The sequence below is a fragment of the Meleagris gallopavo genome, chromosome 1 (assembly GCF_905368555.1).
Source record: "Meleagris gallopavo chromosome 1, MGAL_WU_HG_1.1, whole genome shotgun sequence".
Taxonomy (NCBI): domain Eukaryota; kingdom Metazoa; phylum Chordata; class Aves; order Galliformes; family Phasianidae; genus Meleagris; species Meleagris gallopavo.
Genome location: NC_139404.1, coordinates 88,985,450 through 89,273,807, shown reverse-complemented (window position 1 = coordinate 89,273,807; position 288,358 = coordinate 88,985,450). Strand labels below are relative to the sequence as shown.

The following is a 288,358-nucleotide window of genomic DNA, read 5'->3' as shown; positions in this document are numbered from 1 at the left end:
TGCTCATGATATCCATCTTCTGTTTGAAGAACAGAAAAGTTTGAAAAGCATTTATCTCATTTACATTAAGCAGCAACCTTTGAAACAGAAAACACATATGTTCAAAGAGCAGTATATAATTTTTCTAGCTCCTTATCAGATATGTCACAATTGGGATTTAGAGTTCAGGTATTTCCTTTTGAATAAACAAGTAATGGAGGAAATTGGATTTAACTATTCTGAATATTCTTGCTTCTGCCAATGAACTTTGGGATTTAAAGAGAAAAGCCTTAGTGACAATCTATGTTACTTTTGGATGACAGTAAAAGCCATTTTCTGAGACCAAACATAGGGAAAAGTTGATTTTAGTGTGAAGTAGACGTCAGCGCCTAGAGGCCAGCAGGATTCATGATGCTTGTGGCAGCTGTGGCAGAATCCATAAAAATGTAGACTTTAGTGATAATTTCCAAGCCAGAAGTTGAGTTTAACTTATATTCTGTATGTCACAGTCAATAACAAGTTTCTGTAACAAGACAACAATTTTGCTTCATTTCAAATGGGGGAGAGAAAGGAAACCATCAAGGTAATTGCATGAAGTACATAGTGCTGGTAGCTGAACATAGCTTATAAAGCAAGAAGAATATGTTAAACGTGTAGCAAGCAATGAACAATTTGTCTTCAGGAGCAATTCCAGAAAAGTATAACTGCATACAAGTATTTATTTCACTAAGGAGGTTTAAGGTTTCCTGTAAGGAAGTTATGCTTTGCGATCTTTTGCATTTAATGAGCCCATGTGCCCCTATCTTCTTTCCAAAGCTTCTTGAATTTCTTTCACGTTACAATTTAGTCAGCTAAGCACTTTGTTTCCCTTCTTTTCTTTTATCTTTTTTTCCCTTTCTCCACCTATTTCCCTCTCACTCTGTTAAATTGTCTGGTTAAAATGAATCTTTATAAAACCCATTGAGATGCTGTTATGCTCATATCAGATTTATTTTTCATGAAATAGGCTTTTCTCTTCCCTAGTGCTACTCAATCTATATAAACTGGCTATTTTAGTCAATGAAAGTCTTTATCGCTCCAGCAAATCAGACTAAAGAAGAATGAGACTTATTAGTGAGGTGAGGCATTGAACATTATGAGATGCTTCCCTTAGGGTCCTAAATATGAAGCAGTTCAGGAGAGATATCATACTTGATTGATATAGTCATATTTGAAATGAAATCCAAAAATGAACAAAATGATCAGGCATTGGATTAAAGGTTTTTCTTACGTGGACCGAACATTACTTCTGTCAAAAAACTGAATTTTCCATTCAGTAGAAGGCTTTTTAAATCTGTGACCAGCGGAGCTGACTTCATGATTAATAAATGTCATACCTGTGTGCATATGCAACCGCCTATAATAGTGACAATTCTAAAGATATATTTAGAAGTCTTGTTTTGTGTCAGTGATAACTACATAAAGTTCTATTGTTTTTTTGTTTTTTTTTGTTTGTTTTTGTTTTTGTTTTTTTTTTTCAATGGTAATAACAATGAACACATATTCCTTCACAGCACGTCTGGAATATTTGATATGGTATTTTAGCTGAAGAACTCCAATACGCAGACTGACTTGGGAAAACCATATGTTTATTAATGGTCCGGCATATCATAAAACCCAATATCAACTTTGTTTCAGGTGTTTAAAAACAGAATAGCTGAACAATTGTACGGACATAATCTCCTAGGATTGCATAACCAGGCATTTAATCTTGTTTCTTTTACCAGTGTACACACAGGACAATTTATTGACAAATCCAGAATAAATAGGTGCTCCTTTTTCTTTCTAATGTTCTATTTCTGTTTACTTTCCAATGCTTTGTGCATTCTTTGCATTTGGGTTTCTGTGGATTTCTGTGGATTCCTAAAGGATACCAGAAAACACAACCAGAAGATAATCAGCCCTGATACCCTGAAGTCTGCTTTACTCCACAGCCCAGCTAGCTAAATTATTAATTTTATTATTAAATATTAAATATTATTATAACATAGACTACATGGCATTTATCTGCTAAGGGATCAAGAGCCATCATGAAATTTGTAAATACATAGGTTTTGTGAACTTCAATTCTGCTAATGTTGGACACAGGAAAAAAAAACAACAACAACAACAATACATTTGTATTATACTTTTTGGAAAGGGAAAAATTCTACTTCTGTTATCAACTAGACTGGTAATGTTTAAGGATTTTTTCTCTGTTGATTCCTGGGTCATCAAATTTCAGTAAAAACTGAGACTGTGTGAAATACAGTGTGTTTAAAAGTACTTGGAAATTAAAATTGTTTTAGACTAATGCCATGAACAAAATTTTCTCCATATAGCTGTCTTAAAGATATCCAGGAGATCATTCAAGGCAAATAATATGTATTGATGTTTTGAAACCACTTCATGCAAGAGCAAATACACAAAACAATTTACAGCAGTGTATCTATTCTTCATGGTCCTTTCGTGCCATGGATATGGAGATATTTCTTACCACAGATAAGAAATATCTCTCAGAGATATCTTTGGCTCTTGGACCAAAATGCACCTTTTAGCACTTATAAAAAGCTGAAAATAATACTGAAAGCTGAAACTACTACTGAAGCCCTGGAAAGGGGGTGTTATGGTTAGAGGCATGACTCATAGCACATCAGCAGGTGCTGTGTTGCTTCTGCCCCCTAGGAAGATAATCATTAATAGCACCAAAGGTTTGGTTTGCAAATGGCACGCTATGGGAACTTGAGACTTGTAAAGTGTGTGTTTGTAAAATCAGGGTCTTAGTGCTGTAATGATGCCCATGAGAGATGAAATTGTTTGCCAACATGGCTGCTGATTTTCTACCAAGGATTCTGAAGTAACAGATTCGTTACTCGCAGCAGACTTGACAAATCTGTTCCTGCTAGCTTCTTGATCAAGATCTTGTATATAACAAATATGAAAGCCAGGGCTGGAAAGAGGCCAAAAGAGGACCTGTGTGATTCATACTTCTGCACACTATTAGGAACTGCTATAATTTCTGCCTCTTCTCTCACTCCTCTTAAATTGATTTTTGCTTAAGGAGATCCTTAATGTTAAAACAGTTTATTAAATCAAGGCTCAGAATATCCACATTGCTTAGACTTAGAAATTGCACAACATTATTTCTAATACATTTTTTAAATAATTTTTCATAGAGGACAAGTATTGCACAGTTATAAGGTATAATTTTAGAAAATCTTTTTTCACAATCCAGATAAAACTGTGCTATATATTCAGTTCTTTGAATAAAAAATTATTAAACAAATGTATAATGCCTACTTTTTTGTTCCCATATATTTAACTGTGCATTGGATATACAAAAATTATTTAAATGTTTTATTACAGTGTATTTAACCAATTTATTTCAACTCATGGTATTAACAGTTTTCCAAACAGATACTGATTTGGAAATAGTAATGACATTCATGTATATTAAATCTACAGCCAGCATCCTTCCAGAGCAGCCTGCAATAAACTAAAGGAGTTTCTGATTATCTGAAAATATAAACTTTGTTTAAATTTTCTCTTCTAGTTATTGATAGTTCACGTTCTCTTAGATTTCCTGTATTCATCCATTCATCTTTTGATTCTTCACATACACTAGAGTGGGTTTAGGGGAGATGTGTTTGTCTTTGAGCAACTATTCCATGACAAGTAAAAGTGCTTAAAATTGTCCTGTCCTAGGAAGAGAGAGGTCACTGTCTGATGGTACTGAAGCTAACTGGGCTGCTGTAGAGTTGATTGCCCAAGAATCTTCTTTCTGACATAGATGCAGCTCTTGCTGGTTTGGCTGCTGCCTCATAATGAATGAACAGTGTGGAAACGGGCTTTGCCTTTATAGCTTTTATTGCTTTATAGCTTTTATCTAGTAAAAATCTTAGGCTTAGTAAACCCAAGTCTAGGAGTCTATGGTGCATAATCTTGCTTTTATGGAACCATCTTACAATTTCAAATTATTCTAAAAGTATTTTGAGACAGACATCCCACTGGAATGTCTGCATAGAGTCAATTTAAATGTCTACCTTTAACAGTGGTTATTACATACTTCTGTGGATGTACAGGATGAGAAATGATGCATGCTTTCTTGAAAACCTACAAATACTAAAGCTTCAGTTATTGATAATTCACATACTTCCGAGGACCCTGGGGTATCCTTTCATATTCAACAGCATTGATATGATTCTTTTTTTTTTTTCTGCCGGCTTGCTCAGTCTCTAGTTACCTTTCAGTCTCTAAAAACTAAGAATGAAAAACATCTGACAAGGTTTACAATAGCTTTATTGTACGAAGAAGTTTAAAAATATGAAGAGGAGATTGTCTCCTTCTCCTTCAAAAGAAGCTGTCATCTCCAAGTTTCTTGGTTCTTTCTTTGTAAAAGACAGTGAATAATTATTCCCTACTCATCAGAATTTTAAGTAATAATTTAAAAGTGCAAATCATCTGTGTGATAGTTTTGACTGAGCTTGATCATGAATGCTTTCTATGCATGTATTCATTCTTTGGTTTGAGTGACTTTATATAAATCTATGGATGTCAATTGAAGATACTCAAAATAATTTTCATGTATATTAAATTTTTTCATATACAAAATAGATTAACTGATCATTTTATTTGATGAGCACGATTCATCCAAATTAGCATATTCCATTTTGTCCTTCTCTTTGATATATGTTAAATTAATGATGTCAAGATCAAGACTCCAATTTCACTATTCATTTTTTTTTCTAGGTTTCTCACACTAGAATATCAAGGAACTCTCTTAAAAGTGCAGAGCAAATAGGATGTGTTTATCCCTGGGGAGGGGGAAAGCTGGGGGAAAGAAGAAAATTGAGTAAATTATTAATGAATACATCAGTTTGAAGACCAAAATATTAAAATTGTCCCATCAGAAAATATTCTGAAATGTCACTGAGAAATGATTGATTTCCAAATGGTGGGGAGGGAGGATTTAAATTTTATGAATCTCACAGTTCCATCAGTATTTGTGTTCAAGTGATAGATTCATAGAATCATAGATTCTATAGATTCGTATGCTTTGCATTGCTTTTTCTTACATTTTTTTCTCTGGACAGCATCTTGTATCTTCTTTAATCTTGCCAGGGTCAAAAATACTCAACAGAAATCCATAGAATTCAACCTATGTAGTATGAAGATCAGACTGATGACATGTCAAACACACAAATGCTAATTTTGAAATTAGCTAGGATTATGCATGGTGAAGTTACATTTAAAATAATTCTTCAATTACTTTATTAAACCTGAACTCTGTCATAGCTCTAGCTGTCGTGTAGAAAACTGGTATTCTTAAAAACTGTGGAAGTTATGTACCTTCTTTTAAAAATACTCCCTTAAAAAAGAAACAAAATCAGTGTTTTATAGCAATAATACAGTCATGCAAATAAGTAAGGCATAAGTTGGCATTCTTCGATGTCTCTACAATTAGTCTCAAACTAAATTGCATTCTATTTTTCCTGCTTAAAATCTTGCTGAAATATAGATCAGTGTAATAGCATGCTCCAAAAATCTTTAAACCAGGATCTGCTGACCTTATCAGAACTTACAGTATCCATGCCCTCATTATTGGACTTCATGTATTGTTTTGGTCCATAGCTGCATTTTAAATCCCATATCCACTGGAGGAGTTTATTATCAATTAATGAAGTTAATTAGAATCACAGAGTAACTGCTGAACTTTTAGAAAAGCATTTCTATGTTGTGATTTGAGCTTGTAATAGTACTACTATGCCCAAATAGCAGAATGTTCAGTGAATGGCCACAAAATTCTTTATCTTTTTTTTTTTTTTTTTTTTTTTTCTATAAATACAATGGATTTTATGTTACTACTTATACATTATTTTTCAGTAATGATGATTTTTTGCAAAAGATGGATGGTTCTAGTTAGCAATCCTAAGTGAAAAAAGTGAGCTACAACATCCATCACATATGATGAATCCAGATGGTTAGAGCATATGGCAACAGTGAAGTTGTTGCTGCAGTGCCTTTGAGTACCCACGTCACGTGCCTGGTGGAAGATATTGCCATCTTTGCTGAACTGACCTTTATGGAAACAAGCAGAATTTCCCTCTGGGTATCATCTGCTAATTTGGCTGACTACATGCCACCAATAAACTGTCTTCAAAGCCAATACACACCAAGAGAGGGCTTCCCCAAGAGGCTTTATTAGATAAATTATTTGAAATGTTTCTGGCCAGGAGAAGTCTCATGAAGACAGATGGCAAAATGGAGGGCTCTTTTTCAAAAGAAGGGGAATTTCTTCTTGCCTTGCTGGAATGACACTCTGTTTCTGGGAAAGATATAACAACAGTCTGCACAGAAAAACAGGTTCCTAAATGTTGGTAAACTACTCCAAATCCTTGCAACAGCACAGTGTTTTTTCATAAGCATTAAGTTTTTTAAAATACTAATATTATATTGCATTTCTAGCAGGTGATATTAACCACACTGGGCTGCACTAATGTGGGAGTTGGGAATATTGCCTCTCTTTTATGTGTAAGAGAGCACAGATTAAGCTTTTTACATAAAGCAGTGCTTAAGCATATGAGTCACTTAAATGTGTGAGGTGCCAGAAGGAAAACTAATGAATGCCAAGTACATTAAGTCCATGCTACTGAAAAAGAGTAGTCAAAAGAAATACAAATGGTAGAGCAAAGCATGGTGTTCCTCTCCAAAACCAGTTCAGAGGCAGAATTGCCTCTAAGTCAGACCTGTGCCCAAGAAGCACCATGCCATCTAACCCCAGGTCAACCCCAACTATAGGTATATTTCTGTTGCAGTTACTACACTGCTGCACTGTGATATTCCTGTCACTGATACACTTGCAGTATGGAGAGACTTTTTCAGTAGAGTTACTGACTCTCTGTCAAGCAAATGAGTGTGATTTGCTGTGTCATCCATAAATGAAGAAATGATGAGCAGTGACTGAAGCCATCCTGAGATCTGCATAACAAGTAAGTAGGCAAACAAAAGATGAGTTGCTACATGACTTTAAGGCTCAATCACGACTCACAGGATGAAAAGAGGACAGGAGGGAGCTACTAGTAGTTGCTCTTTTTCAACTCTCAGCACGTTTCTGAGAATATAAAAGGCTTTACACTAGATACAGCAGAATTTAGTCTTGCAGTCAATGCGAAAAGAAGATTTAAGCTATGCTTGTTTCTTGAAAAGAGTGTGAGTATGGCTGACTTTATAATTCAGTGTATAGTTCTGGTAACTTTTCACTTGTTCCTTTGGGCCTGCTGAGGAAAGCCTCAAATTAGGTCTCATTCCAGAAAATAAATTTTCCACAAGTACGCTTTTTAAAAATAAATTATTATTTTTTTTTTAATGAAAGAATTAAATCAATTATCTCTGTATGTTGTGTCTTATTGAGAGAATACTCTGTTTTACTGTTGATGGATGATCAAATGTCTTCTGTCTTTACAATTTCTACAGTGTGTTCACAACTACTCCAAGCCATAAAGACTGCTACAGATTATTCTAATTGTATCATAAAACTCATTATGTAATGCTAAATTTATACATTATTATTATTATTGAAGTAGTATTATAAAAAAATTGCTTAGAAAAAATTATTTGGAAGTTAAAATAAATGTATATTGGAAGAGTCATACTGAGATTTTTTTTTTGTCAGAATCATATAATTATTTACAGCATTTCTATTTTTGGTGAAAATTGATATCATTTGCTGTAGTTCAGTAAGCAATCAAAATTTTGAAATCAAAATTTGTTTAATTCCATTTTTAAAAATCCAAGTACTTTTTTTGGGGGGAGAAAGATTTTTATCTGCAGTTGAAAATATTTTTCAAACCTGGGCTCTCCTCTCCTCGCCTTGCCTTGCCTCGCCTTGCCTCGCCTCACTTCCCTTCTTTTTTCCTTTTTATTCTTTTTTTTCTTTTCCAACAGTATTTTAGAACCTCAAGTCTGCTTTTTGAGAGCTTGAGATTAAAAAAAAAAACAAAAACCAACACAATTATAGTTGCATTCTTTTTGTGGTTAGGACATAATGTAACTGTTCTGAGCTTTGTAGCCTCTTCTAATTTCATTAAAGTTATTAGATTTTTATTTGTCACCTTGGTATCACAAAGTATACTAGCTATTGTGTTTGTACTGTAACGGAGAGAAATTTGTATCTGTGAGAGGCAAATCCAAATTAAAAGATTGTCAGCTCTATAATCATGTGCTAATATTTTTTCAGATTTCTGAACCTTTATTCATGCTAAAGAAGGTATTACTCAGGCAATAATACCAAATCTGCATTTACACTGACACTATTTCAAATCAGTCTTAAGCATAGGGACCTTAATGGGCTATACAGATTTTCCTGGATTTATTTATTTTTTTTTTAACAGTGTTTCATGCTCGTGATCCCATTAAAAGTGACACTACCCTCAAACCTGATGGTGCTGTGTGGTCTGTGTGTTACAGATAAAGTCTGTGGCTCCAGAGAGTAACATTGAGCATGTGCTCGTGAGCCCTGGAGAAGACATAAACTCATGCTTTATACATGCCTGGAAGCACTGCTCTGAGTTAAGACCACAACAAATCTCAAACATTAAAAGAAACATTTTTCTCTGCAGCTATTTTTCCAGTCATGACATCAACCTATTTAACTAGCACTGTGTAAAAACTGACTTCTTAATATTAGTGTCAAAATAGTTGAAACAGGGACACAGTATTTTATTATTTGTTTTGGTTTGGATTCCTTTATTCCACACTCAAAAGCTTGGAAAATAAATTATGTTTAGGAACAAACTAGATGGCCCTTGTGGGTCCCTTCCAGCATGGGATATTTTGTGATTCTATGGCTTAATACAAAACTCAATGGCTGAAACATGTATGTCCATCCATCTTGGCATTTTGAATATAATTACTGAATAAGTATTCTGTTTCCTATTATTACAGTTCATTAGTTTGAAAAATAGAAGAGAGCAATTCATTAAAAAAAATATTAAAATGTTCCTAATAAAATTAGACAATTGTCATATTTTAACCTTTTTACATTCTGGAGAAAAATCAGGCTGATAGAAATCTCTTGATCAATGGGATTTATAAATGTGGTAACACCAGGCTTTATAAATACAAGTTACCTTCTCTCTGCCCCTGGTCCTGCTGGCTGCAACTACTTCAGTTTTTTTGCCAACAAGTTACCATTGCATTTAATTTTACTAGAGCAGTGTTTGCTTTACTTACTCTCTAATTCTTATCACAAAGGCTAGTTTTAGTTGCTTTTAATTCTCCCTCACCATAGCACCTGGGAGGGAAATCTGCTGTGCAGAGCCTCTGCTCCAGGCAGATGTTTGAGGGATTTCCAAATAAAGTGCACTGAATGAGATTACATAATATGAGCTCCTATCTATCTACCTATCTATCTATATACCTATCTATTTAGATAGATATAAAATGAGGGGAAAAATATCCTCTAACTAAGATCTACAACACATACATTAGCATCTTCTAAAATTATTTTTAAAAAAGCACTTCACTGAACAGATTTGGTGACTTGGTTTTTATTTAAAGCCATTCAATCACCAGTATTGACTTGCTATGCCATGCAAATTTGACTGTGATGGATTTCCCTGAGAAAAACACTCAGCGGCAGTTTGCAGACTTGGAACCTTCATTACCTGGAATTTCAGCTGAATTAAGCATATTTCATCCCCACATTTGTGGGCTTCTGAGCTCTACCCAGCCACCACCACCTCAGAAGAGCCAGAAGTCCAGGTGTCTGAAAGAGAATGAGACTACATCATTCAGTATTTGCACCATAATGCAAATGGTCAGGGTCTCATGGACAATCTTCACTTCAACATATGCCAGTTACCCAAGGTTTGTATTTTTAACAACAACAAAAAAAGAATCTGAGTTTTGAGTCTGGAATTTGTTGTTGTTGTTGTTTGATTTGGTTATTGTTTGGTTTTGGTTGTTTATTTTTTTCCATAACACAATGTTCATTTTGTTTACCTCATTAGGGGCTTGAACTTGGAAAGATACCAGTTCCCAAACTTAACAGCAGTGAGTAACAGGTGAGCTTTTCAGCAGCTCCAAAATATTTTTGCTTGACATGGAATAGGTCGTGATACAGGTTTTGTGTAATTCAAAGGTTAGGATGAAAAGTCTGATGCATCCATCGTAGCTGATAAAACCAATAAAAACAAATCATTTACCTTCCTGGATAAATAGACTACAAACTTCTCTAAAGCATTTATTGCTTCAGCCTTCAGGTACTCAGCAGTTGCTAAGCAGCAAATAATTCATGTTTCTTTCTCTCCTATGCATTTTTTCTTCAAACTATTAAAGTAAATTTAAAAAAAAAAAAAAAGGATTGTATTAGTGTTTTTATTAAATACATTAAATACAGACAAAAGGCACAATTCAGAGGCATTTATAGACACTACTTCCTGTTATGATCAAATGGCAGTAAATTATTAAAAAAAAAAATTTCAAATGTTCATAAAAATGTTCATGGCAAAGAAGGATCTGGCCCAAGGTTTATTGCAAAGTGTGTGTTCCCCATACGCTCCACACTAGTTTCCAATTTCCTCATTTTTTAAAAAAAGTGTTTTGAAAGGAACACTTTTGAAAGTGAGAGGCTCTGTATTTGTCATTATCATTAAGTAACAAGCATCAATTAGGAACCATTTCAAGGTGTGCAAAATTAATATCTGTGCTGTGATATCAGCACCCCTCCGCCAGTCTTGATTTTTAATGGAGATATCTTAAAACATTAAATGTTACGTCACATTCCAATATGCCGCCAAGCAGACAATACAGGGGTATTAGGTGTCAGTGCTGAAATGCTTAACTGTGCTACTTCTACGCTCCATGCCTCCCACTATGACTAACATCTGAAACTGTACAATCAAATCTATCTGTTTTAGTAAAGAGCTATTAGAAAGCACTGAGTAAATGCCTATTATAGAAGCATCATGTACGCAGATGTGTCTTAACAGTCTTTCGAGTAATTAACCATGGAGCAATGCCACTGATGAACAGACTGAAGAGTCATAATGATTTTAGATAGGCTAAATCCTTCCAGTACTGGTGTAAATCACAGTAAAAATCTGATTTTGTGAAGAAATTTGTCAGCATCAAACCAATAAAGACTCAGCCAGCTGGGACTGGCTTTCAGCATATCCTATCTGCTCAAAATGCTGACATTATAATAGTGAATCAGAGACATCTCGATTAATCTGTGTTGTCCAGACATGGAACTGAAATATCTAAAGGCTAAGTTCTCTTGGTCAAGGTTACCCCAAAGACCAGTAGCATAGCTGAAAATTCAACTGAGACACCAGTGTTTGGCGCAGATATCTCAGTTCCAATCCAACTCTGGAAGAGACAGTTCATCCAAAGGGAGATGACACCAAAGCAGATTCTAGTGCTGCTATAGGACCAACAGAGAAAGGACTAGCACTGAAAGGACTTTTTGTCTAGCCAGAGGTATATTGCAAATGTTTCTAAATGAGAGGGAAATGGTGGTTAGAGCAATTGCAAAACGAGTTACCTTTACAGAGTGGAAGTAATTCTGCTGATGTACAGCAGCTCTCAGGAACTCCAATTTCATAACCATAATCATATGGTGCTAAAAATGTAAGGCAATGAAGGATTATAATGCTAGATAAGGGACCTCTGGGATTATAAAGCTGTGTAAGGGACCTGCAGTAAACCTAGGTCTAATTTATTATGTGCTCCACAGGATGAGAAATACTTTGGAGACATATTTGGTCTTTCATGTCTTCAGCAAGAAATGTCACCTGATGCTAATTCAAATGGACAGTTGCACCTTATAAAAAAAATCATCCCCGGCAATCTAGTACAAATTAAAAATCCAGTACTTCACATCACAAAAGACACAGCTCCTGCTAAATATTTCAGAGAATGGAAGGAGCTGCCACACAGGGAATATTTATTACAATAGTCATTTCCAAGCTAAAGTGAATATGGATGTTATACTGTGGGGGTGGGGAGAGGCAAAGCAAAACAAAGCAAAAGGAGAAAATGGCAAGTCTTAGCAGTCAGATAAGTGTGCTCCTTTGAAGAGAACAGAGATTTCTTATGACACAGTTCCCAGGAGCATTGAGATGGCTTAAAAGCATTCTCCTGTTTGGTGGAAGTGTTTGTGCCTGTTTGATTGAGTGGAAGGAGTGCAGGGGAAAAATGAGAACACAAATGTATGTTTTGGCTGCCATACAGTCAATACAGTAATAGGTCAGCAGAAACATCAAAACACAATCAAGAGCTGTCTTCAGGGCTGTGAGTGAGCAAAATTTGTTGGGCAATCAGCCAAGAGGAAGGAGAAGAGGTCTTCTGTTGTTCTTATAGCTCATCAAGAGGTACTGAAGAAGCAAATTGAAATCTCTTTATACTAAGACTGGAATCTCCTTTGCAATCTGCATGTGCAGTTTCATTACATGTAGTGCAACACAGCTACTTTCTTTCCCCTGAGGTGAGCAAATGTTGGGGATGAGAAAGTTAAGAGTGTTTATTTGAGTAGCGCACATTCAGTTTGTAATAGTGCAAAAATTTTAGCATAGTCAGGTTGGGAGCATTAAAGGCAAAAGTAAATTATGCAGGTCATTGCAAATCAGTGTTTATAACTGGTTATATATTAGCAACATTATAACTTTTGTAAATGTGCTGTGCTCTTAAAAAAAAAAAAAGAAATTTCTATAACTCCATATCTTTTCATCTTCGAAGAATGGAAACATGAGCCCATTTTTCATAAATTATTTCTAGTAGTCCTTCAATGTTGAATTTAAGACGGTATTTCTAACTCTGATGTCTGGCTTTATATTCATTATTAGTACCTGGAAAACTTTAAAATTTCAACATTTTGATAACATTCACCACAAAATACTAACTAGCTAACTTTCTAACTAAAGAAGTTATAAGGCACAAGTCAGTATTTTGCTCTTCCTTGGCACTTCTGATTGGCCTCGGCACATGGCTATGTTGGACAGAGAGGTGAAAAACATACAAATTAAAAGAGAAGTGCTAGCATTTCTGTGGCAGACTGATTCACGTGAAAATGGTAGACTACTTGAAGCCTTGTGAAGTTTTGCTTTCATACAGAATGCAAAGGCCATTAAGACATTATCAAATCATCATGTGGTCTACAGCTTTGTTGTAAATTTCTGTATACATTTTCACGTGTAACAGAAACAGAGGACTTGAAAGCACGTGAAAATCTAAACCCTTGGTATGGTACGAAATTATTTTTCTGATTCTGTTCACTAGCTCAGTCGGCATTGTTTCCAATGTGGGGAGTTTTGCTTTTTTACCCAGCTGGCGATGTGAACATCCTTCCTTTTGTGATAATGATCGCTTTCAAGTTTCCAAAATAACTTCATTCACAGGCAGTCCATACACAAGCAATGTTGTGGCAATGAATGATTTTCAGCTTTATTTATCTCTGACCTGGTCCATTTATTTGCAGCCAGATTTTCTATAGGAGTTTCTCTGCTGATGTGGAAAGCTTTCCTTTTGCTCTTCTGTTGCATGGGTGACTTGCATTCATTTAGTAGGAAAAAGTACGATGGCCTGGAAAGCAATTTAGGATTTTCTGAGGATGCTTGACAAAACAAACAAACAAACAAACAAAACAAAACAAAACAAAAAAACTAAACAAGACTTCCAGATATTTGCTATAGTACATAATAACAGAATGATCAAAGCCAGAAGGAACCTCTGGAGATTGTGTGGTCCAAACCCCCACTGAAGCAGAGCTACCTAGGGCCATTTGCCCAGAGCCAAGAACAACTTTCCAATAAAGATGTGGACTCTGCAATCTCCCTGGGCAGTCTGTGTCACTGTTAGACTATCTTTACAGTAAAGTGTTGTGGTTTTTTAAGGTGTTTTGTTTTGTTTTTTAATGTTTAAATGAAATTTGCTGCATTTCTGCTTGTATCCATTTGTTATTGTCTGTTCACTGGGCATTGCTGAGGAGGGCCAAGCTCTGTCTTCATTCTGGCCATTCAGGTGTTTCTGCATGTGGATAAGATCTCTTTGCACCTTCTCCTTTCCAGGCTAGACAATCTCAGTTCTCTCAAACTCTCCTTGTACGACTGATGCTCCACTCCCTTTATCATCTTGATGGGCTTAGGCATGCTCCAGGATGCCACATACTCTCCAATACTCCAGCAGTGAAGCCAGTAGGCAATGCTGAGAAGATGAGAAGGATGGCCTCCCCCAGCCTGCTGCCATTACTCTTGACAGTGCAGCCCAGGAGCCTGCTGGTCCTCTTTGCCATGAGGGTGCATGGCTGGCTCAAGGTCAATTTCATGTCTGCCAGAACATCCAGGTCACCAGATCATCTTCCACTATTTCATCTGATGCTGTGGGTTTATTTCCAAGACTCAGGATGTATCAGGTGCAAGTGTTGAGGTGATGTCAGCAAGGGCTGTGGGGCTGCTGTGTGAGGTGAGACCAAGGCTTCCTGATGAAGGACGTGGTTGCAGTCAACTCCAATATCCCCATGCAGGGCATGGCTCTGTCCAGCAGCCACCATGGGGTGCTTCAGGGAAAAAAATTTAAGAAAGCTGTTGTTGCTCAGGATTCACCTTTTATAACCATGTGGACCCTTAGAAGGTCCCCAGAGTCCAGCAGTGCTGAAGGATCCTATAGCTCAAACCCACAGAGGTTCCTGTGTGCATGTGAAAAGCGCTATAGGTAGAATTCTAGCTGCAAAACACTGGCCAAAGCCCGTGGGTGAAAAGTGTAGAAAAGCAGTTTGAAAATATATCCCCAAAAATACATAACGTCTTTACAATGAAGTATACCGCACAAGCAAAGTAATATCGTATATTAATTACTAAGCATTTTAAATGTTTGTAGGCTTCACAATAATGACCATTCAGAATGGGATGTTTTTATCTCAGTACAGAAAAAAAACTGGTGACAAGTACTTGTCAGGTATGATGGGGCAGAATAAACCTGCCTGCTAAGTTCATAAGGAACTGTAATGAAAAGGCTTTCACCTTCATGTCTGATAAGTTTGAAACATTGAGTATGTGTCAGAAAAACTGACACTGAGGCAACACAGTGTTTTTGGCCAAGCACTTGAATTGGTCTTTTTCATTCTTATCAGCCTTCTCATCAGGGGATGTTAAGAAAGAATATAAAATACCTCACTTTGTAATGTAATATCACAAAAAAGAATTTGCTTTTTTTAAAATGTGTTTGTTTATTTGTTTATTTGTTTGTTTTATATAGAGGAGCACAAGTAATACAGTAACTTTTGTTTTGTTGAACTTTTTGTTTTGTTAACCTTTGACATGTACAAAGGCAGAGCGGATGGAAGACTATATAGTGGAAATGGACCTGGGGGCGTTGGTTGATGCTCAGCTAAACATGAGCCAGCAGTGTGCGCATGCAGCCAAGAAGATCAGTGGTATCCTGGCTTTTATCAGAAATAGTGTACCCAGCAGGAGCAGGGCGGTGATGGTTCCCCCATACTAAGCAGTAGTGAGGCTGCATCTCAAGTACTGTGTTCAGCTTTGGTCTTTTAACCACAAGAGGTCAAGGTATTGGAACGTGTCCTGAAAAGAGCAACAAACCTGTCAGGGGCCTGGAGCGCAAGTCTTATGTGGAGAAGCTGAGGGAGCTGGGATTGTTCAGTCTGGAGAAGAAGATGCTCAGGGGAAACCTTAGTGCTCTCTCTACAACTAACTGAAAGGAGGTAAGATTCGGATTCTACTTCCATGTAACTCATGATAGGGTAAGAGGTAATGGCCTCAAGATGTGCCAAGGGAGATTCAGGTTGGATATTAGGAAAAGTCTTTTATCAGAATGAGTGATGAGGTATTGGAAAGGGCTGCCCAGGAAGGTGGTGGAATCATTGTACCTAAATGTTCAAGAAATATTTAGATGTTGTACTAAGGGACATGATTTTGTGGAGAAATACTGGGATAGGTGTATGGTTGGACTAGATGATCTTGGAGGTATTTTCTAATTTTGGTGATTCTATGACTCTATGATTTAGTACCATCTTAATTTGTGACCGTACCTTTATAGGCAGATTTAACTACAAAGTTTGGCGTCATGGAATGTCCTTGCAACTTAATTTGTATATCATAATTCATTTCATCTTCCTAAGCACTACCAACAAAAGGCTGAAAAGTCAATGAGCATGCATTGTGTTAATCTGTCAGCACATCTGATCAACATCAGGTGATTTTTTTATGACTGTTTTAACCACCTGTAAGTTCAAAGGGTTATTTTCTGCAGCCTAAATGAGTCACAAGCCTTCAGGATATTAGTAGTCTTTGTCCAAGTTTGCCATAAACTTCTTCTTTTTGTTCATCAGAATATTGTCATAGTATCTGAGAGGGTTTGATTAAGTGCTACTGTGAGAAGCAATCACACAATATGTATAACTATGCTGTCAGGGTAAGCCATCTAGATTCACCAGCTCGTGGACGAAGCAGTGTATAATAGTCTAAGGAGTCCCACAGTAGCCCCATTTTTTTTCTAATATTTTCCTTACCATTTTGAAGAATGCAGGAATAACCAAAGAACAATCAAGGCATACCTATTTTGTCATTCATCTCTTAACCTGTAGCTGCCCAAAGAACAAAATTTAAAGATGAATAATTTTTCAGTATTTCCATATAAACAGCTGTAGTGCTCATATTTAAAGTTTATCCTCAAATATATTTTAACGTATTTTCTTTTTACTGTTCTTTTTATTGCCTTCCTGTGTAATGGATCTTTAATGAATTGTGATGAGTACCTTACTTTTTGCTCGTTATTAGTCAGATATGTGTCCTTCGTTTCCTCTAGTAACCTATAGGTGGTTATGCACTCACCTGTGAGCTCTGTTTGAGCTAAGATACCAGGCTTGCGAGACTCATTTTATTGAAAACCAAATGACTATCCCCAGACTGCTTTTGTGTGACTGGAAAATCTGTTTCTATAAAGCGAGTCATGCAGTGCATTGAAGCCAAGGAAATGCTCCTCATTGACATCCCTGAGCTTTGTCTTGGGCCCTTTGCCAATGTTTTACTTAAATGGGCTTTTAACAGTTTCAAATATTCAACTCATAGCAATTCTCAAGTTCAAAAAGAGTATGCATTGTAGAGCTGAATTGTAATGTATTCTCTTCAAATCCATGCTGCTAGTAAAAATATTCATTTGATTACAGTGGCCAGCTGCCTCTGCACTCTATTTTGAAAGTACAAGCTGGTGCTGTGCTGTTCTAAAATCTGAAACTGGAAACCAGGCACCAAATTCTCAAAGATCTGAGACCTTTAGAATGAGGAAGGGGAGAAAGGGGGAAAAAAAGAAAAAAGGAAAAAGGAAAACCTACAACAAGCTTTAGGAAAGAGAGAAACAAGTAGATTCAGAGCCCAGTGCTTGAGAGAGAAGGAAAAAGGGCAGAAGACAGAAAAGAGTCAGGCTGGGACTCCTCCATAGGCCTCCTTCCCTCTCAGTTCATAAACATCCACCTATCTCAGGGCTGCCTCCAAAGGTTCCCCACACACCTCTCAGGTATCTCTCTTCATTCCCCCACTCTTTTAATTTTGCCCAGCAAACACAGTAGCTCTGTAGTAAGGAACTTCCTCTCCTAGCACCAAATATCTAAAGCACAGGTAAATCTGATTAGCTCAGCTCGGTTGAATGGTTTAAGGTTCCAGAAAACAATGATTTTTATTGTTATTATTACTGTGTTTTCCTTTCAGTGTTGGCAAACTGTCTCTGTCGCTTATGAAAATTACATTCGATTATAAAGTCTGATGAAAATGGAGAATTACATTAAATATAGAGGAATTCAGAAAGGTTTAAAGTCATAATATATTCATTAAAATAACATTAAAATAGAGGATGTTGAGATATTTAGGGCATTTTATATTCATTATTATTTTAGATGTAGCTTGCCTGCACATAAAATACTGAAGTAGTCTGTGGGGAATGAATTTAAGGCTTACAGGCACTAGAGGAAAACAGACACTTAGCACATGAGCTAGGCTGCTCTGTTTTTCTTTGGAGATATTACCACATCAGAGAGGCAAGCTAGCAGACATGCATACTGCACAGCTGCTGAAAGTTGGAGTTGGCCTCTGTTGTTCCAGGCACAGTGGGAGTTCACAATGAGTTTTCCTCACCAAAGCTGGCCAGTGCAGGTCAATACACTTCTTCCACCATTCCATATTACAATGGCAGGTTGTTCTCCTTGAAACTAACAATTTTTAACATTGCTTGGTGTTACGCATTGTGACTAGTTTACAGCTAAATCCTACAGTCTCTCTTCAGCTCCAGCTTATTCCCTCCTGAAGTAAACCTGCAAGAGTGAGTGAGGTTCATGCTGGCATCCAGATGACGAGCTGTTCATGCTGGCTTCCAGATGACGGGCTGTAACCCCAGCAGTGTGGAATTCATGAGCTGGACATGAATTGTGCTGCACGGATCTACTCTGCCAGGAGGCTTGAAAGCTTAGAAGGAAAATGAGAGGGAGGGATGATGAAGAAAGTATAATTATCTAGGGATAATTACTTGACATGTTGGTCAATTTCATCTACAATAATAATTATCACTTAACATTATTGGACAAGAATTATAGACCTTATTTTCAAACTTCTCTTTTCATATGGGCAATTCATTTTAATTGTTATTTCCAATACATTATTAATTCCACCTCACATCCTCTCTAGTTCTGTTATTTTTTCTTCTCCTTTGGATTCCCAGTAACAATTAATTAATTATTAATAGCTGTATTTTAATTTATTTGTACATGGGGAAAAAAACAAAAAGCAAAAGCCGTGCTATGGTTCTTGACTTTCTGAGAGAATGTTTGTGTACAACAGTGGAAGAATCCAAGCGGTAATGCATCTATCTCAATGAATATCTGGCCCCGGCTGAAAGCACACCAATTGTTCTGTCACTCATCCTGTGCAGGTAAAAGATTACTTGTGGAGCTGCGTGGAAATGTCAAAGCACATAAAAGACTTCCCTGCATATTTCATACATCCAGAAGGGGAGTTCTTGAACCAACATCTGGGAGATAAAAGGATCAGTACCTTAGGCACAACAAAAGAATTTAGGCTTTGGAGCTTTGGCCTCACTTCCCCAGGGGCTTTCTGTTGCCGCTGTTTGGGGTTGAAAGCACTAGGGTCTTAGTTCACAGAGATCCTCTGCCACTTTCTGAGAATCATAAATGTCTATGGCATATTGAGCTGAGCATTCAAAACCCTTTTTTATTTCAGGACACTGGCATTCCAGCAATGTTGCTGGAGCACTAGCTGCAGATGAACCCCTATTTACTGATGATATCTCCTGACTCACAGTGTGAATGTCACTTCTATGTCAAAGGGTTTAAGGAGAGGAGGAGCTGTTAGAGTGGCCTCTGCTCATTCATTTGCCTGTTAGGCAAGGATTTCTCCCCAGTACAATAAGAGAAGAAACCTTTCGCACCGCCTTTCCTTCTTGATGCTGTTTTGGAGTTTAGTCCGGGGATGTTCAGAATATCCTTCAGTGCTGATGTATTTGCACAGCCAGGAATGTTGTCACCTTATCAATAGAATGAGGGGGGACATTAAACATGACAACATGTCATTCTGAATCAACTTTAAAATCTCTTGTTTCAGATCTAGTTGTAAAGTGATAATTCACTTTAGGTAGAAGTTGGTGCAGATTTATTCTTGTCTTCTTTTTCATAGAAATGATCAATAATAAGATTTTTTAAGCTGCCTGAAGGATTGAGAATCTTTATGCTTTGAGTGAGTTATATGCCTCTGACCAGGGCTGTGAGGCTTATCAATGTATGCAGTGTTCTAAATCAGGTTTACGTTAGGCTTTGCTCTACTTCGGGAATTAAAAACAAACAAAATCCTCTACATATTATTTTATTTCAGTATTTCCCTGTAGTTTAAAACTGCTTAATACAAGTGGAAGCTTTCTTCTCATAACTTGAAATTATTATGTCGTATAGTCAGGGAAAATATTTTTAAAAATGAACATGATTTTGACCATCTGCCTCTCAGAATTGTCTTTAAAAATCTGGCAGGCAACGTTTAGAAGATTTTTTCCAACTGCATTCATAACCAGACAGACAAGCTTTTTAGAGCTGGACATAGGTTCCTACTGCTGTGTGTTTATAAATTACAAACCTACTTCAGAAAGATTTAAAAGACTTGACTGAGTTTTATTTAAATGAATTTTGCCATTGTAAAATTTATGTATTTTTATTGTACCTCTGATTGTTCTGAAGGTGCTATGAGACAAGAAGAGGTCAGAATTTATAAACATTTTAAAAAAAGAAGCTTGATAAACTATAAGATTTTATTGACTAATAGAAGAGGATCAATCATTTTCCTTCACTATAATTGAGTCAAATCCGCTGTCAGGTGCTAAATCACAGATTCATACGTACATGTATATGAATTTGTATCCAGCTGATTAATCCTGGTATCTGTAACTATTCAAATGCACAGAAATGCTCAAGTAAATTCATGCTGGGAAACTGAAGGTCTAAGCTGACATTTTCAGGAAATTATTGCTATTTGACTTATAACGTAGCATACAAGCATACAGGGACTTTTAGAAAATGGGAAAATGGCACAATATTGTCTCTAAGAGGACAGCAATCTACACAGCTGCAATTAAACAAGGTTTTTCCTTTTTTTTTTTTTTTGGAACAAACATGGAAAGCAAACTCTTATCAGGGCCTGTCAATCAACAAGCTGGCAGGCTATTGACTACTGTCCATTGTGCTGCCAAATCATGTCTTGTTACCTTTTGTTCTCTTGTTTGTAGCTGCCTTTTGTCCCTCTACAGATCTGTGCTCTGTATTTTCTGTAGGACAGACATCATCTCTCTGTTATATGCTTGTGCATGATCCAGACCCATTGACAGTCCAGTAGCATACATTACGTAACTTTCAATATCAGGACAGAGAGATAGGAACTTGAACTAATACTACCTATTCTATTCATAATCTCATAATTATAAGTAGATTTAATATTTAGACTACAGATTCTCTGGGTGAATATACAGTTGAACATAACATTTGAGAATCATATGGTAGACTCAGTAGAATCGAGTTATGCTTAAAAAACAAGTGACAGGATAATTCTTATATCCAATATATGACATGCATTATATTGTTATGGTAGATCTCGTAATGCAGAGTGAACATCCTCTACCTAGAATGACATAGAATGAAGTTGATAAGGGATTTTAGATTACAGGAACAAATATCTATACAACATATTGATGTTGGTGGGGTTTTTTTTTTTTCCATTAAAAAAAAATAAAAGTAAACAGAGAGATCATCAAACAGCCACAAAAAAAAAAAAAAAAGAAAAAGCACAAAGAAGCACCAATAGAATTACTGACTGTAAATGATATTTTGATATTTTATTTTTGTTTTATAACAATATAAGGCAAATGTATATAGTTAAATTGAAAGCAATTAATTTACAGTTAGCAAAAAGAGCTACTTTTCCTGTAACATACAATTATCTTTTAGAACTCTGTCAGAAGTTACGACTGAAGGTGAACGCATAAGTGAATGTGCAGTAGGTTAACACTTTACAACTAAATTGTCGGCATTTTTTGCACTGTATGAAAGAGGACAGAAGAATGAAAAGAAACACCTGGCATAGACAGTATTTCTTGTATCTACCCTTGAAGATACGTTACAGACCATTGTTTAAAGCATAGCTTTCAATTAAGCTGGTCACCACACCACTTGTTACAGAGCTTATTTCCTGGAGTTTAAGGTCCAAATGCCAATCTTACATGTAGTGTCGTGAGTAGATGATGTTATATTTGAGAAGCTGCTTCACCCATGTAAGCATATAACTGAGATAATTTTGACCCAACTGATAAATTAATTTTCAAAGAGGTATGTGGGGGGAAACTTTTAAGAAGCTTTTGGAGGAATAATACTCATTAAGCAGGCACCTATTCTGTGAGGGCTGTGAATCAGTACCTTCAGTTAAATGCCACTAAGGATTTATTTACCTTTCCACGTAGTCCTTGAGAGTATTCTCAGTGGTGCTTGAGAAATTCTGAAGGAACATATAGGTTTCCAAAACTAAGGAGGAAGAAAACCTAAAATGGCTGAAATGTTACTGTAGAGAGGAAAACAAATCCAATTGTTGAAAAAAGTGGAGAGAGAAAATTATTTCCTATTTCTTCCTTAAAACATATACTTGTTGGCACATTGACTTAGACATTGTGTTTTCAACTTCTTGTAGCAACCATTTCATAACTTGCTGTTGCAGAACTATCCATGGAGCAGGAAGGTATCTGAAGGTTCAGCAGCAGCAAAGCACAGTCCTGCTCACACACACAACAGTGTGCTGCAGCTTTTCCTGCTTCAAAGTAACATTTCAGCTCTTTCGAAGTCATTTTCTGTAGGGTAAAGGAAATACCACACTGAGATTGTCAGTGACATTCTTCGCTACCCAAATGGCTTCTTCTGAACAGCTGTGAAGACACCATTTTAGCTTCACAGTTGCTCTGAAGGGATAACAAATAATGACCATAAGTTGAAACAAAAAAAAAAAAAAAAAAAAGAGAAACAAAAAATTAAAAAAAGAAAAAAGAAAAAAGAAACTACATTTGTATTGCTTTGGATTCCTAGACTGAATCTTTCTTTATGTTGCATTTACAGTATAACCAGCAGCAGTGTCCATTTGTTTTCAACTGATACTCAGACTCGGTTCCCTACTGTGTGAGATAAAACACAGGGAGGGAGCAATTACTCCTCTCTCTTACCTTAGGGCAGAATGGCTGATTTTGTCAGAGGCTGGATCTCAGGGACAATGAAGCATGTAGCACATTTTGCTCTGCCTGTGCATGTGTGGATAAATACAGCAGAAATAGAAGACGTGATCCAAATCCCATGAAACAAACCCCTACAAGTCTTCCTGGCAAAATCTTCTAATATCATATCTAACATCATTACCCACACAGGAAAGTTCTGGTGATGGACTGATTGCAGCAGTGTTTCTTCCATTGTCTGATCTTGAAACTCAGAGCAGAAAGTCCTTGAGGGAGGGATGCAAGAATTGTTTTAACTTTCCAGCTGATCGAAAAGGGGGTGAAAAAGAGTGTGGGTGCTCATTGCACTTATATGAACTCTTTGGTAACCACTGGAAGCAGCAGAAGCCCTTACTATCTCCCTAAAATCAACAGCTGGGAAAAGCCGGAAAAGTCGCACTGAATGTTGCTGTAAAAGCAAAAATACAAAAGAAGTGGTTTACGAATTACCTCTTGCATACAAGGTGTACTATATGCAGTTAAAGTTCAACAAAAGTTGCATAAAGTTCAAAATTGTTGCATATCAGTAAATTAAAAAAATTTACTACCAGTAACTCTATGACAATTTATCATTGTTTTTCTTCAACACTTTTTCTGGAGTTGAACAAAATTCAGTGACTGCTTCCTTCCTAACCATGTTCACTAAAAAATGTCCCTCAGTGCCTCATCTGCAGGTTTCTTGTACACGCCAGGGACAGTGACTCCCCAACTCCCCTGGGCAGCCTGTTCCAATACCTCATCACTCTTCCTGAGATTTTTTGTTTTCCTAATATCCAACCTGAACTTCCCCTGGCACAATTTGAGAAGATTACCTTTCATCCTATTATTCATTACTTGGGAACAGTATCCTAAGGTCATAATAAGACAGTGCCTGTTGTTTGTGGAATAATGCTTGCAAAAGTTTTGCATAACTTGTTACAATTAAAACTAATTTCACAGAATCATAGAATCCTTTGAGTCAGAAAGGACCACTAAATGTCATCTAGTCCAGCTCCCCTGCAATGAACAAGGACATCTACAGCTCAATCAGGTTGCTCAGAGCCCCTTCCAGCATCACTACCTGCTACATCAAGATGGAAAAACTTGTCATATTAGACATCAATATAGGCATACAGGTCATAAAAGATAAACAATCCTTGAGTTTGGTCAGTTTCTTCCACTATTATTTAGCTTCGTATTTGATGGAGAGCAGTAGTAGTACAGTATTTGCTGACACATAGAAAATAAAGTAAATATTTTGCAGAATGTGTCAGCTGCTTCAGGTTTGTGTGTAACATGGAACTTTTATCAAGAGTTTTATTATTAAGGATTAACTATAACATTACCTTATAATAGAATCATAAATCTTTAATTATAGTTCCGTAAGGTACCAACAAAAATTGCATTTGAATGAAACATTTTTATTAACTCACATGGATAAGAAATTTCTTACAGAGGTAAAGAAATCATAATATCTCAGGGAGAAGTTAAAGCATGCAAAACTTTGGCTTCAGAGGTTGCCATTGTCTGCCCATTTATTAACATGGAATTGCCTAGTTTGCAATCCAGAGGGATCTGGACAGGTTTGAAAAGTAGAACCATATGAACAAAATGAAGTTCAACAAAGAAAAGTGTAAGGTGCTACATCAGGGCAATATGTGTACAGGCTGGGAGAAGAACTCGTTGAGTACAGCCTTGCCAAGAAGGACTTAGGGGTCTCACAGATGAAAAACTTAACATGAGACAGCAGTGTGCACTTGCAGCCTGTTGAAGTTGAACTGCATCCTAGGCTGCATCAGAAGAGGGGTGGCCAGCAGGAAGCGAGAGGTGATTGTCCCTCTCTACTCCAACCTAGTGAACTCTCATCTGAAGCATTCTGTCCAGGTCTGGAGTCCCCAGCACAGGAAAGATGTGTAGATTTTGAAGAGGGCCCAGAGGAGAGTCACAGAGAAGATCACAGGGCTGAAGGACCTCTTCTTTGATGACAGGAAGGAAGGAACTGGGCTTGTTCATCCTAGAAAAGAAAAGACTGCGGGGAGACCTCTTTGTCACCTTCCAATATTTAAAGAGAGGTTATAAACATGAGGTAAATCAACTTTTTACTTGTGTAGATACTGACAGAACAAGGGGAAATGGTTTTAAACTAAACGAGGGAAGGGAAGATTTAGATTAGATGTCTGGGAGAAGTTTTTTACTGAGTGAGTAGTGAGGTGCAGGAACAGGCTGTGGATGCCCTGTCCCTGAAGATGTACAAGGCCAGGTTAGATGGGGCCCTGAGCAACTGATCTACTGCCTGATTTAGTGCTTGGGAACCCTGCATGTGGCAAGGGGTTAGACTTAGACGATCTTTGAGGTTCCTTCCAACAGAAACCATTCTGTGATTCCATAATTCATGTTACTCAGTGAGCATTATATTTACATTTGTTCTTTAAATCCACAATGGTGTCACCCTGGTTACATAAGCAATTTCATTTCAGGGAAGTGAGTTGACATAACTACCTTCTTCCACTGTCAAATATTACTGGAGAAAAAGCAGAATGGTGGGGGGATGTCTTTCTTCAAGAAACTTCAAGAGTACTCACTGAAACTTGAGTAAAACTACATCTGGAATTTCTTGTCATTTGAATCACAAAAGCCCGTTACTGTCACTGCACTTACAGTTTCAGCTTCAACAGAGTTAGTTTCCTTTCATCAACTTCTCAACCACTTTTCCCCTCTAGTGTAAGGCTGCCCATGTTAGCAGGGCTGTGCATAGAAAGCTGCTTTGTGCCTCAGTGGTGGGACTTATGATGCAGTAGTGATGAGAAGTGTTACAAGAAACAAACTTGTTTATTACTCTGAGAAGGATACTTTAGGCATCATCCATAGTGTACTCCCCAGCACTAAAGCTAGAAGCTTTTCTCCTCATTGTGCTCAGATCAGAGGGCAGTCAAGAAGACATGAGGCAGGAAACAAGCCTGCTCACAAGAATGAATATGCATTTAGATCCTATCTAACTAATTTAGTCTTCAACATTTAGTTCTGTGGTTTTCAAACAGCAGCTGACTTTTGTATGAGAATGGCTTTCGGACTGTACCCATGAGTATATCATAGAATCATAGAATCACAAGGTTGGAAAGGATCTTCAAGGTCTTCTAAGATATCCTACCTTCTCTATGCTTCCATTCAAAGCAAAGAGAGGCAAAGAGAAAGAGCTGTGCCAGGAAAATGTTCTTTGCATCTGTGTCCTGAGTGGATGTACAGAGGTAACAGACTAGTTGCAAGACAAAGGAAAAATAGGGACAGTATTTTCACAGTGTCTCGCTCCAATTTATAGGAGGGAGAGAAGGTTCTGTTTAATATATGTATACCTGGTGTGAGATTAAGAAACAACGGTTCAAATGTTGGCCCGATCAGTTTATTATAAATCTTAATTAGGGAGATGGGGAAAGGGAGGACGGACATTATTATGAATTAGGGTAATGGGGAAGGGAAGGAGGGCGATAGAAAAGATAGGAAAGAAGAAGCAAGGAGTCTTTGTAGGCAGCAAGAGGGAGATAGTCACCACCATGGATCCAGCGTGGTTCGTAGTTCAGTCATTGATCTTCTGTAGTGGTGGGTCGTCGCGCACTGTTGTTCTGTTGACAACGACAACGGTGACGACAACGCCGGCAATGGTGACCATGGCAATGATGGCCCCTTTTCAATGCTTTCAAAGTGGTCGAGTCAGCTATCTTTGGAGTGGCAGCTTCTGGCTCTGGGATCTCCGCAGGGAATTCTCCTATCTTCCTGGTCTTGCCAGCAGATAAGAGGGAGCACAGATGCCCACCTGTATCCAGTTTTTCACAGGACACGATGGTATCATTCCCCAGTTTTCCCATACCAAGCTGGAGCTATTTAGTCACAGGCCAGATCTTCCGCCACTAAACACTCCTGAGCACTCTCTTCTGGAGGCACGCACAGTAAATATTTTCCAGCCCACTACTGTAAAACCCAGTGCTTCCTCAGAGCTGTATGGTGCAGGAAACTCACACTTGTAGATTCATTGGACAAGAAAAGAGAGTTTTTGGCAGTCCTTTCTTTGTCTTGGTCTTTGTAGGCATAGAAGATCACTGGCAAGCTATGTTAGCATTAATCCCAAGGATGTTCCACAGGCTGTTGATTAAAAGATAAAAGTTCGGTGGCTTTGCAAGTGAACTGAATGTGTAGTCTTTGTATGTAAGTCAGTCTGAAATGTTCATATTACAAAGTTTAAGAAGGAAGGAAACTACCTCTCAAAATTTAAGAGAGGAAGAAAACCTCTCTAGTTGCCTCTCCTGACTCTCCCTACTGCCTTTTTTTTTTTTTTTTTCCAAACCATCTCTGCTTTCCTTTCAGATCTAGGGATGGCAACGTAGTACTTAATGGATAAGATTGTACCACATTAGCATTTACTAACTAACGTTAAAAGGTATAGAAAGGGAAGAGACAGTATCATAGGTGTCAGCCTGGTTACATCCATATCCAAGATCTCTGACAAGTTTGCACCAAAATTCATGACGCTACATCTACACTGAGTTTCCAGGTTCAAAGGCAGTGTGGGTGATTACTCCTTACCTGTAATCCTCCCATCACTTGTAGATACAGCTCAGCACATATCTGACTATTGTACTTGCTTCTGCTTTCAGAAATAACTTTTTCCTTTGGTCTGGAAGCAGTTGAAGCATTGGCATTGATTGTGCAGTAATCTTGCAAAGAATGACTCAGAAATAATTCTTCAGCAATTTTGCTTCCCAGAGCTACTGATTGTTACAGTTTGTGATGAATATTTCCAAAATGTGTACAGTGGCTGCATGATCTAGAAGCACAGACAAAAAGGAACACACTTGTAGAGAACAATGATACAAAGGAGGTCATATATCAGGCTTTTTCTGTTTTTATTAATTCAGACTGCCTCCGTTCTGGTTGCATGTGCATGTGCTGAGAACCTAAACTTAGTGAGAAATGGTAGGTTCCATTGGGAATGGTACATTTCCATGAGTAGTAGATTTATATTTTAGTCTTACCTTAAAAAAATTTTGGTTTCACTCTGGATTTTCAGTGCTTAGCTCTCTTTAACTGCAGAATTCTTTTAATTTATCAGTGTAGTCTAATTTTTAATACTAGCATATGCTGCGCATATATGCAATAACCTAAGTTATAATCTATCTGAGTTTCTGCAATCTGTTTTCACAGCCCATCCCCTCAAGCAATACCAACTTCTGATCTTGTTTTTTCATATATAATATAGAAAAGTGTAAGTAGTATCAAGCGATAAGGAAAAAAATCTCAGAAATTTTTCATTTTTCTTTTCCTAATATACTGCTATTTTATTAGACTATGTTCATGAGTGAATGTCACAAATAATGTGTCTAAGTTTTTTTAAAGTATTCATGTAACAAACTTGAGGTTAACGCTTTTTCATACCAATTCTTTTTACCAGAATAAATAATTACGTATATATTTTCTTTGCACATACTGTCTTCCTGACAGATTTTTCTAAAGAACAAATATTTTTGAAAAAGGAATGATAATTTTTCTCCCTAGACTCCTTTCTTAATGTACTGTATAATGTTAAAGGAACTGAGAGGGCATTTCTCACTCCATTTCCTCTGGCAATAATTTACTTCTGGATTGTAGATGCATGTGAACTATAACATAGGGAGAAGAAAATGGCATTTCTCATGATATTGATATTATTTGGTACGCATTTACTTTAAACCTAGTAGAACACATGCCATTTATATTTTAATTAAGGAATATGAAAGGGTTATATTTCTGGCTTTATTTACTTGTTATTTTGTTCACAGGGTCTTGTACCGAAGTGAGAAAAACGTGGTCTGTGTACAGTATATATTTGCAAAGTCAGCAACAAAGTAAAACAGTGATAGTTCTTCGCTGGCAGCAAGCATCTGGCACACTGACCTCACAGACTAACAGAAAATCTGCACATAAAACATTCATTCAGCTCATTCTGGGGAAAAAGTCAGAAAAGTTTGTGCTTACCACACAAAACTACTCTGCATGCAGATGCTGGAGATGACATTTCCCTGGCAGCACCTGGAGCCCATTCCCTGCTGGGAGGGCAGGATACCTGTCCCCAGGGCTGGCCTGGGTGCTGTGTGCCCCTTGCTGACGGATAGAGGTGAGCTTTTCCCCCATCAGGAACAGAGACTTTACAGTTCTGCCATCACAAAGCATTTTTCATTTCATTTTTTTCCCTCCGTTGTCAACCTATTCTGCTGCTTCCCTCCCTGTCAGTGTTTTTGCAAGTATCTGAGGTAGAAAGCTGAAGCAGAGTGATGCCTGTGTGCTCCCAGGAAAACTCACCTGTACCTGAATGCTGAAATGAAATTCAGGCACACAAAAGTCAAAATATAAGCTCTAGGCAATGGCTTGTACTGAAAAGTGCTTGTGGCAAAGATATTACTGTGTTTTATGAAGGACAGAAACTGTTTTAAAGCAGACACTACCCATAGCCTGGTATTCCACAACAGCTCCTTCATTCTTTGGGATTCTTGACATTCATTCTCATTCAGCCCTCCCTACCAGGGTTACAACTTCATTTTTCAGCAGTTTCCACTCATGATATCACTAATAAAATTTCTGTGTCCTTCATAGAAAAGATGAGCTGAAGTTTTGTGTGAATGTTTTGGGCTTTATGGCTTTTTTTTTTTTTCAGGTTCTCCTTCCTCCAGGTTACTGTGCTATTTCATCAGGAGGATGAGCTCTTATTTTAGGTCCAGCCTTGGAGAGGTGCCTTTCTTTTTCAAAGCAACTCCTTTCCAAGATACTCAGCTGTAGGAATCGTAGCAGCTATTACCTAGCCCTTACTTTTAGGTGAGAGTTCATGTCCTAATGGGAAAGTAACTCCTGCTCTTCCCACAAATGGGTGTTCAGGGCACTGCTGGAAGCGAGCATGGCATCTCAGCAGTTCAGTCCTAATGAGAAAGAGCCATCAAATTTCCTTTTCATTTGAACTTCCATTTTTCATCTGCTTATTTGGAGGAAAAAAATCTAGTTGTTCTACCTCCCTTCAAAGCTGAGAAATTCCCTACACGGCATTCCTTATGGAGTATTAAATCTTAACAGTAGCAGCTTAGTAGAGAGTAGAAAAGTGGAAGTTATGTGATTTAAAGATTTTTTATGCTTCTAATTCAGTAGTAACAAATATCCAAAACTAGAGATTGGCACAACAATGTAATGAAAAAAAGGAAAAAAAAAAAAAAAAGAAAAAAAAAAGGAAAATCTTGTAAAGAGGCACTATTTCATTATTTTGGCATCAAACAGAGTTGTGCTGGCAGTGCTGATCAGAGACTGATCTTAAGGAGTCAAAGTCAAATGAAGATAGCATGAAATGATACCCACTATCACATCTACTTGAGTCACAGTCTCACTATAGTTTTCAAGCTAAGTCAGGCATTACCTTGTTAGCAGCTCAGTAGGAAAGATGGTGAGAGAAATCCCTCGGGTGTGAAGGAAGAGATGTTTATCGGTAAATGACCAGTGCATCCATTCCCCACTCTACGCAACCACAGTCAGTACTGGATCTTCCTCCAGTTCTCTGCTTGTGGCATCTGGGCTGCCAGAGGATGAGGTGCCAGTGGGATCCTGGCCCCTGACACTTATTAAACATCCCTCAGCAGGTCTCACCTTAAAGGCCTGTTAAGTAGTGATGCCCTGCTCTCATTTCAGATTGTGAAATTAAATTTTCTCTGCCTACATTCACTTTGTAGTTCAATTATTTTACATCTTTCTCGCCCTTCTTCTTCTCTTAATGCACATAAATTCTTGAAATGGTGTTCAGTATTTCCTTGCTCTCATACATATGTCTGCTCCAGATACAGCTGCATTTGAACTGTGATAACTTTGTCCTAAATAACATTTGTTATAGCCTCCCAGAAAACTGGGAACTGATGCCTAGATCAGTTTTCTTGGTGGTATAACAGTTCATCATACATCTTTACATTTGTCCTTTGCCATACTTTAAAATAAATATCCCTGCATTTTTAATGCATATGGAAATACAAAAAATTGTGGACATTGCCCTCAGCAGAGAAGATCTGGAGAACTAGAGGAGATTTAGGTTAAATACTAGGAGGAAGTTTTTCACATGGAGGGTGGTGATGCACTGGAACAGGTTGCCCAAGGAGGTTGTGGATGCTCCATCCTTGGAGGCATTCAAGGCCAGGCTGGATGTGGCTCTGGGCAGCCTGGTCTGGTGGTTGGTGACCCTGAGCATAGCAGGGTGTTGAAACTAGATAATCATTGTGGTCCTTTTCAACCGAGGCCATTCTATGATTCTCTGATGATTCAGAGAAGGCAGGAAACCACTAGGATAAGAGGATTTGCAATCCTTGAAGATTTGTTTGTTCTGAGACACAGTACTACTTTTCCCTGCCATAGCTCTTAGCCATTTCCTTCTACTACTCCAAAAATAAGTTGTTCTATTAACTTTTTCATCAGCACTAACCAGAAACATGGACATACATTTCCAACAGCCAAATAAAATGTTGTCCATCAAATGAGAATATAGAACAGAAAGATTAGATGCAAGGTATACTGAGCAGGCTGTTGCACTGATAATTTTTCCATTTATTGGAAATGTTAGAAGGAAGAAATAATAAAAATGTTGTACCTAAGTCTGTTGCTGAGATCTGTACCTAGGGAATATTGACTCAGCACTGCTAACCCAGACAAAGGGAGGGGAGGGGAGGGGAGTTTCTTGCATTTACAGTTGCTGTGATAAGTGATAAGGTGAAATCAATGATGATGTACTCCAAACACAAACACTGACTCAATCCTGAAGGCTGCTGTTTTCTACTGGAAAAGTCCACAGCAGGAGAATTTGGGTAATTAGTTGTTTGTCCACTTAGTTTTTAACTCATACATGATGGGAATATGTTACTTTTTACTGCTTTTTACCAAAGCATTGAGAGAGAACTTTTGGACATCAGTGCTTAAGTTGGCTTGTAAGGATAGCTCAGGTGATGCAATGATTACCACTGCTGGGAATCTAAATGGGCCTAAATGGGGTACAGATGCTGAATTTTAACATAGCCATACAGTGGGACAGTGGGACCTTTTTTGCACAACATCTCAAATGACAAAGCATCAGAGCTGATGGAGTGGAAAGTCTGCAGCTGCCTGGCAACAGTAAGGGGGTCTGGAGACTTTCCTTTGTTCTCTTGGTAAGTGTAGAGAGGGGAGACGCCAGGGAGGGAAAAGGGAAAGGTGTTATGAGGGGGAGAGAAGGAGAACTGATATCAAAAAAGGAGCAAATACCGTGTTTGCTATGATATCTGAAAGACCTTTAGCTGCCTTACAGAGTAATATATACAGTTAACCACTTTCATAATTAAATACAAGTTGAACAATAGCATGTATTATCATATCTGAAATAGTGTTCAAATCCAAGCTCTTTTTCAATACAGATTCAGCACAAAATTGGATGCAGTGAGAGTGCTTTTGTATCTACATATTTGGGTTTGATGAAATGATTGAAAAGTAATGTTACATTTAATGTAGTTAGTGCTTATTTCTTTGCCCCATTCTCCCCTCACCTGGCAGAATTGAGAAGGAAAAGATTTTGAATGAAAATATCTCCTAACATCTCTATATATCTAGCCCAGCTTTTAGCAACATCTTTCTGTCTGCTATATCTGAATAAAGACCATGAGTTAGAATGGGGAAAACGGCAGCACTACTGGTCTTTCTTCTGTTCAGAGTCAAATAAAGATCTATTTCAGTTCCTCCCTCTCAGGGGGAATTGCTCATAAGTAGGAGAGAGTCTGTTTTTCCTGACCACCGCAGTCACTCACCTTTGGGGATGCTCTGTGTAAAGCATTAAATTATTTTAATGCGCTTTATATCCACACTGGTGATGTTAATGACTGCAACCAGTGACAGATTATGACACTGCATTCATACTCCACCTCTTGCTGCCTCATGTTTTTCAGTCTCATTCCATTACTGCCAACATTTACATGCTGAAGACAGCTCTTCAAGGCACTCTGGAGACCTGGCTGTGCAAGTGTTAGCAAGAAGCAGCATGAGAATTTGTGGTTTAGGGCATAAATACATAGTGTTTAAGCGGTACTGCCACCTTATTCCTGCAGACACTAATAAAGAAGTGTGGACATAAAAAATGCTGATTATTTCTGTGCTCTTCTATGAAAGAGAACACTGCATAATATTGCCCCAACCATCTGTGCAAAATGGCTAGTCACTGGAAGTTCTCCTATAGTCACATTTCACACACACTTTTTCTGCTATACAAAACCTAATTTTCCTTAATGTCACTCTGCTAGTACGTTATCACCTACTTCTCTGCTCTTTTGCACTGCTCAAATGATGAGAGAAAGGAACAGTAGCAGGGAATTAGGTATCTCAGAGAGTTCTGTGAGTTGATGGCTGGTGTCTTAATCATCATGATGGTCTGCACTTCTGCTTTCCAGTAAAAATGAAGTCCAAGTAAACAGAACAGTCCAAGTAAACAGGGGTGTTGTTGCTTTTTCTTTTATTTGAGTATACATTTTGTAACATTGTAGGCTTTGTTCTAAATATTTACTAAGATCGCTGCTACAGAGAGGCTCTGCTGAGTTCTCTTTCATTTGATTCTGGATGAAATGTGACAGGGAGTTAAAGAAACTGCGCCCAGGACTTTTCAAAGTGGTGTGCCTACAACTGTAATGCTGTCAGTGCTACATCTGCTGAGATATTTGTTTGGATCAGCAAATCCAAATACCTCATAGTTCAGCTGCATTGCTCCTACTTTTGCTGTGGTCCCATCTGCATGGTCAGCAGAGTACTGAAGGATCCATACCCTTGGGGCAGTTCAAATCCTGTCATCCCTTTATCAACACACATGGAACATCTCCTATCATTTCCTGAGTCAGTGCTCTGATAACTGCAATTTAATGTTTGCATGTCTGTAGCATTCTTATAGGTTTTTTAAAAAAACATTTTACAGGACTGAATTTGAAATATCTCTATTACTATGAGCATAAGGCTGTGCTCAATCCTTTCATTCTGTAGCATGTATTAATAGCAGGAGTTGCTGTGACTCAGGTGCGAGACTTGCACTTGGCTTTGTTGAACCTCATGAGGTGGTCCTGGGTGCACTGCTCTAGCCTGTCTATCTGGATGGCATCCCATCCCTCAGGCATGTCAACCACACCACAACTTGCTGTCACCTGCAAACTTGCCAAGAGTGAACTCGATCCCACAGTCAATGTCATTGATGAGAATACTGGTTCCTGTACTGTCCCCTATGGGGCACCACACATCATTGATCTCTATCTGGAGATCAAGTCATTGATGATTATTGATTACTGAGTCCATCCATTGTATCTGTATTTTTACAATTTGGAGAGAAGTATGCTGTCGGACCACGTCCAAAGCCTCACTGAAGTCCAGATAGATGTCAGTGGCTCTTCCCTTGTCCACTGATGCAGTTATGCCACCACGGAAAGCCACCAGGATGGTCAATAGGGACTTGCCCTTGCTGAAGACATGATCGTTGTCTGGTATCACCTCCACCTCTTGCATGTGCATTTGTATAGCTTCTAGAAGGATCTACTCCATGATCTTCCTCATCAGAGAGGTGAGACTAACAGGTCATTAATTCTCTGAGTCGTCCTTTCTATCCTTCTTAAAAACATCCCCACCTTCCCAAGGAAACCACCACATGACCTGATAAGCTAAATAGGTCAAACTTTAATTTTGTTTCAGATGCTCTTCCTGCACTCTCTGAAGTGTTCCTTGTTCAACCATCACAGTGCTGTCCTTGCATCCCCATCACATCCACAGGGAATGGGGATTAAGCCTCACTCTTGATCTGCTTTGCAAAAGGCAGTGCACAAAACTGCTTTTTCTATCAAAAATCATGTGCACTCATTTAAATCAAGGGCAGAAAACAATCTTGACCTTCTGGTGGGTTACAAAATTCATGTTTTGGTTTCACTGGATAGCCAGCAGTGGAAAATCAGACTTAAAGAGTACAGTTTTGCAGCTCTGATATGGGCAAGGGTAGGACACTTGTGCATAGAGGTCTGCCACAGATTTGTACAGAGCACTTCAATGCCAGCTAAAGGTGGTTCTCAAAGCATTCATAGCAGAGGCAGTCTTAAGCTGCAAACCTTCAAATCAAGTTCTGGAATACCCAGGGCACAGTTTAGGATGGTTTATGTAGGGATTTGCAGCTATTCTTCAAAGCTCTGGAATTTAAGGAGATCCTAAAATCCAGATCTAAGGTTTGGACTCAGGTTTAACTCAAGTTTGCACAAAGCTGTGAATAATAGTATCTTCTCCCAGCTTCCTCCCAAATTTCTCCACATTTTCTTTTGCTTTGACTAGCAAGTTGCTTCCATGAAAACAAGCTGTTCACTGAAAAATACTTACAGTGGAAATAGAGCACCCTTTTATTGCTCTAAGAATTTATGGCATTCTAGTATAACTATGCAATTAATATCGCTAATGATATTTAACCAGAGAACAAGTAAAAAAACTTTTTCTCTTAGCTCTTACTCTGACTTTCATTAGTTTCATATGACGATCCTACTGTAGGGAAAATAAAGCATTACTATACTTGCAGTGGTGATGGGCCCTTTGTCATCACCCATGGGATGACAATGTCTGGCTACTAATTACTCCCTCTTTCATCCCAGGCTTCCTCCCAGGCTCCACACAAGCAGACATCACTGTTGTTTGGTTTTGTTTTGCTGGTGTTTTTTGTTTGTTTGTTTGTTTGTTTGTTTGTTTTTAATCATCTGAATAACCCCATCCTGAAGTAGATATAACACAGAGAAGATGCAATGTGCCCACTACCTGACCCTTTTGGATATAATGCTTGGTAATTCCTTCTTTCTGTCTGGGAGATGTTTGAGATGGAAAATGTCTGTTAATGTACCAATAATATGATAATTCTACAAATGTGATTGTCTTCAAAATGGCTTACAATGCACTAAATTAATTTCTGGTCAAATGCCTGACTGACAGCAAAATAAACACCCTTTAAAACGGCAAAGGTGAATGATGAGAAAATAATTAAAATCATAAAATAAAATTGATCCTGTGAAAAGCAACAAGGTCAAATAACACAAATTGATTCCCAGTAAAAGACCCAACAACATGCAGATAAATGCTGATTTGGATCTTAGGAAGCCCTGAATGTGTTGCTGCCTGCTGGCTCTCTGCTGCTCACCTCCCTGGGCTGTTTGCACATGGCAGATATGGAAGGGGAGATTTGATGGTAATGCTGATGAACTCATAGGCTTCGCAAATGTTGGCCTGTGGGAAAATGTGGGGTAGTGACACACTGGGATAGGTGAAATATAGAAACATATCCCTGTGGTTATCTCCAGTAGGGAGGTAGGCTTAGCTGCAGATACAATTTGATCAGCAAAAATAAGCAGCTTAATTATCTTCTAGTTCATTTGACAATAAATGAATGGCAAATATTTTAAAACGCGGAAATTAAATAAAAGTGTCTTGATTTGGGAGCATTTTCCTTTAGGAGAACATTGGCATGGAATTTGATAAAAAGAGTATTTCATACGTTATTTCCCTTGCTTCTTCTAATTAATTTTGCAAATTCTCTGAGATGTGCTTTCACCTTTGAGAAAATTCATTTCCTCTGATTTGTATCAACTGCTCATTTACTACTTCCTGAGATTTTTCACTCCTGACTCATGAATCCATTAAAAAGCTGTCCTTTGAACAGTGCCCCTCACTACTGTGTCAATTATTTTCCCATGTTAGCTCTGGCACATAGGACTTCTGATTCTCCTGAGCAATTAAACTTACATTTATCAATAGCAAACACCATGTGCCATAACTAAACACCGCTGAGTTGGGAGCCATAAGGCAATGACTTTTACAATACAGTTAAGGAAAATGTGGTTGTAAAATGGTTAGCCCATCTGACTTCTTTGAACCTTTGGCAGACAACATGCTTTGACAATGGAAAGCTCAATCTCCTGATCTTCCAATGTTCCGAGCCCCACAGAGAAGGAGTAATGCATGCATACATACAGAGGTGTATACATATGTTTAGCCTATAATACCAGCACCACTCTGTAAGACTGGGTTTCTTTAATTATGTGGATCAGCAGATGAAAATAGGAGTCCTTTAATTCAAATTCAAACAAGGGGCTGAAGAATTTCTATAACAAAAGCAGGCAGAGAGACCTGGGTGTGTTCAACATGCAGAAGAGAAGGCTCAGGGGAGACTTAAAAGAGTACTTAAAAAGAGCTTATAAACAGGATCAACTTTTTACACAGCTAGGTAATGACAGGAGAAGGGAGAAAGGTTCTAAACTACAAGAGGGGATCTTTAGATTAGCTATCACAGGAAAAATATTCACTGACAAGGTGGTGAGGTGCTTAAACACACTGCCAAGAGAGGTTGTGGATGGTAGTTAGGTTGAAACTAGGTGCTCTTTGAAGTCTCTTCCAATCCAAATCCTTATGCAGAATGACGTTAGTGCTCCATTTCACTTGAGCAAGTTTACTGGTTTTAGGCAGAGTCCTCACTGCTATGCTTATTCTGGGCTTTTATTTGTATAAGAAAATGACCAAGGGTGGAAATGTTGCTAAATAATTTCTACCAGATATGTTTCCTTGTTCCTTTATCAGTGCCTGCACCCACGAGCACAAATATATTTATTTGCCTGTATCAAAAAATGGTAACACATCACTTTATGTGCCTAATATGGAGGATCTGGTCTCACGAGGTTTCCCATGTTACTGTGAATGTATAGACATTGCTTATCTCTTCTTTGAAACATTTTTCTTTCCTCCCTCTTCCTCCCAGCCCAGTGTGACTTCTACGAAATCAGACAGCTTAGTGTTGGTCACCAGAATTTGTTCCTGGGCTTAGCAGAGTATGTGATGCAATGAAAAAAGGAATCTGTCCCATAAAACAGTGAACTCAGTAAGAAGCCATATAGAGAAATTGCACCTGAATTGCTGTTTTTGTGTGCCACATCACCATCTAAAGTAGACTACATCATTTTGTATCTTTTATTTGACAGAAAAATCTTGTGTTGAATAGTATAAAGTTATGTCATCACCAAATAAAAAGCCTTGGTACAACACAAGATACAATAGAGATTGTTCTCTAATATCTATCCCACTGAAGAATTATTATTTCTCTGATTCAATGCCAGCACTCATGATGTCAGTTAACAGAGACATGTACTGAGTATCTAAGACCAACCCAGAATTCTGAAATTGTCCATGACCTCAAAATTTAATCTGAGTTGGTGCTAAAGAACATCTGAAGGCTAAAGTAACCTGTATATGGTGCATACAAGGAATATATGCTTTGTCAGTTGTTCTACATAAGCTCTATGGAATTGCAGTATTCTTGCATTTTACATTAATTCCAGTTAATAGGGAATTAGTGCCACCTAATGTAAAATTGTTATCCAAGTGTCTCCACGTATAAGGAAAGTCTTTCTCATTCTTCTTCATTTGCAATAAGCATTTGTGAAATAAAAAATATTTTTGAATTATGGAGCTGTTAAATATTATATAATCCTATAATATTAAATATTATTTGTATTGCATAAACTTTACCTTTGATTAGCAACACATAATCTATTCTATTCTAACTAAGAAATTGGCCTTTTTGTGGTGCTCTAAAGGATTAATTGTGGTAATGAAATACTTCCCTGTCACACTCCTATGTAAACTATAATTATTTTGGCCCCAGTTCTGCAAATGTTCATGCAAGCTCTTAACTGTACTCAGGTGAGGAGAATTAATGCATCTATAAATGTTAATGTGAACAAGAAGCAACATTCTACGTGTAGCTTTTACTTTTACTAAAGGTAAAGTCCAAATTCCAAAGATCACTCCATCCCTCTGGATAGTCTATAGGAGAAAAAATAATCCTTTAATAAGGATTTGTGAGAGCAAAGACAAATATGAAGAAGTGCTCTGGTTCCCCAGGAATTACCTATCATATATCTTCTATCAGAATCCAATTTGCTAAAAATAAAGAATACTTTAGAAAAGAAAGAGCAAAGAAGGAGGAATCTTAATTAAAAAAAAAAAAAGTTGCAATTTCACCCAGCATCCCTTTCACCCTACCACACACCAGCCCTCTGGTGAGCTGCCTGCAAGCCTTCCTCACATGCTTGCCTCTTAGGTTTGCAGTGCGCAGTGATGCCTGAGTGCTGAACCTCTCACCTGACAGGGACACTAAGGGAAGTGCTTCCAGGGCTGCAGAGATGGAAAAAACACTCTTCAGTATCCAGATTAAATGTCTGTGCTGGAAAGACAAAATGCATGCAACTCTACCGCAAAAATATAATTGAGATGAGGATGAGTTTCTTTGCTGAAACGTAATCACATGAGTCATCCTGGTCCAAAGAAAATCTGACATTAATGTAGTGACCCAGACTACATATTCCAGTATTTAGAGTAATCCAACTAAAATGGAACTTACTAAATTGGATGAGTCCAAGTCAGGATGAAAAGTCTAGCTAAAACTTTTGCTGAGAAAGCTTTGTTTTATCTTTTCATTTCATTTTAATGCCAGCATATGCTGAGGCACTATTATTACGTTTGATATTTTAGAAAGGATGCAGCTGAGCCAAGATTACTTGACACTACCACTGTAAATCAGAATAAGCTTTTAAATGTTTGAACTGGAATACATCTGTCTATTGAGAAAGAGAGGTGGTTACTGGCAAATTCTTCCATTTACTTTAAAAAAAAACACCATGCAAATCAGTGCCTGACACCTTGGAAAGAGTCAGAAAGAGCTATTAGTAAATGACATTACTGGAGCTTTTTAAAATGTTTGACTTGTAATGCTGTAACCACTTCCAGATGGGCGGAAATGCAACTACGTTGAGTTAGTTGTGTAATTGATAGGGTAACATAGGGGAGATGAGGAAAATGCGACCATTCTGTTTTTCTGCTATATTCAGTAATTTTGGTGCAGGTCTGATACGAAAACTGGCTTTGAATGAATAGAAGCTAAGAGAGAGTTAGGGACAAAGGATGATTATTTATAGCATAATATGTTGAGAGCCAGTATTTGGTTGCACAAAACATTTGTAATAAGGTAGTTCATATTTCTTAGAAGGAAATTTGAAATTTATACAAGTATTAAATCAATTAAATACTTAAAAAAACAGCCAACCAAACAAACATCTACCCACAATTTGGTTCAGTGAACATGACTTTGCAAATCCTTGGAAAGAAAACCGTTACTCTTAAAACTCTAAAACTCTGAATGTTTTGAGAGTTTTTAAAATGAATTTCAGCACAGTCCAAATGCCAAAACTGAAATACAATGCTTAGCTTTGCTAAATGAGATGTTTTGACTCTAATGAAATGACTAGTACTAATAGATCAACTACATACGTTTCCCTTCTCAATGAAATATTTTAAAAATTGCACTATCTTCAAGTGATAGTACATAATAGAAAATACAAAATCTAATTGTAGGAGTAAATATTTGCGTCATGCACTCCTTCCCTCTTATATTGCAACTTATATTTAACCTATATTTTTGTCATCATAATGGGAATGACAAAAAAATATTTGTAGAGGCCTTTATAACAGGTTATGTATTTAAAGCACAGATTGTCAGAATTATTACTCATTTTGATGAACAGAATATAAGTTCTGGACGAAATGCCCAAAGTTGTACGATCTGGCCTCTGAGATATGATTATGAGTTTAGTAGTGAATGGTTTACCTGTTTCAGATAGCCTTTTATGGACATAAATGGAAAGCTGAGGTGCCTCTGACTGCTGAGCTGTGCTCAAATATATAGTTGAAACTATCTTCCAGATGTTAAATGATGACTTACTTTTCAATAATTTTTGTCACTTAATCTTTGTGAAACACCTGTGCACCAGTGGGGAGGACTGCACAAGAAGTTCCTAGGCCCAGCATGGCCTTACCAGACAGCCTGGCTCCTTGCCCTTATTTCCTTGCCTCATCCAGTTTTAACTACAGATGATGCTATTTCTCCTGTCAGCATGCAAAGAAGATATCCTGCTGGGCTGAGGAAAGGATAGGGCATAAAGTCTCTCCACATAGAAAGCCTGAGGAACACAGCCCTTGCACTAGTCTCTGTGCAAACAATTTGCCAGTATAGACACCCTATTCCAAATAATGGACAGTAATGAACCCTTTGCAAACACTTTGCACTTGTGAATTTAGACTCCATGTTTCTTAACCCTATACACAAACTACTATCCTCACCATGCTCTCCTCAAGATTGCCAAGGTTCCATGGGCATTTGAAAGCATTTCCATAGAATCACTAAATATCCCTAGCTAGAAGGGTCTCAGAAGAATGGTCTAACTTCAGGCTCCACACAGGACCATCCAAAATGCAAACTATACTTCTGAGAGAATTGTCCAAAGGCTCCTTGAACTCTGGCAGCTCAGGGGCCATGCCCACTGCCCTGGAGAGCCTATTCCATGGCCCTACCAGCCTCTGGTGAAGAATATTTTCATATCACCAGAGAGCAGAACTCAGCACAGCCCCTCCGCTCTCCTCATGAGGGACTGCAGGCCACCATGGGACCTCCCCTGAGTTTCTCTGCTCTGGGCTGAACAAATCAAGAGATCTCAGCTGCTCCTCACATGATTTTCACTCCAGACCCTTCCCCCTCTTTGCAGCTCTTCTTTGGACTCCTTCTAATAGTTTTGTCCTTTTTATATCATGGCACTCAAAACTGCTCACTGCAGGTGAGGCTGTACTTGTGCAAAACCCTCACTCATCTGACAGTGGCAGACCTGATGCACGTCAGCACATTTTATGTAAAAACAGATGACTTCACTGAAATTGAAGGCAAAAGAACCCCACATCATACTGCCATTTGTCTTGTTAAATGAGTGTCATCTGTCCCTCCTCCATGTCAAATATGCTGTGTAGCAGCAGCTGGTGAGGTGCTCAATCTTACCGAAAATTTTTGAGGACAGTGTTACAAGAGCTACCCAAATAAATGCAGTTTTAGGAGAAAGGTATCACTGGATATACAGACTGTTCAAACTGGGTAGAAAATCACTCAGCTGTATTTTTGCCAGGGAAGAAAATTGGATTTGGATATAATATTAATTTTGCATGTATCTTTAACCCTTCTAGTATGGGTTATGGTAGTTTTTGTGTTGTGGAAGAGAGTTACAGCAGTAAGATAATAATACATACAAAATGAGTGTAAATTGATACTGAAACTCAATTAGTGTCAAAGGGCGTTCAAAGGGTGAATGTTGGGATCCCACACAGCACCTCTGCTTGGTCTGATAGTACAGATTACCATAGCTGAATGGACAGAAAAGTGAGCAGAAATCACTTCACTTAAAAACGTCAAAAAGAGGGTGTTTGGCCAAAACTGATGGAATAGCTGAGGAAGACAAACATTAGTTGGATTAAACATTAGCTTGGGAATTATAAGAAGACTTTAGAAAAAAGAAAGATCTTGCTTGGTAGGAGTAATAAAGCAGCATGAAATGTGTGTGAGTCTGGGTGCCCAAGGAGCAGCTTCTTGGGGATAGGCAAAGAAGGGTGTGGAATGCTTGTCAGCATCTGTTAATATTTTGTAAATTTTTACTGTTGTGATGGATCTCCCCTGTTGGTATCAATCCTGAGTATGTAGGTCACAGATTGCCAGTTATTTATGTGATGTCAATAAACCAATAATTCATTAGATCTCAATTTGATTGAAACCACATAATATTAGGAGATTTTCTCATATCAACCATATATTGCAGTGAGGTGCTCTGGGCTTTGTTAACTGCTGCTTCTGTCCACAGAAAGAGTTTCTTTTCTTTCCCATATCCTCCCTAACTTTTCACGCTTTGAATTTCTGCATTAGCAATGCATATGTCAGAAAATTAGCTTACAGATTTTATGTGAGCTGGGAGGTTATATATTTTTTCCTCCATCATTTTGTGAGCGAGTTGATAAGATGATATGATAAGAAATAGCCAAATAGCCTTCATACTAAGACCATTTATCAGATTTACCAGATCCTTTAAAAAGGAAACAAGACTTGGCAACATGCTGAGTACTGGAATGTGAAAATAAATAAACAAACCAAAAAATCCACTGATGAATACCCAGGAGTGAAGATTTCTCCATGACACTGTATCCTTGGTATGGTTAAATTTATTTAGCACACTGAGACACCTGTGACTTCCAAGGTGAAATAACAGGACAAAACCCCTTTCTAGAGGAATTTATTTTTAAGTCTCAGGGTCTCTACTACATTTTAGAGATCAGCGAGAGAGTGCAAAACGTCATTGCAGTTTTGCTTGCCTGTGATCTCTTGTTGCTGCAAGAACAATAAATGACTTTTTCCCAGAAAGCTGGTTTGTTTGTTTTCTAAACCATATATTTGAACCATCTTCCATTAAAAAGAAAAGCACATTTTACTGTATCAGATATACCGGAAGATTCATACTAAGCCATGAAATAGTTCTTTTCCATGCTGTCATGATCAAATTGTGTACAGTGAGTGATACTGGTGAACATCAATCACCACATCAACAGTGCAAGGCTTACTGCATCACTCACATTCCAATTACACTTTCAGTGCAGTCCATTGGCATTAGGAAGGCCCATTTGCCTGCAGATGCATTGCACACAGTATGATCCACTTGTCCTAGATGGTGAGCTTTATCTGAAGTTTCTAAGCTTGCCCTTTTCTCTCAGCAAAAAGCTTCACAAAAAAATTTCTTCTTGAGATTTTTGTGGGATTTTATGTATCTGAAGAAAAATCTGTCAGAAAAGCCCTTATAATCTAATCTCTGTGTTTCTGGCATTTTCAAAATCCTTATTTCTGGACCATTAGCACATATTATTTCTGTGTATGCAGGTTCTTTAATTAAGGGGTGTTGCCTTTCAGGAAAAAGCCCTCTATTTCTATACTGAGCAATTATAAAAGTAGATGGTATCATTAGACGTGAGAAATGCCAGAACTTCAAAGTTCAAGAAGAAAAATAATAAAAATACAATTTGAATTGTTTACTGTAGTTAGAATATTTTCACTCCATACGACAGCACTGTGAATGAGTGATGCTGATCCCCTCTATGTATGTTCTGCTGATGGGTTCTGCTGAAAACTGACCAACTGAGGTACAGACAGACATGGTGATTTGGTGACCATTCAATTGCAAGTGAGAGGATCCCACTTATTCTAGGATTACAGGGATATGTTTCCCTTCTCAAATGTCCTCTCATATTAATCTTGAGACATCATCCTGTTCTCCAGTCCTGAACGATACTTTTCTATGTATTTTACTGTCGTATTTATATAGCATAATGTAGCAAGAGCTGATGAGGTCTGCATTGTCAATTGTACATTTGTTTATTTTTAAATGAGTACACCAAATCAACAAAAAGAAAAATAAAATCACATCTGAGCCAGAATTGTCATTGTTTTGGACTTGCTGTCTGCTAAAACAATGCTGCAGCTTTTGCATATAGATGCCCATTCATTTAGAAATTATTTAAAAGCAAACATATAGGTCATGAGCTATGAATACAAACAATATTGTGTATACATTTCCTTTCCTTGATATCATTTCTTCATTTCATTGCAAAGCTGGATAGCTTTCTTTTCTTCTAGTGTTGATTTTTATTTCAGAAGAATCTGACAGAAAGTATATTATATGTTTTCCGGCTGCAGTAAAATCAAGTCAGATACTTGATTGCAGTATGAACTTACTACTGTATATTAAGAATTAAGTAGAAAGCTGATTGTAGCAGATTTATTTGTCAGAGATATATCTTTAAAGACATACCTCACAGTGTGATTCATTTTCAATGAAATTAGTTATTTTTTCTCCACACTGTAATTTTTTCAGGGAGATATCTAACGTAGTTTGAATGCAAATTCAACCCTAGGGAAATAAAACACATAGGAGAACCAATGTAGTCATATTCCATTTCCATTAATTCTTTCATTTGTTAACCTCAAATTTGTTTCAGTCTGTATCAGATACCAATGCTGTCATTCTTACACTTCATTATGCCTTTCAATATGTTTCTTGCCTGGAATTGAATTATGTTTCTTGTTGGAAAAAAATATTTGTAGCAGTTCTATTTATTTGGATGTTGTGACCACGGCACACCAGAGCCAGCTCACGTTCATGTGTTGAACAAAACAGGTGTTGACAACATCATCACTGACTTCATAGAATCAGAGAATCATTGGATGACATGGTTTGAAAGGGACCTCAAAGATCATCTCATTCTAACCCCTGCCACAGGCAGGGTTGCCAACAGCTAGATCAAGTACTAGATCAGATTGCCCAGAGCCCCATCCAACCTGGCCTTAAACACCTCCAGGGATGGGGCATCCACAACCTCTATGGGTAACTTGTAACAGCACCTTACCACCTGCTCAGTAAAAACTGTCCCCCTGACATTTAATCTAAATCTTCCCTCCTTTAGCTTAAAATAATTTCCCCTTGTCCTGTCGCTACCTACCCAAGAAAAAGTTGTTTTCCCTCCTCTTTATAATCTCTTTTTAAATATTGGAAGGGCACAAAGAGGTTTCCTTGCAGCCTTCTCTTCTCCAGTCTGAGCAAGTCCAGTTCTTTCAGCTCGTCTTTGTAGAAGAGGTACTCCGGCCCTTTGATCATCATCCCTCCTCTGGACCTTTTCCCAAAGCTTCACATATTTCCTGTGTTGGGGCCCAGACCCAAACAGAGTACTTCGGATGGGGCTTCACAAGGTTTGAGTAGAGAGGGACAATCACCTCTCTCCATGCTGGCCACCCCTCTTCAGATGCAGCCTAGGATACTGTTGGACTTCTTGGCTGCAAGCGCACAATGCTGTCTCATATTCAGTTTCTCATCTATGAGGACCCCTATGTCCTTCTCGGCAGGGCTACTCTCAAAGAGTTCTCTCACATGCACACATCTGAGATTGCTCCTACCCAAATGCAAAACCTTGGACTTCGCTTTGTTGGACTTCATTACGTTCACATGGGTTCCCTTTTCTAGTTTATCAAGGCCCCTATAGATGGCATCCGTTCCTTCTGCTGTATCAACTGCACCACTCAGCTTGGTTTCATCAGCAAATTTGCTGAGACAACATTTGATCCCATCATCTATGTAATTAATAAGGATGACCCTGGGGGACACCACTCATCACCAGACTCCACCAAACACAGAAATGTTGACCACAACCCTCTGACTGCAATTTTCCAATCAATTCCTTATCCACAAAATATTTCACCCTTTAAATCCATATCTCTCCAGTTCAGAGAGAATAATGAGGCCTGGGACCATGTCAAAGGTCACACATGCACAAATCCGTGCAGAGGGCATCAGTTGCCTACCCTTTGTCCAAAGATGTCACTCCATTGTAAAAGCTTGCTGGATAAGTCTTGTACAGTCTTCCCTTGGTGAAGCTGTTTTGGCTGTCTCAGATCACCTGCTCATACCTCATGTACATTAGCACATCTTCCAGGAGTATCTGTTCCATGAACTTTGCAGGGACAGAGGTGAGGCTCACCAGCTTGTAGTTCTCTAGTTCCCTGAGTCTTCCTTCCTCCCTTTCCTATAAATGTGAGTGATATTTGCCTTTTTCCAGTCGCCTGGAACTTCACTTGACAGCCATGACTTTTCAAATATGGTGGACAGCAGCTTGGCAACCATTTTAATCAGCTTCCTTAGGACCCTGGGATGCATGTTGTCCAGCTATATAGACTTATGCATATTCAGTCTCGTGAGGCAATCTCAGACTTGCTCTGCCCTTACAGTGGAGGAGAGTTTGCTCCCCAAGTCCCCCGCAAGAAGTTTGGGATGGGAGGTTCACAAATGTGAGAAATATGAGAATCCTGTCTACCAGTGAATGCTGAGGTAAAAAATTCATTGAGTATTTCAGCCTTCTCTATATCTGTTCTCCTTTCTCATTCATCAGAGGAGGTACACTATCTTTGGCCTGTCTCTTTTAACTTACATAATTATATAACCCCATCTTGTTGCTTTTAACATCCCTCATCAAGATCAGTTCCATCTGTGCCTTGTCTTTCCCAATCCCATCTCTGCATGTCCGAACAGCATCCCGATATTCTTCTCAAGTGACATGTCCTTGTTTCCACTGCCTGTATATGCCCTTCTTTTCCCTTAGTTTTACCAGCAGGTCCTTGACAAGCTATGCTGCTTTCCTGCTTTCTCTGGCTGATCTCTTACTCTGGGGGATGGAAAACTCTTGTGCCGTCATAAAGGTATCCTTGAAAAGTAGTCAGCTTTGTTCCACTCCTTGTCCTTAAGGACAGCTTCCCAGGAGTTCCGGTTCAACAATTCCTTAAAGAGCCTGAAGTTCACTCTCTCAAAGTTCAAGGTCCTGACTCCACTCTTTGCCAGGCCCACATTCCTCAAGATCATGAACTCAACCAGGGCACGGTCACTGCAGCCCAGGCTCCCTCTGACCTTAATGTCTTTAATGACCTCCTCCACATTGGTGAGAATCAGGTCCAGCAACACTTCACCACTGGTTGATCTGTCCCATACTTGAACCAGAAAATTATTGCCAATGGACTCCAGGAATCTCCTGAATTAATTGCAGTTTGACATGTTGTTTTCCCAGCAGATATCTGGGTGGCTGAAATCCTCCAACAGAATGAGAGCCTGTGAGCATGATACTCCCTGCAGCTGAAGTAAGAAGACTTCATCAACAGTCTCCCCTTGATCAAGTGGCCTGTAGTAGAATCTTGACAACCAGTTGTCCTTCATTGGCCTCAGATTAATCTTAATCCACTAGCTCAACCTGTTCCCTACTGCTTCTCAGAGGGAGCTTCTCACAGTCTATGCACTTTTTAACATAGAGGGCAACTTCCCTACACCTACCTTGCCTATCCCTTCTTAAAAGCTCATAGCTCTCAGTGGTGGCATTCCAGCTACACAAACCATCCCACCATGTTTCTGTGATAGCAATAAGATCATAGTTTTCCAAGTTCACCCTGGTTTCCAACACCTCCTGCTTATTTCCCATGCTATGTGCATTGGTATGGAAGCACTTCAGCTAGGCTTTTGGCCATGTTACCTTCCTAGAGGAGCCTTCCCACAAACCTCTGGGACAAATCTCAGGTTTTTCCCTGCTACTTGCCAAAGTGACAGTGTTCCCTGGCTCTCTGTCACTCAGCAGTACACCTCTTCCCTCTGCAGCTCTAGTTTAGAGCCCTAGTGATCAGCACAGTCTGCAGCCTAGTATATTCTTGCCCATTCTGGTCAGTAGTATCTCATCCCATGTCAGCATCCCCAGTTTGTTGAAAGTACATCCTACACCATAGAACCCATAGTCTTTAGTGGGACACGTTCACACAGCCAGTCATTCAAACTGATTTAAAGGTTAAACATAAATTGCTTCCAGGCAGTGTCCTAAACTTATTGGAGCTGCTTTTCATAATAAACTTCAAAACAGAAAAGATCTAAGGAAGGAACCTGAAGAAAGCTACTGCCTCTTTATGTGTTAGTGTAGTTGTTTGCTTAAATCCCAAACCAATAAAACACTTAAAGAAGACAGTTTTTATCAATCCTACCATGTAAGTACAAACCAAAGCACTCAAGTGAATCCAGGCCACAGAGCATTGCTCCCAGAGCTTCTCCTTTACCCCTGTTGACATGTTAACTCTTAGGAGTAAGAAAAGGAACTGGAGAAATTACACCGTACTGCAAGAAGTACATCTGATTGAAGCACCTCAGTGCAAAACAAGGCTGAGTGACCCTGGCAGTCATTATTCCTGCCCTCCATCACTCTCAACAAGCAGATTTGGGCTGTATACTTCTTTAGATTCTTCTTCCTTACTGATTTCAGGCACTCTTGGCTGGAAAGCTTCACCTTTCTAAAAAGGAATATAAAAAGATAAAAATAAAAAATAATAAAAAAAAGCACTCTGAGAGGATAAGTTAAGATATAAGATAAGATAATCATTAAGATATAATGATTTTAAGACCATATAGCTCAGGAAGAGACTTACCAGAGAGACTTACTCTTTCAGGACGTTTGTTCTTTTATTGCTGCAGGTATCACAGACCAGACTAACTGAACTGAACAACAGCAAGAGCACCAAAAAATTACAATAGAGAATGTTAAGATCTTCACAGTTCATGGAAAATCTAACTCCTAAGCTGTAGAATGCAGTGAGTGCAAAATGCTGCCAAAGTGAGTTAAAAGTCTCATCCTACTCCTATTACAACCAATGGGTTTCTACATTAATAATGATTTAGAAAAGATCTGTGATTAAAACTTGGAGCCCTTCAGCTGAAATTTGGTTTGGCATCTTGATAAGTGCAAATCAGATATTTTTCAACCAGTCTCCTCTCCTCTCCTCTCCTCTCCTCTCCTCTCCTCTCCTCTCCTCTCCTCTCCTCTCCTCTCCTCTCCTCTCCTCTCCCTCCTCCTCTCCTCTCCTCTCCTCTCCTCTCCTCTCCTCTCCTCTCCTCTCCTCTCCTCTCTCCTTTCTCCTTCCCCACTCCCCTTTCTGCTCCCCCTCCTCCTCTCCCCTCCTCTATCCCTCCTCCACCCTCCCCCTCCCCTTTCCTCTTCCCCTTCTTTTCCCTTCACCCTTCCTCTCCTTCCCCCCTTTCCTTCTTTCCCCCCCTCCCCCTTCCCCTCCCTCTCCCTCTCCACCCCCCTTGCCTTACATCTCCCTCTCCTTCTTCACTGTAGCTTAACTAACTACAAAAAACACAGTGTTTTCAGATCAGTGCTGGTCTTTGCAGTGCTTACACCCACATAGTTCGTATATATGAAGTACTGTCCACTTGTTGGTGCCTCCAGTACAACCCCCAGAAAAGTACTATATGTAACAGAAAAATGAAAAAAATAACAAATGAAATGTCAAAAAGCCTTAATAGAGAGCAATTGCCTCCTCTTTTCTCTCTTCAAACACTTTTAGACGTCATATTACAAAAGCAAGCAAGAGGGAGTGAAGAAGAAGAACTGCTTGTAAAAGATACTCCCTTCGCAAATTTTGTTCTGAGAAGCCCTGAGCAACGCTGATGCTTTCCCTGGATAATGCTGGGCTTTAAAAGAGCCACGGCTGAGTACCCACACTACTGTGACCTACAGCCATTAACACAAGAGATAGCTGGAAGAATTAGTCTCATGTTACTAGTAAATTGTTCTTGCATTACTCTACTAGAAGCACAGCTCTGATTTTATAATGTACAATTACATTGTTAAGTGAAGTTATTATTTCCAGGAAAAAAAGTAGCATCAAGGGAGTGCCTATATTATGGGAGCATGAACTTTCCTTTGATTGTAAACATGCTACCCCTGCAATTCATCCTCTGACAATGAAAATTATTGGGCAGACAATAGATTTGAATGTAAAGAAGTAATGCCTTGCAGATATGGTAATTGATACTCTCAGGATCTCAGGATAAAAAGTAGTTATGTTTGTTTGTTTGTTTGTTTGTTTGTTTGTTTGTTTGTTTCAGATTTGCTAGTTTTTCAGTGATGGTCAATTCAAATTCTATTCTTTCTGCTACAAATTCATCCTGGGTCGGTCGGTGTAGCTTCCTTGCAATCTTGGCCTGGGAAATATAGTTTGATCAATAGTCTTTCAAACATGTGTTTAAACTTAGCAGGCACATTGCAGCCCACAATTTATGAGTTAATTCACTATTCCTATATCTTCTCTAAACACTACAATCTGCAGAAAACACAAACAAACTTAAGAGGTGCTAAAAAGAAGATGCATTATTCGACATGCTCTACAATTATTATTGCTATTATATTTTTATATTTGTGCACCTACTAACAAACAACAGGCAATCCTGTTATATTTCATTATATTATCCTATTTTGTGTAGTAAAGAACAGGCAGCTGAATGAGGCACTGCCACTGAAGGCCTATATTATGCAGATTATTTCCATGCCAAAAGCTTGTTTTTCTTGACCACTGTTTAATGTTGCAATGTAGTAAAAGAAAGAACTACTTACTGTGGCAGTTGAGCAGTATTAATCCCCTTATATTCCAGATGCAATTGCTGCAAGCAGGAGTCATTCCCATTTGTTTCAAAATGTTGAGGGCAAACAGATTGATGAGGAATTGCACTCCTATTGGAAGAGAAGGCTATGGGAAAGCAGTAATCCTGAGAATGTTTAATGCTTGCTGACTGTTTTTCCACTGACCTAAGAGGATTGATTCTTTTCCTGATCCTTGTTCTTTGGCACTGAATAAAGGAGAATAAGAAAATATGATAGGGTCTTTTTTTGTTTTGTTTTGTTTTTGCACTTGAGGCCTCAAAACCTCACTGTGGCATTTGTCTGTGCTATTTAGACATTGTCCTGTTTTCAGGACTACAGCACAGCTGCACCACTCCACAGATATGACTGGGAAGATGCCCCTCTGGGTTTGGAAACACATAGCATTATAGAGAAACTGGACAATATCTCCTTTAATGGTGCAACAACAAATCAATTTTTCCTCTGTTGGCTAGCTTGTTGGGCACTATACCACATTTCTTTTAAATCTATTGCAGTCTTCTTGTAAATTTAGCAGCTTAGGTCAGGACCTTTCTCTCTCCAATTAGAGACTCAGAGCTGACTGCCTCTTTTTAGTCCCTCTTCTCTCCTCTCGTGTCAGATATAGATTTTTTCCTCTATACTTCAAAGCACTCCTAGTCAGTCAAGAGAAGGGATTGTCCTACACTGCTCTATGTTGGTACAGCTTCACCTCCAGCACTGTGTGCAGCTTTAGGTGCCACGATATAAGAAGGACAAAACTACTGGACAGCATCCAAAGGAGAGCTAGAAATTATTACATTTTGCACATTTTTTTAGCATGTTGTCCAGCAACTCTTTAGGCTATTGTGTTTGCATTTCTAGTAAAATGGTAATTTCCTTCACAGATTGTGGTAACTTTTCCATTTTAATTTTTTAAAAGAAGAGCAAGCCGCTTTAAGCCTACTCAAAGGTAAGCAAGTAGAACACTGTTTTATATATGTGTATAATGCACCTGCAAGTACAAGTCCTGCAATGAAAAAGTTGCATGTATAATGAGTGTCATACAGCTCTCAATTTAAGAGATAAAACTTTTTGCACCATGTGATTGTTTTGTATAAAAGGAAAAAAAAAAAAAAAGAAAGAAAGAAATCCTGTAACAGAGATTTTTTTCTTTTCAACAATCTAAATGGCAAATTCCTGGGTCAAATGACTGCCAATTTAATAGGAAAATTAAACCAGTGGCCCGATAGCTCTGTAAATTATTTGCGATTCAGGGAAGCATGAAATTTAGTCATGCACCGTGCTTGGTCACCAACATATTGCTGTGCTGACATTTAACATAACTGCATTTCTTTCCTTTCTCCATTCATATTAGAAGTTTGGAAATACAGAAGTACTGTGAGGCAGATCTTGTAACGGAGCAGTGTCACCACTCCTACTGATGGTGCCTGCAAAAAGACAGTCTACATCTTGTTTATAAGCTCCTTTTAAATAATGAAAGGCTGAAATGAGGTCTCCCTTGACCTGCTCCAACAGCTCCACATCTGTCTCGCGCTGTGCCCCCAGACTTGGACACAGTCCAGATGGGGTCTCATGAGGGCAGAGCAGAGGGGCAATCTCCCTTGTGTGGCTGGCACATGGGTGACATGAGTAGAAACTCTTTTAAGGGCAAGAATGCATGGTGCTGGCACTGGAAGCCAAGTCAACAGAGAAGCATCCCTACAGAGCTTCATGAAGGAGGCAGGATTGTTTCTTACATCATATGTAATAAATTGCCCTTGCCCTTTCTCTTTACACACTTTTCCTTGCCTAATACTTGAGTCAGTATGCAATAAGCACTTTGACACCAGCCCATATCCTATTACAATGAGAAAAAAACTTACATATTTTAATTAAATAACACTAATAAAAATGATAATACTTATCATCTAAAAAAAGAATCCAGAACCATGGAATATTTCTGGCTTGTCATAATTAGCTGCACAGAATGCTAAGAATACTAATTTAAAATAGTAGACAAAAAGATTAACTTGCTATAACTGTGAATTTAAAAGATATTTAAAGTGTAAACTGACCTAAATTCTTGACATATTATTAGAAAGATTTATTTTATACATAATAATAAAAGTTATAAGGAGCAAAATTTTCTACTCATAAAGCTGTCTCTTTTGTGAGTCTGTTTCCATCTTTTATATACCAGGAAATAAGAGAAACTCTATTAAAAAAATCCCAAACCAATACAAAAAAATAAAATACCTTCTCCTGTCTCTCTTTCTTCCCATATCAGCTTTTCATTGCCCACAGGATACAATGATCTTATTTGAGATGGATTTTGGAGAACTAAGATATAAAGCTATTATTGACTGTTAAAAAAAAAAAAAAAAAAAAAAAAAAGCCAAAGTATTTGCCAGAGTGGGTGGAAATTATCAGTTTTAAAAACTTAAAAACTGATCACAGGCTAAACGCATCCTTGGGGAACATCCTGTAGTGTCACATTTTGGATTTTAGACATTTTTCATGCATCAAGTTCCTAATGCTTGAACAAGTTTTAACTTAGTAGGACTTTTTCAGGTATCTTCATGTCTCTTGCTAAGCCTTCACCACTTTTAATTTCTCATAAATCACATTCTTATTGTTGATTTAGAAATATATGCAGTTGATTTATTTGGATTTCACACTAAATTAAATGCTTTTAGAGATAAATAGTCTTATGTTTTCTATAAAGTGCCAGAAGAGCTTCTTCCAAGAGACTTTAATTGCAAATAGAATATTCGTTAGCATGATTTGATAGGTGACTGCTAAAGCAGAAATGGCATCAGGTTTGCAGTCAGTTCAGAGCCTTGCAGCTCAAACATCAATTCATGTTTCATGTGTGTAGAATCTGTTACAATGAGTGTCTCTACTATGCTGCAAATGATCTTAAGCAGGACTGAAAGTGACATTTTGTATGTTTGATGTTCACTTTCCAACGAATCCAAGTATCAGACTGAAAGAACAGTAATTCAAATCACAGCTCAAGTAATTAAAACTTACCACAGCTTGCCTGTAATTGTGCAGCACAAAGCCTGACAATACTGGATATTCATATAATTAATGTGGTGTTTTGGTTTATGATATCACAGACATGGCTATTGGAAAAGAACAGGAGAGTGCTATACGTCATTGTCAAGGTTTGAATAGAAAAATGAACATTGAAAATTCCAAGTAACCAGAGCTGTATGACAATTCCAGCAAAAACACTCAAAATAAAAATCCCCAAATTAATGCCATCAGCCGTAATTAAACTAGGTACAGTAACTTAAGCAAGTTGGCTCAGCAGATAGCTGTGAAGATCTATGTGAGCTTGGACTTGTTAGCTACTCAGACATTCTGCATTTTTACCTTATTTGCTAATGATGTAGCATGCAGTGTGGGAGACTGCATTCGAAAGATACTTCAACAGTGGCTAAGGTGGATGTCTTATAGCATTATCCACTGAAGCCCAATGTGGTTTATCCTAGTAGTGTCTGGGCACCACACAGTTGTTTACTTCCTCCCTTCCCAGTGGAATGGGGGAAAAGAATTGGAAAAAAAAAGAAAGTAGAATTCACAGTTTGAGATAAAACTATTTACTAAGATAAAGAAAATTATTACAAACATATATACTTATAAATGTATACAACAAGTGATGCATGAGCAATTGCTCAACATCTCCCAACTGATGCCCAGATAGCCCCCTGAGTAGTGCAAAAGCAAAAGATGAACTCCCACCCCCTTCAAAACTCCTCCTGCATGGTGTCATACAATATGGAATATCTCTTGGGCCAGTTTAAGTCAGTCATCCTAATTTTGTTCCCAGCCAGCTCCTTGGTCCTTCTCTGAGAATGATTTTGGCTCTGTACAACACTGCTGAGCAGCAGCTATAAACATCGGTGTGTTGTCAACCTTGTTTTTCTCCTAGAACCAAAATGTGGCATCACACCTGACACTCTGAAAAAAGAAATTTTGTCCCAGCTGAAACTAAGACAATACACACCCTTTATTCCATACTGTTTTCATCATGCTCAGGCACTACAATTTCTACACATCCTAACTACCCTCATTACTATCATCTATCTTGCTTTTCGACATATACATATACACATACATATTATTAGTCTGTGGGCCCTTCATGTTAATTACCCCTGGTATTCATTCTTTTCATAACATCGGGCCTTATCTGTATCTGTCCTTCTATGCAGGAGGAAAGATTCACAGAATTGGATTACTGCATGCAGAAACTATTTCTGGTTCCACTTGAGTTTATTTTTCCTGTACTACTGTTAACCAAACATATAATAACCATAATAAAGATGACATACAGTATTATGTAATAATTTAACATCATAGAATTATTGGCTGTTCTTACCCAGCATCAGATCACCTTGAGGTACAAACCAGACATCCCCATCATTCTGTGTTACCCACCACATGCACCCAAGCCCTTGAGCAAAAGAAAGCCCACAAGCAGGTTTGCCTTTGCCCGAGGCAGGAATAACTCAGACTGTTGTGCCCAGAATGTTCCTTATATGCACCACAGGGACTTTATCCCCTCCTATGGTATGCAGGAATTTTGATTGGCCAGGAGCAGCTTAACTGGCAGATCACCAAGTAATGACGAACCAGGTGACTTTTGCTAACTCTATATATCAATGTTTGAATGCTCCAGCACCCATTGCTCTTAATGTATCTTTAACAGTCCATTGTACCATTTAATTTTTCCAGAGGCTTATGCATGATAGGTGATGTAATATATTCACTCAATACTATGCTCCTTGGCCCAGGTGTCTATGAGATTTTTTTGTAAAATGAGTCCAGCTGTCTGACTCAATTCTTTCTGGAGTGCCATGTCACCACAAGACTTCCTTTTCAAGACCCAGGGTAGTATTTTGTGCTGTGGCATGGGATATGTTTCCAGCCATCTGGTGCTTGCTTCATCCACTATAAACAAATGGTGATTGACATGGCAAGTTTATGGGAGAGTGATGTAACCCACCTGCTAGGTCTCCCTGTACTTATATTGTAGCCATCTTTCTCCATACCAAAAAGGCATCATCTGCTTGGCTTGCTTAATTACAGTATGTTTCACATTCATGGCTAAGCTGTACAATAGCATCCATAGTCAAGTCCACCACTTGATCCTGAGTCCCTACATATGTTGCATCTCTTCCAGAAGTGTCATGGGCCAGAAGTGTCATGGGCCCACTGAGATCAAAATAGTTCACACTTATGTTGCCAGTCCAAGACTACCTGAACCACTTCAATCCTAGCAGCCTTTCACCTGCTGATTGTTTTGAGGTTCTTCAGTTACACAACTCTTGGGTATGTGAGCAACTACATGACATACCTTCACAATCAGGTTCTCTATCTGGCCAGGAATACCCTTCCACAATGCAGCAATCCAGGATATTTCCTCTGTACTGCCAGCTGTTCTGCTTCCATTGCTGTAACCATCCCCACAGGCCATTTGCCACCACTCAAGAGTCAGTGTAGAGGTGCATGGACTACACTTCTGCAAACTGTCCCAATTCAACCTTTCCTTCAGTAGCTTCTGCAGATCATCATATAGGACTCCATACAGTAGCCTTCCACTTCCATTACTTTCCCACAATGTGACAGGACCCATCAGTGAACAAGGCATATTTCTTCTCATTTTCTGGCAGTTTATTACATAGTGGAGCCTCTTCAGTATGTGCCACCTCCTCTTCTGGCAATATTTTGAAATGTTTGCCTTTGGGTCAGTTCCTAATCATGTCTCAGATTCTTGGATGGCTGGGATTCCCTATTCCCTAAGCTTTTTGAGTGATCAATGCAACTCACTCACTCCATGTAGCATCAATTACAAGACGTGTGGAGGGACCCTCATTTTGAGCATTCAGTCCAGTACAGGCATTCAGAGTGTCAAGAGGAGCATACAAAATACAAATACAATTCTAAGCAAATGCTGAAATCATGTACACATCATTAAGCATATATAAGGGCCTAGCCTTGTCAAATTACCTTTTGGAGTTACAGTATGTGCAATGAGGCAAAATGATATGTTGTGATAATGACATTGAAAGCAATTTGAGTTTACATAAATATTAATGGAGTTGATGAAGAAGCCTGTAAAGTGAACTCCATAAACAGGAAGCTGATCATGTCATCCTTGAAACCTTGCCCACAGTTAGCTACCAGTGAGAAAAGCAATGATGTTTTGAATCTTGTTCATTATCAAAGGGGTGTGAAAATGCTAAAATGGCTTTAATAGGAATGAGTACTGGACCTCTGAAGCATCACATGGGACACTTTCTGAAAAGGAGAAAACAGTAAGTGTTAGAAGAAAACCCTAATCAAATCCCTGATGAAAACAGGAAAATAAAAACAAACCTTTCAGTTCAGAGGAAGTATTGGATAGCACTAATTATGTTTTTCTGGGAAGTTCCCAAACAAAATCCAAAGATTACAGCAAAACATTAACGTTTGGTTGACCTAGCAATGCCAGATCTAATTCCCTCTTCATTTCCCCTAATAAAAAAGAAGAACAGAAACAAAACCAAAGAGCTAAAAATAACTTCTTGCCACTCTATTTTCAGTGTTTAAGCCATCGATTCTTACATTCTCTAACAATTCCCTTTTGCTCTTGCAGGGATTCAATACTTACATGAGAGCCTACTGGAAATCAGCAAGGCAAAGCAATTTGTCATATTCCTCTGCCATGAAAGGATGTTGCACACTGTCCCATGAGCTTCCTGTATCTTTTGTGTAGTCTGTTATATATGGCCCACAAGGAAAATCTAGAGCCCCTTCTCTGGCGTCATTTGGCATCAATAATACAATGTAGAAAAGCAGAAGCAGAGTTCTAGTCATGCTCCAGGCTGGTGAGAAGTCAGTGTTCACAGTGGGTCAAATTGTCAGCTGGGTATTTCAGTACCAATCAGGCAACCTCTTCACAGCAAAGTTTTAAAAAGAAGGGAAGACTCCAAGTGACAGCAGGAAGATGATGTGGAAAATGCCTGTGCAACAAGTCACAAAACAAAAACTGGCATATACAGCGTACAGTACATAAAATTCAGTAGCATCTCCAGCTCAGCTTCATATATACATATATAAAATATGAGAGATACTATATATATAATATATTATATAATATATATATATGAGAGAAGAAGCATAAAAAGCATTTTTGACCTTGACTTACAGAGAGAAACAGTTTTGCACACTTAAAAGTCAAGAGAGTTTTCGAATTAAGAGTGACAAACATGCCCAGCGAGCTGAGCCATGGCTCTTGCTGCCAGCAGTATGGCAGGGAGTAGTTTTAATCATTTCCCAGTGACTTGCAGGAGCAGCAACATTTCTACCCTCTAGGTGGGACAAGCTTTGCTCTAGCACGCTGATGCAGCTTTGGTTAGTCTCAAAACACTATATATGAGACTTTGATTCAAATCCCCATCTGCACAGATCTGGCACAGCTACATCCAGCTCCTAATTTTACCCTGCCCTTATTTTTGGGGCTGTTTTGTATTATGTATTTTCCCTAGTGTGGTCTACGCTCACCAGGACTGCTGCTTGTTACAGCCCCAGAATGTAGCTGGGAGGAAGGCTGGATGCATAATTCCTTGCTCTTCTTACTCTTTCCCATAGTAAAACATCCCATCTGAAACAAGAAAGAAACTGGAAATCTCAGAGCCACTATCGGATTTGAATTATGTTATCTATTCAGTATGAAAGTCCTGTTTCAGCATGGGATCATAATCAGAAAGTAGCTAATGATCATCATATAAATATTATTAATCTGACCATGGCTTCAAGTACTATTTTTAGTGCAGAACACCACACTAATAGGGGCGACTTTGACATTAACAATATGAAAAGGGCATCTTCCTAGAAATATAAACAAATCAGAAAATACCACTGCATATCTTTCATAATCACAAACATTAATAACAGTTATTATACAACCAGTCTTTAGAATTAGACTCAATAGCATAAATAAGGTGAAAATAATTATTATACACAAAAAACATCTGCAAAGGCAAAGGCCATTAGCCTAGTCTGGACTCCCATTCACATTGCTTTGGATCTAATATTCTGGAATGAAAGCTTTTGAAACAAAATAACAAGCAAAGAACCCTAAGTCAATGCTTTTCAACTCACTGAGAAGTGCTTAAAATGCATGCTTTAGTTTTGGTCTAAAAGATTAAGGGAGTTCCTTCTGATGGAGAAAAAGAAAAGCCTCAATTCTTCAGTTTACACAATTGCCAAGGTTCAGGCATGAGAGTAAGTTTCATTATTTTGATCTTCTCTTCCGTAAGGGCAGAAATGTCATTCATCTTGCATCTGAATAGCTAGAATTTTGTTTGATTTCCCAGTCATCCCTAAATTCAGTCCAAATTGCCCTCAGGTACAGATAATACAGATACCTGACTGGACAGATAATTTAGAAGGCTACTGCTGATGGACTTCCAACACTCTTGTATTTGAAGCATCTGACTTGAACATGCCCCAAGACAGAAATGGTACAGGGCATAACCCTGAGGAGTTTCAAAACCATTTCTTTTCATGAACACAAGGTTATTGCATCCAGCATTCCAGTGGCTGCACTCAGAGGCAACCTATATTTGTACTCCAGATGTAAAATCAAAATATGTAACAACATGCAGTTCAGCTGTTTGAAAACAGTCACTGTTGTCCTATAAACTCATTACCTAATACATACTTTCACATAATAGGTAGCACATATTGATGTCATCAGCTTTTCCCTTTTAAAAGGAAAGAAGTTTTCTTACATTCAAAGACTATATTTTTAAAGAGGTTAATAGCCTTGCTGATGTCTTAAATATTTTGTAAGAGGGGCATAAAGTGACACTTCCATGGTTTCTTTCTACACTTGTTGGCAGACCTACTTCCCTTACTATCTTTGCAAGAGACCTGCTCCTGCCATCAAGTATGAACTGACTGCTGAAGGATTTAGCATTTCTCCAAGTAATGCTTAAATACAGTCATTGGCATCTATTATAATTTTTATCCTAGGAGCTTTTCTTGTTCTGAGTTTGGTTTATCATTTCTGAGCACCTCCACTCCTGATATATATAATAAACAAAACAGTAAAATGATCTTTATCCAACAAATTACTTTTGGCATTACGGTCCCAGATACACGTGTATGCATTTGTAGGCAGAATTACACCTGTTCTCTGACTTACATGTCTAAGTAAGTATTCCTAAATGTAAGTAAAATACTACTAAAAACCACAGCAGATCTGTATTTTATTGTTGTAGGATGCATTGTATAAGTACATAAACTGTGTGATTAGGTGAAGGTAAAAAAAAAAGAACAGTTCCACAAGAGTGACGAGATAAAATGAAGAGATACATTAAAAACACTGTACAAACCTATTTGTATACATAGCATGTATGGAAGGATGTGTATACTCCCGTGTGCATATCTGCAAATTCCTACATTTTTACTCATACTGTCCCTTGGCATAATTATCATTCTCATTCAGAAACATTATTGCAGTAGTGTCTTAACATTAATGAAAAGTGTCAAATATCTTCTAAATGCATTAAAATAAGTCACTCTTCTCATCCATTGTAACATCAGTAAACACAATCCCTACAATAATATCTTATTAGATAGCAGTATATCCTACTACAGGAGATACTAAGAGCTCTGCATCCTTTATTACACCTTAATTACAAAATATGTTCTGTTTGCTTAATGCCTTAACATGGTTGCTTGATTCCTGCTAGTTTCCTTTCTACCTGCTGCTCAGCCTGTGGCTATGCTGCAGACAATGGCCTCAGCACAGAAGCATTGCCACAGGGCACATTGGTTCCTTCACAGAGCTTGGATGGCTTGAACACAGCAACAGTCAGCTGTGAGAGAAAGCTCCATTATGCATTCCTTTCCTTCCATTCAATCTGCTCAGCACCTTCTCTGGTTTTTGAAGAACAGTTTTTAGAAAGAATTTAATGATAGGGTTAGCTGTGTCAGACAGATGGCTTCAAATTACAGTTATTAGAATTCCAGCCTAACAATCTGCACTTTAATAATTAATCATTGAAGAGCTCTTATTTTAAGCTTCTCTTGGAAGCAGCTTTCTCTGCTGCGTATAACTGGGGAAAGGATTGAGAAATTCAATGAATCCTAGCCCACGTTTTCTCCTCTTAGCAAAGCACAGGGACATCTTTCTAACAGCTGCAGAAATGTTCTTTGCACTGCAAGAACAAAGATGCCTGAAATAGTCAATTTGAAATAGTGAATTACTGTAATTCAGTCAGTTCCCTAAGAACTGCAGACATTACCCACTATGCACACACAAGGCATTTGTGCAAGGCATTTTTTAAAAACTGTTTATTTAAGAAGCAAAAGTTTTGTCTTCAGGGGTGCAACATTTCCTGTCATAGTGTAAAGTCAACACTTGTCATATACACTCACTGCTGATCTGACTTCACTTCAGGTATCTTCTTGGCTGAGTTTGAAAACCTGCATGTTTTCTAGCAAGACAAACATGAATGGAAATGCCTGAGCAGTGGCAGGCCACCAGTGACTTAGGAGCCAGCCAGCCTGCATCTTCGCTTCTCCACAGCCTTGTTTCAAGGAGTTAGAAGCCAGTCTGGGGTTTTGCTCAGTGGATGCAGTCGTGGGACTGCTTTAGTGGCAGGTGCTGTCTCCTACAGTTCCAACATTTGTTCTGCTCCCTGATGGCCGTCTTCACAGTTTTCCAGCTGTTCCTATGGATATATACCCTCATAGACATGCACAATCACACATTATTCAGATCTAACTTTAGGGTCTTGATTTATTTATTCTTTTGAGATGCAAATTCCAAATTTGAATTCTGATCTTGATTTAACCTATTTTGTATCCACTCTGAACTTTGAAACTTGATTTGAAAACACTTCACATGGTTTGAATAGCTATTATAGCATTTTCATGTGAAAACCATACACTTCTTCGGCCCTCTACTTTATTGAAAGTGTAATTTCCATGGACACTTACCCTTAGGACCATTTAGCTACTTGACTTTCAGCTTGGCCTCTAAGTGTGCACAAGCTGTGAAGATGAACAGAGAGTAGGTTAATTAACACCAAGTCCTTAATATCTGCATGGACTTTAGAGAATGCCTGAAGATGTACCCTGGTAAGAGTACCACTTACTGAATTCTTTTTAGCGATTTGTCCTTCTCTTCCTTCTTCTCATGGGGAAATGCTCAAAATACTGAGAAAGCTGAAAATTGCTGGGGATGCCTGGGAGTTCTCAATGCCTGAATGTTGAAGGAATAGCACAGAGACTCCCTTCCAATGGCAGGAAGCTGAACAGAGCAGAAGGCAGAAATGCAAAATGGTTTGGTCAGTCATGGTTCTAATAGCAAAACAGACACCAAAGTTTTCAAGGATGTACTTTCCGTGGCACCCTATCTGGTCTTTTAAATTGTTTTCTTTAAGATGCATATTCCTGGCATTCTAAAATGCATAATTAGTCTCTAAAAAGGGAAACAGAACCCCATTTGTTTATCAAAGGGGCTGGAACAAACTCCCAAAAAGCCATTCTTGAATAAATAAGTACAGATGCTAAGTGCAATTAGGAAGGGAAAAAGACTGAATCTTTATCTTCTTACCTGAGAGACTGATCGTTGTCAAAGCTTTTATGCTTTCTTGCAGAGCTCTACAGACATGCTTTTGCAACAGAAGAACAAGACTATAGCTCCCTCACAGCTACTTTAATCCGTAATACCAGTAATATATGTCACAATGTTTCCATGCCCAGAAAAAACTACAATCATCTCTGCTGTCTCCTTTCTCTTGAGCTAGCAAAATAGCTTCACTGACCTCATATCAGACAAATGAGGTTAGTGCCACAGAAGGTGAAAAAGAGCAGACATCTCACAGAATAGGTGAGACATTTCTTGAACCGGGGAGCTCAGAACTGAACACAGCACTCCAGATGTGGCCTCACCAGGGCAGAATAGAGGGGGAGGAGAACCTCCCTCAGTCTGCTAGCCACATTCTTTTCAATGCATCCCAGGATACCATTGTCCTTTTCAGCCACAAAAGAACATATCCTTGGGATGCTTTCTGTAAAAGAGAAATATTTGCTTATCAATTCAATGCCATTTATAGATTTTTCTTTATTATTATTATTATTTTTTTTTTTTTTTAAGGATTCACCTGAACAAGGATAGTGTTAGAATATTTGTCCTTAAAGCATATACCGACTTGTAAGCTTTGTGCTAATCTCCATTTGCTAAGAATAGCCAGTGGTAAAAAGACAGTCATCTGACATGTCTCAGACATCTACCTCAAGATGAGATGAATCAAACTCCCCAAATCCTATTTCTTCCAACTGACTTTATAAGCCAGACAGCAGAATGCAGAGAAACTTGTGTGCAAGAGCAAAATCCAGTGCAGTCTGTTCCTTGTGTATTACTACTAGAACACTGGATTGCTGTCAGTGTTGGAAACATGGTGCTGGACAGCTTGTGCACATCAGCACCCCTTAGGAGTCACATAGGGAGCAGCCAAAGCCATACTGCCTGATTTTTCATGTCGTGCAAGTACTAGCTGATTTCAGAAAGGTTACTTGCATAATAACATCTTTAAATGAAGTTACATGCTTTAAAGTCACTTTGTCTCAAATGCTGCTGTGAAGCTGAAAGGAGGGCAAATATGCTTCTATTATATGCTGCTTTTCCTTCTTGAAGTTCTAAGGCACCATAATAATAAAAAAAAAAAAATAGCCTTTTCTTCCTCACAAGCTAGAGCTAGTCTGTGTGTTGGTGCACAGTAGTCTACCTTAGAGCACAAGATAAAAGCTGAACAGGAGTTCAGCAATGAGGTTCTCTTCTTTCATACAGTCCCAAGCTTACCCATAAATTAATGTCCTAAAATGGCTGAGTTTCCCCATGTGAGGATTGCCCTTACGGTTGATTTAGGGCTGAGTCCTTTGTTCAGTTAGCACACCTAAAAAAGAAACCACGATCAGACCAGAGCATTGACTAGCCAAAGAGCCAGGGCCGCAATCTCATCAGCTTACAAATCTGAGGCTGTGCTGGTGCCTGCAGGACTTCACTGTGAACCTATCTCATCAAATTGCACCCACAAAGCTCTCAAGGCTGCAGTAGAACTTGTTTGTCTCTCACGAAAGATTTGCTATTTTTAGTTGCATAAATTAGAGTTAATGAAATATTGTGAAGAAAATATAATTGTCAATAATATTAATTATTACAAACCAGGTGTTTTTTTTTTTTTTCCTGAACTAGTAGTGTTAAAGTCAAGAAGTAGCAAGTGCTTGTAATGTGAAGTATTCTATTTGCTAAAAAGAACAGCAATGCAGTTGTTCTTTCAAGTGTGATTTTCCACTCCCTTTCCTTTTCCCTGAACACTATCCCATAGTCCCCCAAAAGCTTAACTTCCTAACCCGGTCTTGATTTATTCAAGAAATTGACATGTGCCCAATCAAGTAACCCTGAAGTGATTAATTGGAATGTGTTTTGTTCATTGATTTGTTATTATATAATATACTAACATTTTAAGCTAATAAAGAAAAGTGGTCCGTAACTCTTTCCATCAGGGGGAAAAACTAAAAAGAAGATTCTGCTTTGTGTGGGTTTGTTTTCTAACAAATTTGTGTGGAAGGCAACATATTTTGCAGTATTGACAAACTTAAGTTTTTACATATCAAGTTCTTATTCTTAAAATTTCTTGACATTATAAAACAGGAATTATATGGGGATATTTTTTAATATCTTAGCCTTCGAGCTATCCTTGAGTTTCAATTGGAATTTTGACAATGAAGTTTGAAAGAAAACGTACGTTTCAAATAAAAACTGAAACTCTGATGTTAACATATTGGAATCTTCCCAATGCTGAAAATAGCATGAGTATGGAAGACATCTTCCCTTGTGAAAAGGATTATTACTTCCAGAGAGCCTATGTCTGCTTGATGTCATAGTTTGATAAGAAGGCACAACTGTGTTATTCAGACAGCATGAAAGGACACTGTGGCACAAATGACTGAACATTAAACAGGAACAGCTAGTGGGAAAAGTAGGTCTTTGCCCAGACAGAAGAGAGAAGCTGAAGAGATAACACAAATGCGTTATACCTAAAGAAAAGAAAAGCAGTCAAAACAAGTCTTGGTGTCTGCTAAAGAGATAGTAATGACATTGCATTGCATTAATCCTTGCAACTGGCATAAGATTCTGTCTCAGGAAAAAACAAAACAAACAAACAAAAAGCAAGAAAAATCAAACAAACAAAACACACACACACACACACCAAAAAAACACTTTTCCTCTGAGCTTTAGACTGTAAATCAAAGAAATTTACTTTCAGTGAAGACTAAATATTTTTCCACAGCAACATAATCAGACAAATAAATGTCCATCACTGCTACCAACATTCCTGTGGTATGAAATTCTAGAATAGGAATGGGAAAAAAATCTCATGGCTGATGATACACACAGATTGGATCAGAAGAACATCCCCATGTGGAAACACAACTCCTATGGTGGAAACTGGCATCTGGTCAGTCTGCTTCAGACTTGCACACCGAAATACACAAGTGAAATGGAGCTCACAGGATTTTCTATCACATATCAATCCCTTTACTTTAGTCAGAAGTAAAAGACTTGTCAGAGGAAGACACAAAAACAATAGCTGCTAGAAATTTGTGGAATAGCACTGACAAGAAGTCTGCTGCTAACAACAATAGGAATAGGAATACAAGTTAAACATTCTGCTTACTGTATTCTTTTCATTACACCTATATTTGTGTGTGTTTTTCTACTTTGAAAAAGACTTACAACAAATATAAACTATACAATACTTGAATTTTAAGTGCAAATATGATAGGAAAAAGTTTTACATTCAGCCAAAATTGTAGTCCAATAACTTCTTTTTAAACCTACAGCTGCAGATGATTGCCTGCCCATGAATTTACTCACCATATAATTCTACCGGGGGATTTAAATGGAGATGTTACCACTTCTCCTAACAAAAACTTTTAGAAGCAAACTGAAAGCAAACCACAGAACACATTTTGAGATACATGCCATCTCCCCAACAAAAATCCTCAATATGATGGCTGCACGTTTACACAGAGAACTAAAGACAGTTTTAGCAACATATCACTGAAGTGATTAGGGATTGTAATGGTATAACATGTTGAAAAGAACCATGATATTAGCAGGATAACAAAATCTTTAGCAAATTAGGATAAGCCCAAACACAGCAGTATAGACACAAAAATGAAGGAAAAGAGCTACTTACCTTTAGAAGGCCTCAGGTAAACAAGGATTTCCAGCAAGAAACCCTTACTTCCACTGCCAACCCTTAAATGAGGTCTGGAAAGCGGTGGATCCACCCCTTCCAGTCACTTCTGTGTACCGCATGCACCTGAGCTCCCCTGGGTTGGCCCTGCCTTTCTAGCAGGTGCTCAATTATGGGTTCAAGCCATGACTTAGCATTTCCACTAAAGTGGTCACTGAATCATAGAATCATAGAATGGCCTGGGTTGAAAAGGACAAGAGTGATCATCTAGTTTCAACCCCCCCCTTGCTGTATGCAGGGTCACCAGCTACTAGACCAGGCTGCCCAGAGCCACATCCAGCCTGGCCTTGAATGCCTCCAGGGATTGGGTATTCATCCTTGGGCAACCTGTTCCAGTACTTCATCACCCTCTGTGTGAGAAACTTTCTCCTAGTATCTAACCTAAAACTTCCCTGTCTCAGTTTAAAACCATTCCTCTTTGTCCTATCACTATCCATCCTTGTAAACAGCTGCTCCCCCTCCTTTTTATATGCTCCCTTCAAGTACTGGAAGGCCACTTCCAATAATGATTAATGAATATTTTCAGCAATCTTTTCTGGCCATACAGAAACTAATATTTTGCTTGCCTTTCTCATTATTATGTTTTTCAGCAGATGTTTTCATTGTACCATCCATTGTGCACCCCTATTCTGCCCTTGTGAGGCTTCATCTGGAGTACTGTGTCTAAGTCTGGGGCCCCCAACACAGGAAACATGTGGAGATCTTGGTGATGGTCCATAGGAGGGCCACAAAAATGATCCAAGGGCTGGAATACCTCTCCTATGAAGATAAAATGAAGGAAGTGGGCTTGTCCAGCCTGAAAAAGAGAAGACTGCAGGGAGATCTCATTGCAGCCTTCCAATATTTAAAAGGAGTTTATAAACATGAGGGAAAACAACTTTTTACATGGATAGATAGTGGTAGGAGAAGTGGGAATGTTTTTAAACTAAAGGAAAGGATATTTATTAGATGTTGGGGTAAGCATTTTACTGATAGAGTGGTGAGGTGCTGGATCAGGGGAAAGATAGTATAAACTGATACTGCTAGCTGATAACATCGAAAGAAAGGAATGAATAGGTTTGATTTCATTCAACACATAACATGCTTCCTTATGAAAAATGCAGCAATTTATAAAACATCTCATAATATGCAGCATAGCATGAGAAGAGTAGTTTTAATTGGTAGGTACTGTTAATTATTCCCATCCCATTAATAACAATGGATTTTTTTTTTTTTGGTAGAAAATTAGAAATCAAATTGAAAAGTAATTACTTCATTAAATTTAGTGATTATATGTTATAGCCATCTCAATCTTCGTTAAAATGAATGACAAGCAACTTTTCTTATTCATTGTGCCGTGTGAATTTTAAAAGTTCAACTTTCCCACTTAATCTTAAAGCAAGATTGAAGAGTTACAGTAGATATATTCCTGAGTCAAGTGGGTAGAGGGCTTTGGAAATTAGAAAAGGATGTCTGTACTGTAACCACAGAAACCAGAAATAAGTTATGTAAATGCTGACTGCAGTGAAACCATTAAAGGAGATCCTTTACTTTAAGGATATCCTCTCAGTTAGAAGACATAGTTCTTTCCTAGTGCTTCCATTTTCCCCCTGGACTCATGGAAGGGGAGGGGATTGGAAAGAAAGATTAAAAAAAAAATAATAACAGTTCCTTACAAATGATCTTCCTTTTTGAATTTTGAGGAGACCAGATGGAGCACTGTAAGACAGACCATATTCTGTAGCTTCAGAAGAATTTTCTGAGCTATTGTCAGTGTAATGGTAGGTAATGGGAAGATCCAAGGATGCCATGAGACCAGAATGAGATGCTGGATCCTATGCTTAAGAAGAACTGTGGGAGAGACTACATGTCATAGAATCATAGAAGATTGGAGATTATATGGGAAAGCAGATTCCACATCACTTTTTGGAGTGCTAGAAAACTCATAGGGTAGATCTGATAGGTCTTCAGTGCCATGCTCAAGGAGGAATGGTCTAACATTTTCCTTAGCCAATTAAAAAAAAAAATAAAAAAAATTATAGACTCAGAACACTGGACTGAAAATAGGCCACAGTCCTCCCACATATCCTATTATGTTCAGAAAGCTGTTTTCAGTCTGTCTTGCATGCAAGGAGTGAAACACACTATTTTCATGTTTACTTTGTCTTTCATTCTGTATTTCTGCAGGCTCTTAATACATACCGACTGAGAGAGAGAGACTTGTGGGGCTTTGGGGCAGGTAAGGCTGCACTGGGCAAGGGATCTGAAGTGAAAAAGGCCAACAAAAAGCTCTTTTTAGGGTATTTTTTTTTTAAGCCAGCAAAAGTGCTGTGTCTGTGCCAGGAGGTTGGCAGCTTGTAGGTGGCCTGCTGAGTTAGCATGGATGGAGCTGGCACTGCCCACCCTTGACCATGATAGTGTCTACCCTCAGCAAGTTTGCTGATGATACGAAGCTGGAAGGAATGACTGACATACCAGAAGGCTGTGTTCCCATTCAATGAGACCTGAACAGGCTGGAGAGTTGGGCAGAGAGAAACCAAATGAGATTTAATAAGAGCAAGTGTAGAGTCTTGCACCTAGGGAGGAATAACTGCATGCACCAGTACAGGTTTGGAGGTGATCTGCTGGAGAGGAGCTCTGCAGAGAGGGACCTGGGTGTCCTGGTGGACAGCGGGTTGGCCATGAGCCAGCAGTGTGCCCTGGCAGCCAAGAAGGCCAATGGTGTTCTGGAGTGCATTAAAAAGAGCATGGCCAGCAGGTCGAGGGAGGTGATCCTCCCCCTCTACTCTGTTCTGGTGGGGCCTCACCTGGGGTATTGTGTCCAGTTGTGGGCTCCGCAGTACAAGAAAGACAGGGATCCCCTGGGAAGAGTCCAGTGAAGGACCACAAAGATGATAAATGGCCTGGAGCACCTTTCTTACTTGGAAAGGCTGAGCAACCTGAGTCTGTTCAGCCTTGAGAAAAAAAGACTCAGAGTGGATCTGATCAATGTCTACACATACCTAAGGTGCGGGGAGGCAAAGGGATGAGGCCAGTCTCTTCAGCGATGCTCGGAGATAGGACAAGGGGAAATGGCCACAAACTGAAGCACAGAAAGTTCTGCACAAATGTGCACTTCTTCACAGTAAGGGTGATGGAGCACTGGAACAGGCTGCTGGAGAAGTTGTGGAGTCTCTTTCTCTGGAGACATTCTAGACCCACCTGGACACCTACCTGGTGTAGGGTTTGGCAAGGGGGTTGGATTAGATGATCTCTAGAGGTCCCTTCCAGTCCCTGCAATTCTGTGATTTGGTAACACTTTTTCCTCATACTTTTATCTTAGCTGATTGCTTCTTGGGTGATGAAAGAGTGAGAGAGAAAGGAAGGTTGTCAGAAATCACTTGCAGGCAGCTGGGCAGTGATAGAGAAGGCCCCCCCCAGCCCTCTTGAGATACACTCACCACCCTCTCATGGAAGGCACATTACACATGGGAGGAAGAAGTGGCTGGAGCCCCTGAGGGTGCCCATGCCCAGGAGGAAGAAATTCTCTTTAGCAAGCAAAGTAGCACAGGAGAGCTATCCCAAAGAAAGGGGCCTTCAGCACCCCCATCCTTCCTTCTCCTTCAAAACTGGGGCAACTGTCAGGCTGTAGGCCACATCTCCCAACACTGCCATGTTTTGGTTACCAGGGCACATTCTTAGAATGATATCACCATGGCCTCCTGATGTCATAAGTCACTTCATTGCTTTTGGTTCTGAGCCCTGTAAATATGGGAATCCTGTGTCCAGAACTTCAGTTACTGAGCAAGAGATGCCAGTAGCAACTTTGAGTTCAATAGCCAAGTGGTTTTTGTTTTTTTTTTGCCAAGGGGGCAGGATGTATTGACTCCTACTAAGAAGAGGTGGCTGATAGAGATGCTCCACACTGTCAAGACAATGGAGGTCTCACTCATCATCTGAGAGTGATGAGAAACCTGTGGAGGTGGATCCAAAGTCAGAGGAAGAGGCAATGAAAGTGGATCCAACTCCATCAGGGCAGAAACATCATCAGCTCATCACTCTCAGTGTGGGAGGAGATACAGACCCAGAATCTAGCCCTACCATTGCAGGAGAATGAGGTACTGTTCACCTCCCTCCACGTGACTGTCAATGATGGTGCTGACTCTCCCTATCCAGGAGAGCCCCAATTCCAGAATCACCCTGGAGGCTCAAATGGGAGATTCATTTCCTGGAAATACTTTTGACAGCCAAGGCTCCTGTGAACCCATCCTTCTTTTCACTACCTCCCTCCCTCACCAAGACCTGTCATCTCTTCACCAAGAGGAAGAAAGGGAGGGCTGGAACTGGCATCTTCTGAGCTGCTGCACTGGGGCAACACAAGAAGTCCAGCAGAGTCCAGGCCCACACTGCAGCATGGACAACTCACAGCTAGACAAAAGGAAAAGTCTATCAGCATGAAGATGCTCAGGCATGGTAGTAGTGCCCAGAGAGGATAGGGGGTTCAAATCTCCCTACAGTTTTCAAACTTTACTGAGTTTGGCTGAATGCAACACCTCTCCTATGAAGCAAGGCCGTGAGAGAAAGTCTGTGAGAATTTGGGTGTTGGAGCTTGATTATCCTTGAGGTCCCATCCAACCCAAGCCATCCTATGATTTTATGAGAATTAAGCCTGGAAAAGGCTGTGGGAATTCTTTATTGCAGCCTTTTGACACATAAAGGAGGTTTATAATAAAGATGGAAATCAAAGACTTTTCCTCAGGGTCCGTAGTGATCGGATAAGGGGCAATGATTTAAATCGAAAGAGAGCATATTTATAGTAGATGTAAGGAAGAAATCCATTGTGAGGGTGGTGAGACAGCAGCACAGGCTGCCCAAACAAGCTATGAATGCCCCATCACTAGAAGAAATCAAGGTTAGGTTGAGTGGGGCTTTGGAGCAACCTCATCAAATGAAATGTTTCCCCACCAGTGCCAGAGGGGGATTGGACCATTTTAGAACCATACAACACAAACTTTTTTGTGTGCAATGAATCTAACCCAAAGAATTTACAAGCAATCCTCTAAAGATGTGGTCTGCTCTCTCAAAAACAGCAGGAGCTAAAGGTAGAAAAGACTCTATGAAACAGCTGAGAGGGAACACTGCTCCCATTGGACCCACGGGAACAGTTGGATTTTAGGAAAAGATTCCTGCCAGAATTCAATAAACATTTGGACAACAGTCTCCAGAACATGATTTGAATTTTGACTGATCCTGTCTGGAGCCAATATTTAGACTCAGTGATCCTTATTGGTCACTTACAAATTAGGATATTCTATGTTATGTTGTCTACCTGGATTTCAGTGAAGTGTTTGACACCATTTATCACAGTCTTCTGTGGCAGAAACTGTCCAGACAGAGAACATAGCAGTGAGGTGATGAGTGCTGCATTTCAGCAGTGATGACAGTGACATGAGAGACAAGCCACATTCTGGACAGCCATGCAGATTTTTGCAAGTGCAACATGCACGCTCTTGTTTGTCACTGGTGGAAATCTACCGCTAATGGCAAAGAATATGCTGAAAAACAGTGTTTTATAGCTGAGAATTTGCTCTATTACATCAGATTATTCTGCCCTTTGTAAGGGTTTTAGTTTCTGTGGAAATAAATAGGAAGCATTACTTTCAAAGCAACCCATGGCAATTACTCTTTACTAAACACAGCTCAGACAAGCCACAAGGTTGGACAGCCATGATTTAGATTAATAACAAGCACTGAAAAAATAGCTAAAATTTCAGGTAGAGTTAAAAGTGAAAAATTTCATTCCATCGCTAGAACAAGTATATGAAATCCGTAATACATGCAGTCAAAGAAAGTTTCAAATTCAGAGACACAAAAACCAAACACTGGCTTCAGAAATGTACCCTTCCCACTTGCAAGTGAAAATCAAATCACTTAGGTACCAAAGTTTGAAAATTTGTACATGTAATCCATATGAATAATGAAAGGCTCAGATGAAACTGCAAAGATCTAGCCTTATAGATCCAGGGATGTCAGAAAGCCTGGCGTGAACCTGTCTCAACATTGATTTTAGAACAGTACAGTGTGAGGTTTCTATGAACATTCATGAGCTCACATGCAGCATCTCTCCTAACACGTCCAGAATTATGATGGTCAAAAATTATGAATTTACATCAGATTTAAGTCACCTCTCAGTTGAGCTCAATTATTACAAAATAGAGGTTGTAAAGTGGCAAAAAAAAAAATAAAATCTAAGAAGTTAGAAATGCTGAATGGATCATCATCATAAAGCATTTTTTAAATTGCTACACAATTGAACTTAATTTCACATTGTTACTACAATGAATACCTTACAAAAGCTGAAGATGATGCACTTGGAGTCTTTATATTATGTGCCAGACTTTCAACTTAATTTGGATAAGCACATTTTTCACTAATACTTACGTTTGCTCCTTTGAATGGAAAATCTGGCTCGGTTGTCTACATGAGTACATTATTCTATTTCTAAGCCCTACCTTACTCAATAATTTCTATCATTATAAAGCATTTAAATCTCAATTTAAAAAAAAATACATAGGAGATATTTAAAACACCAGCATGTTCCCCCTTCAAATATAGAAAGAAAAGCAGGGAAAAAAAATGGGGTATGATAGTACAGGAGAGCATCAGAGCAAAAAATCTTTCAGAGATGACGCATATGAATCTGGCTAGCTGCCTAGCTTCTTGACGGTCTTTGTTAGGTGCTTGCTGAGACTTACTTGAATTTCAAATTGTTTTCTAAGCCGGTGAATAGCAGGAGCCTCCTAACCAGCTTGTAATAAGTACAGAAGCTGAACTCTGTGGAGCCATTTCTCCCTGCTTTTGGTTCTCTTTGGAACTTGTAGAGACAAAGCAGTGGACCTGGAAATTGGAAATTTTAATTGAAAGTTCACATACAAAATGCAGTTTGGTAATCCTCTGTACATTGAATCCTAAAAAAAGAAAGCAGGATGTTATTAGTCTCATATGCCATGGGACCTTAAACAGACTATGTGTCAGAAGTATCAAACCTTCCCTGTTATTTTTAGTTACCTATAGAAATTCTTTTTACATGCACTTCATTAGCACAATAAGTGGAAATGCTAAATGCAGAAAGCCAAGTGAACATAGTGCAGACTCTTTTCTGTCCAATGTTTTTCTGAATGACAGAGCATGAGAAATTAAAAGGTCATCACTCAAGGATATATTTTTTTTCCCTTCTCAAGACATAGCTTAGTGTCACGTTTTTAGTATATGTTTAGGGACTTCATGAAATTAAGTCTTTGACTGTATAGCAGCTCTGAAACTGAGCAATGAAACAGCCAATGATAGAAAATGCCTACTGCCAAATTGCCATGTGCTACCCAAAGCGAGAAGGAAATGATCTGAGGACTATCATTGGCAAAGGGGAAGAAAAACTACGCTTAAACTGTAAAACCTTCTTCAGAGCTTAAATCATGTCCTCAGTGTGAAGGAGACCTGCCTCTTCTTCTCCATCACAGTTTCTAAGAGAAGAATATCTGGCATTTATGTTAGAAGCAAAATGCAGCTGACTGGATCCCCAGTCTGGGGATTAGAGAACCACCACAGTTTAGCCTTTGCAGAGCCAAATTTTACATCTCCTCTTATCCAAATAAAAGAAGGAGATTGACTAATATAAATTATGTAAGTAAAACTTGTGTACTTTTATCTCCTAAAAATAGAAAGCAGATGTAATATTATGTCATTAAATACAAACAAACAAAGAACAAAACACCTACAACTCATTTAACTTCTTAAATAATAATTAAAAAAAAAAAACAAAAACTGTATTTAATTAAGCTCGAGATAGATGTAATCATAACAACAATGCTTAATGAAAGGAACCCCTGTTTACAAATAGCAGCAGACTGATTCTCATCTGGTGCAATTCAGAGTTACTTCATTGATTTCAGAGAGTGCTGATTTACTGCAGTTGAGGATCTCATCCAACATTAACAAATTCCACTTTAAATGAATTGTCATAAAGATTGCAGTATTTCAAACAATGTGTTTTTATTTGAGGGGGGGGAGGAAGGGGTGAATTGACTGCATAGCCTATCGAGTGGGGGATTTATGTATTCTCATTACTGAGGAGTTATCTGGAATACTTTATTGATGAGTTTGTGCTGGATGATGCATAATTACCAGAGGTTAAAAAAGACTGAAAACCAACCATTAAAAAGTCAATGAAAATTGGGATGAAAAAGAGTTTTTGTATTTTGCTCAACTTTAAATGTGATATTAAAGCTGCTCCCTTCAGGCAGGTGGGGAGATAAGCTATTTTCAATATCTCTTATCACAATTTGAAAGCCACAGGAAAAATTGATATTATATTGGAGGCACCAAGAGGACAGAGTGAAGAGAGGTCTTTGTTCTGTCAGGTGCAGAAATGCCATTTTCATAAGAAGGAACCCCTTCCCATAGGTTATGTGGCAAAATTTATTATGTTACTGCAGAAGAGCTTTCATTTAGAAATGCTGGCGCTGTGTACCCTGTTTGTGTTCCCATCTCAAAAGACAGCTGTAGTGCCAAGGTGAGATAAATAGGAACCTTCCTGGCTGGGGAAAAGGCTGGCTAAAATGCATTTTCATAGTGATTTTCAGTTTTACAGTCTGGTCTGTCTTTTGTTGCCTTCTTTGAAGAGAGAATTGAAACAGGTCCCCAAATCTCAGAAAGTTTGTTCAACATCAAATAGAAAGATCTATTTCCTTGGACCATTGAGCATGTGATGAAAATCATGCATTGAAAAAAGTGAAGTTTTATTTTGCTTCACTTTGTAGAATCTTTGTCAATCCCTCAAAGGAAAGGCGTATTTTATTGTCAAGACTAACGGAGGTGGAAATACAGCCACTTCCCTTGCTACCTATGTGTCACCTACACAGTCCGCTCAGCCTTCTTTTGCTCATTGGCCAGATACTTGCATGTAGAGAACATGTTTGGAAGGAGGATGAACAAGGGAAAAGCCTTGGTAATGGTTTCTAGAAGGTTGTTCCCTCTTTACAGACCATTGGGAAAAAAATAAGAACAGATCAGTAATTGTTGTCCAAAATGATTGTATCTTTCCTTAAACTTTTGGATACACCAGTTTTGTAGGTAGGTCATCGAGATAGACCATCACTATCACCTGACTTTTTGTCTCCTAGTTTCACAATCCTTTGAAATTTTCTTCTTTAGTCACCCACCTTTTCATATTAAAAATTATTAAGGAAAGCACAGCTTACATTCCCATTTCTGCTAAAGGACAGTTAATTTAAACTACTTCCTGTAGAAGTCATGACTAAGAAGATGCATTTTGCATCTCAATGGTGTTTTTGTTGTTGTTGTTTCCTTCTGGGTATGAGACAATGCAGATCTGGTAAGCTGATCAAATCATGTGTAATGAAAACGATCCCAGTGCTTTAGGTTCATTAGTCTCACAGTGTGAACTTTAATAAAAATGCATTTGACTAGATTATATGCAATTAGAACAATTGGAGTTACAAATTGTGTACATGTACATGTTTAAAAAGGGAGTGATCATTTAAAAAATATTTGAGTAAATGACAGAGAATAATGCATGACTGAAGTACATATCAATAACTGTAATTCTTAGTTTACACAAAAGGAACTCTTAATCACTGTCCTAATAGTCACTTCATTCGCAAATGTTATCAAGCTATTGTTAATTCATCATTAAGAGCAAGAATTCAGGCAAGGTTTACCTTCTATGTGTAGACATGGAAATAGCCCATTCATCTCAGAGGGAATATTCAATGACAATAAATGCATGCACATGGTACATGAGTTGATGAAATGGTGTCAGAAGCCCGCTATAAATGAAGAAAACTGGGTTCTTTACACGTTATGGATAATAACGATGTAGTGGTCTCAGTGGCACTAGGCATGTTGGCTGGGGCCATGCAGTTGTGCCATGCTGCACATATAACTGAGAGGTGAAAAGTATAAACACACCAGATCACAGGAAACCTAATGAAACTACCCTGCCAGGCTCGCATAACAGAAATATTATTTAACTCCCAGGTCTTTCCAGTTGTACCTACCCCTTGCCCAAGTCATCACTTTCACCTTTTTATTTTTCCCCCTACCTGTCTTCCTTACTGTAACAAAAGGAACACATCAGCTTTGAAACTCGCCACAAAAGAGCCAGGTGCAAAGTCCCACATAAATAGGACTTGTTATTGTTAGATTTTATTTATGCTAGAGTGAAACACTGTGTAGTGCCTGTAATGCAACATAGTGTGACACTATGGAATCCAATCTGTTATGAATCCTTATTACCAAAAAACTACCACTGGTCTGCTGGATTGTGTAGCTGAAATGCTACACAATCTGTTCTCAGCTTCACTGCCATCTTGTTTTCTCTGTTCTCCCTTCTCCCACTTAGTTATGACAGCCTGAAACTATAAAAGGTAATTCACTATTAAGCTAAGATTAAATATATTGTTCTTCAAAATTATAGTTTTGGTAATCTCCTTTCTGCCTTTTTTTCTAGCAACATTAGAAGTACAACAGGAAAGCTTCACAGTAGCGTGCAGCCACACTTGCCATATTATCTACACGTGATAGATGGCAAGGTGGCCTTTTGCTGTTTTGCCATCTCTGTCTTTCTTTCCGCTGCCTTAAAGCCATTAGCTTAAAAAGATACTAAGCTACTGCTGGCAACTGATTTCAATACAGAAGAAAATGCCTGATTGCTGCATTCTGTGAAAACTTGATAGAGATGTTGATTAGAAGCTGACTGCAAGTAAAAGTAGGACAGCTCTCTTTTGACTGTTCCTAAAAGGAAGGGAGAAGTAAACAACAACCATAAATAGTGGAAAGTGAGTCAGCTCAGAGGAACTGATTACTTCAAAGAAAATATATCAGAGAGAGCTTTCATTTGAAAATATGTAATTTTTTCTACTTCAAAATGACACTAAAAACAGTTGACTAACCTTCACTTGAACAGGAAGGTATGTTGTGTACCATATCTCTATCAACCAGAAGATGCATGCATATTTAATAAAAGCATTGTACAGAGAAAAGCTGTTCTCAGTTCACACTGAGAAGGTCATGTCTCAAGATTTGAAATTTTGGGAATTACAGATAACAGGTTAAAAATAGCGTCTAATTACAAGCACATATACCATAACGGCATTTCAGCTTAAAGACAGTAGGAATGTCTAAGAGACAAAATATTAATTTGCTGTTTAAGAAGCTCTCTTTCAGTGATCAAGCCTATTCTAGGCAGAATACACTCTAGCCAGCAAAATTAAAGTAATGCATTCTTTAAGATACACAGCATGTTTGATATATAGAAGGCAAAGCACTATTAGATTTAGACTTTGTGAATGACCTGAAGTGCAACTTAAAAGTAATTTAGATGATAAACGGTACAGTTACTCAACACTCAATATCACCAGTAATCACTTTAAAAATCACTCTGCTACTCTGCACAGTTTTCCAAGTAACAGTATTTGCTTCTTCCCATAACTCAAATTCCTCTGGGAGGTGGTGTCTTTATAGAAAGCAGTGATTAGCAACACTGCTAAAGCAGGCTTGAAGTTCTGGAAGAGGAAGTAGATACAAAAACTGAGCATGTGTGAAATGGGAATTGTGCACATGGTCAAACAGAGGCTAAAATAAGTATGCGTTAAATGTGGACTAATGTATAAAATATCTTGTATTCTTAGGCTTGTTAACGCAGAAGCTAAAAGGCCAGGATATTAACATGTAAACATCTGTCACTCTTTGCAGAAAATACTTAGCATCCTGTGAGTTTCTAAAGGTTAGCCTCTTAACTTTCTGTTTATAGAGATGAGTGGAAATTCTCACTTACAGAAATATGACTACTCCAATGAAAATAGCATTATCTCCAATTCACTTTACAGCTCAAGACTGTAGGTAAATCATAACGATTTGCCTCATCTTGCTGTTCTACAGTGAGTCCCTCAACTGTGACAGGTCATAAAGCCTGGTGCTGCCCTGAATCTTGTACAGGCTGCCCCGCTGTTCTGCAGGTATACTGGTCAGCTGGAAGGTCTCAGTTAGCAAGTTTGAGACCTTGCTTCTGGCCTGTCGTTCCCCTGTGCTTAGAGAAACTCATTTTGGAGCCTTCAGCCAGCAGAGGAGTGGGTTCAGGGCACTGCTTACATCCTGGGAGACTGGAACTAGGAGCAGAACTGACCCTTACCTCAGGATTATAGCTGCCCAGGTTTTTGCTTTTCTTTATAAATCATCTCTCTGTTCTTTTTTTCTTCATCATCTTTTTGCCTACAGCCTCTCTCCTCTCAAAACTTGTTTTTCATTATCTCCCAAAAGCTGCCTGCAATCCAAGAAGCAGTTAAGACCCAGGAAGACATAATTCAGAGGGCAAAGAACTTGCCTAGCTGTAAGCAAGGCAGGCAAATCCATGCAAGGCTATAACTGGCACAGCTATAGGATGTCCAGGTATTACTTCACATTGTGCCCAAAAGTCTTACCAATTCTGTCAGTGATCTATTCATCACATAGAGGAAAATCATTTTTAGAAGCTTTGTTTACATCACATTTGTGCAAGGCATTACTGTGGGACTATGATCTCTACTATCATATAGGTGATGGAGACCTGAATTGCCAACAGGGTATCGGGATATGTTTAGCTTGGTACACAAAAGCATGCACATAAACGTGTGGAACGTGTGAGCTGAGAAACACTACATCCAATATGAAAATCTGGAGTTTTTGGTTCCTAATAACTATCTGAAAGGATGCACTTTATTTCTTCTTTTTAACTTACAGGTCATTCTTATATCAATTAGGCTTTGCTTTGGGGTTTTTGGTTTTGTTTCCCCCTCTCCTAATTCATCTCCTTATTGTTTTGCTAGCTCAGTGATTTTACAATTTATTTTCCAGTGAGAAAGCAAAGATTCACAAGCTCAGGCCATAAATGAATTAGATAGAAATAATATGACAGATATTGATGCCCTTTTCACTGAAAGAAACCTTCGAGAGTAGAGACACCTGGAAAGGAAGACAGTAAGCACAAGGCCTCATGGAAAGGCACAAGGGAAAGTGTTTTTTATAGGATAAGCCAGTGAGACTCTCCAGCAAAACTAAAGGAGAGAAACAGTTCCAGTCAAACACAAATGAAGTAATAACTTCCAGTGTCCTCTGGCAACAAGTCCATTCAGAGATCAGTTTAAAAAGTATTACCCGTTCAATGCACAGAAAATGATAATGGTAATATGCTCTGCTGTGCTCACTGCTTGTTACTGTGATGGAGATTTCACTGCAAGGCAGCTTTAAAAAACTTACCAAGCTAACAAAATCCTTTCCCCTCAGTTTGCTCACCTTCATTTATTTATTTATTTTTTTCCCAAATCTTTGTTCGTCTTAATTTGATCTGTCTTGTTTCTGACACTTACCACGCTGGAGCTATTCTATACAGTTAACGTGAAGTCACACAGTTCTGAAGAGAGCTTTTGGTCAAGCCCTAGGCACCTGGGAATCTGTTGTTCCTTTTCTGTCTTAGGAGAAGAGTTAAAATGTGTTCAGGTTTTATTTTGATAAGGAATTATTGAATAGAAGATGCTCTTACTACCCATCTCTGAAGAAGAAGGGGATACTCTATACGTGTACCCATGCAACACAAGAAGATACTAATTTGTCATGGGCTAAAACACAGAGATTAGTATTGAGATCTGTTGGATTTGTTGAAGCAATAATCTCAGAAGTATCTTGGCCTTGTATGTGCTCCATCTGTGGTAGTTCCCCACTGCATCAAACTAGATGCAGTAACGTTCCTGTGTCTACTATATTCAGCGTATAATGAACAGAGAGAAAACAAAAGTGACTGTTTGCTTTTGGTAAAACCATTCTTGTGATCATTCTTCTAACGGAAATACATTTCCTTTTCTATTAAGTGCTGCAATTTAGTCTTTCTAATTTAATTATTACCACCTATTCATGATTTCTTAGTCACAGAAAACAGTATTGCTTCATTATAGTACCCTGAACATTTTTTAGGAATAGTGAATCACATTAATTCCAAGAGTGTCTCCATTAATTCATGGACTTGTATCAAGGATGAATTTGGCCAAAAGTATTTTGGGAAAGCTGCAAGTGTATATTGTATTGCATCCATCTCAACAAAGAAAGAAGAAAAGTAATAGGAAATCTACTGATTTGCTATACTTTTTCAGGCTTAAGTGGTACAACAGAGTGCTATTTCCTACATTTATTTTGTTAGGGTGTCTTGTCTGGCTTCTCCTAGGGACTGAATGAAAGCTGAATGTAGATCTGTTGTTTTGAATGATTGACAGAGTGTGAGGTTAGACAAGTCTATTTAGAGACTGTCATAACCCCAACATAAGGGATCTTCAAAAATATACAGACTTTGTAATGGCGCATAAGTCTGTTTCCCCTGAGTACTATCCTATTCCAGTCATTGCTGACAGAAGAAAGAACTATCAAAATAACAAGGTTCAAAATAAACCTCTGGAAATTCTTACAAAGCATGAAAGTACTATGCTTCAAAATCTTGGACTGAGGAAAGTACAATATGTGTGCAATGAAACGTTTAGAGGAAAAGTATAAAAGAATCCAAACCCTAGCATTAAAGAGAAGAAAGCTGTAAGAAACACTTTGAATGAACATACGGAAGAATGTGACACAGAGGTAGGGCAAATGCCTAAGAAAATTATTTTCAGGCTATGTACAATTTTTCATAATACTTATGCAATGGAACCCCAGTTTAGAGTGCAATCTTTTTCAAAATGTGAGATAAAAAATGGCAAGTACCATTGCCTAGTACATTTTGAATCTTTAAAATGCTTTTACTACATATCAGCACATTAACTATAATCTAATAACCACAGTGAACTATATCTCATTTATAATAGCATATATAAAACCAGTGTTTACTAGGAAAGACGGAACAGAAGGGCAGTAGCAGTGCCTGAGTACAACTATGAAGCAGAACAGTGCTCACAGGAATAAAGGTGGAAGACAGGAAACAGTCAAATCACATAAGAGCAAGGAAAATGCGAGGCTTGCTTAAGATTTGCTACCTCAGTATCTCTGCTAGCACAGATTTTGGCAATCTCAAACAAAAAAGTGGTAGGAATGAAAGTGGTAAAAGGAGAATGAAAGGAGTAAAAGGGTCTTACCCATGTGGATGAATTGTACTCCAGGTCAAATTTGTGCATGGAAATAAAGAGAATAGAAGAAACACTTAGAATTGATTCAGATCAGTCAGAGGCAATTAAAAAGGTAATGAAAGTTTTCCAGAGTTATTATTTAATTAGTTTTAAGGGAATATGAATCTCGTGCTTTGTAATTTTCACTGGCAAGTGTACCACCTGCTACAGATAGAAACAAAGATCTCAGGGTAGTTCTTCCTGATCAATTTCACTGTCAACTAAGAGCATTTTGTACTGATGAATGTAAGTTTACCCAGATTACCAAGTCACTATTTCAGACAATTTCTAGTATGTCAGTTAAATTTAGTTCATACCCAAGACCCTCAGCTTTGTTCCCTAAATATCTAGTCACCCTCTAATCTACTAATCTACAGTGTCTACTGTTAGCGTACGCAGTATATATATACATATACAGTATATATACATAGAGGAACGTCAGAAGTTTTTTTTGGTTTTGCTTTGTCTTCTAGTTTGATGTTGTGCTGATTTACTATATTATTTTAATAGAAAAAAATGTAATTCCACTTATGCTGCAAATAATATTCCATTACCGAAGAGATATGTATTATGTGTATCTTTACTGCGCCTAACGTATGAGGGATGCTCCGAAAGTAAGGTAAGTAAATATTTTATTATGTTGGCCCACGAGGTCAGAACAGATGTTGGTGTGATGGTGCTACAGGTTGAAACTTCCCAATAGTATTCTGTTACATTTTATTGCTATATGGCAGATGGAGACCAAACAGGGAATGCTAGCATAGTGAAGCGGTGTGTGGTTCATTTTAGCAGTGATGTGAAACACAAGCCATGCTCTGGACAGTCATGCACAGCTGCCATACCACAAAATGCCTCTTGATCATCTCATCTGAGTGGATCATGGCCAGGGAATTGTGTATGAAGCTGAATATTGGCCTCAGTGCATTGGAAATGATGGTGGCAATGTAGGAATATCACAAATTTTGTGCCAAGTGGGTCTCACAAACGTTCACACAGGTACAGAAAGAACATATGCAAGTTTTTCAGGATCTACTGAACCAATACGAGGCTGAAGGTGACAATTTCCTGGATCATATTATTATCATTAGTGGTGTCACCAGTATGAGCTGGAGTGAAAACAGGAGTCCTTGGGAGTAGCAATGTGCATTCCCCATTTAAAAAAAGAAAAAAAAAGGACAAGCTACAGCCCTCAGTGGGTAAAGTGATGTGCACTGTCTTCTAGGATAGGAAAGGGATGATTCTTCTGGATTTTCCGGAACCCAGACAAACTGTCAGTTCTTACCACTACACTGAGACACTGACTAAGCTGAAGGCTCAAACTTCCAGAGCCAGGCCAGAGAAGAAGACAACTTTTCTCTTGCAACACAATAATACCAAACCACATACCAGTTGGAAGACGGGGGAGCACAGTGACAATCTAGGTTAGAGTATCCTACCACATTCATTCTACAGTCTGCATTTGGCACCTTCTGACTTCCATCTTTTCAGGTCAATGAAAGATGGACTGCGTGGACAACATTTTCTTAGCAACAATGTCATCATAGCAGCTGTGGAATAGTGGGTCACCTCCAGTGGTTCAGATTTTTACAAATGTGGCATGCAGGCTCTTACCATCACCTGTGAAAATTCATAGCTAAAGGTGGTGACTGTGTTAAAAAATAGTGGGTTTTAGCTGAGAATCTGCTCTATCAAATAGTGTTATTGTGCTCTTTATATCTGTTGTAATTTCCATAGAAATAAAAGGCATTACTTTCAGAGCAACCTATGTACATGTAGGAAAAAACACAGAGAGGTACTTAGTATTAAGTAATGTCAACATTTATTTCTTATAATTCTTCATGACTGTAAATAAAAAAAAACAAAACAAAGATAGATATACTTTTGTATAGAAACTAATTAATATTATCAGTAAAAACTGATAATTTCCAAATTCTGCTTTTGCACTAGGATTATTAATGAACCCACTTTTTCACAGAGTAGTATATCTTTCAAGAAGCTTAAAAATTTTAACTTTTTTCCACCTATGTTATTTTCTGTCAAATAAAACTGAAGGAGATAAAGTAATTCATGTAGTAAAAAGTGTATAAAAGCAAATAGCAGTAGGATATTATACTTCTGAACTTAAAAAAAATATATATTTACAGAACAGCTAGTATAGTGTTGCAGGTTTGTATAAAGCTGTCTTAAGAAATAAGATTTTACGTTATTAAGTTTCAGGCAGTGCTTGTTTTCTATTATAAATCAGATTACTTTAGCAATCAACACATGCAATCACAGAATCTGCTCAAAATAGAGATGATACTCATCTGAATATATGAATAAAAGCACTCATCATCAAATTCAGCTCTTCTTCTTCATGTCTCCACTACAGAAGTAATTTGATCTGAATAACTGAAATACTCCTTTGTCTGTTTTATTGTGAAGTCATTTATGACTTTTTAAAATGGGAACTAAGACTTACGCATTAGACAGAATGCACTCAACAGCAAGTAATTAATTAGGTACAGGTTAGCAAAGAATTTTCTGCCTCCATTTTCAACTGTGCTCTCATGTCGTATCCTACTATATTACTCCTGCATGAAAATCTGAACTCAGTTACACCTTTAATTGCAGTGCAGCTTCAGTAGATACATTTGCATATACACATAGAGGCTCTCCTATAACCAACCTTAAAACACCGTAACGTTGTGGTGTATAATGAGTTTGCCTAGTGTCATAGAATAATCTTCTGAAGAGCAAGCAGCAGGACTGGTTGAGGTGCTTGGAATATAGGCAGATGTTAGTTTCACAAAATTGTATTGATAACGGAAATAACAGAGCATAATCTATTTATACATGTAGACTTTTATGTAATCATTATTTTAATTGTATCAAAATATCAAGTGGCTTTTCTATAAATCTGTGAGAGAGGAAATCTGATTTAGCAATCAGGACATGTCACATCAGTCAAGACATCAAAACCTATACGAGAAAATGTATCTTAAACATTCTCCTGGATCAATTTTTAAGTTAATTTCATTCAGCAGTTTCTCTTTCTAAATGACTTCCAAATGACTGCATTGTTTAACTTCAATTTCAGTAACTACTGCCTCACTAAATAACACTTCTTCAGTGACACGCATGAACTAAACTCTGTATTACCCTCGTCTGGAATGGCTTCCCATGGATTCACTCATTTCACTGACTTAAGAGGTTTCCAAAGAAAGCGCCTGCTTGACTGCTGTTTGGAAACCTGATGTTTAGTACATGAGAAAAGTGAGCTGTAAATAGAATAGGAGAATCTGTCCTAACTCCATGCCCTCTCTGTTGGAATAGAGTGGTTATGTAGGCAGGGATGCTAATGCATACATTCAACTTTCCCAACAGTTCACATCTGTCAGCTTGGACATGACTTCACTTTTGGGTGGTACTCTTCAAAGTCTTAGTAAGGTTCAGAGAAGTTGGCATGTTATTACGCTATCTTTCTGTTATATAGTTACTAAAAGCACTGAAACAAATCCCATGCAAAACAAACCAAGCTACATTAGAACAGTATGCAGTGAAAAGTCCAGCTTTAGGCATCTTGACTCTAAAATGTCTTGGTCTTGGTCTTGCTCATACTTTATATGCCTGTAGGTAACTTATATCAGTTGATCACATTATGGGCTGCTTGTCAGGCTATGAATATGCCTGTATTCGTAGAACTCCAGTGAGTATCAGTCATTATTGACACCATCTGTTTACTCCAGGGCTAACATTTTCAATCTGTTCCGGTTAAAGGTAAATGCAGAAGAGGCATTCAAGCAACTCTGATGGAAGAAAGAAATTTTTCTTCCACAGAAAGGATTTTCTGTTTTTCAGCTTTTTTTATACATTATGCAAACATCATATAAAGGGTTCAGCACACTTAAAATAGCTTCTCAAAGAAGAAATGAAACAGAAGGGTCTATTAATTTTTGGCAGAGAGATTGAATGTTTGACTTCCTATAATCAAAGGTGTTATTCTTTTTGGAATAAAAATATACACTGAAAAGTCCCACTAAACAGACAGTTGTATTTTCTTCATGAGAAATAAGAAATGAAATTTCATGGGAAATGAAATTTTAATAAAAAGTGTGATGTGTATTTCAATAGAGTGTTAATTATTAGCTGACAGATTTTATGAGGAAGAACATACGTGAGTAGCTTATTTAAAGAAGGAAAGTAAAGAGTACAAGGAATTAGTCTATTATAATACATGATTATACTCAATGTAATGTTGCATGTTACTGACTGTTCTACGATAGTTGAGCAATAATTACCCAAACTGCTTCAAATCATTTACCAACTGCCTATAATTTGTAGCTTGAGATGTATGAGACTTACAAAGTTAGAAAGGAAAAAAAAAAAAAAAGAACAACCAACACAGACTGAAACTGGAAGCAACATAGACTTTTCAGTGATTCCTTTGTTACCTTCTTAATGGTGAAGAAATGCACATGAGCATGTAGTACTGTGTTTGCCAAAATGAGATAGTGTTCTTCATTTCCTCTGCATTCCTGAATTTTATTTTGTTTTTCACATAATTCCAAATGACAGAAATTTCATTTGTAAGCTGATAAATAGTCAGTGAATGCACATGCTTTATTTCCTGCTTTCTTTATAATGGTGTCACTGAAATGTCTCAGAAAAAAAGGACTGGAACTTGCAGAGTGCTGGATGATAAACGTACGCTGTTCAGATGGGCCAGAAGGATGATCTGTCTTTTAAATTGCAGCATAGAATAAAGGCGTGCAAGATTGAATAAGCATTGAAAGCATTTGGGGAATGGTAGCACACAGCCCTATACAAGATAATTTTCTTGACAACAAAGTACATATGATTTTGGATACCAGAGTTCAGCTCCCAACTTGATCAATCGCTTAATCAATCTACTGTGCACACCACAATGACTTGATTATACTCTGACCAGCAGGTTTCAGAGAGTCACTAAGTGTTCAATGCTCACTAAGCATTCCAGAAAACAGTTTTCAGAGAATTATTTGTTAAGCTTACCATTAACATTTATGTTTCAGCCATTTTTTTTTAACTTCCTTAAATCAATTGTTGTTTTTTGTTTGTTTGTTTGTTTGTTTTATTTTTTTGCCTGTATTTTCTTAACTGGCTATGCTATTAATTAGATGCCTCATCAGAAAGCCATCCATTGTCCCACTTTTTTTCCACTGACTCCCTCTTCATTTAGCAAGTATTTCTTGAAAAGCATATTGTACTCTCTGGTATAGCAGGTGTAGCTTTTGTCAGTTTTGTATGTTTAGCATTCCTAAGTGGATTTCTCTCTACTTTCAGACTTCTGACTAGTCAAAAGTCATTAAATATATATATATATATTTTAATTGCTCTTTTATTGCTACTTCCTGTATAATTAGCATAGCATGCTATTTTTTTTCTCACATCACCTTATATTATAGTTCCAAATTTTACTTGACTACTAGTTATTTTTATTAACAGTATTTACTATGTTGTTCCTGTTCTCTGGCTTTGTAGTCCTCTTGCTCTAAAGAAAGATTCCATTCTGCCTACTCAAATGAAAAGCCAAAGCTTCTGTTCTTCAATAGAGATAATAGCCCAATGTATAGCAAAATTAACGTTTTATTTAGTTTTTAGCTGCTGAAGAAAATGTGAAGAATTATTAGGAGAATTGGACTGAATTGTATTAATTAATTAACTTTCTTTTTAGAACATACTGAAGGCATCAGACCCCAAATATCTCTGCAAATATTATCTGCGAAGCATCAAGACAGTAGTGTTTGTAAATGTAAGGTTATTACTTTTATTCTTTGTTCCTGATGGGTCAGCTAATTAATGGCAAGCGATTCATAATAAAGTTCTGAAACAAAATAGATTGACCTACTTAGCTTGGATCAGAAAAAGGCCATAAGGGATAGGACACCAAAATTGGTGTTCAATTCGTCTTCCTTTGTTTCTCTTTCTTAAAAATTTATAAGAATAAATAGATAAACTGCACTTTTGGAAAACAGTGCATGTCATTAAAATTAATATCAATTTAATGTTATTAAATATTGAAATATATGAGATTTAACAAAAGTAAAATACAAATGAAAAGTCTGTAGTACTTTAAAATATTTCCTTACACGTCCAAAAGTAAAGTAATTTTAGGGACTATCAGAGCTCAAAATCATAATGTTAACGGAAAACAAAAACATAAAAGGCATTCCAAATTCATGTAGTAAACTGTACGGGCATGTGCAATTATGCTATGTGTGGCCAGAAGTATGTGAAACAGAAGATAATGTGAATGGAAAAAATCTGGGAATATTATATGTGGAAATAAACCTTTTTTTTTTTTTTTCAGCTACAAGTTTAAAGTTACTGATCTTCCTATCTACAAATTATCTTGAAAAAATAGAATCACCGAATTAGAAAATCATCAAGGTCACCAAAAGACTTCCAAGATCATCCAGTTCAATCATCCACCTAGCACCAATATTTACCCACTAAACCATGTCCCTCAGTATCCTAATAGTAATTACAATTTAATAGTGATCATAATTTACAGAAGTATAAGGAAATTTAAAGTCACCAAAAACAACACTATGAATGAAGAGGTGAAATGCCTCCTCCCCAATTTTGTCCCCTCTACAGGCTATTTTTTGTTGTCTACAGGTTTTTTTTGTTGAGGCATTTATGTTTTCTTGAGCTAGCCAATAGTTTTATTTGGTGCAAAGTGAAATGATACTTTTTACTTTGTAGAAGAAATATCTATCTATCTTCATCTGTTCTTCTTATGCCACTTTGATCATTTCACCTCTTCTATCTTTATTTCTTCTACCTTTTGGCTCCAGAATTGTGTTTGCTATCCTCAAAAGCTTTTCAGCCATTACAAGTCAAACTGGTAGAGAAAAGAAGAATATAGGAAATCTGAGTGATGACAGCTGTGTGCAGGGAGTACTTTAATCTTGTAGTGTAGAATATATCAGATTATTGCCACTTACAGTCTCAAGGAGCACCTCTTGTTGGAGCATTACTGTGAATGTATGCTCCTGAAATAACCTGAGAATTTCCCTTTCTTCTGCTTATCAGACAGATGAAAAAATTAGCCAATATTAGCAAAACTTTTTCATTCAACTACTTAGAATCATAGAACATTCCAAGTTGGAAGAGATTTATAGGGACCATCAACTCTTGACTGTACATAGGAAAACTCAAAAATCTGACTAGATGTCTGAGAACAGCAACCAAACATTCCTTGAACTCTGGCAGCTTGAGCCCACTGACCAGGGGAGGCTGTTCCAGGGCCTCACCTCTGGTGAAGAATCTTAGCTCCCAACTCAATCTCCTCTGATGCAGCTCCATGTATTAAACTAACTGGCACATCTTCAAAAATAGATGTTAGAGAGTGCTCACAGGACCCATTATATCTGCTGTGATGGCAATCAGGAGCAGGGAAACTCTGCTAAGCTCCTCATCAAAATAGAGCTTACAGTGTTTCATTAGCAAACACATCTGTGGCTGGGAGAGGACACGTGTCCATGGCTGCTGCTAAATGGAATTGAGCAAGAAGCTTGCACTGATTGTTTAAACTGTACAGCAGCACGATCTAGGGCACCTCTGTTTTGCAGGACAGCCTGTTAGAAGCAGATGTGAAAGTATAAAGCTTTGGTTCATTTTATATTTCTCTACTGTCTCTCATTAAAGGAGTCTAGCCTCTGCTTGACATACTGCTAAATTTAAATATGTGTATCAGATCTGAATAACCTATGTATAATAGGATATGCCACTTACCTAATTAAGGATAGGAACAGATTGCCTTAAAAAAAAACATCTTCCAGAGGCTAAGAGTTGTCAAACACAGCACCTGCAGTAAATGGAAAGAGATGTCATTTTTTCTGTTGATGTAGGTCTCAGTTTATCTCTTCTTCTTACAGTTTTATTACTGTTCTTTCTTCCTGATAAGGCATTTTATGTCACTGAGACAAAATTTGGTATCTTTCTCCAAACAACTGTTCAAATTGGATGTCATTCTAACCTTCCAAATATTGTAAAAGATATTAGATGGTCTGTGATATCCAGATCTCTTTGGCATGAAGCCCAAAGATTTACAAGTAGGTCATCTCTGTGCAAACTCACCCATCTTGGAAAACTATTTATTTGTGTAACAGTACATTTTGTAGAATAGATGCATACCTTATTTAATTGAACAAAGCTGTAAGTACATTCAGCCAGGCATCCCTACAGATGCTTGTACTGTGTACAGTATTTTACTCTGAGGACATGCAAATTCTTTTCACAGCTGCTCAAACATTGCCTTGAAGCATCAAAATGATCTGAGCAATTAAGTTATAAGGAAAAATAGCATACATTCATTAAAGATCTGTATCCTCTGATATTTTGAATTCTCATGGCAGGTCAAATGTAATAAAAATGCAAGGATGAAAATTCAAATATCTAAATGAAAAATTCTTAAAAATTTTTAAAACACTACTTAAAAAGTGTTTTAAAATGATGATCCTGATTCACAAATGAGCAAGTGAAAAGCAAAAGAAGCAAATCTGATAACCTTAAGAAAGCTCAGTTTCTTATTTTTCATAGTACTTTCTGCATTTTTAAATCACTTTTTGAAACACAATGATCAATAAACAAATTCTATAACACTATCTGCAATTCAGACAAGCTACAATCAGACAACGCTAGGAAGTCTAAGTGATGTGACTGCACCTTACAGAAACCTTTATAACACAGTGGTCTGAAGTTTTTTGAGTTCAAGCATCCTAGATATTTTTAAGAGTCCCAGAAACACACCACTCCACAGTACTCTTTAAACAAACTTCATTAGTAGACTGAGCACAGACTGATCAAGAGTTCCTTAAAAAATGTGCAGCAGACAGGATTAGAAACCAGCACTCAACCTAAATTCATGAAACACTCTGCTTTCTTTATCTTTTCTTTTCCATGGATATAGCACAAAGCATTTGTTCTGTCACTACTTGTAAAGAACAGAACTATGGCATATGCAATGAAACAGATAGTTTAGAATATGGAAGACATCTCAAAATCGGTACCATTCCATCCTTATCTCAACTCAGAAGCAAGGCACCGAGCAAAGATGGGGACCACAACCACTAGTCGCCATCTCTCTCAATGCAAAACCCTTTTGATTAAGCAATCTTGAGTCAATAACTTTGTGCTCCCATTGTTTGAGATTATTTTGTTCTTCACACACACACACACACACATGGGGGGAGGGGGAGGGGGGGGGTAAAAAAATGCAGGGAAAGAAGCTTTTACTGATGGCAGTCATCCAGTTGCAATATGAAACAGACAGCTTCTGCCTTTGTGTCTGCCTTCATTGTCCAGGTGGAAAGCAGTGCTGTCTTCAGCACTTGGCCTGAGCTGAAGCTCACTGAAAAGAAGAGCTGGCACTGAGTAGGAACTCAGCATTTAACAAAGACCTCACTACAATAACACATGATCATTAAGTTCCCTTCAATTTTCCACTGGAATTCAAAGTCGGGACGAAACAGAGTCATTGCACCTTAGATAACTGTACTAGAATTGCCACACAAATAAACTTGTGCAACAACTAAACTTAATTTGTAAGTATTAGAAACCTTATATAGTAGTTCAATCTGCATTAAAATCACAGTTATTTGTACACTTGCCTTATTTTCCTCCTCACAAACTGGTGGTCAGCAATTGGTGTCTTATTTACAATATTCACTATCCTAGCTGTAATCTTCCTCCAAGGAGTGATACCAGAACTTGATGATGCTGGACAGCATAACAGCAAAGTTTATGATCTTCAGTATGGTCTTGCTGTGCAAAAGATACTTTACCACTTTTAAAATTTTAGCAGCTTCCCTCCACCCATATTTATTTAAATTCATAATTTTACATAGCTGTTGAATTTCTCCTCTGCCTCATACTGCATGCAGTGTAGGCTACAATGTGGTACAGACACGCGTCTATTGATTTAACTTTGCACAATAACTATCACATCATAACAATTCAGCTGAAACTAATGGAACTAATTAAGCAACAGGGACCTCCAAGCCAGAGAATCAGAGATTTGCGGTTGTAAAGGATCTATCGGTCCATCTGTTTTATCTTCCTGTCAGAGCCAGACTTTGCCATGCAATATATCTTTTGTTCACTGTGCTCCAAATTGCGTTAAAAGATGGGGCTTTCACATCTTCCCCCAGGAGACTGCTCCACGCCATAATAAATCTCATTGTCACGGATCTTTTCCTGCATTCAGCAATATCATACCTCTTTAAAAGTGTGCCATTTTTCTATTTACAGCTTCTCGCTCATTCTGGAGGAAGCCCTCCTCTCCACCTCTGAGCTTTAAATATCAGCAGGCAGCCTTGTCCTGTCATGCTTTTGTCACCGAGTCGGCAGCACCTTTTTTCCTTAGGCCTCCATAATATGCACTTTCAGTCTGAAATGAGACAGATTTGTATGTAAGAGGTAACAGCCCAGCTACTACAGACACGCTGTGAAGGGCACTGAACAGAGTCCATAGAGTTTCTGTGGGGAGGATGCATGTGTGCCCCTGCCTCTTACCACCAGTCCCTTAATTAGCACTACATGGAGCACTGCATTTTGTGCATAATACGTACTGACCGCAATCTCACTGTTAGAAAAGCTAAAACTTAAAGAACCATGAGCCTTTGCCTCTTCTAACAGAAAAGGTAGGAAGAGCTAGGCACTAGGCATAAAGAAGCCCTTGGAAGGGAGAAGGGGCAGCTCACTGTTTCTGATGAGATGGGCATGAGAAACAAGTGGGATGCCTCCAGTCATAAAATTGCTGCCTGGCAGCTTCTGAATTTGCTTTGGTTTTATGGCAGAGGGGCTCGGTGCTGACTTCCAGTTTAGGGATAAAAGTTGTGTGCATCTCTGATTATTATACTGCAGAATGAGCACAGTTGTGATGATGATGTGAAATAAGGCAAGTGACAACAGGTAGCTGGAAAAGAAATTACTGCCTTCTAGAATTTAATAACAGCAATATAAAGGACACCGCAGATTTAAGTCACTCTCTTAACTATAATATATTGACTTTATAAACTGCAGTATATTTCTAAGAAGATCAGATTTTTGAGGAAGAATGGCATAAGATACGTTAACGGTATCCTCATTTATTTTTGATCTCAGTATTTTTGTAATATGTAATTCAGACATTAATTTCTGACAAAGATATTTCGAATGACTGTGTCAGAAAGCATTGCCTGCTTCCCTGTGAGATATGGCCAAAATATTTTATAGAGTTTCCAACACCCGCTTACAAAAACCAAATCAATCTGGTTATCAGAGTTGAAAGAGGCCATTCCCTGAGGGGGATTTATTATCCTGTTGGTGTCTTCTATTATAATTCATTAATTTCAACACAACAAAGTTGAAGTATCTGTTCTGATGATTGATAAGAGATCCCAAAACACATTGTGACTCTCAATAATTTATTGTTTTCCCCTGCCTTTTACTGTATTTACCGTCCTTTAGCTCTACAAAATGTGGATTCTTTTCTGGTATGCTGCCCAGCCTGCTTTAGCTTTGGAAATTAATTGTTCCATTTGGATTGCTTTAAATCATTATTTGGGTGGTTTTAAAATTCACTTTAAAAAAAATAATAATAATGAAATAATGATAATAAAAAAAATTAAAAGAAATTGTTCCATATTTTATATATTTGAAATCAGTACTAACAAAATAACGAGAACAAGCAAGATAAAACGTACAAGATTTATTATAGGAGAAGGAGCACCATTTTTTGATAGATAATGGGAAGTAATTTTTCGTGTTTCATCCAAAATGTTTTGGTTTTTTTCTTTGCTGTTTTTTAAGGGGTTTTACTGTTGCAGGTAGGGAAAACTAATAGATCAAGGAGAAACAGGAATTTGTGCCCAATCTCCTGCTGCTATTTAACCTTGTCATAAATCCTTTAACAACCACCAACTGCTCTGTTGTTACCCTGTCCTTCTGAGCTTAGCAAACTCCTGCTTTAAAACCCCCTGATAAAAGCAGCATCTTCTTTGTGAAGTCCTTCCTAAGGCTGAACAGCAACTAGCCCAGGGACTGTGCCCCAACACCCTGCTCCTCAAGGCATGGCTGTTCCTGTTTTGGTTTCACTTCACAAACATACGCATCATGACCGGTAAAGACAAGCAACTCAGTGTAAGAATCTTTGATCCAATGCTTAAGACATAAAATGAAAAAGAAATCCAATGCAAATCTTTTACTGTTTCAAGATATTTTATGGAATATGTAGGAGTCACTATAGGAATGACATGGCCATCTCCCAGGTAGTTTATTCTAAGCCTCCTGAAAATTACTGTTTCCCACATGCTTATAAGGATCTTTACTGACATTATTTAATTAAAAAAATACTTCCAGATCAATGAACTGAGAATATTTTGGAAGTAAACTTGTGTGAAAGCAAATAAAAGGGCCCATATATTTAGCTAGGAATAATAATAATAATAATAATAATAATAATAATAATAATAATAATAATAAATACCATTACATTGCAAAAAAAAAAAAAAAAAAAAAGCTGCAATATGCATAGGGCATAGGATGAGAGAAAATTAGCCATGATCTTGGAATATTTAAGGTTGAGGATATTTAATTATTCCATTTATTTTCAATTTACTTCTGGTCTTGTGTCCAGCAGGTCTCAGAGATGAATTCATGCAAGTGAATTTTCTTAGCGCGTCTGTGATTATTTTTGACTTCACCTCAGTTGCAAAAGTAGCTGCAACTTTAAGCTGCAGAAGAGCTCAAAAGAATCTTGCACTTCTGAACAGCAAGAGTTGTCTGGTCCATGGCAAAGAAAGTTAAATTTTTCCTTCTGTGGTGGTTTCTTTCCTCTTTTTCCTTTTCCTTTCTCTCCTTTTCTTTCTTAATCTTTACTTCACCAACTGTCTTTTTCACTTTAATCATTTTTCTTCATTTTCATTTTCAACTGTGATAGGACAAGGGGGAATGGTTTTAAACTAAGACACAGGAGATTTACTTTAGATATTAGGAGGAAGTTTCTCACACAGGGTGGTCATGCACTGGAACAGGTTGCCCAAGGAGGTTGTGGATGCCCCACCCCTGAAGACATTCAAGGCCAGGTTGGATGTGGCTCTGGGCAGCCTGATCTAGTGACTGGCAATCGTGCCCATGGCAGGGGGGTTGAAACAAGATGATCATTGTGGTCCTTTTCAATCCAGGCCATTCTATGATTCTGTGATATGATTCTATGATTCTTCTTTGGGGATGTCTTCCAGGATTTTTTCTTCTTTTTTTCTCACTGTAATGACTCAAGTAAGAAAAGAACGTAGCCTGCAAATTAGATAGCACACTTTTATCAAGAAGTTTTTCTAGAAAGAAAGGAAGATTCAAAGTGAAATTGCTTAGTTTAGTACAGATTAGGGCCTTCTGGTACTTCACATGTATATAGATGAATTATTAACCTTGGGGGAGACCTAGCAGTGTGTTCATACTAACTACTTCTCAGAGTGTCTGAGTTTTTTCCTAGTATACATTGCCCACTGGGGAGCCATTACAGTGATAATAATGAAGAGCTCACTAATTTCTATGACTTCTTGCTTTACTCTCACAACCTCTCCAGAATACATACCGCACAAACTATCCTTAGTAACCACAGCAATGATTCACTACGGAGGCTATGACTCTCCTGCACTGCAAAATGTGACTACTTCGTTATACAGTGTTAATCCTTTATTATTATTGCTCTGCTAATGTTCATTTAAATTTAAAATAAAAGCTTCAGCACCTTTCAGATGGCATTTGTGTGCTTTAAACTTCACATAGAGTGAATTTAAACACAATTCTAGGCTTTTATGGGTCTTGCATGTTTGTTTTAAGAAATCAATTTTTTTGTGTGGGGAAGAGGGTTTTCCATATTCTTCAAAAGTGAGTGCCTGTGGGCTGGAAATAATGATGCTGCTAGGGGACAGTGCATAGGTAAATGCACTGTTATGCAGTCTGCAGTGTGGGACCTATTTCCAAAAATAACTTTGTAGAAGAAACATTTAGTTCTAATGCAGAAATACTTATTTAATATTTCAAGTGTTTTATTCATTTAAATAAAGCAATTTCTTTCACTTAAAATAAACTATGAGCTTTATTTCAAAAATTATATAACTTTTGTTACCTTATTTATTACTCATCCTATCCTATCCTATCCTATCCTATCCTATCCTATCCTATCCTATCCTATCCTATCCTATCCTATCCTATCCTATCCTCTGAAATAAAGTAATTCAGGAGCTACCTACTGACCTTTATAGATTTTATTAAGCAATAAAGTCCTAGAAACAGAGGGGTTGAAACAGTTAGAAGAGTTGAACCAACTTTTTTACAGCCAAAGCCTCTTTGCATACAATCTTGTTTTACCAGTTACATTTTTGTTTGTGTGTCAGTTTGTTCAAGTGTTCATTGTTAACATAAAATTGAGAAATGTCTGAGGAACTGAGAAAGTGAGAAGATTCTTTTACTCTGACATAGTACGACTGTAGATGAGTGGGAACTAGCAGTCCCATCATTTGGGATAATTTGAAGCCCAGAAAGATAACTCACTAGCTGAAAGTAAAACTTCCCTTTAAGTAAGCAAGTTTCTCTCTTCCCCTTTCTCCCCAGATATGATGACCACAGGAAGTTCAGACTCTTGTTAAATTGTAAGCTTGAATAGCAAACTTAAAATTCTATTTTAGGCTTTCCTGGTTAAAATCAAGATTTTGGACAAAGATTGATGAAAACCACAAGTAGAAAGGAATCATCTACTAAAAAAAGGCAAGTTAACATTTGATAATATATGTATAATTCTTCCAAATAAATATACACATAAACTTTTCTACATGTAACTATAGACAGTCACTTTTTTAGCAAAATATTTCTTTTTCTATGTATTTGCTGTTCTTCTTCACTCTTTCATTTTGTTTTAAGTCAGTTTAAGGTTAAGATTTGCATCAAGAACATTTCTATTTCTGACAGCAATGTAAGTGAAACCAAATTGCGGCTTGCTAGTCATTCAGGAAAAAAAAATATATAGATCTATATAATAGGCTTGTGTGCATGAGACAGTATTTTCAAGGAAGAAAAGTGAAGGCAGCACAGATCCTCCAAGGTGACTCTATCTCCACATGGATGGCAAACTGTTATTTCCCCCATGGCGGGGCAGGCGGGCCTGCAGCGGGAGGCAGGCCTGTTGCTGAGGGGGCTTTCAGGCAGGGTTTTGGCAGCCGTTCAGCTGCTGGGAGATAGGTTATCAAAGCACAATGCAGTCACAGAGAGCAGTACTATAAGCTCTGATACCCTGTCCACTGTGTCCTTTTAAGAAGATATGTTATTTCAAGGGAAAAAAGGGAATGTGATGGTATCTCACCTGGCAGATAATGGTATACAGATGAAGACACTTTTATAAGGTATATTCAGGAGGATAAAGAAGAGATTTTACTGGAGACTAAACACAGAGCTGTCAATCCCCGTTAGACAGCATATCAGGATGTTTTTATATCTACACTGGGGAAAGCTTCAGCCAGTGATTGAATCTAAAAATTCTTGAACAATTTAAGCTATCAAGGCTGGTTTGATCACCTCCCACCCTCATCCCCATGCTGTCTGTGGGCAGACAACCATGTTATGCACCTTGGCAATACTGCATCAATTAGAGGGTCTCCACTTCCCCTGCGCCCAGCATGTGTCACTACAGATGCTCAGCTCTTGCTGTGCAGAGAGCATTGGCTCTCTTGTTCCACAATGGGAGATTTACTTGCCCCCCCAGCTAACAAGTGTCAGTGGGAGTCTGATTTTGGAGACAGAGCTGCCCTATCACGACCTACAGAGAAACAACCATAGCAGTAAATCAAGAAGGAAAAGTCCCAGTCAGTAGATTTCTTTTAGAATACTGAGGGAAATTGCACTTTTTTTATTTCCTCTCTGGCACTGTGTCTAAAATAAACTTTCATTAAAGACTCTGTCTGCAGTCCAGCTACCGCGGCTTTTAAAAGTGCCTCAAGAACAGTGTAGCAGCACTATGCAGGGAAGTGGTATCACATCTCATCACATAACAGCGGTAGAATAAAACAAAATTTAAAATGGTTAGCACTTCCAAAGCCCTCAGGTTATTAAAAAATACTTCCGATGTTGGATGCAATGCTGACATTTTTCAGTCAAAACCAGGGTAGTTGACATTAACATGATCCAACACCGGGCAGTGTGGTGCATCATCAGAGCTGCAGTTTCAGTGCCCCGTGTACAAGTGCTGCCAAGAGAGCTGACAGCTCCATCCAGACTTCACTTCCCACAAGCTGCAGGAGTGTGTCAGGGCATTGTGCCAGCCTCGGCAGATTCATGAGGACACAACTTGCAAGTCACTACCCAGCATGAACAAGATTTGGGAAAATAATTATTCATTCCTTAAAACTCATCCTTCCAGTACCTGAAGGGAACTTATAAGCAGAAAAGGGAGTGACTTTTTATACATTCTAATAGTGACAGGACAAGAGGGAATGGCTTTAAACTAAAAGAAAGGAGATTTAGGTTAGAAGTTAGGAGTACATTCTTTCCTCAGAAGGTGGTGTGGCCCTGGCACAAGCTGCTCACAGAAGATGTGGATGCTCTGTCCCTGGAGACAGATTTGAGGCTGGGTTGGATGGGTCCTGGGCAGCCTGAGCTGGTGGGGGGCAGTCCTGCCCACTGCAGGGAATTGGATCTAGCTGATGTTTAAGGTCCCTTTCAACCTACACCATTCTATAATAATGATTCTATGAACTCCATTGAGGGCTAAATTCCAGTCCCACAGTAGTAAAGGTGTTATTAATCATTTAGGATATACTAACAACTCCAATGTAATATAAGGATACTCAAATAGTAAGAAAATTTAGAGCAGAATCCCTGCATAGCAGTAAGGAATTTATATCTATAACACCAAAGCTATCTGAGGTCTTTACTCTATCCAGGTATCAGAAAACAAAGGAACCTCAAAACCTTCAGAAACTTCAGAGAATAATTTCTGTCTTAATCACTATCTGAGCTGTAGTTCTGGGTCAGGGAAAGCTTAACTCTTTCCAGTCTTCCTTTACTCAAGCTTTGAATCCTAGATTTAATCTCTGAAAGTCTGGGACAACACTTACAGGAACAGTGTTTAATGAGGACAATTCATCATTGGCTTGCCAACCTCAGCTGTAATGCTATTGAAATCTACCTAGTAATAATGGATTTTTGAGATAATCAATAGCTTGCATACATGTGTTTCAGGTTTCAAGAGTAGGACATCTGAGAAAGGAGAGTCAAAAAAAATGATCTGGCACGAATCAGCAGACAAAGAGAATTTTAAAATATTATGAAGTAATAATAATACAATTACAGCACAAATTTAACAGCAGACAAGTTATCATTTATCAAAGTGAAGTAAATATTCCTCAGAAATAATCATTGTGGAATAAACTGTCTTTTAGAAGATTACAGGACTGATACTGTAGCATGCAATTGCAATTCAATACTGCATCCTGGAGAATAAAGACTTCCATTTACAGGAGAAATAGCTAGCTTCTCCGACACATAACTGTTTTAAAAGCCTGCAAAGTGCACCAGCCTTCAGGCACTTTCTGTCAGGTTTCCTCCTGTAGCGCAAGGAAATCGCCATCTGATCTGAAGCATAAACTGACTAAAGAAATGCATGGGAAATCTTATGAAGCTAGGAGAATAAATTAAGATGTTGCTAGCCTCTAGCTGCTCCATGCGAAGCAAGCCTAGCCTTGGCAGCCCTTTATCTGTACTTCTGAGGAAAACAGGGCTGAGAACAAGCTCCAGTACTGCTCCAGATGATCTGTATTGGTAAGCTGGTGCTGTGTTCCTCAGCTGAGATTTGTCTAATTTTTGAGATACGAACAGCGAGCAGTTCAAGACTTCAAGAGGAAAAATACATATAGAAAAACACATAAAACTATAAGGTAAAAGAAACAGAGCCCCAGAAGATGTTAATTCAACAACACAAGAGGATCTGCTCATTCTAAGAAACAGAGGAGACTGACCTGTATCACTTGATTGACAGCTGCCTGGTTGGTAAAGCCCCATCAGGCATTTCATCAGAGAGCGATGAGCATATTAATGTTTAGCCTAGCAGTTCATTAGTCAGAGCTACTGTGTGCATTCATAAACAAAAAAAAGCTTTATATTCATAATTTGTGCATACCCTCCCCACAGAAATTGTTTGATTGTAAAAGTTGCCCAAATACTTGTGGCCCAGAGAGGGAAGTTAGTTGCCTACACACACATGCATGCACACACTGTCTATGAGTTTCACACTATGTAAACATCACTTTGTACTGAAAAGAAAAGAATGTACACACATATGTACAAATGCTGTGTCAGGGACATAACACACTGCATGGAGCCAGAGGAGCCAAGAGATCTGCAGTTATTTGACATGATTGATCTAGCCACAAGAAAATAGTCCTTGGACCTGTTTTATTTGTCAGTGTAGTGAAGTTATACTGACCATCTGATGCTTGCCTGGAAGTACATATGAAACCAGCTAATAATTTAACTTCCATTCTTAAAGTAAGGTTGAATGAGCACTGAGAATGAATTTTCTCAGGTCTACTGAAGGTTCAGTTTGATTGAGTTTGTGACCACAGGAAAGAGTAAAAGAAGTTCTGCTGAGTTGTGTAAGTAAGTATATTTTCAAATACATAATCTAAAGTTTCACAATTATAAAAAAAAAAATTGCCTTATAGGCAATAAATGATAAGATTAACTTCAAGGCCCTCTTAAAATCCCTCAGTCAATGATATCTCTGCCTTCACCAATGCTCCACTTTTATCTTCATTAATTAAGGATGCAGGTTACACAAGGACCTTTTCTCTAAGAGTCATTACCTATGAAAGTGTAGAAAGATCATCTGAAATCAGTTACAAATTTACTATAAATTACTTTACTGATTACTTACACGTTGAAAAACCCTCATACAGTCCAGTAAATATTAAAAGAAAACTGAGCTCTAAACCAGCTAAATCTGGCCCATGTTTATATAGCTCTATAATCTGAAAAAAAAATCGTTATGTGTTTTTGTGGTTCTATTTGTTGTGTGTGTGCATGAACAAATAAGCATTTGTGAAGAGCTTCAGGCACTGCAGCTTTGAGTCTTACCACAAAATAGTACAAAGATCATTAACGTAAGAGATTAACATCAAATCATTCTTGAGTAGAAGTAGGCTCTGGTAACATTTATTATGATAATACAAGACCTGCGGATGTGATTACATTTGCAGTAGAGGTTTAGGAATAAGATCACAGAAGAAAAAAAAGTAATTCTCATAAATGTAATTAATTAATATTTGATTAATAATTGTGTGTCCATGCTACTCTAATATTGAACGCTGGTTTGATAGTACGCAATCAGGAAAGGCTTGTCTTCTAAAAGCCTGGTTGTGAGTATGATTAAATGGCTGCACTGGTAAGAGCACCTGCACAATCTGCCGAAAGGAGAAGGTGGAGCCTATCACATGGAGCACTAAACGAATATAAAGAGTTTGATATCAAGGACTCTAAAGTTCGGCATGCCAAAATGAAGGTTTGAAAGTCTGTGATGGAGTTACCTTGTACTGTGATAATCTTATTTGACCTTCCATACTTGTCATTACAAGCAGTCTGAATTTCAAGCACCAGGTAGTCATGAACTGCCAATCCAAGGCCAGATGGTGTAAACTACCACTTCAAACTACCTTAGGAAACTGAGGATCTGGCCTTTTTGTTTTAAAAGTGTTTATTTAAGTGAATAAACACATTTATTCAAGTATATTGAAATTTTCTGCAATCAGACTATAAACAGAGGTAGAAACCAAGCCACTTTTGCTTTTTTTTTTTTTTTTTTTTTTTAATCCTGGAAAGGTGTAGCTATTAGTAAAGATAATATTAGACTTTAGAAACAGAAATTCAATTACCATTATATAACTAAATACCTTCCCAAGTTCTATGCATCATTTTTACTTCTGCTGTTTTTTGGAAGGCTCCTTAAAGAAAGGAAAAAAAAAACCAACAACCAAAACCAAACCAAACAGCCAACCTCCAAAATTTACAATGCTAGACAGTGCAGAAGGAAAACTGTAGCCTTTTCAACATGTATATGTATTAGCAAGTAGAAAAGAAAATGAATATATTTTTCATATAGAATCTATAAATCATGGGACATGACAGAATAGTATCAATAGGATCAATTAACTGTAAATTATATGTAGATCATTTTTGACAGTCATGCTTAATTGATAACGTTATGGCAAGTAGGTTAGAAAAGTAGAAGGTAGCAGAGAATGCTGAGTGAAGACTTCTGGAAGACAATTAGAATGTGGAGGGTAGTACACACACACATACACACACACTGTGGACCTAATGCTGCTTTCATGCTTTTTCAATTCCTTTGAAGATAGATCCATGACATTTACAGACATGAACAAAACAGAATTTCCTTTACTTTTTTGATAGACATGCTTTCTACACAATTACCAAGACAATATCTTTCCTTCTGCCACAGAAAAAAAAACAACACCTCCCTTTATATAGTTCAAGAAAGCAGCATCAAAATCAACTAAATCCCTAACTAAACAAACTCTTCAAATTGCTATTGACCATTTCCTTAGTAAAACAAGATGATTCCACTTCTACCTTCCTTCAGCTTTCTTTATCACATAATTCAAAATAGAGATGGACCTGAGTTAAAAATCCAGAACATTAGATTCAAGTTCAAGAAGTAATACAGTGCTGTGATAGAAGAACAAGCAGTTTTTCAAAATGCTGGTGTGCATTTTATTGAGAGAAATCTATCAGCTTATATGATGGCAGTCTGTAAGCCTCCATGAAAGGCTCTTAAATCAACCAGCTTGGCTAGGACGAAATAGTGAGGCCCAGTGCCACTGAAGCATGGGTATTATCATTCCAAAATAACAGTGTAAAAAAAGTACTGTCTAAAATTAGCAAAATGTTCGAGAAAGGAAAAAAAAACTAACACAATTCCAATTTCGGATTAGATCTTTGCAAAACAAACAGAACAAATAGAAGAACTTAATTTTTGACACAATTCTTATGACTTGAAAGGCATACAAAGATTTTTGCTGTTCTATGCTTTTGAAAGAAACTACATTTCTTGTCTGCTATGTCTTGTTGAGATCAAGAGCATCCTTTTCAACCCTGTGAACATGAGAAGAGAATCTAGTATCCACTACAGGCTGACAATCTGCATTTCTGGTTTCACACTGATGTGAATTTGAAAAGTTACAGAAGGAAAAGCTGTAGTTGTGTTTAAATGAGCCCTTATTTAACTGATTGTGCTCCTGCAGTTATCTCACTCTCCCAGAAAATTCATCAACTCCGGACAGCATTGTCACTTAACATCTCTTCTGGAACATGCACACATCCGAAAATAACAGTTTTGCAACACATTCTCATTATATACCCACTGACTGACAATTTGCTTACAATCTGCTCTTCCCATCTGAATCTTGTTAAGTTCAAACTTTTTTGGTCAGTGAAAGATGTTTTTACTTTCCTGAGTCCAACATAGAATGAATATTTATCAACAGGCTATTCTTAAAAACCACAAGAGCCACTTTGAAGGTTAAATAGAACACTTCACATTCATACAGTGAGTGGCTTTTCCTGCTGCACTGCTCTCAGACCAAGAAATAATATAGCACAAGCTGGATAAAGTTCTTCATTTCAGTTAACATGCTCCTCTTCCCATTAGATGCTGTTCTCTCAAACCAAAATTTGCCTTGTTGATTTTTCTGTTTCATTAAACACATCCTAACACAAAAGGTCTCGTATGTCACATGCATAGACTACAGACCACCTCACTGTGAGCAGCCCTGTCAAGAGTCAGACAGGTGAATTAGGTATCACAGACAAAGACCTCTTATTTTCCAGCTGAAAATCTCAGGGCAGACATGGTGGGCTTTATTGTTCACGTTTATAGAACTGATTCTGACAGTTACCAATCATTTCCACAGTTAGAAGAAGCAAGTTCTACATTGCTCATCCACTGTGTGAGGAACAGCACGTGAGAAAGGAATAGTTTTGCACCCCATATTACTTTACTGTATATCCATTACAAAAGCCAACCATGATGCAGGTTAAGGTTTTGTTATTCCTCCGAAAGAATTCTTATCAGACACACGCTGGAGTTGAAGATTGATTAAGCAAGCATCTTAATACACTTCGAGTCAGTCTCCATAAGGACTTTGTTTCCTCCAAGTTTTCAGAGGATTTGAAACCAGAAAAAAAAATGATAACAACTTTGTCATAAATTAGATCTCTAAACTGAGGTAGGGTTAAATGGCCACCTGATTTTCAGTTAAATGCTTCTCCTGTAGTTCACACTTCTGAGTGTGCTGCTGCAAATCTGCTTGCTCATACTGCTGCTTGCTAGACTGGAGTGACTATTAAATTCTGTAATTAGTGGAATGTAATTATTTCCTGTAATGGGCTGTAAATTCACATTATGCCATAAATCATTCTCATGTACACTTAAGGATTCATTATTCTTCTTTGCAACTGACTAGCATATTTACTAAGCACAGAAATGTTCAGCTGGAGAACTCACAATGTTCTGCGAGAGAATTAGTTGTTCTCAGTTGCAATCTGTTTGGTGGAAGGAAGTGACTAGTGACAGGATAAGTGTGTTTCTACCACTGTGGTCAGAAATGAGACTTAAGAACCTGATTCAGCAATGTACTAAAGAAAAAGATTTGCATATCAGATCCATTGGGATCATTTATTGTCATCATTAAAACTCTTAAATGCTTTCTCAACTCATCTGAAATAAAAGTCAGGGAGGGAGAGCTGCTGTTACAGCTATGGAAGATAGGCCAGTGAGGACAGCAGTGCTCTCCACACTGACAGAACAATGAAATTCATGAGTCTGCTAACCCTACAGCAGGACCGTAAACACAGGCAGACCTTCACAGATCCCCTCACCCAATGCAAGGATGCCCGGCAGCCATATAGTCACACATCAGCAGAGATGCCTGGGCTTGTGTTCAGGCAAACCTCATTATGGCTCCTTTGTTATACCAACAGTTCACCTCCTGGGAATTCCGGAAACAAATGCGTGTGTGCCAGTTCTCCTACGATGTTACATTTCAGGAGGCAAATATACCAGAATGGCTAGTGGTCGTGCAGAGAAAAACTGTTGCACTCAGGGGCATTGTGATAGAGGGATTTCATGTCAGTAAATGGTTTCTATTCAGGACCACAGGAAAGATAAAAGGCAGCTGTGCTAAGAAGTAAATTTTTTGTACACTGAGACTTCATTACACAGAGGCTCTACGTTAATGTAGTCTTAAGGCTTGATCTTCCTTTGTGATGTCCTGTTTGTAACCTCTTAGTGCATAAATGGAAGCAGAAGCTCAACGTATCTTGCAACACTGTTCTCAAGAAACAAGAACACAGGAAAAGGAAATTGGTCCAATAGAAAAAAAAAATCTTAAGGATCCAGCACAGAATTTGTATCCCACACTATCAGGCATTTCAAACTCTTTCATATACATTACTGTACAATTCTTATGGCATGTGCATGCCTCTTGTGCCATCCCAAAATACGTTCATGAAGGGTAAATCAGACCTGAGTGAGATTCTTGACACCTTAACAGAATAGATTCAAGTATATTATAGATAGACCTACCAAGCAAACATCACAAAATGCTGTCTAGCACCTTCCCTGTACTGCAATGACACCTGCTTTTGTTGAAGCCTTTTCCCTCCCCTAAATTAGACCTTATCCTCCCCCTCCCCTTTTTATTATTATCAGTGATCAAAGTAAAATCTTGGGCAATAGTAAACCAGAATCAGCTCCTGGTGTCTTTTCTCAGACTGTTCTCTGCTCTGGGCAGACTGGCTGCTGGACCCATGCAGAGACCAAAAGTCAGAATCTGATTGCCTTGTTGCCCATTGGCAAGCCATGTGCTCTCTGTCAACCCTTCATTAATGTGGTCCTGATTCAGCATTTCTGGCACAGACAGAAAGTCTCCCTGTGGTATTTATATGACATGTGAGATACGTGACCCTAATTAAAAAATATATATAGGATTAATCTAAAACTGGAAAAGGAAATCGCCATCTGCATCCAAATTGTTTGTGGTTAATATTGTCCAGATGCCTCGAATACGCAGGATGCAAAAATATCCTAGCACTCTTTAAGCCCAACACAGAGTGTTAATGATTGCTTTAATTGGGAAAAAAAATAACAGATAATCCAACAGATAGTAGCAATGAACTAAATGCCAATAAAGAGAATCTGAGAATAAGCTCAACAGATTTGCTGAAGAAGCAACTGCAGTACAGACCTGAGGATATAGCTTGTGGCCAGCAAAGATCAGCTATCTGCTTGTCTAACTCCAGTCCTTTGCGTGTGATTAACAAAGGTGAAGGGAAGCATCTCCAGGGACCAGTTTTGGTGAAAGACAGATAGGTGCTTTAAAACATACTCTTTGTTTATGTTGTAACTAACTCTCAAATTCTACTTTTGTTCAAGAATTTACCTTGTCCCCACTGGGCACTGTCAGATCTGATCAGCCTTGTTCCCTTACCTTGCAGAAAATCTTGTCCAAATGTGCACATCTTTGCTACTCTGAGGGTTCTCTGGTGCAACTGAAAAATCCAGCATGGTTCTTTTTCCACTAAACACATGGTAAATATGTCTGTGCTATACCTACGTACACCTCAACTAAACTGCCACTGACTGAAATGTTCTTCTAATGAGAAAAAAGGAAAAAAATGCACTCTTCTGCATTTTTGAGAAGAGCATCATGACGTGTTGAAAACTTTACCAGAAACCAGTCACCGAAAGAGAATTTTTCTGGTTTTTTTTTTTTTTTTTTTTAATTTTAGGAGTAGTTTGACAATGATGCATGGTTACTGAATACTGAACCTGAAAGCTTCTTGCTCTTCAAGTACAGACCTTTGGGGCACAGTGATCATGAGGGGTATACATTAGAAGCCATGTGCACAGTAGTGCTCTGTCACAGCTCCTGAAGAATGACTTCAGTATAATTTTAAGGGCAAACCACAGTTAAGAGTTTCCCTGTCTGGCTTGGGTCAGTTTTCGCACTCTACTACCTCTTCCTGCTACTGCTGTCATTGGGTTAATAGGCTCCCATTCAGTTCTTTTCAAAGGCACAAGAAAGATTCAACAAGAAGCCTATGATCTTCACAGTCTATTTTTGACAAGTAGGAGAGAAATTTGCTCACTGTCTGCATGTAGTGAAGAAGGAATCTGCAACAGCACCGGAAAGCTGTAAATATCTTTTCATTTTTTAACATGTGCTGGTATTCAGCTAGGAACAAAGATCTCAAATACAACAAAAGTGAAAACTGCTCTTCAGAAACTGAATGGGTAGTATTTCCAACTAAATACGAAAAAAGGTTTCATGTATCATTTCCTCTGACCACTTTATAACTGAGTAAAATACCATTAAAATATACAGAACTTCTGAGATATTTATGTTCAGTAAAGGGGTCAATAATAAGCTGCTGCAACAAATTATTTTCCCTTAATTGTATACCTGCTTACTAAGCAAAGTTTTCTCAAGGACTTTTGTTTCTAGAAAATCCTTTCTAACAGAGTTTCAAGTTATGAAATATTGATGATGATCTCAGATTTTTAGATGAACAGACCAGTATTTCTGTCCTGTTCTTCATTCTGTTTGTCCGGCCTTGCTTTTCCAGACTATTGTGCAACTTTAATAACTTCAAAAGACTTTTAGTCAATTCAACCAATTCTTTAGCCGTGCTAAAGCTTTTGAAGCACTGAAAGCAGGGACAGAAAGGGAGCACTAACAACCAGTCACTTGCCTGACCCGATTGCGTTATGTTCTTGCAAGGATTTCTACCCAAAGCAGATCTGTAGTGAGGTATTCAGAGTCCACCTGGAAGCACTGATTTCGAGGACTACTAATTCACTCATGTCCTAATAAGAAAGATGCTTCAGTTTCAGTTTCTCTTCCACAAAATATTTAAGAGGTAGAAAAGCTTGTTTCTTTGTTTTTAATCTTTTTTCCTCCTGTATTCTGTTCTGGAAAGTTTCTCACTTTCCACTTTTTTTCATATTCTTCTCTCATTCTTTTTTACTTTTCACTGCTCATTTGCCTGCAGTAAGCCTCTACTCTCTGCCATATATCTAATGATTATTTAAGTCCACAACAAAGCTGGAATCCTCCATCTTGACACCTGAACAAAGACCTTTCCTGGGACCAGGTAGGGACATCTCAGTTCTTTTTATTTAAAAAGGGAACAAACTAAGAAAAAACAATGACAACAACTACAAAAGACATCAGTGCTAAAACCAATGTTGCTTTGAAACCTTGAATTAAATGAACTGAAACTACTAAGATCTCAGCTAGCTCTAAGCTGGTAAACCTTACTCTCATGCATGGATATGACTGAATTTACTCATATTATTATCAAAGTAATAAGCCTAATAGTAAAGCCCATCCAAATAAGAAATCAAAAAGAAATCACTGAATAAATTTTCTTAGGATAAAACAGAGGTTAACACAGAGGAACATACTCTTGAAAGAAAGGTTCTGACTTTAGAAATGTAATACTGCCTCTTCAACATGAAGATTTGTTGTTTGGTGGTTTGTTTTTTTTCTTTCTTTTTTTTTTGGTGTTTGTTTTCTTTAGTGTGTTGCTTTTTTAATGCAGCATTTATATAAAGCTGTGCAAAACAAGAGATTTTTGTTATTTATAATATTTAAGCAACTCATTTTCTTACTTATGTAGGAAAAGTTTTTAGGTTGACCAAATTTTTGCTCTTTTCAAAGAGAACATTTTTATATCAAACGTATCAAAGAAATTTTTTCATGGAGTTTATGGTGAATTTTTTATCATATGCTGGGTACTTTTGCAGCCAAGAAAAATTGGCAAATGGTGCTCTCTGCAAGCACATGACTTATTAAAAGAGTCTCTACATTTCCTCTCATTTAGGAACTCCTTCTAAGTTTAAACCCAGCACAGCCATTATGATGTGAACCTGTATTTGCACACACAGACTTTAGAGCTATTCATTAGCTTCATTAACTGTCATTAGTTGGCAGAGTGGACTTTCAGTCTATAGGCTAGGCACTTCACAACAAATGAAAGCTTTATGTAGCAAAAGATGACAAATTACTACAGCTTTATTTAAAATTCACAGTTAGTACAAGACAAAATGAGAAGGTTCAACAGCAAGTCATAAATCAAACTTAGGAAATGAAAATAAAGAATTCATACGCAAATGGAATCTTTGGCAGCAAAGCCAGCATTTATCACTTCACACTGATAAAATAAATAAGAATAGATCAGAAATAAATTGCTGAGATAAGCAAATACCTAAGAATGCTGGAAGTGGGAGCACAGTCCGTAGCTCAATACAACTCAATACCAAAACAATCTCCTCTGCACTGAATACAGAGGATACTTAGCAAAATGGTACTAACACAGTAGAATGTCTTCAAAAATCTCACAAAGCTGCTAATGAAAGAAAAATTATCAAATGCCAATATTTATATTTGGCTATATTGAAACTAAGGCTCTGACAAGCAGTAGTAGTAGTCTTTCATTAGTCAAATACAGACAATGATAGGAATTTTCTCAACATCAATGTGCTCTAAAAACTTTTATGAAAACAGATCAGGATAGTAGGAAACTAATTCTGACTTGCTCCAGCAGATCTGTCTTGAAATCAGATGTGTTTCCTATCTGATTTACTGCCGGTAATGTCTAAGGAAAGACTTTCATTAGCTTAATTGACATAACAGGTAACCCTGTTAAAATAAAATATGTCTTTATGAAGACATAACCAGGTGGATAGATGATGGTAAAGCAGTAGATGTGGTCAGTCTCAATTTTAGTAAAGCATTTGATACCACCTCCCACAGTATCCTTGCAGCTAAACTGAGGAAGTGTGGTCTGGACGATCAAGTAGTGAGGTGGATTGTGAACTGGCTGAAGGAAAGAAGCCAGAGAGTTGTGGTCAGTGGGATGGAGACTAGTTGGAGGCCTGTGTCTAGTGGAGTCCCTCAAGGACTGGTACTGGGACCAGTACTATTCAATCTACTCATTAACAACTTGGATGAGGGAATAGAGTGCACTGTCAGCAAGTTTGCTGATGACACAAAACTGGGAAGAGTGGCTGATTTTTTCTTAATACAACTTTAATTAAATATTTTCATTTTCAATAAACTGAAAGGTACATAAAGAGAAAGAGAAATATGAGCAGAATGGGTCACTCGCAAGAACAACTTCATCACCTCATGCTGTTTACTTCAGCAGAGTACTACAGCTCCTAAGACTTTTATCAGTACATTGCAATTCATTTTTTGAAGAGTTAACTGTTGGCAGCATCTATTTAATCTAAGCTAGAATAAAATCAGAGGTTCCCTCACTAGTTGTGTTTCCCTTAGGGTCAGGAGAACATTTTGGCTGCTTTGAAATGTTATCAAGAAGGAGTTAGTAACAAGAAAAAGTAACTCAAAAGAAAAAACAGTGCCTAATGTAACCCAAGTTAATAAGTAACACATCCTCTCCAAAAAAAAACATTGATATGCTGACCTATCTGTAAAGTGGTTGAGATCTTTATTCAGACTCACATGGACTGACTTCATTTTAAAACAACTTTTTACATGTGTGGAGTTCTGGATAATGTGACAAGAATGGCTGGCCAGATAAATAAATCCTACAACCAAGCCAACGTCCTAAAGAAAAAAAGAAAAAAAAAAGCAATTGGTAATGTGGATGCTTCTAAATAGTGAAGAATATGATTTCTAGAATTACAAATTTGGCACTACAATTCCTTTACCAAGCAAATATTAAAAAAATAATAATAAAAAAAAAAAAGGAAAAAGGAAAAAGGAAAACTAAACTAAACACTGAAATAGAGTATTAATGACTGTTCAAATGAGTTTCAGCATTACTTTATCAGTGCTATGTAAATAAATTACATGGAAAACATTTCTGATGGGACTATTCATATTTGCATACCCTTAATCTTCAATATAAATTGTATAAATTGGAGGAGTCAGTAAGAGCAGAAGAAGAAGTGTAAACACTATGTGCCATTTTCTAATAAGAAAACCCATTTTAATAATAATTGAGCCTATGTCAGGAGATCAATTTGATCTAGTCAGAATTTGATGGGTGCTGGGGTATGCTTCATTTATTTCACTTTATGAAGTGAAGAGAAAAACCTGGATGAAATTTATAACTTGAATAATGTAAAATGCCTTTTTGATAAGTTTATGCTGCTGAAGTTTTTTTCAAGAATGGAGGAAAAATAAAAAGATATTAACAGAAAAGAAGAAGGAAAAAAAAAGACACCAGATGTTAAAAGGTTAAGATTGAGTAATCTCAAACAGTCATGAACATTCAGACCCAGATCACCATCATCTTGATATTCCCCACTCTGCTTGTTAGTTTGGCTGTAAGTTCTTTGTGGCTTTATTCATTGCTTCCTCACATGCTCTTTGATTTTTATTCTACTGTGTGATATATGTTCCTGTTAAAAAAAGGACTCCAAATAAGGCATCGTAAGATTGGAATACATTTATAGAGGGATTTGAAGGATCACACACTTCCAGTATGGCTTTTCTAAAGACAAGAGGAAAAATGCTTAAATAATAAAAACAGATAAATTACATAGCCTTTCTGAAATGATTTTGAACAAGAAGAAATCAACCCTTCTGACCAAGATGGAGAAAATGTAATGCATCACCACAGACCCACCGGTGACAAGCCATTGATTTCAATAGCATAACAATGATCAATTGAGAATGTGCCTGAAACTCTTGAAGTTTTGAAAATGAACCAAGAAAATGAACCTTACCAAAACTGTCCATCCTTGTTAATGCATGGCTGTTTTATTATCGGTCTCAGTCAAGAAGCATTCACTCTTATATCATTGGTCCCTTTATAATCAACAGCAAGTGCAGCACTTCACAAACATGGCTGTTTCTGTTACAGCTGTTCTTTGTATTGTGGAATAGACACATTTCTTTCATGTTTATTTAATATTTTTTGGCATCTTCAAAATCTGCTGGAGTTATCCAGCATTTAATTCACCTGCTAGTATTGATCAGCTTCTTGTTTAACAGAAGGTAATTGTTCAGATATATCTTCAACAATCAGTAGCAATCAATCAGATGAGCTTTTTATTTAGCACTATGGTCCTTTCTGAATTTGGTGCTTTTCTCAAACTACAAGGAATCAGATGGATCAGTTTTTGGATGGGCTCAGCATCCCAGAGAAAGGACAGATTTTCAGAAGAGTACCATTCCTATCCCACCTATAAAGTAAGTGGCCTCTGCAGTTGAGTTCATAGTTGTGCTAAAAGTTTTGCAAACATAACAAAATTTTTGGGCTCTGTACATTTGAAATCACAGCCACAGAAATGTATTTTTTTTTTGTTTGTGTTATAGACTGCAGAAATAAGAGTGTGTTTATTTAACTATGCATGGTCCAAATGAAGACAACTGTATTTGAATAGATCATATCTTTTTTGTTTATGTAGATAATATCTACATATAAAACCTTTAATGGGGCTGCAATCAGCATTTATAATGTATGATTGACTCACTTCATTTATAGCAAAAGACAGGCATACAGCTGAGAGACAAGCAGAGAGAGAGTAGGAGACTAAATGTGATTTGTCTGAAAACCTACCCAGTAGGGTCAAAAATGTTAGGGGTAATACTGAGCTGATGATTCCTTATTGCTTGGCGATAGCTGGTGCCTTTCTAACACCTGTGAACAATAAAAAGCCCTTTGGATGGAGGAATGTTTACACAGGAGTTATACTGACATTTTTTTTGCTCAATTTCTGTTCACCTGTTGCTGAAATACTGTATTTGCTCAGACTGAAAACTACATCATTAGATGTATTTTGTGTACTTGCAGGTCTATATGTTACAAAATGCTAGTAAGTGCAGCAACATGGTGTTTTTGCAAGAGTCTATGGGTTCCATGCTGGCAAACCACTTAAATACGCCTTTTTGTTCTGCTCGCTGTTTGTTCTTTTAGTGCTCTTGAGAACAAACTGAATGACATAAGACTCTTTAGGTAGTAGGTAGGTACTGTCAGCTCTTAAAATCTCTGACTTGTAAAACATAAAAATAGAATGGCCTTTTTGCTGACAGCCAGTTCAGATGAGTGAGATAAATCTCATATTTGGTGTTTTTAATGCTTATAATGTGCTGCTTACTGGCAAAGAACACTTCTCATCCGCCCTTCCCCACACAAGCTCACTCTGAAAGGTGATAGGTACCTAGAGACAGCACTCAGCATAGATCTACACTCCTGGGGAAAAACAGATTGATTTTTTCATCTGTAGTACAGTTTTAGCATTTACACTACTTTGTTAGTACTGCAATCCTATATTTGTACAGGATGTTTATGGTTATTATATTGGACATTTCTCATCTATATTTGCAGAACTTGCTGATGGCTTTTTTTTTTTCTTTTTTTTTGGTTGTTCCTTTGAGACAGGGAGAGTCAGCTGCTATTTTTTCCATCCTAGGGAATGACAACGATGTTATTTTAAGTAACAGCTCATAATCAAAAGATTCATTTCCCCGCTACCCACAATACATTTCTGCTTGCAGCACAATGACTTGCTGTCTTTGAAAGACCTCACATTTCTAGCAAAGAATTCAGGGCAAAGTTGATGTGAAAACTCTGCCAGCAAGATAAAACCCTATCCTAACTTCCTCTCTCTCCTTGAGTGATACCTCTTGTCAAAAACTGTATACATGTTGAGTCAAGGACTTTAAGGTAGCATTGTTCCCAACTTTGACAGGTCAGCTCTAACTCCTCAGTAGTCTGCAAACATTTTTCAGTTGTGTTTAGTCTTCTAGTTGACACTTAAAGATACGAGAATGCTTTGTAGCTACATAATGAAATGTTAGTAAGAAAATCTGGGTCAGCAAAAGTATGAAGCATAGAAGAACTAAACTGCTGTGCTTTTGTATGACTTCAGCTTCAAAGATAGAACCGATTGGTCATACTACACAGCAGAGCGTAACTCAGGCTATCCCACTGAACTGGCTCTCAGATTCACTGGAACTACAAGAAAGCTTCCTTTTTTCTTTGCACAGAAAGGGGCCCTCAAGCAGCTTATACATACACCTGCACTTTACCACAAACACAAATCTCAGTGCATCAGAACCTGGTTGGGTTTTGGGGAAGAGGGGCAACGACTTTAAAAAATGACAGTGTCTGAAATCAGAAAGCACAACTTCTCTTTGCCCTGACAAAACAAATCCATATAAGAGTAATTCTGGAATGTGTTAAACAAGCTTTTTGTTTTCCCACAGCTCCAAAGCACAGCCCATGAGCCTGCTGGAGCAATCACTCTACTGAACATTCATCTGTCTCCTAAATCATGTTAAACCAATCATACTGTGTGGAGAAATAGGAGGATGACGCATGGCTGAAGATAATAATACCTGGGAAGAAAATATAAAACAGTAACCTGTTCAATTTTCTGCCACTGAAGGAGTAGCCTTGATTGAAAGCTTTTTTTTTTTCTTCAGTCTAACATAATAGTAATTTGAACAATACAGCCTCAGCTATGGACTTCTAGAGAGGCTGCTGTCTATTCTATTGTCAGGAAATTTTTCAGTTCTGATTTTTTCCCTTTAATAATTTATCCTAATTACTACTTTTTCTGTTTCACACCAAGGAGCTTCCCCATCAGAGCTGATACCCCTGGGAAAACAGCAGGCTATTCCTTACTGTGATGTTTTAGCTAGTTAAGCACTTGTTCTTCCCCATGCAGCGCTATAGGCTTGGGGATGAGTGGCTGGATGACTGTGAAGAGGGAAGGGACCTTGGTTGTGTTGGTTGATGCTTGGCTGAACATGAGCCAACAGTGTGCCCAGGTGGCCAAGAGGGCCAACGGCATCCTGGCCTGCATTAGAAATAGTGTGGCCAGCAGGAGCAGGGAGGTAATCATCCCTCTGTACTCAGCACTGGTAAGGCCACACCTTGAGTATTGTTCAGTTTTGTGCCCTTCAGTACAAGAAAGACATTGAGGCCCTGGAACGTGTCCAGAGAAGGGCAACAAAACTGGTGAGGGGTCTGGAGCACAAATCTTACAAGGAGCAGCTGAGGGAGCTGAGATTGTTTAGTCTGGAGAAGAGGAGGCTCAGGGGAGACCTCATTGCACTCTGTAACTTCCTACAGGGAGGTTGTGATGAGGAGGAGTTTGGTCTCTTCTCCCAGGCAACAAATAGGACCCCAGGAAATGACTGCAAGCTGTAACAGAGGAGGTTTAGATTAGACATAAGGAAAACCTTTTTCTCTCGGAGAGGGATCAGGAACTGGAATTGCCTGCCCAGGGAAGTGGTGGAGTAGCCGTTCCCTAGCAGTGTTCAAGAGGTATCTGGATGAGGAGCTACAAGATATGTATTTAGTAGCTTGTGGTACAATGGTAGTGGGAGGACAGTTGGACTAGATGATCTTGTAGGTCCTTTCCAACTTTGTGAATCTATGATTCTTTCCTCCTATAGCAACTAAACCAACATATATTATCAGCTGCATCACACACACACACATACACACTAAGTAAGAGTAACCAACAGAGGAGTACAAATGCACTTTTTTTTTTTTTCTTTTTGGTATTTGGAAAGGGTGGTAGCTCTTGTGATATAGCTGAGTTGTCAGCTTTTTGGAGGTCTTTTATGAAAATGTTTCCTTCTGCTTTGAAATTCTAAACTTCTCTCTTTTCACATTAGAATAAAATATAGACTTCTTCGGGGATAATATGTCAGCAATTTCAAATTGCTTCAACTACTTCTTCGCTGTGTTCCCTAGTTCCTGTGCTGCACCCATGGTGCTAGGGAGACTGTTGCATATTGTACCTTTCAAACTATTCTATTCCCAGTATACAATTAAATGCTCATTAGCGCTTGTGGGACAGGCTCTACAGACTAGAAACCTAGGGAACTCAAAATGTGTTGGGAAAACACTAGGCTTGAACAAAAAATAAGCAAGAATTTGACTGTAACATTCCTTCACTCTTTCCCCTCCGAGAGTGCCAGATCTGCATGTAGAAGCTTTCAGCCTCTAAGTTCTGTTGAACCATTACCTAATACCAACCACTGCTGCAGCAAAAATGTGCACTTTTTCAAAAAATCTTTTGATGTACATGTTTATAGTGTGGAACATGTTTTTTTGGAATAGGTTATTGGATTGTCACCTCCCTTTTACAGTACGCATATTAAAAGATTAGCAGCAATCATATGAGAGCAATCAAATTTGAGAAATGTGCTGTTTGTTCATCATTATTCTCTCATGTTTAGCAATGGCTTCAAGTTCACTTCTTTCTCCTTTGCCATCCTTGTATGATTTTTCTTTTTAATTTGTTAAGGAACAGAATAAAGCATTCGAGATCTCTAATCCTTTGTCAAATTTGGCTTAAAATTGCGAGCGAGGTCAAAAGTTTATTGGATAGGAGATTGAACAGACAATGTGAACACATAAATCTTATCTTCAAAGGACAGTAAGAAAAAATTTACCATTTAAAATTAAAAAGCCATTTCTTATCTGTTCTTAAGTAGACTTTAATCCACCTTGGGAAGAAAAAAGAAAAATACCTTGATCTGTTCATTACATATTGTTTGTCCTTACTGGTGACTGCTCTGCTTGTATTTGATTTTTAGTATTTTTAAAGTACTTCTATTATTATAAGAGCAGAAATTAGACAATCTGCTTAATTAGTATTTAATCCATTCTGCTTTGATATTTTTTCCTTGTCTTTGAGTAATGAAAATTTGTGTTTTCCATTATTTCCAAATAATAATTAAAAAAAATCACTGTTTACTTCTTGTTCATTATTATTTATGTTAAATATCTGAAAGTCTGCATTACACAGAGTAAGCCATTGCTTAAAGTCCTCAGTATCAAGAGGCATATGGTAACATACATAATTTAACCTGAGCTGTGTGCCAGGAAAGGAGGAAGGAGCCCTTACTCCTTCCCTTCTCTTGTAGGGAGCTTCTTCAGATACAAGGACAAGGCATGAATGATGTGATCTGATGGTAGTCAGTCACATGCACTTACATTTGGAATTTCTTATACACTTCCACACGTCAATTTTTTTTCCATTCTTCTCTTAATTGGAAGTGTTTTCAGCTGTCCTACACTCTCTAATCAGCTGGGACTAACCTAGCCATACATATTAATTGCCAGTAATCAAAATCTTGTTATCTGATACTTTCTGACTTTTTTATATAATTTCATTCTTATTTATTTATTTCTGGCTGACATATATCAGAATTCATTTGTACACCATGATGAGTGTAAACTGATTTCTCTAATTAAACCTTTTTTAATTAAAAAAGATGAAGATGAGTTACTTACATGAAATCAGCTTTGCTACTAAGAAACCCTTATTGGTATTTACATGATTGCTTGCTGCATGTTTCTTCTTATAACTGTACATGTTAGCTCTTAATGCAAGGAAAAGGGCACTGAGACCCAATGTCTTTAATCTGCTATGCCAGCATTCCAAAATTGCCAAATTGATGCTTGGCTGAAGACAATTTTTCCATGGAAGAGTGAACATCCATTTTCTTTATCTAAAGTGTGGAGATGCACTCATCCTCCTAGTTTTTCCAACTGCAATAAATAAAGGAAAAAAAAACCCAACACTAAAGAAACTTAATAGTAGCTAAACCTCTCTTGCAAAGATATGACTTGTAACTAAAAGAAAAAAAAAAAAAAAGAAGAGAAAGAAAAAAACCACCTGAAATTCAGTACTCATCTCTTTGAAGTTTGTGAAGTTCTCTGAAAAACAAAACAAAACAAAAAACAATAGACTTTGTCATGGAATAAAACTGTTTTTAGAGAATGTAATTACATTCTTCAGCCAACTTGAACCTTCTCTTTATGTTTTCTTTTTTTCCCCTCTCCTTTCCCTCCTTCTTATTCCCCCAGCAAAAGCATCTTAAAAGATGTCTGCAGTACAGAACTAGAAACTGAAAAAGAATGATTGCTAGATTTACAATCTGAAGAAATATATAAAAGTAATTCAGAAAGAAAAGAAGTCAGTTTTCTTATACTTCAACTGAGAGGAGAGTCTGACTTTGATGTCCAATTGTTGTACTAGTTGTACTCATTTTGCCATCCTAAATACATCTCTTTAATTACCCTTTGGTAAGTGAATTCAACACTGCTTCCCTCTGTATTTAAATACATTGATACAAGTATGAAGGGTTGCTTGAGTGGCAGAAGAATGGTGTTCATTTACATCTGAAAGGCATATAACTGCAATGCCTGCAGGCAGCCTCACCAGAGCTTTAAAAATACACCAGCCTCAGGAAATGATCTGTATTCAAACTTAAACAGTTCTTTGTATATAGGACTGGTTAAAACAAACAAAGAATTCAACAATAACAACACAACCAGAGACAGAGAGAGTTATACAGTACATTTGCTCAAGAGTAGAGAAAAATACCATGGTTACTTTCTACACTTTGCAAAACTCATCCTAACACAGAAATAGTTTGCATCCTTCTTAACTTAAAAAAAAAAAAAAAAAAAAAAAAAAAAAAAAAAAAAAAGATGACATTTTTAAGCATTTACACTCAGCTTTAAATGTACTAGCTGTAGAGTACAGACATTGTTAATATGACCAGTCCTGACAATCCTATTTCCAGATGCATAGGATGCGAATTTTCTATTAAAATTAATGATCTACAGTCCTGCAATTTACATGCAGTGTAAGTCATAACAAAACCTCCTTCCCACCCTCTGTGGAAATACAATATTCCTACTGCTCTTGGGACTGAACATTTGCCATCCTCTGAAGTTTGAACAGAAGCTTTAGAGTTCTTCTGAACTTCCCTTTGACAGATCATGACTGTAACAGTCAACCAAAGTTTGATAACTAAGTAGCCTTCCAAAGAAAACTGAATGATAATCATGAAATAAAATGTGGCAAAAGGACACCGATGAAATGACAAGAATACAAGGCATCACCTCTGACACCTCTCTTAGGGTCCCCATCTTTGAAAGGTGGGGCTGCTGCTTCATTCACCAATAACTTAGGGCTCACTGAAGAGCAATCACAGACCTGACTTTTTCCTAGGAACACATAAAGCATGCCACAAAAACTTCAAATTTCTAGAAGTACCACACAATACCTTCTTGCCAAGTCTTCTATCTTCCTATCCTCTTTGTTCAACTTTTCAGGACTATCAATCATTAAAGTCATTAAACTCATGATTACGTTTCATATATGCATAAAATATGGGCTGTTTACAACATCTTGCTTGTCAAGCAATTAAAAATTTGCAGGCATTCATAAAACTTAAGGTAGAGGAAATGATGCCGATCTGAAACTTCCATAAACAGCCATCTGTCCATCATATAATAGGGGTGAGGAGAATGCAAGTGAACCAATTTTGGTAAGGAAGTACACAAAAAAATTGATGGACCATGTGACCTGAAAGAGCACTGTGGGTCCAAGCAGATGTTATGTGTATGCTGACAGGATGGCTTCTTAAAGACCTGTCTGCTTATTGTCATGAAAGTAATCCCTCTTGCACCTCTTTTAGGAGAGGGAGGAAATGCTCACAGGATACAGCAGTAAATGGTATCCATGGTAGTAAAGAACTAGAAATATTAAAATCATAATAAGACCCAGTAGAGAACAAATGAATAGTTTTACCACCCACCCACTGGGTCTCTGCAAATGACAGATGCAGTTTTACAGACTGCATAATGATTTTTCAATTTATGCTAGCCCAGGAATTAAGATATCACATTCATGAAGAAGCTTGCTTCTTAACTAGTGAAAAAAAAAAATAAATTTATCAAAGTGTTTAAGAAAAAAAAAAATCCTTTAAAACAACAACAAAAAATCTGCAAACCTTGAAACAGTATCACCTAATTTATTAGCTGAAAGGGATCTCTAGAAGTCATCAAGATCATCACCCCTTGCTAAAGCCGTTCTCTACAGAAGGTTGCACAGCAAAGCATCTAGGTGGGCTTTGAATATTTACAGAGAAGGAGACTCCACAAACGCTCTGGGCAGCCTGCTCCCAGTTTTTCCTCGTGTTCTTCCTATGTTCTGGTTTGTTCCTCTTGTTAGGGATTTCAATTGATATTTGTAATCTGAAATGCATTATCAAATGCATTTTGTGACGGTCTTGATTTGTACCAAGCCTAACATGGTAGAGAATAAATAGAAGCAATAATGCAAAAAAATTAAGAATGACAGCATTTTGACTAAAGCTCAGTTTCCAACATATTGCTCTGGCTTTATTTTTAATAACCTGAATAAAAAGAGGATTGCCCAGAGATCATGAACTAACCATAAGAAAGTAAGAGCAGTATATATGTTACTAAACTCATGAAAACATGGAAGATAATGATACTTTTAAATATGCTGCTTTAAGTTCTGACTTTGCAGAAACATGAGTAATTCACTATGATAAGGTCCCAGCATCTTTTACATATTATACTTTAAAAAGAGAAAGCTCAATGAGAAAGTATAAAAGAACACAAAAAAAGAACACAGCATGATTTAGTCAGTGATGTAAAACCCACAGATTACCTACAGATTATAAATAAGTATTCAATATACAGTTTATAATCATAGAACCATGCAAGGCATAAATTGTGATACCTCATGATTATTCAGAAGAAGATCAGTTCGATTATGCAGTGTTGAAGCACAACAGATATTGTTACTAATGCTTCAATGGGCTTTCAGGATGAGTTTAATTTGTCCATGTTTAGGAAAAAAAACTCTTGAAAGGTTATGTACCATTCTTAGATTACTGACATCTTCAATACGAGGCCTATCTCATGAATGGGGAAAAGTCACTGAGATGCATCCTTTTCCGTATCTATTGTTACTTGAAAATTAAATACAATCTCATCATAGAATCACAGAATCGTTAAGACCTTTTAAGATAATCTATTTCAACCATCAAGCCCTCCCCACTATGCCCACTAACCATGACCCTCAGTGCCAGATCTGCACGGTTCTTGAACATTTCCAGGGATGGTGACTCCACCACCTACTTGGGCAGCCTGCTCTAGTACTTCATCGCTCATTCTGAGAAGAAATGTTTCCTAATATCCAACCCAAACAAGCAATCTGAAGTGCTTTGCTTACACTTCAGCACTTTCTCTATAATAATAAATTGGATTTGCAGGGATAATAAATTATGGTGTAAGGGAATCATAGAATCACAGAATGGCCTGGGTTGAAAAGGACGTCAAAGATCATACCCTGCTGCCATGGGTAGGGTCGCCAACCACTAGACCAGGCTACCCAGAGCCATATCCAGCCTGGCCTTGAATGCCACCAGGGATGGAGAATGCACAACCTCTCTGGGCAACCTGTTCCAGTGTGTAACCACTATCTGTGTGAAAAACTTCCTCCTAATATCCAATCTAGGATATTAGTCTGACGTTTTATTCTAAAACCATTCCCCCTAGTCCTATCACTATCAACCCATGTAAACAGTTGTTCCTCCTCCTTCAACTACTGGAAGTTTGAAAGTTCACAAATTTGGATTCTTGGATCCAAAGGTCTCCATCTCTTGATAACACTGTCATCTAGGAGAGTTTGGCTTAAATGTATTCTGCAAGAGTGCAGTGGTGCTGTCACTGATGTAACCGTGGCTTCTAGGCAGGGACACCCGAGACTTGATAAAATTTGCAGATAAACAATGTAATGAATAAATAATTAACACATAATTAAAGCACTGTTAAAACAATTTTGCATTAGCTGTGTGCATGCTATGGCTCTCAGGGCTTTTTTGAGACCTAGTGGGCCTCAATTGTTAACTTTTGGCAACTTGCACGCAGATATTTTCCAGCCTGAAGTTAAAAGTGAGTTGCTATCATGTGAATGGAGTAGCATCTTTTGAGCTATTAACACACTTATAAACCATAATTGAGACTCAAACACATTCTTTTTCAAATTGTCATAAAATATTATCACAATTGCCTAAAATTCTCTTTGTTCACAAAAATCTTGCTTCCTACAGCAAAACTGATTCAGAGCTCAACAATTTATACATTAGGAATATCAGTACTGCAATGATCTAACTAAAGCTGGTGCAACAGATTAGGTTCCACAAGACCTAAATTAAAGTTTCTGTGAGTAATACTAAGCAAGGTTTTAAGAAGCCATGAAATTATGAGAACCTCCCATAAATACTCTGGACATCAGGAATAAGGAGAGGCAGATATGAAGATGTGTGAGAGATCTGATGTTTTTCCTTCACCATGAAACTGTGCAAAATTCCTGTTGAATCACAATATCTGTGCCTCCACAGAAAAAGGATGGCACATTTTTGTTCCATGATGTAACTAGAATGTGTGCACAGATATACTGCTTTTCTAAAATCCTGAGAAATGTGGGACCAGAAGAAAGTGAAGAGGGGCTGAAGGGGCCTAAAGTTTTCTTGGCTCAGAATCAGTGTGCAGAAGATTGCTCCTAACACTCTTACCCAGGAACTGGAAGGACTGAGGCTGTATTTAGCCTTGCACAGAAAGTGAAATTAAGAAAGACCTTTCGTGATCCACTATAGTGTAAAATCAACCACTGCTTCCCTGAAGATTTCTGTACCAACATCTTTTTCCCCATTTCTTCTCATCAGTCTGATTTTCTAATAAAGACGGTTACTATGTTCATTTCTACAACTACATTACCTAGTAAGTAAACCTCTGAGTTGGAGAGGTGCTGATGAGCTTACATATTTAAAGGGCAGAGGAAGGTTTTTCCAAATTAGTCAGAAATGGTCTAGAAAACACAGCTTTGTGAATAACTGTGACTGAAAAATAATACACAAAGCTGAAACCCCTATGTCAAAACTCATAAACTAACTTGCCTACCAATCACAAGTGCTATAAGAATGAATTATCTGAACTTGCTTCGATGATATGAACTCTTCAGTTCATACCTATTTATTAGTCCCAAAGAGAAGAATATTTACACTTTTGTGACTTGTACAACTCTGCTTGCTAAAACAGAACTACTGTATACTAAATATTGTCATACTACTTATGATATTGTATTCATCTAGTCAAATAAAGAGAAAAGAATTCTTCATAGACCCTCAGAAAGCCTCCAATTAAATTATAATTAATCATCAAACTATCGCTTATTTTTTTTGTTGTTGTTTCTTCTAGCTGCAGAATAAATGGCTTTACCTACATGGAGAGAAATTCCTCAACAGAGTACCTAGATACTGGAAAATAGTAGGCACTGTGATGCACATAGCATACAGTCTTGGTAGTGGAAGAGTTGAGGAACATTAAAACCCGCTTAAATTAGCAGAAAGCTTCAGAATACCTTGTGGAAGGCCTGAGACCCACTTGACTTATTTACTTCAGAAGTGAATCACCCCAAACCATAATATTTTTGCAAGGAAAATGGATGAAGTTTCTACATGAGTTATCGTTCTAAGATATGCTCCCACAGTTTTCCACGTCGAAAGGAAAATTGTGCCATCCATAACCTCTTGCTTTCTTGACTGCATAGCTTTTGTGAACTGAACATACAAATCTGTATATTCTTTACAGTTTTAATAAAGTTTCATGAACTTAGTTCTCTGAACATTCTGTAAAGTGAAAAGAATCTGTTAAAATTAAAAAAAAAAAAAAGCGGTTGCCGTTGAAAAAAGTTTTTCATAATGAATGCCAAATAATTACAAAAGCATATGAGACTTTCTCCCTTTCTTATTTTTGTATTTCAAAGATTAGACATCATAAATATTTTAGAATAACATTACAAACATTTCCCAAGATTGACAGTAATGTAGTTGCTGAAGCTCATTGCAATTCTCTAGCAAAACAAAGATCTGACAGAAAACAATAGATCGTTGAATTTGAGGTGTTTAGTTCAATCAGTGGCAGGAAAGACTACACAGCACCAAATTCTGAATACTGCCATGTCAGTGACTCAAGGACAGACACACCCTGGGCATATAACCCTGAAGAGACAAAGCTATGCATTTGGTCTTCACAGCCGACAGCCTTAGTTTTGCTGCTGCTAGAAGCAATGACTTTGACGAGCACAATAATTTCACTGAGCAGCTGAAGCATCTAGAGCCCTCCTAGTTGCCAGAAAATTAAGAATAGAATAGAATAGAATAGAATAGAATAGAAATTAAAATAAAATAAAAAATAAAATAAAAAATAAAATAAAATAAAAAATAAAATAAAATAAAAAATTTATAAGAGATCAGACGTGGAGAGTGGTAGTTTTCCATACACCCAAAGGAACCTGGTTTCCAGCCAGCCCTAAAAACTCTCTCAGCAGAAAAGCTGCATCTGCACAGATTTGTAGTTTGGAAATTAGATATATCTGCTTTATTTAGCATGACTTCATACTCTTCAGAAATATGTCAGTGTAATATCAAATGAACTGTCGTGGAGACAAAAAAAAAAACCCTCAACTTCCTTTTTTCTGCACTTCCCAAATCACTTGCATTCCCTCAGTCAACATCTTGAGTGTCTCTCCTTTTCTCTTGCCACGTCCAGAGCCCAGTTTAACCCACTCTCTTGAGAGAAATATATTTTACCATGCTTGTTCTCTATCAGACAGGGGAAAGAGTTTATGGGTTCTAAAAGGTAAAGCTGTTCATCTCTGAAATAAATATACAGAAGTACAGCATAAGAAAATAAAACCTGATCTTTGTTTTTTAAACACTTAATGGGGACCATAATAATTCTTGTGACAAACTACATTGTTAAAAACCTTAAAATGAGGACAAAAAGACCAAAATGACAAATGTGACTATTCAGAAAGAGGCAAAAATGAAGACAGGAGAGGAAGAAACAAAGCAAGGAACAGCTACTTCAGATACTCAGGGAAAACTTTGCTAAACAGTTGCTGAATGTACAGAACAACTCTTCTGAAGGCAAATTAAATGCTCTGTTTAAATCCTGGTTAATACAAAAGAAATCCCAAATGGTGAAATGCAAGTAATCTTGGCAAGATATTTCCTTTGCTCAGAAGACACCAGGTTGTCTTGTGAGGGCTGTTACTCCATCTTAAGAACCTTACATTCAAATCTAATTTACTGTGCATCTCTATTTGCAATATTAGCATTTTTTTTTTTTTTTTTTTTTTAGGAAATTATATTTGAAGTTGTTTTGAATTATAGCAGGGGGCACAGTTCAACATGTGCCATCATTTGAAAGTTGTACAGCCAGTTTTTGAACATCCTTTTGCTATTAGGCAGTAGCACTGCAGAAGCAGGGCCATATTGGAAGAACACATTTTGGTTCTGTATGAGGGCTCTTAGATTCTTTAGTGATTTGCCACTTTAGCTGTCTAAAGTAAGCAAGAGATGAGAATGCAGTGTCAAGAGAAGAATGCCTCAGAAACTCAGGGTCAGAGGCAGAAAATGCTAATTCCTTCATTCACGAAGATTTATATTCTTTTCCTTTCACAGCTTTGCTGGCAGCGCGAGGCAGCTTTCTCCCTTCCCATAAATCTGTGCTTACCTACAGGTTTCATTAGCAGATTGAGGAACAGAGTGGCATAAATGTTAATTTGACTATAACATCCTACATCATATCTGATAGATCTGATATAGCTAATGTGACATTAGAAATATTTGAATATTCATCTTTTTTTGCCTTATGATTTTTTTTTTTTAACTTCTAATTGTGCACAAGGCTATAAGAGATTGCAGACTTAATAACTTCTGGTTGAAAGCAAACGGCCCATGGTGATATTTATTCAGAGAGAATTAACTCCCTTTCTCCGAAGAAATACATCTTTCTCACATACCTCTATAATTTCAAAAGAGTTTTGTATGGCACCCAGTTCATCAAACACCTTAAAGGCATCTTTCTTCTGTGCCTTACTTCCTATACAGAAAATGTGATTTCAGATTCATATCATCAAGAATCAAGAATTATAGGAACATCTGGATTGCATTTGTGTTTTTTTGTTTGTTTGTTTTGCATGTGTTTTTGTTTTTGTTGTTGTATGGTCTTTCTTTTTTTAATGAAAGCACTGACAAGTTTTTTTGACAAAGACCCTCATCAAAGGCTCTTACAGAGAATAAGCTGCCTTAGGATAACAAAGAAAGCCTGCTACACATTAATAGCTGCTCAAAAAAAAGGGGAAATGAAGGCTATGTGAGACAGAATTCCTCAAGTGTAGCTTTATCATAATTTTACTACTCCTACCTATGTTAGAAGAGTAGGCTAAATGAGATCAGGTCCTTACTAGAGAGACTAGAGAAGACCCAACTTCTCTCTGATCATAATAAACTATAGGTTGGTTTTTGTTTTGTTTTGTTTTGTTTTGTTTTTGTTTTTGGCATGAGGAAAAAGTACAAATAAATGTTTCTTTGAGGTAAGAGTATGCTGGGGAATTTTTTTAAATAATTTTGTATACTGTTTAATTTGCTATTTTTTTCTGCAGAATTTCTGAGGCAGCAAATCTAACATCCTCAGGTTGATATTAAAACTTCTATTACCAAAATATTTCCTGTATGACTTTGAAACAGGATCATTTTTCCCTCAGAAAAGGTGAAAGTGTTATTGCCAGAAACTGAAACTCAACTCCTGTATTTATTTGTCTGAGCAACAAAGTTCAGTGCCTTGTCTAAGTATCCACTCATCAGGCTCATCAATGCAATCTTAACCCAATTCTTATAATTAACCACTGACAGTTGATTTTCTTTGATTCTGTTTAGCTCCCTTGCTCAAAACATCTAGAAGAAAGGATTATTTTATTGCATTTGTAATTAGCTCAACAATATCTCCATCTATAAATAATATAAACGACCACTTCATGCCCTGAACTTTATGACATTTAGAAATGACTCTGTAAATCAAACCTCTACCAAGAAAGAAAATAACAGTTGTAAGAGCTCAAATCAAGTAATGCTAGAAGCTGTGATATACAACTATGGTACTGTGATAGTAGGTCACACTGAGCCTCAGCATTACTTAAAATAAGGCTCCTGTCCGATGTTGATTTGCAAGAGCATTCTGGTCCTCAGACAAATGAGCAATTGATAATCTCCATCAGCACATATGAGCAATTGATAATCTCTATTGGCTTAGCCTGGGCTTAACTAACCTCTAAATTCAATTAATGCCTAAAATAATTTATTGATTTCTTCTTTAAGTGTCATTGGACAATAGGTGTGATAGTTGCTACCGTGGGAAATATCAAAGACGAAATACATAGTCCAGATATGGGTTAGGAGAAAAATAAACATAAGAGTTTTGCTATGTATTATTTTTTAAGATATGAAGATCTTTGGATTTTTTCAAATTATTTAACATAAATCACTACTGGTCCGCTACAGAAATATCAAGTTTTATCCTCTCAATTATACTGCTGCCTCTGTCCCACCAATTGCATCAAATTAATGTAAATATTGCTAAGAAATGTGATGCAGACTAATAAAGCTTTGGAAAAAGTAAATAGTTTTGTCTTAATGTATTGCAGCTGAACAGCCTGAAAATATTTACTTATTTATTTTCGTAAGATCTGAAGGCGAATTACCTAGCTTTTAGAAGGATTTTTATATCCTGAAATCTTGTGGAGCCCTTAAATCCACACAGCCCTAAGGCAAACTATCAATGTTCACAGAGTTCTGATGTCCAGTGACAACTGTATAAATCTGCACGGCTCCATACCTCACAGTATCTCTTTTAAACCCACACAGCCCTAAGGCAGTCCTCTCCATCACAGCATGGCCAGAAGGCAAAATGGCAAGTAGGAGCAGGCAGGATGACAACTTCAAGGTTCTAGACTGGGAAGACTTGGCACTGGGGATGAGCAGGCAGGGAAGAGTGGGTGCACAGGCCCCTGTGGAGTCTGCAAATGCATATTTCTATCCCTGCAAGCAGAGATGATAGCTAAGAGCAAGAAAGTATAGAGATCCTAAAATAAAATGATCATCATTAGTTGAGGAACTCAGCCTCTTCTCAGCTACTTAAGCATTGTTAGTCATTCTGGACATAAAGACAGAAGGGACCCCAATCAAACACTCAAGCATCAATGTCTAAAAATCAATACCTCTAAGCACAGCAAAATCCACTCCCTAAACTTTCTGTTATTTCCTGTCAAATTAAAACCAAAGCTGGAAAATCGACCTCAGGAGAACAGAAAATTGGGCTGTCTACTCTTTTAGATTCAGGGTTGCATTAGTATTCTTATTGAAAACAGTAATAGATGAAACATTTAGAGATAGGAAAGAAAAAAGAAATCTGGCCTCAATTTTCTTCAAGATGCAAAAACCGTAATTGATAAAGTCGTGGCATCACTGCATTGAGGCCAATGCAAGATGAATACTTACATTATACCACTTTAAGAAATGGATGAAATTGGATTTATTTTACAATGGTTACTACTTTTGCATGATCTCTGAGTAACATACATAAGTATGCTGTAAATTTTAGATTGCTTTTAATAGTGATGGAAAACAAAAGGAAAATCTTTATTACCATGTCTGAAAAGTAGCCCATTGTCATTCTTACTTGGCTAGTTTATTTGCATTCAGCCTTAATGCTAGACTTGGAGCCATCTTGAAGTTTCATAAAGAATCAACTCTCTGTCTTTATTGGTATTTGTGGCAGAAGGTGTGTCAATGCAAAGTGAATCATTCAATCACAAGAACATTTTTTTCTTTTCACACATAAGACTAATGACAGCTTAAATATTTAATGGCACTGAGCTTCAAAGACAGAAGAACTAAGCAGGTGAACATAGTGAGCACAAAAAGATTCAACAACTCAAACACAAGCACATGAATGCCCATGGCAAGTATGCTTTTTGCATACTTAACTGATCTGCAAAAACTCTTAGCTTTTCTGCTTGAGTGCATTTAAAAAGGGATGGAGGAGGAAACAGGCAGTTGCAAAAGGGAAGCTAGGGATCTTCAAACTGGAAAAGGAAAGTCAGACCTAACCATTAGTATCTTTTCAGGCCATGAAATAGAGTAGCAATTTGTGTCGCTTTAGAGGAAGCAAAAATCATAACACCAGACACATTGATGGGTTGACATGAGAAAAAAAATAATCCATCAGCTGATAACATTTGTCTGACACTGAGTCAGGGGAGCTGTGTCTGATGGCTTTGGCCTTACCAGCTGATGGAAATTTTATGAACTTGGACAGCAGAGGTTTCAACTTTGTCAGTGAAACTGCTCTACAGAAACACTTTCATTTGATTCAATTCATTGGAGTATCGGCTTTCAGGGTTGATGATTTATTAACGTAACATTTGATACAGTTGGATCTCCCAGTAATGATGATGCTGTTAGTGACACTGAAAATAAATCACTGCAAATCTTTAAGAGAATGGGAGTGCTTAGATCACAAACTGGATGTGCTGGAATTGAAGAAGCTTGGGAGTACAGCTAAGCGAGATAGTAACTTTTTTTCCCCTCAGTTGAAGTATTCTCCCTTTTTGACAACACTGGACAGAGAACAAGTTGATTTAAACACTCTGTGGTCTTTAAAGCCTTATTTTCTACCTAAAGTTAATTGTATACTCAAATTATACATCTAATTTAGCGTCTTCACTGCAGTAGCAGTCATACATGAAAATCAGGCAGTGATCTAGAAAAAAGAAGTAATCATTGGTACAAATGCTTACTTGCCTTGTGTGGAGGAGTTATGACAACTCTAAGTAAACGACAACACAAGTGAATCTAAACTGACTATACTTCAAAAATACTACATTATGACCTGCACACTTCTCAGTTACATTATTTACATACAAATAGATCTATCTTTTGCTGGGTACATCAATTGGCTAAATGTATTCAGAAGATTCTGGCCTTTCTTCTGGGAAGATAAAAAAGTCACAGAATCTCAGAATATCCTAAGTTGGAAGGAAATCTTAAGGACCATCAAGATAACTCCAAGTTGTTGGTATAAATCTGTATAAAAATGGCAGAATTTAAGGATTTCACCAGATCTGTGAATGAATTTCTCTCTTCATGCAGCCACTTACTGTATATTCGAACCATTTCCTTTTAACAAAGAACTGCTTCAGAGAGCTGTGTAAGATACATTCTCTCACTGTCGGATCAAGACTTTTCTGCTAATCTCTCGTATAACCTTGTTCTTCTTTTGGGTCTTATTCTTACAGGCTGGTGTAGAAAATCTATGGGGATGCAGAAGTCAGGTACAGATCCCTCTACTCCATAACCATTTCTTCTGCATCCACTCAGCTGCCTCACATCCATCCAGATGCCTCACAGAGCACCTACCACTAAAATGCAGGCAAATTAATAGGCCTGGAGGATTTTCCTTCACCAGTACTTTTGCATCGCTTTGTCTGCTGACATCAATTTTAAGCATACACCACTTTAAAAGGCTGTAATTGAATGCAGGCAGATATTTGTTTTCTTTTCATGGGGAAATGAGGGCAACCAAGACCCTACCATGGAAGTAAAGCTAATCATCAGTCTACTGCTGTATTGCTACCACATAATCACTTTTAGACTTTGAGATGAGATCTAACACAAAATGTAGATCATCCTCAGTGGTAAACAAAGATGTACAAAATGAATGTTGTTCTACACATTATGAAAATCCACTTCTACAAGCTAAATTACAGGAAGCTAATAACTTCACCAGGGGATCACAGCTTCTTTTCTGCCAAGGCCAACCACTTTGTTTTGCTTCCTAATGAACTTCAATTTCAAACTTTTTTTTTTTTCTGTGAGAAAATAACCTAAGTAGGCATAACAAACAACAAGCAGCTCTGACTATTTAAATTATATCCCAGATATTAGTAAATAAATGTTCCTCAGAAAATCTGGCTCTAATTAGGCTCAACTGTACATAAGTTGCAAAACTTAAAACTAATTTATTACATTACTCACAGCCTTGACACTAGGTATCAAGAAGCATCTTTCACGAAGGACCAAAATTCCCCAGTAGGTCACTGTGTAGCTGTACTCAAGAGGTGAGCTAAAGCTCATTAGAAGATTTACTACACTCTACACTTGAGTCAGATCAGCTGTTGCAGTACAGAGAAGAACAGTGTCCATGGAGTTCTTTTCCATACTCTCTTTCCATTGAGTCAGGGATTCACTTTGCAGGATGCAAAGAAAACCTCCTAGGAATATGGGTAGCATATGACTTCTTAAAAAATAAAGGCAATTGAGAAGAAAAAAAATTTAAGTGTGAAGGATAACAAATTCCCCACTTCCTTTTGTGTTTATGCAGGGTGGGTTCTCTCTTGGGTTGGCATTTAATCCAGTAGGCTTCATGCAGTCCCCCCTTGCATCCTCAGTAAATAGCTGACAACTTCACACTGGGCTGGACATTGTTCCTTGCTCTTCTTGTAAAGTCTCAGCCTTTGCCAAGCACTCTGAGGGCTTCAGTCAGGCATCTGCTGCTTCTTCTTGGCACAGAGAGAAAGAAGTAACTGGGGACTGCTCCTACCTTCTCAAACATACATAGCTTTTCTGCTCCTAACAGAAATGTGTGAGTAGCTACACTGCTCATTCACTTCGTTCTTCCTTAAAAAAAAAAAAAAAAAAGAAAAAAGAAAAAGAAGAAGATAACTAGAACCTAGAAAGTTAAAAGCACTGTGAATATGAAGAAGGAAGGGTAGCAACATGAAGAAAACACATACATGTCAACAGAAAACCCATTGAGTCAGAAGCTATGCACTGTTTGGGAATGCTAAGGTTTTGCTGATTATGCAGGGCTAGATTTCTAAACATTCTTCTTTTTCATTTTTGTATAATGTTGAGGTCATTGGGCTAAAAAGCTGTGCTTGGTTGAATATAACATTAGGCTCTCAATAAACTCAATTAAAAGATCAAATTGGCTTAAAAATAATAGAGCGGGGGTGAGAGAAGCAAGCAGAGATAGCAGATAGGTAAATTAAGCTTTCTTAACTGGCTGATATATATATGTATCTTAAACCTTGGCAACTCTGTCAAAGGGTTTGTTCCAGGCAAGGAGTAGCAGTAGCTTCCTCCAGCTGTTGAGGAACACATGGAGCAGGAGTGGGCACAGGTGCAAGTGCCATCTCAGCAGCAGGGGATTGTGAGGGAAAGAGGGGAAATTCAAATGATCGGTTCATCCAAGAGTTGTAGTCCAATTCTGAGAACATATATTATTGGCCCTTCAAATGAACGCACAGACTGTGCATTGTGCTGAAATTCAGGTGACGGTGATGCCTAAAGACTGTGAACTAACTGGTGTTGGTAGAAGCAGCAGGGTTTCTGAATAGAGATACAGATGCAGAGGAAATCAGCCCAGTTATTCTCACCATTTTCAGTTATCTATTTGACTTCCCTGACACTGATCTCTGGTTTGTCCAAGGTGACCAGAGAATGTATTTTCAGGTAGTTGTTAGTTGTTTAGTAAATCAAGTTATCAGCATACAAACACATATGCAGATAGGAAGGAAAAAAGAAAAAACAAAGAGCCCTAACTGAACACTTGACTTTACTTATTTTGGCTGCTCAAGTTGAGTAGAATTTGCATGGATGTGTGACCAGAGTAAATTCAAGGGACTGAAATTTATATCCATTTTATTCCAGATATGGCAACTATGTCATGTATAATTAACCTTCTTCACATCCATCTACTCTGATGGACCTGACTCTATGAGCTTTTTGTCACCACTACATTAATGTCAGAGAGCCACTTTCTGCTGACAGTGATAAAGTTATAAATCGGAGGTAAGTCTGTTCATCACAGATGAGTGTAAAGATGTATAGAATTTGTTCCAGTCAATCTGCTTCCAGCCCCACACAGGCTGTAGAAAAACTCTGACTGCCAAGTGTTTGGATCAGGCTCCACATGAGTGACTGCTCTCAGAGGCAACAATGCAAGCACACAAAAGTGGAGCTGGATTAGTATTTGCCACATGCCTATTGAGCTAAGCTGCAGCTGCTATCCGTAGGCTGCCTTCATGAGGACAGTGCCTAACTCAGGCAGTCTCAGACATTCTCTGGATGAGCTTCTCCATTCATGAAACAGGGAACCCAGGGAGATGTGCTAAACAGAGCAGCTTATTTAGGTCCTTCAGCTTGCATCACTGAAGATGGTGCAAACACTCTGCTCATCTCTACAGACTTACTGCCAGTACATGCAGTGATCCTCTTGGTAGCAAGGTGTTGTCTACATTGATATTGTGAGATCATTCCCTAGGAGTTAAGCAAGTATTCTTGTATCTGGTTGCACGTAAACATTATTAGCCCCAAATCTGATGTCTCATGCCATAAGACAAACCACTTAAATGCCCAAAGTATGGCCCAAATCTAATGATCATAAGATGAATCTGTTGTGGCAGGTGCTTTATTAAAACACCTGTTAGATGAAAGGATGATATATAATTATGGATTATAATTATGAAGGAGCCCTCCCCTAAGAAGTAGGAAAGATGAACTTTTCCCTTAATACAGGCATCACTGCAATCAGCAAGAATTAGAGTTGAAGAACAAGAGTCAGGCAGAAAAGCATAAACAGATTAAAAGCAGAAGTGATTATTTTACTAATTAAAGATTTCTTAACTGAAATTACATGAAATGCAAAAGCAGCATGAAAGGTCAGCAAAGATTTCTGAGAGAGCGCTCCAGAGGGAAGGAAGAGGGGGAAAAAAAGCAATTAAATACAGAGTTAGAAGGTTACGATGCATAGAAGATTATTCCAAACAAGTGGCTGCCAGCATTGTTTTGAATGTTTAATTAATAAAATAATCTTTTTCATTAACTGTTGCCAGTGGAGAAGATGAATTGGAAAAAAACATGCAGAAAAGAAAACAGATATGTTTCTTCCTTACTTGCATTTCTGTAAATGTAAAAATAAGTAAAACTAATCATGTACTTCCTATAAGAAAGAATCAGAATGAATACATTGTTGCTACCAAAACTGCCTATGCAGGCCAAATTCCCTAAATATCAACAAACAATGGGAATCAGAGCCTTCTTAGGGCAAAAGAACCTTCAGCTGAATCTACACTATAGAAAAGTAGACAGGAACTTTGTCTCCGGTACTTTGAAATCAAAGCTATTCCAAACCCTCATCTGCTTTCTGCTTCAGAGTGTGGCCTTCAGCCATTTTGGAGGCACTTTCAAGAAACCCAAGTTCACGAGCTCAAATTGTTACCTCACCCATGTGCCACTACTGCTGAACAAGATATGCACTTAATGTTTGCTGACCAAGAAGATCCGTAAAATCTGATGATTACCTGGTATGATTCCTTATTTTCTTCCTGTTCTCAAAATTGCCAGTTCATCTTCATACAATCCACTACCTTCTCCCTTGCCATTCTATCCCCTCAATGATTTGACTTATATTCAACTCTTGTGTTAAGATCTTGACCCCTGCAATCAAATCAGCCTTCTCTCTAGCATTGCCTAATCAAATCAGGGTAGCAACAGGAATGTGCTCTTGGTCTTCCCTCATGTACTCATAGATACACTTGATATGACCAGCAGCAGCTTCCACCAACAGTTTAAAGGCCATAATTTCCCATTACTTGATTTCAAATGTGAACAGATCATGATCAATGAAGGTTAAAATTATTAGAACCAGCTACTGCATACAAAAGGCTACCCTGGATACATGAAAGCAGCAGGTTTCTCCAAACTTATCAAAACTATCCTCAGTCAGTCAGATTTCCTGGGATATGTACCTGATCCAAACATCTTTATTCCTAGTTTTCACATTCCTTTTGTGAATCACATGTACACAGAACTTTAAAGAGTTGTCAAAATTTGCAAATATAATTGTTTGGATAGACTACAGAATGTGTACTCTTGTTTACTTTGTGTGTAACGCTCAAAGAAAAGAAAAAGAAAGGTGTAGAATCCTTAAAGAGAAGATTATTCCATCATCAAAGAGAAAAAAGTAACTTCAGCACTTGAAACTGCCAAAAACTCTAAGCAACCAAAACCAAGCAAAATGACTTCATATAAAAGGATACCCTTTTTTGTATATACCTTCAACAGATTTGGATAGTTACCTTCCATGAATAAGAAAGGACAAATAAATCCTCCATTCTATAAATGTAGAGACTGAAGATGTTTGTTACTTCCCTTCAAGTGGAATAGAGGAGAGCAGGCGGCCTCTGAAAGCAAGAAGAACTGAATAAAAAGCCAATATGATCAGTCATATTGTGCATGTTTACTGTAAGCACAAATTTTGGTATGCCAACACCCTCCTCTCTTGCCTTCAGCTTTAGACCATGGGGAAAGCCAAGCTGCTGTTCACGACTCTGACATGAACAGCAATTAAAGCCAGGCTTTGATCAAATGCAACTTTCAGACTCTTAGTTTGCTGTACTATGCAAAAGAGTGACTTTCTCACACCACATGAATCGAAGGTCCAACTGGATGCTGTTGTAAATAAAAACACTGTAAACAACAGCAGCAGCAATAAGGAAGAATTAAACTTTGATCAGGTTACAGTTAATTGATTAAAATGTCCATTTTGTTGTCCTTTCATGTCTAAGCTTCAGTAAACAACACGAGAGCACAAAACCCAGCATGCAGTAGTAGAAAAGAGGCCACAAAGGAATGCTTGGCAAGTAAACAAAGATTAAAAAGAGACGAAAAATAGATTACACAGAATAAACACAGAAACCTACTGTGCTCATGCCCAGCAGCTTAACCCAATTCTCCAGCTATGCCACTTAGAGGCAGAGGAATTTGTAACCATCAGCAAATCACAGACTCTTATTTGCATTTATTTTTCTCACAGTAACTATGTGAAGTCTTTCTATCATAACCACAATGTGATTTGTGCAAAACTAACCTAGTATAATTCTTCCAATGTTAAATTAATAACATACCACAAATGATACTGGCTTATATTTGCATGCAGTCTGAAATGAAACCTTGTCTTTGGTTAACAGACAAACCAGGTTTTGCATTCTCTTAAAAGAAAAATGTCTGTAGCAGCAATTTCTCTCTCAGCTGAGAAGTACCAGGTCGGTTCCCAAATTCATTCTCATAGGCTTTCAGGTATATGAACAGCACCAAGAGACAGTAAAAAACTTCAAGATGCTTTAAATATCCAGAAAGCTTGCAGGCTTCTTTTCTTGTGCAGTTAAGAGATACTAAGAGATACCCAATCCCATGTCATCCCCACAGGCAATTCAGAGACCTGATATTTCAGCTTCTAGTCTCAGTCCTCTTTCATTATAGTCAAGGCAGTCTCTCCAGTCCAGACAGAAAGCCTAGGGATGTCTACCTCACTTACCGAAGTCCATCCTTTCTAACTATCTCTCTCAAGTTTCTAAGTCTACTTGGCACTAAACTTACTCATGCTTTGGCTTAATTTAATAATTTGAAATGCAAGAATAATCTGAGACTGAGAGCTTCTCCTGGAAAAAAATCCTGCAGTTCATGTTTTTACTTACAGAATAGTGTCTTTATTTAATTTTTTTATTGCTAATAAAAAGGACTGGTTATATGTACCTCAGGATCATTCGAGCTCTTCAACAGATTCAATGTATAAGGGAGAAAGAGATCCAGGTGTAACTCACCCAGTTCCAAATGCTCTCAGCTCTTGCTGAAGTAAATCAGCAATAGCCAAAGATAATCATAGAATCATAGAATCAGTGAGGTTGGAAAAAACCTTTAAGATCATCTAGTCCAACCATCAACCCATCCTCACCATGCCCACTGACCATGTCCCTCAGTGCCACATCCACGTGGTCCTTGAACACCTCCACGGATGGTGACTGCACCACCTACCTGGGCAGCCTGTGACAGTGCATTGTCACACTCTGAGAAGAAATATTTTCTAATATCAAATCTGAACCTTATCTGGTGCAACTTGAGGCCACTCCCTCTTGTCCCATCCTATCATTTTCACCTGGGAGAAGAGGCCTTAGATAAAGGCTTATTCTTTCACAAAACACAGGTACTGAAATTATCATGATCTGTAACAGGGCAAACACCATTTGAGGGTAATGTTATTACGCAATTTATTATACTGTACAATTACCTAATGTCAGACAAACACATTATACAGACACATATATAGCTCAAAAAAGAATGTACGTAAAACTTCATTTATCATCCTGACAGGTTCTGATGCTTAGCTCTCTCCTCTCATGGTAAACCATTGCCCATATTTAGTAAATGTTCTTTGTTTGTTTTTAATTAAAGCTTAACAATTTCACTTCCATACCTAGTTAGTGTTTGACTATCTTTTGTACAAAGTTTTTTCTAGCCATGAGTCACTAGCATCATTCTAGTGAAATATGTGGGTGAGGACTAACAAACTGCATTATTTATTTAGAAAATTGGACTAAGATTAAGCTTTATTAATGTGCTGTTATCTGTGGACAATTGGTGAAATCCTGCAGGTGCGATTCTGTATTACCTCTCTAATGAGGACCATGAGGACCAAACTGAGCATTGCAATACTACAACATTCTTAGATGATATTTTCCACTCACCTCCTTTCAGTTGCTCTATATTTAGTTTTGAAAATGATTTGATCTAAATAGGGAATGTGTCAATGTAATTCTGGCCATGCGGTTCACAGCCAGAGTCAAAACGGTGATATAATACCCTGAACTGTTCTTCAAATTGGAAATTTAGTCTCATAACCTTCAAAATTCTGGCATTTCCTTTCAAAACAATGTTTTCTCTTTATTTATACCACACAGATACCCCCAGCCTGCCTTGTGAAAAGGCATTTCTCCTCTCCTGTAGGATAATTACCTTGCTGTTCCCTCCCCTAGTAGCTATTCTTTTCCTCAGAAAGCCTGAAGAAGTTGTAAATGTAACTCTGCCTTTCCCTCTCCTGCTCTCCCTTTATTTTCCTTCTATATTATCTGTTCTACACTTCCTATTTAGTCACCTGCAATTTACAAGTTCGCAGCTAGGTGCCAGGGAGTGCTGCTGGACCCCAAAAAAGTGGGAAATTCATTTTCAGTCCATGTGGAATCCATGGCCTTCTACAGCATAAATCTGACCTGTCTTATTTCCCAGCACCTTCTTTACTAGGATTTCTTCGTGGCTCAGCCTTTCTAGTTTTGTCTGCACTATAACTTGTATATCTTCAACACTTTATGGCCTGAACCCTCAGCCCATTTGTTCCTTGCTTTCTGACACAGTTTCATCATACACTGGGCTTCAAAATTGATCAAATTTAAGTCTAGGCTAAGAAGACAAAAAAAAGGTATGTTTCCAACTTCTTATTGCTGCATCAAAATGTTCAGAATAAGCAAGGTCTATTTGTCAGAGTAACAGACATATCTGCAAGCCACAGTAATTACTATCATTTCTATGCTTCTCCTTCCTGACCCCAAAAAGGAAAAAATCTGCTAGCGTTAAGAATGACAGAGTTACAGGGACCAATTGAGAGAGACATGCTTCTGTGGGTCACAGCATCAGCAAGGCTTCGTACTATCGTGGAAGGGGATCCCACTGTGCTCTCAGGCCTCCCTCTGGTGAGAAGGCAAGTGGCAAACATTCAAGAAACAGTAAAAATATGATCAGCACTGGGATTTACATGCTGAATGCTCGCTCAATTGAATATAAGGACATAATTCACACGCTGAGTAGAAATTTACAGAGCGATAGCCAAGTGCCATGTATGAGAAAGTATTTTCCAAAACCAAGCATACCTATTTCTACCAAATCACATTGAAATCTTTCTCCCTCAGGAGCTTGTTCAAGTTGATTCTTGTCATAACCAAGTGACTGACTAACCCGCATCAGTACTCACTAGGACTTCCCTTAGAGCACAACCTCCTGGCAACTACATATAAAGATGAGGATGCAGATGCCTTGGGAATAGCATAAGACTGAAGACACAAGATACTTCTCCCACTTTTTGCAGCCTCTAACAATCTGCAGTTTAAAATTTCCTGAAATCTGTGGAGGTAAGGCTGAGTTAAATTCCCTCATAACTTTTCCATAAATGCAATTTACTATTTGGAGCCATGTAAAATTTGGCCCCCCACATCCTGAGAAATTTAGTCGCTGTTGTGGCACCACATGCCATTTGTTTGAGCTCTTCAGCTGACTATTTCATGCAACATTATAACTATTTCTGATTTCAGTCCTTGGCGCTTAACACGATTGGATACTCTTCTATCATAGCCACAAACAACACTGTCTTTTCCAGGTTGAAAAACCCTTCCTAGTCTCATCAGTACCAGACACATAGTTCTCCTTCCTTGAGGTGAGAAATGCACAGCACACACTCACACACTGTTCCAGGCTTACTTTTCAGAGATCATCACATCTTAGCTTTTTAATACTACTGAGAATTAACATAAATTTTTCAGAAATATATCTACTGTAACACCATAGTCCCTTTCTCAAGCTATTAAGTGTTAACTTAGAGCACAGTGCATCAGCTACCTTCTATAGTGTAGCACTTCTTAGGCACACCACATGCTCTTTACATGTGAACAGCAAGATAGAACAGAAATGGAAATTATCAAGCAGCACTCAAGCTAGGGGAAAACCTACCAAAGATTTTCTTTCATCTACTCCATAACTTTTAATTATTTTCTGTCGTCTTTGCTGTTCCTGGTTCCAGTTGGGAACAAAAGTGTATATCCAAAACACTGCTGGCATAAAAAAGCATAGCTCATTCTTGTTTCGGAATCAATTTCTACAGCCAGAACTGTTTATCTGATATTTACTTGGTTATAATAAGGCATACATTACCCCACCTAATTCAGATTTTTCAAACCCTTCCTCTTTGTTTTTATTGATTAAAGTCATATCTCCAGTTATCTGATTAAACATATATATGCTATTGGAAAAAAAAGTCAATTTCCTATTTAAATTCTAATAACAGTAAGTAGATCCTCTAAGCCTGAACTCTGTTTCTTTTACAATCTCCTGTGTTTTCACTACATCTTTCAATCACTCAGTGTGTGCAGCTACATAGCTAAGCATTAAACCAAAAATAAATCAAAGATAGTAAGGCATATTCATAGGGGTTAGAATATGAAATCATGTTGCAGTATATTCAACTTACACTTAAATACTGGGTCACATAGAGTCACTACAGGGCAGTTAATATTGCAGTAGTGAGCATGTAGTGAAGAGTTCATAACTCCAGTGAACATATATATCCAATGCTAGACAGCAGTTTTTTCAGATGGATAATATGAAACCAATAACTTGACTTCTAACATACCACTCCTACTCCTATTTTTACTTTTGCCTAAAGAACATCAGTGAGACTCCTTAAAAGCATGATAACCAAATAAAATCTCTTAAAAACTTGCATTTTGTAGCTCTCAAGGCATCCAAATCAATACGCACTGTAGGACAATGCACTCAGGCAGTTTACACTCATCTTGTAAAACCTTGGTTGAGTTTTATTAAAGGGAAAAAAAATGCTCCAAAGCTTCTAGCTATTTTATCTTGCTGAGTTAAAAACTTGTGAATATAGTGGTTTTAAAAGGAAGTACTGACATTGTTACTAACGCAGCCATGAATGTCACAGCTATAATAATAACCTACTTGTGTCATTGTCTAGGCTTAAGCATACATGCACAAACAGAGAGACTAAGAATTGCTGTCACTTATATCTTTATTATTTCTACAGTGACTGATGCTTTACAGCCCAAATATACACCCCCTGCACCAAGCCTGATGTTTTTTTTTTCCTCATTTAACAGACCAAATGCACATCCCTAGCCACTAGCTGGATCTTCTGTTATTGCCTCATGCTTACAGTGCTTGATATATCAGCTGTAGACAGCTGAACTCTCCTCTTTGAAAAACATCAAATGAGGAGCACTCTAAAAATGCTAAGAGGTGCCCAGTACCCCATCTGACTCTGATTATGCTTAAAATATAAAGAGCCAATTTTGCCAGTACTTATTGTTGCATGTAAGTACTCACTACCATGAATAATAGTCCCAAAGAAATGTACCCAGTGTAGAAGCATTCTTGTACAAGTCATCACTTGGAGCACTACATCACTAAATTATTAAGGAGTACTGGGGTAAAGATTACCATAAGTAGAGATTTAACAGGTATCTAGATTTAACATATCTAGAAATACTAGCTTTCAACTTAACAGAACAATTTGCCTGCCAATACTGTGTGAGCAACTTCCTCTTCTTTCCAACAGCGTAAACAACTCCTAAACCTTGGAAAGTCAAACAAACAGTTGTGTACAATGCATTTAATAACAGATCATTAAAAGAACATTATGTTCAAGTAGTCAGAATCGCAGCAGCAAGGCTCAAGCTAACAGCTTTTATGGATCTATTAGCTTGAGAGCAGGTTTTGAATTTTTGAACTGGAATAACAAATTTCCATATCCTGCCTCAAATCCTTGCCTTGCAAGGCGTGTTTGCTAATTTTGAAAGATAAAGCCACTACTGTGATACCTCAGTGTGCCTGAATGGTGTGCTCTGTGGACTGAAATGATTTTAATCTCTAATTTATTAATTTGCCATATTTCAAAAAGCAGTGGATTTTTCAGTCATCTCATTTAAGTGCCACAGATGCTTAGTACAAGCATTTTTAAGATGTTAATTATTAGACTATTAATGCATTTGTATTCAGCAAGTAGTTAAATCATGCATTTCAATTTCATTTTTAAGTTAATGCCGAATTCATGCAAAATGTTTTCAAATGATTTTCAAAGCTACTAATATTGGTCAGACGTTGTCTTCTGGTTGGCAATGGCAAGCTCACAAAAAACCACACTTCCACAAGTAATGAAATTAACTTCACCTTTCTGAACACATACTGTACTGTATTTTAAAATTTATTTTTCCCTAAATGCCTAAAATGCACAGTGGTGATGTCTACCTTAATAAGGAACAGTTTGTTGATGGAAATTTCTTGCATTTCAAATCTTCATGGGCCAGATAGCATTACTGATATTGATGATATGTATTTTAGCCCATAATCAATGCTGCTGAAATCTATGGATATGCTCTTAGTGTGGAGGGATTCTCTTTAAGAGCAAAAGCATAAGATGTAAAGGGAGATACATCAAGTGAATTGGTATGTAAATTAGATGACAGACTAGCTTATTTACCATCTAAGTAGCAAAAAAAAAAAAAATTGCTCCTCCTGAGAGCAATTCAGGTCATCAAATGAGGCTATCCCTTCATTTGATGACATGAATGACAGCTTGGGTCTCTCCACAGATTATAGGGAAAATCTGTGAATGCAAGCCAGATTGACTGCTTGCGCTGGATGTTTAAGGTAGTGTGCAACCAAAATTCACACAACAGAAATACACATACAAAGATATAAATTTTTAAAATTCAAAGAACAATTGTTCTGCAGCCCATCAGAGCCGAGCCACAAACAAAGGACTCCATTACCTGTTATATTCCAGTTGGGTGTTGAAATTTCAACCACAATCCCTTCTTGTTATGTGAGGGTGCAGCTCCAAATAGTCCTTTAAAATCACTTTCTTCTACACTTACTAATTATGGCAGCACATAAGTCTGAAACCTCTTCTCTTACAGAAAAATATTGTCAGGGAGGGAAGCACATCACCTGATTACTAGTCCAGCACTGATATGAATTCTGTTTTTTCAGAAGAAAGGGGAGTCAAGTAAGGACGTTTTTCAGGGATATACATAGGGGCCTCCTCTTAACAACTTGTTCTAGGGGGGTGGTCTTGGATGCAAATCTAGCATAGTTTTATCAGTACAAAGAGATATTTCCCATGCTCTGTGTACATGCACTTCAGAAAAGAAGCCTATTGAACTATTGTGCTATGTGTATAAATAACTAGGGAGAAAAAACAAGAACACAAAATGAAACACCTGAGATAAACACAATTAAATTTCTAGATAATATTTCCTGTAGATTGCACTTTAGCTAAATTACCTGTACTGATCTTAATTATCCAAACGTCTAGATTAAATAAATGAGATATCTGAAAACCATGCAGGAATCCACATCCTGATTTTTCTTCCCAACCTGGTTTGATAAATATACTATACAGCTAATTAATCTTCAGGGGAAGTAGAAGAGTTGTACTTCATACCAAACAGGTTACCAGTTGTTGAACTAGTAATGCACCCAAAAGAACTTCTAATCTAAATCACTATTCATACATCCTAGTTTGACATTAAATCTTGGGACTGTTTAATTACTTTTGAGCTTTCCCTTAAAAACAACTATTTATAGCATAAGTTGAGCATTCAAAAACTCCATTAAAGAAGTTGTGCAGACAGACTTGCAAAGTTCTACCTCTAGGAAAACTTTTAACGTACTGAGATGCAAACTACAGTACTCAGAGTGTAGAATTGCAATTTTCCAAACAGCAAGATTTGATCATGACTTATTTTTACTCCTCCTGAGTAAAGACATGCCCATCTTTGGATATGATATAATAGTTTAATATGACAGTATTTGTTAGCATGACTACTGAATCCTCTGATGATATATAGATGACAACATGTCAGAAGTATTTTCTACATTCTCCTGCATCTGAGTTGAGCAGAGAGCCCAAATGTGAAACAACTGGAAATGACACAACTGAGAAGGCTTCAAAAAAAAGAGTAGAAACTCACCTAACAAGACTTAATATCTTTTGTCATCTCTGCATTACCTTGCAGTTCCATAGAAAGAAGTTTAAACTGTGAAGTCCACTTTAGCAAAGTGAATGTTTAAGGATAACTTCATTGTAAACCATGAATACACTGCAGAAGTGTTTAAGAAGAAGGTTGTTACGTAAGCTAAAAGGCATTTAATATGACAGTACGTGTTAGCAAGACTACCGAATCCTCTGATCCAATTGCTTGAAAGTTGCTATGGTAGATTCCTTTAACTGAAATCTTTACATCAAGATATCAAGATTATCTAAGATTACACAGTTGAAAGATACATAGTACTCTGTTAGCATAAGAACTTGGCTTCCCTATTCTGTTTCAAAATTAAAAGTTTGACTTTGTGATATAGAAAGAAAAAAACTTCTAAGTCATGTGTGGTGAGTAAACTTAAGTACACACAAATAGCCTAGTGGAGTATACTAAAATAAGCAATGATGAAGGAGAGTGTTCGCACTTTAAGATACATAGAAAATAAGTTCTGATAGAAACACAGTGTTGATGGTCTGAGAGCATTTTTGGTTTTTATTGAAAAGACAACTGATGCTATAGACATGATGCAGAAAACTGAAATGAAAGTTTTGGGGAGTGAGTTCTAAAAATGAGTGCAAAATATCTGAACAGTTATCATAGAATCATAGAATATTATAATCCTTAAAGTTAGAAGGGTTCTTTAAAAATTACGCCATTATAAATTCTGGGCTTACTTTCGTATTTTTGAACAGAATGTTTTGAGAGAGAGACACACACTTCACAAGTGACATTCACACCACTTCTTCCACAAAATACCTTTCTGTACCCTTCACATGATTATGCGTAGCCTACGCTCACAGATGGAGAAGATCACATTACATGGTTTGATAATCTTCTCAAGCTGTACATCTTTGGGTACAAGGTTCTGACAAGACTTTCATGGAGAAAGATATTTCCCATCACTGGAGTAATGCAGCTTTGTCAGAACTACTCTCCCTGGCAGGTGGCCATCAAAGCATACCACTAGCGATGAGCTAGTGCCTTACTAAAGGATTTCAGTTGCCAGGTCCCCATGAACTTTTAATTTGCTAAGAAATCAATCATCATGGGAAGATGCAAAATATATAATTACTTATTGTGAACAGATCATCAACATTATTACATATGTTACTGTACAATTAATGAATATACAGATGTTAAGATATAACAGAGAGCTTGGCTATGATGCTGTTACACCAAAGCAGAAATGATAGGTATGTTTACCCATATCCTGGGCTTGCATGCAAAACTCTGGTGGAGTGGATCTCCAGAAGAGATCCTTCCCCACTGGCAGTCAGATCTTAAATGGGTCTAAGAGATGTGGAGCCAGGCTCCACCCCTTTCAGCGGCACAGGTGAATTGCCTTCATCTGTGCTCCCGTGGCTGACTCATTGCTCACCTCAGGTGATTAATCAGAGGTTCAGGCCATGATTCAGCAGTCCCCATACAGTTACATATAATAATATTTACATAAATTATTATTATTATCTACAATTTATTTAAAAATACTTGATAGCTCTCTAAATCAACAAAAGAATTGGGTTAATTAGACCTGTGAAAATGCACATGCTGCAAACATAATTTTAGAAAATTCTGGAAGTTCCTCATAGATTCTTTAACTTTATGAAAATGAATGACACGATGAGCCAGAGGGTTAAATATTTAGAAAGTCGGTATTCCAAAAAAGTGTATTCTTCCAAAAGAAAACTGATGATTTTTACTCAAAGATACACTATGGTGGTAAATTCTTAAAGAAATAAAGTGGAGCAAGAAAAGGCTTCATCAAGGTGTTTCAATTACTGATGAGATATATACACATACCTTTGGCTGGCAGCCAAATACCGAATGTCACATTCAAACGCTCAGATATAACTTGGTGCATTTCTCTGGGAGTGATGTTTTAACTGTCAGTGAAATGTAGATAATAAAGATAAAAGCAGCAGATGAGATCAGAACATTGGCTTACTAATCCAAGTAAAACCTCTTATATGAGAAGAAAGTCAGAAACAACTTTAGTAAAAACCATAATGTGTAACCACAAAACAAGTCCTTACAATATAGAACATGACCTTGTCTTTTTGTATCTAGAGTGGATCTCTTTCTTGATTCTCAATTTCTGTCTCTAATCTATTTCAGCCTGTTTTAGAGATAATAAAGCAATTTAATATATTTGAATATTTTTTCCTATCTTTTTGAGCTTTATATGGCTGCAATAACATAATATCAAACTTGTAAGTAAAATTTTTTCTTCTGTAAAACATATATTTGCAATTACAGAAATTATTTCTAGTTTATCAACCAGATTTGTGTGCATGCATGTGCTCATGTGCATACACATTTGTTTTCAAGAAAAAGTCTGTTCTCCTTTTTCCTTCCTAATAATTACTCCTTTCCTGGTTGTAAGAAAAATCTGTTGTAATAACAAAGAACACAAATTGAAAATATGAAACCAGGAGATCTGTATGTCTTTGATAATTTTATTTTTAAAACAGTAGCTGTACTTCTACCTTTTGGTTGATTATCTTTTCAGTTATGATTACATAGTACTCTGGTGGGCAGATCAAAGAGGAAAGAAGCAGCAACAAAATAGTAAGAGGAATAAAAAGAGCAAAATGTAAAAAAAAAACAAACCATAAAGCTAAGTGAACCAGTAGTAGTAAGTAATGTCATAACACGACTGGATATAGAAAAAATAAAGAGGACAAATGAATATGGGAATGATGAAGGGAAATGAGTGAAGGGGAATGAGTGAAAGTCAAAAAGAGGAAGGGAATCGAGCAACTGGTATCATATACCTGGGCTTGTGCAAAGCATTTGATGCTGTCCCATATGACATCCTGGTCACTAAATTGGAGAAAAATGGATTTGATTGACAGATCGCTTACTGGATAAGGAATTGGCACTCAAAGTGTGGTCAACAGCTCAGGGTCCAAGTGGAAACAGGTAATAAGAGGTATTCCTTGGGGATTGGTGCTGAGACCAGTGCTATTTAACATCCTTATGGGCAACAAGGAGAAATGGACACAAAGTGAAGCATAGGAACAGAAGGAAGTTCTGCACAAACATGTGTAAGATCTTCTTCATGGTAAGGGTGACAGAGGACTGGAACAGGGTTCCCAGAGAGGTTGTGGAGTTTCCTTCTCTGGAGATGTTCAAGACCCTCCTGGGCACCTATCTCTGCAATTTGGTCTAGGGATCCAGTGGTAAAAGTGGTAATAGCTTTTTCTTTCAGCATGTTGCTTCTGCACTTCAGGATGTTTCTATCAGGCACAGGACAGAGTTGCACTGCCAACAAGCCGTGCATAAGGAGGGTGATGTCTAGAGGGAACTGAGAGCAACTGAGATGAACGAAGAAGACCTGACAGGTGTTTGCAGGTGGAAGAAGAGATGGTGATATTCACTTTATAGGAGAAAATAATTGAAGCCTTACACTGAGCAGTAATACTTCACCCTTCTGAGGACTGACGGCTCAGTCTTCCATCGTATGACTGTACGATCATTCCAAGATAGGGGCTTTAAGAGACATCATAGGACTGGTCAAAACAAAACTTTCATTTTCAAGGACTTGCAGTTCCGTCAATCTGCTTCATATGTGATTTGGAGTTGGGACACTGGCTGTTGATCTTTTAAGGCAAGCAATAAAGAATGAAAGAACAGATGAATGAATGTCTTCTCGATCTGATGCCTCTCAGATCAGAGGAACACTGCAGGAGAGAAAAAAAAAATCTCAAGCTAACATCACAGAGAAAAGAGCTAGGGAGATAAGCAGAAGAAAAAGAAATTAGCAGCTGAAACTAAACTGCAGTTAGCATCTTACAGTCACAAAAACTTTGACTTTGTCACACTTGGGAGTTTCTGCTCCAGACTGAGGCCAACAGGAGAAAAATGGCACCAAATGGAGGTGAAATGCTTAATTTTGAGAACATCTTTTGAAAATAATACACACTTCAGTTAGCTTCATGCTGCAGCACAAAGATTACTGTGCTGTTTTGTGGAAGACAACACTTTACAAGCCCAGGCTGCTGGCCAGAAATATGTCAGAATTCTCAGTGCCGGGGGAAGGGAATAGGAGGGAAATCTAACAGCAGACAAGCAACAATATACATCTTGTTTTGAAACCGTCTCAGAAAATAAGGCAGTATCAGCTAGTAAAGAAGGTTCTATATGCCTAGAATTCTCTCTCTTTTATTTATGTTTCTTTTTTTTTTTTTTCCTGGGTAAGAAAAGGTATGTAGTAAAAAAACTGATAAGTTTGTGCTGAGTGGTCAATTAGAGTAACGCTGACCCCTTTCCTATCGCATTAAGCTTTGCTGTTCACCAACAGATGCATCCAAGTGACTCAGTAAATTAAAAAAACACATTTGTGTGTTAATGACAAATGTTAATCTGCCAAACTTAAAACACCATAATTTCTTTATGTTTGGTATGTAAGTATTTGACAGAAAATCAGTGCAAGTTGCTCTCTCCAAAGAATTTCAAAACTTTGCATTCAGTTCACACTGGCTACCCTACACAGCTCATGCACTCTTTGAACCAATTCTATTTGGATTTATGAGCTCACCAGCAATAAGAAATGTTTTGAAGAAGGTGGTACCTATTGTGACTCTATTTTAACAGTTATCTTACCAAAGCAGATTAATTTTAATAAAGCACTGGAGAGGTACACCAAGAGTAAAATTGGCCCTTATCAGGGTACAATGTTGCACATTATTATTTCACTGCAGTGTATAGAAAGGGCACTCAACAGCAGATGATGAGCACAGCCATGTGTATTTACAGCTCTCTAAAGCACAAACATGGAGTGGTTGGAACAGCCATCTGCTATCCTGCAGCTATTAATTTGCTAGATGTCAGCAATTCAACTAGCCTCTCTGATCTTGGCACATGAGAAACTCTTTGAAGAGGAAGGAGTAAATCACCACATTACAGCACACCAGCACACCCAGCCTGCACACTTTATCTTCTTCACTTTGGATACCATAAAGCAAGCTACGTGACCTACAGACAGTGTCAACACCAGGAAAACATCTCAAAAAGAGGGAGAGCTGAAAAAGAATGGTGTTGGAATGGAATACAGGACAACAGTTTTGTATCTTTCCATTTTGATCCCTGCTGGATTTTTCACAAAGAAATTCATGTAAAAGATCACTTCTATGAAGGCAGTTTTCCCAGTGACTTCACCTAGTATCAGCATTCTCTCTCTCTCTTTCTCTATACATATTATGGATGGACAATATCTGTCAGATAATTACTAAATTACCTCTTCACATGTCAGCAGACTAAAGATAAAATGAAGTTGCTAACAGTTGAATTTGTGAGGTGTTCGGGCAGACAGATGACAGACCTAAGTGCGCTGAGATATGTGGAATCCCCTACCCACCCAGCTTCAAAAATGAATGCAACAGTTATCATAACAGGTACCATAGGGTCCTGAAGGAACACTGAGTCCAACCCCCCTGCCATAGCAGGCTCCCTACAGTAGGTTGCATGGGTAGGCATACAGATGTGTCTTGAATATCTCCAGAGAAGGGGACTCCACAACCCTCCTGAGCAGCCTCTTCCAGTGCTTTGTCATCCTCACAGTGAAGTTCTTTCATATATTGGTGCAGAACATCCTATGCTCCAGTTTATGGCTATTTTCCATTTTCCTGTCCCCACAGACCACTGAACAGAGGATGGCCATTTCCCTTAGTCTCTTCTTAAGATATTTATAAACATTAATATGATCTCCTCTCAGTCTTTTTTTCTCAAGGCTGAACAGACACAGGTCACTCAGCTTTTCCTCACAGGGAAATGCTCCAGGCCCTTTATAACCTTCGTGGCTCTCCATGGACTCTTTCCAGGAGATCCTTGTCTTCTTTGCACCGGGGAGCCAGAATTGGATACAGTACTCCAGGTGAGGCCTGATCAGGACAGAGTAGAGGAGGAGGATCACCACCTCCCAACCTGCTGACCACACTCCTTTTAATGCCCCTCAGGATGCCACTGGCCTTCTTAGCCACCAGGGCACACTGCTGGCTCACAGCCAACGAGTCGTCCACCAGGACAGCCAGGTCCCTCTTTGCAGAGCTCCTCTTCAGCAAGTCATCCCCCAAACTGTACTGATACATGCAGTTATTATACAAGTCTCTGCTGACTGGAAAAAAGGTAAACATCATTTCCATTTTTTTAAAAAAGGGAGAAAAGAAGATTCAGGGAATTACAAGTCAGTGAACCTTACGTTTGTGCCTGGGAAGATCATGGAGCAGATCATCCTGGAAGAGACGTTAAGACATGTGAGGGGTTAGTAGGTGATCCAAGACAGTCAGCATGGCTTCACCAAGGGGATATGGTGCCTGATTAATCCAGTAGCCTTCTATGATGGAGTGATGGCATCAGTGGACAAAGGAAGGGCAGGTGATATTGTCTACTTGGATTAGTGCAAGGCCTTTGACATGGTCCCACACTACATCCTTTTGCCTGAATTGGAGAGATATGGATTTGAAGGCTGGACTATTTAGTGGATAAAGAATTGGTTGGGTGACTGTAGGCAGAGGGTTGTTGTCAAGGGCTCTATGTCCAGGTGGAGGCTTGTCATGAGTGATGTCCGCCATCTTGGAGCCAGTGCTGTTCTACATCTCATCAGTAACATAGTCAATGGGACTGACTGCAACCTCAAAAAGTTTGCTGATGACACCAGGCTGAGCGGTGCAGTTGACACACTAGAGGGAAAGGCTGCTTTCCAGAGGGACCTGGACAGACTTGAAACGTGGGCCCAGAAGAACCTAATGAATTTCACCAAGCTCAAGTACAAGGTGCTGCGCTTGGGTCAGGATAATCCCAAATATGTGTAGATTGGAAGCAGAATTCATTGAGAGCACTCCTGCAGAGGAGAATATGAAGGTTCTGGTGGACAAAAAGCTTGACAGGAGCCAGCAGCATGTGACTGCAGCCCAGAAAGTCAAGTATTCTACTAAGCCCTATATGAAGTTTACTGATAAGCTGAAAGATAGCCTTGACAAACAAACTGAAAATGAGGAAGGCCAGGAGATACTGTTAATAAAGAGGGGTGGCCAGCAGGGAGAGGGAGATGATTATCCCTCTCTACTCTGCCCTTGTGAGGCCCCATCTGGAGTACTGTGTTGAAGCCTTGGGCTGTAGTAGATGAAAGATATGGAACTGCTGAAGCAGGTTCAGAGGAAGTCCACAAATATGATTAAAGGGCTGGAGCTCCTCTCTTATGAAGATAGGTTGAGGGAACTGGGCTTGTTTAGCTTGGAGAAGAGAAAGCACTAGGGAGACTTCATTATAGTCTGCCAGTATTTGAGGAGACTTCATACAGGAGGAAGATCAACTTTTTATGTGGTTTGATAGTGATAGAACAAGGGGAAATGGCTTTAAGCTAAGAGAGGAGAGATTTATGTTAGATATTAGGTCAAAATTTTTGCTCAGAATGTGATGAGGGACAGGAACAGGCTGCCCAGAGAAGTTGTGGATGCCCCATCCCTGGATGTGTTCAAAGCCGCATTGGTTAGAGACCTGGGCACTAGTAGGGGATAGCAACTCTGACTATGACAGAGCAATTGGAACTAGATTGTTTTTCAGATCCCTTCCAACCCAAGCCATTCTAAGATTCTATGAAGGTAACTAGAAAGAAGAAAAGCATTGTAACCTGAAAGTACCAGTGCCCTAGGGCTATGAACTATCCTTAGAGAACCAAATTCTGTTCAGTGTAAATCTGCAAGCTGAGACACTTTAATGGACTGCAAGGCAGCTGGAACAGCATTAGTGCTCTGTGTTTCTCAGACAATCAAGATGACTGTAGATCAAAACTTGTTTCACTGATTTTAGGGTGGTACCTGCGAATTGGCTGGGGTTTCTTTTGAAGGCCTGGGGGCAAGCTGAATAATTTACTTAAGATCTTAGCATCTCTCTTGTTGCTTATACCTTTCTTTCTCAGACTTGCCTGGTAATAATATTCTTGCTTCTGGCTAACTGTACTGTGCATTACCAAACTGTCATCACTAAGCAAGTTTGAAAATGTAGCACTTCTCTTTTCCTAAACAGACCGTAAGGTTGATACATTTTTTTTTCCAGCAGTTGAAACCAAAACCAAAACAAGCAACCCATCTAACTTTGCAGTTACATGTTAGATGTACTAAAGCAGATAACTAGAAATGAGAGGAAATCTGGTAAGGGAAAAACTACCTAAAATATGGCGCTATTACTTACCCTTGACAGAGAATCAGACTATGTTCAATTTAAATCTGAAAAAAAAAAACCAGCACCAAACAAAACAAAACAAAACAAAAAACCCACAAACAAACAACAGAACTTCATTTCTTACTTCTTGGAAATTACTGAGATACATTTTTAAAGTGGTTAACATGAAATACCAGCTTTGCTTTAATAGACCTGAATGCGTTTCAAAACTGATCAAGAATATATCTAAGAAGGTTTCTGGGAAAGTAATGAAAGTAATGCAAAAACAATTACATCAGATACAAAAAGGGGGCAGATACAGGATCTGAAACAATTGGAAAATGGAAGGTGAGAATTTTAACTTTCTAGAGGACTGAAATAAGCAAGATAGCTAGTGTGTATCAAAATAATAAAGAAAACCTATGAAGTTGGAAACGTGAATCAGCTGCAGACAGGAGACAGGAATCAGTTAAATTCATACAATTCAGAGATAAGTGAAAGTTTTTCTCTTCACTTACAGCTCTGATTTTTTAGGTTTTGTAGATGAAATATGCAGCTTCTAGCTGTCTAGTGGGATGACTGTACAATACAACAGAAAAAAAGTGTTGCATAACACAGCAGTTCTACAAACCTCTGCATCCCAGTGGATTTGTGGACAGCACTGGCAGTGAGAAAAGCAGCAGATAGAATTATTAATGTTTGTTGTTAGAATTAAATGATAAAAAGTTCAGATGGGTCTAGAGTACTTTAATAATCCGCCAAAGGAGTTCGCCCTTCCCTCTGTCATTCTTAAGAGTGTAAGTTCCTCAAAAATACCCATTTTCAATTCTCTCGCTGAGCCCACTGAAAAGTGATTATGTTTATGCAAAGCTCTTTTTATTCCACACTGAAGCAGATTGGAGAGAAAGTTGCCTTTATGACATACCTTCTTCATATTATTGAAGTGTCTCTTAACTACATCTGGAATTCTGCTCCAACTGGTTATAGATTCTCACATAAGCCAGACAATTCACCTACAGACAGCCCTTTTTCAAAATTAATGGGAAAAAGAGAGAAGCTAGTCTCCCAACCTTATATGTTCATTGAACATTGATCTTTAACCTGCAACAAGCTAAACCTATCAGACCTCCAGCAATCTGTTTGCAGCAATCGCTGAGAGAATGAAGGGTCAATGCATTACAACTTCAAGGCTTGGATGTTCCCAGCCTTACTATAAGATAGATGGTATTGAACCTACACCTCAGACATGGAATCAAGCAGTTTCCCTGTAACTTCCTTACAAAGAATTATCATTTCAGACAATTGCACATTTGCTCCAAAGAAATCAATACATATTTTACCAAACAGCCTTTCATTGTAGACACGTCAGAACTAGAGGATGTTTTTGACAGAGCTGCACTTCAGTCTTTTGTTAATTGGATACTAAATACCAATCTCAAGGAAAGTCTCTACTATAGCCACTAAAAGTAAAATATGTATATATGAACAGAATACAAAATAAGAGAAGTTATCTGTATATATAGTAACTTGGGCTCTCTATTACATGCTACACATATACTCGCAGATCTCATTTTCCTTGTGGTATTCTGCCATATCTGATGAGGTTATATTCTCATATTTATTTGAGAAGATAGAATGTTACAAGCTGTGTGTCATTCACAAAGATGAAACGTGCTAGGTATAACTGTAATCATACCTGAAAGACTCTGACTTCAACCGTATAGGACAGACATGATAGGAGTGGAATGAAAAATGTGTATTTTTGGAGAATGCATCTCTAAAAATCATAGAATATGCTGAGTTGGAAGGTATCCACAAGGATCATCAAGTCTTACTTCAGGCCCCACACAGAACAACCCAAAATTAAAATTCTGTGTCTGAGAGCACTGTCCAAACACTTCTCGAACTTGGGCAGCTTGGGACTGTGACCACTGTCCTGAGGAGCCTGTTTTAGTGCCTGACCACCCTCTGAGAGATGAATGTTTTTCTAATACTTAACCTGATCTTCTCCCCTCTCTTGGGGCTCCATGAAAAAGAGATGCAATTTCTTCAGGAGGGCTGAGGGATGGGAAAGAAGGCCTTACAAAACCATCAACAATCAACAGAAGATCTGCTTATTGCTTGGTAATCCAACACGTGAGCCTTTGGGATGCCTAAATTGCTTGTTGTTTCTAAGTCAAAGGTGGGGGCAGACACTGTGATGCAGACAAGGAGTTGGCATGGTTCTTATACAATCCTGTTCCTGATGTTGAGGCAGAAAGACAAGGCACGCTGAGGGTAGTGCAAGGTCATGTCTGTAACAGGTGGATCCATTTTCCATCACTCCTTCTTCATCTTGTGGTGGATCCACCTCCATGGGTTGCTCTCCATCCTCAGGTGAATGGGCGTACCTGAGCCCCTTGCCATTCTCTGTATGATTGGCATGCCTTGGCCACACACTCTTCTCTGGCTGATAGACACTCCTAGGCCTCACACCATTCTCTGCTGGATCCACATCTGTGACCTGAATATCACTGGTTGCATGAGTACTGGCCACTGCATTTGTGGTTTTTTGTTCCCTTGTTTGGAGGATGAACTCCCCATCTGGTAGTAAGAATTGTTATTAGGCCCTGAATGGGAGCCTGCAGGCAGGTTTCCAAGGAGAAACTCTTGCCTTCCTAAGAAATCTGCCAGAAAATGACATTGAGGCACACAGAGGAAACAATGATGTCTAGGAGTACCCAGTCTCTTCCTTTTAAGTTCAGATACCTCCAAGGACAGATTCTGCAGTCCCTCTGGACAGCTATTTTATCTGAACACTCTTGTGGGGACACTCTTTTCATCAGCTCCAAAGGAACAGCTCTCTCTTAACTGATTTTATTAATCTACTGCTGTTCTTTATGTACCACCATGGCGGGTCTGACATAATCTTCAAGCACTTGTAGGATAGCTTTCTTGTCTTTAAGCTGAGATGCCCCTACCTCCAGGACCCAAGGCCTCCAGTAGCTCTCTGGGGGCTGGGATCCTGTCACCCCAGTGCAGCAGCCAAAAGGAACCAAGTCCATGCTTGCCCCCTTCTTTAGTAATCCATGCAGAAGAGATACCACCTCTTTTATGAGGGGCGGGGATGGGGGATGGGAAAGGAAGAGGAGTTAATGGATGGCCTCCCAACTAATTTTGGGTGGGGAGGATGAGAGTGGATAGGGAGCTGGGCACCTGGACCTTTGATGTTGCTGCTGTGACTGCATCAATGGGAGCCCTGGCAGGATGGTGTTATGCCAGGCTAGCTGAGTTGGAGGTGGATCCACCTCCACTGATTCTTCATCTAGAGCTGGATCGACCTCTGAGTGTTTTTACAGTAGGGATCATTGTTCTAGCCACTGCTTGATGGTGGGACTGGTGTTTGGCATGGGATGAAGAAATGAATAGGGAGCTCGAAGGCACAGAGGTGAAGGTAGAAAGAAGTCTCTATTCCCAATGGGATGTTTTTCTCTCTGGCAAGCAAACGTTACAGAAGAGTCATCTCCAGGAAAAGGACCCTCAACCTCCTTGTACCTATTTTGTCTTCCACAAAGGAATCTTTCAGGGCTGGGACATAATGGCAGACTGAGGGAACTCTCCTGGCCTGTATAAAGAAAAGGAAGTTCAGAAGCAGACCTGATCTCTGACCACTGCTGCCCCCTGATAAACTGAAGCCATGGGTTTCCATGTTAGTATGCCAATATACAGAGTAACGGAATCATCAAATTGCTTAGGAATTCTGTATTTTTAAACATTATATTGTTAAACATAAGATAAAGCAGGCAAGGCAGGAATCCATGCAAGGAATGAACAATGAAGTTGTGAATAATTCCCTTAAAATTTCACTAAGTACTTAGTGATGGAACTAGGTAAATCCAATGAAAAAGAAGAAAATAAAAATTAGAAAAAAAAACACACGTATCTTGATTAAATAAAACTTAATGCTCTTGTACCTGTACTACTGTCAACACTTACTGGTACTCCTTACCTCCTCCCCAAAAGATTTTTTTTAAAAAGCTAGGCAAGGTAGAGAGTAAGGCATTTTGATAGGTCTTTTCTTTTAAATCCATGTAAACGTATAGGATCTGCAGAATTCAGTAGTAATGTGTCTCAAAGTGGCACTGGTGTGACTGTGATTGTTCAGCTTGGAAGAAATATGAATGAGAACATGATAGAAGGTTCCAGAACAAGGCAACCAATTCGTATTGCAAGTCGACTGAAAAAGGAGAGGTAAGAACAAGGCTAAGAAGCTCAAAGCAAACAAAAGTTGGATATCAATTAAGTTTTCAAGGCAGTGCCTGGCACTCTGTAATCATCCAAGGCTGTAGCAGATTTCCCCATGGTCCTTTGCCAGGAAACATGAGCCAGTACCTATACACATCTGTCAAATGATGAATGATAGCAGTCCTTTGTGATTCTAGCCTCCTTCTCAGGCTACAAGCCAGTCTCTCCCAGTTTGCCCTGGAATTTAGAAGAAAATTACAGCATCTTCTCAGTGGAATAATGCATTTGGCAAAGGAGGTCCTGGTATTGTCAGTGAAGACTTCCAGATTCTCTATTTTCTGACTAGAATATTGTCTGTAATTTGTAAATGCAAGAGAGCAGGTAGCAGTGAGTGAATTCGGTACAGCCCAGGGAGAGGCTTGGGCTGGGAGATGGGCATCTCAGGTCAGACAGAGTAGAATTTAAAGATTCCTCCTATTGAGGAGACAACAATACATCCTTCTGTTAAGGAGCACCTCTGAGAAAGAAGACTCAGGCTATGAAGTTTCAGTCTTGGGTCATTACATGACAAAGAGTTTGCAAATTTTAAACAGCACCATCAAATCTGTTTGGCAAATCCCTGTTGTGCAAATAAGAAAAGGGATTACTATAATTTCCTGTATGTCTTGATCATTTAAACCATAAGTATCTGAATTACACACTCTTGCTCTGACTTTACCTTATCAAGATGACATGATCAAACTCTGTAATAGAAAGTATGTAATAATAAACTGAAGCTTATTCAACTTGTTTCTCCTTTTTATCCGACTGCTTTATTTTTCCTGTTGCTCAGTAAAAAAATCCTGTACACATACTAAAGTAATCTCTATTTCTATCCCCTTGTCCACATAGCTGAAATTCCCACCAAACAGATACAAAATCTCTGTTTTTCTCAGTTTTTGCTGCAAAGCAAGGTAATAAGTATAAAGCATAAAGATTCATCAACTAGTGATATGAAGTTCAGTATATTTTCATCTAACTTCTCCATCCTGAATGCTTTATTTTCCTGCTCTTTGTAGTTCCCACAGAGTCTTTTGATTAATTTCTGTAACGGAAATTACAGCTCTACAATTCTACCAACTGAATACTGAATACTTTACTTCCGTACTTCTCAGGTATTATTTGTTCATAAGGATGAAAAAGAATGATCCATGAATAATTCTGGAGCTGCTCATGTTTCACTTGTTCCTCTATTCTGCAGCGTCCCAGAAGCTAAGCTCCTAAATGTTTCCCTATATTATTTTTTTAATTCATTTTAAAAGTACAGCATCTCACTTCATATGTATGCCTTTTTTTTCCTTAAAAAAAAAAAAACATAAATATACTGAGTTTCTGATTGTGTAATTCTCCAATAAAAAAAAATATCAATCAATCTCATATTATGCAGTTCCTTAAAATTACAAAAGTCTGATGAGAACTCTTAAGCCCTGAAAATCCCCATGCCCTGTACTCTTGAAAGGTCAGCTCTGCACCAAATTGGAGTCAGGAATTTGCAGGGCTTATTTACTCAAAATCTCCTGCTTTCCTTTTTAAGGTGATCTTTTCACATATGAAGATGATGTAGATTAACATCTGTCTTCATCTTTGAGAGAGCATCGCCGCTGAGTGGCAAACTTCTGAGGTGTGTCTTAGAACTATTTATCAAGCTTCACTTTGACAAAGGTACATTAGTGATGGTGGAGAGGTGCTCAGCACTTCAGTTTCTGCTAAGGAGGCAAAGACATTCAGTTCTGCACTCAAAGAAAAGCAAATCTTTCACTTGTTTGAGGCAGGGAACAAGCCTGCCAGTTTAGGGGACCTACAGTGTTTACATGATTACTCAAATGGAAATTCAGCATACTGATGTCCAAAGAGAATATGTGAACAGATATTGTATTATAGATGTCTGCTCCTCCTTTACACCATTTGTATGTCTCCTAAATCCTACCCAATGAAATTTTTCTACAAGAAGCTAATCCAACATGGCAAAAGAGGGATTAGTCTGGTGAAAGCTGTTTATGTTCCCTCCATTGCTGGAAGACAATATGCACTTTCACCGACATCTTCCATTGCTATAGAAAAAGCCCAGATGATTAGCTTAGGGCAGATGCAGAACATTTTTAAGATGCTAAAAGCAGTGAAGTTTCTCTGAGCAGTAATGCAGTATTCCCCATTTTCAGATTTCTGTTGCTATATCCTCCATCTTAACTACATTAAGCAAGTTCAGAAGTCAGAATTCATTATTTTCAAAGAATCGGCACTGCCTCTCTACAAGGCTTCAGGACTTACAGCAAATTACATACGTGCATGTGAGGCACATAAAGTTGCACTGTTGAAGAGCTTAAATTTACTGCTGCAAGCTTCCCTGCATTGTGTAACTGGATCACGTAGAGATATATTAAAACCAGGGTGTAAAGGAAGGATGTAAGCCATGCTTACAGGCAAGAGTCAATCAACTCTAAACAAATACCAGAGTATAAATTACAGTTGACCAGAAATTGTGAGGTAAGCCTCTTTCGACCACAGCCATTAACAATGTGTAAAAGGCCTGCTGAAGAAATGAATCCATAATTGCAGCATTTATCAAGTTCATATAGATTTGTGTTGCTCCTATCTAATTTGGATGGTATTACCAAGGAGAGCCCACAAGTGGGATATCAAAACAGCACCTGGGAGGCTATTTCCTCATTTTGTTTTATCCTATTGGTATTCTATTGAGGAAAAAGATCTGATATTAACTTCAAAGGACAGCCAGATTCTTTGAAAAGAGATTGTTATTGATCATAGGTCCACAGCTGTGCACGTAATACTGCTGTGTAAGGTCTTCTGTATATGAATCTTCTATGCGGTTTTTCCTCATATATTTAATCCTTTGTGCCTATGCCTTATCGCTTTTTCTAATTACACAAAAAATTAATCTGAAAAGATAAGCAGGAAATAATGCTTGGAATATCCAATGGAGTTCATTTGCTTTTTGCTTTTACCTTGAGGAGGCTATTTTTGAAGATGGGAAAAGAAAAAAAAAAAAAAAATCTGTTAAGAAATAAATTCAAACACTGGATTTCAGTTTCCAAGGGACAGCCTCAGATCAAATTTGCTCAAATGGTAATATGCAATAAATAAATAAATAAATAAATAAATAAATAAAAATCCTTAAATACATATTTTAATGCCAACAATGCTTTCAGAGTCAAATTTTAGAGCAGTCATGCTGCAAGAGGAATACAGGCAGTATGAATTACTGCAGAAATCCACAACATAAAAAGCAATCTGTGACTCAAATGTTATTTTACTGCACAGTCGTGATATTTTTTTGTACAGAATAAAAGTGTAAATGGAAAAGGAATTTACCTCTCTGTAGACAACTCCTTCACTTCAACAGCTCATTCCCAGCTCCCTCTCCCTCTTTTCTAATCTGAATATTTTGAGTGCAGAAATAGAGCTCCAGAAAAATGGACAAAAAAAGATTGCAGTAGTGCTGGGAAGCAGAATAGGATGCGAAGTTGCAGAAAACTTAAGAAAGTAATATGAGTAAAAGATGCAACATTTTGCTTTCTGAAGTAAATACACAAATACATAAAAATATAAACATATGTATGCATTTTTTTTACATTTATTTGTATCTATACTTCCATGTAATCAGATCAGAGAAGCTTCTGCCAAAGATCAGTTTGATGAGATTAAATGAATGGTATCTGTGCTCTACTACACATATAGCGACATCCCAATAATGATAACAGAGGCATAGTTTTAGTATAGAATACATCATTTTGATGTTAATTTCTGGTACACTTTCAAGGAACTTAAATGATTTTTTTTGATAGACATTGGAAATTAAAAGAGTGTTTAAACATGGGATGGTTTTGAGTGAGAGTTAGCCAGGATGCAGCTAGCAGCCTGAAAACAAACCAAGAGGTACTACTATACACAATACAGAGCTCAACTCTGGAACAGAAGATAGATGAAATATCAAAGACTTTAGTAGATTCAATTAGCAGTGGGACAAATATATTGGCAAAACTCATCTAGAGTTCTCAGTTGCACACTGCCAAAGGCCGAGCAAGTATACAAGGGAAATACCAGTGACAGATCAACATATTCTTACCTTCTTCGGGCACCCATTTTTGAGCCCTATCAGAATCAAAGTACTGGAACAGGACTATTTTTCTGAGCCAGCACCGCCCCTTTTAATATTTGGAAATATTAACTGAATGCTGAATTAACAACTGTTTCCCTTGAGAGAATATTAACATGACTTAATGAGAAGAGCCTTTTTTCTTTAATGGTTTTTGTTTGATTGATTGATTTTAAATACTGCAAAGCTGAAACAATGTGTTTCTCTTCCATTTCCAGAGTGAAAGAGAAAATATAGTGGAGAGTTTCTGGAGGTAGAAATAGGATTTTTTAATTATAATAACTTTTATTTTAAATCAGTTTTCAAGTGCAACATGCATATTTTAACTATCAATGTCTGAAGTTACAGTCATGCAGCCAGATTGCTCTAGCTACATACACTGAAGAAAATTAAACCACTTCTCTCCAGAATTCTTCCTTTTAGCAATATTACAAAACAAAATGTCTAGTTGCTACAAATCTCATCCCTCTACAGCTCTTCAACATCTATAGGATTTTGAAAATTTATAAGTAGCTACATTTTCTTAGATTTCCTTTTTTTCAGCTATAAAAAGAAAGAAAAGAATTCAAATTACATTCAGAAAATCATTCAGACCAGTGCACTTTTTATTACTGTGCCTATCTGCATGAATAAAATATTTGGAAAAGAGAAAATATTCAGACTGTCCTACATCCATCCCTTTCTCCAAGCCTACCAAACTGTTCTGCCATCTTAAATATGTACTCATCTGCAAGACAGAGATGCTTTAATAAAATGGAAAACAGATCAGATTTAAAGTACTTAGGGAGGAAATTGTAGAAACTTGTAAACTGAGCAACACACACCACACATCCCTCTAATTTACTCTTATGAAATAGAGATTGACAGAAGGAACTAGCACAGATCCACAAAGAAACAAACATAGGCTGTAGCACAAAGCATCTCTTGTAGATCTCCACAGCCACCACTTCTAACATTTTTAAAAACTAACACTTTTAAGAGGAAAGTGTACCCTGCTTCAAATTGAGAAGCACAAGAACTGGGCAACATTTATATCTTACTTTTCACCCCTGCTCCATTAGCATCAATGATGTTGAAATCATGTGGCACACACGTACAGAGACATGAGAATTTCAGCTAAAGGTCTGTCTCCCAGGGCTTGTTAAAACTCTCTTGTTCTTGTTATACTTGAGTAGTCATTTTGTGATTTTTTTTCCCTGTTTGGAGTTAAAAAGCTCTACTTAGCCAAATAGCTCTTTATAGAGGCTGCTCTGCCATGTAATCAAAACATCTCACAAAAGGCTGCTCTTTTAGAAATGTCAAATTAGCTCCCTTTGAAATACTACTTGTCTATACTCTCAACCAAAACCTAGAAGCAAACATTTAAAGGAGAACCAACAAAATTGATGCTGAGTGCACTCCTGAAGGTAGTTATTATTTCATTAATCCAAAGACAATTCAACTGATAAAAAGACTTGAACTAAATAATAAGAATGAATTCCTCACTTAGTTGACTTGGCAAATACTATGCAATACTAAAGTACAGATGTGGTAGATATTTTGAATGGACAAGGATAGATTAGGGATATGCATTTAATTTACAGAATTGTCTGTCCGTAAGCACATGCTTCTTTATATATATATATATAAAAGAACTGCAAATATTGTAAATGGATAAGTATGAAAAAAAAAAAAAAGGTTTTGTTTTGAATACACTCAGAGAAATGAAACAGAAATGAAAGTCAGGATTTTCATGCCGTATCAGACCCCTTCTCCTGGCTCCTCCTCCACTATAATCCTTTGCTAGTTCGTCTTTGCTTGGAAGCACATTTCTCCCCTTCCTCCACCATGAGAAATTGTCCTTGGACAGTAACAGCATGCTATCTCCTAAAATCCTGAATGGTCTGTCACACTAGATAAAGATTCATCATGTTAATCTATTAGAAAAGGGGAAAAAAAAAAAAGTATATCAAATTATATAATCACAGAGTGACAGTATGGTTGAGACTGAAAGGGAGGTCATCCAGTCTGGAGGTCGTCCAATTCAACCCCTCTCTACTCAGGCAGCATCACGTGGAGCTAATAGTACTGGACCATGCCCTGAATTACCTACAGTAGAGATGCAGATTCTGTAAGGTTGCTTGCTTCTTCCTCCTTTGAATCAGTAAATTCAGTGTTGTGCTGCTGCTTTTTTTCCCCCAATTAGTTCTAATGCACTACGATAGACTTGAAGTAAATGACTAGTTTATGAATGAAAATAAGCATGTGTATCTTCTTGTATTAGCATGTATTTCTTCTTGTCAACGCTGTCTGAAAAGAAAAAATACATTCCTAGTAAATCTTACAACCTCCCATTCTCCATTGAAATGCACAACTCTAAAAGTACTCTCATGTATTCACAGTTATTTTTTATGATAAGATAATGCTTCTTCATTTCTTTAAATTCTGACTTTTTTTTTCTTATCCTCGTAAATTCAATGCTTATGGAAATAAGGATATCACAGTAGATAATCTTAAAACTCTTTGTTTGTTTTGAAAGAGGGGCCAACCATATCCTGAGTTGCATCAAGAGAAGCATGACCAGCCGATAGAGGGAGGTGATTTTGCCCCTCTACTCTACTCGGCCCACCTGAAGTACTGTGTCCAGTTCTGAGGCCCCCAACACAAGAAAGACATGGAGCTCTTGGAGTGAGTCCAGAAAAGGGCCATGAAGATGACTGGAGGGGAACAACACTTCCCCTGTGAGGACAGGCTGAGACAGCTGGGGCTCTTTAGCCTGGAGAACGCTTCAAGGGGATCTTATAGCAGTCTTCCAGTACCTGAAGGGGTCCTACAGGAAAGCTGCGGACAGACATTTTATAAGGGCAGGTAGTGACCAAAATGAGGGAAAATGGCTATAAACTGGAAGAGGATAGATTTAGATTAGATATTAGGAAGAAGTTCCTATTGTGAAGGTGGTGAGAAATTGGAACAGGTTACCCAGGGAGGCTGTGGATGCCCCCTCCCTGGAAGCAGTCAAGGCCAGTCTGGATGGGGCTTTGAGCAACCTGGTCTAGAGGGAGGTGTCCCTGCCTATAGCAGGGGGGTTGAAACTACGTGATCTTAAAGGTCCTTTCCAACCCAAACTATGTTCTATGATTCTATGATTCTAATAATTAAGATTTTTAGCCTTTTAATACCTTAATTACTTTTTAATATCCTGAGCAATATAGTTATATTTTTTCAATATTAATATTGTTTTTAAATGGAAATATAAAGTCAAAGTAAGCATGACATTTATCCAACTACTATCAGTTCTTGGCCATCTCCACTCTTTTTCTTCCCAACTCTGTAGCTAAGACTGGGTATTCCCATAGCAAGAAATTTCTGTGGAAACACGGCTTCTACATTCTAAATTATTTGATTACTCTAACTTTGGTACCATCCAACTTTTTGTGCATTTATATTCTAAAATATCCAATGGGCTGATACAATTTTATACAGTATAACTCTGCCTGGACTGCAGACAGTGTCAGACATTGAAGGCTGTCAGCACTGAATAGTCTGCATGCTCTTCTATATTACTAAAAAAATAAATATATTATCTTGCTCATGCAGAGCAGAGCAAATTCTGAGCTGTGTTTCTGCCAGACTGCAGAAAAGCATGGCACAAGCTGGGTTCAGATGAGTCAACTGGGTTCTTTGAGCACCAGATCATTATAAAAGAAGTGTTATGTTCTGGTTCTGACTATAGACTAAGATATATTTATCTGGGGGACTCATTCCTCTGAGATCTCAGCAATCAGTTACCTACACAGGCAAAGCTCTCACCACAAACTGCTGCTTATCAGCTTTGTGGCTGTTGCTGCAGGGCAGAAGGTAAGGAGGCCAACAGACTTCCCAAGAGGTCGAACGGGCTGGGTTTGGCCAGACTGGGCCTCATGCAGGGCTGAGGCACCATGACCCTGTGAAGCTGACTACTGGGCTGCTGCCACTGGAACAACAAGCCAGGAATGACCCTTTCCAGCTCAGGGACAAGTCCTAGGCACTTCCTGGAGAGATTTCACCAATCCCAAAGTGGGGACTAGATCAAATCACAGAATGCATCGCCATGCCTTGGTGCTGCTTTTGAGGCTTGCAGCAGCCCTCAGTGATTTGCCACAGGCAGACACTCTTTTGACCTTCCTTCTCTCACACCACAGTTTTCTCCAGTTTCCAAGTTAAGTACCCTAAACAATGTACAAACAGTCCAAGACCAATAGTAGTAAATGCTAGACATCTTTGACAGAGCCGCCAGCAGTGAGGTCAAAGCGAGAAACATCCCAGCTTATGGCACCTGAGGAGCAATTGTCCATATTCTGGCAGCATGGCAATGCTTCAGGAGTTTGTACTGCTGCTACTGCTTTGGTGGAGCTAAAAATACAGTTTTGAAGAGACGATGTGATGGTAGTCTTTAAGTCCTGCTCCAGTGTCTTTTTGGTGTTACTTATATATGTATATATACTTATGTAGGTGGGTGCATGTATACATATATCATCCTGGAGAAGAGAAAGCACCAGAGAGACTTCGTTGTAGTTTTTCAGCCCATACAGGGAGAGTATAAATATAGAGACCAATCTTTTACACAGCCTGATAGTGATAATACAAGGAGGAATGGCTTTAAACTAAAAGAACGGAGATTTAGGTTAGATGTTAGAAGGACATTCTTTACTCAGAGGGTGGTGAGGCGCCGGCACAGCTGCCCAGAGAAGCTGTGGTGCCCCATCCCTGGAAGTGCTCAAAGTCAGGTTGGATGGGGGCCTGAGCAGCCTGTGCTGGTGGGGAGTAGCCCTGCCCACAGGTTGGAGCTGAGTGAGCTGTAAGGTTCCTTCCAACCCAAGTTATTCAATGATTCTATAAAAATGATACTCAAAGACACATGTATTTCTTCTAATCTAAAATTCAGAAATACAGCATTACCTCTTTCCATGCTGAATGTTACCATCATCCTCATAGCCCTTTATAAATTGGAGTTGAGCCAAGAGGCTTTTGTCCACCTAGTTAACAACCTGCCCAGGCTACAGACCTGCCACTTCTCCTTCCCTGGATTGGAATATGAGAAGAAATGTGAGAACATCCACTGAAATAGGGAAAAGGTACCTCATGCAAGGTGAAAGAAAAATCAGCAAACACCTTGCAAACACACAAGCATGAATTGAATTCAAAAGAAAAAGTTTGCAACAACCTTTAAAAAAGGCACTGAAGGCAATTGATTGTATATTTTATATAACATTGAGGCCTTTATAAGAGAGAAGTAAAAAAGTCTGATGCTTGCAAGGTTATTGAGGGTACTGCAGACAGTGCAAACATTATATAAGATGAAGCTGAGCTTTTTCTATTTAACTCATCCTATCTAGCTCACACTAAAGTCAGCACTTTTTGGCTTGTATGTTTACATTTCAAACAAGCCTTTAGTTTATTGCCCTTAGAAATAAGCTCTTAGTACTGATATATAGTAAAGGGTACTGATGCATCATCTTTTGTGCAAGTCCTTCACTCTGAAAATTTTAATTATTAACTGACAATTATAAATGTGATAAAATGTGCCTGGAATAACCATACTCTTTCATTTTTGAAGGGAAACATTCAAAATCCTCTCCATGAAAGTTTCATCACTTGCAGTGATTCATTTACACAAGACACTTCCCTGGAAAACAGCAACATCACTGAAAGCACACCTGTTCTTGCCCTGCAGGAAAAGCAACCCCAGTCCGGATGAAATTTACTAGGATTATGCATGAGATTACTGAGTTAATCAATTCTAATGCTGCGGTTCTCTGGTTGTGTGCTAGCTTCCCAACCCACCAGGTTAGCACACCTCACCACAACTGCAAGAGACAAAAAATGGCACTTTCTTTTCAAATGTCATCATGTGTCCAGAGCTCCATGAAGAAAAATTATCAAGTTTTTATTTGGAAAGGAGTCAATCTTCCCAAAGCACAACACAGAAATCAGTCAGGTTCCAAATAATGCTTAAGTTTGAGAATAAGTTTAATTTATGCTAGTGACTGAGAATTTGAACTGCCATTTACTTATGGAAAGCTGAGAAATCTCCTCTTTAACAAAAAACTGTTCCTCATTGACTGTATATTGTAAAGCAGTGTTGGTGGCAAACAAAGCCTTGACAACTGTCATACCCAGTCCTCCCATGGCCTTGTATCAGTGACAATCTGGCAGAGATTGTGAATTATGTCAGAAGTGCCAACATGTCATTCCTAAGATTTTCCTCAGCAATACAGGAAATTTCAGGAGTTGTATGTTTTTTGTTATTGGTTGTTTTTTGTTGTTGTTGTTGTTTGTTTATTTGTTTTTGAGACAAAACCTAAAATGCTGCTGGCATCAAACAAAGCTCATTACTGTCTAGTGAGATGCTGTTTCTCAGCAGATCTCATTCCTGATGCAAGTATCAGGCCTGCAAAAAAATGGTTTTCTCTGCCTCAAACACTGAACTATGCAGAAGCTTTAGGAAAGGAACTAATTCCTTACATCATTACCAAATTTGCTTGCACTTTAAAACACATCTCCTAAGGCAAGGCTAAGCTAATTATTTACAATGTTACACTCTCAGTTAAATTAGCAAATAGGTATGTTCCTTTCAATAATATTCCTGCAAAAAACAATCAAGTGAAATGTGAATTCTATATTTTTTTAAGAAATATTTCCTGTCTCTGCTAAAATGAAATTCAGTATTTCTCAGATCCAAGTTTTATGGTATCAATTGGATTTTGTCACATCAAACACTCCAAGCATTCTCAATTTTTTTTGCAAAAATACTCCCACATAATTCGACAGAAGCTAAAAGAAAACCTTTGTAAAGTAGCTACACAGATGTCCATAGGCTCAGTGAATTTCTAGTATTTGTGAGGCAACCAGTCTTCACAAGGGGACCACTGACTTTCCCAAGGTCCCCATACTCAGTTGGCCACTGTGGGGTGTACACTCTTTCTCTGTTGGATGGGACAAAGCTGCTTGCTGCTCAGGGGTAGAAAACCTGATTTTTAGCACTGAGATTCCATATGTGTGGCTGCCACAAGCAGGTAAAGCTGGGTGTTGTTCTGAAGAAAGACAACATCTTCATCCCCCAAGAACTTGCCTAAAGGCAAGCCACTGCAAAGGATGAAAGACTGTGTAGAAGGAAAGAGGGCTGGAGAAAAAAGCCTGGGGACTGGAGGAAGAATGAGTTCTGTAGCAGATAAAGGCAAAGAGGGAGGGAGAAAAAGTGAAAAAGAGAGTGATGACATTTGAGGCTTTTAATAAAGAAAACTACTGTTAAAAAAAGAAAAAGAAAAAAGAGATAAAAAGTGTAGGTCATCAGTCAAACTTGGAAATGTCACTGTCTCTTAAATGTTACTGTACTTGTTACCATGAAAGATAAAACAAAATACTGTAAGTGGCTTAGATGGATCTCTCACTGCTTCCGTAACTTGTAGCAGATAATGCAATTTAAGATACCATCCTTAATATTTTAAAAACTGGAGGATATAAAAAGCCATTTGGGTCTAAGATGAGCATAACATTTGCAAGCAGTACCACAGTTCCGTATAAATAGTTTTGTATTTCATAGATCATTTCCATGTTTTAAGATCTTGTTCCTAAGAAATAAAATACATCTGAAAATAAATAAAACCTCTGTTCCTGATTCAGCTCAATCTTTCTGTTGATAACAGTATAATCCAAAGTAAAGGCCTGACTTTAATTCAGAGCTGGTAGAAGTCATACACTACACATTCATTTGGCAACATCTCCAGAGATGCTGTTGCTTACAAGATACATGCTATTAAACCTTTATTGTGAAGCCTGCTTTGACTGACTTTAGTTCAACTTTGAGAGAAAAAATATTTTACGATAACTTATTTCAGTAATGTTGCAAGATAATAAGGGAGCATCACAAAACATGCAACAACCTGTGTTGTCAGATATACTGCAACTGACTTCATCTACTAGTTTAAATAGGATACTACTCCTGAGACAAAATCTATGCCTGTTTTACGTGGATCACCCTGGGTCAACGTCTGCTCTTATTTATAGCTTCCACGTAATGTGAACTACAGCAAGAAAAAGTTTGAACTTCAAATCATCTACTTCACAGCATCGATTTTTTTGTCTTCCTGAAGACAGTAAAAGATTATCTAAAACACTAATTTAACCCTCCCACATGCATTCTCCATTTCTGCTTTCTGAGCATATGTATTTCCACACACAGAGTTTGTATCACCTTATGGAGCAAAAGTACATATCTACAGTTCAGACTAACTTCAGGTTCTCCACAAATACGAAACACAGAAAGCTCCTAGGAAGGACAAAGAAATACTGGAAAGGACATTTGCAGAAAATTTCAAGAATTGCTGAAAATATCATAATGAACAGCAAACTAAGTCTCGACCTCCTCATCTTTGATTTCAGAAGAAATACAAGGTCTTAGCACTTAAGAGGATTTGGTCTCAAGGCAAAGGAAGAAGAGAGGATGAAGTGGGGGGGAACATTACCTGATGAAGGGAAAAGAGGTCTGGAGGATTTTGCTTGTTTTCTGATACAGAAGAGATTTTGTTCATTTTACGGAGTGCAGGTACAGGTATTAAAACACCGTGTACATTTATTAAAAAAAAAAAAAAGAGAGAGAGATAAAGGAAAAAGAAGAAAAAAAGACATTAGTAGAGACATTTTGTTCTGTGCCTATTACAGGATCTTTAATGTGCTCAGAGAGGCTTATTTGCAAAACATTCTACCTCATTTGGAATATCCACAGTGAGATGAAGTTATTCAGTACCGGTTCTCATGTATTTTTCCTTCCAGCCTGCCCAGAGATGATTCACTTTATGTCAGTCCCCACAGTTTTATTAAATCTGTGAGGGGATATATGCTCAGCAGAATCATCATGAGAGGATGGATGACTTCATGACTTGGTGGTTATCGGTATTTTCTTTATCATCTATATTAAAGTGACGTGTAGAGGCATCAACTGAGATCAGAATCTCAGTAGTAGATTGTGTTATATCAAATACAGGAGGAGATGACTTTTTCCTGGATATTAATTAAACAAGACACAAGAAAAACAGATCACGTTAGATCTTTCCATGGTAGGTCAAAGGAAGAAACCAGAAATAAATTCAGATCTCTAGTATTATAGCTTAGTATCATCTTCAATAAAATAACACAAGAAAGAAACCTGGATTTCCCAGTGTTGCAGCTTTAACTCTTGATGCTGATGGACAAAACCTATGTTCTTTTATGCAAGCGGGCTGTATACCAGTTATAACAAAACACTCTGCCTTCCATCAAAACTGATAGAAAGTCCTTTTTCCTAATCTTTCAGATTTTCAAGACACTCAATTTTCTGTAAAGTGAAAAATTTTATTCCACGTCCTGGTTCCCAAAATTTCTCTTATTCCTTCACACCCTTTTCCTGACTGAACTGTATTTCTTACAAAAAATGGAACCCATAAGTACAGATTAGGTAGAAAAACTGTTACAGCATTTCTGTAACAAGAGTGGGGCACAAACATAGGTGAAATTCTCAGTATGCATTTTTCTCATTAGAAATTTTTCTTATCAATGGGAAAACATATACCGTACATTCATTTGACAACATCTCCAGAGATGCCGTTGCTTACAAGAGACATGTTATTAAACTTTTATTATGAAGAAACTAAACACATTTTATGCGGTACGTAAATTTTCTGGGAGAACATGAATATCTTACATCATGTAGGTAAAAAAGTATCCTTTTCTGATGCTATGAAGTGAATTTTCCTCCTAAAGAATAGTTTAAGCACGAGTAATTTTCCTTTCTATGGTGGTAATCAGTGTTCATCTTATCAGACTTTATTAGACTTGCTCAAAATAGCAATTTGGTTGCTAACCAGATGCACTTCCCTTTTTATTTTTACTTTTTTTTATTAAGGATCAGCATATGCCTCATTTAACATCTTTGATCTTTGGTAGATCAACTAATAGTGAGGGGAAAAAAATGCGAAACAAAAACTAGACCTTTAAATTTTAATATAAAGTAATTTCTATGTGTAGTAAACAGATTTTTTTTAATAATAAAAAGAATTTAAACATAAATGAAACCATTAGAGTTGCTTAATTATTTATTCTTGGCATTAGAGAGTCTGGGTAAAATAATTAGATTATAAGGAAATATGCACCAGTCCCCAAATTTTCACAAATTTAGCAAACAAATACATTAAAAATATGAATACACAATATATATTTTAAAGAGAATTATCTTTACTTTATTAGCACTCAAGGAATTGGTTTTATTTTATTTATTTATTTATGCATTTTTAGGAAAACTAATTTCTGTAGAATCTTAGAATGGCTTGAGTTGGAAGGGATCTCAAAGATCATCTAGTTCCAAACTCTTGCCATAGTCAGGGCTGCCACCCAGCAGATCAGGCTGCCCAGGGCCCCATCCAATCTGGCCTTGAACACCTCCAGAGATGGGGCATCCATATCTCCAGGCAGCCTGTTCTAGAGCATCACCACCCATACAGTAAAGAATTTCTTCCTATGATCTTATCTAACACACCCCTTTTTTAGTTTAAAGCCATTCCCCTTTGTCCTATCTCTACACTCTTTGATCAAGTGTCCCTCTCCAGCTTTCCTGTAGGCTCCCTTCAAGTACTGGAAGGCCACAATGAGGTTTCTCCAGATCCTTCTCTTCTTCAGACTGAACAAACCCAGCTCCTTCAGCCTCTGTTTGCTACAGAGGTGTTCCAGCTCTCTGATCATCTTCTTGGCCTTTTCATCTTTCATTTTCTGGGGGCACCTGAAGATGGAATGCTCATCAGGGAGCAATCAAGATTCATGGTTTAAGCTTAAGACCTGGTTTTCCCACAGTCACAGCAGAACCAAGGCCAACAATTGTTTCACATTTAAAACATTTTCCTTTCCCAACAAGGGCAAAGCAAAGTTCAAATTACTTCACTTCAGAAATGAACATTGTTGAGCAAAACAAGGAGAGAAGAACACTGTGCTTTTTTTGTGCAGCATTCCCAGGGTGCCTGGGGCAGTAGTGATCACACCAGTCTGACCATTGACGCTGCTGGAAGCTTTTGGAAAAGACACACAATCAGATGTTGGTGTAGCAGGAAACATGCCATAACCCAGTGTTCACACATGTTCACAAGCCTAATCATCCACAGAAAGTCACAGAGGTGTCCACTCTGCAAGTTGTCAGGCCACATCAACACCACCAGGTTAGGTCAGTTCCGTTTGCAAACACTCTGGAAGCCAGTTACTAAAAAGGGCTTCCCTCAAGAGGAGGCTAAGATCACAATGAATAATATTCATGAAGCCAAGTTAGCATAGCTCAAAACAGTACCAGCAAACCACTGAAATACGTGAGTGACAAACTGATTATCAGTTTTGAGTTGTTCTGATGGAATGTATCTGCCTGTGGGGAAAGATCGCATCTTCAGAAATCTCTCTGTGTCAGCTGGCCAGTCAGACCTGCCATGCAGACAGACAGGAGGAACATCAGCTGAGTGAACAGCATCCTCTATCATCTCAGAGGGAAAACAAAAGATTCAGCATACAAATTTCATAGGTGAACGCTGCAACACTGAAATAAAGAGCCCTTGGAAACCAGAATCTCACTCTACTCAATAAGCACAAAAGCTAGAACTTTTGTAGAAAATTCACAGTAAGCATTCTTTGGGATGAATAATTCACCCAGCTCTAATTATGCATGTAGTGCTCAGAAACACATTCATGCATTCCAGAAGCCTCTAATGGAAAAAAGAAATCTGGTATATGTAGTTAAAACCCCACATTAAAAAAAATAGTATCACATAGGTACTCTCATCTGTCTTTGTAGGAGTACTACAATGGATATTATGCATGTGGAAATGCATAAAACTAGCAACAAAATGTGCTGGGATACAGAAAATTCAGACTCTTTCTGGGGAGGTCACTTTTTTTTTCCCTTAGGCCTATGTACTCCTTTATGATAGAACCATCCTCTCTTACACAGGAAAATATTTCATAAAGGAAAGAGAGAAACACTTGGAGAGAGGCAACCCAATAGGAAAAAATAAGCATCATGAAATGAGGTCAAATCCAACTAAAAATTAAAAAAAATCAGCATTGCTAATGTAGATCATTATGAATCCCAGAGTTTCAAACCATTTTTCAAAGTACACTTTCCTTTCATATTTCAAAATTCTATAATTCAATTCTATGATTCTATGGTGAAACAGCCAGTTAGAAAACACTGTACTACTGTAGTTTTTCTCCCCTTTTCTACTATTGCAACTTCCATGGATACATAAGTGGAGGGTTCAGGTACTGGATGCTCCCCAAAACAACTGCAACACTGTAAGTTATAGTTTAAGTTTTCAAAACGGTAACACTGCAAAACCAATGTAGTAAAATACTCTTAATTTCATTCTGTTTTTCCTAATATTAGCAATATTTTTTACATTAGTAATGTTACTTTTTAAATAACTTCTTGTAATTTGAGGTAATGTTGAAACAGATAGAATTCCTGTAGGCTGCTAATGGCCAAGTTCTTTTAATTAATTCTCTGAACTGTGGATAGCAACAATAGACAAAATTAGTTAGAACAAAGCCTGGCAATAAAATTTGGCATTGTAGTTAAGAAAATTAATGTTTCACATTCTCACTAAGCTATTTAAACTCTCCACACACTGGGGGAGGGAAAAAAAAGAAAAAAAAAAAAAAACAACAGTAAAACTATCACTACAGAGTAAAGACAAAGTAATTATAATTATTAGATAGTGTTTAATAAAAGGCATATACTAAATTTATGGGCATATAGAACACCTTAGGTAAGACAGGTCATTGTAAAAGCAAAAGATTTCTCTTCGTAAATCTAAAAATTTTTCAGTGAATTAGATCTTTATGCCAGCAGGAACAGATATTACATTACACTCAGAAGATGCACTTTTCATGCTTTTACTTCCATTTTACTAAAAATATCCCAGTACTGCAGGAACTTATGGCAAAGTCATATGAAGAGACACATTAATGCAAACCATGCAAAGAGCATCTATATATAACAGCTCATCCCATCTTCCCCTCTGCTCTACATAAAAATTATCACCGCCACATTCAAAACCTTGAAAAGCAGTTCAATGATGTATTTAGATCAAAGCAAAACTATAACAGCAAAGTTCTGATGCACCTGCTGAAATGATAAATACTTTTTCCACTACTTCATTACAAGTACTCACTGACTGTTTTCTAGGGAGACAGTCGTACTTTAAGAAGTGCAAACCTTAGTATCTTATTTTCTCATTAAATTATGACTAATTACTGTGTATAACAGCTGCATAAATACAACTTTGGCTAACAACTTTGCAAATATCTCATATGCTCTTTCATACTTTTAATTAGCATTTCCTTCTGAAATGTATGTGATGGGATTATTTGAAGGTGTGGAGTCCCACAGAACCCCGCTCTGCATCTTCCTCCACCCTCATTAACATGAGTCCTTTCCTCCAGAATGCACTGACCTCAAGACTCCTCCATTAATGTAGAAAATCCATAGCCAGTTGCACAAGGATCAGAGGAAGAACAGCCTTTTAGACAGTTTGCCTGCGCTTTCTTCAAGTCTTCTCAAATGGGTCTGCCCATGGAGCATCACTATCTCAACAGCACACACTGGGCTCACAGATGTTATATGTAGTGCACATCACATTGGTTAACGTCCATCTAGACTGGCTGAGATGAATCTTACTTCTCAACCATGCCAGCATATTTCCTCAATTTACAGTAAGTGCTTAAGATCACACTATTCACTGGTCTTCATGAAAAAAAAGGTCAGGAAGTGCCTAAAACTCCTGGCCAACTTGACTGGTGGTAAAAGGGGCTTCATATTAGTTAAGAAATACAACTTTTGAAGTACTGACAAAAACACTCTTGAATTCAATGATTACGTTAATAATTAATTATTTAGCTGCACAAAACGTGTAGTACTTTATCTTCTTCAGAAACAGAAAGATTAGTGAGCATAGTTAACCAGTGGTAGTCACTGTCACATAACGGTGACACGCAGAGTTTAAGGATGTTTTGGAGACAGAAATATAAGGCGTGCTAATCACTAAAACTAATTAAGTCCAAAAGGTCTTCACCTCCTTTCTTGGTACCATGTTTGGGAGACATACATGAAAGACTGATCATATCTCTTTGATCAAAAAACACTCTTTTCTGAAAAGTAAGCCTACTTACTTCATGATGCAATATTAACTTTTCATATTTTTTAAGGGCTACTACAGTTGAATAAAATACTGCACAAGTACATTGCTTTCCTATAATTCCAAAATTTTGCCTCTTTAAAATGATTCAACTGTCTTCAATCCTAAATTTATATGTTATAAAAACATTTACAAGTTATTTTGGGGAGTTGAAATGGGTAAAGAGGAATTCCAGATCAAAACAACTTATTTTCAAAATGAAGCGATGTCTCTATACTGAAGCATATTCAATTTCCCAATTAGCTGCACCCTTTAGGTTTCAGGTTTTACTGTGAAAAAAAGTCAAAAAGGAAAAAAACAACAAATACATTATGGACAGATTACTCTGCCTTCACTGGTATCTTGCTGGGACCTGTAATAGGGAGAGAGGGAACTGACTTCTACTTCACAATTATGCACTACATACAAAAAATCAGTATATATTATCTGCTGACTCTAATGGAAGTTTTTAATCTTCGCAGAAGATCAGGTTGGAAAAATGTTGGCTTTGGAAGTTTGCCTGGCATAAATGAACTAAACTAGCATATTCATTTATGAAAGTTGTCCTATTATTCAGTAGAATTAAATCAAACTTCTTTTAGGCAAAATTTGTAGTTGTGCTACTTTTCTTCAGTTTGAATAATAAAAAAATATTTGTGTAGTCGGTAAAACCTGTACTCTGTAAAACAAATGTGTATGAGATGCTTACTACTGAATTTCAGAAGTAGTAAATTTCAGAAAACAAGTTTAAGAAGAGTAGTTTCTTTCTCTGGTGATGGGTTGGACTGTGCTCATAAGATAAGCACCAGGAGCAACCAATTTGTCTTCATAATAAGGAATTCCAATAGTACCACACACATCTGAAAATATAAACTTATATTAATTTCAGGATTGCTAATCAGAGACAGAACTATTGAAACTAGCTTATATTCAATATGGGGAACTGCTGAGAATGATTTTTCCCTCTTCCTGAGATAGTGGACAACTGGTGAGAAGATACTGTGATTAGTCAGACACTTGTGAGCACAAGTAGGGGAATGGATAATCCAGTTCAGATGGGACTGCTTCCCTGCCCGTATGGAGATCCAGCACAACAGGGCTAAGATTTAATGAGCAATTATTGTTACACAGAACAGTATTGCAAACAGAAAAATTCTCCAGGGCTGTAATAAAGTTACTACTAATTTGTTCAGTAGCTTGGAAGCAATCCCTAAACCTTGCAGAGGTAGTCCAAGAAGGGTAAATCATACATGTAAATTAGTTTGTGCTAATCCTTACATTATAGTTTCACTACTAATACGCCAAAGCTCATCTGTGGAGTGTCAAATAGGCTGAAAGCTGGATTAGCAATAGCTTACTCCAAGGTTTTGTTGGTTCTGTTGTGTTGATTTTTTTTCCCAGAGGAAGACTTTTGGGATTTCTACTTCTTTCCAAAACTTCCTGTGCCTCCGATGTACCATTTGAAGCCTTGCACTGCCTTCACCTTGATGCTTGGAACATTCATATGATGCCCTACTCAGTTCCTACAATATATCAGAGACTAAATCCCAACACATAAGCTACTCCAAAACATTTTCTCTAATTATTTCATACTGATTACCTTAAACATTGTCACTTCACTTGCTCACAGCTCACTGGCAGCATGAGCATTTACACTTTTGTCTGAGTATGATCCACATATGTTCTCTCAGAAACAGCTTTTGAATCCGAAAAGTTAGTTGAGTAAGAAAATCCCATTTGGGATGGGGAAATCAGCAGTAAGCAGAAAGGCAACTCTATTACATATGTGAATAACTATTTTCAGACCAAAATGAGCTTTATTTCTTTTCTGTAATAATCCAAGAAAGAGGTCAATAACCTTGGCACCTCAGATACACCATTTAATCACTCTTCATATCTGAGCTCTATAGCAGTCAATTCACAGCAACTATCAACAGCCACCCAAGACTGTTCTGCCTACAGAACACAGTCCTTAAACCCAACTGTTGATTTTGCCTATATGCATGTTATTATACAAAACTACTTCTCACAGATGCTGCCTCATAAAATTACAGACAAACAGAAACAGATGAACATATATATAGATACGCACGTAGCACACATTTAGAAGTGAGGAATAAGGAGCAAAATTAAACACAAAGCAAGCTATGTTCCTTGTTTATACAACTGTTTTCAGGTAAGTTCCAGACTAACTCTTGTGTGGAACATCTTTTTTTGGATCTACACTGGGAACTGCAGTCTGGCTGAGCCATCAGGAAACTCTGGTTCCAATCTTTTCCAAAAGCAGAGCTATGACAGGCACTGCCACCCCCTGCCTTTTGGTTAACGGGTTTTGGATGTATGCTGGTTGGGAAAATGCAAATATTGAGAAGTTTAATCATTTGTTTTCTCTGAGAAGGGAAGAAATATGTAAAATAACTGCTTGCTGTTTTTTTTTTTTTTTTTTTTTCTATGACTTCTGTTAAGCAGCAGTACGAGCAAAAATCTAAATTTTACAAGTTTGTTTCAAGGGTTGGTTTTCTATCTGATAAATACTTCCATGGATTAATTTCTGAGGTTGAAAAATGTGACCCTAAAACAGAAAACATATGCTGAAGACATCTTGTTAAATAGGATTAATAAAGATAATACAAGTAAGGTTAGTTCAGTTTAATATAGTATTTGTTGTTTATGGTCTACATGTCAGCTGATAAAAAAGCACCAATGCAAGTCAAAACAGAACTTCATCTAATGAAATCCCACAGGGCTTGACCCTATGTGGCCTTGAATCTGATGGAATCCTTTTTGTTGTGCAAGGTTGAGTATAAAATAAGCACATTTTAGGGAAGTTATAAAGAACTGCATGAGCTATAAGGTAGTACAATGTCAGCGAAGGGTCTCTTTCTGGACAAAGAACTTTTGCTTTCCTCCCTACAGCTAAAATCTGCTCTCAAGTCCGAAAGCACAGATTAAGAGAAAGAGTAAGATGGCTGGATTTACTTCAAGTCTAGGTACCTGGGGGCAGAATTTGACCATGAACACCTAAAGTAACATTGTCACTTGTGCTAATTGCCTTGTTGGCATCAGAACTGCATGAAGAAAGTCTTTCAACCACATAGAGAAAAGTACCAAAAATTGTTTTAATTAGTGCCTTGTTTTGCAGCCCTTAGAATGTTGATATGAAGGACGTGAAAACTAAGAGACATTATTTGTTCAGCAAGAAGGGAAATGAATATGAGGAACAAGAAAGTGAGAATTATTGTACTTTACCAAAGAGTAACTGAGGCACTGACTTCCTGAGTTACAGGCAATTTCCTTCACCTCAAAACTTTAAAAAAAAATGACTGATCAAATGTCTGACTAGCTTCTATTTTGCATTATAAAATTTTAAAGATAGCTCAAAGCAGTTACTCTACAAATCCACATCTCCCTGAATCTATCAGCACAGTAATATGCACAGCAGTACCCAGAGTGCCTGTCACTCACCCAGAGCTCTCTGGTTGGCAATAAATGCCCAAATGCTGTGTGATCTCTGAAGGTTCTGCAAATGCCCACATTTGGAATTTCCATAAAATCAATAATCTGTGTTTAAAAATGTACTTTTGTCCTTGCTTTTGCTTGTCTCAGAGCAAAATTTAGTCCATTACAATATCATTAGAAAAGCCATCAGATTGTCAAACAAGGATTGGTGTCACATTGCAGAGCTCTGGGTGATTGTGGTGAGAAACAAAACAACCTCAGAACAAACCACAATAAAATTCAAAACAATATCAACAACAACAAAGACCCAAATCAACAGGTATTTCAATTTTCCAGCTCTGTAGCATTTTTGTCAGGACAGTGATTAAAACATTCCTTTCCCACCCCAACCATTTTCTCTTTACAACCTGTTAAAATAACACTGTCTACAATTACAGGGCCATTTGTTATGCATGATATAATAGACTACAAACATAAAAAGGCATTATCATTACTTTTGTCCTTTGTTCTTCCAGGCCAGAATATTGCATAGTTCTTTACTTTGACATTTATTGCTTTTAGATTGGTAATAGAATGGTTTGTGTTGCTCATTATCTTGAATGATGATAATATTAGAGTTTGGGGACCCTGCTTTCCCTGTTAAGTAAAGTAAAGGCTTCCTATAATTTACCAAAGGTCATTACTGGACAATTACCCACAATACAGTTCAAGTCTAATAAACGTTAGCCGTATTCACTCTTAAATACCATGTCTATAGTATGGTTTCTAGGAAACTGCATAGAACGATTTAAGTCATCTATATGTGTGGGAGGTGGAGGGATGTTAATGTGTGCATATGTATACACAAATGTAATTTTTAATGCTTACTACTGGGAATCTTTAGAAAAAAAGTTATTGTTCAAAGAAGCAACTGGAACTTTGAGCAAGGAAGAGAAAGGGAGGGGGGATAAAGTAAAACCTCATTTTCCCCTCTCTGTTATTAGAAATAATGAAGTTATTCCAGATTTAAAGTGATAAAAATGATATCAGATTTTGGCCTAAGACTTTGCATAAGAACTTACTTAGCAACCTAATACGCTGCATTAATCAATTAGCAGTGCAAGCAACTGAAAGCCACTCCTGTTACTTCTGATAGCATGCAGTGTTCTACTCTGATCAGTGCCAGGACCCTACTCTGGTTGAGTTTCATGCTTGCAGCAATTATGAGGGTTTCACATGGGAAAGTGGCTGGGATGGGACTCCAAACCACGCCCCAGACTTGCAGATGCCTGTATGTACATTAGTTGCTCTGAAAGTACTGCCTCCTATTTATTTCCATGGAAACTACAACAGTTACAAAGAGCATGATAACAGTATTTGATAAGGACACTTTTTCAACATAGTCACCAGCTTTTGCTCTGCATTTTCACCAGCAATGAACAAGAGCCTCTATGTCGCATTCATAAAAATCTTCACCAGTAGAGGTAAAACACTGTCACTGTTGTCACTGCTGAAATGCACCACTCACCATCTCACTGTGCTCGTATCCACTGTTTGATCTTCATAAGTGTTCAAGTGTCAATGAACATCAGTCGGTGCCATTTTTTCAACAATAGGAATTCAGTGACACACCTTTTCTTCATATACACTTCCATGTCAGACACTGCATTGTCTGTCACACAGTAACAAAAAGAATATTGGTAGGAAGGTTCAACCTCTACTGCCACACCACCAACACCCACCTCTGATGTCATGGGCCAACATAATAAAATAGAAGAGAGTACTTTCAGAGCAGCCCTCGTGTATAAAGCAGTGTGTGCAGAGATGCATACATTTGCATAGGCATGGGTACAAACACTCAACAATGTTTTCTGTTCCTTTTCTGCCTGGTACTCCAGTTTGCCTGCAGCCATTTACGTTCAATTTATGTTCATCAGTTCATTTCTCCAGCAGCAGCACTTTCAATGAAACGTTTCTACTCGGTGCCAAGTAATAGTAGCTGGGGTTATTTGCCCTATGAATTTCAGTAGATTAGTTTTTGTAATTTACATACATATCCAATTTCTACCAATTTTCATTGACAGTTTTCTCCTTGGACTTTGTTTCATTTCTATATTTGAGCTGTAACATTGTTTCAGACTTACAGCCCTCTGTAAACTTTATGATATATTCTGCATTATTACAGTCATCTAGTAATGCAAAAATGAGAAAAACCTTTAGCTCTAAATATTAAAATAGTCTGAAGAAAATGGAGTTAATGTTTCATGAAATAAATGTCATAATATGAAAAACATATTTTAATGGAAATTTGTTCAAAGTCTCAGATGTTTCTTTTCTGACTAACATCAGTTACTATGCATCATATGAATCATAAAACCCACACTGATTAGGTCATCTGGCTCATCCTTATGACAATAAATAACTTTAAAAATACACAGATTTGCAATTATGATGAGCTGACACAAGATGAATACAAGCCCGTGAGTATAATTGTAGGCAGCTGACACACCTGTGATTGGTTTGCTCTCAAGAGTGAGCATATTGATGGCTGGTATTTCCGATGTTGTTAGAACAAGACAAGTCATAAAACAAGATAATGTCCTTCCATGCTGTGCCAGAAACGCTCAGCAGATGTTCAGGAGAAGCACAGAGAATCACACGACGTTGTTACTGAATTGTTTGATATTTTAACGGCCATGCACATATAGGTGGGAGGCGAGTACCTTCGGAGCTGAGTGGCCTTGCCCAGCATGGGCCCTATGCAGTTGTAACACAGGGTGCCGGAAGGCTTCCCAGGAGCTGCCATGGGATTTCAGTGGGGCTCAATGTGCATACACAGCAGCTGCACAGACCCAAAATTGCTTTGACTTCTGAGCACAGTTAGCCTGGCCCGGATACCCCTGCTCACAGGCAGCAACTGGATGCTGAATACCTGAAAGAGTTTTGTGCAGGGAACAGCATCATGGGTACAGCTTGAGCAGCACTGATGCCTGCCAATAGTACAGTTTTTCATTAAAAAACTGAAAAAACTGGAAAGAAGCAGGTGCTGTTTCAGGGTGCAGTGCCCTCAAAGTCTTGCTCCCAAACCTACAATTATGCTGATCATCCCTGAGTATTTTACAAATAGTGTGGAAAACTCAGATACACAAATCCCATTAAAAGTAAATCAATGTGCTCATCCCTCCTACTTCCTTTCAAAACTGCAACTTATTTTTGAAAAACAAAATGGCAAAATACATAATGAACTGGCCTAGACTTTCATCTTTCCTTATCCTATGGGCATTCAGAAGAACAACTCAAATATTCAGCTGTGCAGTTTTGATAATATAGCATGGCCCAAAAAAAGGATTTTTTTTTTTTTTTTTTCCCCAAAGTGTGGCAAGATCTTCATAAAGTTGGGAGCCTGCACAGGAACTCATAACTGAGCTGTACATAGGCTCAAATTCTGCAGGGATAGAGAGGAGTCATTGTTCAGGTCAGCAGCCAGGCTCAAGTCACTGAAGACTGGAAATAAAGCAAGGGCAAGTACTATTGATGCAGCTTTCCCACACATGGATACTGATGATGAATGTGTTTCAAACGTCAATAATCTCAACCTTTGTTCATCATGATACAAGCTTTGCATTACCTCATTGGCAAACACCTTGCTGCTGTTTGCACCTTCACTGCCATTTGTTGCCTGCACATCTGGGCTCACTCACAAGCACTCACTTCTTTGTTTTTTCTTTCCATCGATTGTAATTATTTCCGCAGTGACTTTGCAAACTTACCAAAGTCATTCAATGAAAGTGACCTTGATGCTTAAGTACATTTTCTCTTTGTCCTACTCAATCAGTTTTAAATGCAAGCTCTACAGACATGTTTGTGTATTCATTGCAGTTGATTCACATTTTTATTTATCAGTTTAGTAGGTTGTTGGTTTGTTTTTTTGTTACTAGTAGTCCCTAAAACAAAAAGCGATCCTTTTTTTAATTTACTTGTTCAATTTGCATTTACACATCCCCCTGCAGGGGGATGTCATTTGGGTCAAATCTTAAAGAGGATTTTCTTCTCTGTAGGGCTCAGCCAGCACCTTGCACCTGGACTGTGGAAAGTTATTGCCAAAGCAGAACTTTGAATTTATACTCTCTCCTCCCACACGCATCTTGTAGTGCCATTCTTGCCCTCAGGCCATTTACACAGCTGCTTAGAATAGCAGAGATCGTGGTTCAAGTCCTCTGTTCTTCATAAGAGAACATGGACCTGCCACTGCCATATTAAAGAAGGCAACTAACCATTTTGCATGGAACAACTGAAAAAGTCCATTCGCTTCAGGTGAATTAAATATTTCATATATATATAAAGCACATTGAATCCAGTAAGTAAGAGTTCAGGCTTTTCTGATACATGGTATCAGCCATGATGCATGAAACTACCCCTGTGGACTCCATAGTGTCATGAGTACACACCTTCACTCCTGCAAGCAGATTTCAACACCATCTTCAGTTTGTCGTGGAATAAGTAGATATCCCTCTCCACTCCAGCAGTAGAGCTGCAAAGGAGCTCCTTCTGCACTGTCTACAGGAGTTCAGTTTTAGTCCCAAAGCACCTTAAAGGACTGCAAATTGAAGGCAGGGGCATGCAGAACCTACAAGCACCACAGCAGCAAGCTTTGAGTCTGTGCAATTCAGTATCCATCAAGATTCTGAATTGGGCACCTGGCCAGCGCTACTGTTGTACAACTTCTTGTCAGTGAGAAGAGCAAGGATATTCTTTATTTTAAATATTATAATCTACCAGAGTACCAAAATCCCCTCTAATAAGTGTATTTAGGAACAAAATCCTAAGACAAAATACGCCTGCAGTTGCTGCACACATACAACACAATTTCTGCAGTGTGAAGCTCTGTGGTGTAGTAACAATTTTATCTTACAGGCAGAAGCCTGAGGCCAGATCTAGAACAGATAGGGTGGGAATTTAAGTAGTGCTTCTGTGCCATTTGTTATTGCTTTCAGCATTACATTAAAACAATGAGGGGTCATTAATCATCATCCAAATAAAACATCTAATCACACATACAAAGAAACAAGTAAGCAAGTGTGTGAGCAGTGAATTGTAGTACTCACAGATGGGAAATTGATATGCTAACATATTCTGATATAATGAGTCTTGAGCAGGAGTCTGGTCAGAAGTCTGTCTTCCTGAGGGAAACCCTTTCAGGTCTAGTTGGAGAGAGAAATATTTTTATTCTTTGAGAAATAGAACCTTTCCTGAAATACTTTTGAGACTCTCAGAAGAATATATTTCCCCTCCTGCAAATTTTACAATCACAATGCCTGAATGAAACATTTTAAAGACTAATCCTTCACTTATACTTCATATTTGTTTCAAAACAAATAAAACATAACTAGGAAATTCTTGCTATGGCAAAAAACATACATATGTAGGGTAAATATCGAACTTTTAACATATTTATTTGCATTTTTTCATTTTACCCTCTCAGACAAAAAAAAATTATCAAATAGACAAGATGCTAAACAATTGTTATCAGTCAGCAAGCATTTGTATTCAAGTCCCTATCCTGTGCAGAAGGTGATGTTCAGGGCTGCTGAGATGCCAGCGGGGCTGCACGTACTGCCAAGGAGCAGCTGAGTTTGTAAGAGCTTCTTCTAAATGAGCACTTTTGTCTGAGGTTGTCAGTTTGAACTGCCACCACTGACGACAGACAGAAATGGGTATTTGTGTGCCCATCACATCACCCTACATTACAACCTAATAAACCTGGTTTCCAAAAGAAGATACGAGTTGATCACTAATGCTCATTTCTTGGCACTAATAACGTGGTGAGAGGAGGAAAAAACTTGTGTAAAGCTACACCTGTCACAGATGCATGAAGTTGTGAGATGAATTCTGCCAGATACGTATTTTTATGAATAGCACTGACTCAAAAGATCTAAGAAAGGAAAAAAAAACCTGTCATTTTCATTTGCTGTAAATTCTGAACTATGGTTACAGTCTATCCCCCTTCTTGTTAATATTAAAGGAAGTATAATCTGTGTGAAAGCTAATGGAAAATGAATTACTCTCTTATAACCAAGTGAAGTAGGAACGCAGATTTGGCTGTCTAGGGATTTGATTTGTGCTGCACACTGAATGTAGTCCTGGGAGATGCTGTACATCACACAGAGAGGAGGAAGTACATGCTTTATAGACTTGGATGCTTAAATAGGTAGTACCTCTGCTGAGCATAATGTGGATGAAAGCCGCAGGGTTGGATCCTGCAAAGCCTCCTTGTGCTGAATTAGTTCCATGTTAGTAGGTAACGAGACGACGGACTCCCGTCTCTATTTCCAAAAGGTGATACTAAAATAAAAAATCTGTCTGGAAGAAAGCCTAACTCAGGCATGCAAAACTTACTAATTCGAAGCAAGTGATTTCCACTGACTGGCATCTCAAATTTATGCTTTATGTGAACCATTAAGTATCCTGGATGTGAGGAGAAAGAAGGGAGCTGCAATGAACCTGTGTCTCCTCCCCTGCTCCTGCTGTCAGACAAAGAAGTGGCCAGGGAGCTGCTGTCAAACGATGGGACAAAGCTTGTAGGAAACCAATAGGGAGTGTGAGACTGCAGCAGCAGAACTGCCTTAGCCCTGATGTGCTGGTCTGATTCAAGTGTTCGTCTCTTGTCAGAAAGAAAAAGATAGACAAGTTCATCTAAGATTTTCTGTTGTGAGAAATTGGAAGTATACCTGGAAGGAAATCTGCTTAAACAGTAAGAAATTAGAAAGAGAAAAGAGGATTCATGATGTTTTTTCCCAGTATTTTAGGTCTTGCTAGAAATCAGCATCGACTCAGCTTCTCTTCCAGCCTATTGTAGTTCTCTATAAGGCACAAAGATCCCTTCCACGGTCCTTCCTGATCTGTAAGACGCTAGGACAAAGGTATGGCAGCAATCAGTAAACCTTTTGATTTCTGTAGCTGAAACATAAAGGAGAAAACAGCAGGTATGCTACTCCAGTGAGATTACTCCCACAGGACAGATAGAATTGAGCTACATCCCAGGAATAGGTCTCAAAACAACACTATATCTAACAAACATAATGGAGCTGATGAGCTTCTAAATTCAGTGAAGATTGACAAGCAGCCCTGAGCTGGCAGATTTTACTCTTGTTAGAAGTGTAATTCCTATTTCTGGAAGAAAAACTATCCATTTTATGGTAGAAACAGTTTTTTTAATATCTAAACATCATTGCACAAAAATTCCTATACTTCCTTTCCTCACAAACCTACTTGCTCATATGTATTACTCCATATAACACACATCTGTAGTTCATGTAAGTGCAAATGAGAATGCCTGTGCTATCCTTTAAAGTAGTAGATGAACAACACTGGTGAATAAATTAATGCTTCCTTTCTCATTCTTCTGCGTAAAGATATTGTAGCAAGTTTTTGAACATACTCCCTGGCAAACAAACAAACCAAAAAAAAACTAAATGCAGAGCAGAGTTTTTGAAAACATACCTGTTTTTCATGTACAGTGGAGATTCCTAAAAATTTTTTCTTTATAAAGACACTGATCTCTTTTTTCTTTTCTTTCAACTGAAGACTTGCAAACATGGATATTTTATACTAATTTCATATTTATTTATTTTTTTTTTTCCATGCAAAAACTAGGGTGCTTGAACTATAGAAACAAATCAGGTTCACTAGCTTCTTTTTATCAAGTATAATTTTACTTCTTGGCTTGACTCACTATACCCAAATTTAGCAGCCTATATTTTTAGATCATCATTCACTGCAAAAATGATAATCGTGCATCTCATCTCTCTTTTCCTGTATTATTCTTATGAGCCCTCATCAAATACATTATTTGTCATTCTTTGCACCTAAGTCATAAATAACACAGAAACACATCTACTGCAAAGCAGATGAAAAAATATACTGCAGCCAAAAATATGCCTAAACCTTCCACTTGGGAAGCACCTGGACATGTTTGCACTGTTCATCTGAACAGGTATTCAACAACAAACTTGCTCCTTTTATTGATCAGCTAGGGACTGTACATGGGGGCACAAAACATATGGGACTTGAATGAAACTTCCAGTTTGCAATGACCTGTGCAAAACGGGAATGGCAGATTACTTCTCCCAGGTGCCGTAGTGAACTTGCACTACATTTCAAAGGCAATGCTTGTCTTCTGTGAAGACTAAGGCCACAAGTCTGAGAGTTACACACATTTGTACAGCTTTGAGACTTGCTATGCTTGGCAGTGTATAGATTAGTTCTCACAGTTTAGATACAGACTCAACCAAACAGGGCAAATCTAATATGCCATCCCAATCTGTACCGTGTTGATGTATCCTTTTCTTTTGTGCACACCTGAGATTTAAAGTACCCTCTCTACTGTTCCCAGGTAGACTTTAATTATTCACCACTTTTAATAATTCATATTTAGTATAGCCTCTGCATAACACGCTTACTTTTTGAGAAAGTAATTTCACACATAGTCTGGGACATAAAGCTGGAAGTGCTCCCAAGTGCTTCTGTTTTCCATTGTTATTAGCGAACAGTCATCTACGCTACAGCCACTCATTTTCACACATTCCTTTTACAAAATTGTCTTTCAAGGATTAAAATGTGTTTTGTCTTCTGGAAAGGCAGGGCTGAGCATTCAACTGCTAGATGGCCATTCCTCTGAGGAGCTTAGATGTAGTTAGTTAGCCAGAACTTCACTGTCTCAACAATCCAATGGTTTGCAAGGCTTTCTGAGCTGAGCCATCTGTTTATTGTCCATTGAGTTCTCTCCATTGGCAGATATAAGGGACATTTCTTGAGGTACACTCCTGTGCTGATGTCTCAAGGTGCTGTTGACTATTCTCAAATGGCCCACTCACTTCCGTATTTACAACAAGAGGGGTTCAAAGTTTTATCTAAGTAACAAAAAAATTAATCAGGTTGTCCTCTGTAATGCAAGTTACTGCAAGCCACATTGGTACTCTTCTATTTAAGAAGGGCACCAGGAGAAACAAACTACCTAGCACTGACTAACTAAAAGGAAAGCATAAGATGGATGCATCTGTGAAGGGTTAGCACACCTTTTCACTGTGACAGCAACAAGCATCTGCTCTGAGAATATAGTATATGTTCTCACAGCACTTTCACAGAGATCATATTGCCTACATCTTCCAGCCAAGGGACTACGGAGCTGATTTCTAGGAGGTAATTAGGCAGTGCCATTCTGCCCAAATCAAACCCAGAATTCTTCTAGAGGTGGCTTAAGCTCAAAATGTGCATTCCATTGCAATTTGACAACCCACTTCCCAATCTGTGTCGGTATCTGAAAATACACTCATCTAAAATTGACTTGTTTGTATCTAAAAGCATGATTACCCTGCCTAAATCTCTTATTTACAGATGCCAACTAGAGATAAAGCAGGAGCAGCCACTCTTATCCTTCTTGATAGGTGGGAAACTTGGACTTCTAGGGCATCCATTGTCGGAAGGAGGATTTTAAACACACCACTACTTCTTGGTCAGGATATTACATTTCTAAGCCCAGTTGAGAAGTAAGAGGAAACTCTCTGTTGAGCGTCCTCAGTCTAAGCTAGAGAATAAAAGGAACTGTGAAGTGCACAATACCAACTGTTGAAAAGTATCTCATTCTGACAGAGCAGTGAGAGGCAATAGGTCAAACAACATGACTGGTTGCTCTAAAGAAGGTTTGGGATTCCATAACTCCATAATCCCCTACTTGTAATTGAGGGGTGCCCAAGAAGTCCATCCATCCATCCCATCCCTATCTATATCTGCTTCTGAACAGATAAGTCTTTGTGTGTGAATAAATAATATTTGTTTGTTTAGTCTCACACTTTTCTCTCTGGATAAACGCAGTTTGCTTGCCCTTCTATTTAGCAACAGATAGCAAACTGCAAACCAATTCACAACTTCTCTTTTCTTCTCTCTATATATACTCTCAATATATGTTTTCTAGTAGCTCAGTGGTTGGGGTGCTATCCAGAAGTCAGAAATACAGCTGTCCTTTCTCAAGCATCCACTAAAATACCAGGTGATGGTAACCACTACATTTTCCACTTAACATCAGCCAGTGCTTTTGTCCTTATCTCACAGCCTTCTCTCCTACCCCTGAGATAGTTTCATACTTTCTTTTCTGATTTTTATGGATTTCTTTTCTGACTTAACACATTTTCTTTATGTTAACCAAACCAGACTCAAAGCAGAACCTACACACTACACAGCAAGATGTGTTTCTTTATTTGCTGCAATAATAAATCATGTTACTATATATATATATACACACCAAAAATGTATCTTAAATTGTTGTCTAATACTTGATTCTAATGTTTTTTAAACATTCAACTATGAGAAAAAAAAAGTCACATAATGATTGCCAGCGTTCCAGTGCCACTGCCATTTTCTTTCCCAGCCAAGTCCAAGGTTCAAATCTCACCAGCACAGTCAGAGCTGGCACAACTATATGACAAGGTGCAGCCCCACACAGCAATGTTATATAGACTTCTGCCAGGGACAGGGACTAATACATAATGTACAGCATTGTCTTTCACTCATAAATAATCAGTAATGTTAAACAAAATGTTTGTAAGTGAGAGCTTGAACAATGTTTGTAACATTCTTAAAAAAGTTATTAACCATTCCCAGTTCTTACCATTGGACTGTGTAACTGACTCAGCCGATTCGCTCTGCTGCTCAGTTCTGCATGGGGTCTATTTTATAGAATAACAAACCACAAAACCCAAGTAAAAGCTCTGTAAATCTGTTTAAGATAGGACTCTGGCTGGACCAACGCCAAATCTCATAACAGACATGCAAAGGCACTACAGAACACAGTCAATGCAAAAATAGTAGCCATCAAGAATGGCATCCAACTTCTAGAATAAATTACCTGCAGCATCTTATGCAGTCTTGCCTTAGCATGGCAGGGAGAAGTTTCCCAGGTTTTGGGGTTTAGAGTTTTTTGTTTCTTTGGGGAGGCGGGAGGGACAAATACTTGAAATAGTAAGTTATGAGTTAAACATGGCTATATTCCTTTCAATATTTTTCTATAACACACAGAAGCTTTTTAATGATGGACATAAAAGAGATGCTCTTGGCACAGTATTTGACCCATTGCAGATTCCTCTTCACAGGAATCCTTGTTTGCTGCCAGTGGTAGTCTATAGTCTGAAACTTAGGCTCAGCCAGGATTTGGCAGCCTTCAGATGAAAACATAACCCACTGTCTGCCAAACCAGCACACTAACAGATTATGCTGTTACCCCCTCTCTTCTGGTGTATATCAGCAGCCTAAGTGAATGAATTGCCTTTGTGCTCTCCACAAAAGAAGGCAGTGCAGACAATAGGGCTATTATAATGAGCCTCACCTACACTGCACTCACATGAAGGCTCAGCTTCTGTTAGGCTTTTGTGCTCACATCAACTTATGGGATAAGGTTGTGATTATTTGCATTGCTTCCAACACTTCGAGCATATGCGCTCCACATTTTTTTATATGACAAAGGCCTAGCACAGATGTAATTATGCAAAGGTTACTGTTTTGCCATCATCTCTGTAGCATTTTTACAGCTTTTTTAGTTTCATGCGTACATTTAAATTCAGATAGACATTATTAGCAGGTCAGACTGGTGTACTGCTTGGCAAAGTTCATAGGTGAAATCATTTAATATTTGCTAAATAAAGTCAATGAAACTTGTCATCAGGATGAGTTATGGGAGCTGCTCAGCCTGCAAGGAGATGCCCCACAGAACAATCAATTACCTTTATTTAGTTTGTTTTTTAATGCAGCTGATACATTAATAGGGTTTCTAATTCAGCACAAAGTATTGCTTTTAGGAAGAGGAGAGGAAGAGTTATTTTTAACAAAGCCATCAGAAAAAGTACTCTTCCCTGATAAAAAAAAAGAAATGAAATTATCTATTATAATACAACGTGCATTTTACATTGTTCAACTGCAGCCACCTTAGGGCTTTTACTGAACCAGTTTCAAGAATAAAGAAAAATCTTTCAATCTTTTCTATTAAACCTTCTTAGAATAAAAGGATTGGAAAACCAGAACTACACCCTGAAAAAAAGTGAGCATTGCTGATAGTTCAACAGGTCAAGTATACTTCAGCCTCACATTTGGCCCAGGTGACTCTTTTTGGTGATACTATTCTGACTTCTGCCTTCAATGGATCTATCATCCACCCATGTCAACTTGAAACTGCAGTTAAGAGTTGGTGGTGGTTTGCATCAAAGAGACAGGTTTGCTGAGGAAAGGTGTCTGCACCACAATGGATCTCCCCAAGCCCCAAAAGGGCCAAACACCAACCTGGTTGCTGCTGCATCGTGTCACCAGAAAGCCTCACTTCAGAGAAACAATAAACATGACTGCTGCCACAGAAACAAAGAAGGCAGCTTCCCAATAAATCCAAGCCCTCAGTGGATGATGGTGGAAGAGATTTTTTTACTGTACAGAGCAACCAGAGTCAGGCCTTTAACAGAGCTACATGCTAAATGTCTTTCACACTTCTTACACAGTAAAGCTTTTGTACTTTGCTTTTTCTCTTCCTCCCCCCCACCCCCAAGATTTCATTGGGGGTTCTAAAGGGCATCAGCTCTGTTGCCAAATACATAAAGAAGGGAAGTCAGATAAAACTTGTGCCTTGTTCAGTGGCTGTGAGGACAACCCCCTCCTTTCCAGTGATATCACACTGAGGAAAATGTCCTGTCCCTGGAGATGTGGTGATGAGCAAAATTACAGCTGAATTGCAGTAACAGGAAAGCCTCACAGCAAAAGTTCAAATGCTGCAGCCTGCTACAGCAACAAACAAGGAACTGGAAAGTGCTAGCTATGATCACTGGCAAGAAGTTTCCAAGCAGGTCTTTAATGAACACAAGAAAAACAGGCAGGAGGAGCAGCAGCCAGCAGATATATGTATGGTTTCAAGCAATGTTCAGTTTGTCAAGGGCTTGTGAAATCTGGTTCAATACCACTCAAAGACATACTATTTCCCTTATTTGTAGCAAACCAGGCACTGGGCTGTTTATGTAAAAGAGGTGGCATTGCACTCCTTGCAACACATCTGGTAAACGTGGATACCATTCAGCCCTTTAAGTTTTCCAGCAAATGTCATGTTAATGTCTTCACAGAAAGAACTCATGTTCCACATCAGAGTATGTTTTTCAGTGATAGTCAAAAGAAAATATGTATTTCAGCCAAATAGTTACCTTCTTTCACAGTCCTGGCAGCTCTCCCTCCTATCTAACAGGCCTGAGTCTCTGCTAGCTTCATTTTCTCTATGTACAATGAAAATATTTTTTGCTGTACCAACAGCATAGCTAGTTCTGTTGCTCTCTTGGCAGTCAAGACATCAAACCTCTCCAGTGCCTGTTTTTCTTCTTTTTCCTTTTCTAGGTAGCTTACTGCCCATAATGGATCCATGGCTGCCTTGGTTTAGATTTTCCTTTTTTATTATTTTATCCTTTGGGATTAAGCACCAAAGAATGTTTGCTGAAGACAAGACAAGCAAGTCCAAGCTCATTCCCTTCATTTCTCACCATGTATTTCTGTGCTGCTTTATCAGCTCATGTTGTTCCTAAGTCAAAAAGCTATTCTCATTCATAGTTCCTATAACTAGGCATTCTTCTTCTCATTGTCCACTTGTACACAGTGTCATTGCTCTCAGTCTGCCGTTCAATGAATTCTTTTCCAGCATGTCCAAAATTACATCATTTTTTTATATGCCCACAGGCTCTCCAGTATCCATTGGTGCACATGTAATCCAAAAGACTCACGATCAGACACCAGAATTAGTTCTGGCAGTCAAATCCACCATTTCCTTCAAGTAGCCACTTCTTCAGGAAGGGACAACTACACTGAACATATGATCAATAGCTAGGGAACAGGAAATACCTTTAGGAGTTTAGCTTTATTTACCTTTATTCACGAGTCATCACCCTAACCCAAATGAAAAACCAGAGTCACTTAAAATACTCAGTACTATAGCACAGGCAAAAGACCATTGATTTTTGCTTTATCTCATTTTATCAGTGTGCCAGCTATCCAATTTTCTATCATTTTCTGCTTGTTCTGGATCTTTCTACCGTAAGTATTATCACTGCTTCCAAGGGACCACTCACATCTGTGAATTCTACTGCCTACAGCACAAGTAGGTTTTAAGGCTGTAATAAAATAATAGGATACGTTTCCACAGTTGCATTTTAAGTCACTTCATCTGGTCTTTGCTCTATACTAATAGTGAATACAATTGTCTTCCTTTTCTACAAACAGGTACAGATATATCACAAAACTGCAAACCTACCAGAAAATGCACTTGGAAAACATGTTAACCTAAAGGCTGTAACTATCATAGAAGTGAAGGCATAGAACAAGCACTGCAGTTAGTGCTTTGATCTTAATAAATTTAGCTTGTAAATATTACTCATAAGTGTTGATGAACGTAAAATGATAATTCTGTAGAAAAGTAAATAAAATGCAATTAAAAGCAGCAGTGTAATGGCCCACTTCAGAATTGCACTTATGAAAAGTGATTCAGTAACAGATCAGGGAAACACCTTACAAATATTAGTGCAATAGCTACAAAGAAAGGCAGTACAGTTCTTTAATTATGGCATAAGCTTAATTTTTAAAGGTTAAAAAACTCTGATGCTTTGTTAGAATGAAAGGAACTACATAAGTATTTTTATCAAGAAACAGTACTAAGGAGAGCTTTGGTCTTTATTTGTTGCATTTCAGAAAAAAAGGTAGTTGGAATACAAAGTGACAGAAGTATGGGGAGAAATGCATTAGATCAAACTCTAAAAAGACAAGACTTCAAAAAGTCAAGTATTCAAACTGATAGTAACTGGATCTGTTTTGTCATAATACTCAGAAGCACCAAAAAGGTGATCATTACTAATTTCTGCTGAGTTGGTAGTGGGTCTTCTGCTTTAGCTGTAAGTAGTTTCTGACATATGAAACAGGAGGAGCCCAGCAGCACACAAAGACAAGTGAATGCTCAAGGAAGACCTGAGCAGGTAGCAAGTAGGGAGGGTACCCTTTCTACTTGCCCTCTTTATTTACCATCTTCAGAAGACTATCTCTGCTGAGTTTCATGCCACGAAACGTGAAAAATCTTTGTTGTTTTTTACCAAGTGACACTGCAACTTGGCCACATTTCTAGAAAAACTCTCCAGAAAAACTAGCTCAAATTCTAGAGCTTCCTGGTCTGGTTGTTGATTGATTCCAGATTTGATTTCCAGCACTGCCTACCTAGACCCTTTCTAGACCTTATAGATTGTTCTAGAGTTGCATCTAAGACCAATCCTAGAGTTTTTACAGAGTCCAGATGCTATTCTAGAGCTTTTTTTCTTTTTTATTTCCCCTCCCCAGAGCCTCTTCTAGATTCTAGGGCTGATTCTATGTTCAATTCTAGAGCAGGTTCTTCTTAACAACAATGGCCATCAAACCAAATAAGTTTCCTGCTGGTAAACGTGCATGCTGAGGAAAGCTGCTATTTTATACTTCATGAAACCATGACTGTAAGAGCAAATTCACTCACATATTGGTCACTGCATAGTAGCTAGAAATCTCCCATTAAAATGAAGCAAAGCACTGTTGGCACTATCTCATCTTTCCAGCAATAGCTGTTTCCACATATGTGCTTACATATATATAGTAACAGAATATTAAATAGACCTGTTGTGAGTGATAACAAATGAGGCTGTAAGCTTAACATATGGCCTGGAAGATATATAAATTTCCACCTCTAAAAGTGGGATTAATAGAGCTTGCAAAGTCTCACAGAAAGGAAGGCACCTTACTGGCTCATTTGGTACCAATAACATCACCCAGCTGCAACATTCAGAACCAGATAAAAACACAAGCAGCCTTCCGAAGGTCACTGTTCCCACAGAAATAGCAGAACTTGGAGCTGCCACATCTTAGGCAGCTACTCCTTTTCTTCATCTCAGTCCTTTGCTTTACAGTGGGCTACAGAGGCATGTGGCAAGTGCTGCACAGATCAGAGATGCAGGAAGTAAGCCAGGGATGGTTTTGAAGACCTGAGGGGGAAGTTCATCTGAACACAATAAAGGAGGACTCAGAGGAGGGAATGGTAAAATTAGCTGGAATAGAGCTGAAAAGGATATGATTATTCTTTCCCTCGCTGGTGTCACAAATCCTTTAGTAAAAGGTTATTTCAAACAAACCAAAGCCTCAAACTAAGAATTGCCCTAAGAACTGTAAGTGAAAACTAACTATTAAACAATAGGATATCTAGTTGCAAGAATATATTCACCAACTCTCCCTGAAGAAACAGCATCAGAATGTCGTTTGAAGGATGTAGAAAAAGTGCAATTCATTAATCCCATTAATTACATTTCCAGGTGATATTGAAAACTAGGGCATATTTGTAGCTGAGAAGTAAGATATTGTGTGCAAAGAGAAAGCACTACATATTCTGAAAGAATGTCATTTTTAAAGGCAGATTTGAAACAAAAGAAAAGTATGCAGCACAAGAATAAGGTGGCTTTGCTTGGAAGAAGAGGAAAACAAAAAAGGGGATTGGGAGAGAACAATTTTTAAATAACTTTACAACTATCAGTCATTAAAAGAAAGAAAGGAAAGCATCAGGAGATACTGCACACCACTCAGATGCCCAGGAAGACATCTGCACCCTTTGGATAAGTACTGAGCTCTGCAGATCTGTTTGTGAATGCACAGCACACCAGGGCTCCCTAAGGGTCAGCCGTGAACTGAGGTGCAAGATGTTGCATTGAATTCTGGGTCCTTCTGCACCAGAGACCTAAAATGGATGATTGAACAGATTCCCAATGTGCAATTAAATAGAGTCAAAAATGGGCAGTTTAAGAGAAAACTGAAAATATATTGAATTAGTTTGACAACCCCTGCTGGGACATGATACCTGTTTACCAGTAACTATAGGAAAAGGAAAGGGTTGCAACAAAGACTGCATGAAATTAAAACCAGAGAACATATCAGATCAGCATCAAGAAATTTCACAAAATCACAGAATCACAAGGTTGGAAAGGACCTACAAGATCCAGTCCAACCATCCTCCATTGCTACCATAAGCCACTACATCTTGTAGCCACTATTTAGCGTAACAAGATGTAGAAACTCAATCAAGAAACTCTTTTTTTAAAAAAAATGCTCCCAAAAACAAACCCAAGGGACATACAACAAAAAACAAGCTAATGCTGTTGGGAACCAAGATAGATTTTGTTATTCCAAACTTCTGGCACTTACACTGCCAAACTAACATCCATAGGCATCACAATTAAAAATCACGAAGCCAAATGTCTTAAAGGGTTTTTTTGAAAATAACATCATAATAAAGATGAAACCAACATGAACACTGGCTCTGACTTTCACTGTAAGTTGCTGAAAATGGAGATGAAACATTAATTCCTGCTGCTTGCTGAAAATTGAGATGTCAAGGGAAAGACAATTCGTTTTCTGCAACTTCCCCTAGCCATTTGGCATGGGCCATTGACAGGGGCAGGAGACTGCTCTTTTATCCTCTGCCGTAGATGCCATTTTCCTAAAGAACACACCAAGCTCAGCAATCAAGCCACACCCAAGAGACTGAAGAGAAAAATTATCATGAGCCTGTTTCAAAGAAAACACAAGGTAATTTTGTCTGGCTACTAAATTTAAGAAAGAAGGAATACTAAATTGGTAGGAGTCTCCTAAGACGTTTCTCTCTCCAGGGGTCTCCAGTCTCTCATATAAGGTGAGAGATTGACTCAAGAAAGGCAATGGTCTTCCCAGATGTAGACAGATGTGCCCAAGGGAAAAGATGAAGACTTACTATGATTTCTAAGAATAAAAGAAAAACAAAAAAGTGCAGATTTTTTCAACCTAAGCGATGTTTTACATGCAACCATTTGTCACTGTGCTCACAATTTGGCACTGTTGAAACCCCACTGTCTCACAACGAGATCCTCCATTCAAAACAGGAGCTTCACCATAAAACAAAATGCAAGTCATTTGGCTAAACTGCAAATAATTCCAAGCAAACAAAACAATCCCAAGCATCAGACATACAAATAAAGTGTATTTTTTCTACATGAAAATTCATGTAATTACAGAATCATAGAAAATAGACCTGTATGGGACATCACTAGGTCAGTTAATCCCATCCTCCATGCTCAAGGCAAAAAAAAAAATAAAAAAAATCAGCTATTCAAAAAAAAAAAAAAAACAGAACCTGAAAATTGGCCTTCATTTTACCATGCACTGGCTTTCACAGCTTTTAATGCTGCAGTGACAAAGAACAGAAAACTAGAAATTACTGAACCTACATTCCAGAACAAATAATTTCCCTTTGTTTGAAAATGATGTCCAAAAATCCTACAAATAACTCCAGAGAAGTGTGAGAGATGCTCCAAAAAAATGAACATTGTGAAATGTATGATTTGTTGAATGCCGTGAGCACAAGCAGATATGAATCCTTTTCAGAAGCAGTCAGAAAAGCTTACAATGGCTCATAAATCTAAAGCTGGAGAAAGAAACAAAGACAGAAATAAAGCAAAGCAAATGTTTTAATAATGGGGTCCTCACTCATATGAGGGAAAGCATCTAAGTACTGTCAAACAACAGGATGTTTAAGTTTTTGCTCAAGCATGAGAGGGTTGATGCAAAAAAAAAAAAAAAATCAGTTTTATACAATTTGGTGAGTTCCATATCCACAATTGGTCTCCAACTAAAGGGCTCAAACCATTCTCTGCTGCACCTGCAATGAAATTGAGGATGGATGTAAGTTATGCTTGGATGATCATGCACATCAAGTTCGTTGTAAAAACTGAAGCCATCTCCCTGGCTTAGGTTTCATTCTCTCTGGCCCTAAATACTGAGCATCTGCAATAGGGCCCCTTCTCAAGAAACCTTTTCAGATACAACTTTACAAGATTGCCTGCCAAGGAAAGTACACAAGGGCCTATACTTGCAATTCAGCAAGGGGCCTACCAGCAAAGACAGAGGACAATCGTGAAGTATACAAGATTGAATTTAACGGCATCCATATACAAAGCACTGAAGTGGTGACATTATTTATATGTTAGAAAAGTTGTAAGGCTATGTTCAAAGGAATCTATACCTTTATGCAATTGAAGATAATGGTAGCCTCTGATTTACATCAGTTCTAGACCAGGCCCTCTTTTTTTCCTCTCTAGATATAGATAGATATATATATGCATATGACATATCTATACACACACGAATATGTGATTTTGTACATATATCTCACATTCTAGCACTGACTAACTGAAAATGGTAGAAGACTGGTAATTTCCCTCTCTGAAAACAGAATTGCTTTTAATGTTGTCTTAGTAAAAGGCAAAAAAAATGAAAACAACAAAAACAAAAAACCCAACAGATTGTCTAGTGAATATTAAGACAAAGATGTTATTTTAACATACTAATAGATGCAGTCTCTTTTTCCAGTTATTACCACAAGGAGATAATTTACTCTTCCAAATGCATGTTTTCATAATAGTAACGTCCTTTATAACTTTGACATTTTATTGCCAGTACTCTGGGTATTTATCATTTTCTGGGCAAATGGCAGTCAGAAGGCCAGCACAGAAACATTGTAATTTATTCGCATGAGGTTTACTGGGAGAGAGTTGCATAATATACGTGGAACTTTTGTTATTTTTTTCCCTATTGTAAAATACAAACACAAGAATTCAGCTATGTTATGCTTCCATGTCCTAACTGTAAAGGCAATACTAAAACCTGAATTTCTAACTAAAACATTAGTATAGAGAGAGATAGATCACAGTCATCCTTGCTTTTAACATTCTACAAATGACAAATTCAGCGAAGGTTTGATTACAATGTGAGTGAGGCTATCTTGGTATAAAAATAAAAATCTCCATGGATGAGTGTACCTGATTAAATAAAAGACTGAACTGAATAAATCCAGAATGGCAACAATGAAAAGGATAGGAATACAAAAAGAGCATTCTGAATGAGAGTAAATTATGCAGGCATAGAGAAAAATTGCTACCCCATTCACTTTCTTTGTCTCATTAGAGACATGGAGAGAATTTAGAATATAGTAAGAGAAAGTCGTTCGATAGAGATGCAATGAGCCACTCCTGGGAAACTGCTGTCTTTCCTTACATTGCATACGCACAGTGTTCATGGAGGACATTGTAAAGCCACAAAAACTACCAGTGACCTGTTCTTCACGTTCCTCTATCACTATCATAAAATTCTGATTTAATGGCACCTCATACTGCAGAGAAAAAAGCTCTTCGCTGCCAGTTTCTTGTCAAGAGTATCCGTCAGTTGGGTCTGCTCAAGTTAAACTGCAGGTGACTCAAGCAACCTGGAGTATCTTGGTAGTGCCACTTTGTGCTAATGATCTCTTCTAAAGTACCTTTTCAAGCACTTTTGTGTCTTTATGAAGCAATGCAATCACCTATACTAACCCTGATTTTTATACCAAATCTTTCTTGGCTGATCAGAAACGTGACCTTTGAGACTGTAGTTTCATGATACAGGAGCTACGGTAGTAAGACAAGTCTTAAACCTAAATTAGCCTTAATTAAGACTAATTTGTCCTCACTACTCATTCTGGGACCTATTCAGCACTGAATTACTCCTTGAGTTGTGCTGCTACAACCTGTTTTAAATCAGATTAATTAAATGACCCTGAAACAAACAACTCTTAGGCAGGACTTTTTTTTTTTTTTAAATCGAACATTTTCTTGTCCTTTTTAAAAGGACAGCCCACAGGAAGCTAATCTGACTGACACAGAGCATGCCGCATCCTAGAGACCAGAATATGCAGCTAAGGGAAGGAAACAATGCCAAAATTACAGAAAAAAATTGCTGCAGCACAGAATTACAACCTAAGATTCTCCCTCTTGTTAAGTTAGTACCTATACTCACTAAATACAAGTCTCTTCTTCTCTGTGAAACCAAGAAAAGAGATTAAGGAATAAGCTGGATGTTACAGAACATGTCTCTTAGATCCTTGCTCCACAGCAGCACAACATTTCAGATGGGAAGTGCCATCTGCACTTGAGCAACTACCCTGGAGGTCAATTCCCAGCTAGACATGGTCTCAGCCTGCCCCCACAGTTTTCTATTTCTTTTGTCAAGGTGTTTATCAGTACCACTAAACCAGCTCAACTGGAATAAGAACTGAAAAAAGTAGAGACATTTTATATACCAGCTAGAGCAACTACTGATATTGCTCCTAACAGCAATTTGTTCTTATTGAAGAAAGGATGAAATAAAATCAGCAACAAAGCAGAACAATGCGTTTGCTCCCTGGTCTCCCTACTGATGTAACAATACAATCAGCACTTTCCAAAGCAGCAACTGAATCCCATTTACCCCTTTCTTTTATAAGCCACTCTCCTCCATTTTTGAGGAACTCAGCTCCCTCCTGCAGTTGGAGAAACAAAAATGTACTTCTCTCCTAAATGAGGTAGTTACCTTATCCCTATTTGTTCAAATGCTGTTTTTAAGACAGTTTTCCTTTGTCTCCCATTTCTTTCTATAACATTGGCATTTGCATCCCATTTCAAGGCACAATCTGAGCACAGATAGTGGATGGATCTCAGGCAGTGTTAGCCCTGCTACACGGAGGACCCTCTGCCCCTTCTCCCCCAGCACTTATTGAAAGATCAGTGGATACTCAAATATGGCATTGGTCTCCTCTTTTTCACTGTTTGAACTCAAAGCTTATAAACATTTCCCAAGATGTCATAGCTATACAACAAGAATGACCCAGCCAGACATCATAATATCAGCAAATTAATTTTCACTCAGCTGTTCTATTGTTTGCAATTCCGCAAAAAGTCTTTTACATTTCAACATTACAGTTCACAGCTGTATCATAACTCTAAATATAACCCCTTAATGACATTGCAGTCAGGAGATACGGCATTTTTTTGCTGGCTAGCAGTAAAATTTTTCTTATATCCATCAGATACAGAGATTAGAGAGATATTGAGGGTATATATAGAAAATACTATCAGCAGTCAATGTGGAGCTAAAAAGAGCTTCAGGCACATGATACTCACAAGTTATTTTCAAACTAACAGAATTTAGTATCCTCCTCAGCCTAACATCTGTATTCAAAGAGTCAGTCACCATATCTTTGTCACAGCATCAACACTACTGAACATTAGCCTGAGTTGTGGTTCTCTCACTCCCTTTTTTTTTTTTTCCCCTCCTCATTATTCTGACACATTTTGGGCAAAAATGCTCTAGATCAATATGTTCTCCATTTCACTTCATCATTTGCTCATTCCTTATTTAAAAGGGTCATAAGTGAATTAGGTATTTTTGAAAAAAAAAAACTAAAACAAAACACCACAACAGAAGTGTACAATATCAAGCTGAGAACCCAGTTGTGCCGTAAGGCATTTTCAAATATTTGTGAAAAATCAAACTAATCTGCTGCTTAGAATATTTAGGCAGTAACAAACACCTCACAAGCTCTGAGCACCATAAAGTTCAGGATCGCACAATATTTTTCTATTTAAAAAAAGGGAATTTTTTTCTCTGCTCTGGTTTTCTTTCATTGAAAAAAAGTGTTATTATATACAGATATTTTATATGTGCGTGTATATTTTGCATCTGTAGGCAGGGGGTTACCCTTTCATTTATTTATTTTTTTTTTTTAGTACTTTCCACCTTTTCTCTTTTTAATTAGCATGAGAAATTACACAAATCTATGGCTTTGCTCCTACACTACATGGGCCTCATGGGTGCATCTGTGGAAACAGTTTCACTACAAAAACTAGAGGATGATCTAAAAAAGAGAGTATAAAAAAAAATAACATGAGCACAGGGCCAGGAAAAGAATAATATCCTTTCCCCTTGACAGGAGGCTGGCCTATGACCTGTAAGCAGGGCCCCAGACCACTACTCAGAAGATGCCAAAAGTCAGCCTCGGTAAACCCAAGTGAGGAAGCATGTGTCAGCTACAGAGATCATGTACTTATTACAGTTTCCGTGCAATCCCAGCATGCCCTGGTGATGTCTATGATCTCAGTGCAGGCCCTGAGAAAAATACTTTTAACTGCTGACCACTGGAGAATTTCAGAGGCTTATGTATCCGAATATTATTCATAATGCATCTCCTTTCATTTGAGGAAACTTAAACTCTTCAAACATATTTCATCAAGCCTCATACTGCATACAACAGAAAATATTTTTAATGATATCCTGTAGTCAAAAATCAAAATCTGCTGACAGTTACCATACATGTGGTATTCAAGTTTGACACTTTTTTCACACCAATGAGAGTTACATGTAGCAATAGTCGGCAAAATCTGACATTTCTTGGTAGTACAGCACTGAACTATCTCTGGGATGAAACACATCAGGTTGTGGAGAGTATGAAGCAGCACCCACTGCACCAGGATTTGGGAGGGGAAGCAGCCAGCAGTCAAACCAGAGGAAACTGCAGAGAAGTAACACACTGTCATCTTGACTGGCACCTGCCTGAGAGACTACTGTCACCTGTACTTCTGTGATGCGATGGTCTAAGGTCTACAACAAGCAGTGATGACTTAAATGAAAACAGTTTTCAGAGGTATAAAAAATATGTATTTTTAAGAACCCAAGGTTTAACCCATGTCAAAATACTGTCTAGGTTAAAATTAGCTGTCAGTAACTGCTAAGAGGTTTCCTCTATGTGTCTGTGTCTTTCAGTAGGTCAAACTTCTGCTGGATAAATGGAGCGCGGGAAACTTTCATTACACTCAGCAAGGAATAAGGAAGTTCTCGGTATGTTCCAGCTCCTTTAAGACCAGAGACATTATATTTCCTGTCATTAGCATCATCACATAATTTACAAACTAATAAGAACAGTATATTCAGCATATACCTTAAAGATACTTGAATATCCAAAGAAATACGCTGAGAATTGATAACCAGCCTTCAGATCCTGCACGAATCCTGATGGAGGGGTGTATAATCAATGAATACACAGATGTTATAATTATGAAATAAACAAGAGAGTTTAGGCTAAGCAGGTTATTAAACCAAAAAGAAAATAGATAGAGTGCTTACTCTTGTCCTGAGCGCTCTGTAAAACTCCAAAAGAGAGATCTCCAGAAAGAGACCCTTCCCACTGGTGGTCAGCTCTTAAATGGGTCTAGGAGAGGTGGAGCCAGGCTCCACCCCTTCCAGCAGCACAGGTGATTTGCCTTCACCTGTGCTCCCAAGGCTGACTCATTGCTCGCCTCAGGTGATCAATCAGAGGTTCAGGCCGTGATTCAGCAGTTCCCATACAAGGGGAAAACCAGGTCTTGATGTAATCAAATCCGCTTCATAACAACTATCTCAGACACTTCATGCTAGAAAGAGTTTTTTTGAATTGTTCTTTCAGCAACTTTGCTGGATCCTGAAAAGAAAAGTGATGCTGATGAAAGAGCAGTTATTAGGGAGACACTGCTATGTCTAAATCTGTTGTTATGGATTACAGGAATTTATTGTAGCCACATTCAAATAACTCTTTTATTTTCAGTTATCAGTGAACACACATTTTAAAAACTATTTCTGATATCATTTGCAATATTCTGCTAATACAGTAAAGCAAAGAGCCTAAAGAAACCGCGTAGCAAGGAGAAAAAGTGAATTAGGAACTCTTCCTCTCAAAATGACTACAAATCTTTCATGAATCCAAGTGGCAAAAGGCACATTCATATATGGACTCTCAAAGAAACCCTGGAATGACTGTATTATTATCAAAGAGCTACATGAATCATCATTTCTAAGTAAGTAGCTACAAGCTACAATATAAAAAAAAAAAGCTTCTAATGAACAAAAAATTAGTTGAAGACCAAGAAAGTGTGTTTCCTATATTTTTCTGCAATTTACTAATTTAATCTGACATCATACATAATGCCTCTCAGTGTATTTCTCTGACACAGACACATTCATCAACTTATATCATCGTTAGATTTTTATTTCATTAAGAAGTAGATGGAAAACTTCACCTTTGGACATGACAAATGTCACTATAAGCAAAAATGGACAATGACTGATCACTCAATAATCAGACGCTCGTCTCCTGCTTCATTCTCACGGTCTGTTCTGCAAAAGCAAAAATGCACAGACAGTGAAAGGCATGGCTCATCTGTGCATGTGTCTAATGCACCAAAAAGATCCTCTGAAACAGACTTATCTGCATACAAATATAATATAACCAGGTAGCCATGTTTAAAACAACTGCCTTTGAAGGCAGTAACAGTAAGAAAATCACCCTTTCAGCAAAAGCAACTAAGAACTTCATGTGCTGCCCTGGACTCCACAGAGATATCCTTTCCACACCCATGTGTGTGTTACATGGTGTTTAATTTTCAGACTTCAACATTGAATCTGAAATACCAGTATTGCAGTGGAGTCACCTGATATCAAAAGAGGAGCCTGGAGATACTTAGGCACAAATATGCCTTTGAAACACCAATACAGCACATCAGACTGTTCACATTGATATTAGATCCATTAATACCAATCACACTCTGGCATACTTTGGAATGTAACTCTAAGCCAGTTTTAACCAACATATCAAAATAATTTAAAAGAAAACATTTTTATTTCTTTTTACATTTTCATTTCATTGTTCCTTTTTTCCTCCATCTGTAAATATCCAAAGAGGTGATTTCTAGAATTATTGGAAAACAGAACACAGAACTGGGCAAGATTTTGACTGCTAATTTGGCTTATATTAAAGGCCAGACAGATGACTGAACTTTACTGAGCTATAAATTTACAGAACCAGAATTTTCAGACTTTTAGGCAGTATTGTTCACAATTAACAAAATTAGTCCTAGTTCTAAAGAGTAGCAAAGAATATTTGATTTTACTGTTGTTTGCTCATCCACTTATTAACCTTATGATTTCACCTTTGTGCAAATTACTACTAGTAAATAAATCTCAAGTGAAAGACAATGAAGTACTTCTTTTGTAATGTTAATGTTACTATCTTGATAAATCTCCAATTCCATCCACAGTCTTAGCTCCTCACCAGCTTTGATTTACACACAGGCTGACCTGGACCTAACCCTGTCAGCTCTCAATCTGAGACAGCACATAGGCTTACGGTCTCTGATCTGGCAAATTCCTGAGAGGAAAAAATTAACTGAGGAAAGCTCACTCTGACAAGTGATAAAACCCTGTTCTTTTCAGGTTGCACTAGAGATGGAGTAATGGGAAGAATAATTGAGAGAGACACAGGGACACTAAAAAGAAAATATATGAAAGAAACAGGAAGAGAATTACAGTTTATGGGAGAATTACTGAAAAAGGAAGAAGAAGGAGTTGAAGGGAAGCAATCAATTCCCATTTGTGGGGTAGGGAGTCTAGCAAACTAATTAGCATTAGAGCTAGATGAATTTTCTTACACAAAGTATTTTATGAGATTGTTACATGACAGTATACTAATTAAAACTGATTGGCCTAATTAGAGCAACATTAATAACATAGCAGGCACTGGGAGTAGCATTGCTTAGTCTGTGACATACTTTTAAGATAAAGATACATGAGACTCACCACAGATGTCCCTTGTTTTAAAATATTGTTTGTAGCAAGCCAACTTATGTCCATGATCAAAGACTCATGGAATCACAGAATTGTAGGAGTTGGAAGAGATCTCTAGAAATCATCATGTCCAACCTCCCTTGCTAAAGTAGTTCCCTACAACCGTTACACAGAAAAGCATCCAGGTAGGTCTTGAATATCTGCAGAGTACAAGACGCCACAGCCTCTCTGGGCAGCGTGTTCCAGCACTCATCACTCTGACAACAAAGAAATTCTTCCTCGTGTTTGTATGGAACTTCCTGTGCTCCTGTTTCTGCATATAGCCCCTTTTACTGTTGCTCACCACCGAAAAGAGTCTGCCCCCCATCAACTTGACCCACACTTTAGACATTTATAAATAGTGACAAGCTCTCCCTCAGCCTTCTCTACTCCAGGCTGAGCAGTCCCAGGTCTCTTAGCTTTTCCCCATATGAGAGATGCTCCAAGCTCCTAACCATCTTTCTTACGCTCTGCTGGACTTATTCTAGGGGATCCCTGTCTTTGAACTCGTGAGCTCAAAACTGGACACAGTATTCCAGATGTGGCCTCACTGAGGCAGAATAGAAGGGGAGGATCACCTCCCTTGATTTGCTGGCCACATTATTCTTAATGCACCCCAGGATATCATTGACCGTCGTGGCCACAAGGGCCCACTGCTGGCTCATGGTCAACCTGTTGTCCACCAGGACACCCAAGTACTTCTCCGCAGAGCTCCTCTCCAGCAGGTCATGCATTTGTGGATAGCTTGCTTCTATTCTGCACTAGAAAAACTGAGAGAAAAATGGCAAAAGAGACATTACAGAGAAACAACTTGAGAACTGATGACAATGAAAAAAAATGCTTACAGTAATTAGCTGATTTTAATATTTTAAGCTTCACAAATTAACTTTAAGTGATTAATTCCATATTAGTCATGTAAACAAATACACACAAAGAAAAGTACTTGTATAATGGATACAATGAACCTGCTATTAAATTACACTCAAACCTGCAGTGAGCCTCTAAAGAAACCTGGGCAACTAATGGACTTTTGCTCATGTGAATTGTATTGCTCAGCTTCACAGTCAACAAAAAGCAGAGCATTTGCCAAGTATTTCCTTCAGAATTTCTATGCATTTTAAATATACATATCGCAGAATTTCAAGGGGATTCTAGTGACATTCAATTGAAAAATGTCTGAATAACTCATGATTTAGAGAACTACAAATCACTAATTAAATGCAAAAAGTAACTTTAAAAGCCAATCCCTGCATAAAATCTGACAGTTCTTGCCCTGATTACTCATATTTGAACACTCCAGTATAACTTCTGATAGGTTATACAGTTGAATGCAATCCTACAGCAGAAGTTTACCCCTTGGGTCTGTCCCTTCCTGAAATTCCTACAGAGAATTCCTTGAATTCCTCTGGCTCACTTTGCAAGCGTGAACCTTTCTTGAAAAGTGTACCTGAAATCTCATCTTTCAGAATCTCTAGGACCTCTGCTGATCCCCAGGTTCACTCTGTTATTTAAGCATGTTTGTGTTTTTGTTTTCTCTCAAACATGCAGATCTGCTGGCAGGCTAGGTTTTTACAGTACCTGTGTTTGGAGGAACGTAACACTTGACACAAATGTATGCAGAGACTGTAAGAAAATCCAGTCACTGCCATACATAATATAAGGAACATTAAAAAAAAAACAAAAAATCTGCTTTCAGTGCACTGCCTCAATTTCTTCGTCAGCCTTGACTGGCTTTTATACTGAAATCAAACCTATCTAAGTAGTCCAGTTTTCTTTGTTCTGTGCATGGTTTCTTCTCCACAGTTTTATGCACACAGCTCCTTCGTCCTCAGATAGCCTTGCAGCTAAATTTCCCCTCCAACCACAAAAGTACACCTTTTCTTTTCCATTCTGTGTCAGTTTTTGCTATTCCTTTTCATTCGTGCTCCCTTTTCATTTTTACCACTTCTTACACTAGAAAGGCATATCTAGTTGTTTCTTTTTCCCTCTGAGAGATTATCTCAGTCTGCAAAGCCTCATGCAGAGAGGCAAGAAAAACAGCTGACTGAAAACCATGGGAGTTTAACAAGGCTGACTTAGAAGAAACGTAACTTGGCCATTTAGCTATGCCTAGCTGTGCGTGGCAAACTCCACATATGCAAAGTCATTCATTGATTAAGTTAATTCATAATGCCAGTTAAAAATCATAGTTTGTACAATATATGTAAAAACAATCTGATTTTCAGTCAGCTCTTCCTATCCTGAATGTCAGGTGCCTAGCCATGTATTGGGTAGCTAAAATTAAGAGCCAGTTTCAAAACTGTAGTTCAACTAGAATTGAAAGTTCTGATGCTAACATTCACTCTAGGTTGAAGATCACAGCTATTCCATATGTATTCTTGGTAACAGCACAACAAGTGTTTTTCAGTGTTTCTATCTGCCCTAAAAAGACAAACAATATCTAACTTTTCCTGTCAGCCATTGCTGTGCAGACATGAACTTTAGTATAACTTTAGTTTAACAAAGAACAAAAATGATTTTAGTGTTAACAAATACCATAATTCTTCTGAGAAATCTGAACCTTTGAGCAGTACAACAGGGATGCTGTTTGCAGTTATAAGCAGCGCTGTGAAGTACTGCACCTGTTCGGATTCATTTGAATACTTTGAAAAGACAGCTGTTGTCTTCTTCAGCAGTACCCTGAAGTATATTAGAATACCACAGGAAGGGCATTAATAAAACAATGGTGCATCAAGTGCATAAAAATAAGAAAGTGCTGAGGGGTCTGAAATTTTAGAAACTGTAATCATGTTTCTGAGCTCTTATTCAATTTTGTTTAAACATACCACTAATGGATGTTAAATATATTGGTCCACATCCTCAGTTAGAGGGAGGGGAGGCTGGAAATCAAAAAAGCTTAAATAGATTTATATCAGTTGTGGTTTTGCCCTTCCATCCTGATATTTACATTTCTGGCAGTTCGTTTGTCTTCAACCTGCTTCTTGAATGCTTTCAGTTTTGCAATACATGAGAAAGCTACGATCTTTTTTTTACCTCTGGAGCAAGTCTCACTGCTGAAAGTAGAATCACCCCTTCATATAACCTCATTTTGACTGGACCTGTTTAAAGGTTCTTAATGCTCATAGGGGAAATAAACAGTTCAAGTAACCAAGTTCACGGATTCACTGATTCAGCTACATGGCTGAATATAATCCACTTCTTAAGTCACAGCCTCCCATTTGCTTTCACATGAAGCCTGAGCACTCCACAATTAAAAAAAAAAACACTGTGAAGCACAACATCTGAGAGCTTAAACCACTCTCAGCTAACTTCCAGCTAAAATACCCAATGTTTTATTTTAAAGAGACCTTTCTAGTCATTTAAAATCTATCACCATATTTCTTGCAAGTCCCAAGCTATCAATTACATAGCACTCCACTGTGGATCGAGATACTCAGCAAACCATCAAGAGGTATGCTCCCACCACAAAAGAAAACAAACAACACTGAACTGGAGGTTGCTTCATTCTAGTGACAGGATAATCATGCTCTGTTTGGCTGATCATTTATGCGATTATATTCAAATGGGAAACAAAGACTTCTGATACTACAAAATGCTTCTGCACAAACTGCATGATGAGTCCTGCCTGTTCTTTGGATTTCTGTGGCAGTCCCAGGAAAGCTGCAGAACATAAGCAATGCCTGAGTGAGACTGCCTCACCTTCCGTGCTACATGCTGCATGGATGTGGTACCATGGGCAACCTGAAACCACAACAGAATTAAGGAGCACATCAAGACTGCACATTTATTCTACTGGAAAACGCTTTCTTCAAAATCAAACTTTCTGGAAGAACACATTGGTTTTGTTGTAGAAATTTTTAATTTAGGCACTATAGGAATAAAATGATTTCAAAAGGGAGAGAATACACGATTGATACTTGTTTGTTTTAAACATGTAGTATGTATATATGCTCAACTGACTTAATTCTCACTTAATTCTGGTCCCAGCCAGAAGTGCATTAGAAAGTGTCAATGTATTTTAATCTAGTTACACAATTTTTGCAATAGCAATCTGTCTGCAAAAGTGTCTTGTGCCCGAATCAAGAAAATGGCTCCAGTTAAGGGACCTAAGCAATTTATCTCTTTTTTTGTTTTGTTTTGTTTTGTTTCTTTAAAAAAGCAAAGTTAACTCCACAGAGAAGACGCAGCATACCACAACTAGCTCTGCCAAAAAACAGGTTGGTGCTGTGCAGCTAAGTGCCTTGATCAAATCCCACACTGGCTGCAGCAAAAAGAATGAATAACAAATAAGTTTCTTTCAGAACATGAAAGGAAAATTAACAAGACACTAATATTCACATATCAAAGCACTATTGGCTGAGCTGATGCGCCAGAACCTTGAAAAGTATTCTCAGTTACTGCAGCAGTGGAGCTCCCAAACAACTTGCAGGTGAACTTCACAAGGGCAGATGGTGGAAAGGATACAGAGGAAGCAAGGAGAAGTTCCTTGTTCAAAGTCACACTGTATGACAAAAGTACAGCTGGGAATAGAGCCCTGGCCTCATTCAATCCACTTAATACACTAATTGGTACCCTATGTACAATTATCCTCAATGTAAGGGTAAGAGAGAATTTTAAAAGACATAAAAAAGTAACTGCAAGAAAAGTAAAAGAATGCACAAGCCATGAATGAGACAACCTCTCAACATATATAATTATCTTGCTCGTTTGCTTAGAGTCATTGAAACTCTTTCACACAGACTGTTTTGACCGCAGACCTGAGAGGAATTTGGACATCTCAGGAAGTCCTACACTGTTGGTAAGCAAATTGCAAGCCAGGATCTGAATAATGACTCTTTATTCTACCATCAATGCCAGAAGCCTGCTTATACTGGGTCACCTACGCTTTGATCATTTTTAGGCTCCCTTGGATTTGCAAAACATGATTATTTCCTTTGCCAGGTGGTATAAAATTTATAATCATTTCCTCCACACCACTACTACAAAAGACTGAGCAATTTCATAACCAACAGGATCACATTTGATGTACTTAGAAACAGCTATAAAGAAAGGGTTAAGGAAAGAGGATTAGATTTACGCTTCAGCCCCTTCAACAAACAAAGAAATAGAAAAGCAATGTGATCGACCTCTCAATTATTTTAAAACTCTGGAGTTTGGGGTGACACTTCTCACAGTGCTCTCATCATCCCTCAAGGTGAAAAGCAAAACATATCCCAAGGAGCTGAACAGGACTGGCTCTGCATGCTTGGCTCTACAGGCAACTGCACAATTGGGTCTGAAATAATGGAGAGGAAATTAAGAAGCAATCAAGCAGAAAATCCCTTCCTTTTGCCATCTGTCTCAGCTGAGAGGCCTTCAGGGGGCAGCTCTCCCGCATGAACCTGCACAGGATGTAGCATGGCTGGGAACATGAGGTCCCTCTGCACTAAATGACGGGAGATTCAGCATGCCCTTGGGTGGGCCGTGGCTGACTCTCATTCTTACTATCTTTCAGCCACACTGAAAAGTCTGCATTGCTGCTCCAGGACACAACCAGTGGCCTGGCTCCTCAGCATGGAGACTAGAAGGGCAAGGGCAGCACACGGATTAACAGAGGACACCAGAGGAAATTCTCCCCATGGTCTGAAGAGACAGGTCAATCTGTGGCCACTTCAACTCATGCTGCAGCTGAAAGACCAGGAGCTGGTTTTGGCCAGGCCACAACACGCAGGGGCAGAGCTATGTTTGGGGCAGAGGCCCAGACAGGAGCATGGTCCAGACCCAGAGAGCCAGCTGAGCTGAAGCAGGAAGACAACAAGAAGGCAAAGGGGCAGCAGGACCCCCTCTCCCTCATACCTGGGCATTGGAGCAGGGCCCCATCAGCTCTGTTTAACTGTAGGTGGCAGTTTTCTCCAACTGTTAGAAGGACATACCAATGTATTTTTTTAAGTGAGACTTTTCCTCAAAACTTTATGAACTAAAATGATTAAAACAATTTAAAGCTCTTTTTTCTTCCTCTCTTCCATTATTTTATTTCCTTTTTGCAGCTGAATCCAAGGGTAAGAATAATTTAAGTATTCCTATATCTCTTTGTGAAAGAAAACAAAAAATTCCTGTCATCTCCTCCAGATATCATTTTCACAGCATAGTAGGAAAATAAAATAAAGGAATAAATGGATGTATGGAAGAAATAGTGAAGTGGTTTTGTTGAAAAATGGTATACATAAATTGAAAAAGCTTCCAATCAATATATACTATGAGAAAGCTACAACCAAGTATAGTCATATTAAAGTAACTTGCAACTTATTTTGGAAAGGACAACTTATTGACCCTGCACATACATCAACTTCACCTCAAACAATGAGCAAGAGAGCATTTAGATGATACTGCTTCCCATTGATGAGTCTGTGAGGAGTCTCAGTACAACATTAATCATTTTATGAGTATTATGTATCCCATCTGTGTGATATTTATGCATTTGCTTTATGGTTCCAAGATGTTAATTCAAGCAGGAAAACGCAATTGCTTTGCATAGCATCATTTACCAACCTTTAAAGGACAGTGCAGGTGGATTTTTTGCTAGCAAGTTACACCTCAGGCTATTCTGAACTGCAGTATTTGGCTTGTAAATACAGACAGGAGAATCCAAGAGAGAAAACAAGTAACATTTGGTGGATAAAAGCAGGATTTCTGAGAAGTGACAGAAAAAAATAAGCAAGGAATTCCACAGAGTTGAATAAGTTCTCCCATGGTTATCAGGAACTTGGGATTCTTGGAAGGAGGAAAAAAAAAAGTTAGCAGAAAAATAATTAGCCTAAAATGTGCAAGCAATCCTTTTTCTGCTAGAAATAATTAATCTATTTATTTATTAGGTAACTTTTTTTTTTTTTTTTTTTTTTGGTTGCTATTTTTGGAACTATTAAGGTTCAGTTAAAACTTCTCCTACTGGTACCCAACCGTGGACAGTATGTACACCTGGGCCAGGTGAAGCACATGACTTTGACCTGAACAAACATGCAGTCCAACCATTTTAACTGGCACCTGCTAGAAACTGTTGAGACAACTGAGCAGCAGAAAACCTACCTGTGACACTGACCACAGCTGGAATTTGGGACTGAAAAACAGAAACTGCTATTTCCTGATTCAGATGCACTGGCTTAGCTACTCAGTGCTGCTAGAAAACAGCAGTGCACGTTTCAGAGACCCACACTCCTTCTAATTGCAAAGCTTGCACAGTGTGATGGCAGAAACTTGCCTTCAGTTCAGCTTACGGGATGTCATCAACAAACCACACTCTTCACTTTGCACATGCAAAATGGGCTCAGTATCATCTCAGCTGCAAGTATACATGTGTATGTACTCAGGACTGTGTGCCCCACTCTGCCTACTTCTGACTTTTACCTTGATGTCTGAACATTAAGTGTTAAGTTACTCCTATCTATATAAGTCCCCTACACAAGGCAGCTCATAGGAGTTCTGCATCACAGAGCTTTACCTGCCATTTTATTTCAAAAGCAGAGATTGAAAAATTTAAGCAAAAGACCAATTCAAAGCCCCTTATAAAGAATACTGAAGTGAACTGTGGGCAAGGGATAAGAACAGAAACAAGATATGTGTGTGTGTGCAAGTTTGTATGTATAATAAGGAAAGAAAAGAGAAAGGAAGGAACTCACAAAGTCTAAAATAAATGCACTATGGACAAACATGGGATTAGAAATCACAACCCCAACCCCAATTCTAAAAGTACATTCTGCTTCAATGTAGGATTGGTAGTCAAAAGAATTTGGAAATAGGGATTTGAATCCTGTATAAAGTAACTGTTGATATGTGCAGTTCAGTCAGACGTTTTCTACTGCACTGCTCCAAATTCTTTTTATCAAGAATCCAAACCTGTATAGATACACAGGAGACAGCCTGGGTCAGGACTTACTGAATCAGTCAAAAAGTTTTGTAGTTCCCTACACTGAGAAGCTCATAAAAATGTGAAATTTTTGTGTTTCCCTAAAGGTACATCTTCTCATTTTCCTGTCCATGCTACTATTTCTCCATGACTGTGGCATCTGACAGTGTAGGTAGTGGCTCTTCACTTTGCACCAGAAAGAAAATTTTCCAGTCAAGATGAATCTCCTTTCAGTGTACAAAAGTGAATGCTTTTTAAAATGAGGATATTCTTTGGGAACATAAAGAAATAATAACCTCATAAGTTGATATCCACCCAATGTTGTCATATTTTAAAGCCTTATCTCTACGAAGCCTTCAAAGACCATAAAATTAACAGCTGCATATATAACTCATCAGACAATGTGAAGAGATATTACAATCTGTCTTCAAGTTGTTCAAATTCATTTTTTAAACAGTTCCACTAAATTTTTGGTAGGGGTTGGGATTCTCACATGTTTTTGCATGGTATGAACATGTAATACAAGGGTACATATCAAAAACTGCTTTTCTCTTTACATTAATGTGACACCAAAATAATTTCTGGGTTCTTCCATCTCAATTCAGTAGGCCACTTCCTTGTATGAATATCCGCATCAGTATGTGTTAGTGTCAGCAGTATTCATTTTAATACTTTCTGCTCAGAAACATGCTGGGGGGATGAAACCTACAATGTTAAATAATAGTTAAATACAGTTGTATTCATGATATAACAGTAAATATGAATCTCATATCATATCAACATAGCTAAACAGGAGCTCTCCTAGGGAACAGGTACTCAAATCTGAATTCTTCCTTACTTCCTCATTATAGCACATTACAAAATAATTCCCTACTTTTGCATCAGTATAACTGGCTGTGTCTCCATGCTGATCTCATGATTTGTCTTATTGTTGGCAGTGCTTGTTACCAAAAGGAACTGTAAACACTTGTGAATAACTTGGCAGAATTTTCACCGTGACTATTTGTAAATGAACCTTTAAAATAATGAAAAGTTCTGGGCATCTTCCATTCATTTAAGAAAGGAAATGTAATGCAAGCACTTGCCAAGCTAGACTTTCTATTCACACAACAAAAGTTGTAAATAGCACATTATCTACTTTCTCATCTTATTTGTAAAGCAGGAAAAAATCTATTTTATTGAACTGGATGCTCAGTGCTTTCTCACTAATGCAATATTAAGAGCCCTTTTCTATTACTGGAGCAGAGCTTTAAATTAAACACCAAATACATTTTGTCAGATGAAGCATGGCAAATGTGGCCACCCTTAAAGAAGGGCTGACAGTTTAGCTGTGTGCACTGTAGGGCTATCATCAAGCATTACTGACTAATGTATCACTGTCTGATAGGACACTGCTCCTGTCCTCAAACCAATTTAAACTTTCTCCCTATTCCCATAAAGAGTTTTATTGATATCGGTTCTTCTAATAGTGATTCTTTTGTAAAATCACTCAACAGCTGTTTTAGAAAGCCAGGAATAGAAAATAATAGCTTTGAGGACTTGCTTGTGGATTTAATAATAATTTATGGAATCTGAGGAAAATATTATCTGTGACCTCTGAGAAAAGCAGCAGCTCTGGATTGTTGATTTATACTGGTGCAGGAAAATGCAAAACATGAAAAAGTTTTTCAATCTATCCTCTTTAACCACAGAAAACTGAAGGACATTTGAGACAGCTGAGGGGTTTAGGGACTATTTTACACTCTCTCACATCTTAAGTTGGCATGCATCATCTTAACTTCAATTGTTCAGATGCATACATATTCACAGTAATGCAAGATTGCACCACCTCTCTTAACCTGTAGTTAGATAACATTGTCTTCCTACAGGCTAAGGTCACAAACAGAGAATTGCTACAAATCGAATGACCTTTTTTTTAATCACATTACTGCCAATTGTAAGTCTTTTCCAGGTTATATTCACTGTAACATAGCTATAGAAAAGTCTGGATTTCTCTGAATTTTTCCCTGAACTTGGATACCCAAAGGATTCAGGGCCATGTTACCTTCAAGGCCTTACACAGCTCTCTTGGCAGAAAATAACTCCTCATAGGTCTCTTACTAATATCAATTGCAATTTCATGGGCATACACGAGAAATAACTTGTCACTTACTATTGAAAATCAAAGACATAGCATAGCTTGAAAACTTTCCAAGATCACTTTAAAATTATTTGAAACTGTCAAAAAATAAAAAAAAAATCAAAACTATAAAGCATAACACATGCAGACACTGGTATAAAACTATTTGTACTTGCACAGATTACAATATCACTATATAGGTAAATCACTTAAAATCAGTATCTGTCCTTTAAGGCAGATATTAGTCTACTCACACCACAATGCATACATTTAAAATAAGCAAATTGCATTGTTTTCCTAATCTACATTTTTTAGTGAAAATTAAAGTCCAAGGTTGACTTTTGATAAGGATGAAATTAAGATTGAATTCTCTACTGTTTGGAAATCAAAGTTTTCTTTGAAAACTTATTTTGAAGACGTATTTTTCACATTTTGAGGCACCTTAAAAGAACTGAATTTGTAGAAAATACCAACATCGTGCTCTAAAAATCAGAAGAATACATAGCACCACAAATAACCTTTATGAAACTAGAATTCCTATAGTTGAAGTTTCCCAGGTTACTTAGGTTAACTTCACTAATTTATATCACTCATAAAAATTAACTATCTAAATAAATAAATAAATAAATGCAGTTCTTATGTAATGTTGTAATTGTTAAGAAAAAAACACTTTTCAGTATCACGTTTACACTTTGAATAAGGCAACCAAACTCTATGCAAAAAGATTGAGTATCATTCAAGTCCTAAGCTCATTTTTTAGGCCATGATTGTTTAAAGGCAATTAAGAGTAGAATCGCCTGAGGAAGCCCAAAACCTGTATTGGGTAATTAGCTCAGTTAAGGACCTCACAACGATGAAAGCAAACGTACTGTCACCCTCTAGTGATCAGGTGAGATCTAACTAATGATCCAGAGCAGCATCCTGCTGGGAAAATGCTCTAAGTTCTCCATAAATGAGAGAGTTTTAAGAACCTTTCAAAATCAGCAAGTGGAGAAACAGAATGCTTCACATAGAAAACAAGCACATAACACCACAACAGCTCTAAAGTTCTTTAAACACATCAATGCAAAATTACTTTTCAATGACCAAGAGAGATGATACTCAGAGTTAAAAGAAGGGCATGCTGCTAATGATGGGAAGAAAAACAATACAAGTGCTCAGACAACCAGAAAGGCTCAGGCTTTAAATGAATCACAACTAGCCGGGGATGTAAAAGACAGCAAGCAAAGGTTTTATAAATACCTGAGATATAAGAGAAAAACAAAGGAAAGTACCAGTCCATCATTAACCACGTAAGATAAGCAAACAGTAGATGACAGGTTACAATCATGTAATGGCTTTGATTGGAAGAGACCTTAAAGACCATCTAGTTCCAGCTCTCTGTCATGGGCAGAGTTGCTAGCCACCAGATCAGGCTGCCCAGAGCTACATCAAACCTGGCTTTGTACACCTCCAGGGATGGTTTACAAAGGGATCTATCCACAGCTTCTTTGGGCAACCTGTTTCAGTGCCTCATCACCACCTAATATCTATCCTAAATATCTCCTATTTTAGTTCAAAGTCATTTCCCCTTTTCCTATCACTAATAGACTGTGTAAAAAGTCAGTCTCCTTCCTGCATGTAAGCTCCCTTCACATACTGGAAGGCTACAATGAAGTCTCCCCAGAACCTTCACATCTCCAAACTAAAGAAGCCCAACACCCTCAACCTTTCCATATCAAAGATGTGCTCCAGCCCTTTGATCATTTTCGTGGTCCTCCTCTCCTCACTCTGACTGTTCTGCATTGTTCCTGTACTGGGAGATGGGGGGTCCCAGTTTTGGACATGGTACTCACATGAATTCTCACAAGGACAAAGTGTGGCAGGGGGACAACCACCTCTCTCTCCCTGCTGGCAAACTTCTTGTTTTGATGCAGCTCAGGATACAGTTGGCCTTCCAGGCTGCAAGTGCACACTGTTGGATCATATAAAGCTTTTCATCCATCAGAACACACCCAGGTCCTTCTCCACAAGGCCGTTGATTATTTCTTCTCCCAGCTTGTACACATATTTGGAATTGCCCTGACCCAAGTGCAGTACCTTGTACTTGCCTGTGGTAAACCTCATTAGATTCACATAGGCTCACTTTGCAAGCCTGTCCAGGTCCCTCTGGATAGCAGCCCTTCCTTCTATTGTGTCAGTTGCATCACCCAGCATGGTGCCATTAGCAAACTTGCTGAGAGTGCATTCAATCTCACTGCCTATTTCATTAGTAAAGATGGTAAAGAGTACTGGTCCCAAAACAAACTCCTGGAGGACACCACTCATCACTGACCTCCACCTGGACATAAAGCCACTGTCCACAACTCCCTGGTTATGATCATGAAAATAATTATTTATCTGCCATCAAATCTGTATCTCTCCAATTATAAGGATTATAAGGATATGCTGCAGGACCATGTCAAAGGCCTTGAACAAGACCAGGCAGATGACATCAATTGCCCTTCCTCTGCTCACAGATGTCATCTCTCCATCACAGAAGGCCACTAGATTAATCAGGCACAAGCTACCCTTGGTGAAGCCATGGTGGTTGTCTCAGATCACCTCCCTGTCATTCACGTGCCTTAATATACCTTCCAGGAGGATCTATTCCATGATATTCCCAGTCACAGACACGAGGTTCACAGCTTGTAGCTCGCTGGGTCTTCTTTTCTCCCTTTCTTGAAAACTGGAGTAGTGTTTCTCTTTTTCCAATCACCGGGGACTTCTCCTGATTGTCACAACTTTTCAAGTATGATGGAGAGCAGCTTGGCAACAACATCTGACAGTTCCTTCAGAATCTTTGGATGCACATTGTCTGACTGCATAGACTTGAGCACATTCAGCCTCAGGAGGCAGTCTTGGTTCAGTAGAGAACAAATGTTTAGCACATTTACTATTAACAGAAAAGGCATAGAAACGCAATCCAAAATGTGCAACAAAAAAAATAAAGAATATTTAGGCAAGTTAGATGAATCTAATGTGGCAAACCAGCCTTTGGACTACTAAAGAGCTACCCAGAGAAGTTATAGCAGAGTTTAAGCTCCAAAAGCATTGAAAGGGAAATATCTATCTTTAGTGAGACAAACAGAGGAGCCACAAAGAAATAAAAATAATCTGTTAAACTGAAGTGAGCATTCTAAGCACTTAAGATAGAAAGACTGTGGATAAATGTGGGGAAAGAATAGCAAACACATCAAGATAATTATTTTTCTGAACAGGTAGTTTGAATAGTTCAGAGGGCAGAAACAACTTCAGCAAATCTGACGCATGCGTTGTATAGCATTCTTAATAACCATCCTTCCTAATTATCTAGGTATAGGGTATGTAGTTGGCAGCATGCAGCCTCCCAGGGAACATGGAACAGATCCAGAAAGTTTCTGGAAGGAACTGAGAAGCACTTGCCCTAAGTTGCAAAGCTGAAGGGCACATGTGGGCACAGCAGCCCACAAATAGTCATCAGCACTTCAGTCAAACAATAGGCTGGGTTCTGAAGGTCCCTATCTCTGAGAAACTGGAAAAAAAAAACCACCAAAACACTAGCATGAAATTGTTATTATATAATAAATAAATTAAAATCTTGGAATTGCAGCTTATTAAGTAAAACATGTAATAACACTGAGATGCTGTCATCACATAGCGCAGATTTTATTTCATCTTCTGGACATGCATGACAGGACAGAATTAGATGTTTTAATGCACCTGGAGTATTCACTGTATCCAGCTCTGGGAATAGCACTGCTCAAGAGACAAGGATAAATGGTTTAGGGGAGAAACAAAAGACAGAGGTTTGGAAAACATGACCTCTGCAAGGAGGCTGAAAGAACTGACTTCATTTATTCTACAAAAAAGGAGGTGCAAAAGAACAGGAAGAGGCAAAACAGGCAAAGATTCCTCCAAGTTTTTACAAAGTTATAATAGGAAAGATGTTCCCAAACAATAAAAAACAACAAAACTGACAACTAAATTTTCAGTGGAAAAAAAAACAACAACAAAACAAAGCATTCCATCTAACTCCAAGGGACAACCGTGTCTTGGAACAGGTAATTCAGGGAGATTGTAATATTGGATAATCTGCTGATGAGCTAGAGAAACATCAGTTAGGAGCTGCTTGTGTCCACCCATCCTGTTTTCAGTAAAGGAGCATCATTTCTAATCTTAAATTTTCATGAGTGACAATCTTATTTCATGTTTTCAGGGTCATTTTGACACAGTCTAATCATAATTATTTAATTTACAATCTTAAGCAAAATTTGAGAACAACCTATAGACCAGTAATTGGAAATAAGCTGTACTAGAAGGGCCACTCCGAAAGTAATGCCTCTATTTTATTATGTGGCTCCATGACATCAGAGACAGATGTTGGTGGTATAAAAGCAGAGGTTGAGTCTTCCCACCAGTATTTCATTACATTTTGTTGCTGCGTGATGGACAACAGCAGAGAAGTCTGACAAAATGGTATCTGACATGGAAGTGTGTATGAAGCAAAGGAATGTCACTAAATTCCTGTATGTGTAAAAAATGGCACCCACTGATATTCCCTGCTATTTGCTGAATGTTTATGGAGATCAAACAGTGGATGTGAGCATAGGGAGATGGTGGGTAGTGTGTTTCAGCAGTGGTAACAGCGGATCAGCTCTCGTGAAGATTTTTAGGAGCACAGCATGCATGCTCTTGTTCACTGCTGGCAAAAATGCATAGCTAATGATGGCGACTATGTTGAAAAATAGAATTTTGCAGCTGAGAATTTGCTCTATCAAATATTATTATTGTATTCTTGTATCTACTGTCGTTTCCTTGGAAATAAATAGGGAGCATTAGTTTCAGAGTGACTTATGTCTTTTGACTTAGAATAGCAGCAAACGATTTGGCTGAAAGAATCAGCGAGGTAAAACTTAGTGTTGTGCATAGGATCAGAGACAAAGGAAATCACATCACTAATTACTGAACGCAAAAATAAAGTAACAACTTTAAATAAAATATTAAATTGAGGTAAATGGAGGGAGAAAAGTCCCTAATTTCTAATTCCTAGCACAATTATACTATGAAAACCCATGATTCCACTTTCAGAAACTGTGACATTTGAAAAAAACCACCTTGAAATATTTTTAAAACAAGGAAATAGTAAAAACATTTTCTTTTGTATGTTAGTCTGAGATTTCTGCTTACTGTTAGACATTAGATTGATGCAATTAATTCAGAATTTCACAGTCAGTTGACTCTCCCAGGAATACAGCAGTAGAAAAGAGAACAAGTATATATTCAGATGTTAAAAGCCTTCAAACAACTTCTGCATATTAAACTAATATGCAGATTTAGTAGTCTAAACAATTTTGTAGGGAAAACTATTAGGAAAAATTATACGGAAGTATTTTAAGTGTTAGCATAATGCCTTCATACCTTCAAACATGAGAACTGTAGCACTGAAGATGTCTATGCTTCGGACAATCCCTCAAAAGCATGCATAATGGCTGAGTTCATCAAAATCATCAGATGTAATTTTGGAAAAAAATAATGTTCAATTTTGTTTAAGAAATGAAATAAATAACATGAATATATTGGTTGACTTTCACCATCTCCTGTCTTTTGTTCTCTCTTCAAGTAATAAAAGCAAAAACTTTCCTATTTAGGTGAAAGTGAAAGTGTTAATTTAGAACATAACAAGTATGTTGCATTTTGAGATGGCGTAATTTTTTTATTGCAATGCAAGTTTGCTTTTTTTTTAATTTTAATTCTTCCTTAAATTATTTTCCCAAGAAAACCTTCCAATCAACTTTATTCACCGATGTAATAAATAGAAGTGAGAGTTCTATCCAGCAGCAGTAATAGCACTCAGGACACAAGACAAAGCCATGTATGCATGCCATAACTACCAGTGACCAATGTACTTCCATTATCACTTTTTCAGCTAAGTTTGGTTTCTAAGGTGCATTATCAAAATCCTTTATAGAAAATCAGGTTTTTCTGTTTTTAAAAGTGATGGGGAACCTAAATGTGCTACATTCTTAGCAACAAAATCCAGACCCTGTTATTTGAAAACAACTGAATCAAGTGAGCAGCAATAACTGTCTGTGTGAGATGGTAAACATTAATCTAGAAGATTAAACATACAATAGAATATCTAATTCAAACTGTATTTTGTTATTTTTGTATGGTATACCATTACTGATGAAAAAGGAGAAATACATGATATAGAACCACCACAGTTCTAGATATACAAAAATAAAGTTGTAAACAAATAAAATGCCTCAGATTCTCTTCTGATTTACAATCCAGCTAAACACAATCATTTGGATTGCACAGTATCTTAAAAAATTCTGGCTTAGTAGTTACAGAAACACATCATTCCCTACGCTTTGTACACAGTCTGCACATGTGCAGATTCACACATCTATATAGATATTACTAAAATTAGTAAAATGTTTGAACTACAAAACTAATTAGAGTTGCCCAAGCTTAGACAAGAAGGGCAATTTCCATGAACCTTGTCACCTGAACAATGAAGGAAGTAATAACGCTGGAAAAGGCCTGCCTAGACTGTTGTTGTCTAGATAAATACTGAATAATTGCACCAAACTAATGCAATTAGTGTTTCTTTTGGTCTTGTATGTATGATAATAAAAGTCATTCTCCTTGTAATAAGACATTTGATTAATACGAGTGTCTGGTAATTTCAGATTATTAATTCTCTTAGCCATAAAAAGACGCCCATGTACTAGCAAAACTAATGCAAATTGAAGGTGATATAAATTATCTAATACAAATTGAAATTTACAAAATCCATTAAGCACCACAAGTATAAAAATAAATCATACTTGGAAAACCTTTAGACTTATTTGCCTGTTCCATAATTCAGATTACTAAGTAAAAAATATTCAAAATTTTGGCCTTAGAGTAAATGCCAGTTTTGGTTGGATTTGGCTAATCACTGCCCAACAGTGACCTCTGTCCTTCCTGGCAGTAATTGAAGTCACTTTTCTATAAATGAAGACTGCAAGAAACTGGTTTGCTAGATATGAGGGCTACTCCAAAAGTAAAGTCTCGTATAATATTGGCCCTCAGCATCAGAGGCCGATGGTGGTGGTATGGCAGTAAAGGTTGAACCTTCTCACCAATATTCCATTGCATTTTGTAGTCATGTGACAGATGGCAGCAGAGGGGCAGTCTGACAACATGGTGTCTGACATGGAAGTGCATGTGAAACAAAAGGGTGCCACTGAATTTCTCCATGAGGAAAAAATGGCATCACTGACTAATGTTAACACTTTCTTAACATTTCTGAAGACCAAACAGTGAATGTGAGCACAGTGAGTTGCATTTCAGCAGTGGCGACAGTTTCACTTCCACTGGTGCAGATTTTTACAGGTGCAGCACGCATGCTCTTGTTCATCACTGGTGAAAATACACAGCTAATGGTGGTGACTGTGTAAACAGTCTGAGTGCTTTGTAGCTCAGAATTTGCTGTATCAAATAGTGTTTTTGTACTCCCTTGTAGTTGTAGTTTCCATGGAAAAACTAGGAGGAATTACCTACATAAAAGAATGATGCATTGCTCAGATCATGCAATATGTGCAACAGTACAAAAATGAGAAACAACATAGCTAGATTTTCATTTTACTTCCACTAGGATAAATTAAGAAGATTTATTTTTTTCCATTAGCAATCTTCAGTCATTCAGATTACCCATGTGACACACTATCCTCTATCCTTTGCTAGCTATGTACCTTGAGATATACCTACAATTATCAAAGTGTATCCTATTAACTTTCCATTTGATGATTCTTGATTACGCATCTCAGGATTCACAGAGTTGGGGAAAAAATTGTTTTAGGAGAATCTCAGAAGCAGGAATGACATTACTGAAGAGTGTTGAGGTTTTGTCAACGAAGAAGAGAAAGGAAGTGTCTGCTAAACCCACCAATCTAAGGGGTGAATACCAGCTTGCTCAAAGTGCCACCATTTTCCCCATCCCTCTATTACCTGAAAGAGTACTTATCATTATTGTTTTAGCTAATAAACCATGGCCATATTTACAAACAAACAAAAATTTAAATAAAGTCAACCCATAAAAGCAACAAAACAAACAAGGGAAAATCACAACAAAAAAATACACAGCTATTCCCTTTGACTCAAAGGTATAGTACCAGATCTCTGTTAAGCACATCAGCCCCACACCACCAGTTATCAGTGGGCAGCAGCAAGGTTGGAGTGGGTTATTGCTGTCAAAACACCCACCTTAATAAATGCAATCATAGAGTAAGGCAGGGAGATGTCCAGTTTTAAAATAAGTATCAAAGATAGACAAGGAAAATAATTCAGAGATGTGAAGGAAATTCGAGCATTAATTTTACAGCGTTAAACTTATAAATGTTGCTTCCACTTCAAGGTAAATTGTGCTTGAATTGCTGTAACTTAATCCTCTTTAGTGGCTTTATGTCTCCTGAATGTCCCCCTGCTTCAACATGGAAAACATTTATGAAGACTTTGATGATCTTATAAGGATGAAAGGCAAGCTGATTTTCATTTATATAACCGTAGCATTGATTCTCAGTCTATTAGAATAATGTCTTTACGATGTCTTTTACCTAATTCTGGGGAAAACAAACAAACAAACAAACAAGAAACGTAACAATCTCAATTCTCATCCTACAAGCACGGGCTACCAAAATGGGGTTCTAGAAAATAGAATTTTCTAGAAAATAATTTTGAACTTGATTAATCCCAGTCCACTGCAGAAGTTCTGAACAGAATACATGTGGTAGGAGTTACACTTAATTTACAACTCTAATGGGACCAACAATTCTCAGTAATTCCTCTCTGTGCTTTAAAAAGTGTAGGATCATCAATAGAGCAATGCTGGACACAGCTTCAGAGCCTATCTATATGATGTTCTTGTTGCTGTGGCTAAAGCACTCTGCAACATGCGTAACAGAAGTTTCTTGGTTCTAAAGTTGCTGAAAAACTCTTGAAAACAAAGTAACTTACCAAAAAAGGTAGGGAAAAAAGTTATCTTTTACATTTTAAATCTCATGATGTGGGGTAACTTGGGTCTTTAATTTTTTAAATAACATCAAACAATGGTAATAGGAAACCAAATACAAAGACGTGAAGAATTTCAATCTGATAATGAAAGGAAGTTGATCTGTTCCGAAATAACTATCTGAGATACTTGCTGTCATCTGTTTGCTGAAGTATCTTCACTAATGAAGACCTATTGGGTATAAAATATATATAAAAATTTCTAAACCCTCCAGTCCAGCTGGGCAGAATTGTTAGCCCCTTTTAACTTTGGCAGCTTTTCCGCTTACAGCACAGAAGCTCACTAAGCTCAGCAATACTGTCCTTGCTGAGGACTTCTGAGCACCCTCTTCACAAGAGGAATTCTGCTGATGAGGACATTTGATTAAGACATTGCTACTTCTTCTACAGTATTTGTTTGGTCAAGTTGATGCCTCTTTGATCACAAGACAGTGAAATATTGTTAATTCAAAGCAGAAGCTGACTAAGAGTGTCTCATTCATAAAATCTCTTCTGAGACTAAAAACCCTGTTTAGTCCTGGTACTCATCATTCCACTAACAGCAGCATTTCAGACTGAGGTGTCTCGGCACAAGCTAAATAAAATAAAGCAGCTTGCAAATAAGTCTTACTTGCTGTCAGAAACAAGTTTAAAAATCACTTTTATAACTACTTCAACAAAAGGGGCTGGAAGAAAATATAGGAATAGCTAGTTAAAAATTAGTGTATTTACACACAAAATAGAGCCATAATTTGCCTGGACATCACCTAGAGTTGTGGCTCAGCTTCCATCGAGTGTTGTCTAGACCTCACTGAGAGAAATACAGGTGTTATGTATGCTAACTGAATTTTAGCAATTCCTTGTTACTGATAGGTTGAAAAAAAAAGTTGATATTTTAACAGAAAAAAAATAAAGTAGGAAGAAATGATCTTGGTAGCTGAGTGCACCCCATCTGACAATTATGCAGTGGCCACAGTGTATGTGGTTTCCTGCTCTGCTCTCACACAAACATCTTTCTGTTCAGTGCAGATATTCATCATTGAGGCGAACAATAAGAGAACTGAGGGGAGAATAGAAAAGTAAAGAAACTCTTCTTCCAGCATGACACTATGCAGGCCAGTTTGATCAGGTGCCCAGAGAGCAGGCACAGCTTGGCACCATTCACTTTCAGGTCTCAAGTACAGTGAAGCCATGCCTGCATATGGCACTGTGGGAAAGCACTTCTGTTCTTGGCAAGAGCCAAGAAGAGAATCTGCAGGTAATGCAAGCTGTTCTTAGGGGACAAACAATAGGACCATGGCTTTGTGAACTGACTACCCATGGGTCAACAGGGAACTTTGAATTGCTGGTGGAGACAACCTAAAGTAACCAGATCTTAGAGTAACAAAACGGAAAGAAAAAAAGCATAACTCTTTCAACTCCACAGATATTCAGGATGAGATATGAGAGATGATTCTGGGCAGGCTCCCCTTTAAAGCGAGGGAAACCACTAGAACTGACAAGACATTTCTAAAATTGTGGCTGAATGTGGATATAATAATAATTGCATATAATGATTTCCCACGTATTCTGAAAAATAAATTTTAATTGATAAAGATTAATTCAACTGTACATTTAACAGAAATAGTAAAAAGTATTGATAGAATGTACATGCCTAATGACAAATGCAAAATTTTAAATCAAACTCAGGTTTAAGATATTTTCTTACCTAATAAGGTAATAGCTCACAACTTCCTCACACCCATTTAATCAGAATTATCCAGCACATATTGAATTTTAGCATTCCGAGATTGCTCAAGAAAACACAAAGGCATCAATGAGGGATTCTTGGTTGTTTAGCAGAATTACTCACTTAAAATACTGTATAAAGTAAATTAAGAAATGCACATCATCAGTTTCTGAATCTGTTACTTGCTGAAGAAAAACAAGACTTTTCTTGAAGTCCTAGCATGCTGAAAGTTAGTCCATAACATGAATCAGCATAGGAACTGGTGTGCAAGTAATCTGGGCAGAAGCAGGCTATAACTATTTGCAGCATAAAATTTGCCCCATTCCAGAAACTCAAGAACTGCTGTAATTTTACTGTTTGCCATCCTGATAATCTGTTTATTGAGATAGAGGCTAATATTTGAAATCCTGTTAACATCACTATTTCTGTTTTTGAAAAGATTTACAGTGAAACAAATCTCTGAAGTTGCAAAGTTGCTGGCAGGAATCAAATGAGGTATTCCCAACAGAATTTGCCACTTCTTTGCCCACTGTTCTTATTATTTTTTCTACAAAGAGAAGATGGTAGTCCCATATATATAAGTGCTAGAAGGTAGGAAACTATACATTGCTTCAAATTATAAAACAAACAAACAAAAAAAAAAAAACACTACCGTGTCAGTTAAGAGTCTATGCAAAAGGAAGGTGAAGGCAGCAACTTGATATAAAATACTGAATATTCTTGCTGAAAGCACAACAAAAAAAGTTGAGCTTCTCTGGAATTGCAGCAGCAGAGATAATGGTGGGCAAACAAACATTACAATTAGATGATTAGAAAGATGACTGGCTCTCCCCAGGGCCACAGGTCCTTTTCCCCAAAAATGTGTTCTCTGCTGTGAGCTGCCAGGCAGAGCTCCCCCAGCCCAGAGACTGGACATGGCACTTGTCCATGCTTTAATCCTGGAGCTGCATGCCAGCTCATCTCCAACCTGCCAAACTTCCTTTGAAGAGCAGCCCTGCCCTTCAGCATATCAAGTGCATACCCCAGTTCAGTTTTAAGTGCGCCCTGACCTCATCATTCAAGTTGTTAAAGAAGTTATCATACAGTATTGGCATCAGTATCCAACCCCAAAGGATGCCACTAGCAATTGGTCATCCATTTGTGTCACTGATCACAACCTTCAAGTATAACAGTCTGGCCTGGTTCCATTGCCTTTGTCATCTGCTTATTAAGCTCATATCTCACCAATTAGGCTACAACAATAGTGTGGGAAACCATGCCAGAAGCCCTGATAAAGGCAAGGTAAACAACATACATTGTGCTTCCCTTGTCAACACCACTACTCATCTCATTATAGGCAATGTGGTTGGTCAGGCATGATATGCTCTTCATAAATCCAACTGGCTTGTCCTTTATGTTCTTCCTGGTAATGGTTATCCACTACTTCACTATTCTCAAAAAAATAACAATATACTTCTTTGAGGTTTAACTTTGTTGTTTTTTTTTTTTTTAGCAAGTTAAATATATATTTATTTATTTATTTTAAATTCTTCGTAACATCTAGGCCTATAGGTAAGCTTGACCATGGCCTCCAATAAGTAGTAACTCAATCCCATCTATCATCTGTACAATTGACAGAGGATTATACATCTTACTCTGTGAAAAAGTACAATATTGATGTGGCCATAAATGTTTTAAGTCGCTCAGAGTAAATCCTTCTTTACTAAGGTTTTTGTTTCAGTCATACGATAACATGCAATTACATTTCCTAAAGTGTTATAGTAAGAAGTAGTAGTGCAAAGAAACACACTCTGAAAAGCTTCAGAAAATCTCTGCAGATTTATATTAAGCTCAAAATTCAGCAAGAATCCGTTCAACATGGTTGAGAGAAGAATTGAGTTATGGAGTTTATGGCTTAAGGCTATCAACTGAAACTGAGCTTTAATTAAAATGGATTTGATAACACACTGTAGGGTTGGGGATGACTTAAAGAAAAACATTTCAGAAAGCTGATGTTGTTTGCCAAATTTACAGTGAAGTAACTACACTACATAGATATTAGAGTTTTTAAATGATGCATAAAAAGAGGGAGGTGAATTTTAGGTTAATCAACAGAGGTAGCAACTTCTAAACAAAAGCCTGCTAACAGTGTATCTGAAGTATTTGGAGATTTCCTTGTACCATCAGTGGAGCCACTGGCTAAAAGCAAAACTAGAGCCTTAAAAGCAAATTAGGAAGTTGTTTGAGAAGGACCTGAGGAACAGAAACTTTTAGAAGAGGGAAATCTGAAATTTTGCCCCTTGCTACGTGAACACACAGATGAGAAACTTCTGGAGCTCAGCTTGGTTTGCTTGGAAACTAGGAAACTATCAGATCCACGCCTCTTTTCAGCAACAGAAACTTTTCAGACAGCAAGGAGCCTTTCCACATAAGAGGTGTTCCTAGCAGATCAAGAGTTCACAGAGAAGAGAAAATAAATTGAAAGGTCTGAAGTTGAAAACACTGTGGAACATGTTAGGTTGATTGTGAAGGACACAGTATTTTTTCCCTCATGCTTACAATCATTCAAATGACTAGTGAATTTATGATTACATCCACATCATTATCTATAATCTCACCCATTAATCATTACCTACTCTTACCCTGTCATAAAACCTTGCCTATAAAAAAGATTGTTAATTTCACAACTAAGGTTATAATATCTAGTAACATTTCCAGTTATCCATGCCAAATACATTCATTTCCGACCTTGCTGATGACAAACTATGCCTAAACACAGCCAAGCTTTACCATCCAACAGAATCCAACAGAAAATAAAACGTACTCTCAGGGTAGTTGTAAGCCTTTGATTATACTCCAGACAGCTCCACTTTATCCCTCATTCACACAATGCAGATATATATATCTCACATAATCAATTTAACTGAAAACTAAATTCAGTTTGAGACTGGAGCTAAAGACTTGGCAGATAATTAAATTTTAGAGCAATTCTGGAAAGTCTGGAAGAAGAAAGTTACAGCCTTCATTCTGTGCTAATGAAGGTTTTTGTCACTGAATAGAAAAGAGATCGCTCCATCTTAACAAGATTAAGTAATTCATACGTTACATTAGACTTGTGGATGAAACTTCCAGTAATGCTTCATCAATGCTAACTTGTAGGGTACTCCTTAAAGGTGTTATAGAGTTAAACACATACTAAAGAAGTGAACAAGAGCTCAACAGAGCAGCCCATTCTTCTGATTCTGCAGAGGTTAGGGCGCTGCTTTGAAATACTCTAGAGAAAGTATCACAAGAAGTACTGCAGAGTTTAGATTATGATATTTCATGTTAAGCTATCAAGTAACTTTGGCAACCATAAATTAAGGACCATTCATTGTTAACCACAGTCTTGCCAGTCACAAAACTGAAGTCTCCCTAGGTTTTTAGATGTATCTGCTTTTATTGGTCTTTATTGTGACAGTTGTTTTTTTGTTTGTTTGTTTGTTTCCTATTATAACAGAGCTGAAGCATTTTTGTAGCCTGCTTGTCTTATCAGAAACTTAGAGTAGTTTCTTGCCGAGGAAATTAAATAATCTGTTCTTTTCAATCTCACAGCAATATTTACATACAAGGTGAAGGCTACAGATTTCAGAAGTCACATTTTATCATTCATATGATTTGAAGGATTTGTTGAGCAAAATCAACTACCAAAAAAAAAAAAAATTCCATCCCCCTCAAATAATATGATTAAATTAGAATAGTATTTAGATGACAATGATTTTCATCATGCTGGATATCAGATGTTTTCTAATGCCAGAAAAAATTACCCTCTCTGCAGGATTAGTTAGAATATTTAGTGAAAATTAATATATTCTGGATATTGTTCTTAGACAAAGACACTGCTGCTATCAATTTACAAGCTGACACACAAATAAGGGATTTTTCATTAAAAAAAAAAAACAACACAGCAGGAATAAAAACAATGTGCATGTGTGAGAAGGGAGATTACACAGCCAATTTGTAACTGTAAGTCAAACCCTTTACAGAATAAAACATTACAAGAAAAGGTTCACACAGGGAGGAGGAAATTGCTTTAAGACCAGTACAGGGCAAGAGTAATATATCAGCTATTCTCTGGCAGCATTTGTATCATAAAAGCAAACTGACAATTGCATAAAATTCCCAACATAGGGTGCACAGAAGGCTGGCAAGATCCAGATAGCTGTCTGCATAGCAAACCATAAGAATTGGCCCAGTTTATCTCTGCAGTTTCTTTCTCAGAAACACACATGAACAGAGAAGATCTGATTCTCACAATTTCCTCCCTCATGAAGAGCTATTGTACTTTTTCCTCATGAAATTTTCTCACCTTCTGCTTCCAAATTCAAGTGATCAAGTAATATCCTAAATTTTTCTAGGTTCTACATCCACAAAACAAAGTAGTTAATTCATTTCTGCACTAAATTTCCACTGATCAATACACATGCAAAAACTCACTTCAGGACATGAACTCCTTGGAGCAGAAGCCACCTTCTAATCTTTATTCCCTCCAGGTCTCCCATGGCCAGGTTTTGGTCAGGTACTACATATAACCAGAAGCAGTTAAGACTGTGTCAACTGAATTCCAGGTGTAGTGTATCAGAGCAAGAAAATGTGTAATCTTATTTCCTAAATCTACTATAAGGTTTGAGCAAAAAGGCTCAAACAGTGACCTGTAAGAGTAACATTAGCGCTCCATTACAATCAACCCTTTGATATAGCCATAAAGCAGATTTATCTCTGAAGACTGAATTTAACCTAAAGAGGAATAAGGAACACAGAAGTTCTATTTTGCTAGTTTTACTTTAAAAAAAGTTGCCAAACCAATAGCATTATCTTCTAAGCAGAAGTGGTTCAATTCTGATCTCTCAATATAAATGAGAAGTACCTCCATAGAAGGCAATAGAGCCGTAAAATCAATGGAAGGAAGGTCAGATTAAGACCCCCCCATATTTAGAGGCAAGAGTGTTATTCAGTCAAGGCATTTGTGGTATTCTGGATCAATCATCAGTTAGTTATGACATGCTGTGCTTCACCAAAAACATGTGCTGAATAAACACTAGACGGATGACAGCTTAATATCTGGCAGCAGCTAGAGAAAAGTCAGGCCATATTTTTTATTTCCAAAAGCAATAAACAAAGGACCAGCCCAGGTGCTGGGAATCATTCAAGTTGCAACCCTCACATGAGAACCTGAAAGAGTCACAGCACAACAGCAACACCAAACAGTACAGCATTTACTTAACAGCACCAAAGCAAAGAAGAAAGAGACTTCAGCAGATAGCAAAGTTTCTGGCTTACTACCACCTTCCCTTCCTTACAAAAGATGGATGAAGCACAAGTTCAGAGTACTTGCTTCTGCAATGTTTTGACTCCAAACCTAAAATTCAAGTTTGACTTTCAGTCCTCAGCCCTGCCAAGGGAACAATGAAACCACTGCACCATTGATACTTCTGCCCTGTGGCTTGAGCCCTCTTTTCCATTACAGAGGAAAACAACAACTTAATATCTCAATTCCATTTCGTCTTCCTGCACTAAACAACTGTCCTCAGAAACTCCCACCACTGGAAGTTATGGAAAATACAAATTTGTATCATCAATGAGAAAAAAAGCTACAATGCAATCAGTGTACAAAACTGGGGCTGCCTCAGAAAGCAAATACACATGATTTAGTTCCATCAGACATATCAAGTTTTATATCCCCCATTCCAGTAAAGGAACTGCAAGAAAAACACCGCCCTAAGCCTTCACCTGTACTGCCTAACACCTCTTGCTTATTGCCTCTATTTGTCTATGAATGCAGCTGCATGTTTCTCTGTTCCTCAGGCTACCTACTCCTTCACTAATTCCTTGTGCAAATCTTCCTAAAGCCTTGTTCTTCTGCAGCTTATACCTAAGCATCAGCAACATTAGTAATAAAGACTACAAAATGGAGCACCCCCTTGCTTAAACATATTCCTCTCTCTTGCACTTTCTTCATATCCCACCCTTCAAGGCAGGGATTGTCTGTTATATTTTGCCTTGAAATTTGCTCAGCATGACTCTTTTAGCACTTAACCAAAACTAATGTTTTGGATAAAAGATAATTAAGTGTAAAGTCATGGATCAGTAGAGTATCCTTGTACCCTAACTGAAAGACTTTCACTTCAGCACATTTCTGTATAATAATAAACTCTGTATGTCTAGGTTTGACCACTGATTTAATAATTGTATTGGAAAGGTCAATTACCTTTCGTGAGATGACCCTTCATGAAGACAAACCAAGATTCATTTGGCTCCTCTTCCAGTTATCTGAGGATGCAGGAGGAAGAGCATTTGATTTATTTTATTGCACTTCAAACCTGGCTGCTGGGGGTCACTAATAGAGAAATCATTATAAATACGAGTTGTTCTTTCTTATCAGGGAATACACTAAAATGCTTGGGGGGCTCTACTGAGCTGTGCAGTGTCACTTTTGCAATGAACAGGCTTAGAACCTTATCAACAGATCCAGAGCTTGAGCCCAAAAAATTGATGACCTGAGGCTTCCTCCTAAGAAACCTGAGAGGTCACTGACTGATCAAGACTTCAAGCATCACAGAAAACGAAGTCTCCTATCTTGCTCTTCCTTCTCAGGAGAGGTTTACAAAGGAAGACCAGCTATCAGAAGTAGACAGATACAGATCAGCAGTCAGAAGTTGAGATGTGTATATAAAATGACAAATGTCTTGAATCAGCAATGTTTATGATATTTTATCTCCAGGAGCAGTGTTTAAAATGTTGAAATGTGCACAGAAACTCAAAAGAAAAATGTTCCTTTAGAAAACTCATCCATAATCTTAACGGTTGTGTTTTCTTTTTGTTTCTTTTTTTTTAATCTAGTAACTTGCAGGGGAAATTGCAGCAGCAGAACAGAATGTTCACTTGCATACACACATATATTCACATACACATATTTGTCATGACAGAATTTCCACAAAAATGTTTTTGGTGTAAAAAGAACTAAAAAAAAAAATAATCACTTAATGTCCGGATTTACAGATAATTATGAAAAAAAAATTTACTAAGTCGCAACCTGTTCAATTAATATTTACTTAGATTGCTCTGAAAATAATGCTTCCTATTTATTTCCATGGAAACAGCAACAAAGAGTGCAATAATACTATTTGACAGAGCAAATTCTGTTACAAAACATGGTCCTTCAACATTGTCCCACTGTTAGCTATACATTTTCACCACCATTTTCAAATCTACATAGCCATTTGGAACAAGGCTTGTCATTCACATCTCTGTCATCTCTGCTAAAACACATCACCCACCACCTCCCTGTGCTCACATCCACTGTTCAGTCTCCATAGATATTCAGCAAGTGTCAATGGATGTCAATGGGTGCCATTTTTTCTGCATGGAGGAATTCAATAACACACCTTTTTGTTTCATACACACTTCCATGTCAGATGTTATTGTGTCAGACTGCCCCTCTGCTGCCATCTGTCACATGGCAACAAAGTGTAAAAGTATAATGTTGGGAAGTTTCAGCCTCTACTGCCATAGCACCAACACCTGCCTCTGATGTCATGGGCCAAAAGAATAAAATAGGTGGCATTACTTTTGGAGTAATCCTTGTATCAGCCTAAGCAATTTCACAGGGAGACAGGAATAGAAAAGCACTAGACAAAACTTCCTTTATCTGCTTGTACAGAAAGTATGTATTGCAGTCTGGCTTCCTCTAGAGAGGAACACAACCACTGGAAGATGTATTTAACACTAAGTAAAGTCACTGAGTTAATCCTGTGCATAAGACTCAGTTCTTATAGTTACCTATAGGTGCTTACAGTTTCATCAGACAGACTTGAACAAGCTTGTTGGCTAAATATGCAAACACTTTTAATAATGGCAGTACAGGATTTCACTTACAAGCCCAAGAGCAAGGGTTCATCACATGCTCCTGGAGTTCTGTGTGAGAATGATTATTATGCAGGAAGTATGGGTTAGATGAATAGACAGTGAGATGGATTGAGATCCATCTGACTGGCAGAGCTCAAAGAGTTGTGATCAGTGTCAGAATCTAGCTGGAGGCCTGGAACTAGCAGTGACCCCCAGGAGTAGATGCGGAGTCTAATCTTGTTCAACATCTTTATCGATGACCTAGATGAAGAGAGAGAGTCTACCATCAGCAAGTTTGCTGCTGATGCAAAGCAGGGAGGAACGTCTGACAGACCAGAAGGCTGTCCTGACGTTTAGTGAGACCTGGTCAGATTGGAGAGTTGTGCAGAGAGGAACCTGATACAGGGTAGGAGATGATCTGCTGGAGAGAAGCTCTGTGCAGAAGGACCTGGGTGTCCTGGTGGGCAACAGGCTGGCAGTGTGCCCTTGTGGCCAAGAAGACCAGTGGTATCCTACAGTGCATTAAAAAGAGTGTGGTTAGCAGGTTGAGAGAAGTGATCCTCCACCTCTATGCTGCCCTGGTGAGGCCACATCTGGAATACTATGTCCAGTTCTGGATTCCCCAGTTCAAGACACATGAGGAACTTCTAGAGAATCTAGCAGAGGACACATCTTCTGTAAAAGAAAAAGCTGAGGAACATGGGACTGTTCAGGCTGGAGAAGGCTGAGAGGAGGTCTTATCAGCACTTTAAATATCCAAAGGGTGAGAATCAAGTTGATGGGTCTGTGCTCTTTTCAGTGGCATGCAGCAACAGAACAAGGAGCAATGGGCACAAACTCAACACAGGAAGTTTCATCTGATGATGACAGAAAATTTCTATACTGTGAGGGTGACAGAGCACTGGAACAGGCTGCCCAGAGAGGGTTGTTGAAGTCTCCTTCTTTGGAGGCACCCAAGACCTGTCTGGGCATTTTCCTGTGCTGTAGGGAACTGCTTTAGCAGAAGACTAGACTCTGTGATCTCCAGAGGTCCCTTCCAACCCCAACAATTCAGTTCACTACAGAACACATTAAAATGACATATGAGATATCTCTATGCAAGGATAACTGTGGCAGTATTCAAGGCTGCAGTTTAGAAGTGACTTAAGTGACTTACACAACGTATTTATAAAATAGAATCAGTCTGTTAAAGGAGCAGGGATAGATTAAAAAAAAAAAAAAAAAAAAAAAAAAAACTTGGATTCCACATCCTTTGCTCTAACTATTCAACTACACTCCCTCTTTTTCACCAAGATCACTCCTGCCAGTTCAGTCATTGTATTTCACTCTCCCTTGTTGAAAAAACCTTTCTGAGACAAATATTGTCTTTTACAGCACATTACTTTCTCCTTAAGAGATCAATAAACTGTAATTATACTTGTAATGTCTTTGCCAGGATTGCTTAACAACTGCAAGTGCACTGTACTGTTTTGAGATTTGGGGCTGGATAGAAGAAGAGTGGGAAGGCCAAATGCCTTTTTTTTTTTTTTTTTTTTAAATTTAGGTTGTCACAGAAAGTTCTGGGATTGATTGGGGATTAATAATCGTGACATCAAGTTGACTGTAATACACTCCTTTCCCAGGAATGTCATGTTTATTGCCTAGAGTGAGCTGCATCAAATTGAAAGTCCGAATAATTATGTGCCAAATGCTCCTGTGGGCACAATTCGTCACCCACCCTTTTCCAAGCCACTGACATGCAATTAAAATAGCATCATATAAATAGATGGGGAAAGTTTGAGAATATTTTAATTCCTCAGAGAAGAGCAACTTGGACAATACATGAAATTACATTTTATTGCCCTTCTGTTTTGCACTATCAACTTGAACTGAAGAAATCCACAAACATATGAAATTTGGTACTGTGATCTCACTATCTCCTTTCACTTCCTGACACCTGAAGAAAAGCAAACTGATTTTTTCAGCAACCCCAACTTATGTTTTGCTACTGAATATGCAGCTTTAAGAATAAAAACAAAACAACACAAAGACTCCTGACACTAAAAACCAGATTTATGACATAAGACTTGGTTTTTAGTTTACCTTCATTTTGTTTGAGGAACTTTGATAGAGATGTCTATGATAAACTCTGAGAAAAGATCCCCACTTTTCAAAGAAGACTGAAAAAATATTTTTCAAAATCCAGAACACTTTTGAAACTATTAATATATGAAGCTATAGGCCTATTTCTTTTTCAGTTTTAAAATGCCAGTTCTCTATTTTCCCCATTACAAATCTTCTTACTTAATTTTAACATTGAAAAAGAAAGCAAGGGGGTAAACAATACCATAATCTTCCTAAGACTCAAAAAAACAGGGAGAGAATCTGAAAATGTAGGCAGCAGTTTGCTGCCAATTTTGTCGCTATTTTAAATTCAGTTAAACTTTCTTGGAACAGAACTAGAAAGCTGCTTGTGGATAATCTTGCTAGAGAAATGCTCATTGTGTTCTAATTTCCAAGAAGTAAGGCAAATAGATAACAGGATACCAGAACCCCAGAAGTCACACAGGTCAGAAGCTGCTTCAGCCACTACTTTCTTCCTAGCTGTCCCCAGATTTAATTTGTTAGGTGGTGAGACTTCTGTAGCATGTGTGGATGATGCTGGATGTAGTAAGACTTCAACATCTGTTGATCAGGAGGCTCTGTGCACTAACTTGTCTCCTATACAGGGAACGTATCATTTATCAAACAAGTTAAGTTTTCTGGCATCTGCTTAAACCAGGCAGGGGCATCAGACCTCCATATACTCATACTGGGTCACTCAGATGTTTGCTACTCATAGCTGGCTTTTGTTGTTGTTGTTTGTTTTTGTTTGTTTTCATTTTGTTTTTAAAGTTCTTGAAAAAATTATTTCTATCACATGTACATTGTTCGCTGGAACATTTTCCTTTCTGATGGTGATTGTTTTGCTAGTTGCTGTACCAGGAAACTTCTAATAGCATTTGCATGCATGCCTTTTGTCACATTAAAGCAGATTTTGCTGTTTTCTGCAGGAAGGTTATACTATGCATCTCCCAGACAAGAGAAATACCATGAAGGATTACCAAGCCAGTTTTAAAAATAAGTTCTGGCAAACTCTCCACCTCTTCATACTAGCAGTAAATTCTAAAACTTAAATGGTGGTTTCTAAACTCCTAGTTTTATATATATGTTTCCTCTTATTAACTATGAAGGCGCCAACATAGCAAATAATTGTGCTAAACCAATGCTGTGGGGATTTGTGTTTATTTTTTTTAGAGATACTTAAAAAACTTTAATAAAGTGCCTAGGCAGCAAGTGTAGGTCATACCAAATAGATAGCTGAGGACTGCAAGGAGAGCAAAGCAACTAAACAGCAAAATAGTACATAAGTATGCAGCAAACAAACTGTACCAGGCAGTGACCACTCTTGAGACAAGCAGGCTGATGCAGATACCTGCCTCAGTAGACTTCTCTGCATGGGATAACAGAGATGTTTTGGACTAAGGGAGTGAGGAGCTCACGCTCAGCTGATGGTGGGAGTCAATGCCAGCCTGCTGAAGCATGATGGCCCCATGGCAAGCCCCATGGAGGGCAGCCAGACAAGCCCAGACAGAAATCATTCCCTGCTTTCAGCCCTTGCTTCCTCTCAGTGACTTTTTGTTCCACAGTCACTTGGGGAAGAGCATTTTTGCCCAAGAGGACCATGTAGACAAATTGGCACAAGCAAGCAGAACCACACTGCATTTTCTCTCCCTTAAGTCTGGCTGTGGGCTTTCTGAGGAGAGGGATTCCTGTAACTGACTATAATTTCCACAGCTTTAAGCAGAGAGGACTATTTTTAAGCTTACCAAAGCTAAAAGCAACCACCTCACCCACAGGAGATGAATGCTTAGAGCTAGACATGAGGTAGGCCCACATGGTGTGGCTTTCCTGTTACAGAAAGGGAGGGAAGGAGGGCAGGGGTGGGGTGGCACAGGAAAGTACAAAATATTTCCAATAAAACAACCTACAAATACTGTGGTTGAGCTGAAAATACACTGCTTTCAAAGTCTGATTTTACTAAAATTGAACTGCTACTTAAAAATTACATGCTGACTTTGTTAATGGTAAGTTTCTGTTTAGAAAAGTGCATGATCATTTTTATTTAATTCTATATTTAGATTATTGGATAATGTCTATCAGAAAGCCTTTAAAAGCAAAAATCCTAGCTAATCATCATGCACAGGTCATAACAACTGCTTGCAGACAAATATGAAAACTTTTATCTATGCATAATTCATTCGGTTTTTCCTGCAAGGGTCAACATCAAATAGGGAAACTGAATAGGAATTTATGCACTTATTTTCTCAATTTCTGTGGGCAATCTCTCACAAAAAAAAAAAAAAAAAAGTTGTTGCTTACCTTATCAAAAAGAAAAAAATCAAAATTTTTTTCAGACTGTTTCCATTGTATTACTGTGTATCACTGGTTATCCCATATTTACTGTTATGCTGAGGAAAACTGATATATAATAATAAAGTGTGCTTTTGATTTGTGGGTATTTGGAGACAACTGAAAATAGCCATTTTGTGAAGTGACCATTGTGTCAGGCACAATGAATAAATTAAAACTCAGCTACTATGTAATAAAGAGAGCAGAAACAATACAGTAGAGGCATGCTTGAAAAGTGAACCCCTACTTTTTTTCCCCAGAGTGATGGTTCTGCTTACAGGACCACACTATTTTTGATATAACATGGAAAATGAGCAGGCTTGATGGATTACAAGAAGAGTACTAGTGTGTAAAAAAGACTTTTTAATCCCAACAGTCTAAAATTGATGCATAAGAGATATAAAGGAAGGGCACAATACCTACTTATATTTCCTCAAAATACTCCTCTACTTCTACAAATTTCTGGTTAGGAATTTTCATAGACTTCGGAGGATGTCTGAATAATGGATGTATCTATTCTCCTTAAAGTCTTGTTAATTCCTATGGCCCACTCCCTGTGTGATGGAGTTCCACAGACTGCATAAATGCTGTTAAGGGTTGACTTTTTATTCTGAGCCTGGCAGTTTTTACCTTATGCATGTTCACTTTCTCTGGAAGAAAAAAAAATGTATATATTTTACTTTATGCCTTATTTTGCCCATGTTTTTGAAGGGGAAGAGAACATAGATGCTGTCTCAATAATCTTTTATAACAACAAGAGTAGGTGTAAGGCTGTAACTGACAAACCTGATAGCTCTGTTTTTTTCTGTCATGCGTTCTGATTTTAGGATGGCTACAAGATACACTGATTGATCACATCTGTACAGACAGTGCATTAAGAAATCAACCTACAACTCAGGCAGCTAGAACATAAAGTCTATAAAGCATTACAAATCTAAGTCAACATATTTAATTACATCTAAAAAATAAATGGAAGCCAATATATTGTACAAAGTGAAATAGGCTTCGCATTTGTACTTAGCAGCAAACCTGGGACAGCCTTTGCTGTTAATAAGCATCTGACTGTTTCCACTACTTTATCATAATAAATCCCAACACGAGTTCCTGAACACTTCATGACAGCATTACACTGACTATGCTTTTCTGACCAAGAGTAGAGGAAATTGCAAAATGAATCACAAACCCATGAGAGTGGCTGTTTCTCTAAGAGGTGCTGATAGGAGAAATCAGCCTCTCTGGTCCCTGTGATAGATCTTTTCTGGCTCAAATCTGTGCAAGTTCATTTCCAAGTCCCGGAGAAGTCACTTGATGAAGGAGCAGACAAAACTTTTTATGCAAAACATCCAACCCATCACGGTTCATTAACAAACCCCAAAGCAGCAACATTCAATCATAAAATGCTGTCAACAATCAGAGTTTAAGAGCCTGAAACGCATGATTAAACTATACACTTGAAATAATTCTGACAAAGATTATTCTGTATTTAGCTATCACCTTGACATGATTTGATGCAACTTATTGACAGTCCTGTCACCATATCAGAGGGTAGCAGACAGAGAGGAGGGACTGGCAAGAGGAGAAAGAGAGAATGAACAAGAATGTTTCTCTGCATAAAGCACTAACCTGAAAAAAGTAAAAACTTTGTTGTCAAAATTCCTTGAGAAAAAAAAAAGTTCAAAACAACCTGTTCCTGATATCAAGAGTTTTTTAAGTACGCAGATCAGTTTTTGGGAAAACTTCCGAACTTTCAATGGAGAGTTTTTAATCTCAATTATTCTATTAGAAAGAGCCATGGACTTTGGGGAAACAAAACACAAAATAAGTTTGGAGGTTCCTGAGCCCTCCTGCTCCATCCCCTATCCACTCTCCAACTTCCCAAAGAGACTTAAAAGTCTCATTTTCATATGAGTAAATAATAATTTCTTAAAAAGATCTTAATTCTCAAAGCTCAAAAATATTATTTTTTGTTGTTGTTTTTGTTGTCCAAATTAAACATTTTTAGTCCTTTAATTTATGAGGTCAAGACGTTTATTTTAAACTTGACCTAATTTCAACCTTCATTTCTCAACAAGCATGGAAGTACACTGACAATTAGCAATATTAGGAGACATGACTGTTGTTATTTGTAGACAGACTAAGATAACAAGGAGAGGAGAGGGGAAGGGAGGGAAGGGGAGGGGAGGGGAGGGAAAAGAAAAAGAAAAAGAGAAGAGAAAAAAAAAGAAAGGAAAGGAAAAAAGAAAAGAAAAGAAAAGAAAAGAAAAGAAAAGAAAAGAAAAGAAAAGAAAAGAAAAGAAAAGAAAAGAAAAGAAAAGAAAAGAAAAGAAAAGAGAAAAGAGAAGAAAAGAGAAGAAAAAGAGAAGAAAAGAAAAGAAAAGAAAAGAAAAGAAAAGAAAAGAAAAGAAAAGAAAAGAAGTAAAAACCAGTACTTGAATAGTCAAGCATTTCTTGGGTAACCAAAATTTACTACTGGCATATCCATGATCACTAGAAATGAGATGTATCTATCACTAAATTATTGAGCTGTATCACAAATGAAAATAATAGCTACAACTGGCATTGCACTGTCATTCTTTCCAGGAAAGAGCAAATCAGCTCCAAAAAAACCGAGAAAAATACTGTACCTCTGAACTTCTCACAATTAACTCTGCAAAGCCGCAATGTAAACTTTCTCAGGGTTGAATTTCATACCTATTATCACCTCATTCAAAAGCATAAGATGATTTTATCTCACCTAACAAGAAAAAGCATTAGCAATCATATTATCATCAAACCTGTTAAAAACACAGGGCGCTTGCCTTTGGGTGACCTCTGACTGAATGCCACAGACTGAAATATTCTCTGAAGAGACAATTTATTTTTTTTTTAATTCTAATTTGAGCTAACATTAACATCTATGATCAGCTGGGTACATACATAAAAATAACCAGCTTACTCAATTTACAGAAGTATATAATCTTTGTTTCTATTTATTGCTTGAGAAACAGCACCCACCCTAATAAAAAAGACTCAGAATTTGTACCCTATAGTCAAGCTGATTTAATGTTTTCAATTAAGTAGTGAAGTTGTTCCTTTCAGAATTCACAGAACAGAGTTGCTCCTCATGTAACTCATGGGTGATTGAGCATGCAGGCTCAGAGACTTTGAGGACACAGAGAAGAGTAAGGAAACACTATTAGCTTTAGGAAGCAGCATGGGAAAAACCTCAGATTTTTCCCAGAGGTTTTTGGGAGGGCTCCTCTAAAAAGGTGATGCGTAGCTGAAGTGCCTGTGTACCAATGCACACTGCATGGGAAATAAGCAGGGGAAATTGGACACCGTGGTGCTATTGGAAAACTACCATCTTACTGCTATCATGGAAACATGGTGGGATGATTTTCAAAACTAGAATACCATGATTGAAGGCTATGAGATTTTTAGAAAGGTTAGGTGATGTAAGAGAAGCGAGGGAGCTAGACTGCAAAGAGCTGCTCCTGAGAAATAATTACGAGCAGGTTGGGAGTTTATGGATTAAAACTAGAGACTGGACCAATAAAGGGCATCTGATGTTAAGTTAGGGTCTACTACAGGCCACCTGATCAATGGGAGCCCATTGATGAGGTCTTATTGCGTCAGCTGCAAGATGCGTCACGCTCACAGGCTCTGATCCTGATGGGGGATTTCAACACGCAGATATTTGCTGGGAAAACAACATGGTGAGTTGCAAGCAATCCAGGAAACTCCTACAGTGCACTGACATCAACATTCTAGTATTGGATAGACCCACCAGAGGTGATGCATTGTTGGACCTGGTGCTCAAAAACATGGATGAGATTGTAAGAGGTTAAGATCAGAGGCAGTCTGGGTGGCAGCGACCATGTCCTGCTTGTGATCTCAAGGAACATGGGCTCGAAAAGAGTAGAGAAAGGACTCTGACCTTCAGTAGAACTTCAGACTCTTTAAGTAACTGTTGGATGAGATACCCTGTGAAACTGTCCTTAGGGACAAAGGAACAGAACAGAGCTGGCAGCACTTTAAGGACGCCTTTCTGAGAGTGCAAGAGCTCTCCGTCTCCCAGAATTGAAATCAGGCAGACAAGGCATGAAACCACCACAGTTAAGCAAGGACCTACTAGTCAGGCTGAGAGAAAAAAGTGAAAAGTATAAGCAATGAAAGCAGGGGTGGGCAGCCTGGGAGGAATACAGGGAAAGCCAAGGTGTAGGTAGAACTGAACTTGGCAAGGGATGTGAAAAGCAGCAACAGCTGATGTGGTTGCCAAACCACTTTCCATCATATCTGAAAAACTGTGGCTGTCAGGCAAAGTCCCTGGTGACTGGAAAAAGGGATACATCACTCCCACATTCAAAAAGGGGAAAAAGGAAGACCTGGGGAACAATAGGCCTCACGTCTGTGCCTGGAAAGATCATGGCACAGATCATTCTGGAAGATATGTTAAGGCACATGCAAGATATGGTAATCCTAAACAGACAGCACAGCTTCACTAAGAGTAGATTGTGCCTGACTAAGCTGTGGTGGCCTTCTATAATGAAGTGACAGCATTGGTGGACAAACAAAAGGCAACTGATGTCATCTGCCTCAAATCGTGCAGGGCCTTTGACATGGTCCCATACCATATCTTTAAATATAAGACATATGAATCTGAAGGCTGGACTATTTAGGTGGATAAAGAATTGGTTGGATGGCCAGAGGGTTGTTGTCAGTGGTTCTGTGTCCAGTTGGGGGCCAGTCACAAGTGGTGTCCCCCAGGGGTCCACATCTTGGGACCAGTGTTCTTCAACATCTTTATCAAAGACACAGACAGTGGGAATGAATGTACCCTCAGCAAGTTTGCTGATGACACCAAGCTGAGTGGTGCAGCTGACATAATAGAAAGAAGGGACACCATCCAGAAGGACTTGGAGACACTCTGAAAGTGGGCACTTGAGAATCTAAAGAGCTTTAACAAGGCTGAGAGCAAGGTGTTATACTTCAGCCTAGGCGGTCCTAGACAAGAGTACAGACTGGGATAAGAATGAGTAGAAAGCAGGAACTCTAAGTGCTTCTCTGCAAGGTTGTTGGACAAAAAGCTGAACATGATTCAGCAGTGTGCACTTGCAGCCCAGAAGGCCAACGGTATCCTGGGCTGCACCAAAAGAGGGGTGGCCAGCAGGGAGAGGGATGGAATTGTTCCCCTCTACTCTGTGTACATGAAGCCCCATCTGGAGTACTGTGTCCAAACCTGGGAACCCCAGTATGAAAAGGATGTGAAACTGTTAGAGTGGGTCCTGAGAAGGCCAAGAAAAATGATCAAGGGGCTGAATGCAAAAGCACTCTTTAGGAGCGTGCATTATATGTTTGTCTTTTCCATTTAATGTACGTTCTGAGAGAAAAAAAATATTTTGCTGTGCATTTAAAATTATTTATCTGGCCAAAATTAACTGTAGGATCAAAAATGCAACTAATTTGAAATGATTTTTTCAAATTATTTTCTTCCCCATTGACCTCAATGAATCACCTGAGTAATGCAGGAGGACAGAAAGTGGTAAAATATATACAATACATTAGATGCACACAGAAACTGCGATCAATTTTTCTTTACGTGCCTCTAACAAATGAGCCCTCAGTTGCTTCATTTCCTTTAAGTGACAGCTGTGCAGATGAGTGTTTGTAAATAGTAATAAGGCTAGAATGAAAATGAGGCTGAAGGAAGCATAAAGTGCTTATGGTACAAGTGACAAAAAACAGCTTGTATTTTACAAGCCAGAAGCAATTCAACCATCTTCCAAAGGGCCACTTGCGTGTGGATAATAGAAGTGAGTTATTTGCAGATTTAAGAAGAAAAATAAGTTAATTGAAAGGAAACAAGACAAGATGTTGAAAGATAAAGGAAGCAATATCTTCGCTAGACCAAAATAGCATATTCTGATTTACGATCCTTCTATAAAATTTTCTCCACAGTCTTCTTTTCAATGAAATGTAGGTTTGACTAGCTTTTTGTTTCCTCATCTAAGCACACTACTGCCATGTAGGACATTTTTGAAGGGGAAAAAAAAAAAAAAGCTTCATAGAATGTCAAATGTCTTCGTTTTGTTCCAGAAAAATTAATTCCATCACATATATCTCCAAAATTCAAATATTCAAATGCATGCAGATATTTCTGCAAGCAACAATGCATATGTCGGCATGGTCTATGCCACTTACCAAGCAAAGCTACTTCAACACATGCTTTATTAACCAAAAGTTCCATCTAAAATTTGTTCATCTTTAGTCTACTGACAAGAAAGAAGTTTAACAAAGACCTTCATTTGCACTTCAGTAAAAAGTAAGTAAGACAAAATCATGCTTGGTCATAAAATGAAGCAAAGTGGCTTTTGTTAGCTGTGCTTGGGCAGAGTCTACCTATTCTGCTTTTTCTTTAGGTACCAGAGTACTGTTTTATAGAACAGCGTGTCTGCAGGCTTTTCAGTCTTGCTGAATAATGAATAGCAATAAAATGGCAAATGAAAAAAAATGTTCAAAGGGTCAATTAGCCTTTCAGTTGTGAGTTACCTAAATATCTGAAACATTCAAATACTGATAAATTTATCTCTTAAAAAGTAAACAAACAAACAAACAAAAATACACACACAAAGAACAATTTTTCAATATAATATAAAACAGTTAAATAATTATTTACTTATTAAGGGCAGCCAACAGAATACAAACTGAAACTCCTGTAGCCAAAAAAAGCAAAAAGAAAAAACCCACCCCTCTCACCATCTTCCAGATCAAACCAGTTTTCTGAATGCTTCAGTAGAAATTGAAGTGGTGACACTGGCAAGCTGGAACAGAAAATGAAATTGCATGTGATGGTAAAACGCCCAAAATATTAAATAAATATTTCCTAACTATTAATTTAAAGTTGGTTCATCCAAATCAATTTGCAAATGCTCATTTTGCAGATTTAAGAACCTTTCAAATTAGAAGTTGATGGTAAATGCACCCTAGAAGACCGATTCTCATTTGACATTCTGCAGTTATCTAGACGGAGCGATAAGATTACACGTTCAGCTGGAGGTGGGTGCATTGAAAGATGAGGTTTGTAATTGCCGTTTGGTATTAATCTGGTTATTTATTATTGCCCCAAAAACAGGATAAAGAAGAAGGAAAAAAAAAAAAAAAGTATTACCACAACTATTTAAAACAATTTAGTATATTTTAGAATAATTTCAAATTAAGAAACCTCTTTCTGTGATTCTCATTCTTAAACAGAAAGTCCATAGAGCATTTTTTTCCTTTGCTTTCTTTAAACAAGAAAATACAGAATATGTAACACAGTGAATATTATTTTGCCACCACTTAGAAGTCATAGGCTTTTTTACTAACCTGACCATGCCAGGTCTCAGAAATTGTCTGGACTCTTCTTGGCCTGAGACATCTTTAGCCTGCTTAGCTCTGATAACAGATATCTACCAGTCTGACTCAATTTCATTTCAGTTTTGATTTGGTTTACATTGATAATAGGCAGTTATTTCAATGTGAACTCCTGAAGAAAATAAAATACTAAAGAATCTACCTGCTGTGCATCAACATTCTTGATGCATAGGAATATAGTTTTTAGGGTTTTTATTTTAAAAGAAAATAAAACATTTTCTGAAGTTCTTCACTGTTGAAAGGCTTCCCAATGCTTTTCTACAATTACTGAACAAGACAAATAATTCGCTTTAGGCTTTTCTTTGACTACTTCTATGATGATGAAATGGAAAATAGTTCTTCAGGGTGATATGCTATCATTAGCTACTATAAGAGGAAAAAAAAAACCTTCTTATTGAAATAGGAAAACAGGTCACCAAACTCCAACTAAATTCTTTCACTGCGGAGTATACACAACCTGACTTGAGATTAGGCTATAAGTCGCTTCTGATGCAGTTGGCAAAAAAACACTACCCATTATGGGTTCCCTTTTGCTTCCTACTTTCTCCTGTTTGTGTTACAGTGAATAAGACATGGCAAGAAAACCCTGAGTATGAGAGCTACCCTCTTGGGCAACACATTTAGAAGGAGAAAGAATTACAGATTTAGATGCTAAGGTATATAATTATATAATTAAATACCTTAGTTTTGCAAACTACCCAAGGTAAGATACAGACAAAAACATATTTCAAAAGAAATGCAAGCAGAAGAATACGCCTTCATATAAAACATCATTTTTACCCACAGTTTTGACAAAAGCAGAACATAAGGGGAAAAAACAAACAAACAACAACAAACAAAAACAAACCCTGAAAATATCAGACCACTTACAAGCAATCCAAACTCACATGGTTTATTTTTATAGAATTATAGAATCACAGCATTGCTCAGGTTGGAAAAGACCTTAAAGATCATCAAGTCCAACCACAACCTAACCATACTACCCTAACTAACAATCCTCTGCTAAATCATGTCCTTGAGCACCACATCCAGATGATTTTGCAGCAAGACATCAGCTATACTGGTGTCACCACCACACTTTCAGCAGCACTGATCTGAAACATGCATTCTGCCATTTGTGGGCCAGGCATCCATGTCAAGGAGCACATCTGGCACATTAGATGGTACAAAAGCAGATCAGCACATACGCAGCAAACCCAGCACATCCCAGGTTTTGAAGATTCTCTTCTCAAAACAGGAAACTTGTGTCTGTGCAGTTGCCTTAATGCTCTTAACAGATAAAAGTACAAAACAGTGTGGGTCACTCATGGCAGATGCATAGGAGTACTGCTTTTAGGCAACTAAATGTTGAATCATAATAACTCCTGTCCTTAGAATAGTGGTACTTAAACTTAACAGATTATACAAAAAAGTCATGCTTCCTGGAGAAAGGCTTTCTAACTCCAAAGCTTCCCAGATCTCATGAGTTCAATTGTTTTATGCTTTTGCATTATCTGCAGAAATGAAAAAGCCAGCTGTTCCCTTGCCTTGCTGGCTTCCTCTGTGTTGATGCAGCCCAGGATACAGACTATAAGCACGCACTGCTTTCTGATGTTGAATTTCTCATCAACCAACCAAATACTTCAGTTCTACTCGCAATTCATTCTCCATTCAGCTGCTATTTGTGCTTGTGATTGCCCCAACCCACATTCAGGACCTTGCAGTTGGCCTTGTTGAACTTTGAGAAGCTTGTGAATAGCTTTGATACTGTCATGGGAGCATGGCACTTTTTAGTAAACAATGAGTACCAGAGAAAAAATAATAAATAATAATAAAATAATTCAGTTGTGAGGTAAGTCACATCACATATCATAAGTTTTAGGACATTTACTGATGCATTAGTAAAAGAGGAAAGCTAAAACATTGAACAGCATACAGTTTGTTACTAGACATCTCAACTTCATCTAGAGCCAAACAGTGCTGCCTAGATCAAAGTGATTTTCTTATCAGATCCTTATACTCACAGGACTTGACACATTCACCAGAGCACAACATTATCACAGCAGGTAGGCATTCTATGCTGGGGAAAGAGGTGGCACCAGCTTGCTGAGTTGGCAGCCTGCAAGCAAAGTTGCAGAATTTCACCCATAGTCTATTTGGAACAGCAGCAACAGACATAAGTCACAGTATCTCTTTTGTAGAGCAGGTCTCTTGTAATGCACATCACCTTCACTTTTTGCATATTAATCCATCTTCACACAAATTCTTTAACTGCAAGGAAAGGTTGCAGAAGGAAAAAAAAAAAAAGACAAAACAGAACAAAAAGTTGAGTATAAAAGTACGAAGTCTACTTTAATGCATTCTCAGATCTAAAAACAGCCTGCAAGGTTTGCAAAACCTTGAAGTCCATAAGGTTTAAACCATTGATGAAATCAATTTGCTTAACATATGATTCACTGTTTAGCCAGCATCCTAATTAAACAGTAACTTATTATTATTCCAGTAAGGAATAAAGCACAGTAGGTGATGTAAGGTCATCAGCTTATACTTAAATATGTTCCTTCCCAACTTTTTAATTATGCTGATTTTTCAGAAGCCAACTGAGAGTGGATTAAAATTGATATAGGTTGAAAAATAAACATTTTTTAAGCGCAGTCAATGCCAAGTAAGACTTTAGACCAACACCACAGTACTGTTTAAATTATTTATTTATTTTTAAAAATAACTCTAACTTCTTAAAATAAAAATCCTCCTTGCTACAGGTATTCTGTATAAAAAAAGATGATTTCACAGCCATAGCAGCAACTATGTAATTGCAAAAACAGTATTAGATTATTTCACTGGGTGGAATCGCAGGCATCCAGACGGGTCTTGAATATCTCCATAGAAAGAGGCTCCATCATCTCTGGGCAGCCTGTTCCAGTGCTCCAACACCCTTACTGTAAAAAATTTCTGTATAATTCATACACTTAATCCTTCTACCTTCACAGGTTGGGCCTGGATTAATCTTAACTTTTAAAAAAATGCTTTCACATAGCAGAAAGGATTAGAAAAACTGAACTAAAAGTAAGTGAAATCAATTCAATTCTAAAATTTATTTGAATAGTTCTACCCATAATACTACATAAAGATGGAAGCAGACGTCACTTTGCCCTACCTGGACTTTATCTGTCAAGTTCACATTACTTGAAGAGCAAAGCAAACCTAGAGTTACAAATACTATCTATCCCTAATTTTAGTTACCTCAGAAAAATCTACTGATGGTAGATAATGCCATGGTGTTGTTTTTTTTCCTTTATATTCTTGACAGATACTAAGAAAATTGTTAGCTCTATGTTCAGTTGGTAATCTCTAGTTTGTCTGATTCCCTTCCACCAGAATAGCCAAAAATCCCAGCATGAAACATTCCCTTGAACAAAGAGCATCATTCTTTAAAATTCTCTCCCCTACTCCTTAATTACATATCTCCCAGTTATTCGAATAATTGGTATGAAATAGACTCCATGTTTTAGTAGCATTAGTTGCATCATCTTTTCTCAGGTCTGTTTTGTTGTTGTTGTTTGCTGTAAATACACTGTACTCTGAAGACATGGAGATTATTAGCAGCTGAATCGGCAGCTCCCTGGATGATCTTGGCCACATCTCTTCATTTCTAGGCTTTCTTTTCTGCACCAATTCCTCTTCAATGAAATGAGAAAACTACTTTCCTGTATAAAAACATACTCAATACCTCTGTAAAGTACTCTATCCCTTGTACATCATTGTGTCTTGACGTTCTAGTATAATGACAAAAACAACTAAATGTCTTTTGTTCACTGCTCCAGCTGCCTCAGCAAGTGGTGTGACACCTTCCTCTGAATATTTGAGGTGATTTTTCCCCTCTACTCAGCTCTTGTGAGACCCCATCTGCAGGACTGCATCCAGGTCTGGGGCCCCCAGTACAGGAAGGATGTGGAGCTTTTAGAGCAAGTCCAGAGGAGGGCCACTAAGATGATCAGAGGGCTGGAGCACCTCTCCTACGAGGAAAGGTTGAGAGAAGTGGGACTGTTTAGAACTGGGAGAAGAGAAGGTTCTAGGGAGACCTCACTGTGGTCTTCCAGTACTTGAAGGGAGCATATAAACAGTAAGGAGAATGACTGTTTACGAGGGTGCATAGTGATAGGACAAGGGGGAAATGGTTTTAAACTGAGACAGGGGAGGTTTAGGGTAGATATTAGGAAGAGGTTTTTCACACAGAAGGTGGTGACACACTGGAACAGGTTGCCCAAGGAGGTTGTGGATGCCCCATTCCTGGAGGCATTCAAGGCCAGGCTGGATGTGGCTCTGGGCAGCCTGGTCTGGTGGTTGGTGACCCTGCACATAGCAGGGGGGTTGAAACTAGATGATCATTGTGGTCTTTTTCAACCCAGGCCATTCTATGATTCTATGCCTTATGATTATTTCACTGCAGAGGCCAACATGTAGTCATGCAGAGAATTAAGCATGGCTGCTCTGCGCTCAGCCTCAGCCTTCTCTGCTGAGCTGCTGTCAGACTTTGCTAACAGTGCCACGAAAAGCAGGCTGAAAAGGAAAATTTACATACAAGCAACAAGTAGACATTGTTTTTCACACATTCTTATTTACAGATAACAGAAGAACATCTGACATTGGAATTTACCTGAAAATATTTCACGTCTATCTGAATACAGCAAAAAGATTTCAGTACTTAGAAATGCATCAAATAGAAACATCACTGATAAGATAACCCAGTAGCATTACAACTCATGTTTATTTGACCAGTACTGTACCAGTTTAAATGGAGAATTCTTCTCATCTCATTTTATTGTTTCTATATGGTGCTAGAGAACTGAGAAGGTTCCAAACCACTGATATTTATGACTGCAAAGAATATATGGTTTGCTGTAGGAGAAGCCACCATTTTAACTTTGACAATACACTTGAAAAAAGAATGGCTAGAGATGAAGTATCTCTATTTTATGTTCTGCTTCTTGAATGAATGCCTCATCATTTTCTTTGCCAGAGTGAAAACTAAATTCTTTCTCAGACCAAATTCAAAATAAAATTCATGCTCAGCTGCATTTGAAATAAAAGCTGTGGTACACAAGACTTAAAACAGGAGGGGCCGTTTGTAGCTTTTCAAATTTTTTGTAAGTTTCTTTTAAATTCATAGAAAACTCCTGAAAAGCAGCAACAGTGCAGATCACATGTAATAAACGATAAGACACAGCACAATCATTACACTAAACTAGCAGCTATTGCTCTATTCCACAGTTTTGGCAGAACTGCTTGGACCTCAGAAACACAATTTCTGCTGAAATTGAGTTTTCTGTCCCTCATATCTGACGTATAAGTGGAAAAAAAAAAAAATAAAAATAAAAATCACAGCTTTCCCCAAGGCATCTTTGCCTTTTGGAGGGAGTGGGGTATATAAGGACTATCACTCTTGAAATCAGTATAGCTTTTTGTTAAATTCTTCACTGCATCCAGAATAGTTTAAATAGCATTCAAAAAGGATATATTTGCAAACACAAGTCGGTTAAATAATGCAGAATCTAGTAAAAAATAATTGTTTATATAAATTATTGCATAAAGCAGGGATAGAATTAGGCATCATAAGCAGTTGCTAGTAAATATACAAAAATAAACTGCTAACACAGCAAATCTTGTTCATATCAGACAAAAGGCTGTCTCAGAAAGACAAGAATTTATTCACTTACATTTTTAGATGTTATACAACATACCTTATGCATTACATGATTTACTGTCTTCAATAGTTGAAATCATCCTTCTCACCTTTGTTCTGTCTTAACATATTCCACTCTCCTCCTTTGATTTGTTCTTATTTTGTTTATTTACATAAGGGCAGAAGAAATAAGGAAGGCTAAGACAGATGCTTGATTCCCACTCACGGAAAAGCAGGAATGTAAGTTAGGCAAGGAGTTTTCTCCTTTTGAAATGGAGTGAAATACTTCATTTTCTTCTCTTTTCATTGCTCTTTTACTAACCACATTGCTCTGATGTACATGGAAAGCAATACAAATATGTACATATAGAGAGAAATGCACCCAGATTGTATCTATACAGAAGCATTTTGGACTTGATCTCAAAGGTCTTTTACAACCTAGGTAATTCTATGACACTATGATTTTCATGTAAAAGTGGAATAGACAATTAAGGGCGAAGTAATGAGTTAAAAGGGAGAAGAGAAATAGAAGATGGTTAATATTGATATCAATATTAACTGCTGCTAGAAATGCAGTTTCCATATTAATTGTGAATAAATACTTTTGGTTTTCTTTTCTACGTTGCCCTTATCTGTGCTGAAGCAATTCCTAAAGGAAGAAAAATAAAACAGCAGACTGGCTGAGGGTAGGAAGTGGGATGCACACACACAAGAACTAATGAAGAACGAGGAACTAATCAGCTAAAACTCAGATTGAATAGGAATCATTCCTGACTACCAAATTAGGACCAAAAAGATTAGGAAACAACCCAGTGGGAAGAACTGCTTGAAATCCTCCTGTACATCTCCTGTTCTAATTCAAATACATCTGGCAATTAAAAGAGAAGAAGGAAAAAATCAGATGGAAGAAATAACACAGCTATCACCAGAATAATATTTTGCAGCATTTTCCAAAATTGAATAAACTTGAAGAATTCCAAAATTTGTCTCCCTAAATCACCCTGACACACATCACAAGGTTTTTTGGTTTTGTTTTGGTTTTTGTTTTTTTTGTTTTGTTTTTTTTTGTTTTGTTTTGTTTTGTTTTGTTTCCATTCTAGACAGTGGTTTTCAAAAAGCAAAGAATACAACTGAACAAAAAGAGAAACTGTCTTCTTCATATTGCTGCCAGGAAAGTAAATGTCATACATCGTCAAAGTTCTAACTTGGTACTGCACTTGATCTCCAGAGATACCTGGCCCTTGCAACATCCAATGACTTTCAGAGTTTCAGAGCGAATCAAAAGCTCTCTCCTGTCACAGGAGATACTGTTTGCGCTTAGAGATGTTAAATGCTAGGCATATCAGATTCTAGAATTTGGTACATCTTCCTTCTTACTGAACCTCAGAATCTTTAATACCAAACAATGTCAGATCTAAGAAAATTTCACCAAGAGAGAAACATTTGCAAAAGCACACTATAGAGTGCTAGTGTGTATTTATGCTACAGTCGAAGTAGGATGTTTTCATATCCCTCAAACTTGTTGCAAAAGCATTTATAATCAAGAAATTGTTCGGAATCTTATTAAGAAATGTTCCAAACCATAGCCCAAAAATTAAAATCCAAAAGCATGACACATACATGCTATCTCTTTTTGTTTGATTGCTGCTGTTATCTGCTGCTGAAGTGATCCAAGACTACCAGAAACCTAATGTTACAAGCTCCTGTGCACACATCTGTAATCACATTCTTTAAATAGCAAACACAAGCAGTAAGATGATTTCTTGCTATGGCATTATATTTGCAGATAGAAATACAAGTGTTAATCTTGAGCTACTCAGAGTGCATCATTTAGACATTAAGATAGGAGCAAGTTGATACTGGTTTATAATGGGATAGAGGATGTTAATAGGAGGGGAAAAAAAGGAAAGTACTCAAGTACAGACTTTTCTGTGCTTCCTTTCATGGACATCAACAAGAGGAAATTGCAGGGGGTTTTTTTTGTTTTGTTTTGTTTTTTAAGCTGTGATACACAAATTTATTACAATAGCTTTAAGGAATATATACTTTGGAATCCACAAAGTTTACATTGATCTATAGCTTTATTACAAATGCAAAATCACGACATATTATCAAAAGCAACACTAAGAGAATCAGCAGCTCTAAATTTTCCATGGTCTGTGTGTGACAAAGGGAAATAAAGGGAAATGAAGCGAGTCTAAACCTGAGCCACAACATTAGATCCACTCAGGTTGTGTGCAGGGAAAAAGGAGAAGAAATGACAACCAAAGAAAAAAAATTTGCAAGTGGGTCAACATCCTCATCTTCAAAAAAAAAAAATTAAAAAAAAAAAATAGACTGAAGCAACTGAACTGTTAAAAACAAAGGTCAGTATAAAATAAGTTTACTCATGGTTCCCCTTCCTGTATAATCCCTAACGAACTACGTACATAAAACTATTTCAACTGCTTATTAGCAGCTCTCACCCCTCACTGCCCCCCAAGTATAAGAAAGATAAACACTTATTATTTTAGACTATCTTTTGAGAGAGACCTGAAGGGACTTCTTTTTGGTCACAGATAAGGCATTATAAAAGTAGTGCAGAATAAGTCTTGATTTCTTTTGGCATCCTTCATGTAGATGGAAAAAAAAAAAAAGAGAGAAATTTTTATGCCCCCAAAAACCAGTTTATAATCTCAGAATTCAGACTTCAGTAAGTTGAAAGAAAAAGCTATACCCTAAGACCTATTTTGTAGCACTTAAAATTCAGATGCACAATTTTTGCTAGCTCCGAGGTGACCCTGCCTCTGTGTTCAGGCAGGGGGTATGGTCCTGAGAAACCCTACTCATTAACTGAGAGATTCTGAGTCCTCTCCCAGAAGGAAATATAAGGCAGCTTATATCTTTCCTCTTGCACCATCAGTGTATCCTAAGGGGAATGCATGCAGTTCTCTTAGGGCCAGTGAGAAATACCTTACTCTCTGCACTGAATCTGAAAGAATATATATACACTCACACGCTATTCCTATGAACTATCACCTCTCTTATCTATTTTATTCTTTGGATGCTGCATTCATTAGCAGGAGCTCAAGCACATTTGAAATAAAATTATGCTTACTTGCTCTACAGCAAAAACAAATGTATTTGTGTTCAAACTGCATTTGCAGCTATTCCAAGGGGAATTAAAGAGCACTTCATAATGTAAGAGGAACATTAATCTTACCATGCTATTTAAGCATTAATTTGATCTCAAATTGTATATACACCATATCTCCAGGCATGGCACACTTCACAAAGAAAAAATAATAATAATCCACAGACAAAAAAACTACAGCAAGTTGTATATGATTGGTGCTTTAGAGCATAATTACCTGAAAGACAGAAACAATCACTGTAACTCATGCTCAGTGGATCAGTCTCAGAAGAAGGGATGAAGGATGAAAATAGCTGCACTGTTTCCTCCTATTATATTAGAAAACTTGCCAAATTTCCCCATGCACTTAATGGGTACAGCCAATACAGCAATGTCAGCAATCAGAGATGGTAAACTGGACAAAATGAGTGCTTTTAATGAAAAAAACTCACTCTTACATTCCTGGAAAAATTAGTACTCTTCTACATGGAGATGTGATTGCTTGTTCATACTTTTTGTTCTAGCCATCCACTGCCAAGTACAAACTACCAAGAAGGATATAAAGAGAAACTCTACTTATTCCTTATATTGCAGCACAATGACCCAGGTCACGATAGAGGTTGTACAGGTAGAAGCTGATTGTCTGATCTCATTGATTGTGTCAATAAAATACACTTGCTAGGATAATGGAGAATGCAGTAGGTGAAAGGCACATGTAAAATAATTGCATGAAGAGTCTATTTCTAATCAAAGCAACATCAGCTTGATGGTTGTGTAACCATATTTTTATGCCACACACTGATTACAGGAAAAAGTTCAAAGCCCTTAATCCATCAAAAGTAGCTAGGACACAAGGTTTTGCAGCCTGTTTTACATCTCCTAGTTGTATGTGTGTGCGTACAGGTAGATATATGCATATATGTGTGCATTTTATTTTATATTTTATTTTTTAAAGAAGCAAGATTTTTCTGGTTAGATACATGCCATTTAACTTCACACTGCCTGCTTCTACTCTTCCCTATTTCTGCAAGGGAGGATTTTCCCAGTCTACTGGGAAGAAATGAAGTGAAGCAGGAATAGGAGTGGATGAAAAGGGGAGAGGCTGAGCTTCCCTATATTCCTTTATCATAGACAAATATTCATAAAAACACAACTGAGAAGTTAATCACTCAGAATGTACCAGAAAACTGGTGAATTGTATTTATTAAGCTACACATACAAAATTAGATAGATTTTATGATGTTCACTATGAAGTCAGAAAGCTAGCTAGCTAGCCTCTAGTTTTGTCTAATAGCAAATACCTAGACATGGAGCAGAAACAGCATGTGAACATCATATACAGAAAAAAAAATTGACTGCAACTGAACAGAGATCAACTAGCTGTTGCTCTGTTTTGAATTTAATTACTTACTTTATGTAACTGTGTTTTATTCTCCTATACAAAAGAAGAAGAAAAACATACCTGATTTTCCCTGACTTTTGTGAGATTGGATTGCACTGTAAAGACTAAGAAACTCTACTGGAGATGTGGTCAGATAGAACAACTGCCATTTAAAATTCCATTAAGACTGTAAAACTGTCATATAAACAGTGATGAAACCTATGGACACAAGGATGAAATTATTTTCATAGTGAAGTTTAAAATAGAACGAGCAATTAAAAGCTGAAGATTTTCTGCTAAGCATATAAACAGAAGGGAGAAAGACTGTTTACGAGGGTGCATAGTGATAGGACAAGGGGGGAATGGTTTTAAACTGAGACAGGGGAGGTTTAGGGTAGATATTAGGAAGAGGTTTTTCACACACAATGTGGTGACACACTGGAACAGGTTGCCCAAGGAGGTTGTGGATGCCCCATTCCTGGAGGCATTCAAGGCCAGGCTGGATGTGGCTCTGGGCAGCCTGGTCTGGTGGTTGGCGACCCTGCACATAGCAGGGGGGTTGAAACTAGATGATCATTGTGGTCTTTTTCAACCCAGGCCATTCTATGATTCTATGCCTTATGATTATTTCACTGCAGAGGCCAACATGTAGTCATGCAGGGAAGTAAGCATGGCTGCTCTGCGCTCAGCCTCAGTCTTCTCTGCTGAGCTGCTGTCAGACTTTGCTAACAGGACCACGAAAAGCTGGATGGTCTAGTGGTTGGCACTGTGGTCTTTTCAACCCAGGCCATTCTATGATTCTATGATCTAAGGTATGAGTATAGTGCAGATTAAAGAGAAGATCCCAAGCCACCAGCTGGAACCAAGTTCAACTGTGAGACTTCACAGCAACATTCTCAATCATTTGGGCCATCATATCTCAGAGGGCTAACAAAGTATAATAAATTCAGTAGTCTGTTACTTATTCTATGTATCCTTGATTTGCAGAATTTATTTCCAAACAGACATGCTTGAGCTGTTCATCAGCAACACAAACATTTTGTTCTTTGTTGTGCTATGAGGTGAATATTGCATATGCAGTCTGAATCCAAATTGTTCAGATGAAAACAATTTGGGAGCATGAGGAATGTAATGCAGGTTTTGCAATGTTAAGAGCTCCAAACAGAATATACGCTACTGAAGCTTGGCACAGGAAAAAAAAAAAAAAAAAAAAGTACTGAAAATTTGCAGGTAACGTCCACAACAGCATTAAATATTTGGTGAAGTACCTGGTAGCTTGCAAGGTGCATTAATGCCTTTTACTACAGCAGAAGATACTAAAGAATGTGATGGATACCAGTTTCCTGCTTTCTATAGCTGACTGGGCATTTGAATATTACCTGCATACTTATCTCCAACACAACAGCAAACTCAGTAGTTTGTCACCAGGAAAGCAAACAAAGGAGAGAGTTATTTAACTTAATGGATTGGATTGAGGTATTTCCAACAACAGAATAAAAAACAAAATTAGATTAGAAATCATAAGATAATTCCTACTTACGAGGACAAGGATATTCTGGTCTGAATTCCCAGAAGGGAAGAAAACCTAAATTAAACGTGAAACTTCATTCAACTGCAAACCAGCCAGCCAAACAAAAAGTTCCATACAGGAACACTTCAGAGGCACATCAGGAGCACTAAGATTTTAATATGCTATTGACCATTGACAGGGGCTTCAAGAACAGCTACCCATTAGGAAGCGCCAGTGCTGTGCCAAGCTCTGACAGAAGCACATTGCTGTCAGAGTGCAGACAGAATAGAGATTCTGAGGGAATCGTGTCAGGGTTGCTTGTTTAGCTCATCTTAAAGAGCTCTACATGGTTTTCACGTTATGCAACAAAATACAGAAAAAAAGAGGTACTAGGTGCATGCATGCTGTAGCATTTGGGTGTTCAAGAAACAATATTTTTAATATGCAGAGAAGACGGTTTCCAGTGAGTTTCTGGAAATCTATGCCCACCCAGAAAGATGAAGGTTCCAAATTAAAGCAATCAGCTTCCAAATTTTATGATCTTTTTTAAGGAGAGAGAATTTTTTAAGAATTACCTCCAAGAGTGGCTCAAGGGATCTATCCCCAGTATAATCTCCCTATGAGATTTTCCTTTTTCCCCAGTAATACACATGCATGCTTTTTTCTTACTCTTTGTGCTCCTACAGACTTACATTGACTAACAGTAACCTAGAGTCACAGAATCACAGAATGGCCCAGGTTGGAAGAGACCTCAAGGATTATGAATCTCTAACCCCCATGCATGGCCACCAGCCTCCCCATTAAATACTAGACCCCATCCAACCAGGCCTTGAACACCTCCAGAGATGGGGCATCTACAACCTCTCTGGGCAGCCTGTTCCAGCACCTCACCACTCTCGTAGTAAAAGACTTCTCCCTGACATCCAACCTAAATCTTCCCTCCCTCAACTTAAAACCATTTCCCCTTGTCCTGTTGTTATCTACCCCTTCAAAGAGTTGACTCCACTCCTGTTTGTAGGCTTTCTTTAGGTACTGAAAGTCTTTCTAGCAAGCAAGGAAGAAGTGGTTATTTATGGTACAGTATTCATCACTGCACTGCTGAGAATTCCTTGCTTTCCCGAGGCTCTTTTTCAAATACTAAGTTTAAGGGATCTTCTCTTTCACATTCAAAGGTGCACCACACCACCTTGTCACATGGCCCGACAACACTGTGTGTAAGCTATTACTCCAAAGTCGCTTTCAATTTTCTCTCACTCTAGTTCAATCACTTTAATTCGTATTCATGAATTTATTTTGAAGCCAAATGCGTATTCCTTTCCACTTGTACACATACAATTTCATTTGCTCTCTCTGAGACTACTTAAATAGTAGATCTAAATCCTGTCTGAATTTTACCAGCTGTTCAGCAGTGACCTCAATTTCTGATTTTGTGGTATCAGCAAATTCAATTAGTTTATTTCCCACACTTAGGTCATTGATGCTGGCCAGAAATGAAAGAGGTCAAAGCATTGACCTCCGCAGAACTTTCACTGCCGTCCACATGCCTGCTCTATTTTTCTATTGTTTAATTGGATTTCACTCATTTTTATCTGCTATCTCTAATGTCTGAACTTCCCGTGCTTTCAACAGCATCCTGCCAACTAGAACTGTCTCTTCTTTTCTGAGCTGCCAAGAACCTTATTTTGAGAAAATCAAAATTGTCCCTGCCCATATCTGCTCAACTCTAAATCAAAAGGAAAAAACAAACAAAGCAGCACAGATGGAGCAGCATCTTATTATTGAGTCACTGTAAGGTATGGGTAACAGAAAAAAAAGAAAGATCTATTCAAAAAAGAGAAGATTGTTGTAACTAACATTCAATGGTGTCTCTTCTGCTTTAAAGGACTTCTTCTACCCTCTCTGCTGCAGCTTACAAAGTGTTACCATGACACTCATTTGTCGCAAATTAACTCAGGTTGGAAGGGTCCTCTGGAATCTACCAGCCCAATGCCCCAGCTCAAGGCATGCTTAACTGTAATTTGCTGCTTAGAGCTTTCTTTAGTCAATTCCTGAGCATATCCACGGACTGATGTTTCAAACCCATTTGGGTAACCTCTCCAGTGTCTGACTGCCCTCATGCTAGAATTTTATATACTTAAATATGTATATATAATTTGAAAAATGACCATCAAACAGCCTTAGCCAGTTTCCAGTACACCGAACTTACAGACAGAATACCTGTATTAGTACTAGAGTACTGGGAAATAGTAGCTGCCAAGCAACAAACAAAGTTGGAAATAAATCAGAAATAAAATTATCAACTTGTAATGAAATATTTTTGAAGTATAAATACCAACAGGCAATACTTCATATATTGAGGTAGTTAAAAAAAAAAAAAAAAACAAACATTTTAGAAGCCACTACAGAAAAGATATCAGTCATCCTAGTTCCAATTTGGAAATTAAAAAATAAAAATAATTAACAACAACAACAAAAATCAACAAAACCTAACTAACACATTTTCAGTATTTTCCGGATACCTTTAGATAACCATAACAGTTGAAGAAGAAAAAACAGGAACTAGAACTCACTAGGTTTGACTAAAAAGAGATTGATTTTTGATTTAAACAACCTATTATGCTCTACAGAATGCACGACTTTATAAAACAGCCATTGCCATGAGTCAAGTACTTATTACCTCACCAAACCACAATTTTCCTGCACAATAAAAGTAAATATAGCTATCAGTACTTTGGACCAGTCTTTAAATTTTCTGACTCCTGCACTTACAGTGATCACTCAGGTTTTATCTCAAGATTGATCACCTGAATTTTCCAAGGATATTTTCTGAAATGCATTGCTAAGTAGATAGGGTTGCAATTAGAAAGGGCTTCAATTTTTAAAGTTGTGATATGAAATTCTTCAAATTCCTTCCACGTGTAAAGCAAGCTGCTTCTTCCTGGCTTATGAGCAGTAGGCAGCAATTTTGCTGAGTTCAGCTAAACAAGGAAGAAAAACAGGGCCTTCTGCACACTAAGACCTGGTCACACTGCTCAAAGATTTTCATTTATTCCTAGCTCTAAGCCAAGGCTGATCTCTCCCCAGTGGAAACAGCTACTTCACAAAGCTTCATAGCAGTTCATACTGTTAGTACAGTTGTTAAAACTGCGGTCTTGAGAATATTCCCTCTGTTTTCACAAGGCTTTCCATATGCTTCTCTTTGCAGCTAGCTCATTTGGCAGCACACCACATGTTGGCAGTCTGCAATAATATGCAAAAAAAGTAGAAGGTTGAGACAAATAATAAAAATACTTCTAAGCAGACTGTGTGGAGGAGGAAAGAGTAATTGTGCAAAGATATCAGGATGCAGGGATATGGGCAATTGCCAAATTGCCAGCAAAAAACTCCTACCCTGTTAACTGTGACTATAGCACCCCATAACAATAGCTCTGCAGCCTAAAGCAAGCAGCAGCTTAGTTCAGGAATCAAGACAGCCCCTGTACACTTGGGCAGTGCTCCTCCTTAGACAAAATACAAGAGTAAGTGCAGAGGGCAGCATGATATGGCTATGCATACCAGCTTGAATATGCATCCCTAACTGATAGCCCAAACAACCATCTCCAGTCAAAACAGATGACTTTTAGAGTTTGTCTTCTTATTTTCTCTGGTCACCATCTATCAGAAAAACAGAGCTACATTCCATATACAACATTTGAAATGTTTTCCAACATCTTTGTTCATAACAACACCATGGGGTTGCCTATTGACATTCTATAAATTAGGACAGAAAGACAATGGAATCCAGTCTCCTTTCACAGATGAGATGTTTCTCAATATTAAGTGGACAAAGAACATTTTTTCTTCCCACTAGTATAAATTCTAAATACGGCAATGAAGGAATTTGATCTAGTGTATAGAATCATGGAATAATAGAATGGCCTGGGTTGAAAAGGATCACAACGATCATGTAGTTTCAATCCCCCCTAGGGTCACCTCTAGACCAGGCTGCCCAGAGCCACATCCAGCCTGGCCTTGAATGCTTCCAAGGATGGGGCATCCACTACCTCCTTGGGCAATCTGTTCCAGTGTGTCATCACCCTCTGAGTGAAAAACTTCCTCCTAATATCTAATAAACCTCCCCGTTTCAATTTAAATCCATTCCCCCTTGTCCTATCACTCTCCAACCTTGTAAACAGCTTTTTCTCCTTCTGTTGATGCGCTCCCTTCAAGTATTGGAAGGCCACAATGAGGTCTCCCTAGAACCTTCTCTTCTCCCAGTTCTAAACAAGCCCATTTCCCTCAACCTTTCCTCGTAGGAGAGGTGCTCCAGCCCTCTGATCATCTTAGTGGCCCTCCTCTGGACTTGCTCTAAAAGCTCCACGTCCTTCCTGTACTGGGGGCCCTAGGCCTGGATGCAGTCCTGCAGATGGGGTCTCCCAAGAGCTGAGTAGAGGGGGACAATCACCTCCATCTCCCTGCTGGCCACTCCTCTTCTAATGCAGCCCAGGATATAGTTGGCCTTCTGGGCTGCATGCACACACTGCTGAGTGCAGTACAAGTGCACAGTTATGTGAGCTACCTCAATACAAATGCCTTTCAGTGTTTCAACTCTCCAAACAACTTTGGACAGAAAACAATTTCTAAGATGTACTATGCAAATCCAAAACCTTCTTACTTTACAATTCCAAAGTTCACTGCATCCCAGAAGGTTTTTTATGTATGAAGAAATGCTTCAAAATTGTAAGATTCAGCAGCAAACACATTTGAATGCTATGATGTAAGGATTACTCCTTCAATGCCATGTAGAATGTTGACCAATAATTTAATTAACCCAAGCATTAAAAAATTTAGTTCTGTTCTCTCTGAAGGAACAAATTATAAAGACATTTAATAGATGACCCAAGATAGATCTATGAACATTGCCAAGGAGCAGAAGAATGTGGATGAAATTGAGGACACAACATCTTGTTTAACACAAATGGTAGTTGAAGGGCATGAATAAAACTGCCACAGTTTTCACCTAGACAAGTGGAGGATGCCCAACATTTATCACAAAAGCAGTTTTAGAATTGGATCTTCTCCTCTATCATCTATCAAAAGCTGAGCTTCGTTCCTTATGTAACTCACAGGAGTTTCAAATGGAAAGAAAAAAGGAAAGCTCAGCAGAATCTGGCATATGTATGAGTCTTACTAAGCTGGTAAGTAAGCTTCCAAGGCAGTCTACCTTAACTGCTGCCCACAAGTGCTGGAGTTTTGGTAAACTCTGCACCATCAACATGTGTGCAAGCACCCAGACAGCAACTTGTCACATGAACAGACAGAGGTACTGAAAAAACCATTTCACTGTTAGTAAAATATTTTCTTCTTATTATTAGACTAAATATAATGTACTATTTGAGAACAAAATAATTCCCATAATGTATTACTCTTGCCATCATTAGTTCACAGATTTGCGTACTATCAACAGCAGCATGGCCTATATGCTATAGTTTCTCCAAGGACATTTTACAAGTGGTATGAAATACTCTGATACAAAAGCCTGTGCTGAAGCCAACTTTGCAAGTAGCTTTACCCATCCTATTACAAATCATAGTCCTTCATGCTTTCAGAACAGAGCTCTTGGATTCCATGATTCCATGCTCAGAAGGGAAATTAATCTCTTTTGGCATATTTGATTCTAAGAATTCCTGCTTACCCACAATTGCTGGAATTAAAAAAAGTAATAATAATTTAAAAAAAAGCATACCAAAAATGTTTTCAAATTTCCAAAGTATAGATGCACCAACGTATTTCAGGTAAATTCTGCACAAAAATGAGAATATGAACCGCACATAAGGGTTTTGATCTCACACTATTCAAGTCACAGGGAATTTTCTCAGCAACTTGAATGGGAGGAGGATCAAGCCCAGGGAGCATAATCGGGCACCTAGCTGGCCCAAGGTATTGATTGTGAGCCCTATGCCCTTTTTGAAATAATATGTTCAACCCTCAGGCTAAGTCGGCTGGCACAAATGATCTACACTGAATAGAATGCTACCAGCTCAGACCGTCATAGAAAGACGTGCAAAATTTGGCATTTCTCTTCCTCCTCAGGTGCTGACTCACATAGTTATGTTGGAATCTCAGCTTCAGTATGAAAATAGTTTTAGCCCTGGCTTCCAGACAGCTTGAAAAGTTAAAGCCCTATGGGTGAAAAAATTAGATGTCATGCCAATTACAAATCTGAGGCTCACTATTTTTTGCAGAAAAGAGCAGTGATGTTCAAACTCTTTAGATAGAAGTCATTTCTAAAACTTTTTTATTTCATCTACTGATAAAAAATTGTAAAATAGAGATATATAAAACTTTAAACAGATGACATTTATAGAAGCTCCTTAATACAGACAAGTAAAGTTACGAAAGTTATTTTGATTAATAGGAAGTTACATTATTAATTTCTTTGGAATCACAGTATTTTGCAAATGTTGCAACTGCTGAAGATAACAAAACACATCACTGAAATGTGAGGTTAATTCTGACACACTGAAAGCAAATATAGAATAACTTATTCATTTGAAATCACAGCCTATGGAAAAGCTGCTTCTGCAACACTGCAGACTTTGTGAGAGAAAGAAAAGCCTGAGACAAACTTACAGCCATTAAAGGGTCAACATATTAATTTACATTTCATCTGCAGATCAGTTGTTTCAGACTGTAGCAAAAGTCTGATTACTATGGAAGGTATAAAACCCACACTGAGCTAATCAACAGAAAAAATATCATGTAAAAATTACAGTGAAAGAGTTTGAAATGGCTCGTGAAAACCTCAGATTAGGGAAATAAAAGCAAATTCACTTTTCAAAATTTGCTGGTTTATGGAGGAGGACATTTACATAAACAAGTTTGTTCATTCCATAATTCCTCTAAAAATAGGTCATATTTTTTTTCTTTCTCACTCCAAGGAAAAAAGTGATCTGCGAAACATATATTTCAGACAGAAAAAAAAATGAAATAGTGCTGTGACAGATGGTATATGATTTATACTTTCAATTTACTCCGTGTCATACTTCCCCAAAAAGATGTAGCTGGTCACTACAGAAGAAGGTCTTCTCTTTATTTGCAAATTGGTTCAGGTAAAGAGATGTGTTAAACTTCCTTGAGCACAAGTGACACAGGCAGAAATGAGAGAATGTCGAAGACCCACTCACGTGGACCCTTCAGCATCAATCTAGACTGGGAGAATCCTGAGAAGAGGAGGCAAAAAATATAATCCCTTTGTGTTTGTGTACTGCAGTATTTGCACTGCTTAAGAGCCACAACAATTAACTGGACAGAGAAAAAACAGTGGAAAGGCCTCTCCTACAATGGCAAGAATAGAGGATTTTCTTGCAGATACCTACCATTTCTACACAGTGAAAACATTACCTTATTTAAAAGATCATTAGTTCAGTTTATCTCTTCAATTTAAACATCATCTTACTGTTTGGGGATGCTCACAGAAGAGAACTATGTAAACAGAGTTACCAAAAAAGCTTTGATCAATTCAGACTCATCGCTGTAAAAATGCATTAATGAAAAACAAAGTGAATGTTGCAATGAAAAAAAAAACAAAATTGTTTCACTCACATGACTGACTGAAATTAGGGTAAAAGGGGCTCATTGACTTACTAGTGACACATAATCAAGTGGGAAGTAGAGAAATATATTTTCAGGGTTGATAACAACAACACAACAGAAACCATAAAACTAGATCCTTACAAATGTTAACACCTACACATTTCTAAGAACCCTTCTATAACTGTTAAGTCTTCCTGAGGCCATCCCTTTTCCATGCTGAAGAAGCTCAGACTTCAATCCTGGTTTGACACCACAGACACAATCACTAGAATACATTTTCCTTGAGTTTCTTTCACAATTCTCCTGAAAAACAGTTCTTCTAGGACATGAACAGCAGCACATAAAACCAGAGAAGATACTGTCAGGTTGTTTTGCTTTGCCAAGGACTACAGTTCACCATGGACTAGGGAAGCAGCAACAGCCAGCAGTTATCTAGACATAAATTCATTATGCAAGCCATACAGAGAAAGACTAACACAAAGGCTACAGACTTTCCAGTGGCTCAGACAGAGGGTTAAAATAGCAGCAACAAGAATATAAAACTCCCAGTGCACTACATGATATTATGATGTGGAATACCAACAATCAAAATCACAAAACCATAACAGGAGTTCTACTACTTACTAACAAACAACCTTTAATAGCATAGACAAGACCTGCCAAACAACCGAAAATAAAGTTGGTTGGCTCAATGGCTCTCCTAGAGCTTTAGGCAAGTTACCTCCAACTCTGACCGCTAGTTGCCATCTCAACATATGACTCTTCCAGTGTAATTCTATATTTAAATAATAAAAGGTATTTAGATACTCCTGGAGAATGACATTCCCAACATCTGCGAGGAAGGTACGAGGAATGTACCCGCTTCTCTGGAGGGAGGTGTAGAGTAAGCAAAGAGCAGGACTGGTCTGCAGGTTGCTACAGGAAGGCAACACTACTCTAGTCATTTTTGGCTCCTCTTTTCAGATACTGAGGATAACACAACCAGGCGAGTCTTCTGTGGCTAACAAATACTAATGAAGCAAAGAAATAGCAGGGGAAAGAGCTAGCTCTCTCTCAATGAACACTCTTGCAGGGTGGGGCCTGACGCTCTCCAAAAGTGAAAAAACTCCTGGGTCTCATCAACAAGCAAGATACTTCATCACACTAACAAGATCCCTTTATCCCACCCTTGGCACGTTGTGCTCACTCAGAGGCCACAGTCTTCCCCCGTACCCTGCCTGGACAAGACTGCAAATCCCATCCGCTTAAGAAGCAAGCATTAGGCCGTTAATTCTCATCAGCAAAAGGCTCAGAAATCCCCATGCTTCTGACCTGCCATAACACAGGCCACATACCAAACACTTGTGGTTCAAAGGCAAGCTCTGTAAAGCATGCTTAACATCTTGGTGAAATCCCCAGGTGGATGGCAGTACATCTTAAATAGTCTCCTCTCCTCTGAATGACCTGGATGGAAAATGCACTGCTGAGTGATTTTTTAAGGCTTTACAGGGATGTAGTTAATTCCTCTTGCCAGGAAAAGCTTTATAGACCAATGATCTTAACCTCTGTCTGAAAACATAAGACAAAGCAAGGGTCCAAGAGTCAGAAATCAGCTCAAGCTATTTTAAAGTTTACGCACACAAGGCAAGGCTACACCATAAAGCTAACAGGTAATAAGATTTGATGAATTTTGGAGAACGTTAAAATAATTTCAGCTGTTATGTAAAACAAACACCTCCTCAAGCAAAAGTACATATACACATCAAGTGTTTGAAACAGGTCTGGTATCTGACTATTCCCTGTGCTAATTGATACGCAGGGAGGACACTGTCTCTGGCACTCACCTAGCCTAAGCTGCATGCATGCCCTTCCACCATGCAGCACTACAGGGATCACATTAGAATGGTGCCAGCATGTCACCTCTTTCCTCAGTACTGTTTCCAGCACAGATATTCAGCACTACAAGACAAATATGTACTCCAAGATGACAAATATACAAAGCTAAGAATAAAAAATATTAGCTGCTGGGAGTAAGTTTTTAAGAAAAGTAAAATGCCAAGCAAGATGTGTGCATTGCTCTCTAAATGGAGAATAAAAAATCTCATTTAAATCCAACAGTCCACTAAAATGAGATGCTGTTCGGCCTTACAACTGAACCTGTAAAACTCAGCTTTCGAAATCTGAAGTGGAAATAACAAGATGCACTTGCAAAATATAATCTGATTTTTAACATCAGTACTTATTCTCTGTGCTCTTCAAAATATTAGTGATGTTTCCAGACAAACCAAAAGACAAACACAAGTATGTTTTTCACCATTAAAACCATCCATCAATAATTTTGTAGTGATTTATTTTGCTGTATTTAGAAAAACTTGGCATTCTTGAACCACGGTTTTATCCTTGGGCACTCAGGAAAGGAAGCCACTATTTAAAGAGGTACAAAATCATCCTAGAAGGGGTACAAAGGATAGCTGTTCTGCATATCTTAGAAAGCAAAGAAGAAAAAAAAAAAAGAAAAAAGCTAGATTCTCAAAGTCATGAGGCAAGCTTCAAAAATAAAGGAGAGACAGCTGTTGATGTAGTCTTAAGAAAATGAGCATCATATTAAAATCTCTCTGCCCACTCTTGTCTCAGCTGCTGATTCCCATTCCCACAGATGGCCTGCCTGCTCTGAAAACTTTTTGTAGGATCCTGTGCCAAAAATTGTGCCTGGAATGTCAGGAATTGAAAAGAAAAAAAAATGAAACATAATTTGCTTTCAAATTTTTGCAGATATAAGTGTCAAAGAGCAAAAACTACTCAAAAGCACCACCCAAATAAATGAGATTTTTACTGAATCTTCATGTCTCTCAGTGGCACAGCCTATGCTAGAAAACAAGGAAACAACAGATGAACTTGCCTACCTGTTGTGAAATATAATATTGTTGTAGCACCTTTGGGAAAAGAAACTAAATAATGGGGAGCCACTCACCTAGCTATCTGATGCTGTCAAAGGCTGAGCTGCAATGGAAGATGCAGGAGCTGAGTGGGCAGCCAGTGGGACAAAGAGAGCAATACTGTTCCCTGAACCCATGGTGTCCACCTAAATGAGGTCAGCGAGACACAAGCCTTCACATGTATGAGGGTGTGATGCATGTCACAGACAGACATGACTATCCACCCACTGACAGACCAGTATTAGCAAGTCAATTTTACATTCCACACCAGTAAGTGCTGTAATTTTGGTTTTGTTGCTGACACAAGCTCCCCCATGATGATTTACAGTTGCTTCCCACTTAATGTCATTCCAGTGATTAAAAAAAAAAAAAAAAAAAAAGCACATTTTGGGGTTTTCTCTGTTCTGCTTAGTGTATCTCTCTCACTTCTGATTCTGTGAGTTTGCAACATGTGCAGTAGAAAGATGCATTAGACAGCTAAAATCACATGTATAGACTGAAATAAGCTTTATTCTCATGTGGAAGTAGATAAAGCCACAATGACATAGATTTTGACAGCAAAACTTAGTCTGAAAGCTTTAGTAATGAAGCTGCAACTCCAGCTACTTTACACCTACCACAGATTTGATTTACAGCAGTATACAGAGACCTTGAACCATTCCATCTCTCCTTTTGATACTATTTTTTAAGCAAGATATTTACTTTGGCAAAATTTAAGCAATTCTCTCAACTGTTTTTTTAGAAGATTAATTCTCTGAAATCACTTAATGATATTCAACTATTATGTCACAGAATCACAGAATCACAGAATTGTAGGGGTTGGAAGGGACCTCTAGAGATCATCGAGACCAACCCCCCTGCCAAAGCAGGTTCCCTACACCAGGTCGCACAGGTAAGCGTCCAGGCGAGACTTGAATATCTCCAGAGAAGGAGACTCCACAACCTCCCTGGGCAGCCTGTTCCAGTGCTCCGTCACCCTCACTGTGAAGAAGTTCTTACGCACATTCGTGCGAAACTTCCTATGCTGCAGCTTATGTCCGTTTCCCCTCGTCCTGTCTCCATGTACCACTGAAAAGAGACTGGCCTCACCACTATGGCCGCCACTCCTCAGATATTTATAAACCGGATCAGGTCCCCTCTCAATCTTCTTTTCTCAAGGCTAAACAGACCCAGTTCACTCAGCCTTTCTTCACAGGGGAGATGCTCCAGGCCCTTCATCATCTTTGTGGCCCTCCGCTGGACTCTTTCCAAGAGATCCCTGTCTTTTTTGTACTGGGGAGCCCAGAACTGGACACAATACTCCAGATGAGGCCTTACCAGGGCAGAGTAGAGGGGGAGGATCACCTCCCTCGACCTGCTGGACACGCTCTTTTTAATGCACCCCAGAATGCCATTGGCCTTTTTGGCCACGAGGGCACACTGCTGGCTCATGGCCAACCTGTCGTCCACCAGGACGCCCAGGTCCCTCTCTGCAGAGCTCCTCTCCAGCAGCTCATCCCCCAGCCTGTATTGGTGCATGCAATTCTTCCTCCCTAGGTGTAAGACCCTACACTTGCTTTTGTTGAACCTCATCCGGTTTCTTACTGCCCAGCTCTCCAGCCTGTCCAGGTCTCGCTGAATGGCAGCACAGCCTTCAGGCGTGTCAGCCAATCCTCCCAACTTCGTATCATCAGCAAACTTGCTGAGAGTGGCCACTATCCCCTCATCAAGGTCATTGATGAAGATGTTGAACAAGACCGGACCCAGCACAGACCCCTGGGGGACACCACCGGTTACAGGTCTCCAGCCAGACTCTGCACCACCAACGACGACCCTCTGCGCTCTGCCAGTCAGCCAGTTCTCAACCCACCTCACTGTCCACTCGTCTATCCCACACTTCCTCAGCTTTGTTATAAGGATGTCATGGGAGACAGTATCAAATGCCTTTCTAAAATCACGGTAGACTACATCTACCGCTCTTCTCCCATCCACCCAGCATGTGACAGCATGTCAAGCATAATTGACTAACCTAAGGACTAAAGACACCAGCTATCATCAGTTAAGTGTTTTAAAACACATTTTGCAGATGTGATCACAGCCAGAATCTGTAACAGAGCACTACATACTCTCAGAGTAAGTAGCAATCTCTTGCTTTGCTACGAAAGTGTTACGTATCATCTCTCTCAGGTTTGGGTGAGCAAGGGGCTAATACACAAATTGCGCTTGAAAAAGGTATGTCTAAAATATGATGTCTAAGAATGCAGATGCTTAAAGGGCTACTTGGAGAAATTTAAGCAGCATATACATACAGTTTTTCCTCCCTTACTGACCTGGGATTTCTCTGTTGGCAAAATCTAACAAACTAGTTCTACAAAATTCACATAGAAAAGGGAAAGGTGTAAGCTTTTCTTTCTTGTTTTGAATCTCCTAAATCTTATTTTGAATGTAGCATAAATGTGTTTCTGCAATTCCTGAAAAAAAATCTGGCATTGTTTACATTATGAGTCTAATAATGTGAAGCATTTCTTGAGTTTTGAGTAGGAAGAGAAAGCAGGAAAAGGAAAAGGAAACTGAATATCAAACATCACTTCTTTCAAATGCAGATAACCTACTGGTGCTTAGATGTGTAAGTTTTTCTTATCAGTATATCTGGTTCTTGCCTATGGCAAGAAGCTTACTGTTTTTCTAGAAGCCTGCAGAAACAGCTAATACTAAATGAAAGGCACTGTATTACAGATAGCCAGGTTTCATTGCAGTTTCCTGCATTTTCAGTTCATGTCTTCAGGTTCATACCAATTCAGGTTGCTGAATTTACCCAATGAAGATGCCAAATTTTACTTGTGTCGGTTCTGAGGAATGGGCACAGAACTAAATTCTTCAGCTGCTTACTCATGGTTCAAAAACATGACACTTCATCAGAACAGCTTGCTGTTTGCAGCAGGAGAAAGTAGAGAACAAATCAAATCTGAAAGCATTGGCTTTTTGCTACTACAAACACTAAGAACAAAATTCAAGAGCAGTTAGGTAGATAAGACACTGCGCTCATTTACTCATGGTAATTTTAATATTCAGACATGAAAACAGCAGCAAAATCGCTGACAGACAACCAACAAAAATCAGCAATGAAACTATTTTCCAAATCTGTGCTATGTTGTTTAGTAATTAACATCAGTTTAAAAGTTATGTGGGTGCTGGGAAAGTTGAAAATGTTATGCTCTTCCAGTGAGGGTCACAACATTTCCCTGGCCTGGAAGACAATCACTATTCCCTGATCTTGAACACCTGAAAAACCTTCAAAAATGGCGGCATTGGAAGAAGAAAAACAAAACAAAACAAAACAAAACAAACAAAACAAAACAAAACAAAACATGCTGTTTAGAGCCTGTATTTTAAATCTGGGTTCTGTTCCTTACAGCAAGATTATATCCCAAACCCTTCTTTACAGAAGAAAGGGACAGAACGTAGATCCAGTCCTTTCCTTAAACTTTGAATTCAAGGAGTACAGGAAAAAATACTTCCTTCTTCAGCTTCAGTTGGTTTCACAACCATGGCTATGCATGTCATAGCACAACAGCTTGCCTCTGGAAGATACTACCATCAATGGGAATGATAGGTACAAAGGGGAATTTAGCATCCTGTGTGCTTGCGATTTTGCAGATTGTTTGGTTGAGCCCAGTCATACCTGTTATCCATGAAGTCACTTTAAAGGGAGTAATTCTGATATTATCTGTCATAGTATGAGACAGCAACAGTGAGACTTAAGTAAAGCTGTCCTAGTGTGAAGTCAGTGCAAGTACAGCTCTCTTTAATAGTTCCTACTTGCAGAGATGTGCTGCTGCGTCTGTTATGCATACTGTCTTCACATAAAGAAATTTCTTAAGATCTTCTTGCAGAAACAATAATTAGAAGCAGCAGAAATCAGTGCTCTTACTGGTGTCAGTGGTGGTTTAGGAAGACTTTCAACAAGAATCTTTTCATCCCTTGTGACAACAAAATACCTTATCAGAAGAGTTATAACTGGGTGGTAAAAACAAGATAGCAAACAGTTCTTTGGTAACTGATGAGCAGAAAGAACTATTCTGAAATAAGCCAGAGAGTAAAATCAGCCAGAAGACTACAATAAAAAACAAGCACATATTTCTACTGCAAAAGAGGAGAGTCTGTATTCTTGCTGATATTAGTATCTTCTTTGGTTCTGTTATTTATCATTTTTTATGTGGTAGCACTTTAAAACCTCAGGCTTGAACAGGGTTGCCATTAAACAAAGAGAATAAAGATATGCTGCTCCCTCCTGTTAAACGTGGTAAGTTTTGTTAAATTATTTAGAAAACATTGCTAAGGAGACAATTCTTCCTGTTGTTTTAGATATGTTTGGGTTGAAAGGCAACTACAATTCATCTGTTAAAAGTGCTCATAAAAGTTAAATGTCTTGATATACTGCATTAAACACATCTACTAGACGATAAGTTTTTATCAAAACCAAAAACATACCCTGTGTCAGTAACCCACATCAGAAGTTGTACATAAATGCAAAGATCCATCCTCTCTGGAAGATGGTCAGTCTTTAAGCCAACATCCCTAGGTACTTTTAACACAAGTGATTGCTTCATGGAACACACAGTTTTTTCTAATACAATATTTCTTATTTTATTTTGAACACTGGATACACTTTTGGACATACTGTTTCTCCCTCTAAAGCATTGTAATTCAGTAATCTCTATCGACACAAGATCCATTAGAAGCTTTAAGTAGTAAATGCTCTTCATTGATTAATCATTAAAATTAAATTAAACAATAACCTTTCAATATTGAGTTCAGTAGTACTGTCTTGCTATGATTTGGTTAGTTAAGCAGAGGAAGGCTGGCATCCAAAGTGAAGCACACACTCAACATTTTAAGGATTTCCCATTTGGAAGATGTGCTATCTACAAGCTTTATGTATAACTGAATATAAAGCATCCCTCATTCAGCTAGCATTCCTCTCATCTCCACTATAAGAGATGGAACAAGGATTACTTGAGATTAACATATTTAGCCTCCACACTTGATTAATACCATTTTAACTGAGTCTTGTTAGCAATTTAAGAGCAAGAAAAAACACTTTGAGGACCAAGATCAGCAAAGATTAAATTCTGTCATACTGTTGCACCATCTAATGTTGTAATGTACCCTTGCTGCCCTTCCTAACCCTTCATAACTTGCACATGGCAGAAAAGCGATTGGTACAAGACTGCATTAAATTCAAATATGTGAGTACCATTTTTCAAGTGTCAAAAGTGCAGAGCAAGGTGTATGAGGCAAAAAAATCAAACCAGTGGAGGAAAGCCCATAAGTGATGTGGAACATTTACAGGGACTACAAAGCGAGAAAGACTTTCTTTGGTCTGTCAAGCAGACATTCCCCACTAACATTTATTCTATTTCACCACTATCACAATGGCTAGTTGCAGTTATGAACTCTCAAAGAAATATCAGGAAAAGCAATCTAAATAATAAAACTAATTTCTGATTGCATTCTTCTAATAAAGGCTGACAGTCAAAACCTGCATCCATTTTCTGTTAACACAAAGTGATTCATAGGATAATTCAGTTTGGAGGTCTCTAGTCCAACCATGTGCTCAGAGCAGAGTCAGCTATGGGATCAAACCAGGTTACTGCCCTATAGCTACCAGAGACGATGCAAAGGGCTGGTGGAAGGTAGGAAGAAGCAGAGGAAGGAGGAGAGCAAGTGCTGTCAGCAACATACACAGCAGCTAAGGGACAAATCCGAAGCTGATTCACAGCTGGCCTATGGCACAATATTGCTGTACTCAGTGACCCAGCATAGTGCACTCGGTGGCTCTGAATATTATTCTTTGCATTTCTTCTGCTATGTGAAAAAATGCTTTTGTTGGCTTTCATTTTTATGTTTCTAAGAAAGGCCTGCAATTTCTCAGGAAACATGGGAAAAAAACTGTATGGGTGTGCTGACTCCTCTTGCACAAGCCACCGCATTTGTCAGGTTGCTGGTCTCAAATGCACATGCTGTAGAAAGTAGGTGGTAATTTTTTTTTCCCCTACAAACCATGTGAGAAAAATCCTAGAGATGAGTCTAACAGGAGATAGATACATCTGCTATAAACAAGAAGGTAGAGGAAACAAGAAAAGCTCTGTTTCAGCCCCCAGGCATCAAAACAAGGATGCTATTTCTACTTCAGATAAAAAAAGATCAGCCTCACAGTAAAGCCTTAAGTAATGCTGTATTTCTGCAAAAAAACAGAAGTAATTTAATGAGAAGTCCATCCAGATGCAACTGGGTAGAACTAGAACTAAAATCTTTTCTAAATATTAAATTGCATAACAATTAGGGAGTTGTTCAGTGTAAGAGTTTTGTCTAAATATTCAAGCTCAGATTTTGATTTGAAGAGTTGTGGTTGAACAAAGGGGAGGTAAGTATAAGAACCCTTAGCCCCTAAACACTTCTCAGATATCCTCTTGGAATACGAGTCATTTTTTTCTTGTACATCCACTTAGTAATCTTGATATCAGTGCTGGATGAGTCAGGCACAATGGCTAGCCATCTGTAAAGCACAAATGAAATAATAGCATTAGGACATAGTTCCTTCATGGAAAATAGGAAAACTTGAAAACACTAGGAAAACATATGCTTTAGTAAGCAATAAGCAGGATTCAAAAACTAATCCCTGCAGTGGCTGAAACATCACATCAAGATCCTCTTCTCCTTAGCATGACAGCAATGGCTACTGGATAGGGTGAGGGAGGAAAACACTTCGAATAAATAAGACTTTAAACCAATCCTTTTAAAGATAAATAGCAGGCAAATGTGCAGAAATTGCAAAATGGGATGTTATTTCATAGCTCTTTTGAATAGAGCAAGACTGAATATAGATGGTTCTCCTTCCTGAGTTTCTTCTGAGTAAGAATTAATGCAAAATGGAAGATTATCAGTTGTTCTAGAAGGCCAACTAGTCAATGTTAGATGTATAGCAGGAAAAAAAAAAAACGACTAATAAGTATATGTGCACATAAAACAGCAAGACAGATTTTCTAAAGGTCAACTAAAGATTTTAGAGATCATCTGTTAACTTAAGCTTGACTGAAGTGAAGAAACAGGGCAGTTTTATAGTAAAATTAGAACATGTATTTTGTAACACAGCTATAAGCAGTTTATAAGCAGTTAGGAGTGTCTTTTATGGGGAATAGCTGTGTGCACAGATGCAGTAAAGCTCTTACAATAACTATGAAGAGTTGCGCAGAATTCTCTGCAACTCCATCTTCACCTTTCCACTCTAGCTTCTCACACTTGTGCTTCCAAGCCAGGCACCATTTAAAATGGCAGATATTCACACATAAGCTGAAAGCATGCTAGCATGCATGTTACAGGAAATCTCTTCCAGCACAATGGGGGAAAACCACTTCCATAATTCAGCAAAAACTTTTGCTATATGACAAACTTTTCTGTTGCTTAAGAACTGAAATGAATTTCTTCCTCTATAGCCTTCCAATATCCAGCTTCAGTATACAGGGATCTTAACAGACATGCAATTGCAATAGTAGTACAAATTCTCTAATAATAAGGAGAATCTTTTTTTTCTCCTTCATGTCAAAATGATTTTATTCCACCAACTGTAGCAAAGAGCAACACTAATAAGAGAAAACTGCCTTGGGAAAAGGGAGGACTGCACTTTCCACAGCTGGAAGCCTAATTCTGATGTTTCCACATCGTGCTCATAGCACATATTTCATGGAAGTCAGAAAGCCAGGTTATTTTGAAAATCTTATCCCCTGTTCCCCAACTGTACAATTAGTCCTGTACTCTGCATGGGACAAATGGTAAAGAAAGGGAATGTTGCTCAGTACAGTACTTGTGCTCACTCCTAAAAGAGATGCTAATTTGCATTCACAGTAACATAAGATGCTTTTAAGTAAGCCCAGCTACTATCTTCCAGAAGTTAACCGCTTGATAGATTGCAAATGGAAGTTTTCTTACAAGATTTTCTGTGGTTCCAAACAGTGATTCACCATTAAGTACAGCTCCAACAAACCATAACCTCTTCCTTCAGTGATGATTTATTAAGTGATTTTCCCACTATAGCTTAGTCAAGTTTTTTGACCATGACTGCACAGTCAAGATCACCCTAAACTGGAATCTATTTCCTACCACCTTCAGTGTTTTTGATGTTTAACTTGACAGTGTAAGTCAATTACCAAGCAGATTTAAGAAGTGTAAGGGAGGGGAGTCAAGGTATACACAGTTCTGATTTTACACACCTACACAATAAGCGCAGAAGGAGCAACTTACTGCATATACCATCTCCCACTTGTAACTACAAATAAAAGGATGGGGGGAAAAAGAGGTAAAATAAAAGGTTGAATATGCCCCTACACTTATTAGCCTCCTAAAATACTGCTCTGAACATTCTAAAGAGAAAAAGAGGTGGACATATACGTGCAGATATTGATTCCCTGATGTGCTCCGGGAAACTATTAATGCTCTTATTCAGCATCACCTAAGATGGTTACAGAGCCCTGTAATTTTTTTTCACAGGAATTACTGATATTATGCACCTTTTGCCCTTGACACCCATAAGAAGTAGCACTTGGATTAGTTTTCCTTGTTAACATTCATTTCCAGGGCAAGTAAGAAGCTCTAGATATTAATTCTAAGAGGAGGCTAGATATTAGCTCTAATACTAAAATTAATTTGGAACATGCATTGACTAAATGGGACATTAACACTATATACAAATATCTATGTTTTTATATTTACTAAAAATTTTAATGGTTCAGTAACAAATTTCCTTAGATATGGGAGATATACAGTATCAGGCAACTCAGAAGAAACAACCAATAGGGAAGTTGATTTAATTATACTTCACCTTTAAAATGCTCAGAATTACCTATAAGAATACAGTAATTCATATCTAAATATTTGATGCTATAAAAATCAATTAAACAATTTTTTTTAGTAAGAATACAAATAAATTAGATTTTTAGATAGCTATTTTTTCCATTTAGATGTATATAATTTATATAGAGTATAATAAAACAATCACCAACCTAACACCTAAGAGAGAAAAAAAATATGGCTTGTCTTCTACATACGCTATCTAGAGCATTAACAGCAGGGTTCTAGTTGCTGATTTTGTTATAGAAATAGATTATCAAAAGAAGCTATGTACTCATATATAGAATAGCTAGAACATAAGTGCATATGTAAAGAAGTCTGCATTTACAGATTTAAAAATGTGCTTCAGTACTGAAATGTTTATCAGTGTTCAGACCATCTTTCCACAGCTTCTACAGATTTGCTGAATCTCAATTATAGATGGCTGTTTTTAGAGGGAGATTTGTAAGTAACCCTAGTATACAGGTGCAAAGACCCTTGGTAATTAAGCACCACACAGGTGATCTTGCTAACTACATGTGGGTCTCAGCAGAGCAGCCTCTGGAATTCTCAGCAGCTAAATCCAGAATGTCCCTCAGAGCTGCCAGGTGGCCTTGTTCTCTAGCAGCTTCTGAGACAGTACACTGTACTAACAACATCTTGTGCTGCTTTAAGTTTTCCCCTCCATCTCGGTTCCCGAAATGAGAGGGCTGACTATTCAAGTAGTAATTTATTGCCATGACTAGAGATCTTTATAAGGAATGAAAAGTGTGAAGAGCAAACATTAAGTACATTCAACTCTCCAAAATCCAGTACATAATTAAAATAGCTGGGATTTTCTATTGTTTCAACTCAATTTACTCAAAAAATAATGAACACTTAAGAGAGAACTTAGGAGCAAATAAAGCTGTGGAGACCGCACGTTACAAGTTAAATTCAACAACCAGCTGAGTTCCACACAGACATACAACCACTTCAGTCGATGAGGGAAGAGAAAAAGGGCAAAAGTTAGAAAACTCATGGGTTGAAATAAAGACAGGTTTTTTTTGTTTGTTTGTTTGTTTCTGTTTTTTTTTTTTAAGCTGGGGAAAATAAAACGAAAGATAAGTGATGCAAAATGGAACTGCTCACCACCTGCTGACTGATGCTCAGCCAGCCCCAAAGCAACAGCAACCATCACCACGTTTATTGTCCAGCATGTTGCCATAGAGCACGATGCATCCTTTAGGTCAGTTGTTCTTGCCGTGATCTCTCCTAGGTTCTTGTGCCAGCTCCATGTTGGCAGAGCAGCATGAGAAAAGGCTTTGATGCTGAGTAAGCACTACTGACAGTAATTTAAATATTGGTGCATGATCAACAGTGTTTTCATCACAAATCCAGTATAGCACCATATAAGCTATTATAAAGAAAATTAATTCTATCCCAGCCAAAGAACAGCACACCATCACAGAAAAGCAAACAGAAACTATCATTTAGGTCACCTGGTAAGAACAGGGCTTTAGCTGGCACAATTTAACACCAGCATAACACACACAACCTACTCAAGAAACAGAATGAGAAACCATGTCTGGAGCATCTCTACAATCATTTGATTTCTTGGATTCTTCAAAATTCTTCACATGATGGGACTGTATTCCTGCTCCAATAGTTACCCTTCATACTCAGTCACATATCCCTTCCACACCAACTTCTCATAGTTCGTTCAGGACTACTATCAGACAAACATGGAACAGCTTCCTTAAGCTAAATGCAAGCAGCAAAATCTCATACAGCACACAGATTTCCTTAGCTATCCCAAGCAGAACAAGCACTTGACCTTCTGTTAGCTCTCACCTTGGATCCAGGATTGCTCTGTCTTGCTCCAGCTCTGGAAGGCATGTCATTGTCTGGTGTTTCTCTAGTGGACTCTCACAGTTCTCTTCCCAGAGTTTTTCCTTTCCAGCTGCAACGCAACAACTTCTCTGAGCCTTTCCTATTTATAGAGGGTGGGGCAGTATCTGCCGCCAGATTTAGGCACAACTGGTGCATCAGATTGTAGTAGTACACTTTACTTCATATTGCACAAATCTGAACCTGAACACAGAATAGAATTAGTACATATTTGCAATGGTTTATCTGATATAAAAACATAAAACAGTTGATGTCACCTTGAGCAAGACAAATATGTAGTACTTAGTAAGAAAAAAAAAAAGAGAACTAAAGAATCAAGAGATCCCTTGATATTCAGATGGTGCAAGTGAAATCAGAAGCTTTTCTCCTAAATCCAAGTCAACATGCACCAGGGATATACTTGTCTCCAAAATACATCTCTGCAATTAACCTGAAAAAAGATCAGGCGTCCGTCTGTCTTGGTTTTTAATTCATTTGCACTAGAAACAAAAGGTAGTTGGGCTCCTTTGTAACATTCCATTAACTCATGATGTTGCTAAAGGCTGAAAGGTTTAGGAAGATAGAAAAAGGAATGTAAACAAAAGTAAAAAGCAGAAGATTAAACAGTGAAAGATCATCTTAAGGAGGCATAATAGCTGAAGACTCTGTAATACTTTGAAAATACGCTAACACCACTTTCTCTATGTCCTTCTTACAACAGAAGAAAAACAACAGCATAATGATGGCATTATATTAGTATCACTGACAAATATATTAGTATTATTGACAAACCTCTCTGCAATGAAGAAAGCACCTATACTTAGATTTTCAGCTGTATAAGCCCTGAAGGGACACAGATGTCACAAAGCTTTGCTGAATTTTATAAAGTAATTTTTTATTTTCTGAAAACATAAGTAGTAGATTTATTCTGTAGAGGATAGAAAAGGACAAAGGGAGAGGTTCCTACTTTGGTAGGCTCAAACAGAACAATAAGTGGGAATTCTTCCTGCTGCCTTTTTCACTTGCTCCAATTTTTATTCTCACCTAGAAATGCTTGTGCTTGCACTCCAAGAGGCTGTTTGGAAAGAGAGGTTAGCTTCACTGGCTAAAGTGATAAAGGATAATAAAAAAGGCTTCTTCAAGTATGTTAACAGCAAAAGGAAAACTAGAGAGAATGTGGGCCCCTTACTAAGTGAGGGGGGGGTTCTGGTAACGGGGGATGCTGAGAAGGCAGAGATACTGAATGCCTTCTTTACTTCCGTCTTCAGTGAAAAGGCTCTCCCTCAGGTTTCTCACACCCTGGAGGTTAGTGAGAGGGTCTGGGGAATGGGAGACTTCCCTTTAGTCAGGAAAGAGGACATGCGTGAGCGCCTAGGCAATACTAAGATCCACAAGTCCATGGGACCTGATGGGGTGCATCCACGGGTGCTGAGGGAGCTGGTGGAGGTCATTGCCGAACCGTTCTCCATCATTTTTGAGAGGTCTTGGATAACAGGGGAGGTCCCTGAAGACTGGAGGATAGCCAATGTCACTCCGGTCTTCAAAAAGGGCAAGAAGGAAGATCTGGGTAATTATAGGCCTGTCAGCCTCACCTCTGTCCCTGGAAAGGTGATGGAACAGCTTGTGCTGGATACCATCTCCAGACAACTGGGAGAAAAGGAGGTTTTCAGGAGTAGTCAGCATGGGTTCACCAAGGGGAGGTCGTGCTCGACCAACCTGGTGGCCTTCTATGATGCTGTCACATGTTGGGTGGATGGGGGAAGAGCGGTAGATGTAGTCTACCTTGATTTTAGAAAGGCATTTGATACTGTCTCCCACGACATCCTTATAACAAAGCTGAGGAAGTGTGGGATAGATGAGTGGACAGTGAGGTGGGTTGAGAACTGGCTGACTGGCAGAGCGCAGAGGGTCGTCATTGGTGGTGCAGAGTCTGGCTGGAGACCTGTGGTGTCCCCCAGGGGTCTGTGCTGGGTCCGGTCTTGTTCAACATCTTCATCAATGACTTTGATGAGGGGATAGTGGCCACCCTCAGCAAGTTTGCTGATGATACGAAGTTGGGAGGATTGGCTGACATGCCTGAAGGCTGTGCTGCCATTCAGCGAGACCTGGACAGGCTGGAGAGCTGGGCAATGAAGAAACCGGATGAGGTTCAACAAAAGCAAGTGTAGGGTCTTACACCTAGGGAGGAATAATTTCATGCACCAGTACAGGCTGGGGGATGAGCTGCTGGAGAGGAGCTCTGCAGAGAGGGACCTGGGCGTCCTGGTGGACGACAGGTTGGCCATGAGCCAGCAGTGTGCCTTCGTGGCCAAAAAGGCCAATGGCATTCTGGGGTGCATTAAAAAGAGCGTGTCCAGCAGGTCGAGGGAGGTGATCCTCCCCCTCTACTCTGCCCTGGTAAGGCCTCATCTGGAGTACTGTGTCCAGTTCTGGGCTCCCCAGTACAAAAAAGACGGATCTCTTGGAAAGAGTCCAGCGGAGGGCCACAAGGATGGTGAAGGGCCTGGAGCATCTCCCCTATGAAGAAAGGCTGAGTGAACTGGGTCTGTTTAGCCTTGAGAAAAGAAGATTGAGAGGGGACCTGATCCAGGTTTATAAATATCTGAGGTGTGGCGGCCATAGCGGTGAGGCCAGTCTCTTTTCAGTGGTACATGGAGACAGGACGAGGGGAAACGGACATAAGCTGCAGCACAGGAAGTTTTGCACGAATGTGCGTAAGAACTTCTTCACGGTGAGGGTGACGGAGCACTGGAACAGGCTGCCCAGGGAGGTTGTGGAGTCTCCTTCTCTGGAGATATTCAAGTCTTGCCTGGTCGCCTACCTGTGCGACCTGGTGTAGGGAACCTGCTTTGGCAGGGGGGTTGGTCTCGATGATCTCTAGAGGTCCCTTCCAACACCTACAATTCTGTGATTCTGTGATGCACACTGTAAGAAGTATGATACTAAACACACATGAATCACCAATGCAGGACCTCTTCATAATTCTGAAGAGAAGGAAGTTGCCTGTAGATTTCTTAAACATTTGAAGTACCTTGCTGAATGTGTTACAATAGAAGTGACCATGTGGAAGATGACCACATTTTTGCAATGATTTTTTTTTTTTTTTTTTGGTCTTGTGCATACAGGATATAAGATGTAAGTGTTCCAGGAGTAAATCAGGAACTCCATCTATTTAAACTTCTGTACAGTCATGGCTTGCCTATAAACATTATGTTTGGGGAACAACCCCCAGTTAGCTCAAACAGGAGTCAGCAGGTGATCAGTCCAGATGAAGTTAAAGGAGGCTAATGAGAAGGGAAAGGAAAGAGTTGAGCACCACTCAGAGGGTGGAAAGAATTCAGCAATACAGAAGAGAAGGTGGCTAAAGCAGAGTTGCCTGACACACTGTACAACATCTTCATTAACAACAGTAACACTGAATGCATTTTTAGGAATTATACTGAAATTAAAAGAATGTATCATAGGAAAAATGGCACAAAAGTAGAGTCAGCTGCATCTTTCAACATCCCTTTTCTACTAACGTAAAACACAGAATGGAAGGAAAAGGAATCCTCTGCTTTCTCTCACAGAACAGTATCTCTGAACGCAGCCGACATGAAGCAGTCAGCTGTCTGCTTGACTGCTGTCACTCTGAGGATTGATTTGATACAGATGACCCTGTATGGCTGATAGCTGCAGCAAAATGCATGACACACACCACTTCTGGAAGCATTTTAAATACACTGCTGTTTTAAGTCCCACGCTTGCTAACAAGGTCACAGATGATAAAGGAGCCAACTTGAGGACACTGTGCACGTGTGTGGTATGTTATGGTCAGAAAGAGCCACGCTCTCACCAGACATAAAGAACCACAAGCTCATGGACTTTTACAGACTCTAATTTGAAGACTCCAAGTAAGTTTCCGGCCAGGAGCCAGACATTGCAATCCCTGCTGAGGGCTGCAGATCCTGGATTTATGGCTGCCTTACATCACCACAACAGCCATTAATGGTTGTGAGTTACCAGCAAATTTGGTCTTGAAGAGTTATTTAATGTACCTACTTCCTAAATCATAGTGAAATGTGGAATAATGGAAAACTTGCAAGCCACCTTAGCCTCTACCACGCTATCTCCAACTATTTGGTGTACCTGGGAAAAAGTAACTGCCCATATATAGCAATGTAGCTCACAGGGCCAATTTTCACCTTTTTACTACCATTTATGCTTCTTCATAGTAACTGTATCCTGGACAGCCAGGTGATTTGCGGTTTTTATATGCAACTATAAATCAGGCTGCATTTACTACTGGGAATGAGAAAGGCAGAGGAGAAATGAGCACTCAGATCTAAAAGAAGCCATCCATTTTAATAATAAAGGCAATTACACCAAATTTTCTAAGAACAACAAACTATACCACCTTCTGTTCAGGTACTCTATTGACTTACATTCAGCTTAATAGGTACTGCAAATACTTTGCTTAGCAGAGTATGCCCCTAGTGCACTTGATATTTCCACATTCATCTTATTGCCATTACATTAAGACAGCTGCTCAATCTGCCTCCTATAATAATGGCAGCACATCACACATGACATGGAAGACCAGCCTCTGAAAGGAAAACTAGGTTGTGGGATATTTGTTAGCTTCTACTTATCCTTCCTGCATGTAAAGACAACATAAGGTTAACTCAACATAGATAGAAACTTTTGAAACATCTGATAATTTGTTGGAACTTCCTAATTTTCTAGCAATAAATAATAAATGATTTTTAATTGGGCATGTACATGCCTTGAGCAAACTGAACTTTTTAGATATTCGTAAGATTTTTTTGTTTGTTTTAAGGGTATGTGTCTTGTTATTAACAGAGAGTAAAACAGCACTGAATAAAAGCTGTGTATTTATTCTCAGTATAGCAGAGCTTTGAGGATGGTATAATCTTCCACTCAAATTGCCTCGGTGTTTTTGACATAAAAACATGAATAATTAAACATTCTCTAATATCATGACTTGTACACCCTATGGATATAGCTCTCAGGATTGCTCAGATTGCATGCAGTTCTTACACCTGCTTTAATATCTACTGAACGAAATGATTCTCCAAGTGATTTTATCGGGCTTAGGATCAGATGTTAAGACTTCTATCTCCGTTAAGACAACATGTGTGAAAAGGAAGCCAAACTGATGTATTTATTTCAATGACATAGGCCACTCTTCCACAGACAGTGGTCTGGACTTGCCAAGTCTGTTCCATTCCATGTCCTGTACAATCAACAAAGAAGAAAGACTGATGATCTTTGCCAGGTTGGGCCTGATTTAAACTGATAGCCTGGAGCTGACAGACTTATGCACCCATTAAAGTATTTCACGGTGCAGACAAATGGTTACAAAAGCATGCAAAAGTAAATGAATTTAATTTGATGAAGACACCTTCTTACCTCCCGCTGATGTTGATTCCTTCAACTATGCAGAAAGAAATCTGCTGCCTGCTGATGAAAGATAATATATAAAGCAACAGAAGGAAAAAAAAAAAAGAATTCTAATGACACAGACTCTCAACTCGCTGTGTGGGGTTTTACGGTCACAAATCCTATTAGCATTAATCAGCATATGACGATGGGCTTTCTAACGTGTTTGGTCTGGCAGACAGAACCTGCCCAAAGCTGAAAATTGGAACTTTGTGGAGCAGAGAAGAAGGAGGAAGGACAGGTGAAGACCTCTCTTATCTACCAAAATATCACAGCATAATTTGGAAAATATTGAAGAGCTCATTTCCTATGCTGACTTGTCTAAAGCACTGCACGCTAATAAGCAGCTGTCATAGAGGTGGGTAGAGCAATAAAATCCCAACAGTCAAGCTGAACTGATGCAGTCCATTACCTATTGAATCATGCCCACACAGGTCTCTCAATTGAATGATTACAGCAGTACCAATGGTCTGTGCACTGCAGTGTTGTATTACAGCTCTGGTTCGTAAAATTTTACAATGTATAAGTAAAAAATTAGATGCTACTGAAGACATAGGCATTTCTCTTTCACACATGCAGCAGACATATCCAATGATGGCTGATGAATTTCTAGGAAACTGGCCAAAATCTAATACAATACAGCCACATGGATCTCCTAAAAAGACATCCAGCAAAAGTCTTGCTTTTGAGTATTTGCAGCTGATATTACAATTATGTGGCTATCACTGAACTACTGTTTATCCTTATTCTTTATTTTGGAAATAGTTCAATGAATTTATAGGCAGATGAGCCAGAACCAAAATGCACACTTGCTGGCCTGCATTCTGATACAGTCAACACAGAAATGAAAATTCCAGCCAGAGCTACTTAACTAGAAAACTGCACAACACATATAATTCTGAGCATGCACAAAATCTAAACACCTCCTTTAATGACACAGGATATCTTTTCCTAAAACACATTTCTGTTCAAATAATATCAATGATTACTTTTGTTAGAGCTGATCAAATAGTATTTCTCAAATACTGACTCTGGTAAATCTGAGTGTGCTTTTAAATTGTGAAATATTCACAAACCATCACCATCTGTTTGCAAATCTTCTTGGAAATACGTGAAGAAAATGACAAGCAAGCCATCTTGACTGTGACTATGCAGAAAGTATTAGGAATTAGTATTTGCTTCTTGAAGCTTAACCTTCTAAATCAGTAAGCAGCCAGAAGAAGTACATCACACCAAAATACCCAGATTTTTCAAACTGTGCTCTTTACTCTTGAGGCTTGTTTTGAAAAAAATCAAGTATTGTTAAACAACATTGCATGTCTACCACTCCTGCAGTATTTATGCAGCAATATGAGGCCAGCCTGGTAAAATGAACTCTAGCACATACTCATATTTGCTCATCACTGCAAATTGTAGATCACATTTCCAGCTGGTATAAGTGGACTTAATCTAACAGTTTTCACTCATTTGTCACAGCAAATATTTTGGCTATGGCAAGTAAAAATAAAAAATAATAATAATAAAAAAAAATCAGATGTGCTCTGATGTGTTCTTAAAACTTTGTTCTTCATTTGTTCCTGTTGAGAAGAACATTTGACAAATATTGAGATTCCATTAAAATATTTGAATCAGTGAGATTTAAGCACCTAATTTAATTCACTGAGCTTCTGAAAAAACTTGAAAAAAGGAATTCTTTGATAACTTTTGCTAAGAAAGATCTTAAAGAAAACATTTGTAGTTTTACACAATAGGAAATATTCATATCAACAACTAATTTTCTGTTGTTGTATCTACTTAAATGTAAAATGAGCTGGGCAATGAGAAATCATACTCTTGAAAATTAAACATGCATCTATTCTTGTATCAATCCTCTTGCTAGGTTGTAATATACCCAGATATGCATACAAAAACTGAACTATTATGATCAAACACATCCTAATTGCCACAAAGCTCAGCAGAAGTAGATAGAGAAGATCTCTCTTTACCTGGATACTCTTGCCTAAATTCATCAAACCAGCTGGAATTGAAAGCTGAAGTCTGCACAAACATCAGAATATGCTGCAAACAACATACAGCAATTAACTCTTGTGAAGAGGTAAACTCTGGAATCATAATGTTAGTCAGCTTTGTCAGTTCCAACTCTGGGAAGTCTTTGACTATTTTGGATGAAGTCATTATGCATACCAGTATTCACTCCAAAATAAGTCACATCACTCATAGACTACACATATTTATTACTAGAGTCTTCCAAGTACATTACCCATATGTCCTTAAGTAATTTCTCTGCCTTTATGGGCTTACACCAATTAAGCACAGAAATGGTATTGGCATAATTCTGCTTGAAGTGGTATCAGTTGTCAAAATTTGGCATTAACCTATTGTTAGCTGTTTTTGAAAATCAGACTGTAATTATTTAGAAACTGTGTCCAAAACTATTACACGTTGAAACAACAACAAAAACCCCTAAAAGCTGCAGTTTTTACAACTGAGATTTTTGTTTCTGCTTTTGTAACTCTGTATTTAAAATAGTAAATGGTACACACAGAAAATACAGAAAGTGACTCCTACTATGAATTCTCCAGAGAAATTAAACAATTTTGGAACAAAAGTTAGATTTCTTTGCAATATCAAATAGAATATTTAGCTTTTAAATAAAGAAAATAGTGAAATAGAGACATCCGCTCTCTTCATATGGTTGCATCCATGCTTTGCTTTTACATTTGCTTTCAATCACTGATTTTCTGAGTTGCATGAAATTCCACCTACTCCCCACTGGTTCCTTTTATAACCTGTTAAGATAGCTGTTACTCAGTTTCTCAACCTATATCAGCTACTTGATGTACTCAGGAAATTCCTGCCCTTGCCACACTCAGTACTCCTTCCAGGGAAAACCTGCTCCAGGGAACCTGACCTCGTAAGACAAAACCTGTCCGTAGACTAATTAGACATGGTTTGTCTAAGTACTTGCATTTATTTATATAACAAATGCTTTGATACAACAGACTGATGTTTCTGTAATTGTTTTCCGACTTTTTGATTAGTAAAAGATTAAAGTTGTGAAAAGAAAGCAATGCGACAGGTTCCAGCACACTCCTGACAGAAGTTGTCCTCACCACACAGGAAAAAAAGCACATTTTGAAACATGCTGTCAGTTGATTGATAGGACTAAACTGTTTATGTGAGTGTAGAAACAACACTGAACAGCTGTGTTTCCAGAGAGATCCCTACCAGGACTGTTCCAATGCTAATTAACTTTATCAGCAGCAACCTTATTTTCTTCCAGATCACTGATAACAGAGTTGGTAAAGGAGAAAGATCAAGAGTAGATAGTGAGAAGGTAAAGATGCTGATTCACAGCAACTGAGATAACTTTGTAAACTGGGACATAACCAAAGGGTACGGACCATAAATGCCAGGTTAAATATCTGGGTACTAAGAGAAGGCATTTCAAGAGGCTGCCATTACCTCAGGAAGACTCACGCACACTATATTTCTACAGCTAGTGGAGAAAGATGCTTCCACAGGGGAGGATTCAGAATAATTAAGAAGTTTTTATTCTCCTTCTGACACAACTTTGGTTTCCCTCTTCATTTTCTTCACTCTTCAGTGGAAGATTGGTGAGCAAAAATCAAAGGGGCCTGGAAGACTCAGACCAGTACAACATCTGAAGAGCTACAACTGTATCTGCTTGTTCAACTCTACATGGTAGCTGTAAGTCACAAGACTGGTGGGAATACACTCTGCAGAAAGTAGGCTTTCACAGAATCACAGGGGTTGGAAGGGATTTCAAAAGATCATTGAGTCCAACCCCTCTGCTAAAGCAGGTACCTTACAATAGGTCGCACAAGTAGACATCCAGACACATCCTGAATACCTCCATAAAAAAGAGACTTCACAACCTCTCTGAGCAGCCTGTGCCAGTGTTCCATTACCCTTCCACAGTAGCAAACAAGAATTTTACTAAACTTAATCACGTACTACAATGAATACATACAAATTGATACATGTGAAACATGTATTATCATAACAAGCAGCGAATGTGTCCAGATTGTGATTCTCCGGGTACAGAATGCGTGGAAAGATTATCTTGAAGAAACTCTTCTAGGAAAGTTGTGCTTTTTTAAAAGATCATATCTAGCTTGCTTAAGTTCAGCAAACATATTTCAAGGAAGGTCTGGCATCTATTTACACCTCTGCAATTTCACATGTTGAAGAAGAACAGAATCAGAATTCCAGGCCCTTCTTTTACTGTCTTCATTCATAATTCAAATATAGGGTGAACGGGAGAGATGGTGCAATCCTATTTCAATCCAAATATTCTAAAGTTACAAGTTATATTCAGTCTGTGTAGCTGTGAGGCTGTTTCTCCTGACTTTCTAGCCACAGAAAACCCTGAAAATCTGTCTCTCATATCCAAAATCTCCTTCTCCCTACATTCTTCTCAATCTACCTAAGCTGACCTGTGCTGTCTGTTGGTTACTCATATATGCTAAACAGTGACTCACAATTGCATTCTATACTTGATGGTCCTTGTTCAGTACTTCCTATATAATTTTATATACAAGCATTCTGAAAGAGTTGGGATTAAACTGGCCTTCAATACGGATAATGAACAGTGGGAGGAGGTTCAGAGAACCATGAAAAGAAACGGATATTAAAAACATGAGATCAGGGTAATGTAATTTATTTTGCTTTTCAAAGATAAAAACAGAGATTAATATGGGAACTTTTGTGTTACCGTGTTACAGTCATCTTCTTTTTTTGTCTAAAAGACAAAAGGATGAACAATGTTCAAGGCTTCAAGTGCAAACCAAATAAATGCAGATGAAAATAAGGCTAAAATCTCAAGCTGCAAGCACAATCAATCAATCACAACAAATTACTGTTTAAAGCAGCTTCTCTTTCACTGCAAATCTTTGAATCAATATCAGGTTTTAGAGGTTTTGAGGGTGTTTTGCTATCTCCTGTTGACTTTTTTTTTTTTTTCCTGCCTTCAAAGATCACCTAATTTAGCCAATTTGCTCGGCTCAAAAGCAGGCCACAGGACTTCAGAGATGCAGCTGCAAAACTAAACACAAAGTCAGACCAGCTAATTTCAGGTCAGAGCTCTGACGTTTACAAACTAACCAATCCACAGGCTGTATATTTCTGCTCATGGTGATCTAAGCCAAGCAAGATCTAAGACCAGATAATTTACATAAATTTTGGAAAGAAAATCTCTGGCTAAAACAAATAATATTTTCCAATGGTAAAATACATTTCATGTTGTAGGGATATAAACATGCAAAAAAGAGAGCTTGACCAGTTCCAGCTTCGACCAGTAGTTCCAGCTTTTCCCAGATGCAGATTATCCCAAAATATAAATTGTCACTCAACACTGATGTCACAATAACTCTTGATTTATCAGAACTAATTAACAGAAAACTATAGACTGTGGTCAACTGAGTCAATGCTGTGCAAGGGCAACAAAACATTCCAAAGCCCTTTTGTATCACAGCCTTACCTATATGGCAAAGAAACCAATACATGCTTAATTACAGTGTATACATGGAAATAACTCCCTTCAACTCAGATTCCTGATTTCTTTGTTAACAGATGAAACATCTCCATTATGTTCCATATGCAATAGTAACCATTTTCAGATATCACCTTCCAGAAGCTGTCCCAGAATTTATGTGACAATGCCTAAGTAAGCTTCATGCACCCACTTTACTGGCCAGACAATTAAAAATACAAAACACACATATATATTCCTTTTAACAGAGCTTTATAGTTTTTAAGCCTCAACTTCGAATATATATATACATATATACTTATATATATGTACTTATATACTTATAAGTATATTTATATATAATATATATAAGTATTGATTGAGAAGTATATTTTACCCTATGATCTTACACTGTCAAAAGTCATATTCTACCATTGTGCAAAAACTAGCACAGTTAGCAAATACCACTTGGAATTGATTATTGCCCTGGGATGTCCAAGGACAGTGGATCTATTATCTTCTGGGTCAACAGCCTGCATATTTCCTTTCCTACTCTTAAGTCAACAGTAGAAATTAATGATTTATTTCTCTT

The 288,358-nt window shown here is 38.1% G+C and overlaps 1 long non-coding RNA gene across 3 annotated transcripts; it reads right to left on the bottom strand.

Moving 5' to 3' along the window:
- Positions 1 to 54,983: 54,983 nt before the first annotated feature.
- On the bottom strand, positions 54,984 to 279,276 carry LOC146545499 (uncharacterized). 3 transcript variants are annotated; one of them, XR_014887410.1, is made up of 9 exons: positions 276,795 to 279,276; positions 245,945 to 246,191; positions 81,179 to 89,042; positions 63,593 to 63,686; positions 62,556 to 62,801; positions 61,884 to 62,038; positions 61,726 to 61,779; positions 57,383 to 57,734; positions 54,984 to 57,030 (listed from the first exon to the last, which is right to left on the bottom strand). It is a non-coding gene; the product is annotated as an uncharacterized LOC146545499 (long non-coding RNA). The 3 variants fall into 3 exon arrangements; XR_014887412.1 differs by lacking the exon at positions 62,556 to 62,801; XR_014887409.1 differs by lacking the exons at positions 81,179 to 89,042; positions 245,945 to 246,191; positions 276,795 to 279,276 and adding an exon at positions 72,770 to 73,060 and having other exon boundaries at positions 61,884 to 62,801.
- Between the last annotated feature and the right edge of the window lie 9,082 nt (positions 279,277 to 288,358).